Source organism: Schistocerca cancellata, chromosome 1 (assembly GCF_023864275.1).
Source record: "Schistocerca cancellata isolate TAMUIC-IGC-003103 chromosome 1, iqSchCanc2.1, whole genome shotgun sequence".
Lineage (NCBI taxonomy): Eukaryota > Metazoa > Arthropoda > Insecta > Orthoptera > Acrididae > Schistocerca > Schistocerca cancellata.
This window is the reverse complement of record NC_064626.1, coordinates 350932847-351221204: the sequence shown is the minus strand read 5'-3', so window position 1 is coordinate 351221204 and position 288358 is coordinate 350932847. Positions and strand designations below refer to the sequence as shown.

The 288358-nt window shown below is 41.9% G+C and overlaps 2 protein-coding genes across 2 annotated transcripts; both read right to left on the bottom strand.

The window, feature by feature from the left end:
* Nucleotides 1-52488: 52488 nt before the first annotated feature.
* LOC126175550 (uncharacterized) lies at nucleotides 52489-170825 on the bottom strand. The gene is made up of 3 exons (XM_049922436.1): nucleotides 170349-170825; nucleotides 63878-64725; nucleotides 52489-52540 (listed from the first exon to the last, which is right to left on the bottom strand). Exons 1-3 carry the CDS (start codon nucleotides 170823-170825, stop codon nucleotides 52489-52491), a joined length of 1377 nt encoding a protein of 458 aa, XP_049778393.1.
* Nucleotides 170826-242629: 71804 nt separating this feature from the next.
* LOC126161439 (uncharacterized) lies at nucleotides 242630-258280 on the bottom strand. The gene is made up of 2 exons (XM_049917244.1): nucleotides 258111-258280; nucleotides 242630-243625 (listed from the first exon to the last, which is right to left on the bottom strand). The coding sequence occupies exons 1-2, from the start codon at nucleotides 258270-258272 to the stop codon at nucleotides 242645-242647; spliced, it is 1143 nt and encodes a 380-aa protein (XP_049773201.1). The 5' UTR covers nucleotides 258273-258280; the 3' UTR covers nucleotides 242630-242644.
* Between the last annotated feature and the right edge of the window lie 30078 nt (nucleotides 258281-288358).

The window sequence follows — 288358 nt, the reverse complement described above, 5'->3', positions numbered from 1 at the left end:
ACTCCAGGCAGACATAAAAGATACATTTGTCATGTTAACAAGCAGTTATGAAAGAACCAAATCATTTGCATTATTCAAATAGATTGTTTTCAGGTTCCAGAAGGTAAGTTTGCCTCGAGAACTTCGGACCAGCAGTTCTTAGGCCATGTATCCATACAACGTTCTAAGGAAATGTTGTATGATCAGTTCTCTAAGCCCGCATCTCGTGGTCGTGCGGTAGCGTTCTCGCTTCCCACGCCCGGGTTCCCGGGTTCGATTCCCGGCGGGGTCAGGGATTTTCTCTGCCTCGTGATGGCTGGGTGTTGTGTGCTGTCCTTAGGTTGGTTAGGTTTAAGTAGTTCTAAGTTCTAGGGGACTTATGACCACAGCAGTTGAGTCCCATAGTGCTCAGAGCCATTTTTTTGAAGTTCTCTAATTTAAGGCGTTCAGAATTATGGTCGACAGCACAGTCGTATCGCAGGTTTCGTCTATCAGGCGTAACCTAGAAAATGTTCGTGGAATCGAATGTCAGATTCAGTGATGAGGAGTTTCCTCATTAAACAATAGTAAATTATTTCAGATGACAAAATACATTGACGGAACAAAATGTCAAGGCCAAAAGGTAACTAGTGTAGGGCAATGAAATTTCGGGAAAACATTTGTCTAGGTAATATATAAGTGATTAACGTTGAAAGGTCACAGATTAATGTGACAGCGAGATAAGCCATTGCAAATGTGAAATCCTGGACATTAATAAGCGACGTAACTGTCAGAATGTTCAATGAAAATACGCAGACATGCGTACACAGGGTGTTACAGGTGCCGAATGTCAGTTTGTGGGATGGCGTTCCATGTCTGTTGCACTTGGTCTGTCAATGCAGGGACGATTAATGCTGTTTGTAGATGACGCTGGAATTGTCCTCCTATGGTGTCCCGTATGTGCTCGGTTGGAGACTGGTTTGGTGATCGAGCAGGCCAACACGACATGTAGAGCATGTTGGGTTACATGTAGAGCATGTTGGGTTACGATAACAGTATGTGGGCGAGCGTTATCCTGTTGGAAAACACCGTCTGGAATGCTGTTAATGAATGGCAGCATAAAGGTCAAATAGCCAGACTTACGTACAAATTTACGGTCTTGTTCCGTGGCATATCCACAAGAGTGCTCCTCCTGTCATACGAAACCGCACCCCCAATCATAACCCCAGGTGCAGGTCCAGTGTGTATAGCACGCAAGCTGGCTGGGTACAGGCCTGTAATGTCCCCACAGCAAATACCCGCTACCACGCACCAACTAATCATTTTCAGTCAAACCATCCACATTCATTCACTTTGGAAAAGTTATCTGATCTGATTTTCTCGTAATATATGCGGTGACAGCTCGTCGACGCCAAAGTATTTTCTAGTGCATTTATTCTTTGAAATAACAGAGATGCATATATGCATTCTCCATGGTTGTTAGAGTGGTAACTAGGGCAGTTTCTGGAGTATCGGTTGAGGGATTGACGTGCTTCTGAGAGATACTTATTCTGCTTTTCTTCTCGCTAAAGCGAGCCAATTAACATTTGTGCCGCTAGCGGTTTGTTTTGAAGAGAAAGAGATTGTAAAAGGAAAATAATTAAGGCGTGGAATCACCGGAGATCAGAACATGTAATGGAGATGGATTTAATACACGATTTCGTCCATAAATAAGGCTTGTGAATGAACGAATGAGTTTTTTTCTGAATCATTTGTTGATCACGCTGGCCCTGTAATTAGTGGGGAAGTTTCAGCTGTGTCAAAGAGAGCCTGCAATCACTGAGTCTGTGTTAAATCATCCAAAAAGGCTTCGTACACATCTGGAATTCGCAATCTTTCATAAAAGGAACAAATTGTCCAAACGATTGATTCTCCCGACTGACTGCAGTGTTTAACAGTAATAATAAATGTAAAGATCTCTTACAGCAAGCCAGCCGCTGATTGCCAAGACGAAGGACTCCACCAAAGATTCTATTTCGCTGATTCCTTTTATCACTATATCACGTAATGAAATCTTATATTAAAAACTATACATAGATAAAGGAGAGAAAGAGAGAGAGAGCGAATGAAAATAGAGATAATACTAATAAACCTCCATTAGTCTAATTTTTCGCCTGTCTTATCACGGATCAGCCAAGAACTGGGAGTGCCTTACTTTACTGTATAGACTTATGTGTGAAGGTGAAGGTATCTTAAAGACAACAGATACACGTCTATACAGACAAGACATTACACAGAGATAGCGGCTAGCTGTATTGATCATCTATTCTTAGATTAAAGAGGCGGCAACTTATGATCCGAACATTAAAATGTTAAAGGCCCTCAAGTAGCCTCCTCCTGACCAACACAAGGCCATCACTGGCACTGCAGAAGATCCCGCTTCCACCCGAAAACACAACAGATCTGAACCCTACCCTCCAATGAGCTCTCGCTTGGCACCACTGAAGTCGCAAATGGTGGTGGACTGAGGTCAGTGGAATACACGCTACAGAACGACTGGCTCAGAGCTGTCCTTGATGTAACCGATTTCTAAATGTTGGTTGTGTTACTGCGGTGCCAACTGCTGCTCAAACTGCTGCTGCAGATGCAGTACGATGCACCTGAGCCACACGCCGAACACGCCGGTTTCTCTCTCTCGGTAGTGCCATGAGATCCTCTGGAGCCCAGAGTTCTTGCGACCTTACATTCTTGTGACAACCGCTGCCAGGATTCGTATACAGTGGCTACATTCTTTCCACCTCTTTCTGCAATAGCGCAGAAGCAACATCCATCTTTTCATAATCCACTACACTACCTCATTCAGTCTCAGTGAGGTGTTGATAATGGCATCTTTGTCACCTTAAAAGCATTCTTGGCTAGCATCAAATCACCACGTCCAGTCTCAAATATAATTAACGCTCACAGCCGTTACAGCGTGTACTTAAAGCAAACCTGATTTTCACCCTCATAGAGGCCCCACTAACCCCACTAACTGGCGCGAAATTTTAGTAGACATCATCTTTCAGATGTACAAATACACCTGCCAACTTTTGTTTATATCGCACAACTCGTTCTTGATGATGCGATTTTTTTCCGTCAGTGTATATCCGTTGCGCTTAGTACATCTGTCTGCAATCAAGTTATTCCTGAAGAGCAGTCAGATCGCGTCACGACTTTATTTTTTTGGGGTGCTTTTCATATACGAGGTGCTACAACTAAGTAATGAGACTGATGTGAAAAAAATTTTCTTACCGTTTTAGTCAAGTTTAGTGGTGTCTCCTTCAAAGTAGTTCCCTTCTGATTGCACACATTTTTTCCAGCGCTTCTGCCATTGATGGTAACATTTCTGCAACTCATCTTCTGTAATATCGTCCAAGATCCTCGTCACAGCGTTTTGGACATCTTGTGTTGTTTGAAAATGGTGTCCCTTGACCGCCGTTTTGACTCTTGGAAATAGAAAAAAAGTCGCACGGAGCGATATTTGGTGAATAAGGTGGCTGTGGTAGCACTGAAATTTGTTTTGAGGTTAAAAATTGCTGTACTGATACAGCAGTATGGGATGGCGCATTATCGTGATGCAGAATCCAATTATCAGCAATGTTGGCACGGACACGAAGAACTCTTTTACGAAGTCTTTCTAAGTTTTCTTTGTAGTAATATTGGTTAACTGTTTGTCCAGGAGGCACCCACTCTTTATGAACAAAACCTTGGAATCAGAGAAGTACACAAGCGTGCATTTCACTTTCGACTTTGACATGCGAATTTTTTTTTTGTCTGTGTGATCCCTTTGAACACCATTGCGAACATTGGCGTTTTGTCTCTATATCGTACTGAAAACACCAACTTTCATCACCACACGACTTAACAATTCTGGATTGATTTCCATTTGCTATAACAGGTCGGCTGCCACATTTTTCCGTGTTTCTCGCTGTTGTGGTGTGAGATTTTTGGGGACCATTTTGCACAAATCTTCAGTTATTATTAGACGAACCGTTTCTCGATTGATGTTCAGTTCTTCCGCAATCATTTTCACGGACAATCTTCGATCAGATTGTACGAGTTCACGCATCCTGGCAAAGTTGACATGCGTCCGTGAGGTTGATGGTCGGCCACTGCGGTCTTCATATTCAACATTCGTTCTGCCTTCACTCACCATTTTATGCCAACGAAAAACTTGAGCTCTTGACATAACCTCCTCTCCAAAAGTCTTCTGAAGCTTACTGTAATTGTTGTCGCGTTTTCACCCAATTTAGCGCAAAAAGAAATGGCATACCGTTGCGCAATATTGTACGGTTCCATTCCCATGACAAGAGACAAAAACACATGTTAACTTACTACAGCACAACTCACGACTGAGCAGTTGCATTGATGTGTCGCTTGGACTAGAAGCAGCTTATAGACCAATGTCGAAGATGTTGTGCCTACACAAGCCTGCAGGGTTGCCACATCTTGCAAAGAAAATCAGTCTCATTACTTTATTGTCGCACCTCGTAGTCAAGTGGGCATCTTTCACCAGGGCGATATTATGTGGAACTTTTAAGTCCGATAGTTTAAATTCCTTACATACAAACACCACAGAAAAATCTCTCTGGCATGGGCACTGAACTGATTAATGAAATCGATAGCTGGGCTGCGGAAGTAGGCGAACAAGGATCTCGACTTACCTGATCAGTGTAGAACATGTCAGAGCACAGCAGGAGAAGCCACGGTTCTGACGTCACAATTCTGATTCGTTTTATGTTTCGATCGTGAGTTGCGACACACAAAATGACGGTGGAGGAGAAAATAAACCTCATAACTCTACCAATAGCTAAGAAAACAACTGAAACTAGACGAAACTAAACTCTGCAGTCAGTCAGTCAGAAGTAGACCAACCGCTGCGTCATCCTCAGCCACGTGGCGTCGTGCGGGTGTAGTATGGGGAGGCGTTGCTCGGTATTCTGCTCTTCCGGCCGTTGTCGACTTGTCTGGCCTTGGAGCGGCTACCTCTCATGCAAGTAGGTCCTCAAGTGTTATCACGATGCTGACAAGGGAATGGTCCAATCCGACATGTCGAAACTCAACCTAAAATTTTTCATGCCGAAAGAATACACCGAAAGAAATCCACTGTCAAAATTTTACCTGCCAAGGCACTCTGCAAGTAAAAATAATGGTAAATTTACTCACTTTTTCCTCAAGTACAACCGCTTATAACAGCGGTTTGTACAGCTCTTCCTGCCTGGCCCGCGAATCGGCGACACACAAAATGACGGTGGAGGAGAAAATAAACCTCATAACTCTACCAATAGCTAAGAAAACAACTGAAACTAGACGAAACTAAACTCTGCAGTCAGTCAGTCAGAAGTAGACCAACCGCTGCGTCATCCTCAGCCACGTGGCGTCGTGCGGGTGTAGTATGGGGAGGCGTTGCTCGGTATTCTGCTCTTCCGGCCGTTGTCGACTTGTCTGGCCTTGGAGCGGCTACCTCTCATGCAAGTAGGTCCTCAAGTGTTATCACGATGCTGACAAGGGAATGGTCCAATCCGACATGTCGAAACTCAACCTAAAATTTTTCATGCCGAAAGAATACACCGAAAGAAATCCACTGTCAAAATTTTACCTGCCAAGGCACTCTGCAAGTAAAAATAATGGTAAATTTACTCACTTTTTCCTCAAGTAGAACCGCTTATAACAGCGGTTTGTACAGCTCTTCCTGCCTGGCCCGCGAATCGGCGAATGACAAGAGAAGGGAACGTCGTCGGAGTATAGATTTCTCCAGCCACCTTGCCAGCTATGAATCTGGCAATTTTCAGTTTTTTTAAAATAGTTGCAGCGAGTCTTAGCAGCTAAAAGTTTGACACTGTGATCCTATCGGTACATTCTTCCTGTACAAAAAAAATTCATGACAGGTTTCAACATGTCGGATTAGACCCCTTGTGAGTGCTCGCCATTCTAGTCTTCACATCAAGAATAAATCCTGGAAGTACCGCTAATTGAACCTGGATCCTCTGCGTGAGAGTCAGACGTGCTGACCACTCATCCATGGACGCGGGTTTAAGAAAATAAACGATGATAAATGCAGATTTGGAAAACAGCAGAACACACATGTACGGGGGTGCGTAATGTGGGTTCTGATGGTGAAGACATTGTCAAACAGCTAAGTTGCAAAGGAAATCTATACCTAAAAATCAAATATCATTCACATCAAAATGCCTAGAATATGTCAAATACAAATGCTACTACTCTCAATCAGAAGACTACAATTGCAGGCATTCAGAGACGCTGTGGGTGAAGTTCGTCAACTAGATGTTGTTGAAACAGGGTACAGAATAAACTGTTCCTGCAGCGAAATGTAGACCACATCGTGACAGCACGTCGCTGGGAATCGGCAACATGTCTACTGGAATTATTACTTGCAGTTGACTAGCGAGACACTGAAACCTAAACACAAAATAATCAATAATTTTTACAGTGTGACCTAAACAAAACACAGGCTAGTGACGTCTTTTGTAAAGAAGAAATGAAGATGAATGTCCAAAAAGAGATGAAGCACATCAGATCTTACAGAATCCTCGTAGATCTCCTTCGAGTTGCAGACCCCTGCAAGAGGCACATGAAATGATCACCTCCCTCCTACTTAACTAAAATGTTGAAAAACTGCCTAACACAAGGTCAAATATCCTTTTGAAAGAAGGTGGAAGTAAAGTTACAAACGTAACCTAAGCCATTCAGAGAGATTTTTCTGAAAAACAACTAGAAAAACTTCAGAAGCGAACTTTGTCTAGTAGGGTTACAGCCTAGCGAGCACTGAAAGTGATAAACTAAAATCATTCAGTGCACGTCACTAATATAGCGGAAGACAGCGAACATAAATACGAGTACATAAGTGGAGTGGTGACTGACGTCACCGGCGTCTTCGGCAATATGTTGTGGCCCTACTTTTCTCGAAACTTTGGGAACTGAAAGCGCCTAACCTCGTCGCTGACTGAACGTTAACTCGTACAGTTTCATTGAAAGTGCCAAGATTCTTTTTTAACAGTCTGATATATAGAGTGTTAAAATAAAAGTATTTTGTATTTTGAGAGGTGCTAGTATGAACCAAAACAAGACAAAAATATTTAGTAAACATAGACTGTAAAATGTGTACTTTAAGAGCTATGGGGACTTATACATTTTCGCCGATTTTCAGTTAATGTACGGACACGAATTATTAGCGCTATACTAATAGGACCTTGCATACTACCAAATAGGTTGACAGGTACAATGAACCGTCAGTATCTTTCAAATGACTTGCCTGTCCTGCTAATAGGAGGTGCCATCCCAACAACGGCGGAGATGTGGTCAGTGGATGATGGAGCGCCAGCACATTTTCTCCGAAATATCCGAGAGCACCTCACACAGACAGTTAACGGGCAATATATTGGTCCGAGAAGTCCACTGCTTTGACCAGCTACTTCTCTCGACAGAATTCCTTGGATTTTTGGTTGCGGAGACACTTGAAATCTTTTGTGTACACAGGTCCCATTAATCATATTTAGACAGTACAGAAACACGTCTTTAATACCTTCTAGCGCCTGCGTGACTAACCTTGAGTTTTCCAGATAGTAGGATTCCCTATGAATCGACACCATGTTGAACACCTCCTTTAGCTATGGCTCATCAGCCCATGTTCTATGAAATAGCTCGCCTTATGTCAATAAAGCAGTACACAACGGTCAACTTACTGTCACATTTCTTGGCCATAATGATTAAACCACTTCTACATTACCTAAACAAGGGATCAAGGGATACACTCTAATGTAGTCCAAGTACTCGCATCCTCTAGCGACGTAATGGTGATAACATCTGGCAGGTGAGAACGTTGTTTGGTCAGAACACAAATAAAGTTCTGGGACTTAGACAAAGCGATGCAAATGAACTTCAGATGTTAGTTAGGAAGACAACATATTTTATGCTGGGAAGTATTCTTTCTAGAAGCAGAAATCTTTTAAAACTACTTGACATCTCTATTATATACAACGAACTGCATCGATGCTCTGTGGTCTTCTTCGATGAAGGACCATTGTGTAATAGAATTGAACCAAAGTACGCGAAAAAACTTCAAATTTACGCACAATGTGGCTACAATAGTGACTGCCGACTCCTGCTTGTCAATACAGAACATCAAAATAATCGTAGCCTTAATTAATGTGCAAGTGTAACAACTGAGATCAGTTAAGTACGTGAAAACGTACAGCAATTTGCAGTGGAAAGTCTAAACGTATATCACTGGAGCCTGAAAAAGGTATTTCTGATGCTCCCTTAGGGTATCAAGGGAAGAAGCAGCTTAATATTCCTGACGGGAGGGTGAACCAAACAAACTCAAGAAATTATTTGGACATTGGACACAGCCAGGAGAGAAATGAACAACAGAATATCAAGCAAATGGTGAAAATATAGCAAGACTGTAAATGAACTGCTGCCAGTATGACAGATAGGAAGAAGCATCTCGTGGTAATAAATAGATAAGCATCTCTTTCAAGTGATTTATTCAGGATAGTCGGAAAAGACGAAAGGAAACGTTAATCCGGGAACGCAGAACTGGCGAATGTATGTTTATGAAATGTAGCTCTCAGCAGCGTCTCACGTAGTGAGAGCTCACGGTGCTGTTGATGTGTATCCGCCCATCACGTTGTTATTCAAGAGCACCAGATTTCATCATTTCTCCTTTGTATCGTAACATACACATCACAAACACGACATTACATTCCACATTCATTCCACCGAAGTAGCGCCAACTAAAAATAAAAAATAATAACAAAATAAATAAAAAATGAGACGTGCCCCTGAACTAAAACAAATAAAAAATGGAGCGTGCCCCTGAACAAACGAAAAACGTTACATATTTAACGTGTGATTAACTGTAAAAAAACATTGTCCCTTGAAAGGCCTCGCCTCATCCAGTATTCGCAGTATGTGGAGGTGGTGCAAGGCTTTGGTCACACTAATGTAAGCCACAGCAAAGACGTTCTCTACCCGAGGTTTGATTGTAACATTACAGTCTTTTTCCAAGTGTGGTCGTACTCGTGATGACATCTCCTTGCCTTTCTCCAATAAGAAGAGCAACTGTTGACTCAGACTGTTGCAAAACGACTTATAGTTTTACATGAAATCAAAATCACGCCGCAGCTTCATCTTTTCGTATAGAGTAAGCATTAACAGAGTAAAAATATACTATAGCCATCCTAGATCAAATTACATATCCTTGAAACTGTACTCTGGCTTATCCACATACCCGTGAATGGATCGTACCAAACATTTCATCACATAATGACCATACCGATCGGTGTCTTAGAACGTCTAATAGGCAACCTGTCGTCTTTAGAACGGACACGCTTTGACGAAATGATAGAGATGTGTTACCACCGCCCCAGTGTATTCAACACATTTTTAAAACAGCAATTTCGTAATATTTTTCGTCCTCTGCTAGAGTATTGCTGTGCAGTATGGGATCCTTACCAGACAGGACTGACGGATGACATCGAGTAAATTTAAAGAAGGGCAGCTCGTTTTGTATAATCGAGAAATAGGGGAGAATGTTTCACGGATTTGATAAGCGAAGTGGGGTGGCAATCATTAAAACAAAGGTGTTTTGCGTTGCGGCGAGATCTTTTCACGAAATTTCAATCATCACCTTTCTCCTGTGTATGTGAAAATATTTCATTGTTACCAACCTACCTAGGGAGAAATGATCATAATATTAAAATAAGAGAAATCAGAGCTCGTACAGAAATATTTAAGTCTTCATTTCCCAACGCGCTGTTAGAGAGTAGAATAGTAGAGAAATAGTCTGAAGGTGGTTCGAAGAACCCTCTGCCAGGCAGCTGAGTGTGAATTGCAGAGTAGATAGTTTAGGTGCTATAGGTCACTCATATCTCCTTGTTGTGGTTCCAAAAAAATTTCCTGACTGTTGTAACCATGTCTAGCAACTGAAGTTTTAAATTTGGCTATACAGGATGAAAAGTATTTAAACCGACAAACTCTGGGAGGTTTTAGGGGACATCAAAACAAATATTTTTCCCTAATGTCATTTTTTCCTATGAGGATTATTTAATCTGGTGGAGGTCGTATTACGCTCTTCAGTTGTAGGCAACTGCTATCCACCAGTGTAGTAGTGCACTGTCTCTGTTTACCAACATGAGCGATACTCTGATATGGTTGGTGAATACTACGTATCGCACCACAACGGGCGACCTGCCCAGCGGGTTTATCAACAACAGTATCCTAAACGCCGTATCATACGACCTTTGCTACTGTGTACCAACGTCTGCGTGAGACCGGGTCATTTAGCAGATTACCTGGACAGGGACGCCGTCGCACGGTAAGAACGCTGTAATTTGAGGAAGCTGTCTTGCAGCATGTGGAGCGGGATCCTTCAATCAGCACTCGTGCAATTGCACGTAACATGGAGACGAATCAGACGAATGTAAGAACGGTCCTTCTAGAGCAGTTGTTACGTCCATTTCACTTACAGCGTGTCCACAATCTGGAACCAGTTGATTATCCACCCAGAGCACAGTTTTCGCAGTGGTATCTGGAACAGTGTGAAATGCATCCTACATTTCCATCCTCTGTGTTGTTTACCGATGAAGCAACGTTCGGGCGTGATGGAGTCTTCAACATGCACAATTCGCATGTTTGGGGTGAGGATAACCCACATGCCACAGTTACTAGCGCTCATCAAGTGCGGTTCTTCGTTAACGTGTGGGTCGGTGTTGTTGGGGACTGTTTAATTGGGCCGTATCTTCTACCTAGGCCATTAAATGGCAGGTACTATTACAATTTTCTCGGCAGAGCATTACCAGAATTGCTGGAAGACGTCCCGCTCCCTACAAGACAACGCGTGTGGTTCCAACATGACGGGGCGACGGCAAATTTCAATCGCCGTGTGCGTCGATTCCTGGACCGACGGTTCCCAGAAACGTGGACTGGCAGAGGTGGTCCTGTACCACGGCCTGCTCTATCCCCTAATATGTCCCCTGGACTTTTCGGTGTGGGGAGAGATGCGCAACCTTGTTTACGCAACCCCTGTTGCATCAGAAGAGGATATGGTTGCCCAGATAGTAGCAGCAGCAGGAACAATTCAGGATAATCCTGGGATTTTTTGCCCGTGTCAGACAGAACATGATCCGACGGTGTAACCTTTGTTTACGTGTCAATGGAGGCATTTTTGATAATCTACTGTAATTGGAACTGGGTTGTGTTAATGTGTTGTGCTTGGTCATAAAAATATGGAAAAGTGTTTGTTGGTTTAATTAATTTGCTGACAGAGAAGTCTTCCTCTACTGGTTTAAATACTCCTCATAGGAAAAAAAGACATTAGGGAAAAATATTTGTTTTGATGTCCCCTACAACCTCCTAGAGTTTGTCGGTTTAAATACTTTTCACCCTGTATGCATGTGCAGATACAGATATTATTTATTTGAGCTTGCTTAAAAAAAAGACCTGCTTTCTTGAGTACATTCCATCGCTGTTCATAACCTGTAAGTGACCCTTTGCAGGATCGACAGACAATAACCGCTACTGTCGGTCCATATTGGAATTTAAGCAATTTCATGTCGATCCTCTATCAGAAAAATCGCTTAGATGCTCGTTAGTCTTCACGACCGACTTTTGTAGCTGTGAAGTGAAATGACTGCTGTCTAAATCCTAACGTTCCTCTGATCGAAGTATATCATCTGATATACATATGGTCCAACTTACGCGGATTTATGTTTATTTGTTACTATATAACTTTTCCAGTAATAACCAGTTTTCCGTTAAAATCGATTGCGAACAACATAGTGCTGCAATTCTCGACATCTCGTCTTCTCTACACGGTGCGGTTTCTGTAGGTTCTCACATGTTGGTAGTAGTCTTGTGTACAAAAGAAATGGTTCAAATGGCTCTGAGCACTATGCGACTTAACATCTTAGGTCATCAGTCCCCTAGAACTTAGAACTACTTAAACCTAACTAACCTAAGGACATCAAACACATCCATGCCCGAGGCAGGATTCGAACCTGCGACCGTAGCAGTCCCGTGGTTCAGGACTGCAGTGCCTAGAACCGCACGGCCAAAACGGCCGGCCTTGTGTAACACTTCGTTCAATAATTTTCATAAGTAAGCAAAGTAATTAGAGGGCTATCAAAATCCATATTCCTTTGCTGCAACTGGTCGTATTTACACAGTACATCCAAATAATGCCGAATGCTACTATTGGAGATTGTTGCTGATTAATGTGAAATGTCCAATTTCATCTGCGAATCTGAAAACGATCGATGGCGTACAATGCCAGACATACAGATAAACTTACCGAAACCGTAATTTACTCGAAATTGATGAGAATTGGGAAACAAGGTACATTGATGGACGCATTCTGCACAAGACGGAAAGGCCAAAAATATTGCAAGTCCTAAAGCGTTTGAATAAACTTATTCACGTGTAACGCAATGATGAAGAAATTATTCTTTTATTTCTTTTCTACGTGAGTAAGTGTCTGCTTCGTTTGTGTGTATTTACTACCAGTTAATTACAAAGCAACTGAAAGAGGCATCGCAACGCTTGTCGGGCATTAGCTATCAATTTGATACAATTTCTCGGGTATCTACAAACCATATAATTTCCTGACTTTATATCTCTTATACCGCACTGTGTCTATATGTACACACATTAAAATGGCTGTGACTCACAAATTCACCCAGGGGTACTCCATCTCTTGGTAAATCATATTGTTGATTAGTATCCAGGCAACGAGACCAAACTTGTGATAAGAAATGGAGAGACGATTACGCTGATGAGTTACGTCTATGCGTGTATTACCTTTTTGCAGCGCGGAGTGGCCGCGCGGTTGGAGGCGCCATGTCACGGATTGAGCGACTCCTCCGACCGGAGGTTCGAGTCATCCCTCGGGAATGGGCGTGTGTGTTGTTCTTAGCATAAGTTAGTTTAAGTTAGTTTAAGTAGTTCGGTCCTTTAGGAATTCACACATAGAAATGTATATTACTTTTGTTCAGTTTACTTTTAACGCATTTACTCATCTATTCAATTTGTTGCACTAAGTCTGAAATTACAGAGATTCCCCCTGCGTACTTCACTACCAATGACTCATTATGGTTGAAGAATTTCTAGAAAGTGTGAGTTGAGTTGCTACCTGAAGAGTATTTTACATTATGGTCGATTTAACACTGAGACCTGAATCATGTACAGGGTGTACCGTAATTAATATCGAAAGCTGAGACGGGGAAAGTGTGTGATAGCAGGAGCTGAACTGTTCCAGTGAACATGGGTCCGAAAACGGGCCATTTTTCATATAATTAGACGGGAACTTAATTGAGAAGCTTATCATTCAAAGACAGTTGTTCTAACTACGATAATATTTCTTTCTGTAATCAGTGGCGGCTCGTAACCACAAGTTCGCGACTATCTCGCAAACGATCCTATGTTAAGTGAAAGGTTTTTGCTTCAAGTATCGTATACTTCCACTCAAGCCAGATTCTCCAAGGAATTATTAAACAACATGAATGATCTTGTACTCATTTGAGTAGTACTGGAACTTTCTTTTATTGTTTGCTTCAGTGCAAACTGATCGGACTATTCTGGTCCAGGCAGCGACTTCAGCGGTCTCTCTAATTTCATTCAAATGATTAGAAAAGGATGCAGCTTGGCTTCAGACAGACAATTAAGTATCTCGTGAGGCTCTAGCAATATCACGAAAAATTCTGGAAGTTTCCGTAAGTCGGCTGTACATTTCTTTCGAGGTGCAGTAATATACGTAAGAAGAAACAAGAAAAAGCTTCCGTAGTAACGAACATTCGACTAACTTGCTACCGTGTGCTATACGTGGCGTTAAACTGGTCAACGGGCACGGAAAATTTTCTGACACGTTGGTGTAAATCGCTGATAACTGTTCGAAATCAAAATTGTATATTGAAACCAAGGACTACAATCCTTAGCACATGTACATACGTCGAGCATTAGCGTTATTTAACCAATCAAGTTAGGCAGATATATATCCTCGATTCAGAAAAGTCATTCCTGAACAGAAGTGCCGAACATCTGCTACTAGCTATGATAGAAGTATACAAGCCTGAGCTGCTATGATAAATAAATTATGGTATCCCTGATGAAACCTTCTCGGGATGTCAACCGAGAGGCAACGTCGGCCTATAGCAAGGTTTCAACGAGTTTCCTACTCATCATGCTGAAGTGAAGATGACATTGGCCTGATATCTTCAGAATATTTCTTTAATGAAATTCATCGAGTATGTTTTCACCCCGTAAAGTCGTTTTATATTTAAGTGTCTATCACAATGCTGCTGGGTGTGAAATTGACGCACACAATTCGCCAGATATCTTCAATGGATTTTGTTCAAATCATTGCGTACCAAAGTAAATGGTTCTATCACGAGAATGGGAGAGAATTTCTGTAAAGAATTCTCCGCTTGAAAGCAGACTACAGATAAATCAGGAACCTGGGCGGTTCATGGAACGGCATAAATTTCAGTCGAAAGTTTCTCAACCCACTGTTGGCCAGAAGATCTCTCATTTTTTATGTGGGAATACGGCGCTGTTGGTACAAAATATCACAGAAAAATATGATATTCAAGTAAGACGACTAAGATATATAAAAGCGCCTAATATGGTTATTAGTCTATTCGTGCACCTATATTTGTAAATTACTTGCCTGTTTCTACCTGTTTCATATTTAGTTAGTAAGACTTAAGTAGAACTTTTTCGAGTTGTTAATGACCGTAGTTGGTCGAAAACAGTAGTGAAAACCCGAATTCCGAATGCTAACTCCCCGTCCATATTTATTTGCATACATACAGATGGGAAAAAACCATGATGTCGGGAAGTAAACAGTTACTCTATAGATGAAGACCTCAACTTCGACAATATGATCGTAAAATAGATTTTACATTTCAAGAATGTGACGTCCTAGAGGGTAATATACTTGCTGGCCATCAAATTGTTAGCGGGAGTCTAAAGTTAAGCTATAAAGCACAGTCCAGTTTATAGCAGAGATGTTGTAAGACTCAGTTGTCGATCCATTGTTCCACTATGTATGCCAGGCAGTTTCTCTGGTGAGTTTGGACGGCAGCTTACGAGTACTGGAACTAGCCTTCATTCCATTCCACACTCATTAACAACAACGTAAAACACAGGCGCCCATTACAGTATATCACGCGACTCAGATACATAGCTGGCACACAATGCCCAAGTTGTAGGAAGACAATGGCAAAGAGTCGGGCGCCAACGTACACATTACTGGAGCGAATCTGAAACTATCTTACGAAACACCGCAGAAAAGCACCTGACGCTTCTCTGAAGAGAAGTCCTGTAACGAAAGCAACTAACAGATTTAACAAAGAACAGGAGAACCTCATTATGGAATACAATCTACATCTTACACCCATGTATTTAGCGCCCTCTACATCCCGATTTTTCCTTATCGCTTGTACCTTTGAACAGTTGGTATTTGTCTCAGGCTTGGTGAATAATTACATTAGGCAAATATTTTATTCTTTGGATTCGTGTTACAATATTATATAGACAAGAGCCTTCACCAGTGGGTAAATACAGTTGTGCACTTATTCTGACGTACGCTGAGTGTAATCTGGCTTCCGTATTAAGCCATGGCATGTGATGTTTCTGGTCTTTATATCAATTTTATATATGACAAGAGCCGCTCGGCTTCAGCTAGCCACCACGTGATGTAACAAGTGACGACGCTTACCTCACAAAAATTTTTCTATTATTAATATTTCGTTATATATGTAAAATTAGTTTGTTATCGTTTATATATATTTTAGGGCCCACTCCTTCTGAAGGAGATATTTTTATAAATATCTAAACCTAGGTCAAAGGCTAAATAAATCTTTGGTTTGCAACAGGTTGTCTATTTTTTTCAACCTCTTTACATTTAGACAGTTCCTGAATCGCAGCCATGTTTAAGATCTTTCAGAAAAAGTATTTAAAAGACTAGACTCACTCGGAGAGAATGGTATTAGTGATGAATTGAACATGTATAACTTACAATATAAAAATGTGAACAAACAAGAAACTGGAATGAGTCCAAGCACGAGAATGAGAAATCAACTCCGAAATTTAAAAATTGTAATCGGTAAAACGGGAGAGCCTTGATGTGGCAAGAAAGAGATGAGTGCCATAGCAGACAGGCAGAGAATAATACGATGATGATAAATTTTAATGCGAAAGTGTAAAGAGCTGCTATCTTGATTGATAGTATTAGAAATGAGGATACTTTCCACAGAATTAGTGAAGACAGGACTTAACCCACACACACAAAAGACAAGCACACACTAGTAATGCAGCGAGCAGTAGAGAGCAAAAATTGTAGGAAAAGAGATTGGAAAATGCAGGGTGTAACAAGAATTAACCGACAATTTTCGAGGGTTGGAAGGGTGTGTCTCGAGAAGGATATTGGCGATAGGAACCCATGTCCGTAACCGTCTTCCAGCAGAGCAACGAAGTTACATCGTTACATTTGCCACGTTTGTTGGTTAAATGACTACCATGTATCGATTGATATACGTTTCCAAGGAATTACAGATCCGAATTATGGCTGTATTTCTATGACAGTCATTTATTTTACACGATCAGCTGATTGACGATGTGGAACGTGATTCTTGTTTGAGTCTACTACGACAGCAGTTGTGTATTTAAATAGGATGCGTACAAGGTGACTGTAGAATTAGGTTATGAGCAAGCATCTGTGAATGACACATCTCCGAAATTAGCCGATCTCGTCAAAAGAGTTTGATCCTTATACAGTCTAAGATGGAAAGTGGAAATTGTCTTTTAATAAATTTGTGGCTGTGGCACTCGATTTGAAGAAAACTGATGCAACTTTTGATTTCGGCGATGTAAAACCTGCAGAAAACTTGAGCTGCAATGGTGACGGACCGCAGAGCGAACTTCTCTCAGTTACCTGGCAGCATTAAAGACGGTAGATGGCGTTTAATGTCTCGTTGACAGCCACGACAACATTGTGGAGTCTGCTAAGGGTGGTGACGGCAGGGCGTCAGTGTTCGAAGTAATGTTTGCGCTTCTCATTTTTTCTTTAATTTCGATGTTCCCTAGCGTTGTTGGAGTGCTTTTCTAGATATGGGTTTCTGCTCTCTCTTTCTTCCTCGAGATAACCTCAACAACCCTTCGAAGTCTGTCGTTGTACTTTTCTTGCAGAATATATCCGATTTAAATACACTGAGATTACAAAGGTCAGCCGGCCGCTGTGACCGAGCGGTTCTAGGCGCTTCAGTCTGGAACCGCACGCCTGCTACGGTCGCAGGTTCGACTCCTGCCTCGGGCATGGATGTGTGTGATGTCCTTAGGTTCGTTAGGTTTAAGTAGTTCTAAGTCTAAGGGACTGATGACCTCATATGTTAGGTCCCACAGTGCTCAGAGCCATTTTTACAAAGGTCATGGGACATCGATATGTACATATACAGATGGCTGTAGCATCGCGTACACAAGGTAATAAAGGGCAGTACACTGTCGGAGATGTCATTTGTACTGACGTGATTCGTGTGATAACGTTTCCTGCATGACGACAAGATTTAACAGTCTTTGATCTTAGAACGGTAGTTGCATCTAGACGTGTGGGACATTCTGTTTCGGAAATCGTGAGGAACTTTAATATTCCGAGATCCACAATCTCAAGAGTGTGCCGAGATTACAAATTTAATGCGTTAACTCTCAGAATGAACAAAGCAGTGGCTGGCGGCCTTCACTTAACGACCGAGAGCAGAGGAGCTTGCGTAGAGTTGTCAGTGCTAACAGACAAGCAGCAATGCGTGAAGGAACCCCAAAAATCAATGTTGGACGTACAATGAATGTATCCGTTAGGAAAGTGCGGTAAAGTTTGGCGTTAGTGGGCTATGGCAGCAGACGACCGATGCGAGTGCCTTAGCTAACAGCGCGACGTCGCCTGCAGCGCGTCTCCTCGGCTCGTGACCATATCGGTTGGATCCTAGACGACTGGAAAACCGTTACCTGGTCACACGAATCCTGATTGCAGTTGATAAGAGCTGATGGTAGGGTTCGAGTGTGGCGCAGACCCAACTAAACCATAGACTCAAGTTGTTAACAAGTTAAGGGGACCACCCCCTGCCCATCTAACCCATGTTAATTTAGGCAAGTATTTGATCCATTTCTGAAATTAACTATTTGATGCAGGACCTTAATATTCTTACTGTATGTTACATGGTGCTAATAGAGCGAACTGTACTAAAATCTACTTTATCGATTTTATAGTTTTTAAGAAATCCTTTTTTAAATTTATTAACAAAAAATATTAAGTTTTTTCTGCAGAAAATATTTTTTTGTGAACTTCCTAATGGGGGTATATTAAAGAATGTAGTACCAGAGGTGGCTTTTTGGGTTATGCAGAATCTCTGAAAATTTCATTCATTTATCTATGATAGTTTCTGATATAATGGGGCATATGTACTAAAAATTTTAGTTGGCGAGAAATTGACTTTAAAGAGAAAACTTTTGAAATTTGCTACTTACAGTTGATTAAAACTGTCCTGCTGCATATGATGGCCTTATTTGCCCTCTACCAGGTCTTCCAGCTTCTTTTTCACCTTACTGGGTGTTTGTCTTGCTTTCTTGGCCATATTAGATGCAGACATGTCTGCATCGGCTATCCTCTTTTTATCGCAGTGTTGCAGCCCAGTGATCATATTTTCACCAGGATTAATGCCTAGCTTTTTCAGTTCCCAACACTTTCCAATATTACCACAACTGAATGTAATAACAGCATCATGAACTCCTAGTTTCATTGTATTCATGCCTACAAATACAGATTTTAGGAAGGCTGTTCCAAATTATGCTGTTGAAACATTCATTTGGATTCCGTGTCTGCCCATGCAGACATCTCCTTAGAAGGTGAGGATAAGCCAAATATCTGAAAATAGGTTCAATTGATGTAATAACAGCAGCAGGAAGGGAATGCTGGTGAGAATAAGATTCTCGAGTTGTCTGAGCCCTGTTGTATTTGCACCACGAATTTTCTCCTGATGGACACAATCCATAACATGGCTTATCATGAGTAGAGGACTTATGGAAGAATATGGCCCAAACATCTCTCTTCATTGCCTCCAGATTCTCTTAATTTCTACTAATTGTCTGCCCATAGTATACCTGCAATCACACTTGAACAAAACTAACCGCGTGTTTGAAAGCGTGTTGTTTACAAACAGTAGAAACAAAAGACTGCCGACCGTTGCATTTCAAGGATAGCCAGCACACTCGGGAGTAACAAAAATCCCTAACGTGCAATGTAGGGGATATAAAGAACTAAAATATATGCAGAAAAGTGGGTGACAGAAAAGTGGGCAAGGCACATAAACACACGTGGCAGGAAAATGCTCTTTAAATGCTCGAAAAATTTTTTTCAGCAAAATCCTTTTCAGGGTACTTAAATAAAAAGCTTAATCTATCGAAATATGATGAAAACCGAAAATCGATTTTTTTCGACCTGAACCACGGTGTGGTCCCCTTAATGCGCGTGCTGATGGTGGCTCCATAATGGTGTGGGCTGCGTTTACATGTAATGGACTACGTCCTCTGGTCTAACTGAATCGATTATTGACTGGAAATGGTTATGTTCGGTTACTTGGATACCGTTGCAGCCATTCATGGACTTTATGTTCGCAAACATTGATGGAATATTTATTCATGACAACGCGCCATGTCACTGGGCTGCAATTGTTCGCAATTGGTTTGAAGAACATTCTGGATAATTCGAGCGAATAATTCGGCCTCCCATATCGCCTCCATGAATCCCACCGAACATAATCAAGAGGTCAGTGCTCAAAGACCTGCGCTGGCATCTCTTCCACTATTATGGACGGCTATAGAGGCAGCACGGCTCAATATTCCTGCAGGGGACTTGTTGCATGTCGCACTCGCTCACAGGAAGATCCGTACCTAAAGACTGGAAAATTGCTCAAGTCACACCAATACCCAAAAAGGGAAGTAGGAGTAATCCGCTGAATTACAGGCATATATCATTAACGTCGATTTGAAGTAGGTTTTTGGAACATATACTGTATTCGAACATTATAAGTACCTCGAAGAAAACGATTTATTGACAGTCAGCACGGATTCAGAAAATATCGTTCTTGTGAAACACAACTAGGTCTTTACACTCATGAAGTAATAAGTGTTATCGACAGGGGATGTCAAATTGATTCCATATTTTTAGATTTCCAGAAGGCTTTCGACACCGTTCCTCACAAGCGTCTTCTAATCAAACTGCCACAGTTGTGCGATTGGATTCGTGATTTCCTGTCAGAAAGGTCACAGTTCGTAGTAACTGACGGAAAGTCATCGAGTAAAACGGAAGTAATATCCTGCGTTCCCCAAGACAGTGTAATAAACCCTCTATTGTTCCTTATCTATATTAACGACATAGGAGACAATCTGAGTAGCCATCTTAGGTTGTTTGCAGATGATGCTGTCATTTACAGTCTTGTAAAGTCAACATATAATCAAAACGACTTGCAAAATGATTTAGATAAGATATCTGTATAGTGCGAAAAGTGTCAATTGACACTGAATAAAGAAATGTGCGAAGTTATTCACATGAGGACTAAAAGAAATCAGCTAAATTTTGATTACGCGATAAGTCACACAAATCTGAGGGCTGTAAATTCAACTAAATACTTAGGGATTACAATTACAAATAACCTGAATTAGAACGATCACATAGATAATATTGTGGGTAGAGCGAACCAAGGACTGCGATTCATTGACAGAACACTTAGAAGGTGCAACAGATCTACCAAAGAGACTGCTTACTCTACGCTTGTCCGCCCTATTCTGGAGTACTGCTGTGCGGTGTGGGATCCGCATCAGGTGGGACTGACGGATGACATTGTAAAAGTACGAAGAAGGGCAGCTCGTTTAGTATTATCGCGAAATAAGGGAGATAGTGTCACAGACATGATGCGTGAACTGGAGTGGCAATCATAAAAACAAAGGCGTTTTTCGTTGCGACGGGATCTTCTCATGAAGTTTCAATCAACAGTTTTCTCCTCCGATTGCGAAAACATTCTGTTGGGACCCACCTACATAGGGAGAAATGATTATCACGATAAAATAAGAGAAATCAGGGCCCGCACGGAAAAATTTAAGTGCTCGTTTTTTCCGCGTGCTGTTCGAGAGTGAAACGGTAGAGAGACAGCATGAAGGTGGTTCATTGAACCCTCGGCCAGGCACTTTATTGTGAATAGCAGAGTAATCACGTAGATGTAGATTTAGATGTAGGTGGAAAAAAGGAAGTCCGACATTATGTTAAGCCATATCCCACGATTTTTGTCACCTCAGTGTAATTCGAAAGCAACAAATAAAAATACTCCGATACAAAGAGAATGTCACAGGAAAGGAAAATTGTGGCGAGCGGCAGCAAACCAATCAGAAGACTGTGGATGAAAAAAAAGTGAAGGGCGAGAGATAAAAAATGCAAGCCACGTTCACGGAAGGGGGAGGCGGGTTAATACTCACTGGAGCCAGGGAGCTTCTTCTTGCGTATGTGCTGGCGGTAGTGGCTGTGCATGGGCCGGTCTATCCAGGAGCGCGGCATTGCGTAGATGCGCCACGGCAGGACGCCGGCGTACGGCACCTGCGCAGCCGCCACCAGCGCCGCCGCCGCCAACACGGCCACCAGCAGCAGGGTCCGAGGCGCCGCCATCACTGCCGCCGCAACAAAGCCGTGGCCGCGGCTGCACTCGCCCCACATACCGCTCTTACGCAATGCACCTCACCCCACACCAGCAGCCGCCAGACATCAGTGCAACGATACGTAGCGCGAGAATTTGCTAACGATGCAGCCGATAAACCTACTGCCGTAACACTGTGCATCGGTATGCATGCGGCAGCGTGCCTACCTAATTACACCACTGGCCATTAAATTGCTACACCACGAAGGTGACGTGCTACAGACGCGAAATTTAACCAACAGGAGGAAGATGCTGTGATACGCAAATGATTAGCTTTTCAGAGCATTCACACGAGGTTGGCGCCTGTGGCGACACCTACAACGTGCTGACATGAGGAAAGTTTCAACCGATTTCTCATACAAAAACAGCAGTTGACCGGCGTTGCCTGGTGAAACGTTGTTGTGATGCCTCGTGTCAGGAGGAGAAATGCGTACCATCACGTTTCCGACTTTGATAAAGGTCGGATTGTAGCCTATCGCAATTGCGGTTTATAGTATCGCGACATTGCTGCTCGCGTTGGTCGAGATACATTGACAGTTAGCAGAATATTGGAATCGGTGGGTTCAGGAGGGTAATACGGAACGCCGTTCTGGACCCCAACGGCCTCATATCACTAGCAGTCGAGATGACAGGCATCTTATCCGCATGGCTGTAGCAGATAGTGCAACCACGTCTCGATCCCTGAGTCAGTAGATGGGGACGTTTGCAAGACAACAACCACCTGCACGAACAGTTCGACGACGTTTGCACCAGCATGGACTATCAGCTCGGAGACCGTGGCTGCGGTTACCCTTGACGCTGCATCACAGACAGGAGCGCCTGCGATAGTGTACTCAACGACGAACCTGGGTGCACGAATGGCAAAACGTCATTTGTTCGGATAAATCCAGGTTCTGTTTGCGGCATCATATGGTCGCATCCGTGTTTGGCGACATCGCGGTGAACGCACATTGGAAGCGTGTATTCGTCATCGCCATACTGGCGTATAACCCGGCGTGATGGTGTGGGGTGCCAGTGGTTGCACGTCTCAGTCACCTCTTGTTCGCATTGACGGCACTTTGAACAGTGGACGTTACATTTCACATGTGTTACGATCCGTGGCTCTACCCTTCATTCGATCCCTGCGGAACCCTATATTTCAGCAGGATAATGCACGACCGCATGTTGCAGGTCCTGTACGGGCCGTTCTGGATACAGAAAATTTTCGACTGCTGCCCTGGCCAGCACATTCTCCAGATCTCTCACCAATTGAAAACGTCTGGTCAATGGTGGCCGAGCAACTGGCTCGTCACAATACACCAGTCACTACTCTTGATGAACTGTGGTATCGTGTTGAAGCTGCATGGGCAGCTGTACCTGTACACGCCATTCAAGCTTTGTTTGACTAAATGCCCAGGCGTATCAAAGCCGTTATTACGGCCAGAGGTGGTTGTTCTGGTTACTGATTTCTCAGGATATATGCACCCAAATTGCGTGAAAATGTAATCACATGTCAGTTCTAGTATAATATATTTGTCCAATGGATACCCGTTTATCATCTGCATTTCTTCTTGGTGTAGCAATTTTAATGGCCAGTAGTGTAATTCCAAAACCACGCGCATAAAAACGGGATTTTCCGGTGCTCCTGACTCGGGTTCTGTTGGTGATAGAAAGGTAGAGGCAAGTGTTTCGGGTCCGCAGCTCGTGGTCTCGCGGTCGCGTTCTCGCTTCCCCAGCACGGGGTTCCGGGTTCGATTCCCGGCGGGGTCAGGACTTTCACCTACCTCGAGATGACTGGGGTTTTGTGTTGCCCTCATCATTTCTTCGTCATTCATGAAAGTGGGAGATTGGACTGAGCAATGGTTGGGAATTTGTACGGGCGCTGATAACCACGCAGTTGAGCACCCCACAAACCAAACATCGTCATCATCATCGAGTGTTTCGTATATCCCTTGGGCTAGGGACCATTTGTACGCCCAACAGAAGGATGTCTTAGTGTCACTATCTTACAGTACAGTGTCAAAGTATGAATATTAGTACTTCCTCCTGCTTAGGCAAACAGAGCAAACCGGTTGGTTCTTTTTCAGTTTCATGTGGTCTACGGTGAGCATGGTGAGACTTACGGAGGCACCATAATTTCATGGGCGGTTCCTCGGAAATATTCGCAAAAAGAGTTTTTTATCTGTTTTTTAAAAGGTTTTTCAGTATATTTTCGCCGTCGCCAGCGGACAAACATCCAGCCGAGGACTCCAAGACGGCTATGTACAGCAAATGACTGAAATTTTTACGATATATTCCTAAGATCTCGATCTCGAATAACCTTGAAAATTTTCATATCTTCATTCGTTTCCAAGATACAGATGCTCAAAGTTATCCATTTTCTACACGTAAAAGCCAGTATGACGCTAAATCTACATAACAAATAACATTTGTTTTGTACCAAGACCCAACTGTGGATTCCGAAACGGCTATTTACAGAAGATGACTGTCATTTTCACAATGTGTTCCTAAGATCCCGACATCGAGCAACCTCGAAAATTTTCTTCATATTTTTATCCGTTTCCGAAGTTCAGAGATTTAAATTTATCATACTTGTACACGTAAAATAAGGTCTGAGGCGAAGTCGTAGCTTATAAAGTGTCGTAGCACGGATAAATATGCTGTAAGTTGTCTCCATTTTGCGGACATAAAATCCAGTATGAGATGTAAGATTAGCTTTGCATGATTTCAATTTAACATTAGTAAACTATCAACATTTTATTGACTCATGAGGTTCTTTTCACATGAGAGACATGCCATGCTGTGGCAGGGAACCAGCGTAAAAATACTGCTATTGGATTACAAAATATGTGAATGTGTCCCAGTTTATTTAAAAGACTATGACTGAAAAGTGGGGTGCTGGATGCCTCATCCTACCATCCTCAGCATCTTTCAAAATTTTCCCAAAAAATTTTCAGTGCAAACATATTCGCGTTTTTTATGCTGAAGGAGAAGAAGACAGTGGAAATGCAAAAGAGACGGAAAATTAATAAATGCTGGCTCGTATACTGTTGTGTTATAGAAAGAAGCAGGCAATGTCAGTGTGAAAGAAAGAGATGGACGCAATGTTGTGGAACATATTTAACAAAGACAGAACAGTGCTACGAAAAGAGTGAAGGAGACAGTACAAGGAAGGGGGGGGGGGGGGGGATAAAGAGAAAGTTGGTGAGAACTAGCGATAATAACAGATCGAATGTATGACAATGACAACGAGGAAGAGAGAGACAGTGACAGTAAGAACAGATAGCAGCATTAGGAAGAAAGGAATGAGATATTAGCAGTAAGAGAGAGCAAGAGGGACACCGTGAGAGTGAGAGGGGACTAGTAGTAGGACAGAACGAAGGGTACTATGGATGTGGCACAGGAGACAATGACAGATAGACACATAGATAATGACGAGAGTTGGGCTGAATGAGTGAGTGAGAAAGATTAACTGGGAGTGGATGAATATGCCCGACTTACAGCAGTGGACTAGTGCGCGTGAGTAAATTACAGTTAGGGGAGCTTGCGGGAGTCTGAGGTGAGTTGCATGTTTAAAAAAACCGCGAATATGTTCACATGCCAACATTTTAGGAAAAATTTTAAAGGTGCCGAGGAAGGTAGAATGAGGCAGCCAACGTTTCAGTCAGAGTCTATTAAATAAACAGGAACATATTGGCTTTTTTTTTTTTGCTCCAATAGGAATACTTTTCCGATGGTTTCAGTTATTATTGTCTCCTTCTGTACGCAATATACTGCAATTCAAGAGTGTTTTCCAGCAGAAGCACATGCTTTTACTTACAAAACACTACAGTGGTCATTCTGGAAATGTGCTACACGTTATGTGTGTCTACATCTTGCTATTTATAGATTACAAACAGTATTTATTTCAAATTTGGCAAGTAATTACTTACTTGCAGTGTTTTACCTCTTGTTTACGTGTTTCGAAGCCCACTGCATTTCCCCGCTGTTATCGTACTTTGAAGTGGAAAGAATTGGTTGCACATTCACCTCTCGCGTTTTTCGGCGTTTACGAACCAGCTTTTTCGTTTGCTGCGTTTTTATTATTGGAAATTCGTTATCTTTCGTAAACTTAACAGAAGTCTTCTTCGGAGAAACAGTAGTTCCGGAACCTGTACAGAAAATTGGAATAGAGATCAACAAAAGCATTTCCGCCCTTTTTATTGCTCATGAAAACCACACATTGCATGTTGTACCACCATACTGCGAGACCTTTAGAGGTGGTGGTTCAGACTGCTGTACACACCGTTACTTCTAATACCCAGTAGCACGTCATGTTGTATTGATGCATGCCCATATTCGTCGTAGCATACTATCCACAAGTTCATCAAGGCACTGTTGGTCCAGATTGCCCCACTTCTCAGCGGCGATTCGGCGTAGATCCCTCAGAGTGGTTGGTGGGTCACGTCGTTCATAAACAGCCGTTTTCAATCTATCCCAGGCAGGTTCGATAGGGTTCATGTCTGGAGAACATGCTGGCCGCTCTAGTCGAGCGATGTCGTTATCCTGAAGGAAGTCGTTCACAAGATGTGCACGTTGGGGCCGCGAACTTTTGTCCATGAAGACGAATGCCTTATCAATATGCTGCCGATATGATTGCACTGTCGGTCGGAGGATTGCATTCACGTATCGTACGGCCGTTACGGCGTCTTCCATGACCACCAGCGGCGTACGTCGGCCCCACATAATGCCACTCGAAAACATCAGGGAACCTCCACCTTGCTGCACTCGCTGGACAGTGTGTCTAAGGCGTTCAGCCTGACCGGGTTGCCTCCAAACACGTCTCCGACGATTGTCTGGTTGAAGTCATATGCGACACTCATCGGTGAAGAGAACGTGATGCCAATTCCGAGCGGTCCATTCGGCATGTTGTTGGGCCCATATGTACCTGACTGCATGGTGTCGTGGTTGCAAAGATGGACCTCGCATTGGACGTCGGGAGTGAGTTGGGCATCAGGCATCCTACTGTGTACAGTTTGAGTAGAAACACGACTTCCTGTGGCTGCACGAAAAGCCTTATTCAACATGGTGGCGTTGCTGTCAGCATTCCTCCGAGCCATAATCCGTAGGTAGCGACCATCCACTACAGCAGTAGCCCTTGGGCGGTCTGAGTGAGGCATTTCATCGACAGTTCCTGTCCCTCTGTATCTCCTCCATGTCCGAATAACATCACTTTGGTTCACTCCGAGGCGCCTGGACTCCCTTGTTGAGAGCCCTTCCTGGCACAAAGTAACAATGCATGGTTGAACGACAGATAACAAGAGCCGTGTACCTTCTTCCTGGTAGAATGACTGGGACTGATCGGCTGTCGGACCCCTCCGTCTAATAGGTGGTGCTCATGCATGGCTGTTTACATCTTTATGCGGGTTTAGTGACATCTCTAATCAGTCAAAGCGACTGTGTCTGTGACACAATATCCACAGTTCTCGTTTATCTTCAGGAGTTCTGGGAACTGGGGTAATGCAAAACTTTTTTTGATGTGTGTATATGAAGGCAACGCAACTTTTATGAAGCTTAAAAAATGAAGTGAAATGCAAAAAAAAAAAAAAAAAAAATACACGCGAACGTGACATAAGTATAAATGAGTCCGAACAAGACGAGAAATGGAGAAAAATGAATGTGTAGCTAGGTACTATTTGAGATCAACCTCAGCTAAGAACGGGGAGAAAAGCAATGGACTTCAGAACCTGCAAGTATGAAGAAAAAACGGTGCAAATAAATTGTACAGCAAATTTATTAAGACAAACTTTTTGTAATCTATAAATAGAAAAATACCGAAACGTAGTACACCGTCCATCGAAAAAGATCCGAGAATGATTTTATTTTGATGCATAAGCAACGCCAGCGCAGTAATTACGGTGACAGGTTGAACTGACAACTGTAACCAAAAGACGTACATTCGGCCAATCAGTTGTCAGCAGACTGTGTTAAGTAGTGGACGTACAACCGCAGTTTGTCAACGTTGTTGTGCAGCAAATCGCAATGTACCAACACCTCTAAATCAAGTGCTCAGACACTCTTCAAATTTTTTCGAAGAAGAGGAAACCGTGTGCAAACTTTCTCCCGCACATCTTTATTTCAGAACAAAATAATGACGTTTAGACGTGTAGCCGCGACTTGAATAGAAAAATAAACACAAACAATTCTTTTCTGAAAAAAATCAGGATTGGTGACGATACGTGGGTTTATCAGTACGAACCAGCCACAAACAGACAAAATGCAGAAAATCACTTAAGCAGCCAACGCTTTAGCGTCGTAACCTACATTCAAGCCAATGCTACGGGCGAGATGAACAACTTACCAAAGAAGGACTTTCTGACGGTTTTGCATGATTTTGCAGTGAAGTGGGTGGAGACTATGTAGAATACCTGAAACTTCAATGTTCTCTATTTTTATTAATCCAGTCTCGAAACTGACTGGATATACCATATTTCCAGAATAATGATTCGAGATGCTTTATAAAGGCAACTTGGTAAAAAAAACTCTCTTAAATTGTAGTAAGCTTAAGACGGGAAAAGTCATTATAATTGGTGAATAACAACAGCTGCTGGGAAGATGGATACACAAATAAACATCTATACAGGGTGTGTCATATTCTTAGAGGAGGCAGTAAAATGAATAGCTGTGTTTTAAAGCTTTCTGCCATTTATTGCATTCAACTTACAACTATAAATAATACATCAAACGAAAGAGCAACTCAGATAATGTAATTCTTCATGCTTGCTCGGCGATCTGTTTGACATCTTGGATATTCGGGAATCCAGCCGGATATTCGCGTCGTTCTCGCACGATATTTCAATAGCGTGCTTCGCTGTCTTCTTCAGGAAGAAGACAGCGCGGCACGCTGTTGAAATATCGTGCGAGAACGACGCGAATATCCGGCTGCATTCCCGAATATCCAAGATGTCATCAGATAATGTTGTTTGTATGCAGGGAAGCGTACGGGAAATCTGCGAGTGACTGAAGAACGAGTGAGACAGTCTTTTACGTGTAGCTCCAAGAAATCAATTGGGAAGGCCAGTCATGCATTAGTAATTCCAGCGACGTCTGTGTGGAGAGTTGAGCAGATGCTTACAGCTACGTCCTTTTCGTTTGTAGTTGTTACACGTTCTAAAGCCTACAGAATACAGTTTACGTGCCATCTTTGCAACCTAAATGTTGCTGCACGACGATGTAGGTTTTCTGGATCGTGCCGTCTTCAGTGATGAATCACCATTTCATCTTAGTGGAAATGTGAACACACATAATGAGCGCATCTGGGGGTCAGAAAATCATCACGAGATGGCACAGATATAGCGACACTCACCTAAGTTGAACTCTTTTTGTGCCACATCACGGCGGAAAGTTTATGGGCTATTCAATTCCGATGAAGCAACTGTAACTGGTGTTTCTTATCTTGATGCACTAGGATTATGGTTCTTTCCTCAGTTGGAAGAAGCTGAACCACAGAACTGTATTTGGTAGTGAGATGGTGCGCCGCCTCTCTGGCGTAACGTAAGTATGCGATTGCTCCATTAAATTTCGTTTGTGCAGCCGCACGAATTCCACATCTCTTTCAGATATTTTTGATGTGTAACGGTCAGCCGTCTTCAGAGTGAGCCGAATGACGGTAATTCGGCTGACTCTGCAGATTTCAGAAGAAGTGGAATTCATGTGGCTACACGCTCGAAATTTGATGGAGCAGTCATTGCGCCGCGGAAAGTACGTGATTGGTTAAAATATGTTGTACCCGATCGCTGGAATGGCCGCAAGAAACCGGATGACAGAGCTTGTTTCGTATGACCTCCTCGTTCACTCGATCTGAAGTCATGCGATTTTTACCTTTGGAGGTTCGTAAAGGATTATGGGTTTGTGCATCCGCTGCCGGCTGATCTATAAGACTTAAGAAATAGGACTGAAGCAGTTATTCCAACAATTACTCCAGAGACACTGACCAAGGTTTAGTAAGAGCTCGCCTATCGACTCTACATGTGTCATATGAAGAATGGAGCTAACACTGAACACCTGCAAAGAGAACTGTTCGAGTTGCTATTTCATTTGATTTATTATTTATACTTGTAAGTTGAATGTAATAAATACTACAAAACCCGGATATTCTTTTTGAAACACCCGGTATATGGGTCACGATTCATCGGATTACCACGATACGCATATGTGGACAGACATAAATGCTAGTGCAATCGTGGAGGTGAATCATAAGCTTTGCTTCAGTATCAGTGTATGGGCTGGAATTTTCGGTGACACATTCATAGGGCCATAAACTTTGCCAAACAGATTAACAGGTGTTGTGTATCGACGATTTCTGTGCGATGAATCACCAGCACTATTGGGTGAGATTTGTCGTTCCAGAGAGACAACGACTGTAGCTTTTGGACAAGAGGACACCACACATTTTTGTACGGGTCGTGAAACAGTATCTCGCTGCAACGCTTCGTGAGCGATGAATTGGTCGAGGATGTCCGATAGGATGGCCTCCCCATTCGCCGGACCTAAATCAATTAAATTTCTAGCTACTGGGACATTTAGTGTATGCCCATCAGACGAGAAGACGTTACAGAAGTGAGTGTCCATTGTGTGTGACGCAGTCAAATGGCTTGGTTCAAATGGCTCTGAGCACTATGGGACTTAACATCTGTGGTCATGAGTCCCGTAGATCTTAGAACTACTTAAACCTAACTAACCTAAGGACATCACACACATCCTTGCCCGAGGCAGGATTAGAATCTGCGACCGTAGCGGTCACGCGGTTCCAAACTGAAGCGCATAGAACCGCACGGCCACACCGGCCGGCTGTGACGCAGTCCGAATGGGTTGAAATGTATTGGGAAGAGCTCATGATCCACTTCGAACAAGGGCTGAAGGATGTGTCAAGATGTTTGGTAATCACATGCAGCACTGCCTATAGTCTCCACTTATATGTAACAGACAAATGGGAATGAGAAGGCAGATTGGGCCATGTCTCAACGGGCATTGTTTCTGTGTACCTTTTTCCATCTGTTTTGGACAACTAGGAACCACGTGACTATGTCAGCTCCCTGCCATTTGCTCTTTACTTCTCCTCCAATATTCTTTAGCGTTTTCAACAAGTCGATTCTTTTGTTTCTTCACACCACTTCACACCTGTTCTCTTACAGCTTCCACGTTGAATTTAACATTTAACATCTCAAAATATATCTTTTCATAGCTTCTTCTGTTTTTATTCTGTGTACTTCTAATCCTCTCAGATTCAGAGACGCTTGAAGACCTGCCTTGTCAGCCTTTTGACATTCATCCTGGACTTCAGGTTTCATTTTTTTATTGTTTCCATTATTTCTTATTTATTCTGATGTGTTTCATCATTACTTCGTAGTGTCCAGGGATATTAAACTTTGATCCTCCTTTCTTAATTTCCGGGCTTCTTTCAGTTTTATTGAACCTATATATTCGTCATGATTATTCTCTGTAATATTTCTATTCACCTAATTTGCAGTTCAGTGCTTGCCATTCACTTGCGTAGAGATATTTCAATTACTGATTGATTTACTTTGTCCTTGCAAGCTTAGGACCATCATAGCCTTCTTAGATCTAACTAGGCGTCCTACATACACTCCTGGAAATTGAAATAAGAACACCGTGAATTCATTGTCCCAGGAAGGGGAAACTTTATTGACACATTCCTGGGGTCAGATACATCACATGATCACACTGACAGAACCACAGGCACATAGACACAGGCAACAGAGCATGCACAATGTCGGCACTAGTACAGTGTATATCCACCTTTCGCAGCAATGCAGGCTGCTATTCTCCCATGGAGACGATCGTAGAGATGCTGGATGTAGTCCTGTGGAACGGCTTGCCATGCCATTTCCACCTGGCGCCTCAGTTGGACCAGCGTTCGTGCTGGACGTGCAGACCGCGTGAGACGACGCTTCATCCAGTCCCAAACATGCTCAATGGGGGACAGATCCGGAGATCTTGCTGGCCAGGGTAGTTGACTTACACCTTCTAGAGCACGTTGGGTGGCACGGGATATATACGGACGTGCATTGTCCTGTTGGAACAGCAAGTTCCCTTGCCGGTCTAGGAATGGTAGAACGATGGGTTCGATGACGGTTTGGATGTACCGTGCACTATTCAGTGTCCCCTCGACGATCACCAGTGGTGTACGGCCAGTGTAGGAGATCGCTCCTCACACCATGATGCCGGGTGTTGGCCCTGTGTGCCTCGGTCGTATGCAGTCCTGATTGTGGCGCTCACCTGCACGGCGCCAAACACGCATACGACCATCATTGGCACCAAGGCAGAAGCGACTCTCATCGCTGAAGACGACACGTCTCCATTCGTCCCTCCATTCACGCCTGTCGCGACACCACTGGAGGCGGGCTGCACGATGTTGGGGCGTGAGCGGAAGACGGCCTAACGGTGTGCGGGACCGTAGCCCAGCTTCATGGAGACGGTTGCGAATGGTCCTCGCCGATACCCCAGGAGCAACAGTGTCCCTAATTTGCTGGGAAGTGGCGGTGCGGTCCCCTACGGCACTGCGTAGGATCCTACGGTCTTGGCGTGCATCCGTGCGTCGCTGCGGTCCGGTCCCAGGTCGACGGGCACGTGCACCTTCCGCCGACCACTGGCGACAACATCGATGTACTGTGGAGACCTCACGCCCCACGTGTTGAGCAATTCGGCGGTACGTCCACCCGGCCTCCCGCATGCCCACTATACGCCCTCGCTCAAAGTCCGTCAACTGCACATACGGTTCACGTCCACGCTGTCGCGGCATGCTACCAGTGTTAAAGACTGCGATGGAGCTCCGTATGCCACGGCAAACTGGCTGACACTGACGGCGGCGGTGCACAAATGCTGCGCAGCTAGCGCCATTCGACGGCCAACACCGCGGTTCCTGGTGTGTCCGCTGTGCCGTGCGTGTGATCATTGCTTGTACAGCCCTCTCGCAGTGTCCGGAGCAAGGATGGTGGGTCTGACACACCGGTGTCAATGTGTTCTTTTTTCCATTTCCAGGAGTGTATTTTACATTACATTCATTCCAGCACACATGTTACAAGAGTTCTTACATTTAATATGGCATACTATACGAGTTGTGTGAGAAAAAAAATGAGGCTGATCTTTTATCTGCCAAAGCTCTCTCTCTCTCTTTTTTTTTTCAAACAAGTAGCAACAGAGAAAGCATTTGCAAACGTTTCGTGCTATGGATGGGCGAAGCTAGGATATTAGTGCATAAATGAGACCTCGTGTTGTGATTATTGTGAGATGACAGGTATATGACATTTAATGCGAATTACTGGAGTGCACGCGCATTGAGGACCCAATGCAATATTTCAGTAGGATTGTCGAGCTGAAATGTTGCATGCTATAAGTCAAGAGTATTTTCGTTCTGTATATGACTCACAGCATTAAAAAATTTAGGGATTTTTCTTTATTTTGTGTAATTCACAGCCCAGATTTTAACGCTGAGGAGTCATTCAGGTGCATCATTGCGTTAATTGTACAATTCTATCCACATATGGCATCACCAATGTACGTATTAAATATTATTGAGAACGTCATGTTGGTTTTCAGAAATACCGGATGATCTGCAAATTACAAGATCTAAACTGAACAATTTTCAGGATGAGTCCGAACTCTACCGGCCAGATTTCAGAAGATGGTGCGCTTGTTCACAGAATATCATGGTACAAGGGATCCTTAGTCTCCAGTGAATCGCCGGCCGGAGTGGCCGAGCGGTTAAAGGCGCTACAGTCTGGAACCGCACGACCGCTACGGTCGCAGGTTCGAATCCTGCCTCGGGCATGGATGTGTGTGATGTCCTTAGGTTAGTTAGGTTTAAGTAGTTCTAAGTTCTAGGGGACTTATGACCACAGCAGTTGAGTCCCATAGTGCTCAGAGCCATTTGAACCATTTTCTCCAGTGAATCGTTACAGCAAAATGAGTTATGTCTCTCTCTCCAATTACCCTTGTGACTGTATTGCGTTCAGAATACCTGAACAGCATAACAAGCGTGTGCTACACTGAATGTGTGTCGTGTATGTAAGAAAACATATCCAAGTTATCACGATATTCACTTCCAGCAATGCAATTTATGGCCTCTCTCCTGTTCCTCACAATCAATACCTTCACTGCATAATATCGATGGTAATGGCAGTGTCACTAAAGTGGAATTACTACAAACGTTCTTCCGAAATTCCTTAACCAAAGAAGACAAGCATACCAGAATTCAAATCAAAAACTGCTGCCAAAATAAGTAACTTAGAAATAGATACTGTCGTTGAGAGAAGCAACCCAAATCACTTAATGAAGGCAGGTCTTCCATTCCAGATTTTTTGCGAATTAATCTCCTATCAGGGTATGCTGATATCGTAGCTCCATATCTAGGAATCATATACAACGGCTTGACTGTCGGAAGATTCGTACCTAAAGACTGGAATGTTGCACGGAACCATGATTGTGCGATCTTGGTTCCATGGAAACCACAAACGAGGGCATGACGCAATGACTATCTTGTCTCATACAGCAATAAATTATTTAACAGTTGTGGCGATTACTTCTGAAACAATAAACAGTTTACATACTTTTTTCCATCTGCATCGTTTTCATCTGGCTGACTCTTATAAGACAGAAATGAGCCACGACATTATGATCACTGCTAAAATCGACGCTGGATGCCGCCTGGTGGTGTAACGGCACGTGACACCATAAGAAAAGTATGATAACGGAGCTGAAACAAATGGGGAATCATTCGAGCAACGCTACAGGTCGCAAATGGGGACAGTGTCTGACATTAGTGACTTTGACAAAGTCACTAGATCGCTATGGCCCAGCGCCAGGGAAACGGTGAAGCTGGTCAGCCGTTCGCGCTCTAGTTACGTGAGCATCTATGGAAAGTGGATGAAGGATGGTGAAACCACGAGTAGTCGATAAGGTGTTGGACGTCCACGCTTCATCACAGATCATGGCTTGAACGCTCACCAAGACAGGATCGTCAGTTGCTATTGTAGTGCCCATGGGATAGTCGAGATTGGACCGTGTATCAATGTAAACTTGTCGCCTGGTAGATGAATCACGTTTCTTGTTACACCCGGTCTACGGCCGCGTCAGATACGCCGTCAACCAGCGAACGACTCTCGAGACTTGCAGCGTGCCGTGAGTGAAGTCCAAAGGGGATAGTGCTATGCTATGGGGCACATTCACCTGGGCTTACATGGGAGCTGTTGTAGCAATCGAAGGCACCACGACAGGTGTGGACTACGTGAACATTATTGCGAATCATCTGCGTCCCTACATTCTTGATATCTTCCTCAATATCGGTGGCATTTTCGAGCAGGATAACTATCGGTATCATAAGGCCACAATCCTTCTACAGAGGTTGGAGGAGAGAAATTATGAACTCACTTCGATGTCTTGGTTGCCAAATAGCCTGATATGAACCTCATGGGTCACATCTTGGATGCTATCGGGCGCCAGCTCTGTTTCCAAAAACCACTGACCCCCAGTATAAGAGAATCGCTCAACGTGCATAGATGTCTGGTACCACTTATCTCCTAAAACGTACTACGCCGAATAGCTGCTCTATTGCGTTCCAAAGGTGGACCAATATGACATCAAGCAGGTGGTCGCTCATTATATTTTGGTGCATTACTTTGAGGAAAACTGGTCCAGAAAGCGGAAATAACTGCTGTCACCGACAAATATTTTATTTGCGTTAACAATGATGCTAGTAGTAAAATATGTCTTTCATCTTGGCTGCAACCTCTTTTCATTACGATAAAAACGTAGAAATAAAAGCGAGCAACTTGAAAATAACCTGTGACACAATCAATAAGACACTAAAAGAGATTTTTGTAACACACAGAATGCCCCGAAATGGCTGTACAGGAATGACTAATGGATTTAGAACATAAAACAAAAATGTCTTCGAAACAGAGAAATGAAATTGTAAGAGCTGGTAAAGGATTTACCAGAACACTCAAAATTACAAATATTTGTATTATAAAAAAGTAGGGAAAAAAGCTATGAAGATGTAACGAACAGATATAGAACCTGGAGCCAAAATGAATAAATAATTAAAAGTGAAAAATAAAACAGTCCAATAAAAAGATGCGGAATGTAAAAATCAATAAATTTCCCATCATGGAAACTGGAGAGAAAGAAACGTGGAGAAGGAAAAAAATGAGACAACTCACTTCTGACTTGTTTGACGCGAATCTCCATTTCACGCTGTTGTGATGTTTTCAAAATGGTTCAAATGGCTCTGAGCACTATAGGACTTAACATCTATGGTCATCAGTCCCCTAGAACTTAGAACTACTTAAACCTAACTAACCTAAGGACATCACACAACACCCAGTCATCACGAGGCAGAGAAAATCCCTGACACCGCCGGGAATCGAATCCGGCAACCCGGGCGTGGGAAGCGAGAACGCTACCGCACGACCACGAGCTGCAGACCTGTGATGTTTTCACTGATAAGCGGATGAGGGGTGATGCTTTCCAACATATTAAAACTGTGTACTGGATCGGCATCTTCATAGTTTTTCAAAAGCAGTAGAGCTGTTATAGTTCATAAATAGTTCATAATAGCTTCGAGTGATGACGTAATCCGGGATAGAATTTATTGTAACTCGTAGCCCATGTTTTTATTCTGTTTTGTCTGATTGTTCTTGTTCTTTTTTTAATCTTATGGGACTTAACTGCTAAGGTCATCACTCCCTAAGCTTACACACTACTTAACCTAAATTATCATAAGGACAAACACACACACCCATGTACGAGGGAGGACTCGAACCTCCGCCGGGACCAGCCGCACTTGTCTGATTGGTTTATGTCTATGTACGAATCGCTGTATAAAGACCTTTATTAAATACGTTTTGACAAGGTTGTAGTCCTTAGGAAAAATTTTGAGAAGCGTCTCATTCACGTAAAATTTTGACTTCAATAGAGAGTAATCATAAAATCCATACATTCAGACTAATAACAGTCGACAAATGACACAGAAGTGTAGAACCAGCAACTTTTCATGCAGCTTGAACGACCTGTCTATGTGACACAGAAAAAGAATATTTAGCTCTTAAAACCAGGTAAAACGGTGAAGTTCACAGAAGCAGTACGCTAGTGGCCAGAATTTGGAGAAGTCGAAACGTGAGACAAACCCCATGAGAAAATAATACATAGATGTTCTGCACGAGCATTGCACCCGCAGACACATTACTAAACTGGCAAATACGTAGCTTTTACTTAAGCCTGTACATTGATTAGGTAAGATGGCGGCGTCAGGAAGTTTGTGTGTGGTACTAACACGATTTTCAGAAACGACATGGCGTTGTAAGTTATGCGAGATGGTTTAAAGAATTTCTTCTGTTGATCAGATATCTGCGTACTATTTGAGTTTAACGCATTCAGCGTAGAATCGTGTTATGAGAAAACATCAAGTTACATATACACATGATTAAAGAAGACAGTAATTTTCGTAAGAACACTCAGACGAGTGAAGAAACTTGTTATCAACGACAAATAGCATGTTCTGCTTATAGGAGCACTGTCATTACGGCCATACAATCCGAAGAAAAACCGAAGTTGATCATTAACCTACGTCTGTTTAACACTGGATTATTAAACCCCCTAAAATATGCACAACCTATTTAAGCACTGCCGGTATTTCGGACACGACAAACCGTAATTATTTAGGACAACACAGAGTACAAAAGCAAAAACACATAAAATGTTTCCTGTTATGCTTGCTCTGAGACATGTTCTTTTCCTTGCAACTTCCGTCTGCTGTACAAAAAATTACAGCTAAAAATGACGCTTGTAATGACCGTTATGTTAAGACTCTATAGGTACCGTAGTTTTATCAATCTATTCCCATATCTTATGAGTGTTTTATCAGTAAATAAACGGCTGTTTACGCGTCCTTTGCGCTTGCCGCCATATTGCTATTCTAAACCGTTAGCTTCAGTGACGCCAGTGATACTGCGTACGGTATTGCCAGTCTAGTAATGTATATCTGTGATTGCACCTCTCTAGAAACATATGCGGATTAAAACATCAAAGACTGGTGAACTACAAAGAGAATTTATTTCGATGTGGTTGCTCTTTGTTTTTTTTCTAATGCCTAAAACACATTAAGTACAAGGTTTTAATTCATTAGTTTTAATACAATGAAAACGTGTGTATTGATTTCTGCAGTTATAATATTATTGGCAAAACTGTTCTTTTTTACATATTTTTTGTATTTTGACTGTGTAACATTTGTGTATTTATGAAAAGGTTCTTTTGAACTACTAAAACAAGTTTTTATTGCGATTTAACTTTTTTGTGCTGTCACTTGACGAAATCTGAAACTGCCATCGCTATAGCAAATTTGATAGGTAGGCCTAGCTGTATATGAAAATTTCAGAACGTAACATAGATGAAATAATATACATCGCAGTGCAGCCCAGATCCTGCGACTCATTTCTCTACTGGTTGGTTGTCGTCTGATTCAAATGGTTCAAATGGCTCTGAGCACTATGGGACTTAACTTCTGTGGTCATGAGTCCCCTAGAACTTAGAACTACTTAAACCTAACTAACCTAAGGACATCACACACATCCATGCCCGAGGCAGGATTCGAACCTGCGACCACAGCGGTCGCGCGGTTCCTGACTGTAGCGCCTAGAACCGCTCAGCCACTCCGGCCGGCTAGTTGTCGTCTGAGATCAATTAGTTTGTACAGAATGGATGTGACATCTGAAAGCATTACTATCCTGTTGGCGTGTCTATCACAGCGTTTTTAACCCTTTGTCACACACAAAAATATTGTGAAGAAAAAGTATTATGTTACTTACACTACATGTGTATGGTCATATGAACAATTGTTTCAAAATACATTATTTTACCTGTAAGTATGATTGCCTACAAAAGGTGCGTGTTGATACAATAAAATCGCTACAATGTTGTTCCTGTGGCTGAAAAATGTAGCATTTTGCTCCGTTGCATGTGAAATGTCTTAAAACGATTCCTTTTTGCTACAAATCAAGGAACAGTCCCACATTTTCTGCATTTTACTACCGACTGTCTTGAGGTTAAAGGCTACATCTTCGCTTTTGGCCTGTACTCAGGCCGGTGAGTAAAATTGTCGTATCGCATGTCAGTCACTGGCATAATTTTCTTCTTTTTCTTGTCTTGTTATCCATCCAGTACTCAAAGCCAGACTTTGTCTTCCCCGAAAAGATAAGTCCAAATGCAATGCCCTAGGTAATAATTCGCAAACATATTTTATAATAACTCACCTTCAGGACTTCCGTTTTCCGTTTATAAGCAGTTTACGTTGCAGAGTGTAAACAACGCCACAAAATCGAATGGAACTGTTACCGATAACTCATGCACACGTAACGTTGCAAGATTTCTGATAATGATATACACTATTTCGAAACTTCTCACCAGAGGCAACAAATACCGCTGCGTATGAGAGTGTAACGTTCTTTCCAGGTATCGTTACCCATTTAAGGACGGAACTATGAACATGTTCCCATAAACTGTGTGCCATTTTGATGTTGCTTGAGACTGACATTGCCAAATCAAAAATTAAATGATTAAAAGTAGTCAGTTGACATGAAGTGTACAGCATGCTTGGATACGCAAGTGACTGGAATTTAAGCGCAACCGCACACATCAGGTAGCGGTAATGCCATCGAAATCTTGTGTGCGAGGAAAGGCGACGCAGCAGTTTTCTCATGATACATAATGCCGTGCATCATAAGGCGGACATATTGCTCACTCGCCCGCACAGGATTGTGCTGCCACGTCACATAAGAGTCCGCGCAGGATACGATAGCCGATGCACAGTGACCAGTTTCCGTCCAAGGCGCTGGGGGAGTTCATTCGTTGTTCGGAAGGGGAGGCCGACAGTGTTTGTCTCCCTTTCGCCCGATGACAGAATCAAGGCGCTGTAATCTTTCTCAAATGATTTTACAGAAACTATTCGGCAAAAAAATTCATTTTTGCTTTGCTTGTAGCTTTGTTTGTCAGATTCATTACGATGTAGCTATCAGTTCTTTAATGGTCATAGTTATTGTGATGCACGGAAGTAACGAACTGCGCGGAATTCGAAAAAGTTTGCAATGAAAAATAGGAGTTGCTATAATTTTGCGTTTGTTGCGTATTACTTATTGTGTTGCTGCCAGTTACAGTTGAGCAAACATACTGATTTTTTCTTAAAGATTTGGGCAGAGTACTCTATCTGACACCAGTCTCGAGAAACTTGATCTGCCATAACACAATCATTTGCGATTGCGCCGCGCCAGCGATAAATCAGAAGTGAAATATCCACAACATTCTCCATGTTTCGTAAATGGTTTGGGATATCGAAATGAGATTTTAACAAATGATAGCACAGAAAGAGGAGAGTATTTGGCCCTATGGTTATTACGCAAAACCTCCTTATCTACCATGTTATTCCACTAACTAAAAACTTTCGGATGAAAGAATGTAATTTTTAAGGCCTATCGATAGCCGTTGAAATGAGCAGTGCTATGGGTTTTGGAACAACGTAAGTGAAGACATTATACGTCTTGGAATGTGGGTCTCACGGGAGGCGTGCCAGAGATAAGTCCCTGCAGTCGCTCTATGCTCTGTTTTCACGGTGGCTCAGATGGATAGAGCGTCTGCCATGTAAGCAGGAGATCCCGGGTTCGAGTACCGGTCAGGGCACACATTATCAACTGTCCGCGTTGACTTATATCAACGCCTGTATGCAGCTAGGGGTATTCATTTCACTGTAGTTTCATTCTAACGAGCTGCATGGTCACGGATGGTATCTGTTATTTTGAACATGTCCGAAAGAACAGATACCATCTTCATATATAAGTTTACTTTGTGTCAAGGATGTGCTTTTTCATAAGATACTGACCTTACTTTTCTTAGTTCCTTGTTCAATAAACCACTGTTCCAGAATTCTCTCGCAATTAAATTCCCCACAACATGTTTGTGAGTTGAGACAGTGTAAATTCTGCTGTGTTTTGACAAAATAAACAAATTTTAAAATCGCAAAAAAGATATGTGCGACTTGTTCTCAAAATTCGCCACTTTTGACATTTCTCTAAAAGTTACAAATGGTTAACAGGCCAGGCGAAAATAAATCGCTACATGTTCGGCTGAATTCATTTTAGATACTATGTAAAGCAGAGGTAACAGATCTTTCTCAATGATCATCATGACAGTGTGGGCTGGGAGAGGTCTCGCTTAATATTTACAAAAAATGTGAGTGTAGGATTCAGTTTACAATGGCGCTTCCCTACAGTGCCTGCACGCAGCCCCCACCACTACCGATCTCCCCTGCGTCTGCGCATCTACCGGCCATGGTACTCGCCGCGGACTCTACCATTTGTGAGGAAGTGGAGTTGTTTGCTGTAAGGCACACATCCACACAGACAACGCGACGACGTCTGGAGCGCCACTGACTGTTAGCACAGCGCTCATCGTTGTCATCGTTGTATCTTCCATCGACGCCGCTGGAGGGAGAGACGTGCCGACAATGTTGCGCACAACTCTTTACACAGGAGCGGCGCCATGGCTAGAGAATGGACCCGAAGTGACATTTACTTCTACATCTACATGGACACACTGCAAATCACACATAAGCGACTGGCAGAGGGTTCATCGAACAATTTTCACAATAATTCTCTATTATTCCACTCTCGAACAGCGTGCAGAAAAAACGAACACCTATATATTTCTGTGTGAGCTTTGATTTCCCTTATTTTATTATGATGATCATTTCTCCCTATTTACGTCGAGGTCAACAAAATATTTTTACATTCGGCGGAGTGAGTTTGTGACTGAAATTTCGTGAAAAGATTCCGCCACAGCGAAAAACGCCTCTGTTTTAATTGTGTCCATCCCAAACGCTGTATAATGTCCGTGTCACTGTCTCCCGTCTTTCGCGATGATACAAAACGTGCTGCTTTTCTTTGAACATTCGCGATAACTCTGTTAATCCTACGCGGTAACGATCCTAGATCGCTTAGAAGTACTCCAAAAGAGGACAGACAAGCGTAGTGTAGGCAGCGTGTTTAGTAGATCTGTTACATACGTTTTCTAAGTATTTTGGAAATTTGTGGTAAGGTCTTATGGGACCAAACTGCTGAGGTCATCGGTCCCTAAGCTTACCCACTACTTAATATAACTTAACTAACTTACGCTAAGGACGACACACAAACCCATTCCCGAGGGAGGACTCGAACCTCCGACAAGGGGAGCCGCGCGGACCATGACAAGGCGCCTCAAACCATGCGGTTACACCAACAGCTTTCAAAGTATTCCCCTAATAAAAAGAGTCTTTGGACTGCCTTCCTCTCAACATTTTCTATGTGTTCTTTCCAATTTAAATTGTTCGTAACTGTATTCATAGGCATTTAGTTGAATTTGTGGCCTTCAGATTAGACAGATTTATCGTTGAACCGAACTTTAACGGATTCTCTTTGGCACTCATGTGGATGACCTGACACTTTCAATTGTTTAGGGTCGCTTTAAATGCGAAAATTTTAGGTTACGCTTTACCGTCACTGTTATTGATATTAACTGAAGCAACAAGTTTACTGTTACCAGTCACAGTTTTATTTATTTCCACGACACGTTTCAAAGGTTTAAACCTCCATCATCGGGTGGATTTACATTAGTAGTATGACATTTGTGTGTGTGTGTTGTGTTACGATTTTTTGGAGGAACTTGTGGCACTGTCTAGTGGAAAAACAAGACACTATTTCAGGACGTGGTTTTGGATTTCTTCTGACAAAAAATTAAACTGATATCTAACGGTAAACATAAAATAAGTAAAATAGAGCACCTCCAGTGGTTCCTTTCGCTGTCGTAACACATCACATGTATACCGTCGTATTTTTAAACAAATATGGCGTCTGGAATCTGCTGGGTGCAACGTTCGTATAGCAGAAGAGAAGACGTTATCGAAAAGTACAAAGAATATACATCGTAACAACATTATTACAGAATAATTATTTAAAGGATTTGGAGGTGTTTGTTTTGAGGTGTCGAATACATGTGTGTGTACTTCAGGTGGCATATAAATCCGATTTTGACAAGTTAAAACAGCTTACACTTCATACTCGTTTATACAATCAGGAGAAATGTTAAAATGGCTTAAACTGCATACTTGCTAATAACAATCAGGTCAAATGATACAGACAATAATCATATTGGCTACAGCAGTAAAATTATACATAAATGACAATATATGATTGGGATTAATAGACAGATGTGAGAGGCTGGAGGCAGAAGGAGAGAGAGAAAGTGAGAGAGAGAGAGAGAGGGTGGAAAGAGTGATTGTATGAGAGCAAACTTTACATGGCGAGGTATCTTAAGATTACATGTTACATATGTTAGCTGCCTAAAGGTTGGGGTAATACATTGGTTAATGCTTTAAAATATGCAGATACATATACAATTTGTGCCAGTACTTGATGTACATATAGTTTCAAGCTGACAAGGGGTACAAGCTGTTGGTGTGACGAATTATCTGTAAATGAGGTCAATCTCTTGTACTCTTGGCGGCTGTCAATATTTATGGTAAATATTAAGGTGGTGTGTGTGTGTGTGTGTGTGAGAGAGAGAGAGAGAGAGAGAGAGAGCATTGTAATGATGTAGGCAGTTGCTGAAAACAGAGATGATACTATTGTAAATATTGTCATTTTTGTCATTTACGATGGATTCAGGTTGTTTTGTTTGGTGTCTGTATATTTGGAGTGTTTCAAGGATGTTTAGTTTTCTGTCTTTTGGTTGGATGTGCAGGATGCTGATATTTGTTGACGTGGCTATTGCTGATATGTGGTATTTTTTTGTTTTTTAGTGCTGCCATGAGTTCTTTGAATCTAATCTCAAATTATCTGCCTGTCGGGCCTATGTAGAAACAGTTACAGTCCAGACATTCAGTTTTGTACACACCTGTGTGATGAAGTGGGTTTCGCGTGCCGATGTTCTGTCCAAGCTTGTTGTCTGTTGTAAAGGACATGCTTATGCCTTTTAGTTTGAAGACATTGACAATCTGATATGAAATGTTACCTAGAAAGGGTATTGTATGGAGGATCTTATTTTCTTTTTGTTTTTTTGTATTGTGATTGCTTTGCCATTATTGAGTGTTTTAGGGTGTCTACTATGGAGCTGTAATAACCACTTTCAATAGCTGTTTGTTTTAATATTTCAATTTCTTGATCACATTTGTCTCCAGAGTGGTAATTGGATAGTTCTATTGATCGTGTACCGGAATGCTGACATTTTGTGTGCTGCGGTGTGACAAGAGGAGTTGTGGATTGTGGTATGTGTTGTGGTAGACGTCTGATAAATTTCAAACTGATTTCTGTTATTCATTATTCTAATGGTAAGGTCTAGGAAATTTATACTGTCATCTGTTTGGTGTTCAACTGTAAATTTTATGTTTTAATGGGAGTTGTTGAAAAACTGGTTCAACTCACTGATGTCATCTTTAGTGCCTTTGACTAAAATGGTGGTACCATTTACATATCTGTAGTAGTAGTTGACATTTTTGAGGAGGTAGTGACTGGAATTCAGGAATTTTGTCTTCTATGTTACTTATAAATATTTCAGTTGCAGTTGGCCAGCCGGTGTGGCCGTGCGGTTGCTACGGTTGCAGGTTCGAATCCTGCCTCGGGCATGGATGTGTGTGCTGTCCTTAGGTTAGTTAGGTTTAAGTACTTCAAAGTTCTAGGGGACTGATGGCCTCAGAAGTTATGTTCCATAGTGCTCAGAGACATTTGAACCATTTTTTGTCCTTGGAATCAACACTACCTCTACCAGTTCACAAGCCTCGTAAGATCTGCCTCGATAGCCGAGTGGCCAGTGCGACAGAATGCCATGCAAAAGGGCCCGGGTTCGATTCCCTGGTGGGTAGCAGATTTCCTCCGCTCAGGAACTGGATGTTGTGTTGCCTTCATCATCACCTCATCTCCATCGACACGCGAGTCGCCGATGTGGCGTCAGCTAAAAAGACTTGCATCAGGCGACCGGTCTACCCAACGAGAGGCCCTACTCACACGACGTTTCAACCTCGTAAGACTGCCATTTTTCTAAGTACGAGAATTTTTAGGATCAGTCTTTCATGTTAATTCATCCTCGGGCACTCATACAATGTAGTGATCATACAGTGAGCTCGACGCTTCTGAACCTACACTCAGAATTCATGTCACGAAGATGACAGTCTTGATTAGTTATATATGTCTGACTTGTCCCTTCGAGGTCATAGACTTCTGAAACGAAAAGAAGTCTGATGGTGCATGGATGCGAGGGTTCTGAAGTCGACGCAAGCGGCGTGTATCGTCTGCAAGAATTTGATTTTATCCACAGACTGTTTTGTGGAGAGATCATATTGTTAAAACCATGTTCCATCAGCGACATCATTCTTCAGAATATGTTGACATAGACGAGGGAATAAAGGTTTGGTATGACTTGAATTCTGTTGTGTTTTTAAGTGTTCTCTCATTATTGAATGTGTATGCTTCTTTGAGAATTCTGAAGGGTATTTTATTGAGTTTGAATGTTGGGCTGTTCCTGCAGTTCACTATAGGCCTGATAGGGCTCCCATTTTTGTGGTTCTTTGGTTGTGATCTAATTCAAGGTGCTTGTAGGTTCCTTGTTACAATGTTTCTTTCTTCTTGGATGATGAGTAGAAAGTTGATGTCTGAAACGCGTCGCGGAAATAAATAAAACGGTGATTGGTAATAGTAAACTTGTTGTTTCATTTAATGTTTAGGGTCGATTGCCAATTTTCGCGCCATTCAGATATCTTTTCTAAATCGTTTTGCAATTTGTTTGATCTTCTTATGACTTTACTAGACGGAAAACGACAGCATTATCCGCTGTAATCTCTCTGACAGGAAATCACGAATGTAGTCACATAACTGAGACGATATCCCATAAGCATGCAATTTCACTACAAGCTGCTTGTGTGGTACAGTGTCAAAAGCCTTTTGGAAATATAGAAATGCAGAATCAATTTGAAACCCCTCAACATTTCGTGTGTGTAAAGAGCTAGTTGTGTTTCACAAGAACGATGTTTTCTAAATCCGTTTTCACTGTGTGTCAATAGACCGTTCTCTTCGAGATAATTAATAATATTCGAGCACAATATACGTTCCAGAATCCTGCTGCATGTCAACGTTAATGATATGGTTCTGTAATTTAGTGGACTACTCCTACTCCTTTCTTGAATATTGGCGTGACCTGTGCAACATGATTGTTAAGTATGGAGCTATTGCATGAACCTTCTCTGAAAGGAACCTAATTGACATACAGTCTGGACCAGAAGACTTGCTTTTATTAAGTGGTTTAAGTTGTTTCACTACTTCTGAGTTACTCATGGTGGCAGCTGTTCTTGGTTCGAATTCTGCGATATGTATTTTGTCTTCTTTGGTGAAGGCATTTCGAAAGGGTGTGATTAGTAACTCAGCTTTCGCAGCACTGTCATCGATAGTAACACCATTGCTATCGCGCAGAGAGGGCATTGACTGTGTTTTGCGACTAGCATACTCTTCATACGACCAGAATCTCTATGGATTTGCTGCCAGATTTCGAGATAGTTCCGTTGTGGAAACTTTTATAGGCACCTCGCATTTACGTCTGCGCTAAATTTCGAGCTGGTGTGAGAGAGCGCCAATCTTGGTGTTTTTGCGCCGCTTTAAATTTGTCATGCTTTTTTCGTTGTTTCTGCAACAGTGTTCTAACCCGTTTTTCATACCAAGGGGTCTTTTGTAATTTGGTGGGTATAAATCTCTCAATTGCTGTCGATACTATTTCTTCGACTTCAAGCCACTTCTGATCCACAATTACATTGTTAATTTGGAAAGAGCGCAGATTGTCTCTCAGAAAGGCCTCAAGTATTTCTTATCTGTTTTTTGAATAGGTGTATTTTTCGTTTATTTGTGAAGGATTTGGAAGTTAAAATATTCAGTGCCGCTAGGCCAACCCTCTGTTCACTAATCCCTGCATCCGTTTGATGCTCGTTATTAGCTCATGATTATTTGTTGTTAAGTGGTCAAGTGTGTTTTCCCAACCGTTTACTATTCGCTTGGGCTCATGAACTAACTGCTTGAGGTAGTTTTCAGAGAATGTGTTTAGCACAGTTTCGGATGATGTTTTATGCTTACCTCCGGATTTAAACATGTATTTTCGCCAACATATCGAGGATAAATTAAAGTCACCACCAAATATAATTGTATGAGTCGGGTTCTCATACTACAAGAAGTGAAGTCTTTCAACAACAACAATCCGCTGGTCCTCGAGAAACAGCTGAGTCGTATTGGTACTGCATATTCACCAGGGACTGAATTGGGTAGCCTCAGAAAAAGTACCCATCTATGTCCTGCACCAAGGCGTCTGCTCAGACGAGTCACGGATCTGCATACATAATCACGACGGATGCACCCGCGTGTGTAGACTCCGAGGATAACGAACGTTCACATATTGTATTCGTCTTCCTCGTAAGGGACCAGCAACGGGTTCGATGGTATGGTATCTTACTGGATATTCAACACGATTACCTCCGTTTAGCATAGCTGGTAATTTGGACTACAGTCGCTAGGTTTCTGACATTTTAAGGCCGGTGACAGTGCCCCATCTGCGAGGTTCTTGACGTTATCTTTCAACAAACTCACCGCGCGTTGCACATACTGTCTTCATCTACCTCAGCACAGAAGCTGTGTGACTGTTGCCTTGGCCTCTAGATCTCTCACCCATTGAGAACATCTTATCATGACTTTCCGAGAGACTGGTACGCCACCGCTTACCAGCCACGGCGATTGTTGAAATATGGCACAAAGTTGAAACAGCGAACACGCTACCATCCCAGGTAGAGCCACTGCTGCTGCCTGAAATGGAAGGTCTGTACTAAATTTCGCATTCATTACACCCCTCTATCACCTGAAAATTTAATAATTTATTCTTCCTAATCTACTACACGCGCACAATAACTAAAATGTCGTTATTTGCTGTCGTTCTTGCTGTTGCAGTTTTGACGTCAGTATTCTACTTTGACCAGGTCCATCGAGGCCTAATACCGACTCACACTGGGACGGGATTCAAAGTCTGCCCTACTCAAAGAAATCACGATGGAACTCACGAAAATTAATTCAGGAAACAGATAGGAAATCTACATAATGAGGCCAGGACTCTGATCTGAACTGAACTCCTCCAGAATACGAGTCCAATGTCCCAAATACTGCGACATCCCGTAGCTGACAGCACATGGCGCCAAAAGTTTTCCAAACAATGGAATGGATTACTGTACATCTACATCCATACATTGCAAACCAATGTGAAGAGAATGGCAGAGGGTACTTCCCATTGTAAAAGTTATTAGAGCATCTTCCCCTTCCGCTCATGTATGGGGTGCGAGAAGAATGATTGTTTGAATGCCTCTGTAAGTGCTGTAAATGCTCTGATCTTGGCCTCACGATCCATATGTGAGCTATAGGTTGGGAGCTGTAATATATTCCTAGATTCATCATTCATAGCTGGTCTCTAAAACTTTGTTAAGTAGGCTTTCTCGGAATGTTTTACGTCGATCTTCATCTTCAAGAGTCTGTCAGTTCATTTGTTTCAACATCGTCATGACACATTCCTGAAGGTCAAACAAACATGTGCCCATGAAATATTGTTCAAAATGTTTGTACCAAGACAAAAGTTCTAGGCGCCTGGTGGCGCTAGTGTGTGTGTGGGGGGGGGAGGGGGGGAGGGGGATTTTGCCTTCAAATTTTGTTTTATTGTTTACATTTTTCGCTCTCTTCATATTTATAAAAAGATGGATAGTTTTTTAAAAACACATTGAAAGTCAAATATTAAACATAATTTCGATGATAAATGATAAGTCACAGTTTTTCATTTATCAGACACCTGTAACACCTAGCTCTATTTTTATATTAGTCAGTGCAAAATGTACGTAAATAATAAAGTTATGGAGCTGTTGTATAGAACAGTGTGTATCAAAATCAGAGAATAATTGTTAATTTAACTGAGTCTACATGCTTTAATAGGCACCATCTGAAAAGTTAATCTGATGAGTATGCAACTATATTCACTGGAATTGTGTTCAACATTTTAATTTTAATGTTTATGTTTCAAAAACTATCCATATTTTACAGCTATGAAGAGAGAGATAAATGTAAGTAATAAAATAAAATTTTAAGGCTACAGCCCCTCCACACTAGCGCTACCAGACACCTGGAACTTATATCTTGGTACAAAATTTTTAAACCATCTGTCAGTTGATGCCCCGATTAGACATAGGTTTGAATACTAACACTGAACCTTGTCCTGCAAGTTCTAAGCTTCTTTTTGAGTGCATTTTTATAAGAAGTATTTTGAAACTTTTTTAACCTCGTAATTTTTCATCTTCTGTACCTTGTTGCTGTATAGCAAGTGGTGTCGCTCTTTGTGTTCCTCTTGTCTCAAGAGCGGATATCTGTTGATGGCAGTAGCCGAAGTGGAGTAATAAATAAAGAAAAGTTTTAATAGAGATGTAGTCTGTATTATTGACAAAATAAGAGAGCAACATTGATTCTGGAAAGGGTGTCATCTGCAAACATCTAACTAATCCGGTACCAGCCTCATTGACAAAGACCACACTTCTGTCAGTAGCCATCTGTTTTTGTTCCACTGTTTCAGAGCTGTCAGCACTGGGCGTTGATATCACAGTAATTATTTGTTTGGAAATGTACAAATTACCAGAGTCACAAGAAATTATTATCGTTTTTCTCCCTAGCAGAGACAGGAGGGGAAGGATGTACATATTGCCTTGCGTGTTTGTTCTCGTAGCACGAAAGAGATACGTCTTCGATACATGTGTTTCAGTTCATGCACTACTCGGCGTCCTCCAGGCATCTTAGAAGTACGCAAGAAAAACCTATTAAATTTTTAAAAAAATGGAAATAATTGTGTCGACACAAACAAACCTCGTTAGATGTTTGTGATTCCATCAACCTTGTGGAAATTGTTAAGATGCTTCCAGCTAGGAGGGTCATTGTCATACTACGTAATTAATGATATTTTAAAAATCTTTCCGAGCAAATATTGCGGAGGAGACTGCACGCAGCCTACATTTGGAGTCGGATGCGTCGCTAAATGCCATTGCTCACAGCAGCAGATAGAGCTACAAACGCAGACATTGCAAAGTAATCGAATGGAAACGTATTGAGTGAGCAGAAGAGTCCAGATTTTGACTTTCGTCAAATGACGCAAGGCGCGGAAAGCACGGACGACACAGCGAAGCATTAAGCCCGCAGTGTGTGGAGAGTCTACTTAGGATGGTGGTGGTGGGGGGGTGGGGGGGGGGGGGGGGGTTGCCGTGTGACTTTTGGGTGTGTTCTTACCATGACTTGGGCCTCCTCATTCAAGTTATCAGGGTGTTTCTTCAGCATTCAGCATTGCCCCCCTTCTAGCAATAATTTATCGTTGATCGCTTGAGCACGAAAAGGGAAGGAGGGACTGGAATAAAGCACATATCATTCTCGTTTTTAAGAAGGACCGAAGGGCAGATGCACACAATTATAGAACCATATCGTTGGCATCAATATATTGTAGAATTATGGAACATGTTTTATGCTCAAGACTTATGACGTTTCTGGAAAACGAAAATCTCCTTTATAAAAATCCACATGGATTCCGCAAACAGAGATGTTGCGAAACTCAGCTCGCTCTGTTCCTCCACGAGATAACTAGCGCCATAGGCAACGGCGCTCAGGTTGATGCTGTGTTCCTTGACTTCTGGCCTGCACTACCGTATAGTGATAAAAATACGAGCTTATCGAGTATCGTAGGATATTTGCGACTGGATTCAAGGTTTCCTTGCAAATGGAATTCAACGCGTCGTCTTAATGGCACAAAATCGATAGATGTAAAGGTAATTTCGGGAGTACCCCAAAGAACCGTCACTGTTTGTAATATGTACCTGATCTACCAGAAAGCGTTGGATGCTCTTTAAGGTTGTTCGTAGGTGATGCGGTTGTCTGTAACAAAGTAGCAACGTCAGAGAGAATAACGATTTGCGGAATGACATCCAGAGAATTGATGAATGGTGCAGGCTTTGGCAGTTGACCCTGAACATAAATAAATGTAACATATTGCACATACAAAGGAAAAGTAATTCACTACTGTACAGCTACACTTTTGATAACAAATCGCTGGAAACAGGAGTAACTATCCGGAGCGCCCTTAAGTGGAATGACCGCATAAAGCAAATAGTAGTAAAAGCAGATGTCAGTCTCTGATTCATAAGAAGAATCTTAAGGAAATGTAACTCAATTTTTTTTGAAATATGTGGTAAGGACTATGGGATCAAACTGCTGAGGTCATCGGTACCTAGGCTTACACACTAATTAAACTAACTTACGCTAAGAACAAAACACACACCCATGCGCGAGGGAGGACTCGAACCTCCGACGGGGGGAGCCGCACGAACCGTGACAAGACGCCTAAGACCGCACGGCTACCCCGCGAGGCAATGTAACTCACACACGAAGAAAGTGGCTTATAAGGCTCTTGTTTGACTAATTCTTGAGCTTTGTTCATCTGTCCGGCATCCCTACCAGGTAGGGCTGATAGAAAAGGTAGAGAAGATCCAATGAAGAGCGGTACGTTTCGTCACGGGATCGTTGACACGAGAGCGTTACGGAGATGCTCAACAAACTCCATTGGCAGACTTTACAAGAGAGACAGTTAATGGCACAAACAGTGTCCTCCGCAACTCACCATCAGATGGGTGCAGAGTATGACGTAGATGTAGACTCTCGGTGACCAAGTGTTGCCCTTTCTTCAACATTTCTATGATGGATATGCTGCTAACACTCACGTCTCCCAATATGACGACAGCCATGTTCATAAGGCAGCACTCGTGCGTTTCTGGTTCCACTAACACTCATGCACCATACAGCTCTTCGAATGCCTGTTTGATTACTTGATCTTAATCCTATAGAAAATACTTGTGACTGTTTGTAACAATGAGTGAAAGGCAGCAATCAACATCCCCGCAATGTGATAGCTCTACGGTATCTAATCATCAATATTAGTAGCTTCAGCTGGATGTGGCGTACCCGAAGAAAGTTATGGAATTGCGGCCATTGTAGAGACTACAGGCAGTGTCACAGGGTATTGGCGCGATGACTCCTGGCGGTGAGCAATTTTTGTCCTGTGTGCATAGTTCCCCCATGTGAATCACACAATTAGTTGCTGTTAAGGATCGCTTGGTAAAATGGTTTGCTAGTTTGTGATCGTAGCATCGTAATTGTATGAAACTGGATCATAAATTCATGTTCATGTACAGCTGGTTGAAGATCTGATATGTTGTGTAGCTGAAAGAGACAATTTTGCTCTTCAATTCACACATCACAGTATCTCCTTAGTGTCTAGAATATTTCATCTTAAATCTTTAAGGGCGAAATGTTTCAAAAATAAACATACCAAAACCAGGATCTAGAAGACGTTCTTCGATTAATATGCGTATATATTATCAATGTCAGACTGATTGCAATCGGGAGAGAAAAAAAAGAGCCTTAAATTTAATAGAATGCATGCGCAACTAAAATTCTCCAGAAATATTGTTGTGTAAGGAATAATAGGAGTGGAGGTGCTGTACATTACGCGATAATACATATCATAAATAAACAACCCTTAACTATGGTTTTTGAGGGAGATGAATGTTTTATTGTGAAAACTGTACATATGTTGATCTAAATGAAAGTATTTACAGCGCTCACGCCTCCACTACTCCAAAGGGAAGATGTTGCACGAATATCCATGGGTACCTGAAACATAAATTGGATTATCTTAACTACAAATCTGTCGGAAAGTTTCAAAAGTGTTATTGTTTGAAGAAAATTATCAACTGACTGCCGAAAACATTGTGCTTATCAGCTGTAGCAAAGAAGTAACAGAGTCTTTACATTTTTTTCTCGTTGAGCGACATAAACATAATCACCCGACGAACTGCTTACTTCTTCATTTACCATTACACTCAGAATTAAAAGTGCTGCGGCATAGAATTTAACTATAAGAAGACATATGTCACATAGCTATATATTTAGAATGTTAGGGGTGTGCGTACAGATATTGTGATAATTGCTTCCTTAATACCACGTCGGTGGGTTAGTTGTTTTCTTCTCTGCGTGTAACGCCCTTCCCGCAGACAAATCATATAATGTACTACCTGATGTTTTCTATGCATATTTAGCTGCGCCGTGAAGTGCATTACATCTATCAGTATAGACTTTCTATTTTGCGTCCTCGTGTCGACACCTGCTGCCAAGGGGAAAATAAGCGCTGTCGTCTCGCCTATGCCACGTGTACTTGGAGGTACTAACCAACCTAAACGCTTACTATTCGCAATAGCTATAATTATTAGTCTTCAAAAGAAGTTGCTAAAAAAATATATACACATATATCTCTAACACCCTGTATATTGTACTAAAAAAAATTATTTATTATCTTTCACCATAAGCGACACCAAGCCAAATGGTGATGTGGTTTAAGCAAACGACTCGTGCTTTGAAAGAACAATGTTTGGACTACATGAGCTAATGAAATTACAATGAAATCCAGACCATTCGCTGACTACAGGCGTTGATAAACCTCAGCGGGTATAGTTGAAAATGTGTGCCTTGACTGGGACTCGAACCTGTGATCTGCTTACATGGCAGACGCTCTATCCGACTCAGCCATCGTGGAAAGAGAGGACAGTGCGACTGCAGGGACTTACCTCAAGCACTTACTGTCCTCACACTACATTCGTAGTGCCCCTGCCCACTACACTCTCGTGGCAGTCAATCTACCGATTCCCGTAAGGGTTTGAGCAATGTGAGTGCATCCGCACTGAAGAAGATCATGGACTGGTAAGCCTTATCTATATGAAGGAACAGAAGGACAGACACCATCTTAATGTACATGAGATAACTTTCTCGTCGTTTTTCTAAATTACTAAAAAGGAAAGCTACTGTGATTTTAAGAACAATGAACAACCAGTTACTTCCTTATTCTTTGCCCATTTCCGGTAGTACTCCGTTGCGAATGGAATAATGAAGAGGGGATCAGTTAGTTGTACCAGAAGAACCCTCCACCACACACCGTCAGGTGACTCGCAAAGAACCGATTTAGATGTAAATGTAGACATCTAGTAACGACAACGACTATTATTTGCCCTTTACATGAGCCGCTAGCGAGTCGTCAATGAAATCCAAAGATACCAATAAAGTAGCCCTAATATATGCAAAAAAAGGTACAGAATATTCCAGTTGTGAAGTGAAGTCAATAATAAACGCTGCACTATAAAATTACAAAATTCAACCCGTATCAGAGACACAGTCCATGGAAAGCGAAAGTGAGAAATCTATTTTTGTCCCCTCGTTCGATGGCTCATGTAAACCATTATCAATATTTTGATGCAGTCGCTCTGGGTTACGTTCAGTCCACCCAACTTCTGGAAATCGAATTTGCTTGAAACATTTATATTGTTCCACTAAAAGTTTCCATCAGATACGGTTGACATCCATTAGCCATCTGACGATATGTTCGTGTAGTTGGAATACGTAATCGGCATTCCTTATCTGTATGCGCCAGTTTATGGGCGGCGGAAATGCGTTTCATTAGTCGGATAGTCTGCTCTGGATGTCGAGATAGTGGAAAAAGAGGAAAACGAAAAATAAATGCTGCTTCCTCATGCTATGCTCTAGTTTGCAATGTTGCACGCAGTTTGGTGTCACAGAAGGGTACCACTATACTAGATATTCCACGGTGCTGAGTTTAAATCTCGTCCAACACTTCCCTACTGCCCTTTCTTCATATCACTTTCTGTATTACAGCAATTATTACTTCGCAAATGTGGTCAAAAATATCTAGATCGCATTACAGTGGGTGACAAAGAGATTCGTGCTTGTAACTTTGTAAGTAATGTTTCTGTTCTTGTTATATTGAAACACTATGTCGGTCGTGACTAAATACACAGCGAATAGGGTGGCCTTGGTATCTAGTTCGGCGAAAAATAGTCTTTACACCAGTGGACGCATGTGATCAGTATTGCGGATGAAAACTGATTCGTGCTCAAAAATGTGCGATCTTAGCATCACATTGATATAACCAGCTGGTTGTTCGAAGACACTTTGGTGTTCGTTATCTTGACGTAAACTTCGTGACACAAGCTTCTGGCGCACCAATACACGTGAACGGGAAGTACTGTTTTTCTCCATCTTCACGGTGAACCATAATAATCATTAACCTGTGTAACAGTGACCATTGTTCGAAGACCGTCATGCTTCAGATAGCTTCAAGAGAACGAATACACCACACGGGAATGATCACAGTTGAACACATCTGCCAGTTCTAGAGTACAATGACGTGGATCATTGTGGGTAATGCTTTTAAACAATTTCCATCAAACACCGACGGTCTTCCTGAACGTGGAGTCACTAACGTCAAAATGATCCTTCTTAAAACCATTTTCTTGTCCTGCCCTGTCCAATGGTTTTACCCCATACATGGCGCAAACGTTTCTGGCTGCCTCCGTTGCTGTCACCCCTACATTGAACTCAAACACAATAACATGTCGGAAATGGTCCTATATTTCTACTTGGCTCTCCATTTTCTAGCGCCCAGAAGTTCTCGTCATCTCTATAAGAGCAGTATAGTTAGTTTTCGCCAGATACAACACAACATGTGAGGCAGGTACACGATTTAATAATTCATTAATAATTCATGTATTCATACTCTGAAGGTGGCATGGGTAAAATACAGGGAACGAAAGGCTATTTACAATTTGTACAGAAACCAGATGGCAGTTATAAGAGTCGAGGGACATGAAAGGGAAGCAGTGGTTGGGAAGGGAGTGAGACAGGCTTGTAGCCTCTCCCCGATGTTATTCAATCTGTATATTGAGCAAGCAGTGAAGGAAACAAAAGAAAAATTCGGAGTAGGTAATGAAATCCATGGATAATAAATAAAAAATTTGAGGTTCACCGATGACATTGTAATTCTGTCAGAGACAGCAAAGGACTTAGAAGAGCAGTTGAACGGAATGGATAGTGTCTTGAAAGTAGAATATAAGATGAACATTAACAAAAGCAAATCGAGGATAATGGAATGTAGTCGAATTAAGTCGGGTGATGCTGAGGGAATTAGATTAGGAAATGAGACACTTTAAGTAGTAAAGGAGGTTTGCTATTTGGGAAGAAACATAACTGATGATGGTCGAAGTAGAGAGGATATAAAATGTAGATTGGCAATTGCAAGGAAAGCGTTTCTGAAGAAGAGAAATTTGTTAACATAGAGTATATATTTAAGTGTCAGGAAGTCGTTTCTGAAAGTATTTGTATGGAGCGTAGCCATGTATGGAAGTGAAACATGGACGATAACTAGTTTGGACAAGAAGTGAATAGAAGCTTTCGAAATGTGGTGCTACAGAAGAATGCTGAAGATTAGATGGGTAGATCATATAACTAATGAGGAGGTACTGAATAGGATTGGGGAGGCACAACTTGACTAGAAGAAGGGATCGGTTGGTAGGACATGTTCTGAGGCATCAAGGGATCACCAATTTAGTATTGGAGGGTAAAAATCGTAGAGGGAGACCAAGAGATGAACACACTAAACAGATTCCGAAGGATGTAGGTTGCAGTAGGTACTGGGAGATGAAGAAGCTTGCACAGGATAGAGTAGCATGGAGAGCTGCATCAAACCAGTCTCAGGACTGAAGACCACAACAACAACAACAACGTTTTTTGGAACAATTCAATTGTGATTGGCGTTGTTGGTTGGTTGATTTTGAGGAGGGGAGCAAACAGCGGGGTCAACGGTCCCATCGGATTAGGGAAGGATGGGGAAAGAAGTCGGCCACGCCCTTTCAAAGGAACCATCCCAGCATTTGACTGAAGCGATTTAGGGAAATCACGGAAAACCTAAATCAGGATGGTCGGAAGCCGGTTTGAACCGTTATCCTCCCGAAAGCGAGTCCAGTGTGCTAACTACTGCGCCACCTTGCTCGGTCCATTGTGGTCATTCACATTTTTCTAGGTCTGCTAGATGCAGCATCTATATGCAACACATATGTGATTGCTACCTCTACAAGTGTGCATTGTTTCAGAACGTTTCTCTTCTTATGGATTTCTTTTCACTCCATGAATATCGCAGCAGGGATTGACAGAAGAAATGCAGATGACAAACGGGTATTCATTGGACAAATATATTATACTAGAACTGATATGTGATTACATTCCTATCCTGTGTCGTTACTGGTGCAGAGAAATGGTGTATTTACGCTAACATAAGAAAAACAAAGGAATGTTTGATCCCAAACAAAGTAGCAACTCCCTTTACAAAGACCTGGGCGCATCTACAAGAGATAACGTGCATCTGGTGGAAAAGTGACGGCGTGGTATACTATAGATTGCTTCGCCGTGGTGTCGTCATCACTGCTGATATTTACTGCCAATAACTCAGACGTCTTGCAGACGCAGTCGAGGAACAACGACCAAGAAGACTGCGTGAAGTGATGGTACTCCACGATAACGCCCACTCGCATTCTAACTTGACTGACGAAAAATACTGTACAGGAACTGGATTGAGGAGTTATTCCGCACCCACCTTATTCACTTGATCTAATGCCCTCAGATTTTCACCTTTCCCGCTCTCTGTCGAACAGCCTTCAAGAGACTTCGTTTCCGGACGAAAATGTGCTCCGAACATTGCTCGACAAGTTATTCGTCTCAAAACCACGTGATTTCTACAGTCGCGGAATCGGAAAGCTACCCCAGAGTTGGCAGCCTGTTGTAAGTAGCGAAGGAGAATATCTTATTAATGACTTAAGTCTCTGTTACGCGTATCTGTTGTGTTTATTGAACTTAATGAAAGAAGGGCAACGAAATCATGCACCAAACCAATGTTTACCAAAATAACTAATATTTGTTACATTGTGTGCTTCGTTTTAAAGCCCAATGTGATAAAATTATTATGAGAGGTTTATCTTTTAAAGTGTTTTTTTCTTCTAAATACTCATGTGTTAAATTACCAAGCTTATTTTTAAGATTACTAGGTCACAGTTAAAGCTGTAAAGAGCATTATGACGTATTTTTGCTGTGAATCAAGTTGGTTGCTGCCGCCTTGGACCTTTGAAGTTTTAAATTGTGCCCTACATTTGTTTTAGAGTACCTAACCTAAGCTGAATAAAGGGACTGAGCGATATCTGGGCTACGTTCAAGTTGGTCTCCTTCTGTCATCTGATTAATGAACGAATGTGCTTGCTTCAGCTCCTTGAATTATGATTTTATATTATTGATGTTTTCACTGTTTAAAGGTAGTTAATACTGATGCTTTCATTCAAAATTAATATGTACAAGCTTTAAAATTTTCTTCAAATGTTTAAAATTTTCTTTAAATGTATCATTCTCACAGTGATATTCACTGACGATTTTATGGTGGCTTCGACAATACCTGTTTTGAATTGTTCATTTTGCCAATGTTAAAAAGCTGCTCAAGGGAATAATTTTGTTAAGTCTTTTTTTTAGGGGAGCGGGTGTAATTCAGCACCTCAGCTCCATGCTCCCTACCATTTCGATAAGGAATGAGCGGACAGCTTCTTTAAAAAGAATATTCACGATTGCCTTACCCATACTTCCACATTCTAGCTTGTGCTCAGTGCTTTATGACCTGACAGTCAACGGTTCAACATTAACAAGTACTACTCAACTCTTCTCGATTATCGGGACGAAAAATATATGGGAAGCGCCTACATTATCTGAGAAATTGAATCATCCTTCGTCAGTATAATATTTCTGCCACGAAAGTGCTTTGACTATGCGAAAGCTGAGGGGTTTCAAGTAAAAATTGTTGGAACGCCAAGTTATTCACGAGGCTGGCTCTCTCTAATTCCCACTTGGTCCTACACGTAAAGCAGTTTCTGGCTAGAAAACGTTTTGAGTCCAATGGAGAGATTACTTATCAGATGTTTCACAGTCCCAACTAGAGTGTGGAATCTTCTAGGTGCGAAAATGATGGAGAAGTATACCTTAATTGCGGAAGGGTACCATATCGACTGTGATGCCGAGTTCTTTGGGAGACAAATTCATTCGGCACTGTCGTGTCGCCAATGCGAATTTTCGAGCTGAGGCGCGTGCGTTTTCAAGGAGTCGCAGTGTGGGAACCGAGAGTTCGCTACGGTAGCGTGGCGCGAAGAACAAGTACGGATAACTTCAGTGAAACGAAGTTGTGTTGAATATCGTGCTTATTAAGAGCGAGATTAATGTCGATGAAACATGAGAAGTGAAAGTGCGTTGAAAAGAAGAATAGTAAAGAATTCAAAGGAAGGTAATGCAGTGGGAAATTATGATGGAAGTTATGTCGTATTCCTGTGTCACAATTGTCAAACATAAGCATTCGCACACACATGATGAGAAACGTTAATTATCCTAAACGGTGATCGATTTAAGCTTCAATTATTTTGAGGAGGTATATTTCAGAGAAGAATGGTGTTGAAAAGGCGATAATGACAGTGAGTGCGAACTAAAATATACTGATAGGTCGATGTTTTCATCTAAGAAATAGTTACTATAATTGACAGTACTTCTTATTAACTATTAAGTTCTATGCAGTACATTTTATTATTTATTAAATTATAATGAATAGTGCTGCAAGGATATTAAACGATCTAAGAAAGGACGTGGGAACTGGTGAGGTCACAGACTTCTTTTCTTCGCCTGTTCGTTCCTGGTTCACCTCCGACTAAGTAATTTCCTTCCTTGAATTATACAGAGTGTCCCAGAAGGAATCACCAGTATTTAGGGATATGACAACGATGATTCGAAGCAAAAAAAGTATAGTAGACATGGGCTCTAAAATGTACATCTTAAGAACTCTGAGCACTTGTTCAGTAGAAGAGATGTATTTCACACTATCGAAGATGAACAAGTGCTCAGAGAACTTAAGGTCTGCATTTTAGAGCCGAAGATTGCTGGAATGGTTTTGTTTTTTTTTTCATTTGATCCATAGTACAATTTCTCGAAGTACAGAAACAAAGAGCTTGCAGTGGAAGAGATTTATTTCATGAAGAAGTGCTTATATCTCTTAAGGAATGCGTTTTAGAGCCCATGTTTACTAGACGTTTTTGCTCCGAATGGTCATTCCTGTTATATCCTTGACTATTGTCCATTCGTTCTGTGACACCCTGTATATTTCAGCCATAGGTCCCGAAAGTGGTATCATTAACATTTTCCTCTTATTACCACGTCACTGTTAGATGAATTCAATACATTACGTAGTAAATTGTTACTATTAACGCAATCAAATAATCTGGTGATGACTTGGTAATGATATGGAGCAGATAATGGTACCGCTTGTGGCCGGATGCTGAAATATGATTTAAAAAATTTACAAGAAAGTTATATGTTTCCCTCAGGCAGTGTCTAGGTTGTGTGAATAATTTTTGACTCCTGTAACTAAATTTACGACCACTAGATAAACTTTCAAAGTATAGCGGGAGGAGTTTTCTTACACCCGTAAGAAAACTAGGTCGACATGTAAGCGGATTTTTACATAAAAATGTAACATTCCTTCATTGTGTGGCTGAGAATTTTTGAAAACATTCTTGGATTACGTCAGTCGTCAAGATTTTTAAGTTGGTACGTGGAATAGAGGAACAAGAGATGCTATTAGGTTGTCTTGAGAAAGAATAGTGGAAATGAACAAAGAGGTGTCTATTTTATCGATTGGGAGGAGGCTTTCGATAGATTAACGGAACATATCGCTGAGCATTTTAAAAATTCTGGATATAGACTGGAAAATAGAGGTTTAATAAAGGAGATGTATACAAATCAAAAAGTGACAGTTAAAATAGGGACTGAGGATACAGAAGAGATGATCATTGAAAAAGGTGAACTTCCTGGCAGATTAAAACTGTGTGCCAGACCGATACTCGAACTTTGGACCTTTGCCTTTCGCAGGCAAGTGCTCTACCGTCTGAGCTACCCAATCACGACTCACGCCCCGTCCTCACAGCACAGTCTCGGTCAGGCACACAGTTTTAATCTGCCAGGAAGTTTCATATCAGCGCAGACTCCACTGCAGAGTGAAAATCTCATTACTGAAAAAGGAGTAAGGCAAGGGGGCTCACTGTCAGAGAATCTGTTCGGCATATATGGAGAAGAGCTGATATGTAAGCCCATAACGATGCAAGAGGCATTGTAATTTGAGAAGAAAGGATAAAGACTGTAAAATATGCGAATGATCAAACTGTGCTGAAGTAATCAGAAGAGGAGTTACAGAAGATGCTGAAGAGCATTGCAAGACGTGGCATAGAGTATGGAATGAAGATAAATATAAGAAAGACGAAAGTGATGAGAATAAGCAATAAGTAAATTCCAGTTAACATATTCCTAGCTGCAAGGAAGGTAATCCTTTCTGTACCGGGGAAGTTTAACGGTGCATGGTAGAAGCTTTACAGAAGAAGTAAGGAGGAGGATATCTATGGGAAAGAGAACATTTGAAAAATTGAAGCCGTTTCTATCATGAAGAAGAATTCCAATAGAGGAGAGGAAAAGATTTACCAAATGTTACAAATGGTTCAAAGGGCTCTGAGCACTATGGGACTTAACTTCTGAGGTCATCAGTCACCTAGAACTTAGAACTACTTAAATCTAACTAACCTAAGGACATCACACACATCTATTCCCGAGGCAGAATTCGAACCTGCGACCGTAGCGGTCGCGCGGTTCCAACCAAACGCTACTCTGTTGTGCTATACAGCAGTGAAACATGAACAGTTAAAAAGAAGGAGGAAAGATATTTATAAAGTTGTGAAATTAGTAATGGGAAAAAATGCTTAAGGTGTAGTGGACTGATGGACCTAAGAATGAAGAAATTAGAGAAAGAAGGAAGATTCTTCGTACATCCATATTTATACTGGGTGAAAGTGGGACACAGCTGGTATAATTTTTATTAAAATGAAATTCCTACAGCTGTACTTAAGATTTTTTATTTACTTCGCTACTAGTTTCGGCCTTGCGTCAACGCCATCTTCAGGCCCATACACTTTGATGAAATCAGTTGTGTGTGGCTGTGTTTAGACTGGAAGATGTAAGGGCCTGAAGATGGCGTTGACGCAACGCCGAAACTAGTAGCGAAGTAACAAAAAATTTTAAGTACAGCTGGAGGAATTTCATTTTAATAAGAAAGAAGATTGTTGGTAGTGACCAGACAGAGGAAGAAATTTTGGCTGGCACATAACTGCATCGGAACTGTCTAAAGCAAAGAGTCATAGAGGGAAGAGTGGAAGGAATGTGAGTATGAGATAGGAAAAGACCTGAAATAATGACTGACATTACAAGAGACGAACATACCGGGTAATCAAAAAGTCAGTATAAATTTGAAAACTGAATAAATCACGGAATAATGTAGATAGAGAGGTACAAATTGGCACACATGCTTGGAATGACATGGGATTTCATTAGAATCAAAAAAATGCAATAGTTCAAAAAATGTCCGACAGATGGCGCTTCATCTGATCAGAATATCAACAATTAGCATAACAAAGTAAGGCAAAGCAAAGATGTTCTTTACAGGTAATGCTGAATATGTCCATCAACATTTCTCAACAATAGCTGAACCCCAAAGCCAATAATCGCACGGACTGAGGTCTGGGGACCTGGGAGGCCAAGCATGGACGAAAGTGGCAGCTGAGCCCGCGATCATCACTAAACGATGCGCGCAAGAGATCTTTCACTTGTCTAGCAATATGGGTGGTTCTAATAAAACCCCATGTCATTCCAAGCATGTGTGTCAATTTTTACCTCACTATCTACATCAGGGGCGGGCAGGAATCCTGCACGTTAACAGGTGTTCTGCGTGCACACAGGGGCAAGCTGGCCACCCGCTTACCTCCCCTCCCCACCATACCTTCTGTCCACTCCTTCCTCTGTAATGCGTTTTGTTTTTCTAGCTTGCTTTATTGAATGATGGAATAAGGTTAGCAGGAGTGCTTGAAATAAATCACGGTTTGAAAGAGTACCTATTAACTACGATACGTTTTATTTAATTATCGCAGGTGGAGTTTACAATACGTTTAATATCTGGAACAAAATTTCTGCATACAGAGAAACGCAAACTGTTACGTAAATTTTCATCACTTATGTTTGCTCTTAACCGAGGCTTATTAATTCAGCAAATGGTTTTCCAGCTCTCACTATATTAAGCGCAATTTTATAGCTTGCACGTACCGCTGGGCTATTATTGTTGTCGTCCTGAAAAATTGAAAACAGTGCTCCATAAAATGTTACATCAGTTAGATGAGAGACATGACGAGAGAAAGTCGCGGATCTCTCGTGACAACGGCAACTAGGACAGAGGCATCTAATATCGTCAGGTCGCTCTTCTTAAGCTCAGTCAATTTCCCCATCCGCTCAAAATCCGACGATAAATTGTACTCGTCCTTGTGAAATTTATTATAATGGCCTTCAATACTAAACTTCCGCTGACCAGCGAGAATACTGCCATATAGTAAACATTTCGAATTTTCACGTCTTTGCACAAAGAAGAAATCGTTCTCCCACTCCATTTTAAAACATAGCAAATCTCCACGTCTCCGTTTCCTTGATTCACTCTGCATTTTCCGGTTCTTGAAATACAACGTTCACTACGTAGTGGTCGCTTCGCATCAACGTCCCCGGCTTAGCCTGGTACTACACTGCCGCAACCTGCCGGCTGTCGCCACTGCCCCATTCGACGATTGCATGCGAGCAGCACACGTGCAGCGCTGTGCGCTCATGAGCCGCGTGCAACGTTTGCCCGCCCCTGATCTACATTATTCCGTGGTTTATTAAGTTTTCAAATTTATACTGACTTTTTGACCACCCAGTACAAACTGATGAATGGAGATGTTCAGAACAGGTCACAATGGAGAGCCTCCAGTTGAAACCTCTCATAAGACAGATACACTAAAGAAGATAAAAAAGACTCTTCGGTAGTTAGCAGGGGAGAACTAGATCAAAATTAGCTGAAAAAAGACTTAGTACCTGGGTGGCATGGATAGCTATGCGTGTTCTTACCATGGCCAGAATTGCCACCAGCCTCTCTGCGGCAGTGGCAGTGGTTGCGGCAGTGGCAGCGGCTGCGGCTGAGGCTGTGGCGGCGGCGGCGACGCAGGGATGACATAGGTGGTGGGCGGCGGCAGCACGAGCGTGGTGGGAGGGCGGTGCCAGTGGCGCGCAGCCTTGAAGAGATTCGCTGGCTCCAGCAGGTGCGACGACCTGGAGTGCTCCGCGTGGTCCGGGCCTGCAGAGCGCGCTCCTGGCGCTGGCTGAGGAGCCTGTTGGAGCTGCGGCGCCGACAGCTGTTGCGGGGGCAGGGACATGGGCAGGACGGGGCCCGACCCGAGAGGCACGAACCCAGTCGGGACTGGCGACAGTATCGGCACCGCCGACAGAGGGTTCCCAGACCCCGACGTGGGCCAGCCGGGAGGCAACTGCGGCATCATTGGTGGGAACTGGGCTCCCGGTGGGAACGGTAGGCTGGGTGGGAACTGGCCTCCTGGTGGGAACGGTAGGCTGGGCGGGAACTGGCCTCCCGGCGGGAACTGTCCTCCCGGAGGCCACTGAGGAAACTGTGGAAACTGAGTTCCGGGTAGGAACTGAGGCTGGGACTGCGGTAGTGGTGGCAGTGGCGGAGGACCATCTGGCTGTGGAGGCGGCGGTGGCGGTGACTGCGGAGGGGGCGGTGCTTGAGGCTGCGCTGGCGCCGATGGTGGTGGTGGCGGCCCTGGAGGCGGAAGTGGTTGCCCAGGCGGCAGCCCGAAGGGGTCTGTCTGCCGCTGCGGCTGGAACAAGCCTGGGCCAAACGCCGAAGGCAGGAAGAAGTTCGGCGGGAACCCCACGGGGCTCTGCGCCGCTCTGTAGCCGTCCTCGCCTCCGATGCCCATATCGTCCGCATGGTAGGTGGGCAGTGGTTGGGGATACGCCTGGCCCTGAAACCCGACAGGGATGTCATTGTACACGTTTCCACAACGTCACTGCTGAAATTTAGTGTTTATTCACAACTGATTTGATCGCGTTCGGTGGACTTCAATAGTTGGTCTGTTTCGCCTCATTTGATTCATCATCAGAATCAGCATCGTGTTATGAAAGTACACTACTGGCCATTAAAATTGCTACACTAAGAAGAAATGCAGATGATAAACGGGTATTCGTTGGACAAATATATTATACAGGGTGGCGCAGGGGAACGGGAAGTTTTGAACGTTACAGTTGGCGGCACTGTAGCGCCGACAGATGTTCGAAACTTTGCACAATTGATGTGAACGCATTGCCATTTAGTACTCATGGAGAATTGGACTGGTGCGGAACGTGCAGTAGCTGTGAGAGCGTTTTACAAAAATGGTGATAGTGCGACTGCCTCGCAAAGAACATTTCGATAGCATTACCAGCTTGGACGTCATGGACATGTCCCATCTGCGCATGCGATTACAACGTGGGTGCGTAATTTTGAAGAAACAGGATCTGCCTTGAAAAAGAAACCTCCAGGTGGCATTCCAACGGTACATACCTCAGAGAACATTGCAGCTGCTAGAGCTGCAATCGAGAAAAGTCCTCGTCGCTCCGTTCGACAGCATGCATCTTCGCTAGGGATTAAGCGACGAAGCTTACAAAGAATACTGCACGAATTAGACTTCCATCCCTATAAGTTGCAGATTACGCAACACTTACATGAACGAGACCCAGCGTCACGTATGGAGTTTACTAGCCAGATATTGGCTAAAATCAACGAGGACGCGAATTTCCTTGGTAACTTATGGATATCAGACGAAGCCCATTTCCACCTGAACGGATTCGTGAACAAACAGAATTTTCGTCATTGGGCAAAGGACAATCCTTGTGAGTTTCACCAGCGACCACTACATAGTGCCAAGGTCACAATATGGTGTGCTGCATCATGTCATGGTGTTATCGGCCCTTATTTTTTTGAACGTGAGGATGGTAGTGCAGTGACAGTAACATCCGCTCGATATGTTGAAATGCTTCAAACATTCTTTACACCGAGACTGTACGAGCTTAATCTTAACGTCGAAAACATGTGGTTTCAGCAGGACGGAGCCACGTCACACACTGCTCGACAATCGATGGCAGCAGTTAGTCAATTGTTTGGAAGACGCAATATTTCACGTAACGGGACATTGCATGGCCTGCGAGATCCCCTGATCTTAGTGTGTGCGACTTTCTTCCTGTGGGGATATCTTAAAGGCAAGGTGTACCGTACACATCCTGCAACAATCCATGATCTGAAGGAGAACATTGAAAACGAAATCACTGCCATTCCCCAAGATTTGCTACACCCCGCATTCCAGAGTTTTCATAACAGGCTGTTAGAGTGTGAACGCCGAATGGGACCACATCTTTCCGATGTCATCTTTAAAAAGTAAAGAGACACTTTTGGACATTTTGATTGTAAAGACATACTGAATAATGGCATACTGAATACATTCACTTTCGTTAATAAATTACTAGTTTTATGAATTTATTCATGAAAATAACGTTATTTCGAAAATTCCCGTTTCCCTGCGCCACTCTGTACTATGACATGTGATTACATTTTCACGAAATCTGGGTGCATAGATCTTGAGAAATCAGTACCCAGAACAACCACCTCTGGCTGTATTAACGATCTTTATACGCCTGGGCATTGAGTCAAACTGAGCTTGGATGGCGTGTACAGGTACAGCTGCCCATGCAGCTTCAACACGATACCACAGTTCATCAAGAGTAGTGATTGGCGTATTGTGACGAGCCAGTTGCTTGGCCACCATTGACAGGACGTTTTCAATTGGTGAGAGATCTGGAGAATGTGCTGGCCAGGGCATCAGTCGAACTTTTCTGTATCCTGAAAGGCCCGTACAGGACCTGCAACATGCGGTCGTGTATTATCCTGCTGAAATGTAGTGTTTCACAGGTATCGAATGACGGGTAGAGCCATGGGTCGTAACACATCTGAAATGTAACGTTCATTGTTCGAAGTGCCGTCAATGCGAACAAGAGGTGACCGAGACGTGTAACCAATGGCACCCCATACCATCACGCCGTGTGATACACCAGTATGGCGATGACGAATACACGCTTCCAATGTGCGTTCATCGCGGTGTCGCCAAACACAACGTGGATTCATCCGAAAAAACGCGTTTTGCCATTCGTGCACCCAGGTTTGTCGTTGAGTACACCATCGCAGGCGCTCCTGTCTGTGACGCAGCATCAAGGGTAACCGCAGCCATGGTCTCCGAGCTGATAGTCCATGCTGCTGCAAACGTCGTCGAACAGTTCGTGCAGATGGTTGTTGTCTTGCAAACGTCCCCATCTGTTGACTTACGGATCGAGACGTGGCTGCACGATCCGTTACAGTCATGCGGATAAGATGCCTGTCATCTGGACTGCTAGTGACTGATACGAGGCCGTTGGGATCCGGCACGGCGTTCCGTATTACCCTCCTGAACCCACCGATTCCATATCCTGCTAACAGTCATTGGACCTCGACCAACGGGAGCAGCAATGTCGCAATACGATAAACCACAATCGCGATAGGCTACAATCCGACCTTTATCAAAGTCGGAAACGTGATGGTACGCTTTTCTCCTCCTTACACGAGGCATCACAACAACATTTCACCAGGCAACGCCGGTCAACTGCTGTTTGTGTATGAGAAATCGGTTGGAAACTTTGCTCATGTCAGCACGTTGTAGGTGTCGCCACCGGTTCCAACCTTGTGGGAATGCTCTGTAAAGCTAAGCATTTGCATATCACAGCATCTTCTTCCTGTCGGTTAAATTTCGCGTCTGTAGCACGTCTTCTTCGTGGTCTAGCAATATTAGTGGCCAGTCGTGTAGGATGCTGGCTTACACTGAGAATTTTTGCCAAAAAAATCACGAAACAGCCATATGTTTTCAATTACACGACTAATTTCGGCATCTCATTAAGGCAAACTTCATGCCCCTGCAAGTTACCAACGACGGGTATACGCGTAGTATATTTCAAGCTATAACACTAGTTGACATTACAGAAAATGAAGCGTAATAATAAAACTCCTTCAACCTACAAAATGCAACAACTAGCGTTAACAAGACTACCTGCACACGAGACGTAACAAAGCAGAATATGTACACATACTGGTTAGCATCGGAATTATTTTGAAATAGAAGAGTTACAATAGAGTATTTCAAACATCACCAAAAACCAAAAACAGACGTTATAAAAAATCCGGCGCACAAACGAAAATGCTTGTCTAGTCTTCATTTTACATAAAAAAATTGTATAACTCATATTGATGAAAATCACCGTAGTTCTTAGGGATAAACTATCCACATTCGAATTAAAAGTCACGATTTGACCTATGAAGTCGACAAGAGTGTGCATATCTATCGCCCAAGTAATATCACTGCTAGTGATATATCAGAATTAGTTGTTACAGTATCAAAAAACGCAACCAGAGGCAAATTCCAACGGCTGACGAATTACTAAGTGAAGGTGCTAAGCATAGAACTTGCGAGGAATATTCATTGAATAGCTAGAGAACATAATGCTATAAATAAAATAAAAAAATATGACTTAGAGATCCTTAAACAGGAGTTAATCGGCGGGCATACACTAGGGTGAACAAGCAAGGAGCCAGCCGATTAACTAGAACTGTTTGTTTGGAATTTTGAAATGATGTGTTTCCCGTCTATCATGTTTTTTTCACGTTAAATTTTTATTCGTATTTGTTTGTTTTGTTATATATTGTTGTAATTACAAAACTGAAAGCGACGAATAGCAATGGTTATGATTTATTGACTACTCCACCAGATAGAAGGAAGGAATTGCCAGGCAGAAAACACGAAGTACGAATCACGTTTAATATTATCATGAGCTTGCGAAGAAGTGTGTGATTTGTCTCAGGACATTGTTATTGTCTAGTGATCACGAATTTCACAGGATACCTTTCCATCATTTTCCACCCAAAGTCCGATGAATTTCTTCTCTCTTTACGATTCAAACCAGATACCTGTGGATCCAGCGCGCCTGTTGTCGAATGACCTAACGATCTCAGCGCCTCAGCCGCATTATTTGCGGTCAGTAGCACTTAATTACTAATCAGCTTCTTACGGAAAATAAAATGGATATAAAGTAATTGTCACTATCTACAAATGTGCAATTATGTGCCGGCCGTTGTGGCCGAGCGGTTCTAGGCGCTTCAGTCTGGAACCGCGCGACCGCTACGGTCGCAGGTTCGAATCCTGCCTCGGGCATGGATGTGTGTGATGTCCTTAGGTTAGTTTGGTTTAAGTAGTTCTAAGTTCTAGGGGACTGATGACTACAGCAGTTAAATCCCATAGTGCTCAGAGCCATTTGAAACATTTTTTTTTTTTTGTAATTATGTCCTAAAACAGTACTAGTTGCCGTAATTTTATTTTACAATCATTGTATATGCGTCGCCTATCGAGACATATTTCCCCGTTTTAAAAGTGCTGAATAGTATGTAGATGTGGATCTGGTTTATTTTTCTGTTCCTTTTTGAGACGATGCCAGACCACTTTCCGATTTGGTGTTCGTGTTATTGCAGTAAGAACGCGTCGTTGCAGAATGGGCACATAGCATTAGACGTAGGCAAAAAAAGTGTGTGAAATCTTATGGGGCTTAACTGCTAAGGTCATCAGTCCCTAAGCTTACACACTACTTAACTTAAATTATCCTAAGGGATCAGACGCACAGTCCATGACTGCAGCGCCTTAGACGTAGACACTGGAATAAAGTAATTGTAATATATTACTTTTCTGTGTCCATTTATTTCACCTCATTTTATCATTCGCATCCGTCCGCAGCTCGCGGTCGTGCGGTAGCGTTCTCGCTTCCCGCACCCGGGTTCCCGGGTTCGTTTCCCGGCGGGGTCAGGGATTTTCTCTGCCTCGTGATGACTGGGTGTTGTGTGGTGTCCTTAGGTTAGTTAGGTTTAAGTAGCTCTAAGTTCTAGGGGACTGATGACCATAGATGTTAAGTCCCATAGTGCTCAGAGCCATTTGAACCATTTTTTTATCATTCGCATCCAAAGAACCCGACCCCAGAAAATATTATTCCGTAAATGAGGTATTTAAATATTATGACATTAAAAAGTAGACTTTTTAAGTCGCGAAATACAATGCTGTGCTATGAAATGTAATTTGGTTCGTTAGATGATCTTACGGCGTAGTGACAGTACACTGCATAGTGTTCAGTTAATTTACTGTTTACTAAGTGAGACCAGTGCTAGCTAGTTCAAGAACATTTTTCCACACAAGCGACATATAGGTTGAAGAAAAATTCGCGCACTTGGACTTCGCAACGCGATTCCTCACATACGGGCTATACAAAAACGTCTGTCACAAAATTTCGTCCTGCGCATATTTCGGGCAGTAAAAGGGCGTTAAAGATCGGCAGTCTGGCAACACTGTAATCACAAGTACAGTAACTACATCTGTCAGCAAAACCAGTTTAGCTGTGCACTTGGTGCAGAGAATAGCGTTCTGTGTTAGCATGCAAGAGGTCGAGGGTCGATGGTTCGATTCTGAATCGAGGCTTATTTGCTTTTATATGCTAAAAGTAGCCTGCTTGTGCAGTATTTGGCATCTTAATCATAAAATAGTGACTGTAGTCGGTCTTATACAAAACGTTTGCAATTGCATACTATGAACACAGAAATGAAAGTACAATTTTCTTATTGGTCGGATTTAAAGAAGCCTTTTGCAGGTCATGGACACGATTGTTCCGCCACTGCATCTACTAGATTCCAAATCTGTTTTCTATGTACCCTCCCACAATTGTCCAATCGAAATTATTTGCAAAGGATGTTGCTAGCCCTACTGGTGATGTAAAGCCCTAACAAAATGTAACGGACCTGAACTTGGCAAGAATAATTAATCGATGGGACCATCGATGGAGGATACACCCAAAAACGTTTGGAATCTAGTAGATGCAGTGGTGTGAAACGATTCGCGTGCAAGACTGCAAAAAGTTTCTATGAAAACATTTCCATTTCTGTGTTCGTAGTACGTAACTGCAAATGTTTTGCAGAAGACCCACTGTGAACGTTGAATGACGATTAAGAGGACTACGCACACTACTTTTAGCGAATAAAAACAAATAAGCCTCTACCCAGAATCGAACTGTTGGCCTCCAGCATCCTTACCCAAAACACTATCTACTGCACCAACTGCAGAGCACTGCTGTTATATCCTGACACAGGTAGTTGCCGTACACGTGAGTACAGTGTTGCCAGATTGCCCATCTTTAACGTCCATTTCTGCCCGAAATATGCGCAGGGCGAAATTTTGTGAGTGACATTTTTGTATTGCAAGTATGCGAAAAATGGCGCTGCGAAATCCGAGTGCTCGAATTTTGCTTCATCCTATATGGTTGTGTGGAATGATACTGAGAGGGGATTTCTGAGTCACGTGTCTGGACTAAATAGTGTTTCGCTACTATGCAGCTGTCTGTGCAACTGCCTTACACCTCTGCTGAGCATACACCGGGCAGTCAGTACCGTGACGTGGGGACACAGCCCTGCCGTTGCATCCTGCCGGTACGCGGAAATCACGCGAGCCTTACGGTGAAACAATCCTTAAACTTCTTTGATAAGGCTTCGCAGTAGGTGACAAACCGTCTCTGTAGAAAAGGAACTGCGAAAGCACAGAATCCCTAGCTCTTCCTGTAGCTGTAACACAGAAGTGGCACTGAGTGACACTCACACTTGTGATCGTGTTCATACAGCCACTTCCTCAGTGTGTGTATTAGCTGTATGTAAATATCAGCGTTATTTTGTTCTGCCATACTCTGCATTGAGCCGCCAACTATAATTACTGTCTCGCTTTTCTTCCGGTAATATTTTAGTATGTAGATCATATCGTAACTGAAGTGTTTTGCGAAAAATTGATTGTTCCATGATTCTAGAATAATTGGGTTAATTTGTATGGTGAACTCTCGGAGAATCGTAGCATATTATACTTACATAATGAATAAAATTATATAGCCGAACACGGTATAGCAGAATTTAGATGGAGGGAACAGTTAGCATAGCTCAAAAACTTAAGGAAGATGCGCTCATATACGATGTGTACATTAAAAGTAAGTGCTGGTAGGCGATAAATGTGAATGCCTGAACTGATATGACTGCTCGCATTGTCGAACGCTCACGAATATCCCACTATTTGTGATGACTACACGCCGTCCATTCGTATTGAAAAATAGAGTATGTTACAATAATTTACACAGTGTGAAATTACTCGTACTTTTTCTTGCAAACCTTTTAAATTGCTGTTACACTGAGATAAAGTATCAGTAGTTTGAGAATTTGTGGCTACTCGTGGAAGAAGTATTAGAGTACGTTACGCCGCAAGTGATTGCTGATAACTGCAGTCAGACAGGTTTTATAGCCTGTCGGCACTTGTTTTTAATATGGAAACCGTATCTACGATGCTCTCCTTCAGTTCGCTCTGCTAGGCTGGCTGTTTTCTACTCTAAAGCAGTCTAAAGCATATTCAGCAAAATAATTTTATGCTGTTAATATTTGCAGGTACAACTTCACCTTGCTTGCACCGCTCTATCACTCTCAAAGTGAAGTCTTCGAAGGTGTTCTTTGAGCTTTGGAAACACACAAAAATAGAGCATGGTCGATGACAGTGAACCCAAGGTGTTGGACTGTTGCAGAAGTCTTAGTTCTCATACTGTCATTGTCATGCTAAAGAAGAAGGTGATCCATGTGTGGACGAACTCTTCGATTAGAAACTCGATTACAGCAAGCTGTTTCTCACCCATCGGTATAGTTACGTTACACACTGCCATGATACACTCTGCAATTCGGAGCCCTCTAGCGGCAGAAAGTTGCAACTTGCGTCGGCGAAGCGGGACAGTCAAGTAATATGTATGACATGTAATCACAATCAACATGTGCCTATATACATCAGAATGAAACGTTGAGTTTTATTCTAACTTGCTATGTAGGCTTATGTTGACTGCGACTGTCATCTGCGAAGATTTCATGAAATATTGACAAGTTTGCTGCTCCTTTACCAACAAAGTGTTAAAACTGAAAAATGGCTGTTTTCATTGAAAACACTAATTGTGAAATACGGTTAACGGAAAACTAATATTGTGCCCATCTAGTGCCTACACAATTGGTAAATCATAACCCAATAATGTAAATAGTGAGATAACATAAATGTGCTGACAGGAAACGTAACAAAATATTTAAACTATTGTGCCTCTTTTTTATACACACCACTGTTGACGACTAATACGAATAGGTGAAACGTGTTAGGTTGAAAACAGTTATGAACATTCAGTTACAAAAGACAAATAATATTTATTCTTGTCTGCATGATGAACATTACATAATTTTCTTCTTTATAGGATTTGCTGCAGAGCTCAGTATCAAACAAATCAACGTATTTACCTTATGGGGATGGAGGCAGTCACTTATTATCGAGTAAGGACAAGGTTCTTTTATGGACTTACGGAAGCAATAAAAATGTTCACCACGAGAAGGAGAGTGGAAAGTCCCAGCGTTCAGGGAGGAGATCTTGCTAAGTATGTGGTTGAAAAGAGCAGGATTTTCTCACTTCACAAGCAGTCAATTTGTGGTTAGATTTCCACTGGGGTCTGGGTCCGGGTGACCCTGCGCCGAATCGTTACCTAAGACGCAACCTGTGGGCTCAACCACACACTGCCGCCCGCCGGATGCACGAGCCCCGATCTCGAATCCCCTGTCACCTCTTTATACATCCTAATAAATGGCTAGCGTGTAGAATTTTGGCACAATGTTTATGGTTTAATACGTTCTACTCGCATCCTGTGTGAGAGAGGTTCAAATTCCTGTCTGAAATTACAATTAAATCAATACCATCAGCTGCTGACGGGCGTTGATATACATCAAAGGGGACAGTTGAAAATGTGCGTCCAGGCCGGGACTCGAACCCGGGAACTCCTGCTTACATGGCAGACGCTCTATCCATCTGAGCCACCGAGGGCACAGAGGATAGTGCGACTGCAGGGTTTTATCGCCGGCACGCTACCCGTAAGACCCACATTCTCAACTTATAGTCCACACACTACATTCGTAGTGCCGCTGCCATTATACCCATCACTCGCGACAGACAATCCACCGAGTCCCGTAAGAGTTCAGGCAAATCGTGTGCATCCTCACTGAAGAAGGTCATTGCCCGGTTAGCCTTAAACGATATGAAGATGGCATCTTTTCTTTCGGACATGTCCAAAAGAACAGATGCCATCTTCATAAATTCCTATCTAGTCAACCAGACATATGATCACCGTTAAGTCGATTAAAGCGAATTGTGCAGTAGTTTCTTTGAGGAGAACACAGACGATTTCGTTTCTCAGTTTTGTCCCATGGATGTCCGATGGCAAGGTAAAGCCTAAATGCCCTTTCTGTAGTAAATATTGAGCTGCATACTTATGGATTTTTTCAAGCCACTCGGACTTTTGGCACGTGCCTCATATGTGTAAATCCATCCATTATAAAGATTATATGGCCACTTGACAAAGCGCTTACTATTCTCTCGAAAACTGGTAAAAACTGCATTTGCAGTGCATGAAATATATTAAAATTTTTATGTCACTTAAACTGGAAAATATTAATGTAGTTTTATTTGCTTCACGGCAAGGTCAAGTTACACGTTGAATGCACAGCTCGAAACTACGCAATCCATACAATGCAACTCTTCCTTATCTTCCTTATCCACTAGAATCACTAGATTTCTCGTCACCTCAATGATACCTTTTAAGGCACAGAAACACATTCTCTGACGAATGAATACTTCTGAAAGAACGCTTTTGAGTAAATCTTCATTGTAACTTACATTAGTGTGTCGTTGAGCTACGTACAAAGCCGGATAATATAAGTAACAATAATTCATTTCCACCATATTACCGTTACCGAAAGTTCGTCTTACAGTTCCTGCAGTTCAAGTCCTGCTCAGTTACGTATTACAGGTTATCAGCTGACAAACCTGGCATTGCCCGGGTATTCATTTTGTCAATGTTCTATAAGAATCTAAAACAAAAATGAACTGTGTCTGTAGTGTAATACTGAAAAAAAATTATTTACGTGTGTTTGTGTAAACACCTTCGAAATTATGCAGTAAACTCGGTGTGAGATGATCCCGACAGTTTCTGTACCCTGCGCGCAGCTGCTTCCCGTGTCTACAACGCGATTTCGTAAACGCCTCTATGGCAACGCCTTTTCATAGCTCTATAGACAGCTATTCTTTTCCCCTAGAGCTCTTTGCCCGTCGCAGGTGGAAGATGTCAGAAGTACTGCTAGGTGTCAGGAATTTCCTTGAACTGACTAGACTGTAGGAGTGTCTTAGTAATAAAGAATAGATGTATTACAACCTCATGCATGATGCGCATTTTTCACGCATCTCAGTGATCGTGACGTCATATTCTTGAATCACATGTCTTACGATGATATAATAGTGTCCGAACGTTCAGCAGTATATACGGATACTATCTGCGAAATGTGTTGCGAATAGAGTTAGTAGCAAAGAAGTAATAGATTTAAAGGTCGTGAACTATGATAGGTAAGCGGTTCTTATCCTCACAGTGACTTTTGTGTCACAGTAAGGCATATGTGTCCCACGTTTGGTTGAAAGCGGTCAAGTGGTTTAGGAATAGATGTGGAAAATACACACATACATACATCCATTTTTATGATACGTATGGATTGTTTGATTTAGAGTTCAAAACTTTGTTGCTCTCATATTGCTTTGCCTTCTGTATTTTGTTTTCCATGTTCTTTTTCCCGCACCACGCTTCTACATAAGTTCATTCTTACTCACTTGAAAGGAAAATGCCATCATAAGACCACCAGGCCATAAGAAAGAGGTGACATAAGGAGTAACTCTATTTTACATTAGAACTCATGGTCCTTGTTTTATGTAACATATTTTCCACTATAAAATAAATCATTATTATTGGTAATTATTTTCCAGTAAAGTTAATTATCTCATCCTGAGGAATTTATAGGTTGGTTGGATTGGGGAAGGAGACCAGACAGCGTGGTCATCGGTCTCATCGGATTAGGGAAGGATGGGGAAGGAAGTCGGCCGTGCCCTTTCAGAGGAACCATCCCGGCATTTGCCTGGAGTGATTTAGGGAAATCACGGAAAACCTAAATCAGGATGGCCGGACGCGGGATTGAACCGTCGTCCTTCCGAATGTGAGGAATTTATAAAATCGAATTCTGCGGCCAGCTAAATTTGCATGAAATAGTCTGTACACATTGTGATCGCACCGGTAAGAAACAAATTAAATATTAAATACTTTTCTATGCCATAGAAGAGACAGCTCTTATCTATGTTGTTGTTGTTGTTGTGGTCTTCAGTCCTGAGACTGGTTTGATGCAGCTCTCCATGCTACTCTATCCTGTGCAAGCTTCTTCATCTCCCAGTACCTACTGCAGCCTACATCCTTCTGAATCTGCTTAGTGTATTCATCTCTTGGTCTCCCTCTACGATTTTTACCCTCCACGCTGCCCTCCAATATTAAATTGGTGATCCCTCGATGTCTCAGGACATGTCCTACCAACCGATCCCTTCTTCTAGTCAAGTTGTGCCACAAGCTCCACTTCTCCCCAGTTCTATTCAATACCTCCTCATTAGTTATGTGACCTACCCATCTAATCTTCAGCATTCTTCTGTAGCACCACATTTCGAAAGCTTCTATTCTCTTCTTGTCTAAACTATTTATCGTCCACGTTTCACTTCCATACATGGCTACACTCCATACAAATACTTTCAGAAACGTCTTCCTGACATTTAAATCTATACTCGATGTTAACAAATTTCTCTTCTTCAGAGACGCTTTCCTTGCCATTTCCAGTCTACATGTTATATCCTCTCTACTTCGACCATCATCAGTTATCTTGCTCCCCAAATAGAAAAACTCGTTTACTACTTTAAGTGTCTCATTTCCTAATCTAATTCCCGCAGCATCACCCGACTTAATTCGACTACATTCCAATATACTATCTATAAAATATATGAATATATGACTCGTGTTTTCTACAAATTACTCCTCTTCATTTTTCTAGCTTCTCTGTTCTACGCCGAGGAGTCCGCTTTTGCATTCTATCCTACCGACTGCTGGTGAAGGCTTTTCTAAAATAGTGCACGGAAAGTTAGTTCAAAGTTTTGCAGTGCAGGCTATCTTGCAATAAACACAGAAATCAAGTGTTGGAAAATGGAGAACTACACTACAAAAATTTAGATATAATCAGCACACAGACGAAATGAACCCGGAACTTAAGTCGCAAATTCAGTATAAAAGACAAGATTTGACTCTGTAGCCTTAGTTTTAGAATTATGCCAACAGAGTTTCAGATACAGTTCCGTTGAGCATATTTCGACATTGATGCAACTGCAGGTAGAAATTCGACAGAATGGTAACACTTTCGATTGTAACATTTTATAATTGATAGATGAGAACAAAAAATTCATTTCTTGTGTGACAGTAATTTTCACAGCCTTTTCGTTATGGAACTGATGACTATTAGAGATGTTCTGAGACCTATTTTCAAACTGCCGAATGGTTAATTGTTTGTGCTTTTCGAAATGCCATGGGAACTGCACTTTGCTGCACGTAAATGACAAGTAGCATTCGTCTACCCGTGAGTTTTTATCTTGTCAAAAATGCTCATATTTTTACAAATAATAGCTATAGCCCTAAAACGGTCGAAGCAGTTCTTCTGGACTGTAATCTGGCATTATGCCAATGAGACGTATACTTTTAATACAAAAATCATTGAAAAGTTTAGAGTTGCGAAGTGAATAACTGAGACAAGCGTCTTTGAAGTTACTGGAAGAGACAGGAGAACTAACAAGTAGAACATGGAATAGACTGATGTGAAAGACGTAATTACGATTGTAAAAAAGATGAAAAGGGTGTGGGCGGGACATGCAGCCAGGCGAATGAATTTTCCAGATGGACCAAGGATTCCAAGAGATAAGAAAAGACAAAGATGCGTGTAGCTGAAACACGTATTCTATGACAAACTATTGACGAGGCCTTTATCGAATAATTGATGTTAAATACACCTAGCGACCAAAGTAATAGGACACCTATCACTGGACATTAAAATTGGTTCTGTCCATCCTTCGCCCGCTGGAGACACTCTCAGCGAGTTGTCTGTGGAGGGATGGCAGCGCATTATTGCCCAAGAGATGAAACCTGAGGAGGCAGTGACGTTGTTCGCTGGGGTCTGGACAGAAGGTGACGTTCTAAATCCCAAAAGTGTTGCTTTGTGTTCAGGTTCGGATCACTTCCTTTCATGAATGTTATTGTCCACTAACCATTGCCCCACCGAGGCATTGTCACGCTGATACAAACAACCACGTCTCCGAACTGGTCCTCCACTCTTCACAGCACACAATGCTACAAAATTCGTCCGTATCCTTCCGCATTTAGTCTTTCCTTAAGAATAAAAAAGCGACCACACCGATAACACGACAAACACTCACATAGCGTAACACAACCACCTCTATACTTTACTCTTCGCATTCCACGTGGTGGCAGGTGAGGTTCTCCAGACTTTCGCCAAAACCAAACACTATCATCGAATTATTGCATAGTATAGCGTCATTCAACACTCCAAATCACTCTTTTCCAGTCATCCGCTGTCCAGTTGGCGTCCCTCTTCACACCACCTCAAGCGTCACTTAACATTGACTGCATAAATGTGTGGCTTATGAGTAGCTGCTCGACAGTTGTAAGCCATTATTTTTAACTCCCAACGCACAGTCATTGTACTAGCTGGACTGCTGATAGCAATTTGTAGCTCGCGAATGATTCCTACAGCAGATTTAATGGGATTTATTCAACCATTTCCCGCAATGTTCGACGGTGCTCGTCCATCAGTACATGGGGTTGTGGCTGGACTTGGTTTAGCTGTTCCTTCGGATCTCCGTTTCACGATTACATCCAGCAACAGACGTGGGCAGCTATAGAAAGGTTGTACTGTCTCTGATGGATTTGTTAGCCATGTGACATCCAACGACTAATCCATGTTCGAAGTCAATGAGCTCTCGTCACCGTTCCATTTTGCTATTACTGCTTCTCTATTGACAACACAATACTCGCGTCTCATTTTATACTGGCGCATCCGCCTCTTGTGACCACTGTGCTCAATTCCAGGTGAGGTAAGGGTGTTCGGATTCTTTTATTCGGGCAGTGTTGCTGGTGGCAGTGACAATAGGTCAAGACCAAACAAATTTAAGAAGAAATTGATGAAGAACAGTAGCAAAAGAATAATGACTTACTAAACATCGGTCTAAGGCGCTGCAGTCACGGACTGTACGGCTGGTCCCGGCGGAGGTTCTAGCCCTTCTCGGGCATGGGTGTGTGTGTTTGTCCGTAGGATACTTTAGGTTAAGTAGTGTGTAAGCTTAGGGATTGATGACCTTAGCAGTTAAGTCCCATAAGATTTCACACACATTTGAACATATTTGTACTAAACATCAAAGAAGGGGGATATAAGATGAACATCAATAAAAGCAAAAGGAGGGTAATGGAATGTAGCCGAATTAAATCGGGTGATGCTGAGGGAATTAGATTAGGAAATGAGACGCTTAAAGTAGAAAATGAGTTATGCTATTTGGGGAGCAAAATAACTGATGACAGTCGAAGCAGAGAGGATATAAAATGTAGACTAGCAATGGCAAGGAAAGCGTTTCTGAAGAAGAGAAATTTGTTAATATCGAGTATAGATTTAAGTGTCAAGAAGTCGAAACGAAAGTATTTGTATGGAGTTTAGCCGTATATGGAAGTGAAATGTGGACTATAAATAGCTTAGACAAGAAGAGAATAGAAGCTTTCGAAATGTGGTGCTACAGAAGAATGCTGAAGATTAGATGGGTAGGTCACATAACTAATGAGGAGGTATTGAATAGAATTGGGGAGAAGAGGAGCTTGTGGCACAACTTGACTAGAAGAAGGCATCGCTTGGTAGAACATATTCTGAGGCATCAAGGGATCACTATTTTAGTATTGGAGGGAAGCGTGGAGGGTAAAGATCATGGAGGAAGACCAAGAGATGAATACACTAAACAGATTCAGAAGGATGTAGGTTTCAGTAGGTACTGGGAGATGAAGCTGGGAGATGAAGAAACTTGCACAGGATAGAGTAACATGGAGAGCTGCAGCAAACCAGTTTCTGGACTGAAGACCACAACAACAACAAACATCAAAGCTGAGAAGAACACTCTAAAAGGGTTTAAAGCTTTAGATAAAGCGAATAAGAGTAGATAATATGGCTGAAGCAAGTAATACGCTGCCAGAGGGTTGGAAAAGGTGAAAAACAATTCATTCGGCAAAAGAGATCCAATGATATCAATACTTACAATTATAATAAACAGAAAACACCTAAAAATTCCGTTAAAGCACATTACGGAAATAAAATTTCGACCATGGAAAAGTGGGAAATATTTCAAACGTGACGCCGAGGAAAGATATTAAAGGACATACAGTCACGAGAATCAATGGTAAATGGTAGAGGGACCAATCGAGGTTTCACCTGAACTCCAAGATAACCTCGACCTACTGGATGATGTACAGGTGACAGAAAACATGCAACAGCATTATGGATCCGTCCGTCTTGGTGGAAAAAAAAATGCATGGATAATCTAAGCAACGCCTTTGTCCAGCAGTGGGAGACATTTGACTGATGATGTTGACGATTAGAATGTTGTTGGTGACCGGGTTCATGGCGCTCAACATTGAGTTCAGTAGGGCTTACTGAAACGTAGCAAGGTGGAGTAGATTGAGTCACTATCATTCCACTCAAATTACTTTGTCCTGGTTTCTATTCCATACATAAAACAGGACATTGAATACATGAAATATCCTAATTCTGTCATAAGCTGTATTTCGCTAAACTTTATTACACACAGTATAGTTTTCACGCTATTGATGATTATGGTACACTTAGGTTATACTGCAAAATTATATTTAAAGAGATATTCACAATTTTAATCAAGCAAACTAAGTACACTTCAGAATCCATCCCGTAGTTAATGTTTGTTTAAGGATTAGCAAAAATGTACAACTTTTCTAAAATAACATATTAATTTGGGAAATAATTCGAATTAGTAAATTCAACTTTCAGTAAATTTTTGACGGGCATTTGCAGACCCAGGTGTGTGCCAAAACGGTTATACTTGGTGATTTAAGAGGATACAGGTTACTGTTATACAAATTTGCTTCGCTGCTAGTGCGTTTATACATTTCGTTTTTTACTTTTTCTATCTTTTATATGGGAATATGAACAGTAATAACTTCGTACTCCAATATTTTGGACCTCTGTATCACGAGCATCTATAAATAGGTGGCGCGTAATATGTGACAGTATGTCGTGATTGAGTAGTCAAGATGTACAGTTAGTATGTTACTCAGCCCGCATTCGGAAGTCGACATGTAAAGCGGTATGACTTCATTCAAAAACATACAAAGCTCTGTACCGATCAGTAACCACCCGTCATTCGATACACCAACTTCTATGTCTGTAACAGTCGTCATGCAACAATTGCGAAATTACTATGTTATTTATCTGTGCTGGCACTTATGAATTTTTGTTACACCACTCGTAGCATATGTGAGCTGCTGACGTGTGTTATACAATCTCTCAAAATTACTAACTACAAACAGATTACCTTAAATTTAAAACAATAAACTTAAATGAACTAGAAAATAAATTCGACAAAGCTATGTTAAAGAAATTAACATTAATCAGTAGAAGATTGATGAAGAAGCAAGTCAACGAGATTTATAAGGCACAGAAAAGTTAGGGAACCTAATATTATGATGATTTGACAGAATGTGCAAAAAAAGAATTAAATCGGAAATCCTTAAAAGAGAAGAAGATTCAATTCGGGCTTCTGCTTATGTCATTGTGAGTAGCTGATGACGAGGATTGAGACCGAGGGAGTAGCTAAGTACTGGCTGTCTCTCCTAAAAGTCACCAGGCGCAGTTTCTCAAGTGTTTCATCAGATATTTACAATTTAGTTTTGCAACGTGTTGAAAGAATCAGCCTGATCAAATACTGCTCTTCACGTATTTCGTAAATAGCCCAACGTCCACTGAAAAAAAAAAAGTCAGGCTATGAGATCATACATATTCAACCACAAGGAAGAAAACCAGCAGAAGACATCATTGCCTTCGATTTCTGGCCGTCCACCGCCCCCCCCCCCTCCTCCTCCTCCCCCCCCCCTCCCCCAATGCCACAGCAGCCGCTACAGTCACAAACAATCGACAAAGAGTTCTAGGTTACTCTAGTTTAAGACGGTTCATTTTTAAGTAACATTTTTCTGTATGCTTATATGTATAAACGCCTGAAGATGAACAAAACATGTCCTAACGCAATGTATTACACTACTGGCCATTAAAATTGCTGCACCACGAAGATGACGTGCTACAGACGGGAAATTTAACCGACAGGAACAAGATACTGTGATATGCAAATGGTTAGCTTTTCAGAGCATTCACACAAGGTTGGCGCCGGTGGCGACACCTACAACGTGCTGGCATGAGGAAAGATTCCAACCGATTTCTCATACACAAACAGCAGTTGACCGGCCTTGCCTGGTGAAACGTTGTTGTGATGCCTCGTGTAAGGAAGAGAAATGTATACCATCGCGTTTCCGACTTTGATAAAGGTCGGATTGTAGCCTATCGCGATTGCGGTTTATCGTATCGCGGCATTGCTGCTCGCGTTGGTCGAGATCCAATGGCTGTTAGCAGAATACGGAATCGGTGAGTTCAGGAGGGTAATACGGAACGTCGTGCTGGATCCCAACGGCCTCGTATCACTAGCAGTCCAGATGACAGGCATCTTATCCGCATGGCTGTAACGGATCGTGCAGCCACGTCTCGATCCCTGAGTCAACAAATAGTGACGTTTGCAAGACAACAACCATCCGCACGATAAGTTCGACGACGTTTGCAGCAGCATGGACTATGAGCTCGGAGACCATGGCTGCGGTTACCCTTGACGCTGCATCACAGATAGGAGCGCCTGCAATGGTGTACTCAACGACGAACCTGGAGCACGAATGGCAAAACGTCATTTTTTCAGATGAATCCAGGTTCTGTTTACAGCATCATGATGGTCGCATCCGTGTTTGGCGACATCGCGGTGAACGCACATTGGAAGCGTGTATTCGTCATCGCCATACTGGCGTATCACCCCGAGTGATGGTATGGGGTGCCACTGGTTACACGTCTCGGTCACCTCTTGTTCGCATTGACGGCGCTTTGAACAGTGGACATTACATTTCAGATGTGTTACGATCCGTGGCTCTACCCTTCATTCGATCCCTGCGAAACCCTACATTTCATCAGGATAATGCACGACCGCATGTTGCAGGTCCTTTACGGGTCTTTCTGGATACAGAAAACGTTCGACTGCTGCCCTGACCAGCACATTCTCCAGATCTCTCACCAACTGAAAACGTCTGCTCAATGGTTGCCGGGCAACTGGCTCGTCACAATACGCCAGTCACTAGTCTTGATGAACTGTGGTATCGTGTTGAAGCTGCATGGGCAGGTGTACCTGCACACGCTATCCAAGCTCTGTTTGACTCAATGCCCAGGCGTGTCAAGGCCGTTATTACGGCCAGAGGTCGTTGTTCTGGGTACTGATTTCTCAGGATTATGAACCTAAATTGCGTGAAAATGTAATCACATGTCAGTTCTAGTGTAATATATTTGTCCAATGAATACCCGTTTATCATCTGCATTTCTTCTTGGTGTAGCAATTTTAATGGCCAGTAGTGTATGTTAAATTAAACATAAAACAAAAAATAAAAAAGTGACTGGTGACAGAAATTACAAATAAGTAAGTATCCCACACAGTCACGGTTTGCAACATAGTCATTATGGCCGAGAATAAAAATCGTTTTTCTTTTCTCGTTGCAAATATAACGCATTTTAAACTAAAATTTCGTGTCTATCCGGTAGAAGGTTCCCAAAGCAGTATAGTGCGGTATTCGGTTTAGCAGTGTATGTTTACGGGAACAGCAAAGCACGAAGAAGAGCTGGTGCTACAGCAGCGTCTGACAAGTGAGCAGCGCTGCTGCATGGCAGTAGCAAGCAGCCAGTGCTGTAGCGCTGGTACTTTTTCGTGTCTTGTTGTCCCTGTTAACATACACGCTGCTAAAACAAACAGCGCACTAAATTGAATGGCGACTCCATAGAGTGCTGTGTACACAACGACCATATACGTGAAATTAGAAGGAAGGTGAGTGTTGGCCGTAATTTTGATGGTTTATTGACAGCAAAATGGATTTTCGATCACATAATGTTCATCTTCACAATTGTGATCATTTCATAGCTTTGGTTACTGATAATAACTTGACACCAGTGCCTATGAGTTTTAATCTGTACACTACAGCAGTGAATAGGATCATTATGTGAATGAAAATCGATTTTGCTGTCAATAAACCAGCAAAATTACGGCCAACGCCGACCTTCCTTCTAATAACCGCACTAAATGCAATAGGCTCTGCTTGTTCCCTCTCTCACAATGCCCACTGAAGCGTCTGTTTGCTACGCTTCGCCGTCGCCAGATTAGCTGTTCACTAATGTCTTAGCGCATGTCCATACTGACACAGCTTCTTTTAAAGATTTCCGAGTGAGTTCTTTCCTTTCCCCTTCTGTTTAATCCTCACACATATACACTAATTTTCTTGATCAGGCAGTGCACAGAGGTGAATACTAAAAGCCCCCCTCACATCTTTTGACTACACGTGCAACTCGCACAACCATAAGACGTGCTTCAGTCAACACGTGGTGATCACAAAGCATGAAAAGCTGCTAAGTTTGAGGATTGCTCTCTTTATGAAAGTCGTTGTTTGCTTAGAAGCAGTCGAGAGAGGATCGTAGTCAGCCAGCGGTTAGGTTACGCTGCGCTTATCGTCTTCCGAGCCGTTACACAGAGTGTGTCGTCGGCAGCGGAAAGCATCATGTCAGCATCGATCGTCTGCGACATCCTGGTTGCTCGATTGCAGCTTTTGCACTGTCTTCCTGTCCACCGTATACTGTTCTTCACTCATGGTATGCAAAATCGGCAAAGTGAACGGGACTGCTTACAAGTCATCCTTGTGACACGCTCTTCAGCTCCCAGCCCTTGTAATCAGACGGGACATGTGTTTTCCTGGAAAAGTTGTTTGATTCGCTGCAGCAATATAGGGCACACATGGTACACCGTACAGTGTGACTGCTTGATGATGTTACAGATTTTCAGGGATGGTGGAGAAGGGTAAATGTATCCGAAGTAAGAGACCCTGGCCCAGAAACGACCGAGTCGAAAGCTACATGCGAAAATCGTTCTGATACCGCTGATGGTGGAACACATGTAACAGTACTGTTGTTGCTAACGCTGTTGGGTAGAAAATTTTCAGAGGTTGTAGTATGGACAAAAAGGAGACGTAATTGTCCAATAAATATACCCTTTAAAATATGTACCTCAAGAGCTACGCGCACTTATTTGTTTTCCTACTGTGAAACACATCTCTTCTACCGAACAAGTGCCCATAGTTATTAAGATATGCGTTTTAGAGCCTATATTTACTGAAAAATTTCTTCTTGTTTTTGTCCATACAAGCTCCTCCTAAAATACTGGAAAAAGCGGTTTTCAGCTGAATAAATGTGTTTTAAGTATAGAAGATGAACAAGTGCTCATAGCTCTTAAAGTATGCAACGTATGTCACCAGACTTTTTTCTTGCTTTGGTCCACACTTCCATCCCAGAAAGTTTCCCACCCTATAATCTTAGCAACATTAGTACTGGTACATGTATTCCACTGCGAGAGGTATCAGAACAATTTTCCCTTCGAACTTTCGACTCGGTCGTTTCTGTACCGGTGTCCCTTACCTCAGATTGATAGGTTTACCGTTACTCATCATCCCTGAAAGTTTGTGACATCATCATGGAATCATCGTATTTAGCAGCAATGTTCCTCATTTACACAGTGCTGATGAAAAAGGGCGACACCGCCTACCAGATTAATCAATTTAAAAAATCTCTTGAGAAACAAATTTATTGTTTCCAGAACAACTGTAGGCGCAAAGGAGAAGTGTTATTGATTTCAGCAACGGACTTCTTAAGTTAAGTTAGTTTCAATCATCCAAGTACTGAGAGAATGCTAAACTTCTCCCAGAAACTGAAAAATAGTTTGTTATCGCTTTTCACTTCACAGTACGTCCGTAGCGCCACATACATTCGTAATTCCAGGCCTGACGTCGAAAAACCGTAAAAATATAACGGCTCTCAGCTAGAATGCATCTGCTCCTCCAGACATTGACCTTGCATACTATTGTGAAAACATAAACCACATTGATGATCCTGTTCTTCAAACACGGACGTCAAGATCGTAGTCCCATTCGGTGTAATTCGAGAGACGTAGGCTATGTGCCGGCACCAAGTTTCCTTCTCGCCTCCCTTCTATTCTTATTACTCATCCAAAACAAAACTTTAACAGAGAAACAACAGTTTATCAAGCCCGATGTCCACCAAATTACACTGCCTACTTCAGACCTCTTTTGAGATATTTCTAACACACTCGCTTAGTGTGTAATGACGTCTCTCAAATATGGCAATTTATATAACAGGTGGAACTTTACTCCCAAAGATAAATGGTAGGAAAGGTTCACCATACTGAAAGCGGCCTTCTTAATCAGCTTTAATACACTGATAGCGATTAAAACTGTGTACCCGTTACATGAAGTGTGGAGTGCTAAAAATTACAAGTAACAGAAAGGTGGCACCGAAAGTTCAGTAACGAAATAGAGACTCGAAAAATGATGGTTGTTTCCACTGGTGATGAACGGAATGGTAATACGTTTACAAACAAAGCTGAAGCATGATACCTCCCAGCTCACAACCCAGGGTCTAACTTTCCTTTCCCACATTTCATTCTGCTAAAAAGGAGTACCTCCTTACTGCGTGTTTTGAGGACTAAGTCTTTTGATACTACACGTAAGTATCAGGAGAGTATGCCGAAACATGTAAAGTGTAGATGAATCTTTCTTGAGAAATGTGCTAACTTAGTCAGCATATAATACCGTCCACAGTAGCTTTTTACCGTCGTATTTTGTAATTTGAAGCAACAAGATGTCTGTTCCGATTACATAAAATCATTTAAACTATAATTACCTTCAAATCTTTCCTGTGCTTTCGTAAAAACACTGATGTACGTTAATCTTCTGTAATGCCTGCCCTGAGAAAGTACCGTTCTTCAGAGGCGAGAATCGATCCCAGCAAACCCCGAGCAAAGTGCGATGGCACATTGTGCGTATAGTGATAGAGATGTGCAATCTAACACTATTATTGCTTAGCTTCTATGCCGAAGACACAAGTAGAAAAGTCGAAGAACTTTTCAAATCAGGAAAAAGTAATTGTAAGGCAGGCAGAAACGAATCTTTGACATCACAAGTGACATAGCTCCACTGTCTAAAAATAAGGTAGGCTTATTACAGTTGTACGATATGGGCAACCTGCTTAGTACAGGATTAGGGATGAGAAAGAAAAGGTAGAGAAAAAAAAGAGAGTGATTAAAAGCATTAGAAAGGACACTAGGTACAGGATAAATGCAAAAAACTGGGAAAGCAACAGTGGAAGCAGTTACCTATCTCGAATGCAAGATTACGCGAGATAATCTATAAATGGGTGGCATTAAAAGAACTGGCGTATCAGAAGGAAACTATCTGCAATAAAGCAGCTACACAAGTACGAGATACCGATATGTCTTTGAGCAAGAAGAGTCTGAATCCACATCTCTGGAGCACAAAACTGAGTAAAGTTGTAACTTCGACAGCTAAAAGTTGCAGAAAACAAACTGAAAACTTTTGAAAGTAGTGCAAGAGAGCCGTTTTGAAAGTGTAGGTCGACAGGTAAGATACTAAACGAATAAGTATTAAAAGCTAAAGAAATCACAGGCTGTGCCCGTACCCAAGCCTAATATCAAACTGAAGACAGTGCCCGCAGTTTATGTTACCATATATAATAATCGTATGGAATTATATAATATGATGCTCATTTTACTATTGGATGTATGGCTCAGTCTAGGTTTTTCAGCTTTATATTAGATGCAATTCTAGTTTTCATTTTCATAATTTTTGGGCTCTTTGCAATTTTTGAGGTTCTATGATGATGATTATACGAGTTTAAGTCTCGAAACTGGCTATGATATAATAAATAAACAACAGACTCATCTGTAGCTGAAGAGAATTTATTCCCTGAAATAGAAAGCAATTATTGTGAGGGCAGAGAAAGCCTGAAAATGTACAAAAATTGTCGATGACGTTATGCACAAAATGTATATGAATATGACAAGATTAGAACACAAAGTGAGAAAACAGGAAGAGTGTACAGATTGACGAATATAAAAAAGGAAACACTTTCGATATGTTCTGCAAATATTAGTTATTTTACAGTTTTTAACAAGGCTGTTATTCAGCTACCCTATACTAGTTTCAACATAGAATTAAACAGCCAACCCGTTGCACATAAACGGTGGTTACATTTACCTAGGTTTCGACAGCTACTAGGGGTGTCTTTATCAGAATAAATTATTCTGAATAAATTATTCTGATGAAGACACCCCTAGTAGATATCGAAACCTAGGACAATGTACCCACCGTATATGCGCAACCGGTTGGCTGTGTAATTATTTATTTGATGACAAAGTGACTTTCGGCGTCTTATGCCATCGTAAGGTTATAACTGAATGTCACAACTATAAATACAAAGGCATGCGATTAATGCATTAATTATTGATACAACCACAGAAGATACATAACATGTTGAAATACAAAGGTTTCAGGAGGAAAATATTGCTTTTTTATACCGTATGAAAGTAGTCATATTTAACATAAAACGTCAAAAAAAGTTGAAATTACTATTTAAATCCAACTTTTACGTAACTTAATCTTAAACTAATAGAGGGTGTAAAAGGAAATTGTTTTGAATCACTTAAAACTAAGATTACGTTCTGTGTTTTTTGCATACTGTTTACAAGAATAGCGTAGACTGCTAGCTTAGTTTCAAATGGCCAAACACAATATTCCTCCCGTCTGTTAAATCATATTTGAGTTACGAAAATGTTAGAGTTCAACAGTGAATTCCTTTTCATCATTTCTTGTTAAAAGTAATGATTACCATAAAACATTTAACAATTATTCTTTTCGCTTTTAAGCATCTGAACCTCATCATGTATGTTTTGTAGCAATATCATATCTCTGTAAGTCGCGCGCCACGGTGGTTTCGAAATCGAGTTGTTACCTGTCGATGGCCTAAGTAGCTGAAAGCCAATTGGCGAACAAATAAATAATATTTTCGGAACATCAGGTCAGATTCTCCTTTTTAACATTATTGCCGTGTTCAGTCAAGCAGCGACGGAGAATTCAGGAAAAGTAGTAAGGAATTGGCGATTATAAAAAAGCTACAACAAAAAATGAGTACTTAACAAGATTATGGTAAACCTCTACAAGGAGAGTGTATATCTTGAGTTAATGATATTATTATACCTATTTACAGTGCTTAATTTCTAAAATTTTAGGTGTCGGAACCCATATCTTCACCCATATTACCTTCCCCCCCCCCCCCCCCCCCCAGCGCGCCCTGTCCTCTCCACCCCTGCAGTCATTAAAATACAAGTTTCGATTTTTAAAACTTGTGTTAAAGAATACAATGAGAAATAATTTTTTACAAAATGCAGTTCAGAAATTCAGGTTTATAAAACGTAGTTTCTAGAATCTAAACAATAAACTCACAATATTTAAATTAAAGAACAGGCGTCTGCCCTCATAGCAGAGTCACTTTGCTCCATAGCTCCGCTCGACACGTATCGGCACAAGTCGGCAGTCTTCGTGGCAATGACGTCATGTTTCCAGCTGCTGACAGCCGCAAACTTCAAACAGTTAGGTTGTAGTTGCTCGGTGAGCTTGTACCCAGCATTAATTAATAAAGCATTTAGTGATGAATGACGATGAAAAAATTCCTGGCCCCTCGGGATGACGTACAATTGCGACTTCCCGAAAAGTCAGCAAAATCAAAACACGATGTGACATGAGAGATACCAAGTTAGATGTTTAGTAAATGCTATAAATGTCGTTAGTCTTCTACAGATTGAGTGGTATTACTATGGACTGATCCAGTTTCATATTCATTACTGCAAATAAACAACACACTTGACACGAACGTCTCTACAATATGAACGAAGCTCAAGTTAACTTGGTTATTCTGTAGATCTCCGAGGTTGCTGGCAGTCGTAAACAAAATATAGCTACAGCCCTACACGAAGATTGCCGATATGTGCCGATCACAACTAAGGAGCGAATCTCAGCTATTATAGTGACTTCTCAGGTTAATGCCAGCGTACTATGTTAAATCTCCGGTACTTAAAAAACTGGAAGGTGTCTGAACGCCATTCTGGCCCAAATTAAGCCCTGCATATTATAATAAACTTACAAGCACACGCAGTATTTATAAGATTGGAAAGTGATAGTGGCTTAATGTGATGACTCCTGTGTGAGGAGGCAGAGACAATACCTGGAGGGCGGAGGCGAGAAGGAGCAGCAGCGGCAGCAGCATGGGTGGCCGCGGGCGTTGACGGGTCGCCATCTCCTGGTGGCTGGCCACGGCCGGCGCCGTATATAGGCGGCGGCGGCGGCAGCGGCCAGTCCTGCAGACGTCACCATTAGCGGTCAGCCTCCACGCCCCCTCTGTACTCGCATCTCCGCCATCCCCTCGGTTCAAACACTGGTCGCGGAATGCGTTCAGCACGGATCCGCACAGACGCCTAAAGAACAGAATACGAGCGTACGGATTACCAGACTAACTTTGTGATGGAATGGAACACAGCACGTCATTCTTAACGGAGAGAAATCTTCTGACGCTAAAATGAGTCCAGACGTGTCCAAAGGGAATGTTATACGCCAGTTCACAGCATTAATAATGGTGCTGTTGTGTAAAGAGAAGTCGGTACGCTAGAAAATTACAACGAAATGGAGAAAGACGTGGAGAGGGTGGGCACTTTTTGCAGGGATTGGCAGTTGACCCTCCTCATAAACAAATACACTTGCCCCACGAGAAATGTTCGATATTTAAGGGTTTGACAGGATCGATCATTCGAAACAAAAAAGACCAGTAAACATGAGCTTTGAGTACTTCTTCAGTAGAAGAGATGTGTTTCACAGAAGCGAAGATGAACAAGAGCTCATACCTCTTCAGGCATACTCTTTAGAGCCCCTGTTTACTGGAAAGTTTGTTTTTTGTTACATACTACCACCTCTCAAAATATGGAAATCGAAGAACTTGCAGTAGAAGAGATTTTTTTCACAATATCAAAGATGAAGAAACGCTCATAGCTCTCAAGGTTTGCATTTCAGGGCCCATATTTACAAGACTTTTTTGCTTCGAATGACTGTTCTCGTCATATCCCTGAACAACGTCCATTCCTCCTGCGACACCTGTATAATGTACTGGTCATGAATAGGCGGAAAGACCCATTATTGTATGATTCCAAGACAGCAGAAAAAAACACTAGAGCAGTCATAGCCATTACATCTATAGACACGGTTTTAAGTGGAACGGCCACATAAAAGTAACTGCAGGTGAGACAGATGCCTGAGTTCAAATGTTCAAATGTGTGTGAAATCTTACGGGACTTAACTGCTAAAGTCATCAGTCCCTAAGCTTACACACTACTTAACCTAAATTATACTAAGGACAAACACACACACCCATGCCCGAGGGAGGACTCGAACCTCCGCCGGGATCAGCCGCACAGTCCATGACCGCAGCGACAAAGACCGGTCGGCTAACCCCGCGCGATGTCTGAGTTCATTGGAGGAATTCTAAGGATCCACCCACAGAGAAGGTACCTTAAAAAACCGTCAGCCGACCGATACTTGAGAGCTGTTCTCCATTCTGGGACTCTAGATATGACGTATACAGACAGGAGGGAAGATCCAAAGAAGAGCAGCGCGTTTAACCGCAGGTTCGTTTAGCAAGCGTCGTGTACCACGGTGTGGCTTAGTATTGAAAATCAGCAGCTGGTGATCTATGGGGTAGCTTCGCCACCTAGATCGCAATGTCTTACCTTCGTGTACCGGCCATGTGGAACATCTGCGCTCAGAAAGACTAGCACCCGGCGGCCGAACAACTTCAGACGTGGTCTGCTAGCCAATAATGCTATACCATCCTTTTACTGTTAAAATTCGAGAACGTACTTATCTAGAAGAGTCGTACAGTATATTGATTCTTCCTACGTATATTTCGCAGAAACACCATTAGGAAAAATTAGAGAGATTCGAGCTGACACCGAGGATTACCAACAGTCTTTCTTTCCGCGCACTAATCGGTATTGGAGGAGAAAAACTATCCGAACTTTGTCAGACTGTTTTCAATCATGTGTAAGACTATATTAATGCTGATTAGTGTGTTAAACACAACACGTAAATATAATATATAAATGAAAGAAGAAACGCTAATTAGTATGAACTGTACTAATAAATATTAATTTCAGCTTATCGAGATAACATAACTGTTTTAGTAAGACAAATTACCCCAGATCGTTACGAATTAGCAAAATATTATACGCATTCGACCGCGAAACGGTCTGTGTCAACGTTCAGACCAGTCATACAGGGAGAAGTTTCCCGAACTTAATACTTTAAAGACCTTAACATTTAAGTCCACTCTCATTTCACAAAATTAGTTTCATCAACAAACTTTATAAATACTGGACATGCATTGAGAATCCTAGAGGACCATATTAAGCTCCTACGTCATTCTAATAAAAGTCATTCAAGGTACCATCTAGAAGAAACAGAAATGTATGGTTACCGCAGCAAATCGAGATCAAAATAATAAATCGAAGCTTTCACTGTGTATCTAATAATTTTTTCTATTTCTTTTCTTTTAGTTGAATACAACAACTGAACCTCTAAGGACAGGGTTTTATGTGGTAACAATATTATGTAAAACAAAACCACGGCAGATCGTGCGAACTGCTCACAGATCGCACGCTTATGAGCGAATAATAGATTGCAGCGATCGATCGCTAGTCGTTTGTCAGTCCTTTGGATATCGGTGAATCGCATGTGTCGTTCGACAGTATGACTGCGCCGGCGCAATTATTTCTGTGTATGAAGTGTTGTTATGTAGATTTATTTCGTTTAGCTATTCCTACATAGAGTAAGAACTTCACGTTAGAGTTTATATTTATTCAGAGAGCACAAACCACCTTGAAAAGTGAAGTTGAAGCCGGAGTTGTCACTTACATTAAGGAGAAATACAAACATAAAACATTGACGTCCTCAGATTATGCAGTGATCGGCATTTTGGGGTTCGTGCTGTAACCGTAGACATTCATGGGAGGTACATAGCAGTAGTCACCATACTCTTGGTTCCGTCTGGTGATTTTGAGTTGTTAGTGGAACATCTAGACGCATTATTAGAGGTTTAACTTCCAAACAGAATGACGTAATTTTAAGTGTCCATTGCAATTTAAGTGTTTAGGGCATCCACTTCTACAGCTATACTGAAGTTCTTTGCAGTTCATTTAATCTAATCTCGTAGCTCTCCTTCATACAATGTACAACAAGAGCTTTGGAAACCAGCACTGCCGCAGTTATTAAAACTTCTAAACAGACAATTGCAGTTAAATTAAACGACTATTAAACAAAAAGAAAATTACGTTTTTAAGAAGCATTTGTGAATTACAGACATCAAATTCATACCCAAAGTACTTCATGTCAATAAGAAATGTAATGTATTAAGGATCAAAAGAGTAGCCGAGCGAGCCCTAGACAAACGTTTCAAAACAAGTACAATAAACTGCAAATTCCAGTTTTCTTTAATTTATATTTTTGCAAGCATAATGGACAAACGGATATCAATTGCCGCTGCTGGTAAACTAAACATATAATTTTCGACAAGAGGCCTTCACGAGTGTGGCGTTCGAGATACTGGATGAAATAGCTTGGCACATCGCGCGTGTGTGGTTGAGTCGAAGCAACCGACTGATTGCAGGAGGTATCGCCAACGACCCTTGCTCGTTCGTGGGTCCCTCGAGACTGTTTGACTGTGACTGCATATCCATAGCACACATTCAATACATTTACGCGCGACACATCTTCCAGAAGACGAAAATCGAATTTCGGAAACCGTTCTTCGCTGCTGTGTTTACTTGTGAAGGCCAGATGCGGATTTGCAAGCCTAGTTAAATATGACGTCTGGAAAACAGCTGATCCAGTACGTGATTTAGTCAGCACAACTGCTATTTATCTTAAATTAGACGAGGTATAAACAGCTTCAGTCTAATCCTCCACTGTACAAAAACCACTCCGTCGATATTAGCCGAAAATTTGCAGAGACAAGACGAAACCTGACAGCGCAAGCACGTTTCAAAACTGGTTGCATTTACATAGGAGCGAAAATCGATTGCGAAATTGCAAAACCGGCAGCCAGAAGCGGATTTCCAGAATCGATTTTGAAATGTTTGCGTGACTACCCAGAGGCGGCATTGGGAAATCTGTTTACGAAATCGGTTTTGGGGGCCCCATGTAAACGGGTGACTGTCACATGATAACTGTGATCTGCAAATAATATCTTTGAACACTGTTGAATATCGAGTGCCAAAGAAATTTGTGATTGACGTTGTAAGAGGTCCATGACTAAGGAATTTATTGCTAGCGCACTGGAGCAGATGTAATTTCGATGGATTGCTCACGCGCTGCCTGCGATATGTAAGCTACAAGAGAATCTCAGACCAGAGAGCAGTGTTGGCTGCAGTAGGAACTGTGTGTCAGTAGGAGTAAACAGTAGCTAGAAGTCGTGTGTATGGAATTGGTTGGGCCGGTCGTGGGGAGCTATGGCGGTGCCTGAGCGATGTAGTATAAGGCAAAAGCAAGTCCCATGTAAATGTTTTTAAAAATATCTTAATAATAACCTTTCTCATAAAAAGTAACTTTTGACAATCATTCATTTCAATTTAAAGAATTTACTAATTTCTCCAATCCATGGTCATCCCAATTATTGTAAATAAAAAGCAGTTGTTTCTTTTTATACATGACAAATTTATCGGCCAGCAGTGCACTGGGCTGTGCCAGAAAAATTTCTTATAGGAGCAGATATATATGCGTTATCCGGCGACCTCATTGAGGTAGGAATTTTCAATTTATTCAGTATGACCTTTCAGGGCCATGACGCAGCACTGCTGACGTCCAAAATTTACCAGTTTAAATTCGCAGTCAATTATTGAAAGGTTATAAGTGAGCCACAATTTTATTGAGAGATTAGTCACGTTATTATTATGAGGTTACGGAATAATAAACTGTTGGGAGGTTACGCTAAATGTGAATGATATTATTATGTTTTTTGCCTGTTGGGAGGCTACACTAAATGTTAGTGCTAATAACTATATTTTTTGTGGGGAGGTTACACTAGTGTAACATGCAGCCAGTAGCCAGTAGGACTTAGGGTTTAGCGAAAAGTATGGAGCGTAAAACGTAGCATCTATTTTTGGCAACATTCGCATCTATTTTTTGCAAAATTCGCGTCTATTTTTGTCGAAACTCGTATCTATTTTCTTTGTTTGTAAATGATTAGACGCACAAATTTAAAAGCTTGTCACGCTACATGAGTGAAGACTCAAATTATTACCTCTTTGTAACTGACCGTTAAATAAGTGCTGATAGGGACATTTTGCCTGGAATGTTTGCCTTTGCAAGAACTTCAGCAACTTTTTCTTCCGAAATGGACTATGTTTTCTCCGTTTGGCTATATTTAAACTTCAAAAATGATTGTTCTGTTGAAAAGCAGCAGCATTTTCACGCCAGTTAAGCGACTGCGTCTCCGATATGAGGTGTTTCTGGGCATTATTTGTCTTTTCCCGCCCAATTTGAAGATTAAAAAATCTGCAGACTACTAGTTTAGACCTTTTGTGGGCATTCATAGCCTTACGACCCATGATTAATGATGCTACAGATAGAATTGACAAGGCACTTACTGTAGAAGTATAACCGAAGGTACGGCAACTCGATTTTAACGTTAGGGGGAATTTCGGCGTCGTCGAAAACGTTATAGATTTTGTTTTCCAATCGCTGTAGTGCAGAGGGCGGGCGCTATAGACAATAGTCGCAGATGGCCGCGAGATTAATCAGGCTAGAATTTTGACCGCCACAGGGGAAGGAGCTGTGCCGGGAAGCAAACCCCGCCTCCTTTTCGCTTAGCAGCAACCTACAGCCGAAATGACACATTGTCACAGGGATCGCCGATCTCTTCTGATGGTGTAAGGGTTGTAATCGAAATCCGAGACCGACCAGGATCAGTCGCTTCATTTATATCAAAAGAAGTAAAGAAAACAACGAGTCATGCACTACACAAAGCATTTGCGGACAGCTACCGCGCAATTGCTTGTAGAAGTTAGCAGAGTATTGTTTACGACGTATTTCGGGCCCGACCCCTATCGGTATTCGATGCAACAACAGTTCAAAACATCCGCCGCCTGATTTTCCACGTTGAAACTATCTGCATTACACTATCTTTTGAGCTTTAGCTAGCAAATAAACTTACGCGTTTCTTTCTCATAAAAAACTAGGTCCCATGGCCAAATATTACGTTGCATTACATTCTTGGTATCTTACACCATTCAGCCGTCCACAATTGGCATGGCGCATTGATACTTCGTTACGTTCACACACGTTTTTTACAAGTAGGTGCTTGTGCATATTATCTTTCCAAATTGGGCTTCGCCAATAACTGTTTACATTTTTGGTATTCTACGTAGAAAATAAAACTATTTCAAACTATCTCTAATAAACAGACCCTCTGGATACAGTTCGCTATGAAACAGCGCCTATTAAATAATTTCACGTTTTCGCATTTTGAGACAGAATTCGCATCTATTTCGTATTTATAGTAAAATGCGAATTTTTCAGGTCCCTAGTGATAAGTTATAATGGATTTTTTAAGTGACAAAATCCAAATAAAGCTATCAAATTATTATTATTTTTTATTTGGTGACAAACAGTATACTACATTATTATTATTATTATTATACATATAAATTTAAATACAAAATTGGCTTTACCATGTGAATTGTGAAAATATTTTAACATATGCCATGACAATACATGCTCTACAAAATCTATGAATAATTTGCTAACTTGTGCCTTTATTTTGCAAAACATTAATATCAATTAATATTATTAAAAACAGTGGTGTAGCTGTCACTATTTCACAATGTGTTATTTGAATGCCCTGCAATCAGAAACTTTCATTTACATCTACATCTACATCATACTCCTCAAGCCACCTAATGATGTATGGTGGAGGGTACTTCCGGTACCACTATCTGATCCCTCCAACCCTGTTCCACTCTCGAATAGTGCGTAGAAAGAATGATCCTCGGTAAGCCTCTGTACTGGCTCTAATTTTCTCCTCGGGGTCAGTAAGTGAGATGTATGTGGGGGGAAGTACTATGTTGTCTGACTCCTCCTGAAAAGTGCTGTCCCGCAATTTCAATAGTAGATCTCTCCGTGATGCACAACGTCTCTCTTGTAACGTCTGCCAGTGGAGTTTGTTTAGCATCTGCGTAACGCTCTCTCGCCAGCGAAACGATCCCGTGACGAAACGCGCCGCTCTTCGTAGGATCTTCTCTATCTCCTCCATCAGCCTTACCTGATAGGGATCCCAGATTGATGAACAATACTCAAGAATCGGGCGTAAAGGCGCCTTATAAGCCACTACTTTCGTGGATGAGTTGTATTTCCTTAAGATTCTTTTTACTCATCTTCAAAAAGAAAAACTGTATGATGATCCATTTACAATCTTATCAGAGTCTAAGAATATAAATTGCTGTCTACTTTTAAGTGATATAAGCCGGTCCTCTCGGACCATAATGACAGATTACTTACGTAGCACTACGTTCTTTTCAACGTAATCTGTGAGGCTTTTTCATCTCGTCGTCTGGCAATCTATATGTTCTTCCACTGGCTGTCTGTGGGGTTTTATTTTACAAAGTATGCAGTCTTTTTGGAACAATTAATTTATCTGACCTTCTTTGGTATGAAAAAGAAACAGATGGTCCACAAGTATGCGAAATCAAAGGCTCACTTCTCCTTCTTTTTCATCTCTTGACAGCACACAAACCATCCACAATTTCTTGTCATAAGCACAAGTAACAAATTGTGTAATCTGTTCAAAAGGCATATCATCTACTTGTGAATCCACTTGAATTTTTTAAACAACAAAATCTTTCAAATCAGGAAGAAGAGTGGTTTAAATAAATTTTTGGGTAGCAATTAACACTTCCTCAAAATGGAAAGCATAGGTGGAAAACAATTACAAAGTGCATACGTATGTACTTGAACAGAGAGTTCTGAAGAAACCTACCGCTATATTGTATTTATGTTACTTCAGTTACACGATAAAATTGATAATCTAACAGTTCTTCTGCAAATTCATTTCATTGTGCTTTCATCTTTCATGAATACAGATTTAGCACTATCATTGAATAACGTTTTTGGTATGCACATTAATAAACAGTGTATGGCTGACATACATTTTAATGCAAAAAACACTAATTTCAAAATTTTAAGAATTTGAAAAGGTTTGGTTTAGTCAAGCAGCTCACATTTTTAAAACCTGTGAGGAATAAAATGATACAAATTTTAGGTATATCGAATGACTAGTCCACATTCGAAATCCTGGTCTCTCCTGACAGATCCATTCTGCTGTTACCGCTTCCCTACTGACAACACATAGCGCCCCACCTCCTTTTATACCGGTTAGCCCGCGTCTCGTGTCATTTAGCGGTAAATGTAAATATCGTGTGAATAGGGTCTCCCGTCGGGTAGACCGTTCGCTAGGTGCAAGCCTTTAGATCTGACGCCACTTCGGCGACTTGCGCGTCGATGGGGATGAAATGATGATAATGAGGACAACACAACACCCAGTCCCTGAGCGGAGAAAATCTCCGACCCAGCCGGGAATCGAACCCGGGTCCTTAGGATTGATATTCTGTCGCGCTGACCACTCAGCTATCGGGGACGGACATCTAGCGGTCATTCCTCATTATATGGGAATGTTCAGATACTTTCGGTCAGATTCTGTATAGTGTTAAAATATCAAAATTGGGGAAGATATTGAAATGTTGTCTTTGCTTCCTTAATAATAGAAAACAAGGTGAGTGACTGTGCCGGCAGCAGACTGGTGCGGCCGGAGACACCTTTCTTTAACAGAAACGATTCTCTGATATTAAATACTGATAAAGAACAGACAAAGAAATTTGTGAAAGTGAATATTTGAAAAATAAGGATTAAGTTTCAAAACGAGAGAATAGGAAAGAACTATTTTTCTTGATTAATCAGATAAAACATAAAAGAGGCAAAGAAAACAGGGACGGATACATAATCAGGGTTTTACGTCCAATAGATGAGAATGTCCTTGGAAACCGATCACAGGATCTATTTTGGTCAAGGAAACGGAATAAAATCTTAATTTTCCGTAGGAACCATCTCAATCTTGGCATTAAACTATTTAACTAATCATGAAATATCGAAATTGGCAAGGTCAAACGGGGATTAGAATGTTTCTCCCGATTAAATAAGGTGCTAAAAAGAATAAGCAAGGAAAAGGCCTTACGAAATGAAGAGACAGGTTTCTGTGACCTGCGCGTAGGCACCAATCTGGGCGCTGGAAATGGCTTAGCAAAAGAAAACTTACTGGGACAATCAGCGTGTAAAAAATATTATATACGACGCTGTGTTTCATGAATATGTAGGGATCAGAAGAGTAGCACAATACAGAATAAAACAGAGGACGGGCCAAACTATACACATCAAAAAAGTTTTGCATCACCTCGGTTCCGAGAGTTCCGGAACCTGTACAGAAAATTGGAATAGAAATCAGCATAAACATCATTTCCGCTCTTTTTATTGCCCATGAAAACCACACATTGGATGTTGAACCACCAAACAACGAGACCTTCAGAGGTGCTGGTCCACATTGCTGTACACACCGGTACCTCTAATACCCAGTAGCACGTCCTCTTGCATTGATGCATGCCTGCATTCGTCGTGGAATACTATCCTCAAGTTCATCAAGGCACTGTTGGTCCAGATTGTGCCACTGCTCAGCGGCGATTCGGTGTAGATCTATCAAAGTGGTTGATGGTCACGTCGTCCATAAACAACCCTTTTCAATCTATCCTAGGCATGTTCGATAGGGTTCATGTCTGGAGAACATACTGGCCACTGTAGTCGAGCGATGTCGTTATCCTGAAGGAAGTCATTCACAAAATGTGCACGATGAGGGTGCGAATCGTCGTCCATGAAGATGAATGCCTCGCCAATATGCTGCCGATATGGTTGCACTATCGGTCGGAGGATGACATTCACGTATCGTACAGTCGTTACGGCGTCTTCCATGACCACCAGGGGCGCCCCACATAATGCCACTCCAAAACCTCAGAGAACCCCCACCTTGCTGCACTCGCTGGTCTGTCCAAGGGTTTCAGCCTGACCATATTGCCTCCAAACACATCTCCTACGATTGTCTGGTTGAAGGCATATGCGACTCATTGGTGAAGAGAACGTGATGCCAATCCTGAGCAGTCCATTCGGCATGTTGTTGGACCCATCTGTACCGCTCTGCATGGTGTCGTGGTTGCAAAGATGGACCTCGCCATGGACGTCGGGAGTGAAGTTGCGCGCCATGCAGCCTGATGCGCACAGTTTGAGTCGCAACACGACGTCCTGTGGCTGCACGAATAGCATTATTGAACATGGTGGCGTTGCTGTCAGTGTTCCTCCGAGCCATAATCCGTAGGTATCGATCATCCACTGCAGTAGTAGCCCTTGGGCGGCCTCAGCAAGGCATGTCATCGACAGTTTCTTTTTCTCTGTATCTCCTGCATGTCCGAACAACATCGCTTTGATTCACTCCGAGATGCCTGGACACTTCCCTTGTTGAGAGCCCTTCCTGGCACAAAGCAACAATGCGGACGCGATCGAACCGCGGTATTGACCGTGTAGGCATGGTTGAACTACAGACAACACAAGCCGTGTATCTCCTTCCTGGCGGAATGACGAACTGATCGGCTGTCGGACACCCTCCATATAATAGGCGCTGCTCATGCATAATTGTTTATATCTTTGGGTGGGTTTAGTGACATCTCTACACAGTAAAAGGGAGTGTGTCTGGCCGGCCGAAGTGGCCGTGCGGTTAAAGGCGCTGCAGTCTGGAACCGCAAGACCGCTACGGTCGCAGGTTCGAATCCTGCCTCGGGCATGGATGTTTGTGATGTCCTTAGGTTAGTTAGGTTTATCTAGTTCTAAGTTCTAGGGGACTAATGACCTCAGCAGTTGAGTCCCATAGTGCTCAGAGCCATTTGAGTGTGTCTGTGATGCAATATCCACAGTCAACGTCTATCTTCAAGAGTTCTGGGAACCGGGGTGACGCAAAACTTTTTTGATGTGTGTAGTTAACTGACTCCTAACATGTCCAGTAACGGTGTTAGTAGAAGTTTAAATAAGAGGAAAATTTGGAGAAGAAACAGAAGAAGAAGAAAGAATTTTAGTGAATATCAGCGCGTTCTGCAGAAATATGATAAGATTTGCGGAAACATTTGAAAAATCACGAAATAATATTTCTCGTCCAAGAAGAAACAATTGCAGTAAATAAATTGGGCAAAGTGGTGAAGCGCTTTCAAGTATTAGAATAGATAGTGCCCAGGTCGTGGGCCTTCAGAGGGGGATTTGCACTTCGTATCTGGGAGGGGTCTGAGCGACAGCGCGGAGCCGTTGACCGCGCGGCACGCGCCGCTCAGCTGCTGAGCTGACGCAGCTCTGCCCGGCCGGGCCGACACCTGACAACGGCGTCCTTCAGCCACGGTCGTCCTTAGCCGCTTTCAATGTCGCGCGTCATCACGCTCCGTCAGTCCGAGATCGTCGACACGTGAAAATGGGTCCACGGCGGTCAATGCGTGTTCGATGACGCCAAAGCTGTTCTATTATTTGACTAATATCATTCAGTTTATGATTATATCTCTATTTTCTTCGACATCGTGTTTTGAAAAACGCGATGTTGCTAATTTAGAGAGGCATTCCTATTTTTGAATATATGATCATTTGAACCGACTCCTCTACAGCAACCAGGCAGTAATACTTCTAATTCTTAACCGGTATTGTTATGGTCGTCCGCAGAAATTTATCCAAAAGCGTGTGTGTGTGTGTAGGGGGGGGGGGGGGGGGAGGGCAAGGTTAGCCAAATCTATGAAATTCCCTTTTTTTATATCGTTGAACACTGTGACAATCGAACTAACGTAAGTTGCCATGTTGTTGTACATAGAGCAAAGTTCAGAATACAAAAGGTGTCACTCTAGCGTGGATCCTTTGGTAAAATGACGGAATATGGCTACTTCTTACTTAATTTGAAAGTGACACGAAACACAGATGTTACAAATGTGCTTGATCGTGACTCTTAATAGCAATTGGCTAATGGCACGATTAAATAAACATCGCATTACAGCATACTACGGATCATTTTTATTAAGCATCTGGATGCTGTGTTTCGCCACAAACACAAAATTTGAAAAACGTAAGTCAAAAAGCAGTTGCTAAAGCCATAGTACAGGGTTTCTAGCGAAGGGTCCCTGATTTCAAAATTAAATACCTCGAAAACCAACAACTACTGTTCACGAGGCGGATTCAGTGCTACCACTCTCAACGTAAACGTATCCCCTCGACACAGGAGAAACCTGATCAGTTGTGTATCGCCCGTCGGAGGATTTGAATAAAGCGACGTGGAACCACAGACTATATATAAATCAGGTTTCTTATGAGGCACGCCGAAATTCGATGAAGTGCTATCTTCACGAAACATTTGCATTCGCAAATTGCTGTCTTAGGCTATGCCTATCAACAATTGATTTTTAAAAATCATTGTAACCCTAAAAATTCTTTATAAAATAATAACGATTCTACAATGTTGATGTTTTGTCAAGAATGTGCTTTACGACAGGCCTGATGTAATGTGTCACAGCACTTCATTCAAATATTGTGTTGGGTAATACAACTCTGATAGAGCACCTCTTGTCTCAGAGACAGCATATTGCCGCTCAGAGTAAAGTACGTTTCCGCATGGTGCAGAAACAGTCTGTCGCAAGAACCACAGAAATATTCTAATTACAAATAAGCTTTTACTTCGTGATTTCCTTTGTCAAACGTACTAAACATGTCAGAATCTGTCACCGGAAACTGTTATTTTGTTGGCGGAATACGAAGACAGTTCTATTTATCTATACCGTTAAGGGGGATAGGGAAAGTCACTGTCCACTGACTGATGAGCGCTTGCGACAGGAAATTTCGGATAAAATAATTACGTGATATGGCTGTTTACACTTGATAAGCCACTGCACAGTGAATGACGGAAAGTACTTCATTGCTCCACCGATGAATGGCGCAAAAGAATAAAAAGAGTGACTTAATTGCTCTTGTTTATCTCACTGGAGATACTCGTATAAGACGGGTGTGTTGGATCGCTTTTCTTTTCGTCCCGAATAATGACATTCTAAATTTATCTAAGAAAATTTCACCGATGAGATGTTTCTTAGAGCTGTCGTAACATAAAGTGGGTTGCAACATACTTACGTGTGTGAATTCCCAAGGGACCAACTTGCTGAGGTCATCGGTCCCTAGACCTACACACTGATTACACTAACTTATGCTAAAAACAACACACACACACACATTCCGGAGGGAGGACTCGAACCTCCGGCGGGAGGTGCTGCGCAATCCGTGACATAGCGCCTCAAACCGCGCGGCCATTCCGCGTGGCGCTACATACTTACTTTGAATCTCAGAATCAGAGTGAGATTTTAGGTCATTCGTCTCCGGCACTTGAGACGATGACTGGGGTGAAGCTGAGGTGTTTTCAGGTCTCTGCGGCAGGAGACAGAACAAAAGACTTGGCTGTCAGGCTAAGGAGGTAGATATAGTGATACAGTAGTAAGGAAATAAGACTCTGTATTGGTATTTGGTCTACTTTTAATGCTTTTTCACGTGTTTATATGAACATTCCGAAGAGAACATGCAGCAGTTTATCACCTGAGTCCTGAGACCCATTAATGTAACTTCACGCTATTAGTTACTAGAACAAATAGACAATTCGGCCTACCACTTCATTAGGAATAGGGTACACAAAGTAACGTCTCTAGATGTTATTCAAACCATGGATTATGAGGGGATTCAGTTACTATTGCTCTAATCAAACCCTTTGATCCTATTACACGTGGCAATGGAAGTGAAAATCAGGCAAAAGTACAAGGAAAACCACTTACCGCTATCTGGAGGAACATAAAGGCAAGTTTTAAAAGTCCTTTTTTAGTGTACAAGCTTAAATGAGTTTAAGTCCTCTCACTCACATAGTTTCTGCTGTCGGCTAGTAATCATCCGAGAAGCTGGTTTCGAAGTAGGTCGGGTTCGAAATTTTGCTGCTGGCTGCCGCTCTCTGTTCTGCTTGTCGATTGATGGATTCTGTATAATACGTTTGATCCTGTTTTCTTACAATCTGTGCGTGACAGAGTCGCCTTTTGCGTCAAATTCGGAATCAGCGAGCGTGACCTCAGCGGTTTCATAATGCGGACACCCACATACCGGACTGGCGTTCCAATCTAAGGTACAAGGCTTACTGCGTATACTTACACATAATTGTACTTTCAGCTTTGCAGCCCAGTCAGCATTCATAATAATCTCATATATAAGAAATTATCAGCCTCGACAGCGGTAATGAAACCAACCTTTACTTAGGTCTCAGCCCAAATAATTGCGCCTTCTTCAGAAGGTATAATTGAATCTATAATCTGTCTAAGAGGGAGTGGTCTAGAAATAAAACTAAAACAGCCTGAATAGGCGTAGTCACATTTTAAAGTCGCGGTACATAAGAACTAAGTCAACACCAAGACCTAACTTTAAAGCTCTGGCGTGCGCCTCATCTCCATGGAAGCCGTGCGGTGGGCCTCGGGAGCTCACGTGAAACTATATAGGACTAGATAACGCGCTGCAAATCAACGTGGCGGGAAACATTGCGCATGTCTAACTGAGACCATGACTGTCAAATATAAAAGACCAACGTAGTTGTATCTTAAAACAAATAACTTACAGAAAGGTTGAAAATCTTAAACATAAAGCCTCTCCACCAGGTTATGACTAAAATGTAACAAACTATGCATGGATTTATATAAGTTCGAAGACACTACTCCGACTTACACTATTAGAATACATCGGCCTTTTCACAACGAATGCTGCATAACACACCCATCGTTATTAATGAAAGATGACATAGAACATAATACAGGGGAACTGTAGTATGTAAACGCCATAATGCAATAATCTCGGTTAACCTTTACACAGATGGTCAAGTAGGTGTTTTTATCAGTTGATGTAGATATACTTCTTATTGCTGACACGCACTGGATGAAGAATATTATCAAGATTAATTTGTATCTTATTACTAAAAAAACGCGCGAGTGAACGAACAACGCCACTTCATCGCCATGTAATAGCAAATGACCAGCATAGGTCAAAGCATGTTTTACGTGTAAAAAATATGATAATTGCGTGAACGGACGGGCAACGCCCTTTCATCGCCTTTATATTCTATCGACCGACAGAGGTCAATTTCACTACGCGCTACAAAAGAGAATTATCGCCTCTTATATTAAAGGCTATTGTCAAATAGATATGATAAAACGTTCTTGACCCGAAAAGACACATAGGAAAATTTTATGGACACTTGACATGGGAAAACGGCATGTTCTTCACAGGGAAGAATTTAAAAGAAATAAAAGATAGCTACTAATATGCCCATGTGCATGCCATAAATGGACAAGGATGAAGCAGTCTCTGGATTGCAACTACAAATAAATGTAAAGGGAATGAAATCCCAAAAGGTCGAGACGGACCAGCTAAACTTCATCTTGCCTCCTAAGGCTCCATTTCACCGCTCGTGGGCTAGTAACCACTTATACGAATATGACTGTCTATGGGATAGGATGTCGTTATCAGGAGAAAGAAAACTGGCGTTCTACGGATCGGAGCGTGGAATGTCAGATCCCTTAATCGGGCAGGTAGGTTAGAAAATTTAAAAAGGGAAATGGATAGGTTAATGTTAGATATAGTGGGAATTAGTGAAGTTCGGTGGCAGGAGGAACAAGACTTTTGGTCAGGTGATTACAGGGTTATATATACAAAATCAAATTGGGGTAATGCAGGAGTAGGTTTAATAATGAATAAAAAAATAGGAGTGCGGGTTAGCTACTACAAACAGCATAGTGAACGCATTATTGTGGCCAAGATAGACACAAAGCCCATGCCTACTACATTAGTACAAGTTTATATGCCAACTACCTCTGCAGATGATGAAGAAATAGACGAAATATATGACGCGATAAAAGAAATTATTCAGGTAGTGAAGGGAGACGAAAATTTAATAGTCATGGGTGACTGGAATTCGTCAGTAGGAAAAGGGAAGGAAGGAAACATAGTAGGTGAATATGGATTGGGGGGAAGGAATGAAAGAGGAAGCCGCCTTGTAGAATTTTGCACAGAGCATAACTTAATCATAGCCAACACTTGGTTCAAGAATCATAAAAGAAGGTTGTATACCTGGAAGAATCCTGGAGATACTAAAAGGTATCAGATAAATTATATAATGGTAAGACAGAGATTTAGGAACCAGGTTTTAAATTGTAAGACATTTCCTGGGGCAGATGTGGATTCTGACCACAATCTATTGGTTATGAACTGCAGATTGAAACTGAAGAAACTGCAAAAAGGTGGGAATTTAAGGAGATGGGACCTGGATAAACTAAAAGAACCAGAGGTTGTACAGAGTTTCAGGGAGAGCATAAGGGAACAATTGACAGGAATGGGGGAAAGAAATACAGTAGAAGAAGAATGGGTAGCTCTGAGGGATGAAGTAGTGAAGGCAGCAGAGGATCAAGGAGGTAAAAAGACGAGGGCTAATAGAAATCCTTGGGTAACAGAAAAAATATTGAATTTAATTGATGAAAGGAGAAAATATAAAATGCAGTAAATGAAGCAGGCAAAAAGGAATACAAACGTCTCAAAAATGAGATTGACAGGAAGTGCAAAATGGCTAAGCAGGGATGGCTAGAGGACAAATGTAAGGATGTAGAGGCTTGTCTCACTAGGGGTAAGATAGATACTGCCTACAGGAAAATTAAAGAGACCTTTGGAGAGAAGAGAACCACTTGTATGAATATCAAGAGCTCAGATGGCAACCCAGTTCTAAGCAAAGAAGGGAAGGCAGAAAGGTGAAAGGAGTATATAGAGGGTTTATACAAGGGCGATGTACTTGAGGACAATATGATAGAAATGGAAGAGGATGTAGATGAAGACGAAATGGGAGATAAGAGTTTGACAGAGCACTGAAAGACCTGAGTCGAAACAAGGCCCCGGGAGTAGACAACATTCCATTTGAACTACTGATGGCCTCGGGAGAGCCAGTCATGACAAAACTCTACCATCTGGTGAGCACGATGTATGAGACAGGCGAAATACCCTCAGACTTCAAGAAGAATATAATAATTCCAATCCCAAGGAAAGCAGGTGTTGACAGATGTGAAAATTACCGAACTATCAGTTTAATAAGTCACAGCTGCAAAATACTAACGCGAATTCTTTATAGACGAATGGAAAAACTGGTAGAAGCCGACCTCGGGGAAGATCAGTTAGGATTCCGTAGAAATGTTGGAACACGTGAGGCAATACTGACCTTACGACTTATCTTAGAAGAAAGATTAAGAAAAGGCAAACCTACGTTTCTAGCATTTGTAGACTTAGAGAAAGCTTTTGACAATGTTAACTGGAATACTCTCTTTCAAATTCTGAAAGTGGCAGGGGTAAAATACAGGGAGCGAAAGGCTATTTACAGTTTGTACAGAAACCAGATGGCAGTTATAAGAGTCGAGGGGCATGAAAGGGAAGCAGTGGTTGGGAAAGGAGTAAGACAGGGTTGTAGCCTCTCCCCGATGTTATTCAATCTGTATATTGAGCAAGCAGTAAAGGAAACAAAAGAAAAATTCGGAGTAGTTATTAAAATTCATGGAGAAGAAGTAAAAACTTTGAGGTTCGCCGATGACATTGTAATTCTGTCAGAGACAGCAAAGGACTTGGAAGAGCAGTTGAACGGAATGGACAGTGTCTTGAAAGGAGGATATAAGATGAACATCAACAAAAGCAAAACGATGATAATGGAATGTAGTCAAATTAAGTCGGGTGATGCTGAGGGAATTAGATTAGGAAATGAGACAATTAAAGTAGTAAAGGAGTTTTGCTATTTAGGGAGTAAAATAACCGATGATGGTCGAAGTAGAGAGGATATAAAATGTAGACTGGCAATGGCAAGGAAAGCGTTTCTCAAGAAGAGGAATTTGTTAACATCGAGTATAGATTTACGTGTCAGGAAGTCGTTTCTGAAAGTATTTGTATGGAGTGTAGCCATGTATGGAAGTGAAACATGGACGATAACTAGTTTGGACAAGAAGAGAATAGAAGCTTTCGAAATGTGGTGCTACAGAAGAATGCTGAAGATAAGGTGGGTAGATCACGTAACTAATGAGGAAGTATTGAATAGGATTGGGGAGAAGAGAAGTTTGTGGCACAACTTGACTAGAAGAAGGGATCGGTTGGTAGGACATGTTTTGAGGCATCAAGGGATCACAAATTTAGCATTGGAGGGCAGTGTGGAGGGTAAAAATCGTAGAGGGAGACCAAGAGATGAATACACTAAGCAGATTCAGAAGGATGTAGGTTGCAGTAGATACTGGGAGATGAAGAAGCTTGCACAGGATAGAGTAGCATGGAGAGCTGCATCAAACCAGTCTCAGGACTGAAGACCACAACAACAACAATGGGATAGATGCGGGCATCTTAATTATTTAAATACCATGTGTGCCATATTTTATTTTTCTGGCAACCTTTCATGATTCGGTGATTGCAGGTGATCCTCCATGTAAGTTCACAGAGGTACTCCGCAATACTCTCATGCTAACCTAAGTACTCAGTTAAAAAGCGCGCCTCTTAATTCTTTCTATTTTCCCCTTCAAATTTATCTTGTGCGGATTTCAGATAGTCGTGCAGCACTAGCACACACCAGAGTCCTTTGCAGTTACACTGTACCTTCCCATAAGTCTCCAAGTAAATCGAGATTACTCTTTTGCTTCCCAAAAACTGATTTTATTTATTCGTCTCTCATCAAACTGCACTACAATGTTGTGAATGGCGCGAACACTGCACCAGTAATGCTGTATTTGAAAAGCAGCCAACAGGTTTTTTTGCCTTACTTCTACGCGTTATCTGTCTTTTTTGTTTTTAATTAAATGTACAGTGCGCCAGGTAGACATATTGAGTATTTCGCACGCAGTTTCCAACCTGTTCCTCAATGGAACTTGAGTTTGCTGCTCACGCGTTTATGGGTTCCGAGAACAAGAGTGCTTCTTTCACCCTTCTTATTTCAGTCTTGATTTTACTTTTAACAATGGAAAGTCCAGGTTGGAATATCAACGATGTAACGGAAAGATAGATTGATACTTACCATAAAGATGATACGTTGAGCTGCAGACAGGCACAACGGAAAGACACGTAACACATTAGATTTCGGCTAAAGCCTTCATCAAAAAAGGAAGCACACAGACATCTAGTCACACAAGCAAGCAAACCTCATGCTCACGTGTGTCTGATGTGCTTGCTTGTGTGATTGAATGTGTGTTTCTGTTTCCTTTTCTGACGAAGGGCTTGCCCGTAAGCTAATGTGTGTCTTTTCTATGTTCCTATCTGCAACTTAACGGGTCGCCTTTACGGTAAGTAGCAATCTATTTTTTTCTTATACTTGTAATTTTACTTTTGTTTCTGATGAGGTGGATTGTGTAATACATTCTGTCGTCAAAAGCTAATCGATCCAACTCATATTCTGGCAGTGTTCTACAATCTCAATGGGACTCTGTTGTGGAGTTGAATGCCATTCCGAAATACGTCAGTACAGTTCCTATTTGTTCGACAGAGTTCATGATTTGCCGTATATCGTGTGTGAATAGCGTGATATGAACTTCACATGAATGATACTGTCTCAAACTGCATCTTCCATCACTCAAAAACTTTTTTATACTCTAGCTCACGATATGTTAGCGTACAACAGACGTGCGCAATTTTATATATCTTCTCTTTTCGCTCTTCCCATAGCAAGTGGAATATGCGTTTTATAATCGAGAAACTATTCGGTTTTTTATAAATTTTAGTTGAGGAGAGCCGGCCGCGGTGGCCGTGCGGTTCTGGCGCTGCAGTCCGGAACCGCGGGACTGCTACGGTCACAGGTTCGAATCCTGCCTCGGGCATGGGTGTGTGTGCCGGCCGTGGTGGCCGTGCGGTTCTAGGCGCTCCAGTCCGGAGCCGTGCTGCTGCTACGGTCGTAGGTTCGAATCCTGCCTCGGGCATGGGTGTGTGTGATGTCCTTAGGTTAGTTAGGTTTAAGTAGTTCTAAGTTCTAGGGGACTGATGACCACAGCATTGAGTCCCATAGTGCTCAGAGCCATTTGAACCATCTTTTGAACCATGGATGTGTGTGATGTCCTTAGGTTAGTTAGGTTTAAGTAGTTCTAAGTTCTAGGAGACTTATGACCTAATATGTTGAGTCCCATAGTGCTCAGAGCCATTTTCAGTTGAGGAGAGAGCCATACAGCTGCTGGCAAATTTTGTGTAAGGAAGTGAATAATTTCGCATTATACCCAATCTGAAAACTAGCGAACACTGCTACAGGCCCTAGCACCTTATTCGTTTCCAACTTTTGCTCTTGCAGCACTTACATCTATACAACTCACTTGGAAGCATGACATCATACATATTGCATCTGGATGAACTGTGACAAAACAGTTTATAGCCAGTTACATCCACAGCGCGTAATAATCGCGGTACGATAGTGTTCGATTGGAAGGACAGCGCAATATCTTTAGATGTATTATTTTATTGTATTTTGCTTTTCCATTCGAATAACAGAATTTTGTCTAGACTGTTATATTTTGAAATGAATAAGTAATTTGACGAAATTAATCTGGTAAGAAAGAAGGTCTTAGAATCGAGGTACCGGTAATAGATTATAAAATGAAAGCTACAAGTAAATAACTGAAATGGACCGATTCATTTCTCCTACACAATTAGTTATTACACAATAGCTACTTTTCGACTCGGTATTAATAGTAACAGATCGAAAAACAAATGTGTAGCTCAAACCTATGGGAAACACTTTCACCATTTGAAGACTATTTACAGGCTACAGTACTCCATCGCCTCTGGATGTGGTTTCTGATCGCTTTTTCTGATCATATTCAGTAAATGCTGGACTGATTTCATTCTCCGCCCCTCAAAGCGCACAATACATAACACCCAAATCACAGACAACTCATAAAGATTTTCGTGCAGTAATTTTCTTTCTTAAATTAACGTGATATGTTGCCAAATGGCCATAAAGATTATGCACTTTACGACTAAAGACGACATGCGGACTTTTGCAACGCGAGAGGGATTACACCGGTAACAACGGAAATAGGAAGAAGGTCGCACGTTCGGGCTTAAACTTAGCTTTGAATGCCTAATTTGGAATGTTTACATGGAAATAATCTATCCCCTTTGTGATCAAAAAACAAAAATGCCACATATTCTCAATTCTTTGCGTGTTCGTGCCTTACAACGGCATCCTTTGGTCAATGACCATGCGACGGGAAATTATGGTGAACAAAAGAAAACAAGACGAAATATAATATTTTATCAGTATATCTTTGCTTTTTTAAAGTACCGTATACGAATACCAACTTACGGTTATGCGTAATTAGACACAAGATACCGGCGTACTGCAAGCAGAGGACAAGTTCATTGGCATAATTAGGGTAACTGGCACCCAGGTCTCAGGGCAAACTTCAATCGCAGTCTAACGTACACAGTCGCGACACTCGCTGCTGTGAAAACTGTTACCATCTGACAGCTGGACCGAGACCAGCGCCCATAGCGGCGAGAAAGCAGTCGTAATATTAACGGCTGTTTTTAATTGTTTGTCTCCTTAATTAAGAAAATAATTGTATTACTGTTGCGTTCCAAGCGTTATTGAATTATTGAGAGACTTGAATGATCGTGCAATTACAAATAAAAACAGCTGAATCTCACTGATTCAGTGCCACAAGCTACAATTTATTCATGAAGTAATACTTTCGAATATGCGTAGAACTGCAGATTGTGCTACTGAAATCCAGAGAGTATAAACACATATTTCATTCATGAGAAGTATATATTTCTGTTGTTTTCTGTTCTTGTTACGATAGGCAATTTCCTCGGCACGTTCACATTTTTCTGGAGGATAATGAGTCACACTTTCTTACAGTTCACTCGACTTTCAAGTGCACGAATATTTTTGCAAATGTAATTATTGTTGCTTCAAAACTGAATATGTTGAAGATACATGCCGTTTGTGGCCCAGCTGTAGCGACAACAGTGCAATTCGTTTCTTCTGTCTTTGGAAACAGTCTTATTGCTTTTGACGAGGGTTACTTATTTGGTGCGTCCAATATTGTAGGTATTGCATTCCGTACAAGTTTCCTGGGTTACACATTCTCTGATTTGAGTAGAAGTGAAGTTCCCGTTGTCGAGTAGGTATTTATTTCTTTGTTCTTAAAAGCAAACGAATTTTTCAACAATTATCCATAGCTTATAAGACTATCGTAAATGAACTATTCTGTAATATACCGTTCGGGACCGACGACCTCGGCATTTGGCCCTCTTCCCCAAATCAACCTACCAACAATGTACCGTTTCATACTTCCCAGGATTCTTAGGAAACTAAAGTCAGGTAAGTGACGTCATTTTTTTAGTTATTGTCAATTATTATGACACTACATACGCTTCCTATTATAAAAACTAAGTTACGAGTCAGTATAAACGGTATTATGTACACTCATCCGATATATTCGGAGGTGTAGTCCGATATTCGGAAGTGCAGTTTGTTTTGCTGCTTGGAGCGCTGCTGTCGTAGAGTATACCCCAAATTAGCTGGGGGGTCGTGACTGTAGGTGTTAGATTGTGCTTCAGCTTTGTGTTCCCCTCCTTCTCTTCATATCCCCATTTTATTAAAACTCTTCATTGATGTCAACATGATTGTACTATGAAGTAAAAGATACATAGTCAATGATTTTTTTACTTGATGTTTGATATAGTCTGAAACACGCAACATGCTGTCTAAATTCGCATCGCTTCATTGCCGATCAAGCCGTAACAAAGAAAACAACAAAAACAAAATATACTCTTTACCCTTTTGTTGCGTAGTCTCACTAGATAAAACGAGAATGGTCCCATTCAGTAGCCGAAAACAAGAAACAAGTGTCTCTATACAAGTGAGAGAGTCACTACTGGCCATTAAAATTGCTACACCAAGAAGAAATGCAGATGATGAACGGGTATTCATTGGACAAATATATTATACTAAAACTGACATGTGATTACATTTTCACGCAATTTGGGTGCACAGACCTTGAGATATCAGTACCCAGATCAACCACCTCTGGCCGTAATAACGGCCTTGATACGCCTGGGCATTGAGTCAAACAGAGCTTGGATGGAGTGTACAAGTACAGCTGCCCATGCAACTTCAACACGATACCACAGTTCATCAAGAGTAGTGACTGACGTATTGTGACGAGCCAGTTGCTCGGCCACCATTGACAGGACGTTTTCAATTGGTGAGAGATCTGGAGAATGTGCTGGCCAGGGCAGCAGTCGAACAATCCAGAAAGGCCCGTACAGGACCTGCAACATGTGGTCGTGAATTATCCTGCTGAAATGTAGGGTTTCGCAGGGATCGAATGAAGGGTAGAGCCACGGGTCGTAATACAACTGAAATGTAATGTCCACTGTTCAAAGTGCCGTCAATGCGAATAAGAGGTGACCGAGGCGTGTAATCAATGGCACCCCATACCATCACTCCGGGTGATACGCCAGTATGGCGATGACGAATACACGCTTCCAATGTGCGTTCACTGCGATGTCCCCAACCACGGATGCGATCATCATGCGCTGTAAACAGAACCTGGATTCATCCGAAAAAAATGACGCTTTGCCATTCGTGCACCCAGGTTCGTTGATGAGTACACTATCGCAGGCGCTCCTGTCTGTGATGCAACGTTAATGGTAACCGCAGCCATGGTCTCCGAGCTGATAGTCCATGCTGCTGCAAACGTCGTCGAACTGTTCGTGCAGATGGTTGTTGTCTTGCAAACGTCCACATCTGTTGACTCAGGGATCGAGACGTGGCTGCACGATCCGTTACAGCCATGCGGATAAGATGCTTGTCATCTCGACTGCTAGTGATACGAGGCCGTTGGGATCCAGCACGGCGTTCCGTATTACCCACCTGAACCCACCGATTCCATATTCTGCTAAGTCATTGGATCTCGACCAACGCGAGCAGCAATGCCGCGGTACGATAAACCGCAATCGCGATAGGCTACAATCCGACCTTTATCAAAGTCGGAAACGTGATGGTACGCATTTCTCCTTTTGCATATCAAAGCATCTTCTTCCTGTCGGTTAAATTTCGCGTCTGTAGCACGTCATCTTCGTGGTGTAGCAACTTAAATGGCCAGTAGTGTAGGACCTATGGAACTGTTGCTCAGCACAGGCTAATGCGATCCTCTCATGATTTCCTTTCATACATGTCCGACACCGTCCCATTTTAGAGCCACCCCTTTTTTTTCTTGTTGTCCCTCCTGCTTCACCCTCCGTCTACCCATTTTTATCCATCCTTCCTCAGCTGGTTAACCTATAACCTGTCACAAAATTGCGCTCCCACGGAACAGCAAACTGTGCTACTGCCATATAATTAATTTTGAGTGTTACTTCATCTTTTCACAAGACTGTTTTATGTCCGAACATGTACATGTAAATACAGAATTATTTATTTAAAATAATAAACAATAAATGTATATTATAAAAACTGTCATGATTTTCAGTGTTTATTCTTCTTGGTATTTCACTTAGTTCTGTGATTATTGTTTTGTTTTGTTTTATTTTTATTTTCATTATGGCATAACCAACATTCCAAACGGAAACTATTTCAAAATTTTTGCCATTTTGCTCCTTCAAATATATGTTTTGACTGTATAATCTTACTTATGGGATACCAGTCGTATAATTACCAAATGGTTTTGAAGTTCTACTTTAAGTTTCCAGAAAATTTTACATAGGCCCTACCCACATTTTTGCCACGTTTCTTCCGATCAAGGCACATTTGACAATAGTTGCACATTAATGAACGAGGGACGTAGTATTACAGTGTGTGAACAGAATAAAATCTCTTACAAACAGTAAACAAAACACGAGACTTTAACTTCATCTGCACTGACAAAATACCGCACTCCGCATAATAAATTGATTATACTTAATCAGTTTTCATGGAGCGCATTCAAACTAAGTGAAGAATCTAGTAAGTAATTCCAAACTACCTACATCTTTATCCATGCCATTCATTGTCAGTAAAATCTTGTCTGTAGCTTACATTTTAACTGCTTAAAGAGATCCTATAGTAAAAGGTACCTCCTTTATAATGTTTCTAGTGTTTCAGTACACACGACACCGTCTCGTATGGCTTAATTTCAGTAACTACCTTGTTTGTATTCCAGATACTGCGATGAAATTTTGCTTACATTGAAAAAAACATTCCACCAACGGTAAAAATATTTTGTATTAACGGAACGTCATGTGTTACTATAAGCGTTGGAAACTCCAAGCTAACTTCCTTACGTAGAGATTTGTTCATTTGTTTGTGGTTAAAATGTAGTTCGGTAGTGTGCAAACTACCTTTGAGGCTTCTTGTTGCCAAAAAAGGAAATTTTGCTTTGATACACTTCCCAGTACCAGAAACTGTCTGACATTGTGTATAAGGACTTATAGAAAACATGAACTGACTGTCACTTGGGCGCGTCTCATTTCAGAATAGTAAAAAATTGACCACCTACAGAGGCAGCCTGAGATACGTAAGAGTAAGAACAGCAAATAATAAAACGTCTACTATGTACAAAATTCATTAAATTAAGAACCAATGAACACTAACAACAACTCGATCCATCTCAAATTTTTCCGATGGCTGCTATAGGAAATCCATGCTCATTTCAGTTCTCCATATAGATCTGAGTAGTAACTTTCTGTCCCCGACAGGAAACAGTATCTTCCCTATTTTATTATCTGTCTACAAAGCCTTTCGTGGCAGAGACAATGAGTACCATCACTCCTCACGTTTACTCACATTAATCCTATTCGAATAACCTTTGTAACGACTGACTGGAAATTCGCTGCTGACGCACGTAAAACATATAAAATCTTTTACAAAATCGTTGCTTGTCGCTTCGAATTGAAGGTGTCGCCGGAAGAAAGTGCTAACCCTCAGTTTAGTTGGGGTTAGTCGCATCATGTCATCAGCTGTGTATCCGAATGCAACTTACGCCAGCAACAAGTAGTGCCTTATGTATCGCTGCAAAACACTGCCTGCTGTACAACTTATCATTACTTTTGTTTTATGTTCTTGTCTTTGACTTTAACCAAACATATAATATGCGATAATTCACAATATGCTCTTATGGGTTAACATTTGTTTCCTTGGTCTCCTTGAGCTCTGTTGTGGCTAACTTTCTGTCTTTCCCTGCGAATCCACGCTCCTTATTGTGCTGTCCATAATCACAAACTTCTTCCCTACAATGACGATACGTTTCCGACTTATCTTGCTCAATCTTCCGTCGATCTTGGAATTCTTTCTATCACTTATCGCTTCATTCAACTCTGGCATTGATACGTATTAACCAAAAACGAGAAGATACGCCGTGGTTCCAAGTCCACTATAAACCGTAGGGCCCACTACAACTGACTGCGTAAGTCGACTCTATGGTCGGAGCAAGGCGAGGGAATAACACATAAATGCAGATTATGTCTAGCACAGGGCTCTCCAAACTGTGAAGTGAATAAGTAACCCGGTCCAAACTATTAATAACACAGCGGTTTCTTTTCGACTTTTGAAGAAATTATTTTTTTACATTTTATTATTATTATTTATGATTTAAAGCTGAAGCTCTCACTGAATAAAACCAGTGTTTCTCACTTTTTAAAATTTTTGTTCTTTCAAAATAAACAGTGTGTTTTATCAAAGTACCAGGATTATCAAAGTGTTTCGTCAGAGGAAACGTTTCGGAACTTGTGGTGGAGTAAAGCATTGTGGTTTTCAAACCAGTCTTCGGGTTGATGACATCCAAATTAAATACTGCGTCTCAGGTAAGCGTAACTTTTCGACGTGTGATCCCATGGTTTTTTTTAAATGATGTAAGTATGTTACAATAGTTATCTCGAAAAGGAGATTAAGGAAGCGGGGGGAGCCGGCCGAAGTGGCCGTGCGGTTCTAGGCGCTGCAGTCTGGAACCGCGAGACCGCTACGGTCGCAGGTTCGAATCCTGCCTCGGGCATGGATGTGGGTGATGTCCTTAGGTTAGTTAGGTTTAACTAGTTCTACGTCCTAGGGGACTAATGACCTCAGAAGTTGAGTCCCATAGTGCTCAGAGCCATTTGAACCATTTGAAGCGGGGAAGGGGGGGGGGGAGGGGGGAATGCAGGGAAGGAGACATCTGACAAGAGCGTAAGAAGGATCTGCTTCAGATAGTCAGTGTTTTATTTGGAGCTGTCAGACCACAGCCAGTGTGCATTGCATTCGACAGAAAGGTATCGAGCGTTATCTTACTTCAAAGATTAAGGTGTGAAATAACGAAAATCTAAATTAGGAGAGTCTGAAAGCGCCTCTAGCCACATTTCACAAAATATGGTTCCTGTGCCTCAAACTCAATGACAATGTATATTTCATCAACGATATTTGTAACTATAAATTTATCGTAAGAAAATTTTGGATGATCAACATATTAATGATGCTACAAGGAGAACTGCTATTGCTATCGAAAGTTTAAGACGAAGTAAAATATACGCCGTTTGTAAACCGTTGTCATCTTCCAACATGTCGCCCCAGCCATGCATCCACAGCAGGTCGCGGAATGTGCCAACACAGCTGTTGTTCAGTTGGTCGCCTGGGATCACGTCTGCCCAGCTTCCCCCCATTGTTCTCCTGTCGCATTGAATGGCATTACGGGAGTACTGCCTTCTGCATACTTCAGTGTCTCCGAAAGAATTTAGCTGGCTCTACAGAACGCAGCACGTGAAGTGGAATTGCTAAATTCTTCGCCTTGCAAGGAAATAAAAGACCGGATCCTGATGGCGATGTTAAACGGGAACACTGATAACACAAATTTATTCGCATTTTGCGTAAACGTTGTCTTTCATAGCTGTATTTTACCTGGAAATGAAAAATAAAGACTGACAGAATCCTGTATGAACTGCTGTAGTTCCACATCTGTAAAATTTCAAAACTTCGAGCAACATTTCTGAGAATTTAGGAACAGAATGTCCATCGAGACCGTGACCAAACCTATTTCTCTGTTTCATACAACCAAAGTGATAATGCTGTTCGATTACAGCTTGCAACTAGGTAGAAAAGAAAAACTGTCGTAAACAATACGATGAGAGCTTCTGGAGTTTCTCCAAAAATTATGTAGACAGAGAGTTCTGGAGAACTGTCGGACACTAACGCAAACCAGCCGGAATATTTCCGTACAAAACCAATTTTCTACTACTAAATACACTGTTAAAGACTATAAATCTAAATAACTAGAAAAAAATCATTAATAATTTATAAAATACATTATTCCAAGACGCAACATATAGAATAATAGTGCTTCTCATCCCACGAAAATTTTATTTGATATAAACGGAGAGACAACACGCAAAAACACCTAATGACGAGTTTCAATAGGATATTTGTGCTCCTATGGTATCCACAAAAAGCAATGTCTTTGATAATACTCTATGTTATCAGAAGTATCCGTACACCTGGCTGAAAATGACTTACAAGTTCGTGGCGCCCTCCATCGGTAATGCAGGAATTCAATATGGTGTTGACCCACCCTTAGCCTTGATGACAGCTTCCACTCTCGCAGGCATACGTCCAAGCAGGTGCTGGAAGTTTTCTTGGGGAATGGCAGCCCGTTCTTCACGGAGTGCTGCACTGAGGAGAGGTATCGATGTCGGTCGTCGAGGCCTGGCACGAAGTAGGAGTTCCAAAACATCCAAAAAGTGTTCTATAGGATTCAGGAGTCTGTGCCGCCCTGTCCATTACAGGGATGTTATTGTCGTGTAACCACTCCGCCACAGGCCGTGCATTGTCAACAGGTGCTCGATCGTGTTGAAAGATGCAATCGCCATCCCCGAATTTCTCTTCAACAATGGCACGCAACAAGGTGCTTAAAACGTCAATGTAGGCCTGTGCTGTGAAAGTGCCACGCAAAACAACAAAGGGTGCAAGCCCCTCCATAAAAAACATGACCACACCATACAGTATGTGATCAAAAGTGTCGTACACCTTGCTGAAAAATACTTACAAGCACGTGGCGCCCTCCATCGGTAATTCTGGAATTCAATATGGTGTTGACCCACCCTTAGCCTTGATGACAGCTTCCACTCTCGCAGACATACGTTAGGTCACGTGCTGAAAGGTTTCTTGGGGAAAGGCAACCCATTCTCCACGGAGTGTTGCACTGAGGAGAGGTATCCATTTCGGTCGGTGAGGCATGGCACGAAGACGGCTTTCCAAAACATCTCAAAGGTGTTCTGTGGGATTCAGGTCAGGACTCTGTGCAGGCCAGTCGATTACAGGGATATTAATGTGGTGTAACCATTCCGCCACAGGCCGTGCATAATGAACATGTGCTCCATCGCGTTGGAAGATGCAATCACCATCCTCGAATTGCTCTTCGACAGTGGGAAGCAACAAGGTGCTTAAAACATCAATGTAGGCCTGTGCTGTGATTGTGCCACGCAAAACAACAAAGGGTGCAAGCCCCTCCATGAAAAATACGACCACACCATAACACCACCGCCTCCGAATTTTACTGTTGGCACTATATACGCTGGCAGATGACGTTCACCGGGCATTCGCCATATCCACACCCCGTAATCGGATCGCCACATTGTGTACCGTGATTTCTCACTCCATACAACGTTTTTCCACTGTTCAATCGTCCAATGTTTACGCTCCCTACACCAAGCGAGGCGTCGTTTGGCGTTTGCCGACGTGATGTGTGGCTTATGGGCAGCCGCTCGACCATGAAATCCAAGTTTTCTCACCTCCCGCCTAACTGTCGTAGTACTTGCAGTGGATCCTGATTAAGTTAGGAATTCCTGTTTGATGGTATTGATAGATGTCTGCCTATTACACATCACAACCCTCTTCAACTGTCGGCGGTCTCTGTCAGTCAACAGGCGAGGTCGACATGTACGCTTTTGTGTTGTACGTGTCTCTTCACGTTTCCACTTCACTGTCACATCGGAAACGGACCTAGGGATGTTTAGGAGTGTGTAAATCTCGCGTGTAGAAGTATGACACAAGTGACACCCCATCACCTGACCATGTTCGAAGTCCGTGGGTTCCGGGGAGCACCCCATTCTGCTCTCTCACCATGTGTAACTACTACTGAGGTCGCTGATATGGAGTACCTGGCAGTAGGTGGCAGCACAATGCACCTTATTTGAAAAACGTTTGTTTTTGGGGGTGTCCGGATACTTTTGATCACATAGTGTATCAAGTCAAACAGATACTGTCCCGAGGAATATTCTTCTGCTGCTCCTACAGGTGTGAAATAAGTTCAGCAACCGTCTCATTGTCTAATCTGGTCCTCAATATGCTGATGGCTAAAGGGCCAGAGAGCTTGCAATAGAAGTCAATGTGTCAATAGCCTGCAAAGCGTGCTGCTTCACGGTTGCCGTGTGCAGTTGCGCGTTGCCTTGCTGGAGAATGCCTTCAGGATATGTTTGAGAGAAGCCAAGAAAATAGACAGTTAAATCAGGTAGACGTAACGGTTTGACATTCAATCAACTGTTCTTCTTCCATCTCAAAAAGTCACCGGTCAGCTTCATAACTAATGTTACAACTGAAGTTTAGAACTTGTTTGTTCTACAACTTATGTCATTTGTTGTTGCGGCCCTCAATCCGCAGGCTGGTTTGATGCAGCTCCTCACTCCAGACTGTCCTGTGCAAGCGTCTTCATCTCTGCCGATTACTGTAACTTCAGGTTGTGGACAAAAATACGGAAACACCAAAAACACATTAACATCCTAATACGGAGCAGGAAAACCGTTGTCATTCAAACCAGCTTCCAGTCGTCTCAGAATGGATAAGTACAGGTCCTGGTTTTGAAAGGAATCTTATACCATTCTTCCTGCAAATCAGTGGCAACTTCAGGTAACGATTATGGAAGTGAACAGCGATCACGCACCGTACTCTCCAAAGTAGATCACAAATGCTCAATAATACTGAGATCTGGTGACTGTGGTGGACAGGGGAGATGTGAAAATTCATCCTCGTGCCCACAAAAACAGCCGTACAGGATGCGAGCTGTGTGGACAGGGGCCCTGTCATCTCGGAACATAACATCGCCATTGGGGAACAAACACTGCACCATGGATGGACCCGATCAGCCAAAAAGGCCACATAATCGTTGACAGTAATGAGACCTACCAGATTTTAGTGCTGAAGCAGATTAAACGTCTTATGAATTGCCGCAGCAGACGCAGCAATCTATTGCTCTGAATATCTCTGATTATTTGTTCTTAACTCTTCGTACTTATACAGGTTCAGATCATTCGAGCGTATATAAAGCTGTAAAAATAAATAGACTTTCGAATAAAAGATTCAGTAACCGTCGTAATCTTAACTGTCTATCACCGTTGTCCTAATGAACACAACTAATGTTTTAAACCAGACATTAGTTCAAGACTACCGGTGAAGTGATAATCTTTGTTTTAATGACCGCATTAGAAATAAAATATTCTCATCATATAATAAGTCCGTGAAGTTTCGACGTATCTAAACGTATATAACACATAATTTTCATCAGATTACAATGTATGATAACATATTTTCCTCTGAAAAAATCCACTCTATGCTCTACTTCATTTAAGTCGTCGTAATATTTTAGGATCAGAGATGTTTATTTCATTTGGAAAACTTTCAGTTGATTTACATTCTGGTCAGAATATTCAAGCACTATTACTCCTCCATTAATCACAGTAAAATAATTTTCTCCTTTTCTATACATGGGAACGAAATGCCACCCAAACCCGTTGTTCAGTTTTCAATGAATCACGTGTTCACTATTAACTCACTATACTTTGCACATGCACTTGACCTCGCAATAAAATGCAAACAATTATGAACTGTTAAATAATCAGGAGTAGACTTCACAAAATAAAACTCTGTACAGTACACGAGGGCGTGCTGAAAAGTGATGCCTCCAAATTTTTTTATGTGACACTTCTTACAGCTTTTTAAATAAAACAAACGTTATTACCATTCTACCACTTTTTTTATTGCGAATAGGCCATCTGAGGACCACGTTCCAATTTCAGTTCTCCGTTCTTTGTTCTTTTCTTTTCTTTCAGTGTGCATTACTGTGTTCATTATGTTTCTTCTTTCGCTCTTCGGACCATTTTGAACTAGTCTTTTTAGCTACCTGCGTTGGAATCCTTCCATTTTCGATACTTTTTCCCGAAAGGCCTCTCTGTGGTTATATCTTCTATATTTATATTGTTTCTTTCTAGATCATTTTTCACTTCGTTGGCCTGGCTTGCTGTGGACTTCTTACCCCACAAGTATTTGAAACTCTTGTTAGTTAGTCTACTGTCTTGCATTCGGAATAGATGTGCAAAAAACATAATTCTTCTTTTTCTCATTACGTTTGAAATATTTTCTGTATTTTAATTTATTTCAGCAGTACTTCGTAGTTACCAACCTTCTGCTGCGCTTTGTGGTCTTAATATTTTCCTTATAATTCGGCTTTTTAGTAATTCTAATTTATCCAAATTATAGTTTAATGCCAGGGTTCCGCTGGCTTCACTACTGTTTTGTAATGCCTTATTTTTGCATTTTTGGATAGGCACTTTTTATTGTAGAAGTCTTTGGCGTTACCATATGCTCTCCCCATTTTTTGCAACCTTTCCTCTATTACAGGTTTCTCCAAAGCATTTTCCTGAATAATCTCAATCTCCTCAAGATATCTGAATTTTATTACCCTCTCTATTTGGCCGATAACTGTTTTCAGAGATTTTTGAGCATCCTTTACGTTTGTCACAATTTTTTTTCTGCAGAATTTCTTAAGCCAGTTTTGTTGGCTATTTCTTCTAGGAGATTTATTTGTGTTATAGCAGATACCACATTTTCGGAAAGTATAGCAAAATTATCTACAAATGCAAGACAGTTGATTTCGATCTTTTTGCTTCCTAGTCGTGACCTTATAGGTGAGATGTTAACAAGTATTTCGTTTCAATTTATTACTATTTTCTCTAAGACACTCTCAACAAGAATCGAGGATAGGCCCTCACCTTGTCGTACACCTGTTTTTATGTCGAAAGGCTGTGAAATTTCTCCCATATACTTTACAGACTGTATCTGTAAGTGTTTCGCGGATTAGGTTTGCCAGTTTAGACTTTACGCCAAATTCTAGAATTATTTTGTCTATAGTTTCTACCTCTTTATTCTTCACGTCTATGTATTAGCACCTCTCTGCAGCTAGAGGACTCCAAATAGTAGCGTGTAACATAGCAGTGTATAAAGTTACTTTGCCGGTGCGTCAGAAACAGCGTGCTGTAATCGATTTTCGAATTAGAAGAGTTCACTCACGCAAGGAGCATCCGCTCCTTCAATATGAAAATGCCAGACCACACACGAGCGCTGCGACATCTGCAACTTCCGATGTCTTCGGTTCACCGTCATCGATCGTCCTCCATGTAGACCCGACTTGGCCCCAGCCGATTTTCATGTGTTTTCAGAATTTAGAGAACACTTTCGAGGACTTCACTTTGATAGTGTTGATGCGGTGCAAGGAGAGGTGACGGTGGGACTCCGTCAACAAACTGAAACGTTCAACAGTGATGGTATCAAGAAATTTGTCTCTCGTTGGGAGAAATTTCTTCGTCGCCAGGGTGACTGTGTTGAGAAATAAATGTGAAAACGTGAAGAATAAAGATTTATAATGTCAACAATTTTGTCTTATTTAAAAATCTTTGAGAGTTTTGACCAAAAAAAATCGGAGGCATTAGTTTTCAGCAAGTCCTTGTGACACTCAAAGCGATATGGACTACAATTATTCCATGATGCACTGTGTGCGATAGCAATTCATTTTCATAGTATGATATCACATTGGTCGCGGGAGATATTCGGATGCTTCTCCTGCTTGATGAGAGTCGACAAGCTATGTTTTATCCACGGTGACGCGCGACACACAAGCCGCGCCAGGGTTAAGCGTCCGCTGTTCCCAGATCTCCGGCGACATACATTAAATAAATATCACAACTACTTTATATTGCATATTAAATTAATAAAAGTACTGCAGTCACAGACCAATAAAGTTAATGACATACTGCGCCATATGTCGTGAAGAGGGATAAATCTTTGGTGAGTCGGTACACGCCATGTATCACTACAAGAGGAATGATGTCAATGTTCAACTTTTAATGTTCAGTTGACGTGGTTTCACTCTATTTCATTGGAGCACACACTAGGCTTAGTTGAAAACGGATGAAGGACAACGGTGTTCGCGGCCATGTAAAGGAAACCATCCTGGCATTCGGTTACAGTGATTTAGGGAAACTAAGGGAAACATTATTAGGATGGCTATATTCTGATTTGAATATCACTTCATAGTCTTAACTATTGCGTCACATTTCTCGATTCATATAGTTGTTACTAAGCTATACCCGAGTGGAGCAAGAAAAAAGTGTGTGTGCTTCGACAGGAGAATTAATGTCTTATTTTACCCTAGTAGCTCTTTCTCCAGTAGTGCAACCTTTAACAGAGTGCCTCACATATTAGTTACCTATGCAACGTAGCGCTAGAGAAAAATCGTTTACCCCGAGTGATTCCCACATTTGCCCTGAATATCTCCGTGTCACTATCGTACTCAGTTGTGCGGCCGTGAAAAACTGTAACAACGCCACAAAGCATTCCTTCGACTCTCCTTGTAGTTAGACCTCAGAATTCTTCCGAATACTGGAACTACTCGAAGAAAGATCGCACGGGAATATTCCTAGTGGTTCCCACGTATTACACATACGGGCAAATTCAGATTTTTAACGCCATACCGTCTGGCAACTAAGGCTGTTGCCGGCAGCGGCTACGGCTACGGCTTTCCCTAGGATCCCCATACTTTCGAGAACACGGTACCGAAAAGCGGGAAGCAGATTTTTTGAGATGTATGGCACGTGTATAACTATGTCACGAATGCTTGTACCGATCAATTGCTTTCATTGTAAGTCATAAAAGCCGCGATATGACAACAGAAAAATGCAACGCCGTGACCACCACAGTCATACAGTACAGAACAGGGTGAAAAAAAAACCTTCGAGTAGTGAAAAAAGTATTGATGAATGTGGCACATCATATTTTGTTTGGAACTGCTAATGTTATTCTCTCTAAGTTCTGTACATGTTCCTCATAGTGTTGCCAAGGTGTCCATAGTTACTGTATAATTAATAAGGTATATCAAATACGTGTATGCAGTTAGTAAAAATGCATGTTTATTTTAACCTAATCTTTTTATTTTATTGTTTTGAAACATCAGTAACCCAGAAATAAACACATTTACAGTTTTGTTTTGGTTGTAGATCTAAAACCGGTTCGTTCCATTAGCTACTGAAGTGTGATTTTTATTCACTGCTGTTTCGTCTATTTCTTTGTTACCGTCTGAAGTATCGTCTGTACGGACGTTGCTCGGGCATTGTTGCCGTTGCCACTGGTCTATTTTGCCTATTTTATCTTTGACTTACAGGACATTTCCCCGCGTAGCTTTGGATGAAATTTGAGTTATACCAGAATTGAAGTTTTATGTAACCTCCTCCACTCACCTGACGACTCTCTTCCTTCGAATTCTTGTATTTAATAGTATTTAATATCGAAACAAAAGCTTGTGCTGTAATCTGCCTCTTTGTTGTTGTTCTGGTCTTCAATCCAGAGACTGGTTTGATACAGCCCTCCATTCTACTCTATCCTGTGCAAGGTTCTTCATCTCCCAGTACCTACTGCTACCAACATCCTTCTGAATCTCTTTAGTGTATTCATCTCTTGGTCTCCCTCTACGATTTTTACCCTCCACGCTACCCTCCAATACTAAGTTGGTTATCCCTTGATGCCTCAGAATATGCCATACCAACCGATCCTGTCTTCTAGTCAAGTTGTGCCACAAATTTCTCTTCTCTCCAATTCTATTCAGTACCTCCTCATTAGTTATGTGATCTACCCATCTAATCTTCAGTATGCTTCTGTAGCACCGCATTTCGAAAGTTTCTATTCTCTTCTCGTCTAAACTATTTATAGTCCACGTTTCACTTCCATACATGGCTACACTCCATACAAATACTTTCAGAAACGACTTCCTGACACTTAAATCTATACTCGATGTTAACAAATTTCTCTTCTTCAGAAACTCTTTCCTTGCCATTGCCAGTCTACATTTTATATCCTCTCTACTTCGACCATCATCAGTTATTTTGGTCCCCAAATAGCAAAACTCATTTACTACTTTAAGCGTCTCATTTCCAAATATAATTCCCGCAGCATCACCCGATTTAATTCCGCTACATTCCATTATCCTCCTTTTGATTTTGTTGATGTTCATATTATATCCTCCTTTCAAGACGCTGTCCATTCCGTTCAGCTTCTCTTCCAGGTCCTTTGCTGTCTCTGACAGAATTACAATGTCATCGTCGAACCTCAAAGTTTTTGTTTCTACTCCATAGATTTTAATTCCAACTCCGAATTTTTCTTTTGTTTCCTTTACTGCTTGCTCAATGTACTGATTGAATAACGTCGGGGATAGGCTACAACCCTGTCTCACTCACTTTCCAACCACTGCTTCCCTTTCATGCCCCTGACTCTTATGACTGTCATCTGGTTTCTGTACAAATTGTAAATAGCCTTTCGCTCCCTGTATTTGACCCCTGCCACATTCTGAATTTGAAAGAGAGTATTCGAGTCAACATTGTCAACAGCTTTCTCTAAGTCTACAGATGCTAGAAACGTAGGTTTGCCTTTCCTTAATCTATTTTCTAAGATAAGTCGTAGGGTCAGTATTGTCTCACGTGTTCCAACATTTCTACAGAATCCAAACTGATCTTCCCCGAGGTCGGCATCTACCAATTTTTCCATTCGTCTGTAAAGAATTCGTGTTAGGATTTTGCAGCCGTGGCTTATTAAACTGATAGTTCGGTAATTTTCACATCTGTCAACACCTGCTTTCTTTGGGATTGGAATTATTATAATCTTCTTGAAGTCTGAGAGAATTTCGCCTGTCGCATACATCTTGCTCACCAGATGGTAGAGTTTTGTTAGGCCTGGCTCTCCCAAGACTGTCAGTGGTTCTAATGGAATGTTTGCTCTCAGGGCTTTGTTCCGACTTAGGTCTTTCAGTGCTCTGTCACGCAGTATCATACCTCCTATTTCATCTTCATCTACAGTCTCTTCCATTTCCATAATATTGTCCTCAAGAACATCGCCCTTGTATAGACCCACTGTATATTCCTTCCACCTTTCTGCTTTCAATTCTTTGCTTAGAACTGGGTTTCCATCTGAGCTCTTGATATTCATACAAGTGATTCTCTTTTCTCCAAAGGTCTCTTTAATACTGTAGGCAGTATCTATCTTACATCTAGTGATATAGGCCTTTACATCCTTACATTTGTCCTCTAGCCATCACTGCTTAGCCATTTTGCACTTCTGTCGATCTCCTTTATGAGACGTTTGTATTCCATTTTGCCTGCTTCAGCTACTGCATTTTTATATTTTCTCCTTTCATCAGTTACATTCAATATCTCTTCTGTTACTCAAGGATTTCTATTAGCCCTCGTCTTTTTACCTACATGATCCTCTGCTACCTTCACTATTTCATCTCTCAAACCTACCCACTCTTCTTCTACTGTATTTCTTTCCCCCATTCTTGTCAATCGTTCCCTAATGCTCTCCCTGCCTCTTTACAACATGAATATAACTTCCTTGTTGTAATAAATTTAGTCCCCGTTTAGCAGTACTGTTCAGTTAACACTTGTGGCACTAATACGTAATTTTGACCGTTGCAATTTGACTAAAAAATTGATTTTGTAATTACTCAATTGCGTTAGTGCTTGCCGTTTCATATACATAGCTTTTTAATGTATGTCATTATTCTATTCGTCGGAAGGTGTATCGAAATTAGTAGGGTTGCAGTTTATAGTACTACGTTTCGAGAATACCTTAGGAAACCATTCAGTGAATTATTTTCTTCACAACTTCATTGATAAACCTATCGTAATGTTCGACAACCTGCGTCTTATCGGTCGCGTTCCTCTCGAGAATCGTATGGTGCAGCTGTCGGCAACTGTCATCGCCTCTGATGTATTTTGGATGGTTGCCTGAAGATAAGCTGGAAATTCATTGCTTTATACTAAATGGCAACACACACATAGCCTACAATTCAGTATGCAAGTCTGACGGGAAAAAGATTTCATATTATCTGAGCAGTCAACATCAAACATTCATCTATAATGTCGAAGATGCGACGTATTAATAGATAAAATTCAAAAGTATTGTACAATACGCTTTAGACATGTTGTTGTTGAATAGCTGTTTTATAAAGTTGCTACAAACTGATTTAAGTGAACTCAAAGCTTTTTTGACAAACAAGAGATGAATGAAGCCCAAATAAGCGTAAGGAGAGCATGGGGGAAGCGTTCAATGAATCCCAAAGACGAATTTTGCAAATCGATCTGATAAAATATGCCCAAATGAGCGTAAGGAGAACATGTGAGAAGCGTTCAATGAATCCCAAAGAAGAATTTTGCAAACCGATCTGACAAAATTTCCTTAGAAGTTTTGGTTTTACATTAAGACAGTATCTATTCAGTGGCTCATAATACAGTTCCTTCTTTCAACCACCGCACGAATTCTGACACAGCAGACGTTCATATACGCGATCGTGTAACAGAAAATCAACTAAATTCGACCAGCAAAGGAAAGACTAACTGCACTGGTCAGTAAACTATACGATTCTATCCAGATTCTGTGAAATATCTTCACCTTCTAACAACAGTTTGTGGTAGGTCGGTGGAACAACTAAAAGATCCAAGCGACTGGAAAAAGGTAGGGTCAAAAATGGCTCTGAGCGCTATGGGACTTAACTTCTGAGGTCATCAGTCCCCTAGAAGTTAGAACTACTTAAACCTAACTAACCCAAGGACATCACACACATCCATGCCCAAGGCAGGATTCGAACCTGCGACCGTAGCGGTCACGCAGTTCCGGGCTGTAGCGCCTAGAACCGCTCGGCCACCCCGGTCGGCAAAGGTAGGATCATTCTCGTTTTAAAGAAGACTCATTTGGCTGACGTCAGTTCGTTGTAGATTTATGGAGGTCATTTTACGCTCGTGTATTATTACCTCATACAATATACGTAAGTCATTGTAAGTTTCAAGTCTAAGTTTAAAGATTCGCGTAACGGTGTGGAGAACTCTTCGGACAAGGAATATGGCAGGAGAACGGCGGTTAGCACAAACGTATGGGCCGCATGGTGTTTCTCGGTTTTGCCGTTAGACAGCGGACAGATACAGTGATTGGAATAATGCGCAGCCGTCACTCCGACATTTGCTAGAACTTCAGCGATGTACCTGTTGAAATCGTGTCACAAACAAATCTTATTTGTTTTTTAGTGTCAAAGCTGGTGAATAGCTGGTGAATTTCAGCATCAGTTTATACTGTTAAAGGTAAGAAGTAATGTTATCATACCTGTATTATTACTGACATAGTCAAATGTAGATTCTACTCTGATAATGAAATCTTGCTCACTCAACCCGGTTCCTGTTTCCACCGTGTTGTAATGTGCAGTGTCAGTATGCGAATATAGCCCATGCCAAAGTCAGGTGGTATGGGCCGTTTGCGTAAATTTTGCCAGGGTTCAAGAAGAAGGCTGCCGATTGAGAGTCGAGGGGACGGGTCTGAGACTAAAATGAAGCGAGCAAATTCCAGGCGAAATGACCGAAAGTGTTGGTGTCGATAGTTTCAGTGTTAAAATCAATTGTAGGAAACCAGCAAACATGTATGACATCTGTGATGGGGTTTTCGAAACCAACATTCTATTTCCTTTCCTGTCGGCCTCTGTCGGTCAATTTGTGTTTTTTTGACCCAACGGTATTAGGTTTCGAGACCCGAGTGTGTCTTCAAACCTGCTACCTAGTAGAACAGAATGATGGGTCGCCAAAGCCTGAGTGAAGAAAACCCCGTGAGCACTAAAGGTTGGAGATGCCGGAACTCCATAACAAAGGCTGGTAGGACAGGTTGGGCTCCTAGCCCATTGTCACATAAGCCAATCTACGGAAAGAAATATTTCGAAAACAAACCCGCCGATAAACAGTCTGGCGACCACTGCACAAGGTAGGATTACTGTGCCTAGGAAAGGACAGAATTAATATGAACAGTACCTGCCTATTTACAGAGGAGTTGAGAAGGAGACAAGGGCTAAAGCAGGATCAGGGACTCTTATCCACAAGAAGTACAAAAATCTTCGTGAGGATTGCTTTTAAATCTCTGAGAGAGTAGTTGTACTAAAACTGAAACTGGCTCGTCACAAATTGAACATTATCTCGCTGTACAGACTACAGGATTCTAAACCCAGAACAGAAAGAGAGGCTTTCTAGGAACAGTTACAAGAAGTTATCAATCTGGATCTCATTGGACTCTGCAAAATTTTCCAGTTGAAGCTAATGTCAATTGATTTTCGGAAACTCCCAAGAAAAGCAAAGATATGGGTATCTCCAAATCCAAACTTAGAAGAATTCCAATTAGACCATATAGCAATAACCAGGACAAACACTAGAGAAGTGATGAATGGTAAGTAATCAGAGATGGTAAATTCGTCTACCTCTCCAAAGTTAAAATAAGTTGTCTCCCATCAAAACGAAACCAAATATAACATCAACCGAATGAACATCAACCAAGACATCATAAATAACTTCAGAGAAGACATCCACTCTTCTAGAACAGAGACCTGGCAACAACCCTGTACAAGGATCAATGATGCTGCAAAGAAAACACTCGGTCTGGAAAAGACAAAACGGACGATATAGTGGAATGAAGAATGTGATAAAGCACTCGAAAAGAAAGCCTACACATCGAAAAGACGGAAAAGTTCAGGAAATACGGAACACTGGGAACAATTCAGAAAACAAAGAAAAGAAACATCAAGGATATTCCACAGAGTCAAACGATCATTTGAAAGTGCAAAATTACAAAATCTTCAGGACAGCTTCACAAAAAATAATAGCAGAGATTTCTTTCAAACTTTAAAAGATAAGCTCAAAGGATACCAGCTCCCAAGTGTAAGCTTCAAAAATTAACAGGGCAAAATTGGATTGCACAATCAAGAAAATTACAATACATTAGCCAGATACTTCGAGAAGCTTCTCAGCTGCCCACCTCCAACCACCAAACTGGAACTTCTGGCTCCTCCTGAGAACCTAGAAGACGATATGCCACCAGCAAAAGAAGAAATAAAGGAAGCCCTAAAAAGGCTCAAAAGGAACAAGGAAGCGGAGAAGACTCAATATCAGCAGAAACGCTGAAATGGGCAAAACCGGGAAACATAGAAGACCTACACCAAATTTTCCAACAAATATGGGGGACCGAAAAACTGCCAGATGAATGGAAAACGGCACTGACCCATCCACTCCATAAGAAAGGTGACAAACAAGATGTAAACATCTACAGAGGCGTGTCTCCATTCCCAGTCACCTACAAAATACTCTCAAAGATACTGCCGAATAGAATTGAACCAGTCCTAGATAAACAACTTGAAGAATATCAGAGTGGGTTCCGGAAAGACCGCTCTTACGCCGAACAGATTTTTAATCTGAAAACAATAATCCGACACAGAATACTGAATGGCAAAAATAAAGTGCTTTCTTTGATTTCCTTCAAAAACGCCTTTGACTCTGTGTATAGAGAGACCCTAGATAGGATCATCAGAGAATTTGGGGTCAAAAACAATCTGGCAAACATTATCAGAGAAACATTAACAGGCACAACTTCGAAAGTGGAGTTTATGGGAGAATTGTCTCAACCATTTGAAATAAAGACAGGTGTGCGACTGGGCGATGGATTACCATTAATACTATTTAACTGTGTCCTGGAGAAGATTCTGAGAATTTGGAATTCCGAGCCTGAAAATCAAGGGATTAGCCCAATCTGGCTAAAAAGAAAATCGGGAGGAATCAAAGTCAACTGCTTTGCTGTCGCTGATGATTTTGCAATACTTTCAGAGAACTTACAAGAAGCGGCCAAACAGATCAACCTATTAGAAAGGATCGCTGGCATGACACGACTTAGGATCTCGAAAGAGAAGACCAAACTCATGACAAGTGACAAACGTGGACCACAATTCTTTGAAGCAGAGATTGGACGGATTGAGAGGGTAAAAAAATTCAAATACCTCGGTGAAACCATACAAGAGAACGGACTGGAGAAAGCTGCTATGGGGGACCGGATCTCATATATAGAGATTAACTAAAAACATTTACAACAAACAGTGCTTCTCTTGGAATGCCAGCCGGCCGCGGTGGCCGAGCGGCTCAAGGCACTTCAGTCCGGAACTGCGTGACTGCTACGGTCGCAGGTTCGAATCCTGCCTCGGGCATGGATGTGTATGATGTCCTTAGGTTAGTTAGGTTTAAGTAGTTCTAAGTTCTAGGGGACTGATGACCTCAGATGTAAAGTCCCATAGTGCTCAGAGCCATTTGAACCATTTTTGAATGCCAAAATAAAGCACTACAGTGCTGTGGTGAAAACAGAGTACCTGGATGCCAGCGAATGCCTCTCAATGAATTACAAGTTGTAAAAGCTGGAGATACCAGAAAGAAGAATATTACGGAAAATCATGGGTCTGAACCAGGTTGTAACTGGCTTGAAACTTCGGAGCAACAATCGACAAAAAGGTGGAGAAAACGTCGGAGACCATGAAAAAGAGTAGATTATCATTTCTAGGACACCAGTACAGAATGGACAAAACCAGACTAACCAAATGGACATTCGACTATATGTGGAAAAATAAGACAACGACATGGATTAAGGAAGCATGTAAAGATCTGGAAAGGTTCAACATTCAGGAGGTTCAGATGTTAAATAGGTATACTTTAGGACCATGACTCAAAATTTGGAAGGATTTCATGTCGAAATAACTAAGAAGACTGGAAGACCCTGGACGGATTAACAGAAGCAACAGCACAGCGTCCATATGAAGGAGTACTGGAGAAAGAGGAAACTTCAGACAATGAAGAAATGAAATTGTATCGTGATCCTAAGTGGTCAATCCGCAAATAAAAAACCCCTTCAGAGGAGCAGTATGGTTTTAGGTCCGGTAGGTCATGCACAGATACAGTATTCATTCTTAGACAAGTTGTAAAGAAGAGTTGTAGAGAAGTTAAATGTAACAGACCACTTGATTTTTATTTTATTGATTTACAGAAGTCTTTCTATAGGATTCAATTAACAGATATGGTAAACCTGCTCTACAACCGGGGAATTCCTTCTAACATAACTAAAACAATTTAAGTCAATTATTCCAACAACTTCATCCAGGTGAAGTTAGTGCGCCCCTGATAGCTGAGTGGTTAGCCGGCACGGTAGCTCAGCGTGTTCGGTCAGAGGTTCGCTGCTCTCTGTAATAAAAAATCTGAGTTAATAGTTCACTGATGAACTTGAACAATCGTCATGGACATCCGCCCCGAACAAACAGGACGAACAATGCCGAACATAATAAGATCAACAACAACAACAACAAAAGTGGTCAGTGAGACAGAATGTCAATCCTAAGGGCCCGGATTCGATTTCCGGCTGGGTCGGATATTTTTTCCGCTCAGGGACTGGGTATTGTGTTGTCCTAAACATCATCATTGCATCTCCATCGACGCGCAAGTCGCCGAAGTGGCGTCAAATCTAAATACTTGCACCCGGCAATCGGTCTACCCGACGGGAGGCCCTAGTCACACGACATTTTTTATCCAGGTGAAAATTGGTTCCAGCTTAACTAGATGCATAGCAGTTAACAGTGGTATTAGACAAGGTAACTCTTCCAGACCGCTTCTTTTTAACACAGTCGTGGACTAGGTGATAAAGAAGGTACGAGCTGGTACTGCTTATAGACTGGGGCACGAAGAAAGAAAAATCATTTGTTTTGCTGACGATGCACTTCTGCTGACAAACAGTGAAAATAATCTGCAGGAACATTTGCATATATTTAATGTGGTAGCCATAAACCGAAATATGGTCATATCCAATCAAAAAACCAAATGTATGATCACATCTGTGGAACCAATTAGATGCAAACTGGAAGAGGATGAAAAGTTATTCAGCGATTGATGAAATTTAAAAATTTTATATTGAACTGTCCAGCAATGGAAACGTCGAAAAGAAAGCCGGAGAACAGAAGCATAATCAAATAAGTGGCAGTGTGCTTAAATTATACTACTTGGAAAAACAAGGATATAGGAAAAGATGCAAAAGCAGGAATATACAAAACAATAGTGAGACCAGTTATGACATACATAGCTGAGACAAAACCGTAGCCGGCCGCGGTGGCCAAGCGGTTCTAGGCGCTTCAGTCCGGAACCGCGCTACAGCTACGGTCGCAGGTTCGAATCCTGCCTCGGGCATGAATGTGTGTGATGTCCTTAGGTTAGTTAGGTTTAAGTAGTTCTACGTCCCAGGGGACTGATGACCTCAGATGTTAAGTCCCATAGTGCTCAGAGCCATTTGAACCATTTGAACAAAACCGTAAACATCAAAAACAAATAGCCTTCTGGAAACTACGGAAATGAAAATTCTGCGAAAGATTACAAGGAAGACATTGCAAGAGAGAGAAGTGAAAGAATTAGAAAAGGGTGTAAGGTGGACTTCATTAATGAATTGGTATAGTATAAGAGAAAGCAAGAATAGAATGAACACGCAGACAGGGTGGATGAGTGGAAGATTGTGAAAATCGTAAGATATAAATTACCAACTGTTAAATAAAATATTGGCCGTCCAACGAAAAGGTGACACGGCAACCTCAGCGTAGACTGAGCGGTACTGAAGGAAACAGGCTGTAGTGTAGGAAGAAGAAGAAGAAGAACATTGTTTGTGGGGAATTTTTTAAACAAAGCGGGTTCCAGTGTGAATGATGCGAGGGCTGGACGCATGAACCTTGTGCAGACATTGAGAATTCATTTATTATAATCAGCCAGTTTTTTTTTAAATTTCAGCTTTCAAAATCAAACAAATATTGTATAGCTAACTTGTATAGTGTGAAAGAACCAATATATTTTCATAGTAAAATTTACGTATCTTTTGTAAGTTTTTGGTGTATCTTTTATATGTATTTTAACCACAAAAACTTCTTCTTATTTAAGGATCTATGTTTTATTATATGGCTTATACTACCCGACACTTTTATTAACGTCTCGAATTGTTAAGTCTTAAAAAATCTCTTCTTGCTCTGCGTCGTTTTGGTTGGAAATATTTTTTTCGTGATTTACACCAAAACAAATATTCAAATAAAGGATTTGTGCAGTTATACCGCATTTCAAAATAGCAATAAAGTTTATATACCCGTTTCGGCTTCAGTTGACAGTATTGGCGTCGTTTCCTTGTATAACACTTGGGCATGAAAAGAAAAGAAAGCTGCAAATTGCCTTGGTAGAACAGACTGTGGAAATTCGTACGTAAATGATTTATTTCACAACATATCGTTTCATTGTAACTCTGACAAAGAAAGTAAAATTATAAAACACGAGCTGCAAACAGGATCTAAAACTGCCGTCGGCAGTTGGAACATATCATCTTTCATAAATCCCCTTAAAAATTTCTGTTTATGCTAAGCAAAAACCTGATGGTCAGTCTGACACGGTAACACGGGGCTGTCATTGTGAGATACGTATTGCAAGATGACAGTCGACGCCTTACTCACTTCATCTTTTTGGCCGTTTCTCAACCTGCTGTACGGATGATTGTAATAGGTGTACTGACGTTATCGAACGAAATTAATTGATTACAAATACAGATTTATTATACAATTTTGTGACTTTCTCAATACATTGCCTTCTTGGTTACAGTTTTATTTCAAAACTAAGTGTAATCCAATAAGATAACTATGTGATATGTACTGGTCGTATTTGAATTCGAAGTAATCAACAAGAACCATGACATTTAAAATATATATCTCACATACTCAACATTTACCTGCTGATCACACACACCCACATACATAAGAAATGTGGCTCTCTCATGAATCAGAGTCGCATCAGTTTTCCAGAGGGTGTTGGCAAACGTGCGGTTCCTTTCTCATTAGAGAAGCTGATTCAAGCATATGAATTTGGCTGTGTACGCGTCTTTTATAGATTACAAAAAGTTTTTTAACTGCATGAAAAACTAATAGGGATTCTTCGTCAAACTTGTATTGACTACAATGATGTACACGTAATAACCCATACTCGATTCATACAGATGTCAAAACTGGCCAAAGAACATCGGGAATGATCTCAATCATGAAAGGTGTTCGTCAAGGCTATGTGTTATCTCCAATTTTGAGCAACATTCTGTGGCAATTCTGAAGAATGGGTTGAAAGAACGTAATAGACGGATCGTAATAAATGAGAAAATTATTAAAAACTTCAGGCAGGCCGATGACACCTCCATCCAATGAGAAGATCTACCTGTCATTCATGCGTGATGAATCACCCAGTCAAGCTCAGTGAAGAGTTCGGCCTACCTATTAAGGCTTCAAAGACCAAGATTGTTGCATTTTTAAAAAGGGAAACCAAAACCAATTCCACAATAAATGGCAACAAAGGTGAATTTATCCTCTTTCAAATTCTAAGGCGTCATTTTGATCGAACTGTTCGATTCCAAGGAGACATAAATCCGCAGTTGAACAAGCCTGAAAACAGTGAATCCACAGCAGAAAATGTTTCATGAGGTCACGCTTCCATTTGCAACTGATAACAAAAGTGATTCTCCGTTCTTCTTTATGGGTGTGAAAGTTGAATCGTTGACCCAAGTAAGATAACGAGTATAGCCCTGTTACATCTTTTTGCATCGAATGTATACTATAATATCAATATAATATCAAACATCGAAAAGATATTGCTCCATACCATAAAACAAAGCGAGAGTTATCAGTTACTACAACTTATTACAGCGGGAAGACACACGACGATAGGATCATTAGAAGTCGAAGAAATTCGTGGCTGAAAGACATTCCAAGGTGGCACAGTTGTATCTCAGAAGAAGCTTTCAATGCTTCAGTGTCAGGATAAAGTGGACTGTTGAGCGAGTGATTGCGTCTGTGTGGTAAAAATAGCGCTTTTCGTTAGCGTACTCCGAAGTAAATCTAATTTGTATACAATCTGGACCAGAAGACTTGACTTTGTTAAGGGATGTCAGTTGCTTCGCTACACCGAGGATATCTGCTTCTAAGTTACTCGTGCTGTTCTTGATTTGAATGCTGGAGTATTTATTTGGTGAAAGAATTTCTGAAAACCGTGTTTAGTAACTATGTTTCAGTGGGCGCTGTCATCGGTAACGTGACCATCGGTAGCGCATAGTGTGTCCAAATGGTTCAAATGGCTCTGAGCACTATGGGACTTAACATCTGAGGTCATCGGTCCCCTAGAACTTAGAACTACTTAAACCTAACTAATCTAAGGACATCACACACATCCGTGCACGAGGCAGGATTCGAACCGGCGACCGTAGCAGTCGCGCAGTGCCGGGCTGAAGGGCCTAGAACCGCTCGGCCACCGCGGCCGGCAGCGCATAGTGTATCTTGCCGCTCGTGTACTTTACATACGACCAGAATCTCTTTGGGTTTTCTGTCGGGTATCGACACGGAATCTCGTTGTGGAAACTATTAAATGCATCTCGCACTGAAGTCCTCGCTAAGTTTCGAGTTTCTGTAAAACATCACCAATCTTGGAGATTTTATGTTCTTTTAAATCTGACATGCTTCTTTTGTTGTTTCTGCAAATGTCCTAACCTGTTTTGTGTACCGTCGTGGAGCTTCAAAGTTCAAATGGCTCTGAGCACTATGGGACTTAACATCTGAGGTCATCAGTCCCCTAGAACTTAGAACTACTTAACTAACCTAAGGACATCACACACATACATGCTCGAGGCAGGATTCGAACCTGCGACCGTAGCGGTCGCGCAGTTCCAGACTGAAGCGCCTAGAACCGCTCGGCCACCCCGGGCGGCCCGTCGTGTTCTGTCTCTTATTAACTAACTTGGTATGAAACTCTCAATAGCTTTCAACATTGTCTTTGAAATAAGTCACATCTGGTCGACATATACATCATTTATTTGGAAGAAACGGAGACTCTCTTAGAAACCCGCCAAGCAAAGTTTCATCTGCTTTTTTAAACAGATATTATTTTCTTCGATTTCTTATAGATAGGATCGTCGTCATCCGGAATAAATCCGAAATGTAATGGGATGCTTCAGTAAATTGGTTTCGCTGGTTCTGAAAAATTTTAGGTGGAGCTGTAACTCAGCGAAGAACACCTTTACTTTTTGGGCTGTGGTAAAACAGGGCACAAGACCAATGCTACAGTTGGACGCTAAGACCGGCGTTCGCCAAGGTTCATCGCTCCGCCTGGGTGCTGAGTTGGCACTGGCGGCCGTTCACCGCACTCAGCCGGCTGATCAGCCGCGGACCATCCGGAAAGCACTGGGGTCGCCTTTCCGCTGGCTCAGGCCTTTCAGCCTCACCACGGCGCAAACGCGGTGTTCTAAGGTTGGAATGTGGACCGCCGATCTAAACGCGCTGCAAAACCTCTGTTCACCTTGATACGTCCGCGTTCTGCTGCAATCGATCAACTTCCAACACTTTTTTGAGTTCAGCAGTCAATTTTCTACTTACAGTCAATTTTCTATCAAATAATCACTGCAACGACATTAGAACTGGAACCTATGACACAAACACGCGTGAAAGCCAATCTGAAGTGAGTTTACTTTCTTGTCAACGTCGAAAGGAATAAAAGATTTCAGCATCGTATTCTACCTTTTCGCCCTAATGCTAAAAGAAAGAAAATGAAGTTTGTATTACGACCAAAACCGTAAGAAACGCTGTCTGTAACTCATGCAGTGTTGATGAAAAATGCCTTACCCAGGAAGAACACAGACATCTAAATAAATATCATTAAGCTGATTGAAACTTCCCGTCAGATTAAAACTGCGTGCCTAAGCCATGTCTCCGCAATATCCTTTCTCCCAGGAGTGCTAGTTCTGCAAGGTTCGCAGAAGAGCCTCTGTGAAGTTTGGAAGCTAGGAGACGAGATACTGGCAGAAGTAAAGCTGTGAGGAGGGGCTGTGAGTCGTGCGTGGGTAGCTCAGATGGTAGAGCACTTGCCCGCGGAAGGCAAAGGTCCCGAGTTCGAGTCTCGGTCCGGCACACAGTTTTTAATCTGCCAGGAAGTTGCATATCAGCGCACACTCCGCTGCAGAGTGAAAATCTCATTCTGATTAAGGAGATTATTCGTGACCCGTGACATTTTTCTGTTAACCTTGCGGATTTAAAGAAGTTAGTACTTGTAATGACACAGGCACAGTAACAACGGCTTATGGGTTGTGCAGCAATCATTAGATATTATTTCGATCTTCAAAGTGGTTGATACAACTGAAATTATCTGTCGTTGATAGATATTCATGGAGGTGTCTGTAGGTAGATGAAATATAACTAGATTTTAGCGTCTCGTTGACACCAGGAATTAGAAGGGATGAAGTTTACGTGTTCACGTCCCGTCAACGATGATATAGTTGCAGAACTGGTAGGCAGTATTAATTCTAACCTCATATGTTTTACATATGCTACACTTACCTGTAAATTTATAGAAAAAAGTGCACAGGTTCTTAACCATATTTCAAAGTGATACAAAGATTGGCAAGTTGCTCTAAATGTTAAGAAATGTAACATCGCCAAAATCACAAAATGATTAAACTGTGACAACTACATCATTGAATCACAGTTAGAATCAGTTAACTCATACAAATAACTGGCTACAAAAATTTATGGGGCTATAAAATGGAATGATCACATAGGCTTAGTCGTAGGTAAGCCAGAGAGCAGATTTCGGTTCATAGGCAGGTTACTGGGAAAAGTAAGTCAGCCTACTCAGGAGTGCTTACAAAACACTTGTGTGTCACGTCTTAGTATTCGTGGAGGTATGTTCCGTCTACGCAACTAATTGAAGGCAGTTTGTTTATTGACATACGCGTTTCGCTTCTTTTATTTGGGAAGCATCTTCAGTGGCCTGTAAGACATGTTTATTTTGATACATACAATAAATGTGCTATGTGGTAGATACAGTGTGCTGCTATTTTACATTCTGTCGTATTTTGCTCTTGGTTTTTAGTTTAGAATCAACTGTTGTACCACAAATTTCGGATTGTGAACTTATCGTTCAGTGTTACTTCCGATTTCCGGCACTGTTAACTCATGCGTATGGTCCTGGAGATGTATTCTTTAGTTTTCATGCACCAGCTGGCCGATTTCTGGCGTTCTTTCACCCACATTCGTCACATCGCATATATCGTTTGCACTTTCCATTTTGTGATCAACACATGTTGCATGATCATGCTAGCCCCCAAAACAATAACAAACCCAAATGTAACCAGGATAAATAATTAATGAATCTCCCACACACTTCTCTCTCTCTCTCTCTCTCTCTCTCTCTCTCTCTCTCTCTCTCTCGCACACACAAACGTGTATAGAAAAAAACGGAAACCACATTTATACACAGCATAATACACACACACACACACACACACGATTATCTATTTTAAAAAGCACCCTCTCAAGAAAGAATGACACAATTATGCACAGAAAATACACAAACACACACACACACACACACACACATACAACTGAAACAAAAGACGACAGGCAAACACACAACAACAATTGGCATCACTACATACCAAAAACACACATATGTTGATCACAAAATGGAAAGTGCAAATGATATATGTGATGCGACAAATTTGGGTGAAAGAATGCCAGAAATCGGCCAGCTGGAGCACGAAAACTAAAGAATGCATCTCCAGTACCGTACGCATGAGTTAACAGCGCTGGAAATTGTAAGAAACACTGAACGATAAGTTCACATTAACCTAAAACACAAGAGCAAAACACGACAAAATGTAAAATAGCAGCACAATTTATCCACCACATAATACGTTTATTGTAGGTATAAAGAGAAACATGTTTTACAGGCCACTGAAGATGCTTCCCAAATAAAAGGAGCGAAACGCGTACGCCAATAAACAAAATACCTTCAATTAGTTGCATAGACGGAACATACCTCCACGAATTCAAAGTAACTAAAGAAAGACGGAAAACAGAAAAAATGACGACATCTTAGTATATTGCTTAAATGTATGGGGCACATCCCAAAAAGCACTAACAGGATACTGAACGTATAAAAAGAAGAGCAGCATCAGGGGTCACAGGTTTGTTACCAACGGGAGAACGTCACGAAAATGCAAAAAGACTTAAAGTCTGCTTACACGGTTGTAAGAAGCAGTATTATCGGATCAATCGAGAAACATAGCTACCGCGAATGCAGGTATTTAAGCAGTCATCTTCCTGCCCTCGATACGCAAATGGAACGGGAGGAAGCCTCAGTTAAATAGTACAAGGGGAAGTTTTGCGAGAATAGCATCTCCTTCAAGACTACTGAACAAATAAATTATTGTGGACATCTTCGTTTGGCCACGAAATGATCATCCCCTGCATCTCTGAACAATGTTCATATCTGCGATTACACTTCAGATATCTTAAACATATGTGTGACTATAATGAATTGTTCAAGTGACGCACTATAACTTACAATTGTACGCCGTACGAAAGAATTAAATCTCATATTGTGACTTCTGAAATTTTCCCGGCGTATTTCTTCTTCTAATAATTTCCGGGTATGCAGCCGGATCCCGTCGACATTCTGCGCGAGATTCGGCATAAATACCGCGACTGCACCTGGGCTCTTCAGTAGTTGTGTACTCACCTGATAATGGCCGGACGTCTCTGGGCCGAAATATCGTGGCAGAATGTCGACGGGATCCGGCTGCATACCCGGAAATTATTAGAAGAAAAATCTCATATTATTTTCGCTTACACAGACAGATGAAATAAAATGAAATAAATTACTCAGAGAGTGGTGGTTAAAATTATAATGGAATAAGGAAAAAGGGAGTAGGGGTTGACGGAACCGTGCTGGGTGAGAGAAAGATGAGAAAGGGGGTGAATGTGACAGAGGAAAGAGGGTATATATAGGTTCCTATGGGAAAAAAGGAAACTATGTTCAATCGTTCTTATTTGACTGTTGTACCGAGAATAACCATTGGTGAATATAGAATTTTGTTTTGCCTTTTTAATGAAAAATTGGAGAGCAAAACTCATAATACTGAGTAGATCAGACAACTGAGTTTAGCAACTTTTGCTCTTCGTATAATTGCTAGTTCTGGAAACATTCGAATTAATATTTTGTATGTTCCCAGTCATTAGTGTCTTATGGCACAATTTTCTGTGGTAACTCACCACTTAGAAAGAAAGCACTGATTGTACAAAAGCAAGCAGGTAGAATAATAACTGGTATTAGTCCACGCCGACTTACAGATGCCGCTTCAAGGAATTCGGCATTTTAACCGCTTGTACACATTGTGTATATTGACTATTGAAATAATGACAAATAAGCCATTACAATTTGTGAATAACAATGATGTGCACAGTTACAACACTAGCAGAAAAAAATTATTATCTTTGTCACTCATTACTAAACCTGCGAGTGATTCAGAAATGAGCGCAATATGCAGCTACATAAATCTCTGGTAATTTGGCCAAAAACTTAGAATGTTGGGCAGACAGAAAAGCACAATTTAAATCTGTCCTAAAATCAGCTCTGCTAGATAGCTTCTTCCACTCCCTATACTAATTTTTAAAGAAAAACTCGTAGCGTATATAGCTAAAAACTCACTACGCTGAAGTACATCACTAGTTACATGGAATGTATTAAAGTATAATATGGTCACTGTTATTAAATTTAAACCTTTATGCTATTTAGTGCGTTATTGCATGTAGCGATACTTACAAGCACACCATGTGTATGTAGCCTGTAAACTAACTCACTTCACATCATTTCGATGAAAGAGTTGCAAATGATAGACATGACAATAAATAGTCGGACCCGGTGGTCAAGCGGTAAAGCGCGCCCAGGCATCCGAGAGGTCGCTACATTAAGGGCAAGCAAGTCACCGAAGTATCGTCCAATAGAAAGACTTGCACTCGGCCATTGAGCCACACGAGATTAGAAATCCCCTCTCATTTCCACGTCAAAACTTTTTTTTATAACAGCAGAGGTCTTTAAATGAAAAAAGCTTTCTTCTTCTGTAAATGTTCTATTCTTATGGGGTATGGGTTGTGACAGTTATATATTTCTGTATTTAATTAAGTCTCAAACGAAGTTGCCAGCACTTATACAGCAGAGTCTTTGGAGGGACAAGAAATGTAACTGTTCAGAGAAGCGTGTCTTTGTGCAGTGCAAAATAAACGAAATGTTCAATGCAGTAGTTAAATCTTTCAACCTAAAACAAGGAAATGTAACAGGTTATGGGTCAAGTTTCGTTTAAGCGTCTTAAGTGAATTAACGGCTCGAAAGAGTGGCGAAAAGTTAGTAAAAATACGGCAACATGTGCTTATAGTGAATACGTGTTGTTGCGAAACCTTCCTCTGACCTGTGTTGGTGCCTATAAGCGTCAAAATGAGATATTTTTCACCCACCAGCAGACGCAGCAGTCAGAATTTGAGGTTAAAGTTGAGTCAACTGAGTTCTGAGTAGAGTACGGCCCGCTGAGTTTTGAGATTAGAAACATTGACGGCTGAGTTTTAGGGTAAAAGATTTGCATTCAGGAACTAACTTTAAGCCGCGTACGGCATTCTGAGATAAAGTTCTGCAGAAATGGATATGTCAAAGAATACTAAACCATTGACTGGAGAAGTGGACTGGTCAGTTTGCAAAAGCAAAATAAGAGATCTTCTGAACTACCATGAAGGTGCATTAGATGTCATTGACAACAGTTAAGCCCAAACCACTGAAAGACGGTGCAACAGATGGAGAAGCCAAAAAGCACCAAGAACAGTTCCGTTTGTATCGAAAGACCTACAGTTACGCAAAGTACATAGTAAGTAGTGCAATTAGTGACGAAGTGTATCAAAAGGTGATGGGCAAGGAAACAGCTAGTGGTACGTGGGATGCCTTAAAATAACAGCACGAAGCATCGTGGAAGGATCAATTGTTCAAAATCTTCAAAGATTTTTCCTCTTTCAGCTGCGAACAAGGTGAAGATGCTTCTACCCACATAGCGAAACTTAAAGAGTCTGTGGAACGAGTTAAACAATGGGCTGAAAGCTAAAAATGAAAATGTTTTACCAGATCTTATGCTAATTTGCAAAGCCTTGCATATTTTACCAAATGAATTCGAAACTTTTCAGTTAAGTTGGATGTTTTTGACAAAGGATGAAAAAGAACATTGGATGAACTGACAGTGCAGTTATGAATGCTCGAAAGAAATTTCATGAAGGATCTGAACGACAAAGGAGGTATTAATGGTAAATGTAAGTAAACAAAAACCAAATGGCAAAAGCAAGTTCGTTAAGAATGATTCAAGAAAAAGTAACATCTGCAGTTATTTTACAGACTTTCTGAAATTTGACAGTGCATGTTAAGGCAGCAGGAAAAGAGACTCTAATTGCAGTGGGAAAAGGCAATATTCAGTTGTCATCTCTGAGTGATGGGCAGGATATGATGTTGCTGGATGTGTGGTATGTTCCATAGCTATCTAGAAACTTGTTTTCAGTGTTATCTGCTCAGGACCGGTATGTTAATAGTGAACAACAGAGTTTTGCTTAAAATAGATGACAAAGCAGTGCTTCATGGAATCCGGGAGCTCTTCGGAACCTCGTACAAGGGAGACAGTCAAGCAACTTTGCTCGAAGAAATTGCTGTAGTAAATGCCATTGAAGAGACTTCATTATTGCAGCTGTACCATGAGAGATGGGGACATCAGGATAAACACCATGTCAAAGGATTGCTAGAAAGGGAATTAGGCATAAGTGTTCCTTTGGGAAAGGCGTTTTGAGAGTCATACATTTATGGTAAAGCGCAACGCTTGCCATTCGGTCAGAGAGAGGAAAGACAACCACGCCTCGTGAACTGATTAGAGCTGATGTCTGTGGATCTATTAATGAATCTCTCGAGAAGAAGAGATATGATTTTGATCAAAGACAGCTAGCTACACGAAATTTCGGTATTGCTATATCATAAGTTAAAAATTTGATGTTAATGATGCTTTAAAATATGGTCTTGAACATTCAAAGATACAGGGTCATACAATCAAAGAGCTGCTAAGTGTCAAAGACAGAGCATTCCACACTAAGGAAGTTCAGGGCATACTGCATGCAGAAGGTTTTACTAAGAGGCAGACAGCACCCTGGACTACACAGCGAAATGGTAGAAGTGAGAGTGAGATGCGAACCACAGTTGAAATGGGAAGAACCTTCAAATACTTAAATAAAGAAGCTAATGTTCCAGCAACTATGTAAGCAGAATTGGTTGCAGCGTCAGTATACATTCTAAACCGACCTGCGAAATCATATGTGGAAGGAATCAGTCCGTTTGAGTTGTGGTTAGGTAAGAAGCCGAGAATAAAACATTTATGTATAATAGGCTTTACATGCTATGCCCGCATCCCAGTTAAAAAAAGACAGAAAATGGATAGAAAAGCTGTTAAGTGTTGCCTCGTGGGGAGATGAGGTGATGAGTGTTACCGAATTTGGCCGAAAAAAGAAAATAAAGTCATTCTTAGAAGAGATTTAAGGCCTGCAAGTTGTGAAGAACAAGACTACTTAACACTGCAGGATGATGAGCACAGTAATCAGGAGAAGTATGCAGCTCACGAAGGATGTCAGACAAAGTCAAACAAAGAAGATTCTGAAGAATCAGAGGCTGAAGGGGAACGCACTATCCAGCCTCGTCGACAGTATCGAAATCGCTCAGTATTAATGAAACCTACATGGCTAAATGACTGTGTAATGCTAAGTGAACAGACGATTAATGAAAAAGATGAAGAACCAAAATCATATAAAGAAGCTGTAAATACACTACTGGACATTAAAATTGCTACACTACGAAGATGACGTGCTTCAGACGCGAAATTTAACCGACAGGAAGAAGATGCTGTGATATGCAAATGATTAGCTTTTCAGAGGATTCACACAAGGTTGGCGCCGGTGGCGACACCTACAACGTGCTCACATGAGGAAAGTTTCCAATCGATTTCTCATACACAAACAGCAGTTGACCGGCGATGCCTGGTGAAACGTTGTTGTGATGCCTCGTGTAAGGAGGAGAAATGCGTACCATCACGTTTTCGACTTTGACAGAGGTCGGATTGTAGCCTATCACGATTGGGGTTTATCATATCACGACATTGCTGCTCGCGTTGGTCGAGATCCAATGACTGTTAGCAGAATATGGAATCGGTGGGTTCAGGAGGGTAATACGGAACGCCGTGCTGGATCCCAACGGCCTCGAACCACTAGCAGGCGAGATGGCAGGCATCTTATCCGCATGGCTGTAACGGATCGTGCAGCCACGTCTCGATCCCTGAGCCAACAGATGGGGACGTTTGCAAGACAACAACCATCTGCACGAACAGTTCGACGACGTTTGTAGCAGCACGGACTATCAGCTCGGAGACCGTGGCTGCGGTTACCCTCGACGCTGCATCACAGACAGGAGCGCCTGCGATGGTGTACTCAACGACGAACCTGTGTGCACGAATGGCAAAACATCATTTTTTCGGATGAATCCAGGTTCTGTTTACATCATCATGATGGGCACATCCGTGTTTGGCGACATCGCGGTGAACGCACATTGGAAGCGTGTATTCGTCATCGCCATACTGGCGTATCACCTGGCGTGATGGTGTGGGGTGCCATTGGTTACACGTCTCGGTCACCTCTTGTTCGCGTTGACGGTACTTTGAACAGTGGACGTTACATTTCAGATGTGTAACGGCACGTGACTCGACCCCTCATTCGATCCCTGCGAAACCCTACATTTCAGCAGGATAATGCACGTCCGCATGTTGCAGGTCCTGTACGGGCCTATCTGGATACAGAAAATGTTCGACTGCTGCCCTGGCCAGCACATTCTCCAGATCTCTCACCAATTGAAAGCGTCTGGTCAATGGTGACCGAGCAACTGGCTCGTCACAATACGCCAGTCACTACTCTTGATGAACTGTGGTATCTTGTTGAAGCTGCATGGGCAGCTGTACCTGTATACGCCATTGAAGCTCTGTTTCACTCAATACCAGGCGCATCAAGGCCATTATTACGGCCAGAGGTGGTTGTTCTGGGTACTGATTTCTCAAGGTCTGTGCACCCAAATTGCGTGAAAATGTAATCACATGTCAGTTTTAGTATAATATATTTGTCCATTGAATAGCCGTTTATCATCTGCATTTCTTCTTGGTGTAGCAATTTTAATGGCCAGTAGTGTAGTATACAAAGTGTTGGCCGGCAGCAAGTTATGAAAAATGAAATGAAGTCACCACAAGAGAGTCAGACATGGGAACTGACTACTCTGCCAAAAGCAGCAAGAGCTATGCCATTCCCTCTCCCATTGAAATTGAAGTTAAATCATTATGACTGAATAATATGTAGTTACTTGAATGGAAACTTTTGGGCGAGAGAAATTGCTTCCCCAATACACAACTATCTCCCACACTTCCAGGTAGGATTTTTGTTACTATTTCCAATAGAAATTTTGTTACCATTTTGAATCCATTAGTCTATAAAACAAAATCATACGTTGACTCTCGTCACCGAAGTTAGTACCTGCAATAAAATCTCTGTGGTTAGGCAGAAATCCGGCGATTGTCGATTCTGAAAATTCTTAAAATAATCAGAGGCATAATCGTACGCCGTGGGGAAGCCGTCATTGGTGCTATGACGTACTCACTCTGCACCGTAAGAATCAGTGTCCAAGTTGTGTATCAGTTTCGATAAAGTTCAGAAATTAATGTCTTAAAACAGAGCATAAACGACCATGGTGCAGGCTATACTGATTTCCCAGGATACAGAGTTCCCTACGACTTACGACACTCCAAATAATGTTCCGTCCCACAGACAAGGGAGATGTTAAAATTGAACGCACCTTTTCCGTTCATGAAACTGTAATTTTCATAAACGATTTTTCTAGCTACATTCCAGTATACATCATCCCACTGCATGCGATGAAATGTTATCACAATTAATCAAATTTCATTCCGTAAAAGACGGTAGCTTACAACGATACCGCTAATTAAAGTTCCACTGCGATCCTACTCTCCGCAACGCTCAATCAAAAGTAGGTAAGTTCATTGTACGCGTAATGTTCCACATGATACACTATCTGATCAAAAGTATCCGGACACCTGGCTGAAAATGACTTACAAGTTCGTGGCACCCTCCATCGGTAATGCCGGAAAGCAATATGGTGTTGGCCTACCCTTAGCCCAGGCTTTTTTTCATTTTTCATAACTTTCGCAGGCATACATTCAATCAGGTGCTGGAAGGTTTCTTGGGGAATGGCAGCCCTTTTGTCACGGAGTGCTGCATTCAGGAGAGGTATCGATGTCAGTCGGTGAGGCCTGGCACGAAGATGGCGTTCCAAAACATCACAAAGGTGTTCTGTAGGAATCAGGTCAGGACTCTGTGAAGGCCAGTCCATTACAGGGATGTTATTGTCGTGTAACCACTCCGCCACAGGCCGTGCATTATCAACAGGTGCTCGATCGTGTTGAAAGACGCAATCACCATCCCCGAATTGCTCTTCAACAGTGGGAAGCAACAAGGTGCTTATAAAACATCAATGTAGGCCTGTGCTGTGATAGTGCCACGCAAAACGACAAGGGGTGCAAGCCCCTCCATGAAAAACACGACCACACAATAACACCACCGCCTCCAAATTTTACTGTTGGCACTATGCACGCTGGCAGATGACGTTCACCGGGCATTCGCCATATCCACACCCTGTAATCTGATCGCCACATTGTGTACCGTGATTCCTCACTCCATACAACGTTTTTCCACGGTTCAATCGTCCAATGTTTACGCTCCCTACACCAAGCGAGGCGTCGTTTGGCGTTTGCAGACGTGATGTGTGGCTTTGGGCAGCCGCTCGACCATGAAATCCAAGTTTTCTCACCTCCCCCAAACTGTCATAATACTTGCAGTGGATCCTGATGCAGTTTGGAATTCCTGTGTGATGGTCTGGATAGATGTCTGCCTATTACACGTTATGGCCCTTTCCAACTGTCGGTGGTCTCTAGTCAATAGACGAGGTCGACCTGTACACTTTTGTGCTGTACGTTTCCTTTCACGTTTCCACTTCACTATCACATCAGAAACAGTGGCTCTACGGATGTTTAGGAGTGTGGAAATCTCGCGTACAAGACGTATGACACAAGTGACACCCAATCCCCTAAGCACGTTCGAAGTCCATGAGTTCCACGGAGCGCCCTATTCTGCTCTCAAGAAGTCTAATGACTACTGAGGTCGCTGATATGGAGTACCTGACATTAGGTGACAGCACAATGCACTTAATATGAAAAACGTATGTTTTTGGGGGTGTCCGGACACTTTTGATCACATGGTGTGTATACAGAGTCTTTATATATGAGTCAGAGATAATCTGCCTCTCGCAGTCATAATGAATCTTTAAGCTACATAAATGACTTGCTGGATTGTGTAATTTAAACGCCACAGCTGCACCTGCCCATGTTAGGCAATAAATTCTGCCTGCACAGTGGAAATTTACTGGCCCACCAACACAGTTAGACCGCAACAGACCGGTGATGCTGTATTGCAACCTATCACCTCGGACTACAAGTCCATTTAAACAAATAAAAAAAAAAAAATGTAATTTAATGCCCGTCGTGGGGGCAACTAACTTTATATTGTGATTTGATTATTATTTCACGGAGAATGAACGATAAAGGAGATTGTCGTATATTCCCGTCGTGGGGGCAACAAACCTTACACTGTAATTTGATTTCGCTGCTATCAGTTAATAGGAGATTGTCCAATAATATTACTCCACTGAGAATGAACGATTATTAAAAGGAGATTGTCCTATGTTACTATCCCACTGAGAATGAACGATTATTAATCATCTTCATTGGCAAACAGACCAAAATTTCGTTTCTTAACCATTTTTTACAAAATTTGTATACGTTCTATTATCTTTGATGATTTTACAGAAAGCTATCTCATTTCGTACAAGGTTGCTAACTTCATGTGCAAATCGCATTGGATGTTTCAAAACGTTAATCAATTTCGTTTGGTGAAGTGTATCAATGTTCAGATTGTTAATATTGAATAAACTACAGTCTGTGTGCTAAAACAGTTCTGTGAACAACAATAACAATCCATTGACTTGAACAGACGGATTCGACGAAGGTTGATGGCGCTGGATTGTGTTGTTCGACCGATGGATTGATGGGGGCTGACTGTAACTGTTGGAGGTTGATGTAGGACGAATCTTGAGGGAATCAAGTTGTAGGAAAGCGGGATGATCTCGGACCTCAAGGCACAAGACCGGACCAACAGGAATGTAACAATTTAGAACATTGGATCAGTCGCAGATCTTTATACACTGCAAAAGAACGGGTTAGTAGCACATTTCTCAATCGGACCCTTCATGAATTCAGTAGATTCGGAATAGGTATGATCCACTGCATAGCAAATCGATTTTATCTGTTTTAAATAAGTATTTCCAAAGTAAATCACTGGTCATGATCAATTCATTACACTCAAGTATTCTTGGACTATAGTCGGCAGATCATCCAATACTTTTTCTGACTCGACATACACGAATTTCTCGCTGAGCCGATATTCAAGATAGATCATCTTTCATTTTAGGAATCCTTCTGTCTCTGCCTCGACATCACATTATCGTCCTTCAAAGTAAGACAAGACAATTTTTTTGTATGTCCAAAGTGAATAATCTTCGAGGGAAATGCTTTCGACGAAGACTATAAATCACCTTTCCTTCGCACCACTTCTATGCTTTAATCATTCATCTACATCTACATCTACATCTATACTCCGCGAGCCACCTTACGGTGTGTGGCGGAGGGTACTTATTGTACCAGTATCTGATCCCCCCTTCCCTGTTCCATTCACGAATTGTGCGTGGGAAGAACGACTGCTTGTAAGTCTCCGTATTTGCTCTAATTTCTCGGATCTTTTCGTTGTCATCATTACGCGAGATATATGTGGGCGGTAGTAATATGTTGCCCATCTCTTCCCGGAATGTGCTCTCTCGTAATTTCGATAATAAACCTCTCCGTATTGCGTAACGCCTTTCTTGAAGTGTCCGCCACTGGAGCTTGTTCAGCATCTCCGTAACGCTCTCGCGCTGACTAAATGTCCCCATGACGAATCGCGCTGCTTTTCGCTGGATCATGTCTATCTCTTCTATTAATCCAACCTGGTAAGGGTCCCATACTGATGAGCAATACTCAAGAATCGGACGAACAAGCGTTTTGTAAGCTACTTCTTTCGTCGATGAGTCACATTTTCTTAGAATTCTTCCTATGAATCTCAACCTGGCGCCTGCTTTTCCCACTATTTGTTTTATGTGATCATTCCACTTCAGATCGCTCCGGATAGTAACTCCTAAGTATTTTACGGTCGTTACTGCTTCCAATGATTTACCACCTATGGCATAATCGTACTGGAATGGATTTCTGCCCCTATGTATGCGCATTACATTACATTTATCTACGTTTAGGGAAAGCTGCCAGCTGTCGCACCATGCATTAATCCTCTGCAGGTCTTCCTGGAGTACGTACGAGTCTTCTGATGTTGCTACTTTCTTGTAGACAACCGTGTCATCTGCAAATAGCCTCACGGAGCTACCGATGTTGTCAACTAAGTCATTTATGTATATTGTAAACAATAAAGGTCCTATCACGCTTCCTTGCGGTACTCCCGAAATTACCTCTACATCTGCAGATTTTGAACCGTTAAGAATGACATGTTGTGTTCGTTCTTCTAGGAAATCCTGAATCCAATCACAAACCTGGTCCGATATTCCGTAAGCTCGTATTTTTTTCACTAAACGTAAGTGCGGAACCGTATCAAATGCCTTCCTGAAGTCCAGGAATACGGCATCAATCTGCTCGCCAGTGTCTACGGCACTGTGAATTTCTTGGGCAAATAGGGCGAGCTGAGTTTCACATGATCTCTGTTTGCGGAATCCATGTTGGTTATGATGAAGGAGATTTGTATTATCTAAGAACGTCATAATACGAGAACACAAAACATGTTCCATTATTCTACAACAGATTGACGTAAGCGAAATAGGCCTATAATTATTCGCATCTGATTTATGACCCTTCTTGAAAATGGGAACGACCTGCGCTTTCTTCCAGTCGCTAGGTACTTTACGTTCTTCCAGCGATCTACGATAAATTGCTGATAGAAAGGGGGCAAGTTCTTTAGCATAATCACTGTAGAATCTTAAGGGTATCTCGTCTGGTCCGGATGCTTTTCCGCTACTAAGTGATAGCAGTTGTTTTTCAATTCCGATATCGTTTATTTCAATATTTTCCATTTTGGCGTCCGTGCGACGGCTGAAGTCAGGGACCGTGTTACGATTTTCCGCAGTGAAACAGTTTCGGAACACTGAATTCAGTATTTCTGCCTTTCTTCGGTCGTCCTCTGTTTCGGTGCCATCGTGGTCAACGAGTGACTGAATAGGGGATTTAGATCCGCTTACCGATTTTACATATGACCAAAACTTTTTAGGGTTCTTGTTTAGATTGTTTGCCAATGTTTTATGTTCGAATTCGTTGAATGCTTCTCTCATTGCTCTCTTTACGCTCTTTTTCGCTTCGTTCAGCTTTTCCTTATCAGCTATGATTCGACTACTCTTAAACCTATGATGAAGCTTTCTTTGTTTCCGTAGTACCTTTCGTACATGATTGTTATACCACGGTGGATCTTTCCCCTCGCTTTGGACCTTAGTCGGTACGAACTTATCTAAGGCGTACTGGACGATGTTTCTGAATTTTTTCCATTTTTGTTCCACATCCTCTTCCTCAGAAATGAACGTTTGATGGTGGTCACTCAGATATTCTGTGATTTGTGCCCTATCACTCTTGTTAAGCAAATATATTTTCCTTCCTTTCTTGGCATTTCTTATTACACTTGTAGTCATTGATGCAACCACTGACTTATGATCACTGATACCCTCTTCTACATTCACGGAGTCGAAAAGTTCCGGTCTATTTGTTGCTATGAGGTCTAAAACGTTAGCTTCACGAGTTGGTTCTCTAACTATCTGCTCGAAGTAATTCTCGGACAAGGCAGTCAGGATAATGTCACAAGAGTCTCTGTCCCTGGCTCCAGTTCTGATTGTGTGACTATCCCATTCTATACCTGGTAGATTGAAGTCTCCCCCTATTACAATAGTATGATCACGAAACTTCTTCACGACGTTCTGCAGGTTCTCTCTGAGGCGCTCAACTACTACGGTTGCTGATGCAGGTGGTCTATAGAAGCATCCGACTATCATATCTGACCCACCTTTGATACTTAGCTTAACCCAGATTATTTCACATTCGCATTCGCTAATAACTTCACTGGATATTATTGAATTTTTTACTGCTATAAATACTCCTCCACCATTGGCGTTTATCCTATCCTTGCGGTATATATTCCATTCTGTGTCTAGGATTTCGTTACTGTTCACTTCCGGTTTTAACCAACTTTCCGTTCCTAATACTATATGCGCACTATTTCCTTCAATAAGAGATACTAATTCAGGAACCTTGCCCTGGATACTCCTGCAGTTTACCAATATTACGTTAACTTTTCCTGTTTTTGGTCTCTGAGGACGGACGTTCTTTATCAACGATGATAATGTCCTCTCTGGTAAGCCGTCAGGTATTTTATCGTTTCGCCCAAGGGGGGGTCCCTCTAACCTAAAAAAACCCCCGTGTGCACGCCACACGTACTCTGCTACCCTAGTAGCTGCTTCCGGTGTGTAGTGCACGCCTGACCTGTCTAGGGGCGCCCTACAGTTCTCCACCCAATAACGGAGGTCGATGAATTTGCAACCATTATAGTCGCAGAGTCGTCTGAGCCTCTGGTTTAGACCCTCCACACGGCTCCAAACCAGAGGACCGCGATCGACTCTGGGCACTATGTTGCAGATATTAAGCTCAGCTTGCACTCCGCGTGCGATGCTGGTTGTCTTCACCAAATCAGCCAGCCGCCGGAAGGAACCAAGGATGGCCTCAGAACCCAAGCGGCAGGCGTCATTCGTTCCGACATGTGCTACTATCTGCAGCCGGTCACACCCAGTGCGTTCAATAGCTGCCGGAAGGGCCTCCTCCACATTACGGACGAGACCCCCCGGCAAGCACACCGAGTGCACACTGGCATTCTTCCCCGACCTACCCGCTATTTTCCTGAGGGGCTCCATAACCCGCCTAACGTTGGAGCTCCCTATAACTAATAGGCCCGCCCTCTGTGACTGTCGGGACCTTGCCGGAGAATCGGCCACTGGCCCAACAGGCGAGGCATCCTGTGGTGGCTCGGAAACGATGTCACCACCACTAGGAAGCACCCCGTACCTGTTGGAAAGGGGTAAGGCAGCTGCCACGCGGCCAGATCCCACCTTCGCCTTTCGGCCAGGCACGCGCGAGCCCACCACTGTCCGCCATTCACCCTGGAGTGATGGCTGACCGGTAAGATGCTCACTGCCAGAAGACGCAGCGACATCAGGGGTTCCATGTGATTCCAAGGCCACCGAAGTAGGCATAGGTCTCACCACAGTTGCCCCAACGCCACTACGAGCCGACGCCTGCGCCTCGAGCTCGATGAGCCTAACAGACAAAGCCTCCACCTGCCCCCGAAGAGTGGCCAATTCTCCTTGCGTCCGCTCACAATAACCACAGTCCCTACACATGACTATGTTTACCCTACCCTATACGGTGACAAATTCCCAAGATAATCTTCTGATGAGCTACTCTGATAATCAAGAAACACTCACTGAAATACGAGACGCGAAAACTACGCTAGGTTTTCCCAGAAAAACTATTTAAAAGCTAAGCGCAGCAAATAAGTACAAAAACGCTTTATACAAACAGTACTCGCTGCTGCTGGTGCTCTCGCTCTGGCTGTCACAAGACAATTTTCTCTATTAAACACCTATGCCTTCTCAATTTGTTTTCAGACCACGTCAGAATCTGAATTCACTTAAAATCAGATAGTTAAATTAATTCCTCTAACATTCATCATTTGAAATCAAATAAATCACACCAACATGTACATTTCGTCTTCCTGGAAGTAAAATTCATCGTCCCAGTAGTGACATTTACGGAGATATTTTTCGAAGTACTTCCTTAACGTCCCTCGCTTCAGTGAGAATTGTTCAGGGAAAAATACTTTTTGGTCTAACCTGTGTTGAACTCCACGTGACCAGTATTTTGTTAAGAACATCTATTTAGGTTCATCATAAGTCCGACATGCTTCTATTGCCCATAGTGCACCTTCTCCTTGAATATAACCTGATAAGAAGCTTATCTTCCGTGCATCAGTCCAGTTCCTTGGTAAAGCTCCCCTAAAGCTTCGCACGAATACTACGGAATTTATGTCCTCTTATCGGGATTAAATATCTGAAATTGCCCATACTTGAGCATTTTTTCTTCGATATTATTTCTTTCTTTCTTTATTTATTGATTTATTTAACCTGGCAAGGCCGGGTCCATCAGGCCCTCTCTTACATCCAACCAGGCAATCTACATATTTTGCTTTCATATGTTTTATTAGGCATGTTAAACTACATCTAGTAAAAAAAGTGAAATAAACAATTACAAAGGTACACTTGGAAAAATACATACACATACAGTTTATATTCGTAGATGATAAGTATTTGCAATAATTAGACATTATGATAAAGACAGATTTTCGGTAGGAATGCTACCGGCAGTGGGTATGAGGGAAATTGATGGTGAAGGGAGGGGAAGAATAGGAGCGTGATGAAACACAGTTAAGGAAATAGAAGGGAAAAGGAGATCGCGTGGCTGTGTGGAATACACGTACTGCCCCGTAGCGGTTTCTAGTGGACTATATGGGGGCTATAGTATGACTCATACACGTTTGGATTTTCGTAACTGGATGCGTAGTCCGAAGTTTGTTGTCGTGGAGCTTGATACACCTTGCTACCACTGTTCACCGCCCCTCGACAGTCGGAACCTAGCTTAGTCTTAACCTCTTCTGATCCTTCCTTAAAGAAATTATCTTCTGGCAATTCATCCGGGGATAAGGATGGGACAGCAGATTTTACACCATCTGTTAACGCCTGATTCAGCTGCTGTTCCTTCGCCTTTGCCCAGTTACTGATCTCCTCCGGAAAGTAACTTTTAAATGCTTCAAAATTTTCTTTGATTTTATCTTTCTGTCCTGAGGAAATATCTTGCGCTGTTTTGCTGAGGCTAGCAACCGTTTCTTCTACCTAATGCTGTCGATTCATAATTTCGTTGACATTATCCGCTATCTTTTCGATCTCTATCGGAAATTTGTCATGACCCTGTCGCAATTCTTGCAGCTCATTCGACATGGTCTCCTGCTTTCTGAAAAAATCAGCTATCATCTCCTACATTTCGTTTTGATTTTGAATGATCAGCAGAATTAGGTGAATTTGTGTCTGGATTTTAGACTGCCCTTGTGCCATGGTTGACTATACTTGCGCTATATGAGACGTATTATCAGATAACAAACTAAGTTTTTGCATAATTACGGCGATGGGATCAATCGCATATGCTGAGAATCTAGCTAGATCCTACCCCGCAGCTGTGGGGTCGTCTATAGCGAGCGTTACGTTGCTGACTGTTTTTCGCCTTCTTGTTCCACTTGCATTTTAAAATGCGCGCGAGTTAAAACAGTTCCGTAAATTCTATTTTTCTGATTAACTCACACAGTGAATTGAGTCACTATTTCACACGTAACTAAAATCTCGTTGCACTTCACAAATTACCGCTAAGAAGTTTGTCTACAGAATGATATCAAAAATGCTGGCCGGTGTGGCCGAACGGTTCTAGGCGCTCCAGTCTGGAACCGCGCGCGACCGATACGGTCGCAGGTTCGAATCCTGCCTCGGGCATGGATGTGTGTGATGTTCTTAGGTTAGTTAGGTTTAAGTAGTTCTAAGTTCTAGGGGACTGATGACTTCAGAAGTTAAGTCCCATAGTGCTCAGAGCCATTTGAACCATTTGATAGTAAAAATGGAAAACTATCCTTTATATAGAATAGCAAAAGAGTCCTTGCCACTTCTAATCCTTACAAGAACCAAGACCCTTAAAGATAACTGGTTAGAGATACTGCCTTTATATGTTGTCTTCCGTCGAGTTTCTGGTCTGAAATTCCCATGTGACGGATCTGCGTAGAATGTATCCAATGCTGCTGCAGCAGTACTCGTTCCGTTGTGGCATGAAACAGATACACACAAATATTATACGCAGAGTCCTGGCTTAAACGATCGCCAATTTAACTTCCCTCCCCCCTGACACTGAAGTTAAGTTATTGTGACTGAATAATACGTACGAAGGTCGATAAATAAGTAATGACCCACATTTTTTTTCTCAGAACATATTTGTTGTTAAGAGTTAGAATTTGGTGACAATATACATCAACATGTCTCGTTCATGTCCTATTTTTCTAGGTAGTCTCCATCACGTTCTATGGCCGTACGCCAACGTTGTGGAAGAGCATGTATTCCCTGCTGGTAAAAGCTCTTGTCCTGTAGGCGTAGCGATGCTTTCACTGCATGACTGACACTCTCGTCATCTTCAAAGTGCGTTCCCTGTAGAGAATGTTTAAGCGGCCCAAAGAGAAGGAAGTCCGGGAGTGCCAGTTCTGGACTTAAATACGGTGGAAGAGGCAGTGATGTCCAACCCAATTTGGCGATGTTTCCCGGGTTCTCAGACTTGTGTGTGGGCGTGCATTATCGTGTTGGAGCAAGATTTCTGCTGGATTCGTGTCCGATCGAATACGTCGGAAACGGTTCTTGAGTTTATTCAGAGTCTTCACGGATGCCTCTGAATCTGTGGTTGACCCTCTTAGCATGTTATCCACGAGAATGACGCCATCCCAATCCCAGAAGACTGTCACCACGACTTTTCCGGCAGAGGGGGTTGTCTTGAATTTCTTCTTTTGTGGTAAATAAGGATGATGCCACTCCATTGACTGCCTTTTTGTTTCCAGCGCAAAGTGGTACACCCAGATTTCGTCCCCCGTAACGATCCGTGACAGAAAAGCCTCTCCGTAGGTCTCAAAACGCTCCAACAATTCAGCTGAAATGGCCTTTCTTTGAATCTTGTGGTCCTCTGTGAGCATTCGTGGAACCCATCGTGAGCACCTCTTTGAATATCCGAGAGTCTCGATCGTTGCAGACGCACTCCCAATGTTGACCGACAACTGTAGAGCCATTTGTCGATTTGTGAAGAGCCAGTCGGTACGAATAATGGCATCCGCACGATTCAGCGTGTCTGGAGCAGCAGCTTGTAACAGGATGTCCCGAGCGTGGCTGATCATGCATTTCGTGAGGCTGTAACTTTCTTTACTCATCGCCCAACTGTACTCTTATCACTGCAGCATCGCCATACACTGCACACAAACGTTTCTTTTTCTGGACACAAGAATTCAATAACAGCACGCTGCTTGTAACGTGAATCGTATTTAGACGCCATTTTGATTCTGTACTACGGCTCTACCGGCTGCCAGAACGGTTCAAAATTTCACCGGCGCACAGAAAAAACATCAAATGTGAAGCACCACGAAGGACGTTTGTCTATGTGTAATAATGGCTTTCTTAAAAAAAAAGTGGAGCATTAGTTATTGAATGACCCTAGCAGTTACGTCAATGGAAACTTTCAAGAGGGGGAGGTCCCTTCCCCACTACTTTTACACAACTATCTACCTAACTATTGTCATTATTTTGAATCATTAAGTCTACAAAACAAAATTATTAGAAGTTAGAGTTCATAATCATACTCTGCCTCTCTAGTCGTCTAAGTTAGTACCTGGAATAAAATCTCTGTGGCTCTGCAGAATGCGGGCGATCGTCGACTCTGAAAATTCTTAAAATAATCAGAGGCACAATTGTACGCCATGGGGAAGCCGTTTTGGGTGCTATGACGTACGTATTGTGCAGCATGAGAATCAGTGTCCAAATTATGTATCAATTTCGTTAAGATTCAGAATTTGATCTCTTAAAACAGAGCTTGAATGACCGTGGTGCAGGCTATACTGATTTCCCAGGATACTAATTTCGCTGCGAGTTAAGAAACACCAAATAATGTTACGAATCACAGACAGGGAGGAAGTTAAAATAATCAAAGAACTGAACGTACGTTTTCCATTCATGAAATTATAATTTTCCATAAACGATTTTTTTAGCTACATTCCTCTACACGTTATCTTCTTTTATGAGATGAAATGTTATCACAATTAATCAAACTTTATTCCGTATTCAAGATGGCAGCTTAAAACAACGCCGCTAATTAAAGTTCCATTGCGATCCTACTCTCCGCAACTCTCAATCAGAAGTAGGTAAGTCCATTGTACTCTTAATGTTCCACATTATATCCACAGAGTCTTTGTATCACGAGTCTGAGATAATCTGTCTCTTGCTGTCATCATAAGTTGTAACAGCATAGCCCTAATGCTCTACTGATATATTTTGCTTTTGTTTCATTTAATGTTACATCGTTGAGCTTCTGTAAATGTTGTTTGATTGAATCGATAACACAAAATTGTATACTCCTTTCTTTGTTAATACTTTGATGTCATGATTTGATTCTATGCAATGTAGTATATCTGTCATCTAAATTCTTTGTCCCATTTGGAGGGAACAAAACTTACTGTATATAATTGTAATTTTGTGTGAATAATTTTTGGTAGAAATGTCAATATGTGCAAATGTTCTATTTTATTTATTGTATTCGTTTGCTGTTATGTAAACTGCCCGCCCCATGAACCATGGACCTTGCCGTTGGTGGGGAGGCTTGCGTGCCTCAGCGATACAGATAGCCGTACCGTAGGTACAACCACAACGGAGGGGTATCTGTTGAGAGGCCAGACAAACGTGTGCTTCCTGAAGAGGGGCAGCAGCCTTTTCAGTAGTTGCAAGGGCAACAGTCTGGATGATTGACTGGTCTGGCCTTGTAACAATAACCAAAACGGCCTTGCTGTGCTGGTACTGCGAACGGCTGAAAGCAAGGGGAAACTACGGCCGTAATTTTTCCCGAGGGCATGCAGCTTTACTGTATGATTAAATGATGATGGCGTCCTCTTGGGTAAAATATTCCGGAGGTAAAATAGTCCCCCATTCGGATGTCCGGGCGGGGACTACTCAAGAGGATGTCGTTATCAGGAGAAAGAAAACTGGCGTTCTACGGATCGGAGCGTGGAATGTCAGATCCCTTAATCGGGCAGGTAGGTTAGAAAATTTAAAAAGGGAAATGGATAGGTTAAAGTTAGATATAGTGGGAATTAGTGAATTTCGGTGGAAGGAGGAACAAGACTTCTGGTCAGGTGACTACAGGGTTATAAACACAAAGTCAAATAGGGGTAATGCAGGAGTAGGTTTAATAATGAATAGGAAAATAGGAATGCGGGTAAGCTACTACAAACAGCACAGTGAACGCATTATTGGGGCCAAGATAGATACGAAGCCCACACCTACTACAGTAGTACAAGTTTATATGCCAACTAGCTCTGCAGATGACGAAGAAATTGAAGAAATGTATGATGAAATAAAAGAAATTATTCAGATAGTGAAGGGAGACGAAATTTTAATAGTCATGGGTGACTGGAATTCGAGTGTAGGAAAAGGGAGAGAAGGAAACGTAGTAGGTGAATATGGATTGGGGCTAAGAAATGAAAGAGGAAGCCGCCTGATAGAATTTTGCACAGAGCACAACTTAATCATAGCTAACACTTGGTTTAAGAATCATGATAGAAGGTTGTATACATGGAAGAACCCTGGAGATACTAAAAGGTATCAGATAGATTATATAATGGTAAGACAGAGATTTAGGAACCAGGTTTTAAATTGTAAGACATTTCCAGGGGCAGATGTGGACTCTGACCACAATCTATTGGTTATGACCTGTAGATTAAAACTGAAGAAACTGCAAAAAGGTGGGAATTTAAGGAGATGGGACCTGGATAAACTGAAAGAACCAGAGGTTGTACAGAGTTTCAGGGAGAGCATAAGGGAACAATTGAAAGGAATGGGGGAAAGAAATACAGTAGAAGAAGAATGTGTAGCTCTGAGGGATGAAGTAGTGAAGGCAACAGAGGATCAAGTAGGTAAAAAGAAGAGGGTTAGTAGAAATCCTTGGGTAACAGAAGAAATATTGAATTTAATTGATGAAAGGAGAAAATATAAAAATGCAGTAAATGAAGCAGGCAAAAAGGAATACAAACGTCTCAAAAATGAGATCGACAGGAAGTGCAAAATGGCTAAGCAGGGATGGCTAGAGGACAAATGTAAGGATGTAGAGGCTTATCTCACTAGGGGTAAGATAGATACTGCCTACAGGAAAATTAAAGAGACCTTTGGAGATAAGAGAACCACATGTATGAACATCAAGAGCTCAGATGGAAACCCAGTTCTAAGCAAAGAAGGGAAAGCAGAAAGGTGGAAGGAGTATATAGAGGGTCTATACAAGAGCGATGCATTTGAGGACAATATTATGGAAATGGAAGAGGATGTAGATGAAGATGAAATGGGAGATACGATACTGCGTGAAGAGTTTGACAGAGCCCTGAAAGACCTGAGTCGAAACAAGGCCCCCGGACTAGACAACATTCCATTGGAACTACTGACGGCCTTGGGAGAGCCAGTCCTGACAAAACTCTACCACCTGGTGAGCAAGATGTATGAAACAGGCGAAATACCCTCAGACTTCAAGAAGAATATAATAATTCCAATCCCAAAGAAAGCAGGTGTTGACAGATGTGAAAATTACCGAACAATCAGTTTAATAAGCCACAGCTGCAAAGTACTAACACGAATTCTTTACAGACGAATGGAAAAACTAGTAGAAGCCGACCTCGGGGAAGATCAGTTTGGATTCCGTAGAAATACTGGAACACGTGAGGCAATACTGACCCTACGACTTATCTTAGAAGAAAGATTAAGGAAAGGCAAACCTACGTTTCTAGCATTTGTAGACTTAGAGAAAGCTTTTGATAATATTGACTGGAATACTCTCTTTCAAATTCTAAAGGTGGCTGGGGTAAAATACAGGGAGCGAAAGGCTATTTACAACTTGTACAGAAACCAGATGGCAGTTATAAGAGTTGAGGGACATGAAAGGGAAGCAGTGGTTGGGAAGGGAGTGAGACAGGGTTGTAGCCTCTCCCCGATGTTATTCAGTCTCTATATTGAGCAAGCAGTAAAGGAAACAAAAGAAAAATTTGGAGTAGGTATTAAAATCCATGGAGAAGAAATAAAAACTTTGAGGTTCGCCGATGACATTGTAATTCTGTCAGAGACAGCAAAGGACTTGGAAGAGCAGTTGAACGGAATGGATGGTGTTTTGAAGGGAGGATATAAGATGAACATCAACAAAAGCAAAACGAGGATAATGGAATGTAGTCGAATTAAGTCGGGTGATGCTGAGGGTATTAGATTAGAAAATGAGACACTTCAAGTAGTAAAGGAGTTTTGCTATTTGGGGAGCAAAATAACTGATGATGGACGAAGTAGAGAGGATATAAAATGTAGACTGGCAATGGCAAGGAAAGCGTTTCTGAAGAAGAGAAGTTTGTTAACATCGAGTATAGATTTAAGTGTCAGGAAGTCATTTCTGAAAGTATTTGTATGGAGTGTAGCCATGTATGGAAGTGAAACATGGACGGTAAATAGTTTGGACAAGAAGAGAATAGAAGCTTTTGAAATGTGGTGCTACAGAAGAATGCTGAAGATAAGGTGGGTAGATCACATAACTAATGAGGAGGTGTTGAATAGAATTGGGGAGAAGAGGAGTTTGTGGCACAACTTGACCAGAAGAAGGGATCGGTTGGTAGGACATGTTCTGAGGCATCAAGGGATCACCAGTTTAGTATTGGAGGGCAGCGTGGAGGGTAAAAACCATAGGGGGAGACCAAGAGATGAATACACTAAGCAGATTCAGAAGGATGTAGGTTGCAGTAGGTACTGGGAGATGAAGAAGCTTGCACAGGATAGAGTAGCATGGAGAGCTGCATCAAACCAGTCTCAGGACTGAAGACCACAACAACAAACAACATGTAAACTGCTGACCTTCACTTAGGATTCTTAGTTATTCTGTGTGTAAAAGGTGTAGTGGTTCCCCTCGGGAACGGAACTGTGTAGCGCGCGCAAAATGTGGTTGGCCTAGGTAAAAAAGGTGGAACAAGAGTCAGTCGGGGACGAGCTACCAAACTGTGCACTGCCATGTAAAAATTGCATATTGCGCTGGTTCCGAGTGAGGCTTTTTCTGCTACTTTCCAATGCCTCGGATGGATGGATAAATAGATGGAACGATTCTGGAATTGGTATTCATCATCGCCACCAAGAAGGGCCAGAGTCCAGCAATTCCGCCTGCGAATCCACCTACCAACATGCAGTTGCCACCACATTGCGTAATCACTGTATCGGAATGCTCTAATAATGTACAGTGAAGGATCAGCTTATTGGATGTTTTAGTGTGCACAAATATAAGGTAACTTATAACTGAAGTCTTGTACCTACCTTGATTTTTCCCTATCACAACACCTATCAGGTTCCTCTCCATTTGAACTACGAATACCGAGTGTCCTATTTTGTGGAAAAAATGAAAGCCTCAAAGTTAGACAGTTAATTACATAATGTTATTTGTTCTTTGATAAGAAGGGAATATTCAGATTTACTGTGGATTTAGTGAAATTGTGGGAGATAGTAAATGTAGTTTTGTGAAGTTTCAAAGTCACCTATTTAATCATTTACTTGAAAATAGAAGACTGAAGTAATAAAAACATTTTGCTGCTTCTTTTATAAATTAAAGCTCTTAAAATTGAGGCTTATAAAGTTTTGTTTAGTAAATGATCACATTGCTGCCTGTAGCAAATGTTGAAAGGTGGTGCAGTTTCTTGTAATTTTGTCAACTGTAAATTTGTCACTGCAGCAAAAGTCGTGAATTGCATTTGTGGAAAGTTATATTGGCTTGCTAAGCACTTGTTTCTTTCGGGTATTGAAACTGGATATTAATAGTGTAATAAGATCCACAGGTTATCCTTTACCACTATTTATGAAAACAATAATATCTTTATTCAAAAGACAGGCTGTTAGTGAATTCCAATTAATTTTCATTTTAAATAGTAAAGTATTTAACTGAGAGAGACTTAACCTATTACCAGCTCATAATTTTGCAGTGAACAACATTTATAATTTTATGTCAACTAGGAAAGTGTTTGAAAAATAATACTTAGCCTGTGTCCAATTAATGATTCTGCAGTGAATATTAATAGTAATGTTATAAAGACATTCAGTTTGAATAAGCCTTGAAATTAATAGTGTGTTTCGTTATCTGTTATATTTTTGCAAATAGTTTGTGCTGCTCTAACTGTTTGCTCCAACCTTAACGCTAACATATGCTGGTGTCAGAGTTCATTACACTCGCGTGTGGCCAAGTCTAGATTGTGTTTGTCCGTTAAAGTTACGCATACCTACTTTCTTAAACGAGAACGTTAATCTTTCTCTTGCCTAAATAGGCTGGCGACCGTTTTCCTTAGTCTTTAAACAGTATAGCTAGGCAAAAATATTGTTTGTTCCTGTTCGAATATTTACGTAATTCTGACTTTGATTTCCGATAAGCCACCTCCGTTAGGTACAACACGGTCAACATAACAAAATTCCTCTCAGAGGGTAACACTGCTCGTTGCTTTATACCATAATTGCTTTAACAAGATAGTTTTATTTAACGACCTGCTTCCAACTTTAAGGTTATGGTATAGCAGTAGCGGACGTAGTGTTATAAAGTCTTTTAGCCATAAAAATCACCTACTCGGTTATGCTTAAGCAATAGTGCTATATGAATAAATGTAATAGAAACAAGGTGGTTGTACACCATAAAAATGAGCTTTTCGTGTAAAGACTAATCCCGATGGGAGTAATGGGAAATATTACGCAAGACTTATCGTCAGCGGATTAGTTAACTCTGTGTTGTAGACGACAGTGAATCCTTTAATCCAGTAGCTAAGCTGCGCACAATTCGTTCAATGTTAAGTCTTGCAGCGGCTGAGCGCATCACACACAGTGTGATGTATCTACAGCATTCTTGTACGCAGAAATAGAAGTAAAATATACGCAACAGCTAGAAGGGTACAATGATGCCTCAGAGAGAATTTGCAAATTAAGGCGAAGTTTGTACAGACTTAAGCAGGCCTCAAGATGTTGAAGTAAACGCTTTGGAGCATTTCATTTGTCAGCAGGTTTCAGATCAAATGATACAGATCCTTGCGTACGTATCAGAGAAGAAGATGACAAGAATCAGTTACTCGCTCTTTATGTAGGCGATGGGTTAATTATGGCGAGTCATCAGCAGGATGTCAGCAAGTTTGTTAATGAATTGGAGGCTGAAATCAAGGTAATTGTGAAACCAGCATTGTATCTCTTCGGACTTGAGATGGAACGCTTTATGGTGGTGCAATCAAGGTAAGTCAGCAAGCCTATGCAAAGAGGATGCTGAAGCGTTGTAGTTTCCAATACTGTAAACCTGTCTCAACATCAGGTATAAGGGAAACAGATACATTACAAGCAGAAAGTAAGAATGCAGAGAAGTGCAGCATTCCATATCGACAAGCAATTGGAGCACTGATGAACCTGACGCTTGGAACGAGACCTAAAATCACCGTGTGAGCTTCCTGTCTCGAACTCTTGACTCAGCATCAACAGAAGCCATAGTACTCCTGTATGTAGCAGGTACATGTGACTTAGGCATAATACGTCGATCAAATGTATGCAGTGGCGTATTAGTATGCTCCAGTGATGCGAACTTTGAAGGGCGCAACAAAACTGGACGATCGACATCCGGTGTCGTTATTACACATGCAGATGGAGCTATCTTATGGTTCAGCCACAGACAGGCAGTGACTGCCACATCTACAAAAGAAGCAGAACTGGTAGCTGCAACGGAGGTTGTTAAGGAGATAATTCATCGGTATAGACTTTTTAGAGGAATGAGAAAGCTGACGGAAGTTCCAGTCCTTAAGACTGACCACCAGGTAACAGTGAAACTCGCGTAAAATCCTGAATTCCATCATCGCACAAAACATATAAAGAAGCAATATCTTTTCATCCGAGAAAAGGTATTGGAAGGTGAGTTAGGCACTCAGCGAATTTTAGCTGAGGATCAGATAGCAGGTATATTGACGAAGCCCCTGGCAAAACCAAGACTGTTACTTTTATGTCATAAAATGAACCTTTCACATTGACGTGTTTCACATGTCCTCCTTTTTTCTTCTAATTAAATAAGGGAAAGTGCTATAGTTATACATGTCTGTATTTAATTAACTATCAAACGATGTTGGCAGCCGTTCTGCCACATAGTCATTAGAGAGACAAGAAATGTAACTGAATTGCTTAGTGAATGTCTCTTTGTGTAATAAGAAAGAAACGAAATGTTCAGTGCAGTAGTTACATCTTCAACCTAAAACAAGGAAATGTAGCAGGTGTAGTCTAATTCGAGGCATAAAACACGTCATAGCTGAATGTTATAATCAGTCGAATAGTTAAGCGTCTTAGCGCAGTGGAATCATAAAAGAAAGGACTCATTTCCCTAAGGAACTGCAATTTCTAATGAGTGAGACACTTTCCCGCTACCGTGATACACAAGCCTCCTCCAGAAACCACTGTAAACGATATTTCAGTACAGGCATTACGCCACGGTTCTTGACGTCATCGGTTGTTAGACTACGTTCCCTATCGAGAAACAACAGCTGTCTGCAACTTTTGATCATTGTGACCACATATTTCAGTAATAATACCTGTCGTAATAATAGTTCAGAATTTGCGCAACATTTAATTTTATTATCTGCAGCGTTATTTTCTGTACATATTCGTTCCCTTTCCTTAAAAAGCACATACATTTTAACTGAATTATATTTAAACACAGATGTCAAGTTAATTTCACAAAACGTCTTTCGATAACATCTGCTGTAATTTAAACCCAATATTCAGCGACAACTTTTATTCTTTTTAGTACATTTTCACGTGACATAAATGAAACGTTTTCTGTCACGAATAAAAAAGGCAAAATTTATAATATATGTTTTGTTTTCAATTTTTTTCGTATGGTTTTAGTGTTAATAAAACACGTGCTATCCCAAATACAAAGCAAAGTTCACAAGTAAACAACAATATATTTGAAATCTAATTTTTACACGAGACTTAAAAGGCGCAGAAGAAACTGGAGAAAACACACAACTGACATATTGTCTGAAAACCACCATAGCGTGAAAAGCTTTGTTATGGTGAGAAACTGAGTACCGTAAAACTAGGCAACTTTGTGACAACAGCACGCTCCAGCTTTTTAGGGTTAACTATTGTAACTGAGGTCAACATCCAACATACAATTCTGCTGCAGTGTGTTCTTCCATAGTGCTGCCATTAATGATGGAAGCTGCAAGTATGTGCATTACACTTAAGCTGATCACGAAGCAATTTTGTTGACAGGTGGAAAAATGTGTTAGTAGATTTCTTGGAAACTTTCTGCTATTGCCGATAACTCTGAAGAGGTGACCAGCTGAAGGAAAGTTGTTAAAATAAGTTACCTGTGCAGACGATTCTGTATAAGAGTTAAACTTAACAAATAACTTCTTCAGCCACTGTAAAGCGAAAAAAGCCCTCTCCATAGATTATAGGGTAACTTTATGACAGCACACGCATCTGCAGAAACAAGTGTGACACTTAAAATTGTAGAAAACTAGTCTCTTTAAGGAAATTAGGGACATTCCTGAATGATTTAACGGAAAAAGACAAAGTTTTAATTCGCATTAAAGCCTATTTTCTAAATATAACCTACAGCTGCTTAGAATATTGTATTAAATGTGTCGTGGCTTTGTTTTTTCTCATACCGCTGTAGATTTATGTGTTTAATAACACAGTCACTGCCATATCGTATTTACAAGTAAATGTCTTACAGTTTAAACTAATTAGCTCGCTTGGAGGTACTGTGTTACAGGTAAGTGTTGTAACCGTCTTTCTTTCATACATTTCCTGTGAACAGATGCGTAAATGAGTGTGCAGAAGTTATGTTTAATTACCTAACGTAATAAAGTTTAGTTTTTTCCATTCTTATTTCGTTTCAAAGAGGAAAGGCCTACAATTATTTGGATGTTAAGAAAATTAGAAAAAAATCTCACAAACCGGCAAACTTTGTGACAAATGTTTTTCTCTAATGGATAAAACAAAACTCTTAAAACTGGGCAAATTTGTAACAAAGTTATAGCTATGTGTCACGATGAAACTCTAGGTCACACCATCTTAGTAGCAGATGAATTTAACTCTACTTTTCTTACCTTAGACCTCATGTTCTGATCTGAGTGGAAACCGTGACAATAATAATCAATACTTCTAATACGTCACTGCACATAAAAAGTTTCACGCTGTAAATATTTAAAAATAATAGTTATAAAATTCCATATACTTGGAAATTAAGTCTCGTAGTACATAACTGGAACAGGTTATGTTACAAAAAGTGATAAGATTGCTAAAAGTGTCTAAAGATGCCCAGTTTTACAGTAAGCATGAGCTACCACACAGAACGAAGCTTTTTCACCGTTTTCAAGTTTTTATATTGATACTGTCGTATCCCCATTAAGACGACGCAAAACGTTCCACGCCTAATTCTCTTTCTCTCTGTTTCTTCCTCACTCGCTCTCAGTTTATTTCATTTTTTTTAAAAAAAGGAAGGTCACTATGTTATGAGTAATTTTTGAGCATCTCCTTAAAAATAGACAGTTGCAGTAGTGGTATAATATTGGTGTTTTAAAGACAGTTAAACACAGACAAGACATTTAAAGGCTGCTGTAAAAATTTCATGTCGTACACGTTATTGTAACTCGGTCACCACATTAAATGCTGAATTGTTAAACAGTCTTACTTACTTTAGTGGACTAGAGCCTTGCAGTCTGTTTTTCGTTGCTTTTCTTTTGTATTATGTGTATAGACACTTTATTTCTAAGTATCATAGTTGCTTTGGCATGGAATGCAGTGCTCATTGCACATGAACGTTATTCAGCAAAATAATCTCAACGGAATTAAAAATTCAAGGAAATATTGGGAACTAGTTCAGTTTTTTAATCATTTCATGAGATACTTATGATCAAGTATTGATGTAACAAATGTAGGATAACATACTGATTGTGATGGTAGGATAATACTGGAAAAATCAACAATAGGGTGATGAAAACATATGTAAAAAAAGAAATGTATTTATTTACAAGTTGAACAATACATTAACACGTCGTTGAGGGTGAGTTATATTCACCGTAGAATGGCATCACACTTCAAGATATGGCACAGAACTGTTATAAAATAGTCCTTGGAATGCTTTATAAAATGCAGTGGAGTCATGATTTAAATGTTAATGTTGTAAGAAAAGAACATGAAACGATCTTTAAATTATAGATATAATGCACTTAATGTCGTTATCACGATCACGAGTTATCTACGCTGACAAGCGAATGAATGAATGAAAAACTGAAACATTTTAGTGCAGTTGAAATGATAATGAGGCGAACAAATGCGGGTTGCACTGAAAGGCAGATGGAAGCCTCTGAAATCGATGGAGAAATGAGAAGCTACAGTCCTGTAGGTGCATTGTTTACAGATGGCGTGAAAGCTTTCTGAAGCGAATATTCGTAGACGGGGAATCTCTTTACATCATACCATAATGCATTCCGGGGTAGTTTTGGTACTGGTTGCCGTAGAGATGGCCAGGCGCTACAGGCTGGCCCCAATAGCCGTACCGATGCGGGTACCCTCTGTGTAGTGGGTTGACGGCCACCTTGGGTTGGTCATCTACCTCCGACGCGGATTTCGGTTTGCTACCCGACGGCGGCGCCGGCGCGGCTGGCGGTTTGTCCTTGGCGGCCCCGGCAGCAGGCGGCGAAGACGCCGGTGCACTCGAGGCAGCTGAAGGCGGCGCAGGGCTGCCGGGGGCCGCAGGAGCCGGGATACCAGCTTTGAGGACGCTGTTGGCTGCCGGAGACGGCGGCGCTCCTACGCCGTCCTTAGGCAGCTCGGTGCCCGGGGGGACGGCCGGGTTCTGTGGGACGTACGGAGTGGGCGGCGGCGCTCCGGGTTTGGACTGCTTCGGCTCTGCCGACTTGTAGTAGCTGGACTGAAAGTTGGCAGGACCGTACGGTGCAGTTGAGTAACCGTACGGCATCGGCTGGTACCCGAAGGGCACGAACGGGCTGCCGAAGGGCGCTCCGTAAGCGGGCGCCATCTGCGCTTCCCGGACGGACGAGTCGCTCTTCTTGGGATTCTCCAGGGGCAGGTTGACCTTCGTAGGACCGGACTTGCCGTCGCTGTGCTCGGAGCTCCCGCCGCTCGCCTGGCGCATCATCTCCGCGGGTTCCGCCGCTTCGCGGTAGACGGGCGGCGGTGGTGGATAGTAGGGTGGCGGGTGATGGTGGTGGTGGTGGCTGGGGCGCAGGAACAGCTGCAGCAACGCTAGGGGCGTCTGCGCGCCCGGAGGCGGCAGGTACCTGGGGTCTGCGTAGCACGGCGCCTGCACGGGGAAATCCGGCGGCGCGTACGGGTAGGCCGGGTCGTAGACGCTGCGGGCCGAGGGGGAAGGCGACGCTGCCGGCTTCTCGGACGAGTCTGGAGAAGCGTCCGGTTTGCTGGCCACCGGCGAGGACTTTTGCTCCTCCACCGCGCGGAAATGTGGCACCAGGCTGCTGAGGCCCTGCAGAGCCGTGGACGCCGTAGCCGTGGCCGCTGCGGAGGAGGCCGAGTTCTGCGCCGACTGCCCCGGCACTGGTAGCGGGTAGTAAAGCGGGGGCGGAGGATACGGCGCTTTGTAGTAGGGCGCCTTGTAGTAGGGCGCCTTGTAGTAGGGCGAGTACGGGTACCCCGGATACGGCTCTGGCTCTGGCGCCGGCGGGAGAGGCTCCTTGGGCCCCGGTGGGTAAGGATACTCGTAGTCCGGGTAGTAAGGATACACGGGGCTGAACGGATAGGGCGGGACCGGGTTCTTCGCGTGGTCGGGCGGCTCGCAGATGATGAACGGCGACTGGCGCGGGTCTCGCGGCCGGACTTCGATGCAGAACTGCTTGCACGGGCCGAAGGGGGGGCACGACTTTCTCACCCGCGACAGGCTGCCGTCCTGCGCCACGACGTCGGCGATGTGCCCGCTCTCGCCACTCTCGTCTCCGTCGGCGTAGCGGGCGTCGCCGGCTGCGGCGGGCACCGCAGCTTTGTTGTCGGCGGCGCCTTCGCTGTGGGTGACGGGGTAGACCGGAGCGACGGCCGCCCTGGCGCCGGCAGGGACGGCGGGGACGGCGTCGCCCGACGCGGCGTGGTCGGCGGCGGCCGCCACTTCGCCGACGGCGGCGCTGTGGTGTGCCGACGCGGCGGTTATCAGCAGCAGCAGCAGCAGTTCGGCGCGGGAGACGGAGCGCCGCATGGCTGTGGCCGGAGGTGCGGGGGCGGGCGTGTGGCGGGGCGTGGCCCGCGCGCCGCCTTATACGCAGCCCGCCGCCTGCACCGTCGGCACAAAACCCGGCCGCTCCGGTTTTTCGGACGCCATCCCTCCGCCGCTGCCGGGCTGCGTGTCTTCCGCAATGAATCTGTCATTGTTTGCTCTTATTCCTCCGTCATCAGTTAGCCAGTGTAACATGTACATAAACAAAAACAAAACAAAAAATAGAAATCCCTACCAATTCGAAACAAATTCAAAACTATATCTCATTCGCCACACTTTCGATATATTATCTGAATATTTAAGTCTAGCAACTGAAAACTTCTGTTAGCTACATAGCAAGTAGCAGTATTGGTTTCAGCCCTACATCACGAGTAGTGATGTACTGTCAGCAGGACACAGTTTACAGACGTAGATGCGTATTCTACCTGAAACATACCATTGCAACCAAATCAACATAACGCTGCTAACAGGGGGTAAATAGTAGCTGTGTAACAGAAAGGACGAGCCTGCGGCTTTTTAGAAGTATCAGCATCCTTTTTAATTTTAGGTGACACAAGCGAGAATAGCACTATGCGCTATGGTGGTAGTTGATTGTTAATACAGCATCCAGATTAATTTACTTGTCTTTTTCTAATGTATACACCTACTTGTCCACTATTCCTCAAGGTTCTCCGTCTTGATAAGATCTACAGACGTCTGATTTGTGGGGCGCAGAACTGCGCGGTCGTCAGCGCCCGTACAAAGTTCCAATTTTTACACAGTCCAATTTCTTCATAATCCAATCTACCTACTGTCGCTAATGATGATGATGATGTGATGAGGACAACACAAACAACCAGTCCCCTTGCAGAGTAAATCCCCAACCCGGTCGGCAGTCGAACCCGGTTCCTGTGATCCAGAGGTAACAATGCTAGCCACTATGTCACGAGGTCTGAACAAGATCTACAGAACACTACGAATGAAAGAATGAATGCGTCCTACTTCTTCCTGATTATATTAATATTTCCGTGTCTATCTTGATCGTTTCGGAGATACTTATTCCCATGAATCGTTTATATACAAAATTATCGGTTTCAAAGAATCATTACGAATATTTGTGGAACGAAATACGCAATTCACGCCATATTTACACGAAATGGGAGTACACACAACGATTTAGAAAGCTAAACTGTACAGTAGATCTAACAATGAACAAAAATATTGGTGAAAAATTATAATATAATGTTCTTATTCAGACGGCGCCTTTTCTTTTTCTTGGAAAGTGGGAGTAGATGTGATTTGAAACACAGTACAGGTTATTCTAGGAGTACAATACAAATGGAATGTGAGTATTACACCCAGCGACCTCACTATTAGGCGCTGAAGCAGATACAAACAATGATATTAATAAACAGACCTAGTGGTAAGATAAGACAAATTTAAGTAACTCAGAAATGGATCAATTGTCATAAAATATTTTAGTATATATAGAAACATCTTGCGTAATACCTGTAACGTAAATGATGTAAAACTGTTTATTAAGCTTAGCTCTAATGAAAATTATATGATTGGTTACTGAGCTTAGGTAAAGTTTTACCTCACAGATAACACGAACACCATTCATACAACACATGGAAATAAGGTTGCCTAAGATACACAAATCATGAACCTATTTGTCTTCTGTAAAGCACGCCTCACCTGTAGCATGTGTAATACAGCAGTAATACAAATACACGTTAATTCACGTAAATGTATTAAATGAATATTAAAGACATATTTTGTACGCTACCTCGAATGTGACAGGCTCGATGATTTGCCGAGCCCTCACACCCGAGATACCTACCTTGTGGGATCTCTAATACAAAGTCATGTACTTTGCTATCATTTTTCATTTCTCCTTCTTAAACGTAAGAATTTTGTTATCTTATACAAATTTCCCGAATTTATAATTTATCAGAAAATTTTCTGTCATCTACACAAAAATTATTCATTTGAAGTATTTCCATTTTCTAATCACTTTTAAGTTTATGAATTTTTAAATCTTCAATATTATTAAACTCAATTAAAAATAAGAAGAAATCAAATAAGTTTCACGTTCTGTGTACGTACAATTTCATATTGTGAATACATGACCTGCCATTTGTAAATGGCAGCAAATAAAATAAAAAAGTTACCCTAAACGAGCATTTTTCCATCGCATTAAAATCCCTACTCTGCCTACCAAAACAGTACGTATGCTTCTGCTATGTGTGTTGAAAATAACGCACGCTAACTGCGCCGAGTCCAGACCAGTTCACATAACGAGAGATTTCAGAAGTAATACCCACGCAAGGTGCAGTAATACGGTGTTATGAGCCGTTCAGCGCTGTTACTAATATCATTTACATTTAGCTACAGGAAATGTTTAGCGATTCAGTTCGAGGAAGCGGGCTGGCCTGGTCTGCCCAGTCCAGCGCTAGGGAAATATTTCTTTAAGGGATTGCGTTAGGAGGTCTACCCACTTCTTGGAAAATGACTGAGCGGATCACAGCTATTAAGGAACGATCCCAGCATTTCTCTGAAGCCTTTTCCGGAACCACGGAAAACCTATTCCTGGGCAGCAGTGTGACATCGCTAAGTACCTCTAACGAAACGTCTTCACGGATGAAACTTGGTTATCGAAGAAGGTATCTGAACGTCACCTTGTCGCTTCCATTAGCCAATGAACAAGTTCTGGAGTTAACCGTTTGTCTCTAAGATTCAGTGAGTCAACAGTTGCTTCCTATATTTTGAAACTCTGCAGAAAGCCTCATGTATGTTTCGATATACTAACATTCCTGAGATACTAATATATTGACTGGAGCGGCTTTGACACTGTCGTTAGCCGTTATCTTTCCTCAAGAATAAAAAAAAAATCTTTTCGTATTTTAACTGTTCCAACAAGTGCAGTTCTTTGGTGTTTAGATCCTTTTAGAATATTTGATTCCTTCGGCGGTTTTGCATTTGCTGTTAACGAACAATTCCTTTGCCCTGTTCGTTTACATCAGTTATAATTCGTCTATACCTTAATCGTGTAGTTAGTTACTTCTTCCATTTAATTCCCACGCCTTTTCGTAAGGAATAATCACTTACACATGCGTCACATGCAGTACGGGGTGTATCCAAAACGCAGGCAAAGCATGTAAAAATGAGAAGAAATATTTATATTAATATGGGTCCGGTAGCTTTTAATTAGCGAGTTATGTACCTGTCACGTTCTCTGTATTAATAAACTTCTTGAAGCATGAGTCTACAGCTTGTACGTATACGTACTGGTGGAAGGACACTATGTTTCGGTGACGATGAACTGTCTGTAATAAGACGTACTATCAGTTTGTGCCACTAGACCGTATACATTAATTTGTATATGGTGAGATGCGTGGTTAATCACGTCCTACTTCGCATATCCAAAGGAAGGGACAACTGAAATCTCGAAAGTAACGAATTTCATTAAGTCACTCGTAGACGTTCACTTATAAGATGAAATACTACAGGCCTAATTATATCCATTGCATTGGTGATTTCCGTTGTCATTTCCTTTGAATATGTAAACTGGGGCCTGATTTACGATATATACTCACCTCTATTTGGCGGCCACAATCACATTTTCTTAACACAGTCACTACCAGTTTGAACATGTAACTTTTCACCGCTACGAGGATCCCATTATCAGTAGTAAACTCATTTCATCACTTGCAGTTGTTATGGCTACAGAAAAAGCCTTTCACCCTGCAGCTGAGCGTGCGCTATTTTGAAACTTACTGTCAGATAAACTGTGTGCCGTCTAATTTGTATTTTGCATGCGAGACGAAATTTTGGATCGTTCGTGGATAACTGCGACTGAGTAAAGCCTACCTCATGATTATAGTAAACGTGGAAACAAGCAGTGGCAATGTTAATAAAAAACACAATTGTACATGATAAATATAAGTCATCGAGGTCAGCAGAGATAGAACACAAACTCTGATAGAACAAGGATTGGGAATAAAATCAGAAGGGCCATTTTTCAATTGAACCATCCCAGCAATCGCCTTAAGCGATTTATGGATATTACGGAATTCTGAACCTGGACGGCGAAATGGAGTTTTGACGCTGCTTCTTTCGAACTCGATATCTCCATTGGCATGGGTGCTGTGTATTGAGCTGTGCTCTGACATATGCATTGCAGAGTGCAAAATCGCCATCGTGTGTAAAGCAAGGCATTTAAGAATATGTAACTTCCTGGCAGATTACAACTGAATGCGCGTAGGGATTCGAACTCAGGACCTTTGCCTTTTGCGGGCAAGTGCCCTACTGACTGAGCTACCCAAGCACGACTCATAACCCTCCTCAGAGCTGCCAGTACCTCGTCTACTACCTCCGCTGCAGAGTGAAAATTTTATTCATGCCAGTACAATTTTACGGGACCGACAGCAGACTGGTTACAACAGTTATGAACTACGAAGAAGAGTTTATGAAAATATTCAGACTTTATTCTTATTAATGAAAATGCGCACAATGTGCAAATCCAGAAAATTTCAAATACAAATACAAACCTGAGTTACATTACTCTAGTCCAAGTCTTATTACTAGTACTGTTCTTTTTCTGCAATTTTCTGCGTGGTGTCTTTCACACACGCAGTCTTCTTTCGCCTGGTGGAAACTGTTTTTTGGCAGAACTTGAGGTGAAACCACGTATTGCGTATAGTGGTGCTACATGTCGGAGTTCATAGTTTGAATGTTTGCATTTTTCTGTCATTATCACGTCGACTGAGTAGAAGTCGTTCCACAGAGAGTTGTTTTTTCCTGTGAGTATTTAACGTGTGTTTTCGTAGACTATGGTGTTCGACAAGGGTAACTTCTCTATGCCCGGGATTCATTTCATACAGTGGGATTTTATTTTCTCTAATGTTACGAGGTCATTGATTTATAGTTTGTCCCAGATTACGTAGGTCCCATAAGTTGCTATTGCTGTTATGGTCGTTTAAAATAGCATCATTGTCGTTTTTGTTGAGAGTTTTTGAGGCCGTTGTATGTTTATTGCTGCTGTTGCTCTTTATTTCATATGAATGTTGAATGATATCAGTATTGTTTGCAGAGTAACTCCGAGGAATTGTATTTTAATAGCACTTCAAGCAGTTTATTTTGAAGGACCAGAGTGTCTTTGATTTTGCAGTTGTCTGTTTGTAGGTCATTTTTTCAGAGTCAATGACGTGAGTCTGTTTAGCACCTTTTGCAGCTCCTCTTTGTCTTATGGACCTCTTACCATGTCATTCGCATAAAGTATGAGTGCCGCGCGGAGTGGCCGCGCTGTTAGAGGCGCCATGTCACGAATCGGGCGGCCACTCCCACCGGAGGTTCGAGCCCTCCCTTCGGGCATGGGTGTGTGTGTTGTCTTTAGCGTAAGTTAGTTTAAGTAGTGTGTAAGTCTAGGGACCGATGACCTCAGCAGTTTGGTCCCATAGGACTTCACACACACACACAAAGTATGAGTGTTCCTGAGCTATCTGGAATGATCTTTGTGATATATGCTATCGTGATGGTGAACAATATCGGACTGGTTGGGTCTCCTTGCAGTGCTCCATTTGTTTGTGTTAAATTCTTGGATACGGTAATATCATCAGATATGTGGATGTGGTTGTATCCTCGCATGCTTGAAAGTACTTTTGTTATTGGTGTGCTTCACCAGTTAGCAGGCTAAGTTTTCAAATGAGTGTTTTCTAGGACGTAAACAGATGAGGCCGCAATCATAATTTATGTCTCATAATTCAGAAGCTTCGCATACGAGAAACCGTAGTTACGAACATATTACTTTTCTTCTTATTTTAACAAAAAGAGAGCGATTAATAATTAGTGCCCAGTTTTTTTCCGATACGCCCAGTAGGCTCACACGGTAGTGATCCTTTTAAAACCCACACCGATGCCACGTAGATGACTCATCAGACTGACGACCGCCGGTTTACGAAGTGCAATGCTTCGCCCAACTCTCGAACACTGCCGGACTCCTGGAATGAAGCTGCCACTTTGAGGCAGAATGCCGCTTCATAAGGAGAACTATGGATAACTGTGTGCAGGAGCGAGTCTCCATCACGAAACTGTTTCTTTGACAAATAAGTGTTCTACGTACCGAGCCATCGCATTACGCCAAGTGGTTCAAAGGTTCAGCTCGTAGGTCCCTCACTGCTTCGCTTTCATACGTCACGCAGACTCTCAGGTCTAGAAACCCTTGGGATATTGCGAAGAATGGGATAGCCACGACGTATGGCTGTTTTCAGAATCAACATTTCTTCTTGTACAGAAAAAAAGCTGGATTCTAGTCTCTAGTTAACCTGTCACATAATTTCGAATTTGATTTTAAGTGATGGGTGTTTCCTTTTATCAATCACACGTTATATTGAGATGGGGAACAGAAAGCAACGTATATTGCCGCTTGTCAAATGCTCATTGATTAACACGTTAGTTTAATACATAGATAGGCCATGAAACAGAGTTAGGGGAGCACACTGCTTCTCATAGGACACTGGTAAGAACGTTTGCATAATTTACTTCAAGAGCATAGAGAAATAAGGACAAACGTTGTGACAGATGTTAAAGAATGTCATCGGAATAGAAACATTCGTTCCATAAAGACACAGGACCATTTTTTTTAAAAAAAAAAAAAAAAAAGAAGAACGAAGTATGATAACATAGACACAAACGAGTCAATTGCGTACTACTTGTAAACGCAGCAACCAGTGAATCAGTGTGACGTAGATGAGTTGGTAGTCTCAGTGAGGAGCGAAGTGGGCAATCATCAAAAGTCGATAAGCAGTTAGCGAAGCTACCGCTGTAACATACATCATAGCGATACCGAAGTAAAATGAAAGCGTCACCAACTATCTGCCACCACATGGCAAATTTCATTGAGAAAATTATACACAAGATTAGTTCAAAATGGTTCAAATGGCTCTGAGCACTATGGGACTCAACATCTTAGGTCATAAGTCCCCTAGAACTTAGAACTACTTAAACCTAACTAACCTAAGGACATCACACACACCCATGCCAGAGGCAAGATTCGAACCTGCGATCGTAGCAGTCCCGCGGTTCCGGACTGCAACGCCAGAAGCGCACGGCCACCGCGGCCGGCACAAGATTAGTCCTTCGATACGGTAAAGAGTCACAACGTGGAGATACTTATATATATATATATATATATATATATATATATATATATATATATATATATATGGAATGTCTTTCACAGAGAACCAGTAGTGTTTTACTATATAACCTTAATTCTGAAACATGAAAAGAACGATTTCCAGCCGCATAGAGATATCTTGTCCTTTTTTATCATTTCATTGAAATATTGCAGAAAAGTCAAATGGTTCAAATGGCTCTGAACACTATGGGACTCAACTGCTGAGGTCATCAGTCCCCTAGAACTTAGAACTACTTAAACCTAACTAACCTAAGGACATCACACACGTCCATGCCCGAGGCAGGATTCGAACCTGCGACCGCAGCGGTCGCGCGGTTCCAGACTGTAGCGCCTAGAACCGCTCGGCCACACCGGCCGGCTATAGAAAAATCGACTGTTATTTAATATGTTTGTGATGAAATTGTGAATTACATGAATATTATTTCTAAGGGTGTAGAAACATCATACAGTTGGGGGTTGTACATCCAGGTAGTGCGTAAATCATGTAATCACTAAGATCAGCAGCAGGAGACCTGCGAACACAGTGACAGAGAACGCAGATGGGAAGACTTTTGCGGAATATTAGCACATACGAAGAGAGTTGTCATCAGCGAGCATTTCACCATCATGAAACCTGTGTTAAAGTTTTCCTCTGTTACATGAAAATATCTCTGCATATAATTACAGAACGAAATAATTTTGCCATAGTTATTACTTAAAGTTCGATGTTATAGTTTATACTCTTTGGTGCGCAGCGGCAGAAATATAGTTGCGAAAACCTTGAGTCGGGTGGTGACGCACGAATGGATTATTTATTTGGCGTAATGATGCCGGTAAAAGAGTACCAGTTCAACATTATAGTTTTAATTTTTTCCATGATGTGACTTGTCGGTGCTAGTGAATAAACGTAGTAAATAAAACTCCACCTCTGCCATAATGACATTTATTAATGGTGCTACAAGTTTCGGAGGAATGACCCTCTGTCTTCAGGCATTTCTATAGGTTTAACTGTTAATAAGTTTCTACGTCGCCGTCACCACAGCTGGTATTTCTGTTGTTATACAGAGAATGTATTGGTCGGTGGTCTAGTAACTACGTATTATTCCTCGCAATTGCTTTTTTGCAGAATATAGTTCTTAGCCAATGATAAAGACTGCCAGAGATTTCGGCTTGCAAGAAAAAACGTAGCAGAGGTGCGATAAATAATCGCGTATCAGCGCTCACATTCAGTGTGACAAAACAGAGAACTAACAAGGGCAGGGCGATTGTGTCCACATCTGCACAGTCATCTGTGTTAAATACGGTTCATATTTCTTACATGCGTATCTTAAAAGTCATTGTTATGATAACTAGTTTGTTCCTTAATTCTCAAAAAGTGATGCAACTTTGCCAGAAGGAACGTTGTTGAAGGTATTTATAGTCAAAAGGAGCTTGTAACGTAGCTGATATCGTCCTGTATGGACAAAAATCAATCAAGTCACATTTCAAGCAGACGCTATGCAACACACATAACTCACTTCGTTATTTATTTATTTACTCGATTATTTTCCTGGAAAAATTAAGACTGTCGGGCGCCCCTTTCAAGTCGGATCAGCGGTTTCATATTTTACAATATAAAAATACACATAATGGCGTGGGAGTACATGAGAGAATCAAATGATTTACACATGGTGAGTCATTAACTGTTGCCACCAAGAATAACTCCGAAAGTATGATAGGAGATAATACTTTTGTGGGACTAAAGCTGCATGGGGCAACGGGGGCCATAATATGACGTTGGTTTTTTGTTGCTAGGTGGGGTCGCGTCAAACATATGAAGGTCAGCTTTGGTTTTTTTTTAATGGGATGCTATAGTTTGGTAAAAATTTTCTGATAGCGGCTATCGAGACGAACCCAATTACGTGTAACAGTAAGGTCTTTGAAGGCCACCGAAGGTCAAATAGGTGACAAGAACGTCCATTTGCAGAAGGTGTTCGAAGTGATGAGCATTGCTATCAATGCAGTGCTGCAATCTTCTTATCGTGGATTGAGTGGTACTCTGTGTGTGTGTACGTGTGCGTGTGTGTGTGTGTGTGTGCGTGTGTGTGTGTGTGTTTTCTGAGCACTATGGGACTTAACATCCGAGGTCATCAGTCCCCTAGAACTTAGAACTGCTTAAACCTAACTAACCTAAAGACATCACACACATCCATGCCCGAGGCAGGATTCGAACCTGCGACCGTAGCGGTCGCGTGGTTCCAGAATGAAGCGCCTAGAACCGCTCGGCCATGAGTGGTATTCCTTAACACATCGGCACATATGGAAGCACATGCTCTGACAATTCTCTCTCGCATATATTCAGGTGTAGTTGGAACGTCTTTATAAACAAGATCTTTTACGAATCCCCTCAAGAAAATATGCGGAGGCAAGTCTGGCGAACGAGCCGGCCATGACACATCTCCGCGACCAATCCAGCGATTTGAGAATTGTCTCTGCAACTCATTTCGAGCCTACAGCGAAAAATGTGCCGGAAACCCATCGTGTTGATACCAAATTCTGTTCCTTGTTCCTAAAGATATTGCTTCCAATAACACCCAAGTTTCTTGCAGGAATGTGGTGTACGTCCAACCATTAAAATTTCCTTCGATGAAATAGGGGTCTATAATTCTGTCCTCCAGAATCACACACCATACATTCATCGCCCACGGTTGTTAGTGTACAACATGCCGCAGCCAACATGGATATTCAGTTGCCCTGTAATGCATGTTATGCAAATTAACATTTCCATGGTTCGTGAATGTAGCCATGCCAGTAAATAAAATAAAATTAATAAATGTGTCAGCCCTCTGAATCTGAAGTTGAGCCCATCGGCAGAATTCAATGCGACGCACACAATCCATACCAGTTAATTCTTGGTGGAGACTGATATGGTAAGGATGATATTTACGGCGATGCAGACCACGAAGAACACTACTCTGGCTCATGCTACATTCTCTTGCGATTTGACGCGATTTAACAAAAGGATCTAGAACCACAGTGGTAAGAGAACCAATTTCCCTTTCCTCGTTAGTAACTTTCCTGTGCCGGATATGTTTCCGATGCGTTAAAGACCCAGTTGTTCTCTATTTATCATCGACATATTTCAATGTACGACGTGTAGGATATCTTTCAGCGTCTAAGTCTCTAGCTCTCAGGATGAGATTTTCACTCTGCAGTGGAGTGTGCGCTGTTATGAAACTTCCTGGCAGATTAAAACTGTGTGCCGGACCGAGACTCGAACTCGGGACCTTTGCAGAGCACTTGCCCGCGAAAGGCAAAGGTCCCGAGTTCGAGTCTCGGTCCGGCACACAGTTTTAATCTCTAGCTCTCGTTACATGGATACGCCATATTCGGCGAATATTTACTATTTGCACGATATACGAGAGAGAATTGTCAGAACATGGGATAAGTGCCGAAGTGATAAGGAATACCACTCAATCCGTGATAAGAAGATTGCAGCACTGCATTGATTCCAATGGTCATCACTTCGAACACCTTCTGTAAATGGACGTTTATGTCACCTTTGTGACCGTCGTGGACCTTCAAAGACCTTACTATTACACATCACTGGATTCCTCTCGATAGCCGCTATCAGAAAAGAAGTACCAAACTATAGCATCCCATTAAAAAAAAAAAGTTGATCATATCTCTGACGCGAGTCCACCAGACAACAAAAAACCAACCTCATATTATGACCCCCGTTGTCCCATGCAACATTTGTCCCACAAAATTTTCAGCTACTATCATACTTTCGGGGGTATTCTAGGTGGCAATAGTTAGTGACTCATCCTGTATAATAGTGTCACATCACTAACTCGAGACGACTTCAGAAAGTAAGTTACAAATATCGTCCCGCGCTAAAACCATCGCGCAACAAGAGTAGCGCATTGTCAGAACAGAGCACACGTTCTGAGCCTCGTGCAGACACAGTTCTGCTGCGGTACGGATAACACTGCACCATAGCGTGCGCCTGAAATGTCGCGGCAGCTGCATACGCATAGAAAAGTTGAAGTACACGGAACAGTACGATCCCTGTGGGCAATACATCTAAATTTGACACACATTCACCCCGTGAAATTCTGGACACCAAACAAACGTCGCATCTAGTCGTAGTACAATGGTGCCAACAATTTGGCCACAGGATTACCATATTTTCGGCGCACAGGATTACCATATTTTCGGCGAGCAGAAAGAACATCTGAGGGGAAAGATTTTCCAGCGATGAGAACATTCGCAACGCGGTTCTTGAATAGCTAAGTCAAGGAGCGAATTTGCGTCGTCGAGGGATTGAACGACAGGTACAACTGTTGTTTGCAGAAACTTGGTGACCCTGTTGAAAAACAGTGCCATGTATCTTTATCACAGTGAATTATAGTGCAGCGTTGAATAAAAGTTACTTGTTCTGCCCTAAAACCTGCAACTTATTTTTTGAAGTCCCGTCGTATTACGGTAGGTACGGTACAAAATCCAAACGTATAGCAAGAAGCGAAATGACAAAAAGACGAAAAGAAAAGAGCGAAAGCAAACTATTCGTCTAAGCGGATCCACCCAAATAACTTCAGTAAACATCGACTGTCGCTTAGAGTAGTGCTGAATGACTCTTAAAATTCTACAGGCAAAGGAGAAACATAAACATACTGTCTAAATACACATACACAGATGCATATTTTCCATGCCATCACAGTGCTCCCCAGGGAACAGTGTAGGGCCATACGAAATGAGACGGCATACGCTCTTAAAATCTGTTTTGGGGACAGTTTATGAAAATATTAAACTGTGTCTTATCATGTGAAATATGAGATCTTCGTTTAAAATTATAAATAATTCATGTAGAATGAATGCCATGAAGGATCGCCCAATCACCAGAGTCTGAACGGTTTCTTCATCACACAAATGCTCCTTTCTTTAGCAGTGTGTAGGAGCTGTATTTTAACTGTATCTGTGTACTGTAAAGTAGATGACTTATCAGTGAGCATTTATATTGTCAACTGTATTGAGAACGTGATATAAGCTGCCGACACATATCTATCCTGTCCCCTATCGAAGATGAGCAAGTGCCCACCTATCATAAATAACGGTATCAGATGGCGTTAACTGCATGACACACTGCGGAGAAGCTGGATATTGGCGCAAAGGCTTGAGGTCACCAACTTTAAGCAGCCACCGTTCCTATTATCTGAGGCCCATACTGACGTTGGTGAGAAACCACCGCACTCTTACTGCCTATTAGCTACAACATGCATAATGGTAGGACAGTGGGAGGAGGGATAAGTTTCCTTCTTGTCGAATAAATAAAAAATGAAGTAACTACGTCATTTGATTACAGTAGATCTTCTTTAATAAATATGTTTCTCAGTTCGTTCTGAGCGTCGGATGTATATCGCATGGCTTGCATCAGTCTTTGGTGTAGATAATACACGTAAAGCTTTTGGAGATGGGGTCAGCAACAAAGAACCAACCGACGGAAGTTATGAAAATATTGAACAATTACAGCATCGCATAAGGTGCCAAAGGTATCTCATAAGGGCAAGATTCATTTTCGGAGAGTATAAGAATAACCAAGAATTATTGATTTCAGGAGATTGAGGCCAAAAAATACAATGTAATAGATACGTACAACCTTAAAAAATGCAAGTAATTGAAGAAAGTTGTTAGGTGTTAGAAGCAAACTAAAGTAAAATGGTGACAGAGAACTTGATAACAATCATATTTCGGCTAACGCGTGGTACAGAGAGTACCTATACTGAAATAAATCGAAAATAGAATGCTATTTGGAACATGCTGGTAAAGCATGCACGTAAAGCTTTTGGAGATGGGGTCAGCAACAAAGAACCAACCGACGGAAGTTATGAAAATATTGAACAATTACAGCATCGCATAAGGTGCCAAAGGTATCTCATAAGGGCAAGATTCATTTTCGGAGAGTATAAGAATAACCAAGAATTATTGATTTCAGGAGATTGAGGCCAAAAAATACAATGTAATAGATACGTACAACCTTAAAAAATGCAAGTAATTGAAGAAAGTTGTTAGGTGTTAGAAGCAAACTAAAGTAAAATGGTGACAGAGAACTTGATAACAATCATATTTCGGCTAACGCGTGGTACAGAGAGTACCTATACTGAAATAAATCGAAAATAGAATGCTATTTGGAACATGCTGGTTCATTTATCAATTTAATATGTTCAAGGTGAAAACGAACAGTTTTATCGTAGAGTGGTGAAGGATTTAGGGCTATGAGATATTAAAAGGCTATGTGTTACCTTACTTTTATGTAGACCGTGGGAGGAAGTAAAAGCCGTACTGAATGGTGTAACAGCTGCGGTTCTGAAACAGGCTCAACCATAATGACTGAGCCCAACAGTGGATATATCGCACATGAGTCACATCTCTGTTATATGGAATGTTGTTGTATAGTGGACCGGTGAAGACAGAAAACCTTTACAAAAACTGTGGATGTGTAAAAAGATATGCTCTGTAAACTCGTAGTCAGCAGGATGCAAAAGAAATATCCTGACGGAATCTGCAAAACAGTATGTGCATACACATCCAAGAAACATTTAACTCTTTAAAGAACAGCCAAAGCAGTATCAAACAGCGAATAGCGATAAATGAAAAATTTAGCTCAGTGAAACTAAGCGAAACTAGAGACTATTTAATGCGCGAAGGGAAAAACAATTTGGAGCGCAGATTTCTGTGTATCAAATAAGAGCGGATAGGCCTGTGAAAAATTATATTTACTTTTGTGAGTAGATCAGACCCACTGCATCCACAGTTTAAAAACAAGAGAAGGGACATTGTCCACAACAAAACAAACTTCAATACTACGGCTGATGGAGAAACTTTGTGCACCTCATTATTAGCGAAAGTAGCCAACAAGTGCAGAGTTTTTTTCATTTTTTTATTACGTCACTTTCTTGTCTGTTTCTCTGCGCGGTACAAATTTTGCAATTGATTTTAAACTACCTTATCGATGAGCCAGAGACTTGAAGGTTTCAACATAGCTCACATCTAGATGACAACGTGATATTAAATTCTTTTGTTCTGGTGTAAGGCGGAGTGTACTTTGGTACCTGTGCTATTGCCCACCGTTTCTGTTCCAGTTGCAAATGTTTTGCAGTAAGAACTATTGCTGGTAAACCTCCGTGTGAGCTCGATTTTTCTCTAATTTTTACCTTAAAGGATTTTTCGCGAGATGTGCATAGGAGGAAGCAATATATTGGTTCACTCAGATGAAGAGAAAACTGAGATAAACATCGAATTTACCACATGCTTGCTGTAATCTCAACATGTTTGAAATCGATTCAAGAATTTCACACTCACAAGACTAAATGGCAGAAAATAATTAGCACGTAACGAATTGCGGAAATTCGGTCGCAATTAATTTATTGACGCGTTGCGACAAATTGCTATCAGAACACTATCATTAGAACATACCAAACTAGGCTTCTCTGAATTCGATACTAAGTTTAATATATGTATATGTATGAGCTGTTTGCAGTGCCTTATGTGCCCACTGATGAGTGGCTGTGTAGCTCGTCTTTCCTTCTATGTTCTAATGATAAAGTGTCGCAACGCGTCATAAATTAAATTGCCACCTTCTTTCTGTAATTCATTAAGTGCCAGTTCTGAGCTGTCTCACAGATGGAAGTATTTATCTATTAAGTGCAGAAAATAATTATGTAAAGAAAACCAACTTTTTAATGTAATAAGTTTTTAAACGGACTAAAAAGTATAAAATAATTACTCCTTGTCCCATACAGATAGTAATGGAAATATGTAATTGTGAATTTTTAATAGCTATGAAGAGACTTGTAAGATTTAAAACGAAAAACGTGGGGTGCAAGCTATAGATAATGGAAAGGAGATTAGAGAGCAGCTGTCTTTGACTAAAATCACACACAGTTCATGTCAAATGCAGTGCAACGGAATTGCTTGTTTCTTGGGTGATCTATTCTTGCATCATTTATCTATTGTACGCGCACCATGCTTTTCGTTTAAATTGTGCAAGTATGGGCATAGTTGTTAAACGTTCACAAGCGGAAAGGCTCAGGACTCTGTATGAGATTGGGAGTCTGTATGGGGCTACGAGAAATTATTTTATACTTTTTAGCTCAATTTAAAAGCCGTTTTTGTTTAAAATAATTGTTGTTGTTGTTGTTGTTGTGGTCTTCAGTCCAGAGACTGGTTTGATGCAGCTCTCCATGCTACTCTATCCTGTGCAAGCTCCTTCATCTCCCAGTACCTACTGCAACCTACATCCTTCTGAATCTGTTTAGTGTATTCATCTCTTGGTCTCCCTCTACGATTTTTACCCTCCACGCTGCCCGCCAATACTAAATTTGTGATCCCTTGATGCCTCAGAACATGTACTATCAACCGATCCCTTCTTCTTGTCAAGTTGTGCCACAAACTCCTCTCCAATTCTATTCAGTACCTCCTCGTCAGTTATGTGATCTACCCATCTAATCTTTAGCATTATGCTGTAGCACCACACTTCGAAAGCTTCTATTCTCTCCTTGTCTAAACTACTTATCGTTCACGTTTCACTTCCATACATGGCTACGCTCCATACAAATACTTTCAGAAACGACTTCCTGACACTTAAATCTATACTCGATGTTAACAAATTTCTCTTCTTTAGAAGCGCTTTCCTTGACATTGCCAGTCTACATTTTATATCCTCTCTACTTCGATCATCATCAGTTATTTTGCTCCCCAAATTGCAAAACTCATTTACTACTTTAAGTGTCTCATTTCCTAATGGTTCAAATGGCTCTGAGCACTATGGAACTTAACATCTGAGTTCATCAGTCCCCTGGAACTTAGAACTACTTAAACCTAACTAACCTTAGGACATCACACACATCCATGCCGGAGGCAGGATTCGAACCTCGCGGTTCCAGACTGAAGCGCCTGGAACCGCTCGGCCACCACGGCCGGCTCTCATTTCCTACTCTAACTCCCCCAGCATCATTGCTTTTGTTGATGTTCATCTTATATCCTCCTTTCAAGACACCGTCCATTCCGTTCAGCTGTTCTTCCAGTTCCTTTGCTGTCTCTGACAGAATTACAATATCATCGGCGACAGAATTACAATATCATCGGCGAACCTCAAAGTTTTTATTTCCTCTCCGCGGATTCTAATTCCTGCTCCGTATTTTTCTTTTGTTTCCTTTACTGCTTGCTCAATATACAGATTGAACAACATCGGGGAGAGGCTGCAACACTGTCTCACTCCCTTCCCAATCACTGCTTCCCTTTCATGTCCCTCGACTCTAATAACTGCCATCTAGTTTCTGTACAAATTGTAAATAGCCTTTCGCTCCCTGTATTTTACCCCTGCCACCTTCAGAATTTGAAAGAGAGTATTCCAGTCAACGTTGTCAAAAGCTTTCTCTAAGTCTACAAATGCTAGGTACGTAAGTTTGCCTTTCCTTAATCTTTCTTCTAAGATAAGTCGTAAGGTCAGTATTGCCTCACGTGTTCCAGTATTTCTACGGAATCCAAACTGATCTTGCCCGAGGTCGGCTTCTACTAGTTTTTCCATTCGTCTGTAACGAATTCGTGTTATTATTTTGCAGCCGTGGCTTATTAAACTGATTTTTCGGTAATTTTCACATCTGTCAACACCTGCTTTCTTTGGGATTGGGGTTATTATATTTTTGTTTAAATAATTATATTAAAATCAAAGAGAGTATGAGAATTTAAAAATTGCTAAAGCGTTCAAGTTACTTAGAAATTATTGTACAATAGAAAAAAATACCAAAAAATTATTTTCACGATTGAAGAGGTCACACCATTGCTATTACACGCATTTTAATTAAATTTTTAATCGAGGAGTGAAGCGTCGCCCAGTCCGGCGACGGCCGAGAGTGCCAGCAGCAAGGTAGGGCGAGACACGGAAGTCCGGCTGAGCCGCCGGGCCGGGGACGCAGAACGCAGCGTCAGCCGCCGCACGGTGGATCAGGTTCGGCACGCCCGCCGTGTCCCCGGGTTATCGACACCCAGACACCCCGCCAGCATTCCGCAATAATCACGAGCCCAACTTCCGCTGAGGCCGCAGCGGCTGCGCACGCGCCAAGGACTCACCACAGGTTTCGGGACAAGAAAAGCCTGTCATCTCGGTTGTTACCCCACTCTTGTTGAGACGACTGCTCAATTTACTAAGACGACTCCTTGACTTTTCAAGTCGTGTTGGAATTTCCGTCCGAGTGGTAGTTCAGATGGTTCAAATGGCTCTGACCACTATGGGACTTAACTTCTGAGGTCATCAGCCCCCTAAAACTTACAACTACTTAAACCTAACAGACCTAAGGACATCACACACATCCATGCCCGAGGCAGGATTCGAACCTGTGACCGTACCGTTCGCACGGTTTCAGACTGTAGCGCCTAGAACCGCTCGGCCACCCCGGCCGGCTCCGAGTGGTAGTCATACACTTTTAATTGTCAGCTCGAAAAATTCAAGTCCGTGAAACTGTGTAGTCTTCGTGTACATCTATACTCCGCAAGCCACCACGCGGTTTGTGGCGGAGGGCACTTTGTCCACCACTCTCACTTCCTCCCTTCCTCGTTTCAGTCAATAATCTGCCGAAAGAACGATTGCCGGTAAGCCTCCGTGCGAGCTCGAATCTCTCTAATTTTATCTTCACGATCTTTTCGCGAGATATTCGTAGCAAGATGCGATATGTTTGTTGACTTTTCTAGGAACATAAGTTCTCGGAATCTTAACAGTAAGCCACACAGTGATGCAGAACGGCTGTCTTACAGTGTCTACCACTGAATTTGGTTGACGATCTCTGTGACGCTTTCGTGCTCACTAAATGAAGCTGTAATGAAACGTGCTGCTCTTCTTTGGATCTCCTCTGTTTTCTCTATCAGTACTTAAAGGATACGGATCCCATACTGACCAGCAATATTGAAGTATTGGTCGAATGGGGTTTTGTAAACTACCTCTTTCGTTGTTGTTGTTGTTGTTGTTGTTGTTGTGGTCTTCAGTCCTGAGACTGGTTTGATAGAGCTCTCCATGCTACTCTATCCTGTGCAAGCTTCTTCATCTTCCAGCACCTACTGCAACCTACATCCTTCTGAATCTGCTTAGTGTATTCATCTCTTGGTCTCCCTCTACGATTTTTACCCTCCACGCTGCCCTCCAGTACTAAATTGGTGATCCCTTGATGCCTCAGAACATGTCCTACCAACCGATCCCTTCTACTAGTCAAGTTGTGCCACAAATTTCTCTTCTCTCCATTTCTGTTCAGTACCTCCTCATTAGTTATGTGATCTACCCATCTAATCTTCAGCATTCTTCTGTAGCACCACATTTCGAAAGCTTCTATTCTCTTCTTGTCCAAAACATTTATCGTCCACGTTTCACTTTCTTACATGGCTACACTCCATACAAATAGTCTCAGAAACGACTTCCTGATACTTAAATCTATACTCGATGTTAACACTCTTTCGTTGATGGATTTCGTTTCCTGATGACTGTTCCAAAAACTCTGTCTGCCATCTGCATTTCCTGCCATTAGTTCTGTGCTCTCGTTCCACTTTAAACCGCTCCGTACTCCAAGACATCTTATGGAAGTAACTGCTTCTAGTGACTGTTCTGCAATCGTTTAGTCATACAATAACGAGTCCTTCTGTCGTTGTATACGCAAAGCGTCACATTTGTTACCTCTCCCTGCACTATACGTCAATCGTCCATAGATTTTCCAGCGTTTCGCTACAATTTTTTAACGTTGCGACTTCACTGACGAAAACAGCATTATCCGCGAAAGGCCTCATGAAACTTTCAGTTTTGTCTACTAGGTCATTCACATATATTTTGAAAAGTGAGGGATCTATATATTCCTTTGGGGTGCGCGCGAAGTCACTTTTACGTCCGAAGGTTTCTCTCCATTAAGAATTATATTAAGAGTGGCATGCTGTGTTCTGTTTGCTACAAATTCTTCAGTCCAATCACGCAGGTGGTACGAGGGTATTTCGTTCATTAGGCGGGAGTGTGTAACTGAAGTATATACCTTACGGATGTGAAGGAACACGACGTCTATTCGAGCGCCGATATCTACCGACTTCTTGGTCTCGTGGACGAAGAGAGCGAGCTGCGTTTCACACGACCGTTATTTTCGAAACCTATGTTGATTCCTATGGAGGAAATTTTCGGTCAACAGAAATTCTAGTCGTACTGTGCATATTCACCCTTCAGTACGATACATTTTACCGAACGCTGGATGATTTGACGGAGAAGTCTGCATTTTACCTGTGCAGAAGGTGTTTCGTTTCGAAAATGAAGTCGTCGTCATCCTGGAAATTCTTCATTTGAGGGAAGCGGAAAAGGTCACTGGATGCCATGTCAGGAGATTAGCGGAGCGGGGCAAGATTAGATAGTCCGCGGAAGTGGCGTGTGCTTTATGCAGAGCCGGCCGTTGTGACCGAGCGGTTCTAGGCGCTTCAGTCCGGAACCGCGCTGCTGCTACGGTCGTAGGTTCGAATCCTGCCTCGGGCATGGATGTGTGCGATGTCCTTAGGTTAGTTAGGTTTAAGTAGTTCTAAGTCTAGGGGACTGATGACCTTAGATGTTAAGCCCCATAGTGCTTAGAGCCATTTGAACCTTGTGCAGAATAAGCTGGGGCGCTCTCCTGGAGGAAAAACATCCGCTTCGCTAGCTTCATTTTCACAACCTTCAGTAACCTCGCCAGAAGATCTCTGTAGCATGCTCCTGTGACGGTTTTCCTATACAAGCGTCAGTACCACCCTATAGCAATCCCAAATAAAAAAAAAAAAAAAAAAAAAAAAAAAATCAATACCATCTTGCCCCAACGATGGTAGTGTCTCCCCTTTTTTTCGGAAGAAAATCGAGATATTTCTATTGTTTGCTTAGTTCCTTCTTCGCGAAGTCGCAGTGACACACTTAGCGGTTGTCCATTGTGACTAGGTGGCTAAAGAAGTTACTTTGACTGCCCTGATACAATTACAACATTTCCGCTGCTGCCGTCCGCCGCTCGTGGTCTCGCGGTAGCGTTCTCGCTTCCCGAGCACGGGGTCCCGGGTTCGATTCCCGGCGGGGTCAGGGATTTTCACCTGCCTCGAGATGACTGGGTGTTTGTGTTGTCCTCATCATTTCATCATCATCCAGGAAAGTGACGCAATTGGACTGAGCAAAGATTGGGTAATTGTACGGGCGCTGATAACCACGCTGTTGAGCGCCCCACAAACCAAACATCATCATCATCACATCCGCTGCTGCCGAGCTGCCGTTTATCTTTCGGATTCCGCCTTTTCACAGGGAATTGGTTTTGCTACTTTGTTCTTTCTCAATCACAGATTTTCGACCCCTAAGCACAGTGTCATACGACAGTACATTGCTGCCGTGCTCTGTACGTAAGTCAGTATGTCATGAGGTAGCGTTGTTCCCCATCAAATGCAGAAAACTAATTGCCGCACGACACTACACTTTATCAATGGGCTGCGACCATTTCTATTGGTCCTTCTAGCGGCTATCTATGAAACTGTGGAGCAGGGATTTCAGTGTGCGCCACGGCCGGAGACGTGCTTACAAACAAACAAAAAATTAATTATGTAATTTAAAATAATTAAAATCGACCCAGTAGATTACATTCAAGTAATATTAGTTTCTACGATAAAGCCTATCTGGGCATCTTACAATCACATATAACGTCTAATAACATTTAGCATCTTGATTAGTCGTTACAGTACAAGACGGATTTCTTGGTTTTACGCGAACACACGCAGAAGTACTGTATCTTATGTAATTTAAGAAACTTCCATCACATTGGGCTTGCAAACGGAAAAAAAATTTGTTCTTCGTCCAGGTAAATACTGTACCTCGCGAACTCCCATAAAGTACACGACGTTGTTTCCATGCTGGCACAAAAAATAGAATAGGAAAAAATATGCTTTATTGTCAGATGCGGACTTCGATAAGGTACTATGATGGGTTTCCTTCTACTAATCACCATTTCGGATTCTATTCCTTAGGACAGTACAGACAGATTTAATTTAGTGATGCACCATTCCTTTCTGAAACAATCTGCTAGCAGACTTTCTCTGTTAGTGCAAGAGAGATCAGCAGTGATTTACCTAGGTATTTTAATTCTAAGCCGTTGCGAACTCAAAGACAAAGGTTCCTACATTACGTTATTTGTCGACACTACACTCGCACTTTGGGAGAATTATGACAAAAATCAGCTGTGCTTTGCTTATTTTGAAAGGGGATTGTCGTACCTAACACGTCGATTTTCAAGAATATTTGGCGATAATTGTAAATGAAGCTGTGACATTGATAAATGTACTCAATTTCTGTACAATCGATAGAACAACATTCTTCGTAAGTCTGTGCATTGCACAGAGCAAATAAAATCTGATTTTTGACACTCATCATTATCTTAATAGTAACAGGTTGCAGGTAAGATGAGAGTACCGTGTGCGCAGCTATGCCAATAAATTTAATTACCATTAAAGTCCGTTCTAAGGCACAGTAATTGTCGGAGCGTTTTTGTGAAAATATCAGTAGCGGTTCTGAGACTTAATACCATTATAATATTTCAATAAAGTACTATTTTGTGAATCTTCAAGTAGTTTGATCAGAAACTCAGATGTGCTAATTTTTATGTTCATTTGCTGTGTAATTATAATGACAGTTCTGGCACAGTGATTGTCTACGAGACTAAAGATGAAGATTAGCTATATTCAGGCGCAACATTTTAATCTGAGTGATTTGTTTTGCAGTCAGATATATATACTCGTAACTTTCATTGAAAACGGATAGCTTTCTCGCAGGCCAATTGTTTGACGTACCGGATTTATTATCGTGCAGCGTGAGCTCTTGGTACTTCCATTCGAAATTCAATTTTAACACAGTTACGTTGTCCTGCACCGAGATTTACGTATTTCCATATCAAAATAAGTTTTATACATTTCTGAGATACCAAACTTCACTTGCAAACACGAGTTTAAAATAGATTCGAACACGTTTCAACTACTACCATGATACGTGGCAGGTATGTCGATTTGACCACTAGTTAACACAAAAAGTTGCTTGTCTGTGAAATGGTAAAATTCAGAATCTCTTACACGCAGTATCTTTTGGTTTAACTTCATGGACATTTCATTTCGGAATAACAAAATTGAAAAACATGTTCTGCAACTTTTTTTCCAAATGCATGACAGTCGAAAATGGTCGACATTGTTTCTTTCGTACAAGCCATACTGATTTCTAACAAATTACTGACCGATGGAAAATTATGATATTAATATGACCATGTACATGAGCACACCAATCTAAAGGTACAACAGCACCAACATGAAGAAAATGAAACTGATGGTACAAATCACAAATAATTGTGTGGCTACATGATTTTTGTTTTTCGTAAATATGATGAAGCAATTGTGGTTTGATAAGTATACTGGCATTCTACAGTCAGCTGAAATCACAGCATCTGCAGAAGTGTGGATGGATTTTTGAGGTATCGTCAAGATTTTTCAATCTCGGTGTTTTCTTTTACTTTTTTTCCCTTGGAAATAAAACAGCTGTTTTTCAAACGTTCGACTTTCACAGGTGTAGCATGCGGATAGAATAAGGAGGTAGCGCTTTTGTCGCGCTGCGCCGAAATCATGAATATGGTGACCACCAGCGGTTGCCTAATTAAAAAGTTACGTTTGCTGCCTGCTAAAAAAAAAGATACATAGTGACCTACCCCGTATTTTTCCTTAGAACTACACTAATATAGAGGAAGGGGATTAGGATTTAACGTCCCGTTAGAAATGGGGGTCATGATAGGGTAGGGGTAAACAATGAGTCAAGTCCTCTTCATAAGAACTATCATAATATTTTTAATTGTTTTAGGGAAACCATGCAAAACCTGAATGTGGATGACTGGACAGAAAATTGTACAGCCGTCCATTCGAATGCGAGTTCAGTGGCTTAAAACTGAACCACTTGCCTCGCTTAACCTAATATTGAGTAGCTTGGTTAGTGGCAAAAATTTGCATAAATAACGATTTTTTACCATTAGTCATGACTACTCTTGCTACCATTCCCTTCATTCTCTTAGTATAAAAAGCCTAAATTCATTCTGAAACGTCACTCTTTGCCTTCAGCAACTCGGGCAACAATGCGTTCACACATTCATCAAATGGCTTTAGAAGGGTAGAGTAGAATAGTGCAAATGCGCATTCTCTTCCGTCCGTCCTTGAGTTTATAACTCAACGTGAAAACACTCAGGCGTCATCTTGCCCAAAACACTGGAGGCGTGAACACTGAACCGTACACGCCGTTTCTTATATTGGTTCGGGGTCGAGCCTTAGCCTCACGGAGTGGCCGTGCGGTCTGCGGCGTCTTGCGCGGACTGCGCGGTCCCTCCCGCCAGAGGTCCGGGTGTGTGTGTTGTTCTTAGCATAAGTTAGTTTAGGTAGTGTGTAAGTCTAGAGACCGATGACCTTATCAGTTTGGTCCCTTTTGAATTCACACACATTTGAACACATTTAGTTGAGCTATCGCGCCACCTGTGACATAAGGTTTCTCTCGTATTGCTGTAAACATGTCCAAAAGGAGTACCGGTGAGGCGTGGCAAGTGTAGCTACTAAACTGGTAAAACGCTCATCTAATCTGACTCCGCGAGATACTGAAGTCCATATTACAGCTACGAGTGGCGTGGCAAAACACCGTTTGTTGGAAATGGTGTAATTAATGTTAGTATCAAGCTTTAATCATCTTTTTAGAGCAACTAGTAATAAGTAATATACCATAATGCGGCTGAAGCGAATCCCCTTTCGGACTGCATTCTTTTCTTTTAATTCCAGTGTTTCTCTCTTTTAGCAAAGTGTCGTACTAGTAGACACAAAACTGAACAACAATCGGAGTCTCTTTAAGAGACATGGACACAAATAGTGTGACTTCAACCTTGGTGTGTTCTCTTTAATCAACGGGGATCAAGACCGACATCTCGCCATTAACAACACGAAATTCTCTACATCAGTAGTACCACTCAAAACTCACTTTTAGACTCAAGAGTGTCATAGAGATTTTTGTCTTCATAAGCAAGTTTATAGATGCATAATCGTTAATACATTGGATATCTGACCCGTTGTAATAGGAGTCTGCTATGCACCTTACAAGTAACAAACTGATGTTGATATATGAAAAACCTTAATTTTTCTTTTGGCTATATTTAACCTGATCGTATGCATTTGACAACGGAAGTGTATGTTTTGAAACGAACTGTGCTCTATCAGGTAATGCAGTAAAGGTAGTTGTTCCGGAATTGAAGAAATAGCTCTGAGCACTATGGGACTTAACTGCTGAGGTCATCAGACCCCTAGAACTTAGAACTACTTAAACCTAACTAACCTAAGGACATCACACACATCCATGCACGAGGCAGGATTCGAACCTGCGACAGTAGCGGTCGCGCGGTTGCAGACTGTAGCGCCTAGAACCGCTCGTTCACCCCGGCCGGCAATTGAAGAAATACGCCATTAATCTGAGCTCAACTATCTCTAAACTCCTCTGTAGTAGCAGAATCCGTACTGATTCTTATAGAGTTGTTGTTGGAAATCCGAAAGTCATCATACTTTCGTCCATGTGCAGTGACATAGATCCACGATTGACGCCCCCACCTGGTGGAAGATCGCCTTCCTTGTTGCCTCTTTCACTTAGTAATATACAGGGTGAAAAGTATTGAACCGACAAACTCTGGGAGGTTGTAGGGGACACCAAAACAAATATTTCTCCTAGGAGGATTATTTAAACCGGTGGAGCCCGTATTACGCTCTTCAGTTGTTAGAGGCCTATTACGATCTTCAGTTGTCAGAGGGCGTATTATGCTCTTCAGTTGTAGGCAACTGCTGTCCACCAGTGTAGTAGTGCATTGTCTCCGTTTACTTATGGAGCGATACACCTGGAGTGAGTACACTGATATGGTTGGTGCGTACTACGCAGCGCACCACAGCGGACGAGCTGCACAGCGGGTTTATCAAGAACAATATCCTAATTGCCGTATCCCGCATCATTCGACCTTTGCTGCTGTGTACCAACGTCTACGTGAGACCGGGTCATTTAGCAGATTACCTGGACAGGGACGCCATCGCACGGTAAGAACGCTGCAATTTGAGGAAGCTGTCTTGCAGAATGTGGAGCGGGATCCTTCAATTAGCACTCGTGCAATTGCACGTAACATAGGGACGAATCACACGAATGTAAGAACAGTGCTTCGAGAGCAGTTGTTACGTCCACAACCTGGAACCAGTTGATTATCCACCCAGAGCACAGTTTTCGCAGTGGTATCTGGAATAGTGTGAAATGCATCCTACATTTCCATCCTCTGTGTTGTTTACCGATGAAGCAACGTTCGGGCGTGATGGAGTCTTCAACATGCACAATTCGCATGTTTGGAGTGAGGATAACCCTAGACAGGTCAGGCGTGCACTACACACCGGAAGCAGCTACTAGGGTAGCAGAGTACGTGTGGCGTGCACACGGGGGTTTTTTAGGTTAGAGGGACCCCCCCTTGGGCGAAACGATAAAATACCTGACGGCTTACCAGAGAGGACATTATCATCGTTGATAAAGAACGTCCGTCCTCAGAGACCAAAAACAGGAAAAGTTAACGTAATATTGGTAAACTGCAGGAGTATCCAGGGCAAGGTTCCTGAATTAGTATCTCTTATTGAAGGAAATAGTGCGCATATAGTATTAGGAACGGAAAGTTGGTTAAAACCGGAAGTGAACAGTAACGAAATCCTAGACACAGAATGGAATATATACCGCAAGGATAGGATAAACGCCAATGGTGGAGGAGTATTTATAGCAGTAAAGAATTCAATAATATCCAGTGAAGTTATTAGCGAATGCGAATGTGAAATAATCTGGGTTAAGCTAAGTATCAAAGGTGGGTCAGATATGATAGTCGGATGCTTCTATAGACCACCTGCATCAGCAACCGTAGTAGTTGAGCGCCTCAGAGAGAACCTGCAGAACGTCGTGAAGAAGTTTCGTGATCATACTATTGTAATAGGGGGAGACTTCAATCTACCAGGTATAGAATGGGATAGTCACACAATCAGAACTGGAGCCAGGGACAGAGACTCTTGTGACATTATCCTGACTGCCTTGTCCGAGAATTACTTCGAGCAGATAGTTAGAGAACCAACTCGTGAAGCTAACGTTTTAGACCTCATAGCAACAAATAGACCGGAACTTTTCGACTCCGTGAATGTAGAAGAGGGTATCAGTGATCATAAGTCAGTGGTTGCATCAATGACTACAAGTGTAATAAGAAATGCCAAGAAAGGAAGGAAAATATATTTGCTTAACAAGAGTGATAGGGCACAAATCGCAGAATATCTGAGTGAGCACCATCAAACGTTCATTTCTGAGGAAGAGGATGTGGAACAAAAATGGAAAAAATTCAGAAACATCGTCCAGTACGCCTTAGATAAGTTCGTACCGACTAAGGTCCAAAGCGAGGGGAAAGATCCACCGTGGTATAACAATCATGTACGAAAGGTACTACGGAAACAAAGAAAGCTTCATCATAGGTTTAAGAGTAGTCGAATCATAGCTGATAAGGAAAAGCTGAACGAAGCGAAAAAGAGCGTAAAGAGAGCAATGAGAGAAGCATTCAACGAATTCGAACATAAAACATTGGCAAACAATCTAAAGAAGAACCCTAAAAAGTTTTGGTCATATGTAAAATCGGTAAGCGGATCTAAATCCCCTATTCAGTCACTCGTTGACCACGATGGCACCGAAACAGAGGACGACCGAAGAAAGGCAGAAATACTGAATTCAGTGTTCCGAAACTGTTTCACTGCGGAAAATCGTAACACGGTCCCTGACTTCAGCCGTCGCACGGACGCCAAAATGGAAAATATTGAAATAAACGATATCGGAATTGAAAAACAACTGCTATCACTTAGTAGCGGAAAAGCATCCGGACCAGACGAGATACCCTTAAGATTCTACAGTGATTATGCTAAAGAACTTGCCCCCTTTCTATCAGCAATTTATCGTAGATCGCTGGAAGAACGTAAAGTACCTAGCGACTGGAAGAAAGCGCAGGTCGTTCCCATTTTCAAGAAGGGTCATAAATCAGATGCGAATAATTATAGGCCTATTTCGCTTACGTCAATCTGTTGTAGAATAATGGAACATGTTTTGTGTTCTCGTATTATGACGTTCTTAGATAATACAAATCTCCTTCATCATAACCAACATGGATTCCGCAAACAGAGATCATGTGAAACTCAGCTCGCCCTATTTGCCCAAGAAATTCACAGTGCCGTAGACACTGGCGAGCAGATTGATGCCGTATTCCTGGACTTCAGGAAGGCATTTGATACGGTTCCGCACTTACGTTTAATGAAAAAAATACGAGCTTACGGAATATCGGACCAGGTTTGTGATTGGATTCAGGATTTCCTAGAAGAAAGAACTCAACATGTCATTCTTAACGGTTCAAAATCTGCAGATGTAGAGGTAATTTCGGGAGTACCGCAAGGAAGCGTGATAGGACCTTTATTGTTTACAATATACATAAATGACTTAATTGACAACATCGGTAGCTCCGTGAGGCTATTTGCAGATGACACGGTTGTCTACAAGAAAGTAGCAACATCAGAAGACTCGTACGTACTCCAGGAAGACCTGCAGAGGATTAATGCATGGTGCGACAGCTGGCAGCTTTCCCTAAACGTAGATAAATGTAATATTATGCGCATACATAGGGGCAGAAATCCATTCCAGTACGATTATGCCATAGGTGGTAAATTATTGGAAGCGGTAACGACCGTAAAATACTTAGGAGTTACTATCCGGAGCGATCTGAAGTGGAATGATCACATAAAACAAATAGTGGGAAAAGCAGGCGCCAGGATGAGATTCATAGGAAGAATTCTAAGAAAATGTGACTCATCGACGAAAGAAGTAGCTTACAAAACGCTTGTTCGTCCGATTCTTGAGTATTGCTCATCAGTATGGGACCCTTACCAGGTTGGATTAATAGAAGAGATAGACATGATCCAGCGAAAAGCAGCGCGATTCGTCATGGGGACATTTAGTCAGCGCGAGAGCGTTACGGAGATGCTGAACAAGCTCCAGTGGCGGACACTTCAAGAAAGGCGTTACGCAATACGGAGAGGTTTATTATCGAAATTACGAGAGAGCACATTCCGGGAAGAGATGGGCAACATATTACTACCGCCCACATATATCTCGCGTAATGATCACAACGAAAAGATCCGAGAAATTAGAGCAAATACGGAGACTTACAAGCAGTCGTTCTTCCCACGCACAATTCGTGAATGGAACAGGGATGGGGGGATCAGATAGTGGTACAATAAGTACCCTCCGCCACACACCGTAAGGTGGCTCGCGGAGTATAGATGTAGATGTAGATGTAGATGCCACAGTTACTAGCGCTCATCAAGAGCCGTTCTTCGTTAATGTGTGAGTCGGTGATGTTGGGGACTGTTTAATTGGGACGTATCTGCTACCTAGGCCATTAAATGGCAGGTACTATTACAATTTTCTCGTCAGAGCATTGCCAGAATTATTGGAAGACGTCCCGCTTCCTACAAGACAATGCATGTGGTTCCAACATGACGGGGCGCCGGCACACTTCAGTCGTCGTGTGCTTCGATTCCTGGACCGACGGTTCCCAGAAACGTGGACTGGCAGAGGTGGTCCTGTACCATGGCCTGCTCGATCCCCAGGTATGTCCCCTCTGGACTTTTTTGTATGTGGAGAGATGCGCAACCTTGTTTACGAAGCTCCTGTTGCATCAGAAGAGGATCCGGTTGCCCGGATAGTAGCAGCAGCAGGAACAATGCAGGATACTCCCGGGGTTTTTGCCCGTGTCAGACAGAACATGATCCAACGGTGTAACCTTTGTTTACGTGTCAATGGAGGCATTTTTGAAAATCTACTGTAATTGAAATTGGGTTGTGTTAATGTATTGACTCTTGGTCATAAAAAAATGGAGAAGTGTTTGTTGGTGTAATTAATTTGTCGCGAGAGAAATCTTCCTCTACCGGTTTAAATACTCCTCATAGGAAAAAAATGACATTAGGGAAAAATATTTGTTTTGATGTCCCCTACAACCTCCCAGAGTTTGTCGGTTTAAATACTTTTCACCCAGTATTACGAAATATATGTACATTATCGTAGGATTCCAACTCATAATATTACATGGAGCAAGTACGCCTCCACCTCTCCTACTTTTACGGAAAGATAAGGGCGACTTAAGTTAGTTTTTTCTATTGTCCCTACCAGCGGAATTCAGATCAGTCAAGTCAGAACGAACTCCCCATACGACAGCCGCTGAAAAAGGAATACGACACTGTGACGAAGAAATGCAGACAAAGCGAGCATTGTGTTGTCAGCATACAGCTGTGAGCAAGGAAGCGTGAGCCGAGCAGCGGGCATCCGCCACGAGGTAAACATGGCCAGACAGACGCGAGCGATGCACACTGTAGCGGGTCAATGAACGGCAAAAGATTCAATGTGCACGTTTGAGCACCACTGTGTTTGATACACAATAAATCATCATTCTCATACAGACTGAAATCTAGGATGTGGTTTGCTGTATCCTACGCCCTCCATGCAAGTATGACGCGTCATTATAGTGCAGTAACCGAAAATACAAAATGAATACCTATGCAGACGCAATGTAGAAACATTACTTCTGCATGGGGCATCGAAAGAAGGCAGTAAATGCAATGATTCAGAGCGCTGTGCTATAGGCGAAGTGTGATCCACGTACTGTACATCAAACGCTGAGCCCTCAACAACTGAAACTGATTTAGTGAGTTAGTTACTTTCAAGTTCCATGGGTCATTTGCGCGATAAATCATAACAATGTAGAACAAGTCATTTTACATTCATAGCGCATATTACTTTGTAAACCTGGTTACATGATGAACATTTATTCGGTTTTCTTTGATTACTGTTATCATTATTATTGCTATGTCCGCCCCGACAGTTGAATGGTCAGCATGACGGATTGCCGTCCTACGGGCCCGCGTTCGAGTCCCGGCTGGGTCGGAGATTTTCTCCGCTCAGCGACTTGGTGTTGTGTTGTCTTCCTCATCATATCATCCCCATCCGGAGCGCAGGTAGCCCTGTGTGGCGTCGAATGTAGTAAGATCTGCACCAACGCGGTCGGACCTGCCCCGCAAGGGGCCTCCCGGCCAATGACGCCAAACGCTCATTTCCATTATTGTTATTAAATATATGGATGTGAATAATTCTGTATGTAATTCCTACCCACCACCTTTTACACATTACAATAATAGAAACTCTTCTACATAGTACAAGAAGTTGAAGAAACTTTTTCAGTTCGTTTTCAAATTTTACTTTACTGTCTGTCAGACATTTTATATTACTGGGTAAGTTATCAAAAATTTTAGTTGCGGCATTGTACACCCCTTTTTGTTCTAAAGACAATCTTAAGGTGAAGTAATGAACGTCTTGTTTTCCTTCTGGTGTCCTAATAATGTACATTTTGTTCTTTTTGAACTGCAGTGGATTATTTACAACGGACTACTTGAGAGAATGAATGCACTGTGAAGTAGTAGTCAGAATGCTCAACTCCGTAAACAGATGCCTGCAAGGTGATCATGGGTGTGCACCACGTACTATTCTTACAGCACATTTTTGAGCAATAAAGTCTTCATTTCTTAAATATGAGTTGCCCCAGAACATTATTCCATACGATATTATGGACTGAAAATATGCTAAACACTCCAACTTACTGATTTATCTCCACCCAAGATTTGCAATTATTCTAAGTGCAAATGTGGCTGAACTAAGTTGTTTTAGGAGTTCCAAAACGTCCGTTCTTATTGATACTGTCGCTGAAGTATTTCGAAGTTTCCACTCTGTTTATTATTTCTTCACCATGTGTTAGACTTACTATTGGAATAGTATTCCCAAATAAGCAGAACTGAATATGATGTGTCTTTTTAAAATTAAGGGTGAGACCATTCACAGCAAACCAGTCAATAATACCTTTAAGAACCTTGTTTAAAATTTCTTCTCTTGCCGTGTGTTTGCTTGGATTGCTTACAATACGACATCTAAAAAAAGAACTAATCCTGCTTGTTGTACATTAGACTGAAGATCGTTTAAAAATATTAGGAACAATAGTGTACCTAAGACTGAGCCTTGGGGAAGTCCATTCATGATTTCTCCCAGTCAGAATAATGTAACCAGACTACATTTGTTTAATTAGTGACTACAACTTCTGCGTTCTTTTGGTTAAATATGACATTATCCATTCGTTGGCTATATCCTCAATCCCAAAGAACTTCAGTTTGTCTATAGCAATATTAGGATACCTGAGGTAGGTCGCAGAAAATACCAACTGGTGCAATTTTGTTATTTAATACTTGAAAATTCGGTGAGTGAGCATGTAAATGCCATTTTCGGAAGAGCAACCCCCCGGCTTTTCTGAGGATATTATTGTTGCTTAGGTTCTAGAATGCATCACCTTCTTAAAAGTTTTGGAAAATGACGTCAGCATTAAAACAGTTGGTAGTTATTGCCATCTCTCCTATCACCTTCCTTAAAGAGAGATTTAACGGTGTAGTTCAATATCTCTAGAAAACTGACTTGAATTAGTGGCGAATTACGTATTTCAGATAAGACAAGGCTCATTATATGGTAACAGATTTTAAATACTCTATTGAAAACACCATTAAATCCAGATGAGATTTTATTTTTAGAGAATAGATGTTTTTCATTTCAGAAAAAAATGGTTCAAATGGCTCTAAGCACTATGCGACTTTACATATGAGGTCATCAGTTCCCTAGACTTAGAACTACTTAAACCTAACTAACCTACGGACATCACACACATCCATGCCCGAGGCAGGATTCGAACCTGCGTCCGTAGCAGCAGCGCGGTTCCGCACTGAAGCGCCTAGAACCGCTCGGCCACGACGGCCGCCAATTTCAGAAGAAGTAGCTGATAGATTCGTATCACTCAATTTTCTGAGAGACGCTTTTTCAACATGTTTTCTCTTGAATTGTTTGTCCCTGTTTTCTACTGTATGCATAAAATGATTATTAAATGTATTTACTATCTGTGACACATCTTCATAGCCCTTCCATTCAGCTCAATAATGATGTTATTCTGTTCTGTGGCTGCTTTTACTGTCTCTCTTGGTGAAGTTCAGATTGTCGAACTCTGCAAACATCTAGCACGGCTCCTTTCGTCCTTCTGCGAACACTTCGAAGAGTGTAATTTGTGCAGTTAACAGAACTCCAGTGGGCTCGCACTCGGACCTACAGGAGATGTTTCTTCCGAAAAATGACATAACACGATGAACGTGGTATATTCGGCTGCATATCATAGGTATACTACCTTGGCGCCCGCTGCTTCGCTCGCGTAGACTCTATGGCCTGCAGAGAAATTTTTTGTTTTTATTTTATCAAATTTTTATGTTTTTCAGAATTTGCAACACCTTCTAAGCTATTCACGCTGAGTAAAGCCGTATAAGCATGATCTTTACTGAATGTACTTCGGTTCAAAAAGCGATTCAAGAAGCTGCCGTCCCGAGTTTTTGTTAATTATGCCTTTTGCGTTCTTGTGGAGATATTCTGAAAGAAACCTTCATTCTCTAACAAATATTTCATCCTATCTAACCGAGAAATTTCGCTTTAAAACATTTTTTAATGTAACGAAATATGCTCTGAAAAATTTTCATCCCACCTTGCACTCCGTTAGGTATTGGATTTCCAGACACACTGACACACGTATTTTATTATTTCTAACCGAGAAGTAAATGCCAGTCGTCATAGATATAGCCCTAAAAATCCTATAGTCGTTCTTTAGGAATTATTTTCATAAAATCGTTTCACACGCACTTCAAAAAAAGGTTTGCATCAGCTCGGTTCTGAGAATTCCGAAACCAGTACAGAAAATTGGAATAGAAATCAACATAAAAATCATTTCCGCCCTTTTTATTGCTCATGAAAACCACACAATGCATGTTGTACCATTGTACAGCGAGACCTTCAGAGGTGGTGGGCTACATTTCTGTTCACACCGATACCTCTAATACTCAGTAGCATGTTCTCTTGCATTGATGCATGCCTGTATCCGTCGTGGCATACTATCCACTAGTTCATCAAGGCACTGTTGGTCCAGATTGTCCCACACCTCAACGGCGATTCGGCCTTGATCCCTCAGAGCGGTTGGTGGGTCACATCGTCCATAAACAACCCTTTTCAGTCTATCCCTGGCATGTTAGATAGGGTTCATGTCTGGAAAACATGGTGGCCACTCTAGTCGAGCGATGTCGTTATCCTGAAGGAAATCATTCACAAGATGTGCACGATGGGGGCGCGAATTGTCGCCCATGAAGACGAATGCCTCGCCAATATGCTGCTGAAATGGTTGTAGTATAGGTCGGAGAATGGCATTCACGTGTTGTACAGCCGTTACGGCACATTCCATGACCACAAGCGGCGTACGTCGGCCCCACACAATGCCACCCCAAAACAGCAGGGAACCTCCACCTTGCTGCACTCGCTGGACAGTATGTCTAAAGCATTCAGCCTGACCGGGCTACCACCAAACACGTCTCCGACGATTGGTTAAAGGCATACGCGACCCTCATCGGTGAAGAGAACGTGATGCCAATACTGAGCGGTCCATTCGGCTTGTCGGGCCCATCTGTACCGCGCTGCATGGTGTCGTGGCTGCAAAGATGGACCTAACCATGGACGTCGGGAGTGAAGTTGTGCATCATGCAGCCTATTGCGCACAGTTTGAGTCGTAACACGACGTCCTGTGGCTGCACGAAAAGCATGGCGTTGCTGTCAGGGTTCCTCCGAGCCATAATCCGTAGGCAGCGGCCATCCACTGCAGTAGTAGTCCTTGGGCGGCCTGAGCGAGGCGTGTCATGGACAGTTCCTGTCTCTCTGTATTTCCTCCATGCCCGAACAACATCGCTTTGGTTCACTCCGAGACGCCTGGACACTTCCCTTATTGAGAGCCCTTCCTGGCACAAAGTAACAATGCGGACGCGATCGAACCGCGGTACTGACCGTCTAGGCATGGTTGAACTACAGACAACAAAAGCCGTGTACGTCCTTCCTGGTGGAATGACTGGAACTGATCGGCTGTCGGACCTCCTCCGTCTAATAGGCGCTGCTCGTGCGTGGTTGTTTACATCTTTGGGCGGGTTTAGTGACATCTCCGAACTGTCACAGGGACTGTCTCTGTGATACAATACCCACAGTCAACGTCTATCTTCAGGAATTCTGGGAACCGGGGTGATGCAAAACGTTTTTTTAATGTGTATTTCACCCCCTTAGTGGTTGAATTTCCAAAAATGCTGAAACACGTATTATTTACTTTCTGATTGAGAAACCAAATACCAGCTTCTGGATTCTTAGCTTCAAAATTTCTTTAACACCGACAAACTTTCAAAAAGTTTTCATCCCCTTAAGAGTGGAATTTCGACAATCCCTTCTTAAACGATGCTTACAGAATAAGATCCACACCCTCTCCAAACTCCAAGTTTCAATCCTTAGCGTCTTGCGCTGGGCGATGAGTCAGTCAATCAGTCCATTGCCTTTTATATATAGAAATTTTATTGGTTCTTCAGGCACATGGACTTATGGTTCCGTCTCAACGGCGGCGACATAAGGACGAGTAGATTTGCGCCTGGAATTTTTATCTGCATGGTGACTTCAGAGTAAATTAGAACGAATTTTGAACCCTTACTGTCAGCAAAAACCATAAGGAATATTTTACTGTTATAGGGGCTGTTAAAGAAAGTATTACTGGCGAGGGTTTCACTCACACCTAATTTGCGTGCAGCTCGCCTCCAATAATAAGTGAGAAACACAACTTTTGGAACGAGTTGCTCAGAGTCGTATCTGTGTGTAGAGCAGAATCAGGCCAAGTGTCACTGATGGACATCCGTGAGTGCGCCACAGAGCAAATGTTAGTCCCTAACAGAGGATCGAATGTGGCCAGCAGCCTATAATTATCGTAATCTCTGGTGTTCGTTGAGGGAACACTGAGTAATGCAAAATATGTCTAAAATGTCATTATACCCATTCTGTTGCTACCGAGCGAGGTGGACTGGATTTTGGGAGGACAGCGATTCAAATATACTTCCGGTCATCCTGATTTATATTCAATCGCTTAAGGCATATTTCTGTCGTTGCGCAACGCCCTTTCCAAGATGTTCGTCAGCTCCCTGTCTTGAACGAGCACCATACCTGTGCTCTACTGTAGATAGGGTGATATATTAACAGTGTCTAGAGTCCGTTTAACTGCATTGTAGACAGAGTCGGCTGTATAAGATACTTAACAAGTTCTCCAAGACAATCTGTCCTTAGATTATGATCTAACTCATATGTGGATAAAACTTCATTTATAAGGGACCACTGCTTCAAGGTGTTTATTTATCGTTGAATCCTGCTGTGTTGTTCCTGGGAAGACTGGAACGTTCGATCATATGAAGAACTCCATGATGTGTGTACAATTTCATAACACTTTATGGAGACAACTTCAAGTCCTGTTGCAAGTTGACAGTCTAAAGCATTATTGACAGTAAAGATCATACTGACAAAGAAACGTTTAATCGCATACTAAATGTTCATTTTCTAATAGAAGTCGATGTAAATTGTTTTTGTTCTTTCCCATTTTAGCAAGGCCCATCAGAGGTTTGCTCCCCTATCCCTGTACATATGAGAGGATCACTGAAAAGAAAATTCCATCATCATCATTGTCATCTTCGTGATACATCATGCAGTCCGTACTCTTCAAGTACGAATTCAAGATCATTCTACCATCTCTCTCATGGGCCACCAGCATGCCTTCGACTAGTCAATTTGAAGAGCGAAACTTTTCGTGTGCCTTTTGCGCCATTCGTACATCTACATCTATATCTACGTGATTACTCTGCTTTTCACAATAGAGTGCCTGGCAGAGGATTCAATGAACCACCTTCAAGCTGTCTCTATTGTTCCACTCTCGAACGGCACCCGGGAAAAACGAGCACTTAAATTTTTCTGTGCGAGCCCTGATTTCTCCTATTTTATCGTGATGATCATTTATCCCTATGTGGATGGGTGCCAACAGAATGTTTTCCAATTGGAGGAGAAAACTGGTGATTGAAATATCATGAGAAGATCCCGTCGCAACGAAAAACGCCTTTGTTTTAATGATTGCCACTCCAATTCACATATCATGTCTGTGGCACTATCTCCCCTATTTCGCGATAATACAAAACGAGCTGCCCTTCTTTGTACTTTTTTGACGTCATCCGTCAGTCCCACCTGATGCGGATCCCACACCGCACAGTAATATTCCAGAATAGGGCGGACAAGTTTGGTGTAAGCAGTCTCTTTAGTTGACCTGTTGCACCTTCTAAGTGTTCTGCCAATGAATCGCAGTCTTTGGTTTGCTCTACCCACAGTATTATCTATGTGATCATTCCAGTTTATGTTATTTGTAATTATAATCCATAAGTATTTAGTTGAATTTACAGCCTTCAGATTTGTGTGACTTATCGCGTAATCGAAATTTAGCGGATTTCTTTTAGTACTCACGTGAATAACTTCACACTTTTCCTTATTCAGGGTCAATTGCCACTTTTCCCACCACACAGATATCTTATCTAAATCATTTTGCAAGTCGTTTTAATCATCCGATGACTTAACAAGACGGTAAATGACAGCATCATCTGCAAACAATCTAAGACGACCACTCAGATTGTCTCCTATGTCCTTAATATAGATCAGGAACAATAGAGGGTCTATAACACTTCCTTGGGAAACGCCGGATTTTACTTCTGTTTTACCCGATGACTTTCCGTCTATTACTACGAACTGTGACCTTTCTGACAGGAAATCACGAATCCAGTCGCACAACTGAGGCGATACTCCGTAGGCACGCAGTTTGGTTAGAAGACGCTTGTGAGAATGGTGTCGGAAGCCTTCTTGGAATCAATTTGACATCCCCTATCGATAGCACTTATTACTTCATGAGTATAAAGAGCTAGTTGTGTTTCACAAGAACGATATTTTCTGAAACCGTGCTGACATGTGTCGATAAATCGTTTTCTTCGAGGTACTTCATAATGTTCGAATACAGTATATGTTCCAAAACCCTACTGCAAATCGACGTTAGTGATATAGGCCTGTAATTCAGCTGATTACTCCTACTTCTCTTTTTGGGAATTGGTGTGACTTGAGCAGTTTTCAGTCTTTAGGTACGGATCTTTCTGTGAGCGACTGGTTGTATATAATTGCTAAATATGGAGCTATTTTATCAGCATACTCTGAGAGGAACTTGACTGGTATACAATCTGGACCGGAGGCCTTGCCTTTATTAAGTGATTTAAGCTGCTTCGTTACTCCGAGGATATCTGCTTCTATGTTTCTCATCTTGGCAGTTATTCTTGATTTGAATTCAGGAACATTAACTTCGTCTTCTTTGGTGAAGGAGTTTCCGAAAACCGTGTTTAATAACCCTGCTTTAGTGGCACTGTCATCAGTGACTTCACCGTTGTTATCGTGCAGACAGCGTTAAGAGCAACATAAGGCACTGATAGTTTAAGTCGTGTTTGGAAGCCAGGTTCTGTGTGTATGGTTAAACTAAGAACTTGTTCTTTATAGCTTCTGTTAGGTCTGAATCCTGCTTGTTCTATGGGAGCACCTTCATGGCTCTTTGAGCCGAATCCGTTAGGAATGAGTCTTTCTAAAAACTTGTTGCAGTTCCTCTGCAGGACGTCTGGACGATATCTAACAGCTTAGTTCACTGGTTTACTAGGCTTTAGTATAGCTACGATTTTTGTTCTTTTCAAGGCTTTTGGAGTGTTATCAGACAGTAAAATAATGGTGAAGAAGCTCGCAAGCCATTTACGAGTCTTGTTTCCACAATTGATGACGAACTCTATGTGTATTTCATCACATCCTGTAGCCTTGTTCTTTTTTTTTCATTTCTTCGAAAGCTTCGTTGATGTTATCTAAAGTGAAATCCCTGGAGCCCCCTGATTTGTTACGTACCTTCTGCGTCAGGTTGTTAAGCTCTTTCTTAATTAATAATTCTGTGAGTAGTTTATATAAGGGTGCTCTGGAAAGGGAAGTTGTTTTATTTACTAGTGCTCCTTTTTTTGATAGGGGGTCGACTTCATTTTTCTTAAAATACTGCATGCTTCTCTGCTTGACCTCTTAAAAGCCAAACACTCTTTTTTTGTTTCCAACCTTCTTCGCGAACTTTATCAACAACAATTCTTGCCAGGACCAATCAGCCAGACATCTGGATCATAACATTGTAATTTTTCAGCTTAATTTTGAAGGGCTTAGCGGACCTCAATTCCAACACCTCTCTCGTCTGCAGCTTGAAACCAACGTAGATGTGGCAATGATTCAAGAGACACACTTACACAATGTGATCAAAAACATACGTTTTTGATATTAGGTGCATTGTGCCGTCACCTTCTGCCAGGTACTCCGTATCAGCGACCTCAGTAGTCATTAGACATCGTGAGAGAGCAGAATGGGGAGCTCCGCAGAACTCAAGGACTTCGAACGTTGTCAGATGATTGGGTGTCACTTGTGGCATACGTCTGTACACCAGATTGCCACACTCCTAAACATCCCTAGGGCCGCTGTTTCCGATGTGATAATGAAGTGGAAACGTGAAGAGACACGTACAGCACAAAAGCATACAGGCCGACCTCATCTGTTGACTGACAGAGACCGCCGACACTTGAAGAAGGCCTTAATGTGTAATAGGCAGACATCTATCCAGGCAATCACACAGGCACTCCAAACTGCATCAGGATTCACTGCAAGTATTACGACAGTTAGCCGGGAGGTGGGAAAACTTGGATTTCATGGATGAGAGGCTGCTCATAACCCACACATCAGGCCGGTAAATGCCAAACGACGCCTCGCTTGGTGTAGGGAGCGTAAACATTGAACGACTGAACAGTGGAAAAACGTTGGGTGGAGTGACGAATCACGGTACACAGCGTGGAGATCCGATGGCAGTGTGTGGGTATGGCGAATGCCCGATGAACGTCATCTGCCAGTGTGTGTAGTGCCAACAGTAAAATTCGGAGGCAGTGGTGTTACGGTGTGATCGTTCTTTTCATGGATGGGGCATGCTCCTCTTATTGTTTTGCGTGGCACTATCACAGCACAGACCTACATTGATGTTTTAAGCACCTTCTTGCTTCCCACTGTTGAAGAGCAATTCGGGGATGGCGATTGCATCTTTCAACACGATCGAGCACCTGATCATAACGCACGGCCTGTGGCGGAGTGGTTACACGACAATAACACCCCTGTAATGGACTGGCCTGCACAGAGTCCTGACCTGAATCCTATAGAACGCGTTTGGGATGTTTTTGAACGCTGACTTCGTGCCAGGCCTTACCGACCGACATCGATACCTCTCCTCAGTGCAGCACTACGTGAAGAATGTGCTGCCATTCCCCAAGAAACCTTCCAGCACTTGACTGAACATATGTAGAAGAGAGTGGAAGCTGTCATCAAGGCTAAGGGTGAGCCGACACCATATTGACTTCCAGCATTACAGATGGAGGGCACCACGAACTTGTAAGTCATTGTCAGCCAGGTGTCCGGATACTTTTGATCACATAGTGTAGATACTGAGGAGAGCCTGAATTCAAGAGGAAGCAAAGCTGGTTACAAGGTCCTGGGAGGAACATATCGAATAAGTAACGGATGGAGACAGAATTTAATGTATGAAGAGTGTAGTGTAAATATTGACTCCATTTGATGTGCATGCGGAAATAAGAATTATACACAATAGTAGGAACAGGAAGATGACGCCAAGATGCCCTGCACCTATAAAAGACGTCCCGTCTTACCAGAAACCCACTCAAATGTGCAGGTAACGACATTAAACTGATTTTTGAAGTGTATGCGTCGCAACGGAATCCGAAAATGCCTCTGGTTGGATAGATGATATAAATTAGTTAAAAGATAATGCGCTTGGTTACTGTTCGATATTGAGATGTTTTAATTTTGAACTAAAGAAGCAAATGTGGATGTTTTGCTACAAGGGCGGGTGTTTTACATAGTTAGCTATATAAGACAGTTGCCGCAAACGTCAGAATTGATTGATTTAAATCTTTCCTGAAACGCGATAAAAGGAAAATGAAGTTACAGACAACGGCATATATTTTAAACAAAGAGTTATTTCTGTCGTTAGCAGGCTCATGAATATGTGAAAAAGCGAATGCAGTAAATGGTGTCTGTTGACGTCAGAACGTTCAGATATTTTTCGCCTCTTTGCTGCACAACGACCAAGCCTCTACCTGTGGACTGACGTAAATCGTTCACAATAGAGTTCTTTCAGTCCAGCAGAACCTTGACAGTATTACGATCGGTGCACACTTTCTTATCAAACTGGCCAAGGACTGTTTTGAGGGCAAGAGATCCGTTTCCGTAAGCTAAAATTGACTAAACAAACTTGCAGCTAAGCATCACAGAATTAAGAATAACTTAATGTTTACTGAGTGTAATCCATAAAATAAGATGAAAGTTCAACAATCAACAGACTCAAATTCACTCAAGTCGCTGAACGATTTCTACCGTTTTGCTCAGTCATAACGGAATTTATTCTGCTCTGTACTCCACAAAAAAGTCTATCGTAGTTTTTCGGTGGTTGCTGTCCATTGACGGCGCTTGACAATGGCACGCGAAGCTTACCTCGAGTTCCTACTAAACGTTAATGTTTGACAATTACTTTCCACAAGGAATTCTTTAGCAACAGTATGAGCTAGAACAGTTCTTCTCCACGATTCATCCTTGAGTTTAGCGGTCTGCTTAGTTGCTTTTTATCGCAACTGGACACATATTTATACAGACATGCAGAAGGTGGCGAAAAATTAAGGTCCTTCAGAGAATTTTCGGGCTTTGTATGTTCGACTTTAGAAGACATCAATAGATTATGCGGATACTGTCGGGAATGGAGAAGTAGTAAAGAGTGGCATTTCTTGCACACAAAAAACTTCGAAAAACTTTGCACTAAACGAAAACGATCAGTCATTAATTGTACACAACGAGTCGCCATCAAACAGCAATGGTAATGAACTTTTGGAAGACTTCACGTCACAGAGCTAAAAATATTTAGTTTAGCGTAGCCTCAGTGTAAAAAGTCATCACGTCAGTACTTAAAGTGATCGCCATTACAGTAGTATTTAGCAAACTGCGACCTCCTGTTTTTAATTTTATCCATCAGATATGGTTAGGGTACTACTGTAAAAACAATGGTTTTGTTTGTTTTAAAATAACGTTTGCTGCTGGTGATTGGGATTTTATTTCATTTCCTGCACGACGTGTTCCGGAAAATTATTCCCATTATCGAATGCTTTTTTGTGTTTTATGGAATTCATGTGTGATGTTTGTGATATGTGAGCTGCTGCATTATTCTGGTGCCTTCAGGATTTTTTGCTATCCTCTTGCACAGAAACTCACGACTGACAGGTCCACAGTACATGTAAAAAAAGAAGAGCATCTAGTTTTGGCATGTACAGAGGACCGTCAGTTCAGTAGTTTCATATTTTCATAAAACTCTAGCTAAGTACTAGCGTTTACACAAGATAACTCAGTTATTCTGGCGCTTCTTTACAGGAAATCGCTTGAACAGGACAATTTTTCTCATACTTATCTTCATGACTTTGAAGGCCTGTTCGGCGAGACAGAATCTGTGAAGTTTTGGTAAAGTTGGTGTTTCTTTGTATTGTTCGTAATATCGCAGATATTGTCCCATAATGACACACTTACCCATATCGTCAATGAGACATTTATTGTGCGCAATTTGCTTCTTCATCTCTGGAGCGTGTATTTGTATTTCATCCCGCCCAATACCTTGTTGCCTCTTCTGCTGTAATTTGCACTTATTCAAGCTAAACAAACTGCCTGCACGTCCGTCACCTTTTGGGTCACCGTATCGCTTATACATTTTGTCTGCGCGTTCTGTCACCTTTTCGGTCTCCTTTTCCCCTTATCATTCCCAATAAATTTAACGACTTTAATATCAAGCCGCGGCTACATTCCTCGTGACCTCTTTCCGTGCTCGCACTGCGAGGTAACAACGCGGTTTAATCTGCACCAGAGCTTCGTTGTACTTCTTGATAGATGAGCGAGCGAGCTACTAATCGCTGTGGTCGCGTAGTCTGTCAACTAATAGTTGATCTGTGATACTAGGTACCGAATGGGTGCACATTGAGAATCTGATGAAGTAGAGATAGTGTATGGTAGCAAGCAATTTATCAAGCAGTAACCATCCTAACTGGAAGTAATGTATAAGACACTGGCATGATCAAATATGCTTATGGTCGAGGTGTAACGTACACCGGCATTCATAGTTATGACTGTCTAAAGAAATGGTCGTCAAACAGCAGCCTTCGGGTCTCATGCGGCTAGAATCAAGGGCTCGTGCGACCCGCGGTTCTCAGCCGTATTTTGTAATAATATGTTTCTAGCAACTAACAGCAGAATCCTAAAACGTCTACTACTTTTAAGAGCGTCTTAAGAGTGTGTTTTCTTGCTCAGTAACAAACAATAATACTTACAGAGACAATAATATTTTAAGATGTGCGTAATTTTAATTGACGTTAGTGAATTCGACCATGAGCTAAGTAAACTTTCCGCCGGCGTCATGGCCAGAGCGGTATGCAGCGTGGCCACTGCGGGTTTAACAGAAATGAGAGAGGGAGTGTTTACCGTTAGTCTTCCAGCGCTGGCGACTCACAAGCACATACGACTAGCAGCAGTCAGTTGTTATGGCATTAATGCCGAACGGAAGTAACATGGATTCGAGAATCGAGACAATCGTCTCCAAATGTAGTAGATGTTTGTAAGCAAGGAATATGAAAACAACTTTAAAGCTATTGTAATACAATGCAATGAGTAAAAGATAAATGGAATTCAAAAAGCCGGCCGCTGTGGCAGAGCGGTTATAGGCGCTTCAGTCCGGAACCGCGCGACTGCTACGGTCGCAGGTTCGAATCCTGCCTCGGGCATGGATGTGTGTTATGTCCTTAGGTTGGTTAGGTTTAAGTAGTTCTAAGTATAGGGGATTGATGACCTCAGATGCTAAGTCCCATTGTGCTCAGAGCCATTTGAACCACTTTTTTGGAATTCAAAACAAATTTAGTAAACACTTGTGATGGTGTCTCATATTTCAGTTGCTGTTATCAATTAAGGTAGCGTACTAATTAATGTAGATTAACAATTAATAGTAAGATCGGTAGAGGAAGATGTGGTTAAGTGGCCAGCAGGGGAAAAGCGGCCATTGGGTATTTTTGGCCCTGAACAGCTCTGCTGCCTGCCGAGAAGTGGTCACACAAGTTCTAATATACATGAATCGCCATTGTTGCCAGTGAGATTTACAGAGGAAGTTTCTTCCTCTATTTTTTTTTAGTAAAAACGTTTTCGTTTTAGTCTATTGTAAGTCATTTATATTATTCTTATTACCTCACTCGTATGGAGAGCAATAATTTTTTACAATATCAATGTTTAAACGGCATTTTTTTACATATAGTTGTAGTACCTCATGATTTATTTCAGTTAGACAGTTTCTTCTGTGGATCACTAACGCCGAAATGATGTACGATCAAGAAAAAAGGGTACACTACTCAGTGGGAAAAGTGGCTAAGGTGTTCACCCTGATAAGGCTTAGTCGGCTCCAAAAAATACACATAACAAAAGAGATAAAACTGGCTTCTAAAGTCCGTTATGTACAAACATATTATCCGCCATGCTATCCCTTTATTTTCGATGAATTAAGTTATATTATTTAAAACTGCCTATGTTCTGCCATATTTGGCCTAATACGAAAATCCTATTCAAAAGTGTCTGCTTTAGCCGCTTGGTATTCTTTCAGATGCTGGGGAGTGAAGACGCCGAGAAAATATGCCCGGGAGTCAGAAAAATAAACATGAGATCCTATTGCTATGATACCGGTCGCAGTATAGTTTCAATATATTATTTACCTCCGGTGTGATGCCTTATAATAGGTAGAATCGAACTGTCTGTGTGGGAAGCTTTCTAAATAACCATTGTTTGGTGAAAACTGAATTTTATAAGGTCACTACTGGCTCTTAAACAAAGAAGTTCGACGACTACTGTCGCCATGTTGAATTACTCGTACATTGCAACAGCGGAGAACGGTGGAACAAGTGACTACACACGTACACACCGTGTAAAGACATGTTTCGAAATTTGGAGGGCATACAATCCTCCTGTTGACGGTAGCACTGTTTTCTTACCCTGTTGATGTGTTAAGAGTTACGCCCATCTTATTTGTATACCATGTTGAGCTACCATGAAAAATATAACAGGAAGCATTGGAGTGATTCCGTGCTAACTAACTTTTAATAAGATCTTAAAAGTGCTTGCAACTTCACATTTAGTTTAAGATTTTATGCATATCTTCGAAGCCATTCATATGGACGCTGGCAATGTGAATATCCTCAGACCTGTTGTTTAAGTAATTCTGGAGGTAATCGGCATAGAAATGGAATTTACGGGACGTCATTAACATACCAAGACAACAGTAGCGGCCCTTATCAAGTACAATGAAATTTCTTAGTCACAGGCAAAACTCTGCTGTCTATTCTCAAGTATCGGACCACTATCTACAGTTTTTGTCGTACTTTTGTGACCGGTATCACAAAGTTTAAATTATAAGAAGCTTTACTGAAGCCTTGTTGTTGTTGTGGTCTTCAGTCCTGAGACTGGTTTGATGCAGCTCTCCATGCTACTCTATCCTGTGCAAGCTGCTTCATCTCCCAGTACCTACTGCAACCTACATCCTTCTGAATCTGCTCAGTGTATACATCTCTTGGTCTCTCTCTACGATTTTTGCCCTCCACGCTGCCCTCCAATACTAAATTGGTGATCCTATGATGCTTCAGAATATGCCCTACCAACCGATCCCTTCTTCTAGTCAAGTTGTGCCACAAATTTCTCTTCTCTCCATTTCTGTTCAATACCTTCTCATTAGTTATGTGATCTACCCATCTGTTATTCTGCTCCTCAAATAGCAAACCTCATTTACTACTTTAAGCGTCTTATTTCCTAATTTAATTCCCTCAGCATCACCCGATTTAATTCGACTACATTCCATTATCCTCGTTTTGCTTTTGTTGATGTTCATCTTATATCCTTCCTTGAAGACAGTGTCCATTCCGTTCAGCTGCTCTTCCAGGTCCTTTGCTGTCTCTGACAGAATTACAATGTCCTAGGCGAACCTCAAAGTTTTTATTTCTTCTCCATGGATTTTAATTCCTACTCCGAATTTTTCTTTTGTTTCCTTTACTGCTTGCTCAATATACAGATTGAATAACATCGGGGAGAGGCTACAACCCTGTCTCACTCCCTTCCCAACCGCTGCTTCCCTTTCATGCCCCTGGACTCTTATAACTGCCATCTGGTTTCTGTACAAATTGTAAATAGCCTTTCGGTCCCTGTATTTTACCCCTGCCACCTTCAGAACTTGAAAGAGAGTATTCCAGTCAACCTTGTGAAAAGCTTTCTCTAAAAGTCTACAAATGCTAGAAACGTAGGTTTGCCTTTCTTTAATATATTTTCTAAGATAAGTAGTAGGGTCAGTATTGCCTCACGTGTTCCAACATTTCTATGGAATCCAAACTGATCTTCTCCGAGGTCGATTTCTACCTGTTTTTCCAGTCGTCTGTAAAGAATTCGTGTTAGTATTAAACTGATAGTTCGGTAAGCCTAACAACTTCAATATTGTGGCGTCACGGTTGACTGTGATACACTGCAAATCATCAGTAATCTTAATTAGCGCAATACCTACAAGCCACCGTCAGTAAACTCCCATGTATAAACTGTCGTATCTCCCGAAAGTACGCCTCGTACAATGACATAATTTTGCAGGTACAGTCAGTGAAAAATGTGTTGCAAAAATAATAAATTAAAACGTCATGACTGATGCTGCTATTTCATTGCACGAACAGCGGAAAACTACACTGAGGCGACGAGACTCATGGGATATCTCCTAACATCGTGTCGAACCTCCTTTTGCCCGCCGTATTGGAGCCACTTGACGTGGTATGAACTCAACAAGTCGTTGGAAGTCCTCTGCAGAAATAATGAGACATGCTACCTCTATAGCCGTCCATATTTGCGAATGTGCTGCCGGTGCAGGATTTTGTGCGCGAACTGACCTCTCGATTATGTCCCATATATGTTTGATGTATTCATGCCGGGAGATCTGGGTGGCCAATCCATTCGCTCGAATTGCCCGGAATATTCTTCAAACGAGTCGCGAACAATCGAGGCTAAGCCGGCCGCTGTGGCTGAGCGGTTCTAGGCGCTTCAGTTCGGAACCGCGCGACTGCTACAGTCGCAGGTTCGAATCCTGCCTTGGGAATGGATGTGTGTGATGTCCTTAGGTTAGTTAGGTTTAAGTAGTTCTAAGTTCTAGGGGACTGATGACCTCAGATGTTAAGTCCCATAGTGCTCAGAGCCATTTGAACCATTTGAGCCAATCGCGGCTAGGCGCCATCATTAAGGAACCATCACCAGCTTCTATAGCGCCTTGTTGATAACTTGGGTCGACGGCTTCATGGGGTCTGCGCCACCTTCGAATCTTACTATTAGCTCTTACCAACTAAAATCAGGACTCATCTGACCAGGCTAAGGTTTTCCAGTCGTCAAGAGTCCAACAGTTATGGTCACGATCCCACGAGAGGCGCTGCAGGCGATGTCGTGCTGTTAGCAAAGGCAGTCGCATCAGCATTCTGCTGCCATAATCCACTAACGCCAAATTCCGCTGTAATGCCCTAACGGATTCTTCCGTCGTGTGTCCCACATTGATTTCTATTGTTATTTCACGGAGCGTTGTTTGTCTGTTGCCGCTGACAATTCCACGCAAACGTCGCTGCTCTCGGTCGTTAAGTGCAGGCTGTCGGCTGCTGCTTTGCCTGCGGTAAGAGGTAACGCCTGAAATATGGTATTCTCGGCCCATGCTTTCCACTGTGGATCTCGGAATATTGAATTCTCTAATGATTTCCGGAATGTAATGTCCCATTCGTGTAGCTCCAACTACCATTCCTCGTGAAAGCCTGTTAACTCTCGTCGTGCAGCCACAATCGCGTAGGAAACCTTTTCACCTGAATCACCATAGTACAAGTGACAGCTCCGCCAACGCACCACGCTTTTGTACTTGTGTACGGGATACTAACGCCATCTGTATTTGTGCATATCGCTATTCCATCGCTTTGTCACCTCAGTGCAGTAAGCAGCATTTTTTCACTATATTGGCCCGAAGAGATGGGGATTGGGGAGATGTCAGAGAGAAAAAGTTTCTTGACACTTTTATTTAGCCGGCCGGTGTGGCCGAGCGGCTCTAGGCACTACAGTCCGGAACCGCGCTGCTGCTTCGGTCGCAGGTTCGAATCCTGCCTCGGGCATTGATGTGTATGTTGTCCTTAGGTTAGTTAGGTTTAAGTAGTTCTGAGTTGTAGGGGACTGATGACCTCAGATGTTAAGTCACATAGTCCTCAGAGCCATTTTGAACTTTTAGTAACGCGTGAAGTTTGTTGGTACTTCTCTCATTCACAAATATCGGACGGACGAATATAGTCTGGATAATTTGCGCGCCTTGAGTTATGTTGACTCGAGACATATTCACAGTTTCTGTTACACTTGTCTTGTTGTGTAAAATCTATATGAAATATTGAAAGTCATTTTTTTCTTTTTTTACCCTCTTGAAGATGTAGTCAATCTGCTAGTGAGACTGCCTCCGGTTAGCCATTTAGTAATGTAAAGGTTGTTACAGAAGGCTTTCCCTGATTTAACCGATCATAAGACATAAAATTTAGCACACAGACAAATACTTTTTGTCTTGAATTGCATGTGACATGTTCAAGTTTTTGTGTACACGTTACTTTCTGTTACCTTGTTTGTTGCGGAGCCCAGTGACGTAACATCGGACTCGGACACCATTTGCAAACAGCATGTCCTCAAATCAGGAGAAAGCCCAATGTCTCCTCTGGTATCAGGAGACGCAGTCACCAAAAACAGTCCAGAGAAAATTCCAGACAGTATAACATAGACAGCCGCCAAATGTTAAAAGCGTCCAGCACTTCTTGGGAGTTCCCACGAATACGTCTCTCACAGTCTGAATTGTCTGCGCACTAGGTCCAGGGCTACCTGTCCTAGGCAAGTCACAGACGCTCCCTGTTTCCTTAAACTTTGCATACCACTTATTGATGCTTTTAACATCTGGTGACTGTCTGTGGTATGCCGTCTGAAATTATCTCTAAACTGTTTTGGATGATTGTCTGGTGACGCCAGAAAGCAGATTGGGTTTTCGCGTGGTTTGAGTACATTTTGTTTGCAAATGGTGTCCGATACCGCTGTTGTTACGTCACTGGGCTTTATAACAAAGTAACACTAAATATATATAGACATGAAAACTTGAAGATATCACATTCAGTTCAACATGAAAAACATTTGTATGGATGGGTGTCATATTTTACGCCTTATTAATGTTTGTAATTAGAGTAAGACATCTGGGATACCCGCAGACTTCTACTTTAATGTTTAGAAAACCAGACATATTTGTCATATAAGATAAATGTGGCTAACTATTCAAAGGCTCCAGAATGAAATCTTCACTCTGTAGCGGAGTGTGCGCTGATATGAAACTTCCTGGCAGACTAAAACTGTGTGCCGGACCGAGACTCGAAGTCGGGAGAGCACTTGCCCGCCAAAGGTAAAGGTCGCGAGTCTCGGTCCGGCACATAGTTTTAATCTGCCAGGAAATTTCTTGTTCAATGACTACTTGTGGAGTGAATCTCACATTCATTCGTCTCCAAAGTGTACCCTGTACAGAAAATTCCTGAGAGATCTAAACTGTTTCACCTATCGTTGGCAATGCTCTTTCTGAATAATCCAGACACACCACGCAATCCACTTCAAAGCTTTAATCAGTTCTACTTTACAAATCTTGAATACCTTGCATGTTTATCACTGCTGGACGAAATAATGTAAGGGAGAAAAGCGGATGTTGTCTTTACAAATACACTACCTTTCCCTGATAAGGCTGGGAAAAGGAGTGGAAAATAGGTTATTTGTTACTGCAAGTAGGGAAACAGTGTAACGAGATTTCATAACTCACGTAGTAGATTTGGATTGGGACTAAGCGAGATATAAATGGAAATCATGATTTGTGAAGTTGTCTTTGAAGTTCATGAACTTCAAGATACCTGCAATGCCGGTGACAAACCAGGATAAATGTAAGTATATCCACACCACCTAACGCCAAAAACGAGTTTGTTGCTGAAGTAAATACTGAGTAGCGGTAGTAGTTGCAGCGTTTGAGAAGTGGGTCGACCTGCGACCTTTTCCCATGAGCTATACTTAAGAATGATAATCCTCCGTGTGTAGTACTACTTCCCACGCTCTTCTAACAATCTCAGAAGCTTGGCATTCGTATCATAGCCGTGACAAGAATCTGGATATTTGCATCTTAAATACTTTTTGTTTATTTCTCACGTAAAGGGGACCAACTGTGTAAGGAATCACGTTGTTTCAGGGTAGAGTAAAGTTCTGATATGCTGAAACTATCCTGCTGGGAATCTACGTTTCGTGCACGCCACATATGGCCAGATTGTGCACGTAATTTTTATTTTCTATGACAGCTACTCAGAAGCTTTGGCAGACTAAGAGGGAAAGGAACTCCAGTGTTCTCTTCTGACGCAGGTAATTTCGCGTAAAGATGAGCACGACGTGCGCCTCAGGGCAACTGGTGCGTTGACTTCTTCGCTGACAGCGTGCGTTTCACAATGTGACAATGGAAGCTTTGCCGGCAGATTCAGTCTCCCGCATCTACCCGTTCCGAAGCAGATGCGTCAGTTTCAGTCATGACGGAACATGACCCTGCTACTGCTTCAGATTCCGTCTACACCCTTCATAATGGCAACATGGAGAAAGTATCCTGCCAAGCTAAATTCTAGTTACAAAGTGCATTACCACTGCATATTGTCAATTATCTTAAGGCTCCTTTACTAAGAAGAGATAAATGATAATGTTTCTCTTCGATAGAAGAATAAATTACCGGCCCTTAACTCTCTGAGTGATGCGTGGAAACGATACATAGAGGACAAAAGGGAATAGCTGTGGGCTCAACTTTGTTGACCCACTACTACAACCGAAGGTAGCAACAGGATTGTAACAAACACAGCCACATATTTTCGTCAAAAATTTTAGTAGACTCATTGTGCGACACTATTCTATGTGTAATAACTGGCACACGTTGTATAAGGGGCGGAAATATTTCCTCAGTAAAATGGTAGCTCTATTCATCAATCAATGTATCGCTATGTTTAAGATGTCAGACGCTGGCCTCGCATTCCGAAACAGTGGAATTCACAGACTCGTCCAGACGCCTTGCAATCCACGTCTCATATATCGGAAATCTTCTGTCTGTACCACAAAAATGTGGTGTACGAGCAAGTAAAATAACTTTGCCTTTAAGTATGCGAGTCCATTTGGAATTCAAACAAATAACCAAAGGCATGACTCTATGCCCACACTTGCGACATTAGCAATATCAGGTGTGTTAGTGTTGTAAAAAGTTACGTGTCTTAAACTCCTGTGATTCCTACAAAAGTCTTCATTACAGTTATGTAGTTCATGACGTCTTTGTTGCACACATCTCGAAGCAGCATTAATACAAATTTTTATGGTCTCGTTAATGTAATTACTTTCAAGCTTCGAAGACGCAGTTTTAATTTGTAATTACTTTCAAGCTTTGAAGACACTGTTTTAATTTTTTATTTCTTTACAAAGTTCTTGTGAAAAAATGTTGTAAGATTTGTTGTTACAGACAAGGACAGGACAACTAACCAACTAATTCACTTAGTTTTCAGACGTTTCCGATGCCCTAAAGAAGTTTTGTGTTTCATTACTCAACCCTCAATAATAATTGAGCCCCGTATAGTTAGCGTATAGAAAATGTCTTGATACCTGTAAGAAATGTTCGCAGACTGATACCGAGAACTTCTATACTTATTCGTATAAAAAGAAACATTCGACTTAAACCAAATGCCATTTCAACCACTCAGTCGCAAAGCTATAGACGTCGCAATTTCCTCCTTACGTACATTTAATAATGACATCTTGAATGAAAAGAATTATTTAAACTGCGCCCTTCCCGCTTTCCCAGGTACAGAATACTCAATATTTACCTTGACAGCTTTTCTATGTTCTTAAGCAGACCGGTTTTCTGCGTTATACGCTGCTAACTCCATTTACTGTTGCTATTCTTAATCGGCACTGATATCCCCGGGTTCACACTATTTGCTCTTTATATCCGTACTGGTTGTTTGACGCAATGCATACTCATATTTCAAGTAACTGAAAGTATTTGCGTCAAATTTATTCCGAGAGGTAAACTCGAAAGAAACTCCGCTTTGCGAATATAGGAAGGGAAAAATGCGAGCACGTCTTAAATCTTTTCCTTTCTTGTGTTCAATAACACCGCATCGCTTATCTGTCTCCTATTTCTTCAGATATTACACTTTCGTCTAAAAGGAAAAGTCATCAATCTGCTACATTCAACTTTCAGTAGTACTGTCTACGTAATCAGTAAATGTATGTCTTATGGTGGAAGCGTTTGGCAAAATAATCAGTTTGACACATTGCAACAGAACAATAATGAACCATTAAATATAGTACCATAGTCATTGCACGAAACAAAAACCTTTCTAGAAGTATGTGTGGAAAGCGACGAAACACCATGGCAGGCATGAAGTAAAGAGACAAGTTGTCAACTGACAGGATCAATGCATACAAAAAATACAGTCGCTTACGAGGCCAATGTATTCTATCTTAGATACTTTTTCGTTTTAGTCGGAGGGTAACTGTGCCATAGGTATCAGCATGTGCCCGAAACAACAGGCCTATTTTATTAATTTTTCTCCTTTCCTCCCTCCTCACCTCCCACTTTTCTCTCTGCCTCCCCGCCCCCGCCCTCTCTCTCTCTCTCTCTCTCTCTCTCTCTCTCTTTCTCTCTTCCTGTAGCCTTATACTGTACTGTCTCGATCCCGTGTTTCATTTGTATCTACATTTTTTACACGGCAAGCAAGTTACGGTGTGTGGCGGAGGCTGCTTTGTGTACCACTGTAGCTTCGTCCTTTCCCGTTCCACTCTTGAATGGTTCGTGGGAAGAACAACTGTTGGTAAATCTCCATGTGAGCTCGAAAAAATGGTGGATCTTTTCGCCAGATATACGTAGGATAAAGCAACATATCGACTGACGCCTCGAGGAAGATACATTCTCAGTACTTGAACATTAAACCACACAATGACGCAGAAAGTCTCTCATGCAACGTCGACTGAGTATCTCCGTAACACCTCTTCCAGAGTAGGGCGAGAATCTCCGTAATGGTTCCGCACTTACTAAAGGAACATATAAGGAAACGCTCTGGTCTGCTTTGGATCTTCTCTACTTTCTCTAACAATCCTATCTGGTACGGATATCCCATATTAAGAGCAGTAATCAAGTATTGGTCGAACGATTATTTTGTAAGCTACCGCCTTTCTGGGTAGCCTACACCTGCTACGGATCCTCTCAATGAAAAATGGTTCAAATGGCTCTGAGCACTATGGGACTAAACTTCTGAGGTCATCAGTCCCCTAGAACTTAGAACTACTTAAACCTAACTAACCTAAGAACATCACACACATCCATGCCCGAGGCAGGATTCGAACCTGCGACCGTAGCGGTCGCGCGGTTCCAGACTGTAGCGCCTAGAACCGCTCGGCCACCCCGGCCGGCCCTCTCAATGAAACTCAGTCTGACGTCTGCCTTACCTACGATTATATTTATGAGAACGTCCCACTTCAAATTGCCACATACGCATACTCCCAGATATTTTATGGATGCAACTGCTTCCAGTGCAATCGTGTAACCGTACAATAATTAGTCTTTGTGCCTGTTTATGCGCAATACGTTAAATTTGTTTACGGTGAGGATGAATCACCGATCGCAACAACACGCGTTGACCCTCTGTAGGTCTTCCTGCACTTCGTTACAGTTTTCTAGCTTTGCGACTTCTTCATATATAAGAGCATCATTTTCGAAAGGCCTCATGGAACTCTGGACGTTGTCAACAATTTAATTTATATAATTTTTGAAACGTAATGATCCACTATTACTCCCTTGGGTACGGCCCAAGTTAGTTTCACGTTTTAAGATTTCTCTCCGTTGAGAATGACATACTGTACTTTGTTTGTTAGAAACTCTTCAGTCCAGTCACACAGTTGGTCTGATAATCCGTACGCTCGTATTTTGTGCATTAGGCGGCAGCGCGGAACAGTATTGAACGCCTTCCCAAAGCCAAGGGACACACCACATACCCGAGTACTCTATCTACTGCTGAACAGAACGAGTTGGGTTTCTCACGATCGTTCTTTTCGGAAATTATGTTGCTTCTTACAGAGGCGATTTTCGGTCTCAAAAAATGCCATAATACGTGAGCAGAAAACATATTTCAAATTCAACGACATGGGCCTACAATTTCGGGCGTCTGTTCGACGACCCTACTTAAAAACGGGAATAACCTGCGCTTTTTTCCAGTCACTAGCAACGCTTTGCTCCTTCAGAATCCGAAGGGACATTGCTGCTAGAAGCGAAGCAAGTTTTTTTCGCATAGTCTATGTAGAATCTTACGGGTATCTTGTCAGATCCAGTGGTCTTTCATCTGCTGAGCGATTTCAGCTGCTTATCTCTCCCGTTGTCGCTTATTCTGATGTCTGTCATTTGACGTTCTTGCGACGATTTGAAGGAATAACCACACTACGATCTCCCCTAGTGACAGTTTTGAGAAAAGGCGTCTAGTATTTCGGCCTTCTGAACGTTATCCACCGTTTCGATTCCATTGTGTTCACAGTGTGTCTGGACAAACGGTTTCGATGCATTTGCTAAGTTAAGGTAATATCGAAATTACTTATGGTTTTCTTAACTCGCTGAAAAACTCACACATGGCACTTCTTACGCTAATTTTGGCTTCGTTTAGTTTTTGTTTGGTAGTTTTTACTTATGTTTAAAGTTGCAGTGAAGCTGTCTTTGCTTCCGTAACAGCTTTCTGACACGTCTGTCGGACCTCGGAGGGTATTCCTTATCTCTCACAGCTGTGCTCAGCACATACCTGTCTAAAGTGTATTCTTCAATACTTCTCATCTTCGCCCATTGATGCTCAACATTTTCCCTCTTGGAGATGAATTTTTCATGTTGACCGCAGAGTTAATCTTAAATCTGATTCTTATCACTTTTTTTACGCAGAAATATCTTCCTGCCTTTCTTTTCACGCCCATTTACGAATGTATTCAGTGGGCTTCGATATATGATACACGAATCCTCCTTCCGTTTCCTAAAGCTGCGGCCGTTGGTCTCTGCTTTTCAACATATCAGTTTTGGAGATTCCGATGTGACCCTACGATTGTCCTAGATTTTTCCTGGCAGTTAATCCACTTCTAGGTATTACAATGCTTTGAATATATGCAGAACCAAATCGAGATACGATTTGCTTTCGAAGATAAAAAATTTATGATTCATAACTATAGGAGAGATCTGATTTTCATGTCGAATAAAATCAATTTGTTCTTAGGTAGATTTTTATATCATCCTAGTTGTTAGTACTTTGAAAATAAAGTTTCCAAACAACGAAATATGTATAGCGAACGTGATACGTCGAGATATCTTTTCAGAATAACACGCTCTATTTTCTTTTAATTGGAAGAGAGTGAAAATGGTTGTTTGCACATAACTCTGACATGTCATTGCTCGAAACTGATACTCATTTACAACTTGTGAAATTACGCGTCGTCGAAAGCAACTTCACGAGTGCGATCACAGACCTTATTTGGCTCAACTATATCCGTTATTAGCATGGAGAAATTGTTACTACTAACCAATATCACATCCCGAAACTTTTTTTCTATTGAGTCAATGTATCTTTGGTATTTTTTTCATTACGTGATCCAATAGTGAAGAATTTAAAGTGCTGTCTGTACCAAACAAATACGAAGCATAACATGCTTGCAGTCTCGTGAATACTTATTGCACGTTTTAATAAGAACAGAAAATTACGGAACTCTTTAATAAGAACACGTTAAGTATTATTTATGCTGGTTGATTGACTGAATGCGTGATTAACTAGATTGGTTGTTTGGTTGATTTGGGGGAGGGGACCAAACAGCGATGTCGTCTGTTCCGTCGGATTAGGATAGGACGGGAGGCACTCTAATGATGGGAAATGGGGCAACATTTTCGGTTGTTTTTCCTGATTTCATGGAAAACTTGTAGCAAACAAACTGCAGTATACCATCCATCCTAAACTGTTCCTCGAGTCTCTAAAGCAATTGTTGTGACTTGTTCAGTGTAACCAAACACGCGATAGCGACATTCGACATTTTCATATCATCCTAGTTGTTAGTACTTTGAAAATAGTTTCCAAACATCTGATTGTTATTTAGTCTCCTTCTGGTGCGAATATAATGCATAGTTTTTTGTCCCGTTGCGATGTTGTATACGGATTATGCATTTTCATCTGAAATCTTTGAGCATTTCTTTATACCAATGTGCTTTAGCTTCGGTCAAATCATATGGAACTAGGGGGAGGGTGGTCTCGTTTCTCGATCAGTTTTTTCATTGTGCTATGCTCTAGTTTGATTTCTTTGCACAAAAAATAAGTAGCTTGTGATTTGGGCTCCATAGAAAAACGGGAAGTGTGCTCCTAGACCACGAAAATTGGTAATAGATCAAAATTGCATAATTACCGCTGTTGTTGTAGTTCCTTTAATAAAGATATAGTGTAACTATTTACACTCCTCGTCTATGGGTAACGATTATGATTAGTAATCAACACTTCCTCGGTCCTTGGTTCGAAACCCGCCACTACTTAAATTTTGATTAAAAGTCGGCATTGCTGGCCGAAGGCTTCCGGCATAAGAAGTCACCCTCATTCTAACAACGGCCTTTTCAAAGACGACGCAGGAGCGGACAAAGATGCAGAGCAACGTTTTGCCCTTAGGGTGGCAAACTCCCCTGAAGGCGAAAGAATCAGCAATGACCAACGATATGAGGATGCAAAAGGCAATGGAAACCACTACATTAAAGACATAGAACTTGTATCCACAGGACATGTGGCCTGTAATTGAAGAAGTGTCATGATGATCTCTCCATTGGCAAAAGTTACTGGAATAGTCCCTCATTCGGATCTCCGGGAGGGGACTGCCAAGGGGGAGGTGGTCGTGAGAAAAAGACTGAATAACGAACGAAATGATAACGTTCTACGAGTCGGGGCGTAGAATTTCAGAAGTTTGAACGTGGTAGGTAAGCTAGAAAATCTGAAAAGGGAAATGCAAAGGCTCAGTCTAGATATAGCAAGGATCAGTTAAGTTAAATGGAAAGAAGACAAGGATTTCTGGTCAGGTGAGTATAGGGTAATATCAACAGCCGCAGAAAATGGTATAACGGGTGTAGGATTCGTTTTGAATAGGAAGGTAGGGCAGCGTGCGTTACAGTGCGTTACTGTGAACAGTTCAGTGATAGGGTTGTTCATATCAGAACTGACAGCAAACCGACACCGACAACGATATTTCAGGTATAAATGCTGACTTCGAAAGCTGAAGATGAAGAGCTACAGAAAGTATATGAAGATACTGAAAGGGTAATACGGTACGTAAAGGGAGATGAAAATCTAATAGTCGTGGGGGGCTGAAATGCAGTTGTAGGGAAGGAGCAGAGGAAATGATTACAGGATAATATGAGCTTGGGACAAGGAATGAGAGAAGAGAAAGACTCATTGAGTTCGGTAATAAACTTCAGTAGCAATAGCGAGCACTCTTTTTGAGAATCACAAGAGGAGGAGGTATACTAGGAAAAGGGGGAAGGATTCAGTTAGTTTACATCATGGTCAGACAGATTCAGAAATTAGATACTGTACTATAAGACGTACCCAGGAGCATTGTAGTAGTGATGAAGAGTAGGCTGATGTTTAAGAGATTAGTCAGGAAAAATCAGTACGCAAAGAGAGGGTAACATAAGTACTAAGGAATGACGAGATATGCTTGAAGTTCTCTGAGGCTATAGATACAGTTTTAAGAAATAGCTGAGTAGGTAGCACAGTTGAAGAGGAGTGGACACCTCTAAAATGGACGATCACAGAAGTTGGAAAGGAAATCATAGGTACACAGAAGGTAACTGCGAAGAAACCATGGGTAACAGAAGAAATGCTTCAGTTGATCGGTGAAAGAAAGAAGTACAAAAATGTGCAGGGAAAGTCAGGAATACAGAAATACAAGTCACTGAGGAATGAAATAAACAGGAACTGCAGGGAAGCTAAGACGAAGTGGCTCCATGAAAAATGTGAAGAAGTCGAAAAAGAAATGATTATCGAAAGGACTGATTCAGAGTATAGGAAAGTCAAAACGACCTTCGCTGAGATTAAAAGCAACGATGCCAACATTAAGAGTGCAGCGGGAATTCCAGTGCTGACTGGAGAGGAAAAAGTACATTGAAGGCCTCTATGAGCGGGAAGATTCGTCCGATGTGATGGAAGAAGAAACAGCAGTCGATTTAGATGATATGGGGATCCAGTATTACAATTAGAATTTCAATTGGAGGTCTTTAGATCAAGTAAGGCAGAAGGGATAGACAACATTCCACCAGAATTTCTAAAGTCATTGGAGGATATGGCAACAAAACGACTGTTCACACTGGTAAGTAGAACGTCTGAGTCTGACGGCATACCATCTGACTTTCGAAAAATATCATCCACACAATTCCGAAAACTGCAGGAGCTGAAAAGTGCGAGAAATATCAAGACACGTTCATTGGATTTGTCGACCTGGAAAAAGCGTTCGACAATGTAAAATGGTGCAAGATGTTCGAAATTCTTAGAAAAATAGGGGTAAGCTACAGGGAGAGACGTATAATATACAATGTGTACAAAAGCCAAGAGGGACGACCAAGAAAGAAGTGCTCAAATTAAAAATGATGTAAGACGGGAATGTAGTCTTTCACCCCTACTGTTCAGTCTGTATATCGAAGAAGTAATGATAGAAACAAAAGAAGGTTCTGAAGCGGGATTAAAATTCAAGGTGAAAGGGTATGAATGATACGATTCGCTGATGGCATTGCTATCCTGAGTGAAAGTGAAGAATAATTACAGGATCTGCTGAATGGAATGAACAGTCTAATGAGTACGGAGTATGGATTGAGAGTAAATCGAAGAAAGACGAAAGTAATGAGAAGTAGCAGAAGTTAAGGAATGACTCTATCGGCAGACACTCTTGTTAGGACCCTGAAGAACAGAAGGCTAGATGGAACTACACAAGAACTCATAAAAGAAATTCTGACAGACATAAAAGCAAGAGTGAGATTCAGAGGAGCACTGTCAGAAAAATTTGAGATCAAGACTGGTGTTAAACAGGGAGATGGATTGTCACCATTGTTCTTCAGTATAGCACTGGACGAAGTGATCAGGCAGTGGAGAGCAATAAACGAGAAAATGGGAATACGAAAGACCCATGTGGGGGACAAAAAGGATAACAGGGCTCAAGTGGACTGTCTTGTCTTTGCAGACGACATGGCAATAGTGAGAGAGACGGAAGATGACGCAAAGACACAGCTCGACAACTTCACTAAGTTAGCCAGAAAGATAGGACTGAGGATCGCCTATAACAAGACAAAGACATTAAATACCACAGCAGCCGGCCGCGGTGGTCGTGCGGTTCTAGGCGCTCCAGTCCGGAGCCGCGCTGCTGCTACGGTCGCAGGTTCGAATCCTGCCTCGGGCATGGATGTGTGTGATGTCCTTAGGTTAGTTAGGTTTAATTAGTTCTAAGTTCTAGGGGACTGATGACCACAGCAGTTGAGTCCCATAGTGCTCAGAGCCATTTCAACCATAAATACCACAGCAGACTGGGAAACACCGAAAGGTATTGTGCAAATGGTGGACAAATTTAAATACCTGGGAGAATTTATAACAGGAACAGGAGCAAGGAGGAAATAACAGAGAGGATAAAGAAGATGAGGTCAGTCTTCTGTATGACGAGAGAGATATACAATAAAAAGAATATATCCGCAGAGGCCAAGATAAGCCACTACAAGGCAACGGTGAGGAATGCAGTACTATATGCTGCTGAGACGATGACACTAGGAAGAAATAGAACAACTGCCGGCCTCGGTGGTCTAGCGGTTCTAGGCGCTCAGTCCGGAGCCGCGCGACTGCTACGGTCGCAGGCTCGAATCCTGCCTTAGGCATGGATGTGTGTGATATCCTTAGGTTAGTTAGGTTTAAGTAGTTCTAAGTTCTAGGCGACTGATGACCATAGATGTTAAGTCCCATAGTGCTCAGAGCAATTTTGACAGAACAACTAAAGAAAGAAGAGAGAAAAATACTGAGAAAAATACTAGGTCCCAAAAGAGATGGAGAGAGATCGATGCGAAGACCTAGGGAAGAACTGTAAAGGAACATGAGAACAATATCCGGGAAATCAGACTCAAAAGGGCAAAGTTTGCTGGACATGTAATTAAGATGAGTATGAATGACGAAGAGAGTGTGGGAAACAACAGAGAGGACAAAGGGAAAGACAGGAACCAAGTGGGTTGTTGAACTTCGAAAGGACTTGTTGGATTTGGGGATGAAGGTCGAAGGAAAGGAAAATTGGAAGAACAAATGTACACTGACCAGTATGCCGGAGATCAACGACAGCGAAGAATACAGGAAAAGATTAGAGTGTCACCAGCGGAGCCGACAGGAGAAGAGGACACTGAAGATCTCGGAAGAAGAGCGGGAGAGAAGAAGAGAAAGGATGAAAAGGTTCTGGGAGAAGAAGAGGAATATTCAGTCCACGAAGGGGCTACCGTGGTGGTACGGAGTCTGTAACGCAAGAAGAAGAAGAAGAAGAAGAATTCTACTACCTAGGCAGCAAAATAACGAATGCCGGACGGAACAAGGAGGACATCAAAAGCAGACTGGCACTAGCAAAAAGGGCATTCATGGCCAACTGAAGTCTACTTGTGTCAAATATAGGCCTTAATTTGAGGAAGAAATGTCTGAAAATGTACGTTTAGAGTACAGCATTGTACGATAGTGAAACATGGGCTGTGGGAAAACCAGAACGGAAGAGAATCGATGCATTTGAGATGTGGTGCTACAGACGAATGTTTAAAATTGGGTGGACTGATAAGGTCAGGAATGAGGAGGTTCTGCACAGAATCGGAAGGGGCGGGGGAGGGCGAAGGAATATGTGGAAAACATTGACAACCAGAAGGAACAGGATGATAGTACATCTGTTAATACATCAGGGAATGATTTCCATGGTACTAGGGGGAGCTATAGAGGTCAAAAACTGTAGAGGAAGACCGAGACTGGAATACAACCAGCAAATAATTGACGATGTAGGTTGTAAGTGCTGCTCTGAGATGAGGAGGTTGGCACAGGAGAGGAATTCGTGGCGAGCCGCATCAAGCCAGCCAGAAGACTGAAAAAAAGAGGCCATTTCATATAACATTTGTGAGGAAAATATGGAAAGAAAATCTCATTTACTTCTAAAAATTATTATTCTTTGATGAAATGTCTTTTATACCCCGCACCGCTTGACAGTACTCGGTTACTACGTGAGGCACATACTGCTTCCGTCCTCTATGCATTTGAAAGTTCTCTCAGCTGGATCATTTACAACTTTCAGTTGAATAACTAGCTTTGATGAAATTTTCATTTTCATCCCACTGCGTAGGATATGGCTTAAGGAACTGGTCACTCAAATCTTCGTTCGATACAGATTCTTCAAACCCATTATCGATAAGTTCCTGGATGAGGTCGTTTCCAACTCGTACTTTTTAAATATTTTCCTCACGATGCAATAAAATGACCATTTTCATTTTTTATTGAAGAACGTAATTAGGATAGAAGGTGCTACGGAGACAAAACAGGAAACAGATAGCACAAATGATTTTTCTGCTTTTGTAAAGTCGTTTAAGAGGCTTCACGATCGACTTGATGTATTTATAAAGATTTGAAAGAAAGCTGAAATCCAAAAATGGTGCTCTGGCTTCAGAATGAGCAAAGAATCTTACTTCGACGTACACGGTAACATGTAAAATACAAGTAGTACAGATTTCATTCTCCTCTTGTGGTCGTAATTCAAATTTATCATCAAGTATAAATATATTTAAGCAATTCGCCATCCATTTTTCATGATGGACAAGCCCTGTAGCACGGAAAGATACTTATGAGATGGTGCTTTAACAAGAGACGTTAGATTTAATTCTAAAAATTAAGTTCAGTCCTCTGTGGGCTGATGTTCTCTCAAAGTATCTCGAACAAAATCTGAAATTTTCAGCAATTCGACTTGTTTAAAATGTTCCTTGATCTTTTCGTGTTTAATTCCACTTTGTAATTCGTTGACGCCTATTACAAAGTGCTTTACTTTTTCTCGACACTAATCGGACCTGTGTCCCTAACGCCCATCTTTTCCTCAAAAACGCCTCTGAAAATGATAGACCTACAAGTAAATACAAGAGGTTTTTCCCAAAAGGTTTTCTATGAGAACACACGCATCTCAAAAACTGTTTGTATTTAAAGCAATTGTGTGACAAACTAATGCTTCAACATCGGACTAAAAATCACTTTCAGAGAGAGTTTCACAGACAGCTTTTATCTTCTCTTTGCCATAGTAATTTAAACGACCAGAATGTGCATCAAAATTTGTACCTTTGAACCATTAGTTTGTGTTTTTTTCTTTTTATTTTCAAGTACATGTATGAGTAAAATTTATAAGCCCAGATACGTACATGTTGCTGAATTGTTGAATTCACATTCGCTTCATCCTTACCGCTTCGCGGCTGCCTCTTCTCGCTCAGTTCTCTTTCTCGAATAACTGGTGATCGATTCCACGCAACCATTTGGCGCTACTTTCAATCGTTAATTGAACAAAACAGCGCTGTCTTCTCAATAGCAACGATCTTCAAAACATTAGCACGCTCTATGTCCTCGAGCTACTTTTCGCTTACGAACCTCTGACGCTCTTCCAGAATAACGCTGTAATCGCCTTCATTGTTGATACATAGCATCTAATTTTGGCACACAGTTTCTCAGTTCCCGTGTCAGAATTTGTACTTTCTTCTAATAAATCATCACTTCCCTCACAGCCATTGTGTCACTTTAATGCACAGTTAATTTACGCGTCCGCTAATAGTAAGCATCTGTCTGTCGAATAACGCCTCCAGTGCACGAAATGAAGAAAATGTATGTACTGCGATAGCTAGCTTTCCTCAAAAGTGTAAGACTGCTGTGGTGGACCGCGTTGGTTCGTAAGAAGAAGGAGCTTGGCTCGGCGAAGCGTTAAGCAAAGTGAAGAACGAATTTATCATGCACAAGCAATATTTTGTGAAGCTGATGGTTCTCTTCTTCCTGATACATAGAACTGAACCGATCTGGGAGGGGATAACGAATGAAAAAACAGAAAAGTTTTAAAACGTGCCATGTAAGAGAAACCCTAGTGCAGAGCCCATGGGAAGAGATCTTTATCACAGCTAAACATTCTTGCAAGATCGGACGAAGTGTAGTCTGCGATATGCGTAAAGAAGCCTCTGTCTCGCAGTAAGTCATATACCGATCCCTTTCACTTATGTTGCAAACGACATTGACTTTTTTCCCATTACGAATTTCTGCAAATAAAATGTCTTTTGGGAGGTAGCCATCAAAAGTTGAAAAACGCTATTTCGGAGCTGCCATTGTTGTAACAACAAGTGATAAATTTAGTTTGTTAAAAGTTACCAGGCGACCTGAGTATGAATTTGGTGTTTTTTCTGTCGTATACTCATCATTACGGCAGTGGCTCCGAAAACTTGTATGTTCGCCGTTTTGGGTTGCTTGTTGAATCTTACTTGCGTTCCAATACAGGGTGATTCAAAAAGAATACCACAACTTTAGGAATTTAAAACTCTGCAACGACAAAAGGCAGACCTAAGCACTATCTGTCGGCGAATTAAGGGAGCTATAAAGTTTCATTTAGTTGTACATTTGTTCGCTTGAGGCGCTGTTGACTAGGCGTCAGCGTCAGTTGATGCTAAGATGGCGACCGCTCAACAGAAAGCTTTTTGTGTTATTGAGTACGGCAGAAGTGAAACGACGACAGCACTGAGAATCCGCGGGAAACAACTCAGTATGAACGTGACTCGCCTAAGGTGAACGTTTTCTGTGCCATTTCAGCCAATAAAGTTTTTGGTCCCTTTTTCTTCGAAGGTGCTACTGTAACTGGACTACAGTATCTGGAGATGTTAGAGAATTGGCTGTTCCCTCAGCACGAACAAGAAGCACAACAATTCATATTTCAGCAGGATGGAGCGCCACCACATTGGCACTTATCTGTCCGTAACTACCTGAACGTCAACTACCCGAGGCAATGGATCGGCCGCCAGGCAGCCCGTGACAGAGCACTTCATCACTGGCCTCCAAGAAGCCCTGATCTTACCCCCTGCGATTTTTTCTTATGGGGGTATGTTAAGGATATGGTGTTTCGGCCACCTCTCCCAGCCACCATTGATGATTTGAAACGAGAAATAACAGCAGCTATCCAAACTGTTACACCTGATATGCTACAGAGAGTGTGGAACGAGTTGGAGTATCGGGTTGATATTGCTCGAGTGTCTGGAGGGGGCCATATTGAACATCTCTGAACTTGTTTTTGAGTGAAAAAAAAACCTTTTTAAATACTCTTTGTAATTATGTATAACAGAAGGTTATATTATGTTTCTTTCATTAAATACACATTTTTAAAGTTGTGGTAATCTTTTTGAATCACCCTATATATTTCGAATAACCATAAGATTTTGTATTTCCTAGGTCTCACACTTCTTTCACATCTTCTTGACTGCCACTGCATGTCTACAAACTATAGAGATAATGTGCTGATACAGACGAACAAAAAATATTTCGAAATGCCATACACCATACTGTAAATAGTTTTCTATCGTCAAAGATATAGCACAGACGTCGGACACGACAGCTGTGCACGACAAAATGTTACATCTTGGATGTGATATCAGTATCAGCTTTACTTTTCCATATTTTGTAGTCAAAATTAGACGACACTCTTCAAAGATAGCACTACTGTTCCAGCAAGAATTTAAAATATCTCGAGTTTCTCAGTTAGGGCCAAAGGTGTCGGGAGATTTGCTGTCGTGCTCGGCAAACGCTGGAATTGGTAATGCCCACAAAATTTCACCCACAGCTATCCTCTTTGTTTTATGATCTGGTGGAAATGAAACATGATTTGTAGGCGGCCAGTGTGGCCGAGCGGTTCTAGGCGCTTCAGTCTGGAACCGCGAGACCGCTACGGTCGCAGGTTCAAATTCTGCCTCGAGCATGGATGTGTGTGATGTCCTTAGGTTAGTTAGGTTTAAGTAGTCCTAAGTTCTAGGGAACTGATGACCTCAGATGTTAAGTCCCATAGTGCTCAGAGCCACTTGAACCATGATTTGTACAACGGCCCAATATGTTCTCTTGGGTACATGAAGAATTAGAATAAAGATAAAGAAATTTATATTTGATATTTACTAGTAAAGTATACTCTGTACAACATACTAGCAACATCATAATGTCTTGTACTGCACAATTAACACATCAGTACCTAGACTTCGCGAAGCCACGTATATTTCATTTCGAAGTTAGATATCAGCATCTTGAGGTTAAAGCTCACTCTTATGCCCGTATTTGCTTCCAAATAAATTTGTTTTAGATTCGTTGCACCTTGAGCAAATACCATTGTTCTTCGTTTCTGTTTATACTTCTTTCTTTTTTCCTGTTGTTTAATGGAAAGAAAATAAAAAAAACGCTCTGATTTAACAGCAGAAAAACATGTGTGGATAGAAAAGAAGAAAAAATGTGTTTACTGAAGGCAGGAGCTATCCAAAAGAAATTTAGATATTAGAAAATTCCTCAGTTCTACACGTTGGATGCTCTAATCAACCTGCAGCATCTTTTTCTCAGTATTTATTGTTAAAGTCACTAACCTGAGCTGCGCGGGGTAGCCGCGCGGTCTGGGGCGCCTTGTCACGGTCCGTGCGGCTCCCCCCGTCGAAGGTTCGAGTCCTCCCTCGGGCATGGGTGTGTGTGTTGTCCATAGCGTAAGTTAGTTTAAGTTAGATTAAGTAGTGTGTAGGCTTAGGGACCGATGACCACAGCAGTAGGGTCCCATAAGACCTTACCACAAATTTCCAAATTTCATTAATCTGCATCGCAATGTGGAAGGGGAACCTAATGTTTCTGACTGGTTTGCTGGTAGCATAAATCATAGTTACTCTCAAAACCGTTTTGGGTACACATGACGTGTGTGTATATATACATATTTTAAATCCATAAAGGAATTTGTAAATATTAAGCTACACGGAAAGAATTACAAACACTTGTTCTTGTAAAAAAATGTATTGAAGTTAAAATGATGGAAACAAAATAACTGGATGTGTGACGTATAGGCGGGAGTCAGGTATATGCATATGACAACTCTTGTTAAAAAAACATTACTGATAAAACCACCGTTCAAGGTGTTACCAACTTTACTTAAGAAATTCTGAAAAAAGGATAATTATTTCAGAGTAACACGCAAGAATCATGCTTTTATTGTACAGGTGTTATGAACTGAATGCGCCTTGTAAACGAGGAATGTGAGTACATAAATAAGACTTAATGTTGTAGGAAAGTGTTTATTAGTGTGCGCTGTCTCCTCCATCTCATCGGTCAGTTCAGATCCAGTAAAGGAAAGCATCTGCTCCCGTGCACTCGTAGTCAGCGTCCTGGAATAAAAGCAGTAAAATTATAGCACAGTACCAGGAAAAGTATAGTATACGAAAAAAATTTAATAATTTGATGAGTAAAATTGGAGAGAAAAAAAGACATATACGAGAGCATATTAACACAGGCTGCTGTTTATCCGTCCTGTGACCTACTTTTTTTTCTTGAAGTCACTAACATTCCACAGGCTTTCGTATTCGGCGTGCTTTCGCAATGTCTGTGCGCGTGTGTGGCGCTAACCTGAGCCTTGCACGGGAGTCAGCAGGTTTCAGCGCTAGCAGATTGTGCAACATCCTTTGCAGAACTGATGGCTGCGGAGGTCTGAATTTTGCACAGTTACATCTGTGATTTACACATAACTTTTCTGCACTGCGTATTTACATCAAGTAACAATATTTCCACTTCTTCCGTCGATGCATACAACTACCCATCAATTGTGAAATGTGAAAATGAAAATGTGGCCCTTATGCCTCTTCCAATGGTATCTAGTCAAAGTTCCAGACAGATATTAATCAAAGTTGTCAGAAAGTGAACGATGAGTTAACATTATCTGAGAGAGTACACTGTCGCCTGATAAACAAAGTAAGAGCCTACGGAATATCAGACCAGCTGTGTGGCTGGATTGAAGAGTTTTTAGCAAACAGAACACAGCATGTTGTTATCAATGGAGAGACGTCTACAGACGTTAAAGTAACCTCTGGCGTGCCACAGGGGAGTGTTATGGGACCATTGCTTTTCACAGAATATATAAATGACCTAGTAGATAGTGTCGGAAGTTCCATGCGGCTTTTCACGGATGATGCTGTAGTATACAGAGAAGTTGCAGCATTAGAAAATTGTAGCGAAATGCAGGAAGATCTGCAGCGGATAGGCACTTGGTGCAGGGAGTAGCAACTGACCCTTAACATAGACAAATGTAATGTATTGCGAATACATAGAAAGAAGGATCCTTTATTGTATGATTATATGATAGCGGAACAAACACTGGTAGCAGTTACTTCTGTAAAATATCTGGGAGTATGCGTGCGGAACGATTTGAAGTGGAATGATCATATAAAATTAATTGTTGGTAAGGCGGGTACCAGGTAGAGATTCATTGGGAGAGTCCTTAGAAAATGTAGTCCATCAACAAAGGAGGTGGCTTACAAAACACTCGTTTGATCTGTACTTGAGTATTGCCCATCAGTGTGGGATCCGTACCAGATCGGGTTGACGGAGGAGATAGAGAAGATCCAAAGAAGAGCGGCGCGTTTCGTCACAGGGTTATTTGGTAACCGTGATAGCGTTACGGAGATGTTTAACAAACTCAAGTGGCAGACTCTGCAAAAGAGGCGCTCTGCATCGCGGTGTAGCTTACTCGCCAGGTTTCGAGAGGGTGCGTTTCTGGATGAGGTATCGAATATATTGCTTCCCCCTACTTATACCTCCCGAGGAGATCACGAATGTAAAATTAGAGAGATTAGAGCGCGCACGGAGGCTTTCAGACAGTCGTTCTTCCCGCGAACCATACGCGACTGGAACAGGAAAGGGAGGTAATGACAGTGGCACGTAAAGTGCCCTCCGCCACACACCGTTGGGTGGCTTGCGGAGTATAAATGTAGAATGTAGATGTAGATGTATTACATCTTCTTCTATGTTGTACCAGCGAATATTCAGCGCAAATAAAAGATTCGTTAAATATAATGCAATCGTGTTCCATTCGCGAGTGTAACTCCGCCACCCAAGAAGCGGTAGTTGCCAAGTCTTCATGAACTCTAGAGCTGTTCATTAACTCATTCTTCTTCTGCTGCTTTGAAGGCCTCGTTGGACCACATCAGTCATTTTCTGGTAATCTTCTTCAATAGGTTTTCTTTCCGAATCGCCCAACATCTTTTCATTCGTTGACTTAAACCTTTATTAATCGTAAATGGCTCAGATACCTCTTCTCTAGATTTTGCTTTAGATTTGGTGTTTGTTAATTTTATTGTTTTTGTTAATTTTGGATGGAGCCCAAAATTCCTCAGTATCTTCTTCATCGAAGATCTGGATGGCGGGAGATTTCATTGAAGATCAATCATGAGTTTTTTCGAAGTCTACAAAGGTTTCGACTTGTTGTTTTTGTTAATTCACTACCAATTTCAAAGCGATTATCAGGTCAGACAGCTGGCCGGAGTGGCCGAGCGGTTCTAGGCGCTACAGTCTGGAACCGCGCGACCGCTACGGTCGCAGGTTCGAATCCTGCCTCGGGCATGGATGTGTGTGATGTCCTTAGGTTAATTAGGTTTAAGTAGTTCTAAGTTCTAGGGGCTGCTTACCTTAGAAGTTAAGTTCCATAGTGCTCAGAGCCATATCTGGTCAGACAAGCTTCTCCAGGACCTTAATCTTCGTTAGTATTTACGTGGTTCCAGTCAAGTTGGTCTTAACAACGATTGTATAGAATTCGTGAAATGACTTTATACGTTATATCCAAAAGGAAAATTCCTCTTTAGTTGTCTGGATTTGATTCGTCTCCTTTTTTGTGTAACGGGTGGATTGTAGCTATATCCAATGTTCTGGTAGTTCTTCTTTGTTTCAAATTATAATTATGGATTGGCATAATGATATCTTGACTGGATCTGTTGCATATTTGTCATTATTACAATTGTTATATAAAAGATAGGCTTAATCGGAGACAAAATTTTTCACATGCCATCACTTTTCAAAAAAATCATTCATAACGGTTACCGTTTCTCTTTTTAATAATAGGCTACCACTTACTGGATCACTGAACACTGCTGTAGAGTTTGTATAGCGACACCCACCTCTAGCATTACTTTTCCTCAACATAAGCAGTCGATACCAGAAATATTTTCGAATTTTGAACAGGTAATATTATCTCAACTGTTTCTCTAAAAAAATCGTATGATTTTGTACTTGACGTGTTACATTTGAAGCTAAAATCTGTAAAAAAAAGAATTACTTTGTTTTGTTTGTTACAATCGATATGTACTAGCTCTGAATGTACACTTAAATTTTTTTAGAAACATTTGAAATTACAAAATATTAGGCACACTTAAAATTTGTATTATTAATTACGCAATTTGATAGTGTTTGTCATGTTTATTTCTGAATTCATTTATAAAATAATAATGTAAATTATTAGAAATTAATTTGTCAAGAACTTTTGTAAACCCTTTGGAATATTGTTACTACCGCAGATTGAGGAGGTACTGGTGGGCATGCCTCTGATGTGATCGTACGTGTTTTTCTATTATGGAAAGACAATGTAATTTCGGCTTTCTTAATGCGAAAATTCAAAAGACACTGTGATACAGAAAAATCTGAAAGAATAAATTATCATGAAAACAAAAAATTTGGAGAGCCTTACTTCAAAAATGATTTAAGTCGGTTGTAACCATGAGAACCTAAATTTCAGCTTCAAGAATCGGTCCGCAGACATGAAGAACTGGAACCAACTACGAGAAAAGAAGGTAAGTACAAAGTTTATTGTAAATCTTACTCCTCTCGTTTTTTTTTAAAAAAAGAGACTTCACCATCGAAAATAATAGTGACAACAACAACACATTTTGGGAGGGCGATATTACAACTTTAAGGAATTATTACATAAAACTGTTAGACAGTGCATCTTTGAGGAAAAAAAAGGGGAGAAATGTGGAAATTCTATTCCAGCTTAAAAGTTTATTAGGTCTGAGTGATAGCGTACCATGGCTTTTACTAAACTTGTCTGTCAAGAAGCGATGGGGGAAACGCGAAAACGTTTATAAGGAAAGCTAAAAGTAGAGGGGCTTTAAGAAACAATACAAAGGTTCGCAAACGACTTATCTCTCTCACTGGGAGTAGAGAAAATTTATAAGAACCGCGAACCGGAATGGAGCACTTATTTAGTCCAGAATCGGTGTTAAAATCAACAATAGAAAGAGGAGTTTCAGAACCTAAAAACTGATTCAGGGTATCAGAGAAGCGGAAAACTTCCTTCCAGAAATGAGATGTATTGATATTAAGTACTGAAGTACTCTTGAAAAAGAAGTTTCTGAAACAGAATGTCAGGAACACAGAATTGCATGGCAGTTAGCTGGAAAATTGGCGAAGATATTGCAAATTTCGTAAGTTGAGTGTTCCGCATATTCCATAAACTATGTAAAAGATATGTTGTTGGCACACCCAAAGTTAAGTTAATTATTAAACTCGATTTACCATATTTGTATCAGGCTTTCCCCATTTTCAATGATACATCAGCGACACTCAGTACTCAGATTTTAAACTCAAAATTATCATAACGAATCCAGCGTGTTGACCTCTGGGCTACACCGCCGCCGCTGTGGCCGAGCGGTTCTAGGCATTCAGTCTGGAACCGCGCTACCTCTACGGTCTCAGGTTCGAATCCTGCCTCGGGCAAGGATGTGTGTGATGTCCTTAGGTTGGTTAGCTTTAAGTAGTTCTAAGTTCTAGGGGAGGGGGGCTGATGACCTCAGATGTTAAGCCCCATAGTGCTCAGAGCCATTTGAACCATTTGAGCTACACCGCTCAGTTCAAACCAGAAGGCGTTCCATTGAAAGTTTTTTAAAAAAAGCTACGATGATTATTCCCGAAAGAGAGTAATCAATAAGATATCTGACATTTTAAAAATCACAAGAAGTCTCTGAAGCGCTTTAAGTGAAGTTGAAGGCCGACTTACCTGTTTTGTGGAGCATCCCAGTATTTTGTCCTATTCCTTCATGTCGTACGGCGAAACAATTTGAACAGATTCCTTGACGTCTTCCACAATGTCCTTGTCTTCCTCATCTTCGATAAGTGTCTCTACGCCGTCCTCCGTCACTATTGGTTCGACGATCAGTTTCTTATCCACGTCCGTCTTAACGTCTTTATCCACCTCGACGATCTCCTCGCCTTCGGGGCCCTCTCGAACGTGCACTGCGTCGGTCTCGAATTCTTCCTTGTCCCCTCCGTAGCGCTCGATAACGTACGGTTTGGCGTGGTAGTTCTTGACAGGCACCAGCACCTCTTTGCTGACCACGTGCGGCCCGTAACCGTAGTCGAAGTACTCCTTACCGACGAAGGGCCTGTGGTGAGGCTCCCAGCCCTTGCGCCCCTCCACGATCACGTGCTTGTACGGCAGGGGCTTGATCCCAGCGTCTACTGACTTCTCGACGAAGACTGCCTTCCGGTCGATGAAGTCCCCGGGCCAGCCGCCGTCCCCGTGATCGATCAACTCCTTGGCCTCCACGAAGTCAGTTTCCCGGAACCTCGGCTTCTCGACATAAACGGGCTTGTAGCGGTCCACGTAGTCGACGTGCTTGCCTACGACGACCGCCTTTGTGGCGATGGGCTCGTGGCTCCATTGCCTGTACGGAGCCACGACGACCGGTTTGGAGATGACGTGCTTCGCCTGCCAGTCGCGGACGGGGGCCACCGGCCAGTCGGCTTCTTCGTAGTAGTAATCGCCTTGCGGGAGAGTTTGGTACGGGTACTCCTTGCGCGCCAGCACCACGGGCCTCAGGTGCTCGTGCGGGCTGTGGTAGTACTCTTGGGGGTGGCGGGGATAGCGGGTGTGGTCGTCTGCGGAGTCACCTTCCTTCTTCTCCTCGGTGGTCTCCATTTCCACGTACACCTCGAGATCGGCCAAGTCCGCGTCGGCATCAGAAGTATAGCCATCCAGATACCCTTCTGGCTTGTCGTGTGCCAGCACCTGTAACACGAAAGCAAACCACTATTACAGTGTCACCGTATCGTAATATCTTGCATGCTTCCGCAGCTACAGTCTCTACTTACGGCCAAACTAATTAATGTGTCAGAGCTAGTCATGGGTGTGGAAAGCTTTCAACGAAAGGTCGCACCAGTGTTTAAGAAGGGTAGTAGGAGTAATCCATCGAACTACAGACCTATATCATTGACGTCGGTTTACAGTACGGCTTTGGAGCATATACAGTATTCAAACATTATGAATCACCTCGAAGGGAACGATCTATTGATACGTAATCAGCATGGTTTCAGAAAACATCGTTCTTGTGCAACGCAGCTAGCTCTTTATTCGCACGAAGTAATGGCCGCTATCGACAGAGGATCTCAGGTTGATTCCGTAGTTCTAGATTTCCGGAAGGCTTTTGACACCGTTCCTCACAAGCGACTTCTAATCAAGCTGCGGGCCTATGGGGTGTCGTCTCAGTTGTGCGACTGGATTCGTGATTTCCTGTCAGGAAGGTCGCAGTTCGTAGTAATAGACGGAAAATCATCGAGTAAAACTGAAGTGATATCAGGTGTTCCCCAGGGAAGCGTCCTGGGACCTCTGCTGTTCCTGATCTGTATAAATGACCTGGGTGACAATCTGAGCAGTTCTCTTAGGTTGGTCGCAGATGATGCTGTAATTTACCGTCTATTAAGGTCATCCGAAGACCAGTATGAGTTCCAAAGCGATTTAGAAAAGATTGCTGTATGGTGTGGCAGGTGGCAGTTGACGCTAAATAACGAAAAGTGTGAGGTGATCCACATGAGTTCCTAAAGAAATCCGTTGGAATTCGATTACTCGATAAATAGTACAATTGTCAAGGCTGTCAATTCAACTAAGTACCTGGGTGTTAAAATTACGAACAACTTCAGTTGGAAAGACCACATAGATAATATTGTGGGGAAGGCGAGCCAAAGGATGCGTTTCATTGGCAGGACACTTAGAAGATGCAACAAGTCCACTAAAGAGACAGCTTACACTATACTCGTTCGTCCTCTGTTAGAATATTGCTGCGCGGTGTGGGATCCTTACCAGGTGGGATTGACGGAGGACATCGAAAGGGTGCAAAAAAGGGCAGCTCGTTTTGTATTATCACGTAATAGGGGAGAGAGTGTGGCAGATACGATGCGCGAGTTGGGATGGAAGTCATTAAAGAAAAGACGTTTTTCGTCACGGCGAGATCTATTTACGAAATTTCAGTCATCAACTTTCTCTTTCGAATGCGAAAATATTTTGTTGAGCCCAACCTACATAGGTATGAATGATCATCAAAATAAAATAAGAGAAATGAGAGCTCGAACAGAAAGGTTTAGGTGTTCGTTTTTCCCGCGCGCTGTTCGGGAGTGGAATGGTAGCGAGATAGTACGATTGTGGTTCGATGAACCCTCTGCCAAGCACTTAAATGTGAATTGCAGAGTAATCATGTAGATGTAGATGTACTGCTACATAACTAAGACGCATTTGCAGCCTCTGCGAGTGATCTCTTCATCGTCAATAGATGGCTAAGAGCGCTACAGTTATTATAAAAGAGTTATCTGCATGTTACTGTTTTTGAAAAAAGGAGCTGTAGAATAACAAGGCAAATTACTACCCAGAGAATTGTAACCAGAATATAAGGGGCAGTAAAGTGAAAAGGAGACATGTGGAAAAAGTATGTAAACTGTTCATTATTTCATAAGTAATCTACATAACTGTTGATACATTTATCGCACTGTGGGACAAGACAGTCAATCAATGCCTTCATGGAAAAATGTTTTCGGTTGCCTACGGAACCATAATTGTACCTAGGCGTGTAGCTCTTCGTCCGTTGGACCCGCCCACATGTCGCTGAGTTTGTTTCCAGTACGCTGTAGAAGTTTCCTGGTAAGTCCTTGCACATCCTTCATAAGTGCCCGATCCCTCCCTATGCGATTTCCATATTTTTGGACACCTGAAGAAAGTCTTTCGTGGCCTTTGATTTGCTTTGGACGAAGAGATACGCACCTGAATACAGTCATGAATCCGCAGGCAACCGCAACCATTTTTCCATGTAGGCATTGACCGTCGTGTCTCACAGTGGGATAAACGTACTAAAAGGTACGGCCACCACTTTTCAAATAGTAAACAGTTTACTTACTTTTTTTCCAGCTGCCTCATTTAGAGGTATGGTTGTTGGTGTGCTCGTTTTTCTGAATTGTTCCTCAGTTTTTGAGCAGTATTAAAATTTTAAAAAACTGAAAAAGGTTTAACATTTCAGCACATCCACTAACGAAGTTTGGCCGAGCGTTTCTAGGCGCTACAGTCTGGAGGCGCGCGACCGCTACGGTCGCAGGTTCGAATCCTGCCTCGGGCATGAATGTGTGTGATGTCCTTAGGTTAGTTGGGTTTAAGTAGTTCTAAGTTCTAGGGGGACTGATGACCTCAGAAGTTAAGTCCCATAGTGCTCAGAGCCATTTGAACTTTTTTTTTTCCAGAGTAAAAGCGCGCCGAAAAACACACGATATGAGACGAAGTACACTCCTTGGCACTGCTACTGTCTGTCAGAAGCGCATAATGTGGCCACCTGTTTTCAGATCATGTGCACCTGAAGAGCACTCTGAGCTGGAGGAAAATGGAGCCAGGAAATGGTAGAGTGAACTTCACATGAAATTATTTCCTGGAACCACGGAAGCCCTAAATTTCGGTAGCGGGACACGTGCTGTATATGAATCGTGCTTCTCTTGGATATAATCTCATCACCTTAACCACTTCACCGTTTCATCGGTCTTTTAATAAGCGTATATTGTATTTTAACATCAACAAAAGCAAAACGAGAATAATGGAATGTAATCGAATTAAGTCGGGTGATGTTGAGGGTATTAGATTAGGAAATGAGACACTTAAAGTAGTAAAGGAGTTTTGCTATTTGGGGAGCAAAATAACTGATGATGGTCGAAGTAGAGAGGATATAAAATGTAGACTGGCAATGGCAAGGAAAGCGTTTCTGAAGAAGAGAAATTTGTTAACATAGAGTATAGATTTAAGTGTCAGGAAGTCATTTCTGAAAGTATTTGTATGGAGTGTAGCCATGTATGGAAGTGAAACGTGGACGATGAATCGTTTAGACAAGAAGAGAATAGAAGCTTTCGAAATGTGGTGCTACAGAAGAATGCTGAAGATTAGATGGGTAGATCACATAACTAATGAGGAGGTGTTGAATAGGATTGGGGAGAAGAGAAGTTTGTGACACAACTTGACTAGAAGAAGGGATCGGTTGGTAGGACATGTTCTGAGGCATCAAGGGGTCACCAATTTAGTATTGGAGGGCAGCGTGGAGGGTAAAAATCGTAGAGGGAGACCAAGAGATGAATACACCAAGCAGATTCAGAAGGATGTAGGTTGCAGTAGGTACTGGGAGATGAAGAAGCTTGCGCAGGATAGAGTAGCATGGAGAGCTGCATCAAACCAGTCTCAGGACTGAAGACCACAACAACAACAACATTGTATTTTAGGTGGCCGCTATTAGATGGGAAATCAAAACTGATCGAATCAGAAAGTTTCTTCCTACACAAGAAGTGTCGATTTCAGTTCGCCTTCGTCTATGTCAGAATATATTCCAAAATGCTGCGTAAAGTTTAGACGTTTATGCACTTCCGGTATGTTCTTGAATAATTTTAATGGTACTTACCAACAAAAGCACACATCACAGAAAAAAGACGGTGCTACTACAGTGACAAAACAGCACTCGACCACAAGATGAGTTTGATTCGGAAATGCACTTCTTTTCATGCATAACCGGTTCTTGCTTTTCGGGGAAAGCTGTGGAAATTATTGTGACTGGAGAATAGTAAAACGTAATGACAGTAAATGATTTTAACATTCGAGCCCAGTAGATAGGTGAAGAGTGTGACGTGCTCCCGTCTTTTATAAGCCCACCTAGAGAGCTAGGTGTCGCTGAAGCTTCATAATCTTCCACTAGACACATATTTTGCTTCATACAACAATTTCGTTTTTTTTTTATTGAAAATGAAACTCCTCCATCTATATTTAATATTTCATATTTATTTGGCTACTAGTTTCCACGTTGCGTCAACGTCATCTTCAGGCCTGTACACTTTGATGATACCAATTGTGTGTGGCTGAGTACTAGAAGTCCGCGGTGAGACCAATACGTGCTCCACATGTGGATATCATCAACTGATATCATCAAAGTGTACGGGCCTGAAGATGACGTTGACGCAACGTCGAAACTAGTAGCCAAATAAGTATGAAATCTTAAATACAGCTGGAGGAGTTTCATTTTCAATAAAAAAATTATACCAGCTGATGTCCCACCATCATACAATTGAAATATGGATGTACGAAAATTTTGTTCTTTAGTCTGTGCCTTCTAACATCTGAAATGCCCCATGTAAGACGTAAAACAATATTAAGTGTTGATACTAAAGCCGTTATAAATATTAAGCCACAAAAGACACATATAATGCAATTCAGCAGCATGAATTCATCGTGAAAATTAATAATTCTGATCCGTGTTACGTCTGTGAGATTCTTCTTATTGTTTGTACTGGCAACTCAGCCTTATTATCCGTGAGAGCGTGATGAAAAGTAATGCCTCAGAATTTCTTATTTTAAAACTCTGGAAGCTTTTTAAATGAAACGAACTTACTTAACAGTCTACAACTTTATTCTTCATGTCTACATATTTGCAGTTCTCTGGCGCATGAGTGTACCGATTTGCAGCATATAATATATCAGTGTGTAACTTAAATATGTTGGTACGTGAGAAACCGCGCGCTGTGATCTAATTTAGAATTAAAGGAGTTCGTCCACACGTGGGGCACCCTGTCCTTCAGCATGACAATGTCGTACCACACACGAGCGCTGCGACATCTGCAGCAATCCGACGGCTTGGGTTCTCTGCCATCGATCATCATCAGTACACTCCTGACTAGGTCACATCTTATATTCGTCTGTCTCCAAAACTTAAAGATCGTCTTTGAAGACATTTTGATAGTGGTGAAGTGGTGAAAGCAAAGCTAAGGTTGTGGCTCCGTCAACGAAGTGAAACATTCTATAGTGTGGGTATCAATAAACTGATCTCTCGTTGACAGAAATATGCCCGTCACTAGGGTGACTATATTGAGAAATAAATGAAGAATAAAGCTGTATAACAGTTAATAAGATTTTTTCTGCGTTTGTGGCCGCGCTGTCAATATGTAAAACTACCGACGTTTCGGTCACTGTTGTAAGTGATCTTCTTCAGGTTGTTTTTGTTTGCTCCTTAATGAGGAAACTTGTTTCTTATATACCTGCAGACGTGACGGTTATCTAGTTCTGATAGGCTAGTAAGAATGAAGGGGTGGGATGTTAAAAGTTTGTATTGGTTTTTTATTAAAAGCCGGCGTTTTGATAGGTGTTTGCATTAGTGCAAGCACTATTGCAAACACCAATCAAAACGTCTGGTTTCCACCAATGGAAAGAAATAATAAAAACACCAATAAAGAACTTCTAACATCCCTTCTCTTCATCCTTACCAGCCTATCAGAATTAGATAACAGCCACGTCTGCAAGTATATAAGATACAAAGTTTTCTAATTCAGCGGTAAACAAAAACACCCTGAAGAAGGTCACTTGCAACAGTGACCGAAACGTCGGCAGTTTCACATATTGACAGTGCGGTCACAAACCCAGAAAAATTTTATTAACTGTGGCACTGGCCACGGAAGCCTTCGTTTATGAAGTTGTAGAACGTGTTTTCACATAAGAATTTCGGAAGCATTACTTTTCAACTCGCCCTCGTGTAGCATAAGTGACATACTAGGAAACACAGGTTACTTTTACCTGAGAGGGTAGCTAATTGACTAATTTATTAATTTCGACGCTTTTGTTTCATTGTAAAGGCTTACATTTTTTTCTGAGCAGTGTGTCCGTTGGAAAGCATTTTGGTCATAATATCTAATGTTAAGTAAAAAGAGAATGTTACGTAATTATTGGCTGGGAGACAATACGTGGTAGTTAAACAACCTAATGGGAGTGGTTTATAATCCTTGTACGTGTCGGCACCTTTCCCTAATGATAAGTAAATTTAATTTTTTTAGATGTATTTATTTTGTATGTTGACAGTAATGAGCACACATAGAGCGTACTGTTCTGACTGACGAAGGGCGTGCGAAAACTCGGTGCCAACAAATACGCTGCCAACGTGGCTGTCGATATTAACGGTTCCTTCCCAGAACGAATCATCATAAACAGTTTCTCACGCCCTCAGTCCATGAGACATAGCGAAGTGATTTGTCGTGTAACCTTCTAGATTATTTGATAAAGTTGGGCGTACAATAAAGATCTCGGATGTTGAGATAGCGTGCGTTTATAGAGGTCACGGTCCAAATAAATTACCCACAGATTTTACCAGAGAAATGGTTACCAGACCTTAGAAAATTTATAATAGGTAATTATTGACTCAGACAAAAGAGCGCTTCAAAATCCAATCCAGAACGCCGTATCAAATAGTGGATGAAGCACATGGACAAAAGAATACTGTACGTTGACTACGGAAATCCGTTTGGACTCTTAAAGTTAGGGATCCTGTACATCAAGTTCTTGTTAAGTAATACCAGAGCCAGTGCTGGAAGCTCTCAGCAGTGTAGAAGAAGCTATGAGGGAATGTCATAGTTTCTGAAGAGGAATACAAACTGAACGGGAAAGATAAAGAGACAGCCCTTATAGAGATGGTCAGCAATACTTACAAGTATTCTTGGTGAGAATGAATGACGTATTTCGAGCAAAATATCGGTCAAGGACAAACGTCAGAGCTGGGGAGAACATGCTGGAAGAATGTGAACATTTAATAAAAGGAAGCAAGACTAGACAAGATGACCGACGCAAGGAATGTATCAGTAAAAGTCTGCTCCAGGCGGTAAGAGATTTAGACAGCAAAGAGATCCAACGGCACTGAAATGTAAAACAGAATAGAGGAAAAAGTACCTAAAATGCTCACATGGAATATATTAATAAACAAGTAAAATTTTGAGCATGTGAAAAAGGCAAGAAAAGAGAAATACTGAGAGCATGTACAATTTAGTGCTGCTGAAGGATGCTAGAAACTAAATGGAATACAAAGGACAAATTGAAGAACGTCTTGTGTAAGTAGGCGAAGTATGAAGTCTATGAAGGATTCTTACGATAATAAGCAACAGTTTGAAGGGACAACTGCTAAGGTATCAAGGTTCCAGACTGAAGCGCCTAGAACCGTTCGGCCACACCGGCCGGCTGTGGACGAAGTGATTGTATGTGGAGTGAGGGAAAAGGAGTATCCCACTGAGCTGTAAGTTATTCACGTCCTTTGTTTAACTGAAGAGGACCATGTATTATATTTATAAGATGGATGGAAACAAAGCTGCATCAGGAAAACTACACTCCTGGAAATGGAAAAAAGAACACATTGACACCGGTGTGTCAGACCCACCATACTTGCTCCGGACACTGCGAGAGGGCTGTACAAGCAATGATCACACGCACGGCACAGTGGACACACCAGGAACCGCGGTGTTGGCCGTCGAATGGCGCTAGCTGCGCAGCATTTGTGCACCGCCGCCGTCAGTGTCAGCCAGTTTGCCGTGGCATACGGAGCTCCATCGCAGTCTTTAACACTGGTAGCATGCCGCGACAGCGTGGACGTGAACCGTATGTGCAGTTGACGGACTTTGAGCGAGGGCGTATAGTGGGCATGCGGGAGGCCGGGTGGACGTACCGCCGAATTGCTCAACACGTGGGGCGTGAGGTCTCCACAGTACATCGATGTTGTCGCCAGTGGTCGGCGGAAGGTGCACGTGCCCGTCGACCTGGGACCAGACCGCAGCGACGCACGGATGCACGCCAAGACCGTAGGATCCTACGCAGTGCCGTAGGGGACCGCACCGCCACTTCCCAGCAAATTAGGGACACTGTTGCTCCTGGGGTATCGGCGAGGACCATTCGCAACCGTCTCCATGAAGCTGGGCTACGGTCTCGCACACCGTTAGGCCGTCTTCCGCTCACGCCCCAACATCGTGCAGCCCGCCTCCAGTGGTGTCGCGACAGGCGTGAATGGAGGGACGAATGGAGACGTGTCATCTTCAGCGATGAGAGTCGCTTCTGCCTTGGTGCCAATGATGGTCGTATGCGTGTTTGGCGCTGTGCAGGTGAGCGCCACAATCAGGACTGCATACGACCGAGGCACACAGGGCCAACACCCGGCATCATGGTGTGGGGAGCGATCTCCTACACTGGCCGTACACCACTGGTGATCGTCGAGGGGACACTGAATAGTGCACGGTACATCCAAACCGTCATCGAACCCATCGTTCTACCATTCCTAGACCGGCAAGGGAACTTGCTGTTCCAACAGGACAATGCACGTCCGCATGTATCCTGTGCCACCCAACGTGCTCTAGAAGGTGTAAGTCAACTACCCTGGCCAGCAAGATCTCCGGATCTGTCCCCCATTGAGCATGTTTGGGACTGGATGAAGCGTCGTCTCACGCGGTCTGCACGTCCAGCACGAACGCTGGTCCAACGGAGGCGCCAGGTGGAAATGGCATGGCAAGCCGTTCCACAGGACTACATCCAGCATCTCTACGATCGTCTCCATGGGAGAATAGCAGCCTGCATTGCTGCGAAAGGTGGATAGACACTGTACTAGTGCCGAAATTGTGCATGCTCTGTTGCCTGTGTCTATGTGCCTGTGGTTCTGTCAGTGTGATCATGTGATGTATCTGACCCCAGGAATGTGTCAATAAAGTTTCCCCTTCCTGGGACAATGAATTCACGGTGTTCTTATTTCAATTTCCAGGAGTGTATATAAAATTGAAATTGGATTTAATGGAGTACTACACTATGAATATTCCCAAGTCGTTGGTTTATAACAAATACTTCTTAAACGCAGTAAATTTAACAACTGATGTCGTGTGTAGAAGTGGAATCAAGTCTTAGCCGAAATTATTAGGTTTAGATTTTTCGTGTTTTTTCAAAAAAAAATGTTGAAATGTGTGTGTAATCTTGTGGGACTTAACTACTAAGGTCATCAGTCCCTAAGCTTACACACTACTTAACCTAAATTATCCTAAGGACAAACACACACACCCATGCCCGAGGGAGGACTCGAACCTCTGCCGGAATCAGCCGCACAGTCCATGACTGCAGCGCTTCAGACCGATCGGCTAATCCCGCGCGGCTTTGTGTTTTTTAAACTACTTCAGTAAATGTGACGTTTCTTTTATTTTTTCACAGATCGATAGAATTTTACTTTCGTCATTTCTTTTTCTGTTGCTCCATTGCTAACGGTCTTGTTACTGACTAGATACTAAATACCAAGAAAATCGAATGTTAATTTGAACCAATCTACATCAATGGCAGCATGTCGCAGATGTACAGAGGAAATCTGTTACAAATACTGAGGAGTACAAAGACAGTGGTCGGCAACAAAACTATGAAGTACAGGGGTTGGACAAAATATGAAAATACAGCGGAAAATATGCACACCTGCGTGACGACGGCATTCTTGAACATACATGCAGATACTAAGCAAGCGCCGGCCGGAGTGGCCGAACGGTTCTAGGCGCTACAGTTTGGAACCGCGCGACCGCTACGGTCGCAGGTTCGGATCCTGCCTCGGGCATGGATGTGTGTGATGTCCTTAGGTTGGTTAGGTTTAAGTAGTTCTAAGTTCTAGGGGACTGATGACCTCAGAAGTTAAGTCCCATAGTGCTCAGAGCCATTTAAACCGTTTTTAAACTAAGCAAGCCTGGAGGTTGCGCTGTTGTATTTGACCACGGACGGTACCTGTGCAATGCCCCTCAATACGTTGCAAGCGTCAATCGTAGTGGTAACGGTATTCCGTGGAGTTGTGAGAGCTTATGCCGGAGCTAAGTGAATTCCAGCGTGGGCAAATTCTTGGCACTCGTATGGTGGTTGCTTCCATAACCAAGATAGTGGAACTGTTTGGGGTCTCAAGAGGCACCCTATCGAAGATTGACAACGCATACAGGAAAAGGGCAAAACCAGCATCTGCTAAGTCACAACGGGGACGAAAGTGTGTGACGAGTGATCCTGATGGACGGTCACTGAAGACGACTGCAATGAAAAATAAGAGAACTGCAGAATGTCACACCCGCAGATCCTGTCAGCACCAAAACAATATGAAGAGTGACTCCATAGGCATAGAATGGCAGGGCGGCCTGGGCTTCCAAAACCACTCATCATTGAAGCAAGTGTCCGTAACAGGAAAACGTGGTGCTGAAACCATAAAATGGAACAAAGTCATCTTGTCGGATGAGTCATTTTTGACACTGTTTCCAACTTCTGGTCGTGTTTACTTCGCAAAAGTGAAACATGACGGGGATTTGGTGATGATTTTGGCGGCTATATCGTGGTATTCCATGGGCCCCATAGTTACTCTGCGAGTTCGTACTACTGCTAAGGATTGTAACCGATAAATTCCATCCCATGGTATTTGTTCCCCAATGATGATGCTGTGTTCCATGATTAAAGGGGCCGCTCTTCACACAGCTCGCATCGTTCAGAACTGGTTTTTTCGCCACGACGATGAATCAGACACCCATGAGTCAGAGCAGATCTCAATATTATTGAGCCTTTGTGGTCTGCTTAGGCGAGAAGGATATATACGAGAAGGTTATATACGCTGACTTAACATGCTGTGTGAACAGACAGTACAAGTTGGCAGAATCCTGATATGCGCAAGTCCCATGAATGCTCTGTACACCATTGTAAGAACACTTTCGGTAAAAAATATTGTCTGTAGCGTAGGACATCCAAATATACATTACAAGATGAAAATATTTCAGTGGATACGGGCTACAGCTGTACACCGCGCAACGAACGCGCAACACCTTGCACCTTCTTCACTATCCTTTCTGTTCCTCAGTTTGGATACTTCCGACTGCTTGCGTTTAAGGCAATGTCAAAATAGTTAACATTATGTGACTCTAGAGGAACGTGGTACTAAACTATCCAACACCCTATCCATCAGAATCCAAGCATCCTTAAATCTAGTTTTGAGCTGGAAAACATTGGTACCAAAAAAATGGTTCAAATGGCTCTGAGCACTATGGGACTTAACATCTATGGTCATCAGCCCCTAGAACTTAGAACTACTTAAACCTAACTAACATAAGGACATCACACAACACTCAGTCATCACGAGGCAGAGAAAATCCCTGACACCGCCGGGAATCGAACCCGGGAACCCGGGCGTGGGAAATGAGAACGCTACCGCACGACCACGAGCTGCAGACAGATTGGTACCTTTAATAGGTAAGAGACAGGCACATGGTTACCAATAAAACTAAGTTAACACCCCTCGTTTTAGAACTGCTGTTATTGTGTGGTGGCTAAGAATATCTTGCAGTTTTTAGTAGAGTGTGTAAAAGATAACAAGCAGAGGACAAAAAATTTCAAAACTTTAAATTATTGCTTATTTTTCACTTAGATTTGTTCTAAATTCTACATCTACATCTACATGGATATTCTGCAAATCACATTTAACTGCCTGGCAGAGGGTTCATCGAACCACCTTCAAAATTCTCTATTATTCCAGCCTCGTATAGCGCGCGGTAAGAACGGACACCTGTATCTTTCCGTACGAGCTCTGATTTCCCTTATTTTATGGTGATGATTGTTTCTCCCTATGGAGGTTGGTGTCAAGAAAATATTTTCACATTCGGAGGAGGAAGTTGGTGATTGTAATTTCGTGAGTAGATTCCGTCGCAACGAAAAACGCCTTTCTTTTAATGATGTCCAGCCCAAATCCTGCATCATTCCAGTGAGTCTCTCTTCCATATTTCGCGATAATACAAAATGTTCTGCCCTTCTTTGAACTTATTCGATATACTCCGTCAGTCCTACCTCGTAAGGATCCCACACCGCGCAGCAGTACTCTAAAAGAGGACGGACAAGCGTAGTGTAGGCAGTCTCCTTAATAGATCTGTTACATTTTTTAAGTGTCCTGCCAATAAAACGCAGTCTTTGGTTAGGCCCCCACAACATTTTTTATGTGTTCCTTCCAATTTAAGTTGATCGTAATTGTAATACCAAGGTATTTAGTTGAATTTACGGCTTTTAGATTATACTGATTTATCGTGTAACCGAAGTTTAACGAATTCCTTTTAGCACTCTTGTGGATGGCCTCACACTTTTCATTAGTTAGGATCAACTGACAATTTTCGCATCATTCAGATATCTTTTCTAAATCGTTTTGCAATTTGTTTTGGTCTTCTGATGACTTTATTAGTCGATAAACGACAGCGTCGTCTGCAAACAACCTAAGACGGCTGCTCAGATTGTCTCCCAAATCGTTTATATAGATAAGGAACAGCAAGGGGCCTATAACACTACCTTGGGGAACGCCAGAAATCACTTCTGTTTTACTAGATGACTTTCCGTCAATTACTACGAACTGTAAACTCTCTGACAGGGAATCACAAATGCAGTCACATAACTGAGACGATATTCGATAAGCACGCAATTTCACAACAATCCGCTTGTGTGGTACAGTGTCAAAAGCCTTCCGAAAATCCAGAAATCGATCCGAAATCCCTTGTCACTAGCACTCAACGCTTCATGTGAACAGAGAGAAAGTTGTGTTTCACAGGAACGATATTTTCTAAACCCATGTTGACTGTGTGTCAATAGACAGTTTTCTTCAAGGTAATTCATAATGTTTGAACACAATATATGTTCCAAAATCCTGCTGCATATCAACCTTAACTATATGGGCCTGTAATTTAGTTTATTACTCCTACTACCTTTCTTGAATTCATTGAAATATTAAACATGTAAATGTAATTGCAAGTTCAATACACTTTGTAAAGGAGATCTTGAATGATATTTTCATTTTGACATGTTACTTGGTTGCTTCTTTAATTTCGTCGGTTAAAGGTAAAAGCTTCACTTTGAATGACACAATGTTCAGTGTCTTCAAATTCGTGATAAGTGGATTGTCATTAATTTTTTTTAAAAATGAGTGTATTCCAACCCTACATACGAAGAACTAAAAAAGACTGATATATTTAATGGGTCGAATTTCTGACTGTGGGCCCTGCTCTTCAGTGTGATGAATGAAACCCACTGAAAAACTGTCTAACAGAACCGAATACTAAATTCAGAGAGCATAAAACAATATTTATTCCTGTTTTATGTTTACTGAATTTTGTTTCTGAATGTATGAAACATTTTTATTACATGAAATATATTCGCAGTTGTGAATATGGACAACCATCAGGTGCATTATGAAATGACGACAATGAAAATTTCTGCTGGACCCGTTCTCATATTGAGATACGAAGTCCTAAAGTTAAACGAGCGCTGAAAAATCTGCAGTTGAGATACCAGAAATATTCAAGCCATATGGCTTTTTGCTAGAGATGAACCTTTCTTTCTGTTTGTTTCGCTCATTAATTTCAGAAGCATTATAGGCAGCAAAGTGGAGGTAATGGACTTGTACCACTATTGAAACAAGCCCTTCATATATACCAGTTCTTTTCATCCAGATACCACGCGAGCTGGTAATAAGGCAGGTGAAGTCACAAATGGGAGTATTTTGGAGGGAATTTCTACTTTCAAAATGCAACCATGGGAAACTTCCTCAAAACCTTGGTTGGACCCAAAGCACTGAACATAACTTTATTTTTTATTTTTTTTTTTTTTTTGGAACGATATGCCCCGAGCAAGTCTCTACTCCAACGAGCAGAGCTATTTCTTGGAGATCTGGCCCATTATAGTGTTTTTTTAAGCCAGACATCCTAGTCGGACGGAAGCGCGAAGCGGTGCAGAAGAAATCCCAACTGAAATATTCAGGAGGGGATTTTCTGTTCCAGTATTCGTTGAAAATACAGGGGAAACCTGCCAAAAACCGCGTTCCCGGGTTCCATTCCCGGCGGAGTCAGGGATTTTCTCTGCCTCGTGATGGCTGGGTGTTGTGTGCTGTCCTTAGGTTAGTTAGGTTTAAGTAGTTCTAAGTTCTAGGGGACTGATGACCATAGATGTTAAGTCCCATAGTGCTCAGAGCCATTTTTGAACCTGCCAAAAACGTGGTCGGAACTGGGCCGTTTACATCTCCAGTGGTCGATAGCGACACAAGAAAACTGCACATTTCGAGCAAGTCATCGACTTTGCACGGTATAAGAATAAACAAACACACTCTCACAGACACCAGATTTTTAGTTTTTTTTTTATCTGGAACATATTGTCCCAAAATTAAATTACAAAAGTTCCCATCACGCAGTTCCGACCAGTGTTTTTCGGAGGTTTCCCTTGGTTGTGAAGCAAATACTGGAACAAATACTGGAACTGGAAAGCCCTTCCAGATATCTCCAACTGGAACTCGGTCTGCCCCAATCCCTGAGTCTACAATGAATCGTTAATCGAACGGAGTGCCGTGCCTAGAGAAAGACTTTAGTTTCTTTGCCCGAAGCAGTTTAAAATAAAATAATACCTGCGAGACGACGGCGTCCAGCTCCTCCTGGCTGGTGGTGTGCGCCACTGGCGAGATGTCGCGCCACGATTCGGGGTCGTGCTCGTAGCCGTAATATTCTTCGGCCGGCGCCGCCGCCACCGCCGCCGCAAACCACAGCACGAGCGCCACCCACGCAGCCATGTCGTCCAGAGCTCGGACCGCTGCAGTTGCTCTTTATAAGCTGCTGCCCCGCAGCCCCTGTTTACAAACACAACTCGGCGCATTGCCAAAGCGAACGGGCGGGCCTCCCGACACGTCACTGCTAACTCCAACATGTATTCCGTAAAGGCGCGTCGTCGTCCGAAGTGTGACACAACCGCTGGAGACCGGTCGCACTTCGTGTCGCGTTGAAGGTTCCAGCTATGTTTTGGATTTGCGTGTTCTGTGAATGGCGCCCTCGTAGACACTGTTGGGTTTCGTCAAGTCGACAACATGGAATACTCGCAGCAGTCTGGGAAAAGCAAAAACTGCTGCAGGGCACTGGTCTTTACTGGGCTATTTTAATGATCAGCTTTCATGCAGTACCTCTTTCTCCCACATATCCCACTTCGTGATATTTCCATATTTCCATTTTCCTACAACTTACGTCAAAAAGCAGTTAAAAAATACGTGTTAAGCAAGACATTTGATACAGCGAGATTTAGTTGAAGGAGATTTGGTAAAAAATATCAAACAAATAAGTAACAATGTTGGTAGCTTGAATTAATTCTCGCTGTTGATGAAGAGAGGGCACTAGTTGTACTACTGCAGCGTAGCGGTGAGCGACACGACACCTATAGATCATAAATATCTTCAACATTTCGCGGCCCTGTCAGCAACTGTGTAAATATTAATTTAAATTTTAATAATTAATTTAGGTTTCAGTCGGGATAACCCAACCTTCTTCATAATAACAGTAACTACCACTATGGACAAACGGTAGTTACTGTTATTCTGAAGAAGGTTGGGTTATCCAGACTGAAAACTAGGTAAATTCTAGGTAAACGGTGCAACTGAGGCTGTTAATTATTAAAATTGAAACCTACAGAACAGTAGAAAAATTAGGCTTTCAGATCTGTGTGTCATTCCAGTGCAGTGAAAAGCATGTGCCTATTTACTGCCTTGTCGGGCAAGTCGGTTTTTGTACCTACAAAAAGACATTTGCAGGAAGTGTTACTCTATCTACATCTCAAGAAATCTTCTGCGGAAGGTCATCGTCTGCTAGTGGAGCCGTACGGAGGATACGCTCTGTCGGAAACAATGTGCAGAGGTTGGTTTCTACGATTCCAAGACAATGATTTTGAAGTGAGAGACAGAATGCGTCCTGGTCGGTGTGGTGTACCGTGACCTGTTGCAATCGGATCAAACGGTAAACACCGAACGCTACGAAGCACAATTGCCCAACTTGAATTGCGCACAAGACACAGTATGCTTAGAGACATGACGAAATCGTTCTGCTTCGTTACAGTGCCAAAACACTTGTTGCAAACCGTGGGAAGGGAACCTTGAAGGGACGTTGATGGGATGTCTTCTTCATCTACATCTACATCGATACTCTGCAAATCATATTTAAGTGTCTGGCAGAGGGTTCATCGAACCACCTTCACAACTCTCTATTATTCCATCTCGTATTGAGCGCGGAAAGAATGAACACCTATATCTTTCCGTACGAGCTCTGATTTCCCTTATTTTATCGTGGTGATCGTTCCGCCTTATATAGCTCGGTGTCAACAAAATATTTTCGAATTCGGAGGAGAAAGTTGGTCATTGGGATTTCGTGAGAAGATTCCGTTGCAACGAAAAGCGCCTTTCTTTTAATGATTTCCAGCCCAAAACCTGTATCATTTCTGTGACACTCTCCCCCATATTTCGCGATAATACAAAACGTGCTGCCTTTCTTTGATCTTTTTCGATGTACTCCGTCATTCCTACCTGGTAAGGATCCCACACCGTGCAGCAGTATTCTAAAAGAGGACGGACAAGCGTAGTGTAGGCAGTCTCCTTAGTAGGTCTAATGGTTCAAATGGCTCTGAGCACTATGGGACTTGACTTCGCAGGTTACCAGTCCCCTAGAACTTAGAACTACTTAAACCTAACTAACCTAAGGACATCACACACATCCATGCCCGAGACAGGATTCGAACCTGCGACCGTAGCGGTCGCGTGGTTCCAGTTTGTAGCGCCTAGAACCGCTTGGCCACTCCGGCCGGCTTAGTAGGTCTGTTACATTTTCAAAGTGTCCTGCCAATAAAACGCAGCCTTTGGTTAGCTTTCCCCACAACATTTTCTATGTGCTCTTTCCAGTTTAAGTTGTTCGTAATTGTAATACCTAGGTATTTAGCTGAATTTACGGCTTTTAGATTAGACTGATTTATCGTCTAACCGAAGCTTAACGGGTTCCGTTTAGAACTTATGTGGATGGCCTCACACTTTTCGTTATTTATGGTCAACTGCCACTTTTCACACCATTCAGATATTTTTTTATAAATCGTTTTGCACTTTGTTTTGATCTTCTGATGACTTTATTAGTCGATAAACGACAGTGTCATCTGCACACAACCGAAGACGGCTGCTCAGATTGTCTCCCAAATCGTTTATATAGATAAGGAACAGCAAAAGACCTATAACACTACCTTGCAGAACGCCTGAAATCACTTCTGTTTCACTCGATGACTTTCCGTCAGTTACTACGAACTGTGACCCATTCCGCTATATGCACCAGACATTGATCCCTCCGATTACCATTTGTTTCGGTCCATACAGCAGGGTTCTTCTTGAAATGGAAATGTCGTTTGGCTAGGGCCTCCCGCGGGTAGACCGTTCGCCTGGTGCAGGTCTTTCGATTTGACGCCACTTCGGCGACCTGCGCGTCGATGGGAATGAAATGATGATGATTAGGACAACAGATCACCCAGTCCCTGAGCGGAGAAAATCTCCGACCCAGCCGGGAATCGATCCCGGGCCCTTGGGATTGACAGTCTGTCACGCTGACCACTCAGCTACCGGGGCGGACAGAGTTCTTCTTAACAACGCTTCACAATTTTTAAAGCTCCCGAAAACTGGCTACATGTGTGGATTACCTCAAAATATCTTATGTTTATTACCCGAAAAGTGGAAAAAGGTTCTAGTTGCTGAAGAACACTACTTTCAATTAGTTATATCGTTCTGCTAAAATAAACAAGTCCAACAAACAGCAAGGATTAATTAAAGTACTCAATAATACATGTATCATTTCATATAACATTTCCACGTTAGGTTTTTTTTAACCTAACTCCTTAACCTCTGCAATGTCTATTAACATTAACACCTTACCTTCTTTCTGAGGTCAGAATCTCAGTCACTGCAGATGAATACTGAATCAGTTTCTCATGCTATCATCTGGGAAGTTGCGGTCCAAAAAATCGGAGTCCAACATCGTCATGTTGTTAGCTGATAGGGTGTCTATTGTCATATAATGAAACAATGCAGGTATACGGTGTGTACTTATTATTAAATAACTGTCTTCGAAAACAGTATTGCACGCTAGGGAAAACAGAGTACGATAGCGCTTTTTGAAACTGACTGGCCTTATATTCGGATGAATCTAGCCATCCTGATTTGGTTTCCAGTGATTTCCCCAAATTATTTCAGGCAAATGACGAGGTAGTTCCTTGTACACGGCCACGGCCGACTACCTGTCGCATCGTTCTCAAATTACATCTGTAAGTACGTAAATGCCTGTGTATATGAATTATCTATTTTTGTTGTTCTTAAATTGTAATATCACGCCATTTTGATACCCTTGAAAAGTGTTCCGAGGATGACTGAAGCTACTACTACAACTATTACTACCACTGCTACTAGAACTCTCTATAACTTAAGTATTTCAGCCTGTATGTGTCCCTGCAGTCTTTTCAATATACCGTTCCTTCCAGAGGTTAGTTGACTATAAGGCGCAGTCAAATGAAAACGAAACAGATGGAAAAAGAAGTAAACTGGACCGCCACATGGTTGCCAAGATTGTTTCGAGTACGCTCCAGACGTTTCGCTGAGAATATCTTATGCATCCTTCAAACAGTTGCATGGGGGCTAATTATATATTATGCAAATAATTTTAATTTTTGTCGCTGTTTATCCGGTTACGCAGTCTCGTAACCGGTTGGTCCTGACTGGTATTAGTACGCAATCTGACTGCATAGAATAACAACAAAGAATGAAAGAAAACTTCCGTTAACACAATTAATTAATTAAGTCCCCAGCAACTATAAAAGCTACGAAATAACAAAGCACAAATGTAACTGTTCTGTGTGTGGAAGTGTGATTCAACGTACACATCTGGCATGGTTCTTCCTCAATACGACAAGATGCTTTAAATGCCGTCTACAATGAAGTAATTTAAAAAAAACAAAAATACTATAATTGTACATAGAAACCAAAATTACACTCTAATAAATGAACACAAGCCAGATGCTTTTTTGACTGAACCTGTGACCAAGAGACATTGTTAGTTAGGACATTTGAAATAAAAAAATTTTCTTTACCTTCATATATATTGACGAAACATACACTCTGATCATTACAACATCCGCAATCGAACAGCATCGGCTGTCTAGCCCATCAGAACAACTGCACACAACATGCTCACAACTAGTCACGGCTACATCAGAACTCCTGCTGCCCACGGCAACTTCTCAACAAGCACTCTCCACGACGACTTCTCAACAAGCACTCTCCACTACAACTTCTCAACAAGCACTGCCAGTGGAGGCGGCTGAATAATACTCTTTGGCGCAATCTCTGGCGCTGTGACTCAGTGTAGCCACCTTTCATATGCCCCTCCTCCACGGGCTAGAATTTGATGGTATTTTTGCCAGCATTGGTGGTGAAAATACCACCAAATTCGTCCAAAAAATACAGACAAAAATTAAAAAGTAATATTAATAAGTAAATATCACATAACTAAATAAATTTTGGCTTTGCACTGACCCTTCAATAACCTAATATATAAAATACAGTAAAGAATACAAATGCTTGCATACATATGATTTTACATAATAGTTTACACAAGTATCATGTGGTTAAACAATTCAATCAATAGCGTCAGCAATGACGAATAGGTGCAGGGGTAAGAGTCTCATAACATCTCATAAACAGTAAACACAAAAAAATCAGTTTATACAAATATTCACATAAAATCCTTTCAATAGTTCAATAAACAAGCAGGACTCCTCAGAGTAGTTGACAGTTCCAACAGTAGCACCCAGCAATGATCAACAGGTGCAAATAGCAGTCTCATAACATTTCATCAGCAGTATTTAAACAGCTCCAACAGTGGCACCCAGGAATGTTGAACAGATGCAGACACCAACAAGTGACATCATTTCAGTAGTAGCTCCACCAGTGGCACCCAGCAATTTTGAGCAGGTGTAGGCTGCAACAAATGACATCATCTCAGTAGAAGCAGTCCATCAGTGGCACCTAGCAATGTTGAACAGGTGCAGACACCAACAAGTGACATCATTTCAGTAGAAGCAGTCCATCAGTGGCACCTAGCAATGTTGAACAGGTGCAGACACCATCAAGTGACAACATTTCAGTAGAAGCAGTTCCATCAGTGGCACCTAGCAATGTTGAACAGGTGCAGACACCAACAAGTGACATCATTTCAATAGAAGCAGTTCCATCAGTGGCATCCAGCAATGTTGAACAGGTGCAGACACCAACAAGTGACATTATTTCAGTAGAAGCAGTCCATCAGTGGCACCCAGTAATGTTGAACAGGTGCAGACAGCAACAAGTGACATTATTTCAATAGAAGCAGTTCCAACAGTGGCACCCATCAATGTTGAGCAAGTGCAGGTAACAGTCCATAATATTCACTATCACTAATCAAACAGTTCATCAGAGCTTATCAGCAGAAATTAAACATTTCCAAGCGGCACCCACCAATGTTAATACATGTAAGCACGAACAACAGTTTAAATGCACACAATTGCTTTTACAAAATTATTATCAATGCTCTTACACTAATTATACAAATTACAATAAACACACAAATGGTATCAGATAATTGTCATATTAACGATTACAAATACACAAATCCCAGTAAACCTATAATATTTATGGGTGTCAGTGCAGGCCACAACAAACAAGTAAAGTAATATTTAGGAGATAGGTCGGTACAATTATTTGGATTAGGAAAGGAAAACACACAAAACACACTCACTCATATCTCATCCACATATTAAGTACTACTGTGTAATTGAATAGTGTTAACTGTGTAAATGCAATTCTGTCAAAATTTGATGCTCAATATGTGTATCAAGTAGTAGTGGTAACAGTGTATAACAGTCAATTATAGTTAGTCAATGTCATAGTCATCATGTCAAGACCAATGTTTGCCAAGCCAAATCAAATGTACGGTTGCTGAACAACTGTCAGTGTGCCAAGATATGTAATTACTTCCTCTCTCCAAAAAAAGTATATACTGCTTATTGATTTAACAAGGTGTGTGTGTAGACAATCTTCTTTCCACTTGAGTGGTCTAGTCTGCCATCTTCATCCTCCTTGTTCCATATAGACCAACAAAAAAAAAAAAAAAAAATGCTCCTCACTTACTTCACCTCTTATCCACCAAAACTCCAATAATCATCATCATCACATAATCTTAATACTTCAATAATACCTCTTACGTCGATACATATAAACCTTATCATAAATATCATTTACCTTACCTCTTGTCCACCAAAACTCCAATAATCATCAACTTCACACAATCTCAATACCTCAATAATACCTCTTCAATACGTCGATACATATAAACCTTATCACCAGTATCATTTCACTTCCATAACAACTCTTTCCTCTAGTCAGTCTCCTCGAACAAGTACAGATAAAAACCTAGTGCAAACTTCAATTCATCATCCCATACAATCCGAAGACACAATGTCCACACACAACCTCTGTGTAATCCATCTGACCCAAATCTTCTACTCATTATGAATTATAAAATACATTTTGGTTACCTTGTCCATCATTAAATAAAAGAAATGCATACACGACCTCTAACAGCCTTTAGTTCGAATAACTTTCAGTAAGTAAGTACGAGTACGGAGTGTGAATGATCGTAATATTTCACAGTGTGTACACCACTTCAAGAATCATGGCAAAACAGAAGCAAACATGTGGAGTATTTTTTGTGTCAAGTGTCACTTGCTATTTCAATTGCTCGCGAAGAATGCAGTGTAATAACTCTCAATGGTCTAAACCTAGTGTTGGTATGTCATGTTGTTAGCTTCCTTTCTATTAGCATAAATTTATATAGCTTCCATAGAACCTCCAGCTCATGTGACTTCAATGAAGTTTCTTGTACCAATGTCGTTCGTAGAATTATAGCAGTTCATTTTCTTATCTTAAAATATAAGGCAATGAGCGTAAGCAAAACATGCAATAGCGAGTAAATATACCAGTAGAGAACAGAATGTCAACAAGTGGATGCAGCACAATCCCTATAACGAGGCTCTGCCAAGCGAACAATCTATAATTAATACCATAGTGTGACCTAAACTCAATGTTCGTACACAGTACATCAGCATTTCTATATACCAAATTAAAGAGTAGTTATGACAACAAAACAGAAATATGTAAATATGCAATCCATACGCAAAGCAGCAAATATATATCTTACATAATAAACAGGTCATTAGCATCACATCAGCATAAGCAAATAAATGTTCATATGTAATCTTAATAAGTAAACATGAAGGTGCAAGCAGATAAATCACAAAGTATAACTTACATACATAACCATATCAGTACAATTAATCAGGTGACAATTATAATTTAAATAAATAGGCACAGCAGGCACATAATAAAAAAATATGACATCAGTGAAAAAGCACAGCAGCCAAGCGATGCATAATATACATAATTAACCACCCTGTTCATTAATCAATCATTGTCAAAATCAGTTAACACAAAGTATAAATCACGTAATCGCGAGCAGAAAATTACGTCTAAAGTACGTTCCTAAGTGGAAATATGTTTCCTGAAAAATAAACTCAATTAATAGTTACCTTTTTAGTTTATTACTTTCTTCTTCAAAATTACATTCTTCCTAAAATTTTCTCGATAGCAAGTCCTCTTAACGTCGGTCACACACAGAATTTACCTGAAGTTCTTAAATATTTTATACAACCGTATCCTGAAAAATACTGAACGTTAATAACATAATTTATCAAGTCACTATAGCTATATACTGAATTTATTCGGAGAAATTAGACTGTGTATTTGTTTACGGCTGTCAGTGCATTCGCACTGAGCGCTCGATCAGCTGTAGGTACGCGTGACGTAGGAAGTAATTGTTTGCGGTCAACGACTGCCTTGTGCGGCGCGCAGACTTGACTGTTGCTTTGACTATGTGCCGCCGCCGGAACACGGCGCGGTATCCTTGTACTCTCTGTGTGTTTACGTGTAACTGTTAGTTTCTCAAAAGTATGTCATTCCACAAAAATTTTAACGTTCGACATATGATGTATTCCCTTAGAGCGCCGAGATTTAAGAGTTTCTACTTCGACAGTGTTATCATGAATAATTTTGCGAACTCTATATGGACCGTTATAAAGCAGAAAAAATTTGCGACACAAGCCTTTTCCTTTGGAGGCAAACGATTAGAGTTAATTAACACCTTTTGACCAACTGACAAGAGTTTTAAACGACCAGGATGTTTAGCTGATTTCTCTCTTCTAGCAGCCGCAGATGCAATATTTTGTAGAGCCAGATTCACAACTTCAGAATGCCGCAGTTTCCGTGTAGGCGGAAAAGGAACGATTTCAGAAATGTGATTTGTCGGTGCTTTATTTTTTAATATCAATATAGGCGGTAAAGAAGTTGAATCATTAGGGAGTTCATTCAGAATGTTTTGAAAAATATGAAGATACTGATCCCACGTTCTGTGAGTCTGGTGACAGTAAAGACGACACAATTTATTGATTTCCTTCATCCATCTCTCTGAAGCGTTAGATTGAGGGTGAAAAAGTGAAATGACAACTGGTTTAATCTTACGACGCCGCAGAGTACGAAGCCAAATTTTAGAACGAAACTGTGATCCATTATCTGATATAACTTTATCAACATGACCCACTTCTTTAAGAAAATGTTTGATGATAGTATTAGATACTGAACGAGCTGTTGCTTTGCGTAAAGGTGTAAAACACACATTTTGATGTCAATTCCACTGCTACCAAAATGTACGCAAAACCATTAGTAGAACGAACCTCCGCCACACACCGTCAGGTGGCTTGCGGAGTATGGATGTAGATGTAGATGTAGACCGAACAAATCGACTGCAGCCATGTCCTTTAATTTCGCTGGAATGATAGAAAACAACGGGGCTCTGTGAGAAATAGTTGGCGGCTTAGCCTTTTGACATAATTTGCATTTGGCAAGAACAAATCGAATACGTTTTTCCATGTTACTGAAGTAGCAATTTTCTCGTAATTTATGAAAGCATTTTCTGGGACCAAAGTGTGCATAACTGAAATGTGTATACCAAATCAATTTATTAACCCACTCATCAGGAATGCAAACTAACCAAACAGAGTTATCAACCGATTTTCGTTTAAAAAGAATATCATTGCGAACTAAATAATACTGTCTAATCGCTACGCTTTCCTTTCTCCTCCACTTCTCTTTAATGTCCTTCCAGATTGGATCCTTATTTTGCTCCTTAGCGATGTCCTGGAGCGAAGATGAAATAAAATTCTCAAACGCAATACCTTGAATATACATCAAACAGTAATTGTTTTCTTTGCAGTCCTCCTCAGCACTTTGTTTCAAACCCATAGGTGCACGTGATAAAGCATCAGCAATAATATTTGAAGAACCCTGTATGTAAACAATACTAAAATCAAATTCCTGTAGATACAGCGCCCATCGTGACAATCTTCCATGTGTTAATTTTGCTGACATAAGAAATTCTAGAGCTCGATGATCGGTGTAAACCTTAGTATGTCTGCCATACAAAAAGATGCGAAATTTTGTGAAAGCCCATACAACAGCCAAAGCCTCAAGTTCCGTAATCGAATAATTCTTTTCTGATTTAGAGAGAACACGACTTCCAAATGCAATAGTTTTCTGTACTACAACGCCGTTTTCTTCTATCTCTTGAAATAAGTGTGCACCTAGGCCTTTGTATTATGAGTCCGTCGCCAAACAAAAATCTTTAGATAAATCCGGATGTGAAAGAAGTGGAGCAGAAACTAAAGCATCACGAAGTTGTTCAAATTCTGATTGAGCTTCCTCATCCCAACACCAATTAGAATTCTTTCCAGATAGTTCACATAAATGAGGTGTAGCCAAATCGTCCAATCTAACAAAGCGTCTAAGAAAATTACAGACACCAAGGAAACTACGAACATCACGTTTTTTTAGTAGGATCAGCATAATTACGAATAGCGTCTAGTTTCTCTGGATCAGGAAGAATACCTTCTGTAGAAATAATATGACCAAGAAATTTCACATGAGAACGACCAAATTCAGATTTTTTCAAGTTCACTGTAATGCCAACTCTTGCAAAAATACGTAATAATGAATCCAAAATTTTGTTATGCTCACTCCAAGAACGTTTAGCAATAAGAATATCGTCAACATATGAAGTAATATTGTCACGAAGATAAACAGGTAAAATTTCCTTTAAACTACGAATGAACGCTGCAGAAGATATAGTAAGTCCAAACGGTAATTTCCGAAATCACTTTTCGGTAAAATAGTCATATCCGGTTATTTTTTACCGACTCTCTAGATAGATTGATAGTTGAAGAGTTGTTTTGATAGATACAAAGAATAGTAAAAGAATAGGCAGCAGTGCAGAAAACTAAAAGGGAAATAGCACCACTACAGCTCGGGGCCCTGTGCACGCTACTGCACATATTCACTTAGTGTAGCGAATCCCCTGAGGACATTAATAGCCGCACATAAATTCCAGTTTGTGACTTAGTGGCCAATTTGGTGGAAGTGCGTACATAAATTGATCTAACCATGAACATGGATGTATGTCGTTCTTAGAATTGCGAAAGATCTTAAATTTCCGAACAGTTAAGAAGTGTTTATAGTCAAAGTTTTCTCCCCGTGGCGACAAAGACCTACCGCGTCTGTCCCAGTCCGAATGTCGATTATTGTCAAGTTCGCGCGCCTGGCGCTCTCTTGTTGCATCTCGTAAATGAAACAAATTATTTTCTTCAAACCCCTCTGCTATCTGTGATTCTAAATTTCTTCTGCTGTCTTTTCCTACGATTTCGCCTTCAATTTGTTTGACTTGCTTTCGTAATGCCTCAAATTCCCTTTTAACGCGTTCATTAAATTTTCCCTGATTTTCAACATGCTTATTTATGTTCTGGTACTCTTCTGTTTCTGCAAATGGCAATGGAGCTGTATCATCTGAATCTCTGTCCCCATTTAAACTAATACTTGTCAATTTATCTGCAATCTCCTCAACTCTTTCCGGTAAGTCACCTATTTGTTCTTTCTGTTTATTTACGTCTTCCGTAGGTGTCGCGACTCGGGCTTCAGTATTGACACATTTAGTAGTTAACTGTTCATACTGTTGTGTTAGGTTATTTATTTTGTCATTTGGTACGGATTCCTCGATTCTTTCAAGTATTTCTTCCTTATCGTGTGTACGTTGTAAATTTAACTCTGAAAATTTTTGTACTATTACGCGATCTCTTTCTTCCTGTTCTCTACCCTGTTCCTTTTGTCTGATTTCTATTGAAATTAATCTATTATTGTGAGCATTCAAAGTCGGTTGTACTTCTTCTCCAATTTCTTTCTTTAATTCATGTTTCATGTTTTTGAAACATGTCCCTATTCGTGAGTCTAACCGTGTTGCCAGTGTTCCCATCTCTGTTTTTAATTCAGATCTTAACTGTGTTTCCATTGTTCCCATATCAGTTTCTAACCGTGTTGCCACTGTTTTTAATTCAGATCCTAACTGTGATCCCAGTGAGTCTAACCGTGCTTCCATTGTTCCTATTTGTGAGTCTAACCGTGATCCCAAATTTAATATTGCACTCGTCAACTGCTGCATATTAACTTGTTCGAAATTCTTTTCGCCCCTAACATTTCCCGTAAAACTAACTTCCTTCGTCATAGCATCTGTGTTCGATACTATTCCAGAATCTTCTGTCGTTAATCTCGTATTCTGAAAATTTTTTTATTGTGAAAAATTTTGAACTGGTTCCGGACTATTTTCCCGACTTATTAAATTGTTTTCTACTTCATTATTCATCATACTGTTCTCCTGTGTTGGCGAGTTCGCCATGTTAACAATTTCGTCATTCTCACTATCCATTATTTCTGCCTTTTTCATCGATCGCGTAATCATTTACAAAACATACAAAACTCGTCACTATACGAAAATTACACACAATATAACACTTTATCACCAACAATACCAGTCACACGAAATCCGACAAACACGCCTAACGAACAATTAAAACCTTCACAATTGTACAAAATTGTCAAACCCGTATACAAGACATCAAAAATTAAATTCTGCCAAAATATCACTAAACGAATGACAAGACAACTACAAATGCTCAGTTACCAAATCTACACATGCAATATAGACTACAATTACTAAACTACAAATTACTTCAACAATACTACTGTCTGCTATTTTTACTATCAGAAGATTCCAAGGGCGATCCGAAGCAGCGGTCGCCACGTCTATGGGGGCTTAATTATATATAATGCAAATAATTTTAATTTTTGTTGCTGTTTGTCCGGTTACGCAGTCTCATAACCGGTTGGCCCTGACTGGTATTAGTACGTAATCTGACTGCATAGAATAACAACAAAGAATGAAAGAAAACTTCCGTTAACACAATTAATTAACTAAGTCCCCAGCAACTATAAAAGCTACGAAATAACAAAGCACAAATGTAACTGTTCTGTGTGTGGAAGTGTGATTCAACGTACACATCTGCCACGGTTCTTCCTCAATACGACAAGATGCTTTAAACGCCGTCTACAATGAAGTAATTTAAAAAAACCAAAAATACTATAATTGCACATAGAAACCAAAATTACACTCTAATACATGAACACAAGCCAGATGCTTTTTTGACTGAACCTGTGACCAAGAGACATTGTTAGTTAGGACATTTGAAATAAAAAAATTTTTTTTACCTTCATATATATTGACGAAACATACACGCTGATCATTACAACATCCGCAATCGAACAACATCGGCTGTCTAGCCCATCAGAACAACTGCACACAACATGCTCACAACTAGTCACGGCTACATCAGAGCTCCTGCTGCCCACGGCAACTTCTCAACAAGCACTCTCCACGACGACTTCTCAACAAGCATTCTCCACTACAACTTCTCAACAAGCACTGCCAGTGGAGGCGGCTGAATAATACTCTTTGGCGCAATCTCTGGCGCTGTGACTCAGTGTAGCCACCTTTCATAGTCCCGATAACTCCCCATGCGATTTCCATATTTTTGTAGCTCTGAAGAAAGATACACTACTGGCCATTAAAATTGCTACACCAAGAAGAAATGCAGATGATAAACGGGTATTCATTGTACAAATATATTATACTAGAACTGACATGTGATTACATTTTCATGCAATTTGGGTGCATAGATTCTGAGAAATCAGTACCCAGAACAACCACCTCTGGCCGTAATAACGGCCTTGATACGCCTGAGCATTGAGTCAAACAGAGCTTGGATGGCGTATACAGGTACAGCTGCCCATGCAGCTTCAACACGATACCACAGTTCATCAAGTGTAGTGACGCGTATTGTGACGAGCCAGTTGCTCGGCCACCATTGACTAGACGTTTTCAATTGGTGAGAGATCTGGAGAATGTGCTGGCCAGGGCAGCAGTCGAACATTTTCTGTATCCAGAAAGGCCCGTACACCATGCGGTCGTGCATTATCCTGCTGAAATGTAGCGTTTCTCAGGGATCGAATGAAGGGTAGAGCCACGGGTCGTAACACATCTGAAATGTAACGTCCACTGTTCAAAGTGCCGTCAATGCGAACAAAAGGTGACCGAGACGAGTAACCAATGGCACCCGATACCATCACGCCGGGTGATATGCCTGTATGGCTATGACGAAAACACGCTTTCAATGTGCCTTCCCCGCGATGTCGCCAAACACGGATGCGACCATCATGATGCTGTAAACAGAACCTCGATTCATCCGAAAAAATGACGTTTTGCCATTCGTGCACCCAGGTTAGCCGTTGAGTACACCATCGTAGGCGCTCCTGTCTGTGATCCAGCGTCAAGGGTAACTGCAGCCATGGTCCCCGAGCTAATAGGCCATGCTGCTGCAAACGTCGTCGAACTGTTCGTGCAGATGGTTCTTGTCTTGCAAACGTCCCCATCTGTTGACTCAGGGATCGAGACGTCGTTGCACGATCCGTTACAGCCAAGCGGATAAGATACCTCTCATCTCGACTGCTAGTGATACGAGGCCGTTGGGATGCAGCACGGCGTTCCGTATTACCCTCCTGAACCCACCGATTCCATATTCTGCTAATAGTCATTGGATCTCGACCAACGCGAGCAGCAATGTCGCGATACGATAAACCGCAATCGCGATAGGCTACAATCCGACCTTTATCAAAGTCGGAAACGTGATGGTAGGCATTTCTCTTCCTTACACGAGGCATCACAACAACGTTTCACCAGGCAACGCCGGTCAACTGCTGTTTTTGTATGAGAAATCGGTTGGAAACTCGCCTCATGTCGGCACTTTGTAGGTGTCGCCACCGGCGCCAACCTTGTGTGAATGCTCTGAAAAGCTAATCATTTGCATATCACAGCATCTTCTTTCTGTCGGTTAAATTTCGCGTCTGTAGCACGTCATCTTCGTGGTGTTACAATTTTATTGGTAAGTAATGTATTCGTGGCCCTTATTTGTTTTGGACAAAGAGGTGAACGTCTGGGTACAATTACGGTTCCACTGGCAAACGCAAACATTTTTCCATGAAGGCTCTGACAATCTTACCTCACAATTGGATGAATGTATTAACATTCATGGCGAATAATTTTGAAGTAAATATAGTTTTCTTACTTTTTTCCATCTGTATCGTTTTCATTTGATTGCCCCTTACACTAATACCTGCCACATTTTGAGTGAATACCCCGTTTCTTGCTACGAAGAAGGAAGGAAGGAAGGTTGGGGTTTAACGTCCCGTCGAGATCGTGGTCATTAGAGACACAGCAACTGCTCGGATTGATTGAAGGATGGGGGAGAAAATGGGCCGTACCCTTTCAAAGCACCCATCCCGGCATTTTCCTTGCAGGATTTAGGGAAATCAGGGGAAACCTAAATCCTGCGAAGAATTCCAGCAGATTTTTTTTTCTAAGGCGTTCATTAGAGTACCTCCTCATTTCATCGCTTGTAAGAAAGAACGGTGTCCTACGGCAATGTCACCTGGGCGTCTCCGAGGGTTCCACTTGCTAGTTGGAAAAGTTTCCTACCTCCGCGCACGATGGCGCCTCCTCTTGGCGAAGTACTTACTTGTGTCTTACGTGATCTGTTCAGCGTAGACGACCCTGATGAATGCGAGTGTAGTTTCAATGCGAGTGTAGTTTTTTGTGCTGTGTTTATGTTGATGACGGTGAGAGAGAGAAGGGGAGACTGATACTCTGCACCAGAACATAGCCTACTCTTGTCAAAGAGTACCAAAGGATCATCCGAGCTTAACGCATTAAGTGGGTATCTCCGTGCGCGCTCGTCTGTCTCAGCGGGTGAAATGGGTAATTTTCACTGTAGGTGGCAGACGCAGTCGCAACACGTATCTTATTCGGTCATTTATTTGCTGATTAGTTTATGGACCAATACTGAAGTGGATTAGGAAGGAACAGAATATGTTAAAGAAAAGAATGAAATTTTTCTTTCACATAATTGCAGAGCACTTTCTGTGAGGAACGTTTTAAAACATGGTGCTGCGCAGATACGAACTTCACCTTCTCCGCACAAATAAGATGTGTTGTTTCGAAGGCTTCTTCTCGTGCATGCTCTCAACCTCCATGCTGACCTTTTCTTCATTGTGTTTGGTCAATATACTGGAGAATACATGGCTATAAGACGAGTCGCTTCTGATTTTCGAGGTGGGTCTCCTGTTGATGACCGCTGTTGTGAAAAGGATACGGCGAACTGTTCCTTGAGGCTAATAATTAATTTCGATCTGATTTTTTTCATCGTCATGTTTTCTGTACAAGACGTACGAATTGATGCACGCAACGTCGAATAAATGGCAAAAAAATCTTCTTATAACATTTATTTCAATGTGCTTCTTGCCATTTGGTTGCTTTACTAATGGGAATCGCTTCAAACCGCGCTTCCTGTAGTCTTGTTATAATCCATGACAACACGGGGCTTTTGCAAAATGGCAATCTATTAATTTACTACTTAAAGTGTATCGTCGTGGAACGTGTGGGCCATCAGGACGTCTCTTTTGCTTTTCCATATTATCAACCCCTATCTGGTTCTGTATTCCGTTATAAATTAGCCTTTCTTCAGCTGTTCATTTTTGGAGAAATCAGAGAACCCCTTTCTGTTCCGTCAACGTCGGTTTTCTTTCTCATTTAACCCGTCATCTAAATCTGGAGTAGCATTCCAGTTGTCGAGGTAAATACAATAGCCTTTTCTGAGCAAATCAGGAATAAGCTCCAAAACAGTTCGAGAAGTTATTTTCTTACCGGGATAATGAGTGCCATAATTTGTGTCATTATCAACATAACCAATGACAGACGTTATTAATACAATAATGTTATCTGAGCAAATAACGAGCAACCTCCGAAACAGTTCAATGACTTATTTTCTCATGTGATAATGACTACCGTAATTTGTGTCCTTACCAGCATGATGAAATGAAATGAGCGGTTGGCGTCATTGGCCGGGAGGCCCCTTTCGGGGTAGGTCCGGCCGCCTTGGTGCAGCTTTTATTATATTGGACGCCCTGCGCGCTGGATGGGGATGAAATGATGATGAAGACAACACAACACTCAGTCCCTGAGCGGAGAAAATCCCCGACCCAGCCGGAAATCGAACCCGGGCCCGTAGGATGGCAATCCGTCACGCTGGCCACTCAGCTATCGGGACGGACCTTACCAACATAAACAATTAGCTACAAACAAGAACATGCTGCACACGGATATATCCATCGATTCCAGTGAGAATGAGCGGGCTGTGGACATATATATGACATGTCCACTAAAATGGCTATCGGACCTACCCGATGGTAGTGTCAGCATCAACACTGTCACATGATTTCATCCATGAGATACTACGAAGAGGTTCGGAGTGTAATCCAGTGGACTGCCGCGTTATCTGGATTCGTAAGCCATCACTTCTCCTCTGCGTACCAGGCAGATACTGCCGATGAAAGTTTTTTTCACGTCTAAGGTTTGGACAGGCTACCGCTGCACCGAGCGGCACAACACCAGTGTGCGATTGCAACTTTGACTAGGCCGACGAGTATACTTCAAAACATAATGTAAAAAAAAAAAATTAATGATAATTCTCAGATCCTCAAGAGATACTGTGCATGAAGACCGCAAAAACTTCCACTATCATGTCCCAATGAAACATCGTTCAGAACACCCTAGCAAATTCTAGTTTTACGCCAAGGCAAGAGACGTCTCCAAACCTTTCATTCAGTCACTCGTGGGTCAGGTTGGCGTTAAGGCTGAAGAGAAGAAATAGAAGGAATTTGAAAATGCACTTACACATAAAGATACTAATACGAATTTTTGAACGCCCTCGCGTTCACAAAAGACAGATATTGAAATACGCGCTGCTGATATTGCAATACATTTGAAACTACTCAAATCGAACATAGTTCCAGGTCATAATGAAATCCTTATTCGATTTTATATTGATAACGTTTTGCTGTTTATCTCATTCGTCATATTTATCAAAAATCTGTTGCTTAGGGAATATTGCCGCGCTAGATTAGCCGAGCGATCTAAGACGCTGCAGTCACGGACTGTGCGGCTGGTCCCGGCGGAGGTTCGACTCCTCCCTCGGGCATGGGTGTGTGTGTTTGTCCTTAGCATAATTTAGATTAAGTAGTGTGTAAGCTTAGGGACTGATGACCTTAGCAGTTGAGTCCCATAAGATTTCACACACTTTTTTTTTTTTAGGGAAATTTATTATACGGGTAGAAACAATAAGGTAGGCCACTATTATTTCTTATTAGGGTAAAAGAGAGGATGCATAAGGTTACATACATATATCATGTCACTCTGTTGCAGGATCCTATAGCACACTACGTCATTCCTCGAGTAAAAGAAAGAAGCACCTCTGAAATAAATCAAAGTGGTTTGTGGAGGTATGTACCGTCTATACAACTCCAGCCAGAAATCGACCAGCTGGAGTATGAAAACCAACAAATAGGTCTCCAGGACCATACACATGAGTTAACAGCGCTGGAAATAATAACACCGAACATTACAAATGGCTCTGAGCACTATGGGACTTAACATCGTAGGTCATCAGTCCCCTAGAACTTAGAACTAATTAAACCTAATTAACCTAAGGAATTCACACTCATCCATGCCCGAGGCAGGATTCGAACCTGCGACCGTAGCGGTCGCGCAGTTCCAGAATGTAGCGCCTAGAACCGGTCGGCCACTTCGGCCGGCCCGAACATTACATTCACAGTACGGAACTTGTGCTACAAACGTTGCTTCTAACCTAAACACGAGAAAATGTAATATATCAGCATATTATATCAACAATATAATACGTTTATTGTATGTATAAAAGGAAACATGCATTTCAGGCCACGGATGATGCTTCCCAAATAAAAGAAGCGAAACGCTTATGGCACTACACAAACTGCCTTCATTTAGTTTCATAGACGATACATACCTCCAAGAATTTAGAACAACTAAGGGAAAGATGGAAAATACAAGAAAATGACGAAATAAAAGTGGATTCAGAAGAACCCATTCGCGTTAAGCTCAGTTCGTTCTTTCCATACAATATATCCTGCAAACAGTAGACGTACATTCCATTTTCCTAGACTTCCATAAGAAAATCATCACTCTATCATATTGTCGCTTGCTAACCGACATACGATTGTAGAGTTACTTACAAGAAGAATGTAATTAGTTAGAAAAAATTTTTTACGAATAGAAGCTATCATTTTAGATCAGCGGTAGTCTACCTTTTTTAACTGCTGCCCACTTTTGCATCTCCATTACAGTAAAATTTTCTAACAGCCCACTGCTTTCATACTAATGGTGATTTATGAAGTAAGGAAATAGCTTTACCTTATAAAGTTTACCTTACAAAGTTTATCGAACAGAGATACAGGATAATAATTAGTTGCAAATATTTTATGTCAAAATTTTATGAAAATTCAGTAGAAATATTTTTAAAACCCATACTGTGTACCGCCCACCATGAAACCTGGAACGCCCACTAACGGGCGGCAGAGACCAGGTTGACTGCCGCTGCTTTAGATGTGTGGAGAGTGTTCAGTAGAAGTGAATGTAACTGCAAGTGCACCCGAAGGAAGTGCAGAGGGACCGTCAATGTCTTCAGTGTACTTAAATGAATTAACGGATAAGTCAGCGGGACTCCCAAACCATTCACTGACGATGGCATTGTCTACGCGAAAGGATCGTCGCTGGTTAACTGTAAGGATATGCAGACCAACATATAATTTCCACTTGGTGTTCCGCGTGAGAGTTGTTTTTAAATGTGAATAAATGTTACATATGACCTAGAAACTAAAGACACAAACTGATCTACACTCCTGGAAATGGAAAAAAGAACACATTGACACCGGTGTGTCAGACCCACCATACTTGCTCCGGACACTGCGAGAGGGCTGTACAAGCAATGATCACACGCACGGCACAGCGGACACACCAGGAACCGCGGTGTTGGCCGTCGAATTGCGCTAGCTGCGCAGCATTTGTGCACCGCCGCCGTCAGTGTCAGCCAGTTTGCCGTGGCATACGGAGCTCCATCGCAGTCTTTAACACTGGTAGCATGCCGCGACAGCGTGGACGTGAACCGTATGTGCAGTTGACGGACTTTGAGCGAGGGCGTATAGTGGGCATGCGGGAGGCCGGGTGGACGTTCCGCCGAATTGCTCAACACGTGAGGCGTGAGGTCTCCACAGTACATCGATGTTGTCGCCAGTGGTCGGCGGAAGGTGCACGTGCCCGTCGACCTGGGACCGGACCGCAGCGACGCACGGATGCACGCCAAGACCGTAGGATCCTACGCAGTGCCGTAGGGGACCGCACCGCCACTTCCCAGCAAATTAGGGACACTGTTGCTCCTGGGGTATCGGCGAGGACCATTCGCAACCGTCTCCATGAAGCTGGGCTACGGTCCCGCACACCGTTAGGCCGTCTTCCGCTCACGCCCCAACATCGTGCAGCCCGCCTCCAGTGGTGTCGCGACAGGCGTGAATGGAGGGACGAATGGAGACGTGTCGTCTTCAGCGATGAGAGTCGCTTCTGCCTTGGTGCCAATGATGGTCGTATGCGTGTTTGGCGCCGTGCAGGTGAGCGCCACAATCAGGACTGCATACGACCGAGGCACACAGGGCCAACACCCGGCATCATGGTGTGGGGAGCGATCTCCTACACTGGCCGTACACCACTGGTGATCGTCGAGGGGACACTGAATAGTGCACGGTACATGCAAACCGTCATCGAACCCATCGTTCTACCATTCCTCGACCGGCAAGGGAACTTGCTGTTCCAACAGGACAATGCACGTCCGCATGTATCCCGTGCCACCCAACGTGCTCTAGAAGGTGTAAGTCAACTACCCTGGCCAGCAAGATCTCCGGATCTGTCCCCCATTGAGCATGTTTGGGACTGGATGAAGCGTCGTCTCACGCGGTCTGCACGTCCAGCACGAACGCTGGTCCAACTGAGGCGCCAGGTGGAAACGGCATGGCAAGCCGTTCCACAGGACTACATCCAGCATCTCTACGATCGTCTCCATGGGAGAATAGCAGCCTGCATTGCTGCGAAAGGTGGATATACACTGTACTAGTGCCGACATTGTGCATGCTCTGTTGCCTGTGTTATGTGCCTGTGGTTCTGTCAGTGTGATCATGTGATGTATCTGACCCCAGGAATGTGTCAATAAAGTTTCCCCTTCCTGGGACAATGAATTCACGGTGTTCTTATTTCAATTTCCAGGAGTGTATATTACCTACCGACTAACACGGAGCACAGAAAACAACTCACGTTGCCTATCTAACGGCTTCCAGGAACAAAAAAATTTGATTTTCAATATTTCATACAGTTATTTTTCGAATTTAAAAATTTAAAATGCTCTCATAATCCATCATTAAGACTTATAATCTTATGTTAAAGGTCTGACACTATAAGTATTACAATCAGAAAGCGTCTTCATTCCTTTAGGCCACGCATATCATGGCTTCCAAATTACACAAACTGTATTCATCCAGTATTTGAGAATAAGAGCACTTAGCGACTTCCGGCAAACATTACACATAATTTCAAACCTTTACGGAATATTTTCCCGCTGACGTTCCCCACAAAATGATGAAAGAAAAAGTTTATCGCTTACTACATTTACGCTGTTCGTGCAGCAAAACAGCAGCATCAGGCTTGACATTGTAATTTATTATTGCTTTACTACCAACGCTACTCTAAACAGATTTTTCAGTCAGTATGCGCACATACCACTGGATGTACCTTCAAAATTGTATCACTGTAGAAGTATTTTGGGAGATATTACGTTTTATACGTAGGAGTTCAATTCTTTAAAGAACAGAGGGTAGAGAGTTACTTGTAGTCTCACCTTTCAAGAACTGTGGTAAGATTCTGGAAATAGGTTTCAGATGCCTGGGCTTAATATTATGACGCTATGTGAAACGGAACGGAAGTATGAGATCAGCAGGAGGGAAGGTGAGTGGTAGACAGACTTGTTGGGACGATTTTCAGAGAGTGTTCTTCAGCTTTTAAGGACGTCACACACAATACTGATACGACTTATTCTAGAGTACTGTTCCAGTATTTGAGATCTTTATCGACTAAGCCCGATAGATACCAAGAAATCGCAATAAGTTGATGTGTCTCATGCGAAAGCGTAATGGACATGGTTCAGAAACTGAGATAGGAATTGTTGAGTGAAACGAGATGTTTCTTTAGTGAAACCCCTTTCGTAATTTTAGTGTCCCAGAATCAGAGGAGACTGCGCAACAATGCGGATACCTCAACCGCGTATCCCGCTGAGGGACAATAAGGGCAACATCAATAAATCACGGTGCTTACGGAAGCTTACAGTCATTACTCCTTCGCTCCATATGCGAGTGAATTAGGGCTGTGCGTGTATAATACTAACGCAAAATACCCTCTGCCATGGGCCGTGCTGTAGCTCGTGGAGCATAGGAACCAGAGCTCCTCCGACAAACTTCCAGATGTAGTTCAAAGACTACTTCTGAGCATTTTCGTATCAGGGATATGACGTCTCCGGCGGTTCGCTACAGAGTATGGACATTTGGTTTGTTACCGCAATCACCCTCCTTTCTGCGAAAATACCATCACTAACAGTGAAGAAGTTGCATGGCTGCCGTCGGTGCGGGAACAGCTCAGCATAGCGTCGTTGGGCGACTCTTCAATAGCATTCAGTAAACTCATATACGAGGAGCATATCGGCCACCTCCTCGTCAGTAAGTCTATCCGTACTAATACCGTCGACATTTGAAGTGTTGTGCACTATTTTTAGTGCAATACAAAGAAAACTGGACCAAGAAACCAAACGAAATGCAATAAATCTGTAATGAGCCCGCCGGAGACTATGGGTCCCTTACACCAAAATAATCCGAAGGTATCCCTGAACAATTTATCGTAGATCGCTGGAAGAACGTAAAGTACCTAGCGACTGGAAGAAAGCGCAGGTCGTTCCCATTTTCAAGAAGGGTCATAAATCAGATGCGAATAATTATAGGCCTATTTCGCTTACGTCAATCTGTTGTAGAATAATGGAACATGTTTTGTGTTCTCGTATTATGACGTTCTTAGATAATACAAATCTCCTTCATCATAACCAACATGGATTCCGCAAACAGAGATCATGTGAAACTCAGCTCGCCCTATTTGCCCAAGAAATTCACAGTGCCGTAGACACTGGCGAGCAGATTGATGCCGTATTCCTGGACTTCAGGAAGGCATTTGATACGGTTCCGCACTTACGTTTAATGAAAAAAATACGAGCTTACGGAATATCGGACCAGGTTTGTGATTGGATTCAGGATTTCCTAGAAGAAAGAACACAACATGTCATTCTTAACGGTTCAAAATCTGCAGATGTAGAGGTAATTTCGGGAGTACCGCAAGGAAGCGTGATAGGACCTTTATTGTTTACAATATACATAAATGACTTAGTTGACAACATCGGTAGCTCCGTGAGGCTATTTGCAGATGACACGGTTGTCTACAAGAAAGTAGCAACATCAGAAGACTCGTACGTACTCCAGGCAGACCTGCAGAGGATTAATGCATGGTGCGACAGCTGGCAGCTTTCCCTAAACGTAGATAAATGTAATATAATGCGCATACATAGGGGCAGAAATCCATTCCAGTACGATTATGCCATAGGTGGTAAATCATTGGAAGCGGTAACGACCGTAAAATACTTAGGAGTTACTATCCGGAGCGATCTGAAGTGGAATGATCACATAAAACAAATAGTGGGAAAAGCAGGCGCCAGGTTGAGATTCATAGGAAGAATTCTAAGAAAATGTGACTCATCGACGAAAGAAGTAGCTTACAAAACGCTTGTTCGTCCGATTCTTGAGTATTGCTCATCAGTATGGGACCCTTACCAGGTTGGATTATTAGAAGAGATAGACATGATCCAGCGAAAAGCAGCGCGATTCGTCATGGGGACATTTAGTCAGCGCGAGAGCGTTACGGAGATGCTGAACAAGCTCCAGTGGCGGACACTTCAAGAAAGGCGTTACGCAATACGGAGAGGTTTATTATCGAAATTACGAGAGAGCACATTCCGGGAAGAGATGGGCAACATATTACTACCGCCCACATATATCTCGCGTAATGATCACAACGAAAAGATCCGAGAAATTAGAGCAAATACGGAGACTTACAAGCAGTCGTTCTTCCCACGCACAATTCGTGAATGGAACAGGGAAGGGGGGATCAGATAGTGGTACAATAAGTACCCTCCGCCACACACCGTAAGGTGGCTCGCGGAGTATAGATGTAGATGTAGATGTAGAACAATCTCAGAATGTCTGTCGGCGGCGTTCTGGTTCTTCACCCTGCGTACTGAGGATACCTCCAAACGTCGTGTCAGCCCTCCTTTTGCCGGCGTAGTGTGGCAACTCGACATGTTGTGGACTCGGCAAATCGTTGGAAGTGGCCTTCAGAAACATCGAGTCATGCTGCCTCTGCAGCCGTCCGTAATTGAAAGTATTGCCTTTGCGGGATTTTGTGCACGAATTGGTCTCTCGATTACGTCCCATAAATGTTCGTTCCATGGGATTCACGTTGGGTGATGTGGATGGGAAAATCATTAGCTCGAATTGTGCAGAATGTTCTTCAAACCAGTCGAAATTGCTTGTGGCCCGGTGAAATGGTGCACTGATATCCACAAAAACTCCAACGTTGTTTGGGAACATGAAGTCCATGAATGGCTGCAAATGGTCTCCAAGTAGCCGAACATAGTCATTTACAGTCAATGATCGGTTCAGTTGAACCAGAGGATCCAGTTCATTATACGTAAACTCAGCCCACACCACTATGAGCCTTCAGCTAGCACAGTGCCTTGTTGACAACTTGGGTCAACGGCTTCGTGGGGTCTGCGCCTTACTCAAACCCTACTATCAACTCTTACCAACTGAAACCGGGTCCCATTTGAGCAGGCCACGGTTTCTACTCTTCTAGCTTTCTAACGCTCACGTTCTTCGTACGTTCCACATTGACGTCTATGGTTATTTCTCGCATTGTTGCTCGTCTGTTAGCTCTGACAACCGTACGCAAACGCCGCTGCTCTCGGTCGTCAAGTGAAGGCCGTCGGCCAGTGCGCTTCCCGTGGTGAGAAATAATGCCTGAAATTTGGTATTTTCGGGGCACTCTTGTCTCTGTAGACCTCGGAATATTGAATTCCCTTACTATTTCCGAAATGGAACGTCCCATGCATCTAGCTCCAACCACCACTGCACGTTCAAAGTCGGTTGATTCCCATCGTGCGGCCATAATCCCGTCATAAATCTTTACACATGGATTGCCTCAGTGCAATTGACAGTTCCGCCAGTACGCTGCACTTTTATACCTTGTGTGCGCGGTACTACCGCCATCTGTATATGTGAATATCTCTAGCCAATGACTTTTGACAGTGTATATGTAGCAGCAGATTTGTGGAAATTAGCAGTGGAGTTGTCCAGACATTGACGTGAACATTTTTCTAGGCGAAATTTTTTAGCTGAACCAACACTCCATGTTTCTGGTAAGATAACTCACTACATTATTAAAACTTCAACTGGCGACGAAGCAGACACTTGTGGAACAACGCATATTTTATAGTATTTTCATATTCATAACTTTGAGATATTATGTGTGAGCCTTACTTTTACTGGGACCGATGACCGTAGCAGTCTGGTCCCTTTCATCCCCCAAACCAACCAACCAACCTTACTTTTACTGTTTTACTTCAGGCCCATACACAAAACTTTTCGTCAAATATTTTATTTTCGATTTCCTCGCAATCCAAGTTGCTGACAGATATGAGAAACGCTCCAATTCTGTGCAAATGATCTGTACAGACAAAAAAAAGTTGTTCCTGTGGATGGAGGACATACACGAAATAGGTGTTGGGAATGACTGACAGAAGAATAAAGTCTCCTGTTGTCGCATATGAATTACTAATAGATAAAACTGTACCTGAATGAGAGTTGTCGAACTTTTTTGGCTTGACTACAGTACGAGATGCATTCAAGTTCTAAGGCCTCCGATTTTTTTTCCTCCGGACTGGAAAGAGATAGAAACACGCGCATTGTTTTAAAATGAGGCCGCGTTCATTGTCAATACGTCCCAGAGATGGCAGCACCGTACGGCAGATGGAATTTTACCGCCAGCGGCGAGAATGGGAACTGTTTTAAATACTTAAAATGGCGTCGTTTTCCTTACTTGAACAGCGTGCAATCATTCGTTTTCTGAATTTGCGTGTTGTGAAACCAATTGAAATTCATCGACAGTTGAAGGAGACATGTGGTGATGGAGTTATGGATGTGTCGAAAGTGCGTTCGTGGGTGCGACAGTTTAATGAAGGCAGAACATCGTGTGACAACAAACCGAAACAACCTCGGGCTCGCACAAGCCGGTCTGACGACATGATCGAGAAAGTGGAGAGAATTGTTTTGGGGGATCGCCGAATGACTGTTGGACAGATCGCCACCAGAGTTGGCATTTCTGTGGGTTCTGTGCACACAATCCTGCATGACGACCTGAAAATGCGAAAAGTGTCATCGAGGTGGGTGCCACGAATGCTGACGGACGACCACATGGCTGCCCGTATGGCATGTTGCCAAGCAATGTTGACGTGCAACGACAGCATGAATGGGACTTTCTTTTCGTCGGTTGTGACAATGGATGAGACGTGGATGCCATTTTTCAATCCAGAAACAAAGCGCCAGTCAGCTCAATGGAAGCACACAGATTCACCGCCACCAAAAAAATTTCGGGTAACTGCCAATGCTGAAAAAATGATGGTGTCCATGTTCTGGGACAGCGAGGGCGTAATCCTTACCCATTGCGTTCCAAAGGGCACTACGGTAGCAGGTGCATCCTACGAAAATGTTTTGAAGAACAAATTCCTTCCTGCACTGCAACAAAAACGTCCGGGAAGGACTGTGCGTGTGCTGTTTCACCAAGACAATGCACCCACACATCGAGCTAACGTTACGCAACAGTTTCTTCGTGATAACAATTTTGAAGTGATTCCTCATGCTCCCTACTCACCTGACCTGGCTCCTAGTGACTTTTGGCTTTTTCCAACAATGAAAGACACTCTCAGTGGCCGCACATTCACCAGCCGTGCTGCTATTGCCTCAGCGATTTTCCAGTGGTCAAAACAGACTCCTGAAGAAGCCTTCGCCACTCCCATGGAATCATGGCGTCAGCGTTGTGAAAAATGTGTACGTCTGCAGGGCGAATACGTCGAGAAGTAACGCCAGTTTCATCGATTTCGGGTGAGTAGTTAATTAGAAAAAAAATCGGAGGCCTTAGAACTTGAATGCACCCCGTAAAATGTAGATCAGTAGGGAACCTCTAAACAAGTAGAGTTCCAAAGTAGTCTAAAGGTATCGTACTCAAATGAAATACGATGCGGTTGAATATGGATGCAATGAGGAACATATCGCAAGGCACAAGCTGGAGTCCCTCCTGTCATTGAAGCTGAGTTTCATTTACGTTATTCTTTCGTTGAAGAAGCACGAAACAAAGTATTGGACACCGAACAGCTCCTCTGTATGAAACAGTTTAACGTAGAAACATCTATTGAGTGAGAATAGCGCTTCGTAGCGTAGTGCTGCGAGATCAAATCGGATTAGTCACATAATTTCTGTATAATACGATTTGGATTCCTTTTTATGCTAAGACTGAAATTTTAATATTACATATATTTGAACTGTTTTTACACATTGATGTATTAGTAACAAAAATGAAGAATAACTACGGCCTTGCTGCAGTGGTAACACCGGTTCCCGTCAGATCACCGAAGTTAAGCGCTGTCGGGTTGGGCTAGCACTTGGATGGGTGACCATCCGGTCTCCCGACGCTGTTGGCAAGCGGGGTGTACTCAGTCCTTGTGAGGCAAACTGAGGAGCTACTTGACTGAGAAGTAGCGGCTCCGGTCTTGGAAACTGACATACGACCGGGAGAGCGGAGTGCTGACTACATTCCCCTCCATATTCGTATCCAGTGACGCCCATGGTGACGGCACGGCGACTGGTCGGTACCGTTGCCCCTTCATGGCCTGTTCGGGCGGAGTTTAGTTTTAATTGTGAATGACTGTTGCTGCAACGGATGCAATCAAATATACGAAAATACATGAAAGGAGGACAGTTATTTTCCACAGATAAGTACCACAGAGCCATGTGTTCTGGAATGTAATGTATATCGACGACAAAAACACGATTCTACGCATCCGAATGCTCTCTCCATACATATTCGTACTCACATACAAGTATTACGCTTACGTGGGGCATTCTAATCCCGTTTTCATAAATCCATTTTCCAATACTGCTTCTAGGTGATTATGTAAACACTTCAGTTCCGAAAATGCGGTACTACCTGCTGGATTTACTCTTCACCAATCACCGAACGTGGTTAACACACTGAACTGGCGTTTCGGTGAACGACGGTCCAAATATCCTCCCAGCTATGCAGAGTTAGGTTTCCCATGCTTTTCCTTAAATCGATTATGGAAAATGAAGCCACAGTTTCTTTCAAATGGCACAGTCGATTTCAGTTGAGATCATTCTCCAACCGAGCTTGTGCTCTATCTCTGATGATCTCGTTGTTGAAGTGATGTGAAACTCTTATCTTCTTTTACATTCTTCCTCAGTCGATATTCACTCTCATATAAACACTGTAGCATTTTTGAATCGTGCCTGCGTTCTCAAGTTCCTACTTACTTTTAAAAAGATTGGTTAAAATGGTTCAAATGGATCTGAGCACTATGGGACTTAACGTCTGAGGTCATCAGTCCCCTAGAACTTAGAAATACTTAAGCCTAACTAACCTAAGGACATCACACACATCCATGCCCGAGGCAGGATTCGATCCTGCGACCGTAGTTGTCGCGCGGTTCCAGACTGTAGCGCCTAGAACCGCTCGGCCACTGGTTAATGTGGACGAAGTGGCTCATATGGCTCTGAGCACTATGGGACTTAACTTCTGAGGTCATCAGTCCCCTAGAACTTAGAACTATTTGAACCTAAGTAACCTAAGGACATCACACACATCCATGCCCGAGGCAGGATTCGAACCTGCGACCGTAGCGGTCTCGCGGTTCCAGACTGAAGCGCCTAGAACCGCTCGGCCACACCGGCCGGCTGTGGACGAAGTGATTGTATGTGGAGTGAGGTAAAAGGAGTATCCCACTGAGCTGTAAGTTATTCACGTCCTTTGTTTAACTGAAGAGGACCATGTATTATATTTATAAGATGGAAGGAAACACAGCTGCATCAGGAAAACTATATTCTGCACAGCTGGCTAATCAGTAAATTCTTATACCCACACTCTCTTTTAGTGGGAGAGGTTCTCGTACGGATTGTAACAAAAATTTGTTAATTCTATAAGTAGGAATATGACTGTGTCTTCCCTGATTCAAAATTCTTCAAAATTTTGAAACAAAATAATCTTTTCCAGTGACCGCACTCGCGTAATTCTCTTCCTCCTACTAATAGTTACCTGGCGTCCAAAAGGATATCGTAATCACTCTTCATGAAAACTAGTAGAAAAGTAATGATAACATCACCTCCGCGTGCGGATGAAATCAGACACTTGATTTACAGACACCATGCTTAGAAAACAATCGCTGTTCGATGACCAATACTTCATCGGTACTTCGATTCAGATCGAACAGGTAAATACTACACTGAAAAATGATTTTCGTCTTCCAGAATTTACGTTACATGTGAACGAAATGTTAGTGAAGCAGCGCGGCTTCTGGTAGAACCACTCATGTGAAGCCCAGATACAGTCTCCCACTGCTGTCTAGTAAACAAAAAAATACGTGCTGACAAAGGGTCGGGCAAGGTATACGACCACATCAGCGCATTCTTCCCAGATGGGAAACATTGTCAGAGACGAACATAGCGAAGGGTGCATTGCAGGAGTTTATTCTGTTCAGTCCAAATTTATTTGAAAGCTGCCTACAACCTTTCTCTGTAATAGTGCTAAAGAGAGTGCGCCCTTCAACGTCACCCTTGGGCTCGGAGACTCTGAACAGCAGTGGGGAAATCAGCTTTACACGAATCGCCAAATACATTTTGATTACACTCTTTTATGAACATGCTAAGAACTTCGGGAAGTAGTAGTAACCACATACCGAAAGAAGGACAGATGTGAGCTGTGAAGTTAGTCAAATTGGCTCCAGATTTCACCATACTTCTGCCCTACGCTACAGTGTACGTGTTACGCGATGGGAAGGTCGTCACACACCCCCTTAACCACATTTCACCTCTTTTCTTGACGCTTCTGC

Coding starts and splice junctions, on each gene's coding strand:
- LOC126175550 (XM_049922436.1), bottom strand. CDS start 170,825: ATGATGCGCCAGGCGAGCGGCGGGAGCTCCGAGCACAGCGACGGCAAG. Junction 64,726..170,348: donor CTTCGCCGCCTGCTGCCGGG/GCCGCCAAGGAC, acceptor GTCGGGTTTCAG/GGCCAGGCGTATCCCCAACC. Junction 52,541..63,877: donor CCGCCGCCACAGCCTCAGCC/GCAGCCGCTGCC, acceptor TTTATGTTTCAG/GTACCCATGGATATTCGTGC.
- LOC126161439 (XM_049917244.1), bottom strand. CDS start 258,272: ATGGCTGCGTGGGTGGCGCTCGTGCTGTGGTTTGCGGCGGCGGTGGCG. Junction 243,626..258,110: donor TGGACGCCGTCGTCTCGCAG/GTATTATTTTAT, acceptor TTCGTGTTACAG/GTGCTGGCACACGACAAGCC.